Genomic DNA, 288358 nt, shown 5'->3' with positions numbered 1-288358 from the left:
ACACTCCAGCTCTGCTGGAACCTTCCTTGGAGCATAGCAGGTGAATGGATAAATTCTTTGGTTGCAGTGCACCTACATTGCAAATTTAACCAACTTTTCCAACATCACAACACCCACCTTGAAGCTTCAAAGGAGGAAAAAGGCTGATTTAAGCTGCATGAAACAACAAAATTCACAGTGTTCATCGTGACAGCAGGGAAATGTAGCATTTCTTTAAAACTCAGGAAAGTTAATATTTTTCCCTGGCTGAAGTTGGGTAAAACCCCAGATTTTTATGAAGATACTCATTATAGTTGCATATATTAAATTATGATTTCAGGGGAAGTAGGGCTGATGTCAGTGAAACCTGAAAGAAATCCTATCTAGAGCGTAAAAGAAAAACTCAAGTTTTTCTTAAAAATCAGGTTTTTTGTTCGTAATGTGATAAAAGAAGCTGCTGGTGGCAAAAGTTTCTTTTTAAAATATTCAGATTCTAAAATAATATTTTAAAGGCAAGAAAGAAGATTCAAAGGAAAAGGAAAGTTGTTCCAGCTCTTTGGAAACCAAACATCACCCATGAAATTGAGCAGATAATTTATAAATTTAGAGAAGAAGGAGCTTTACATGAAAATGGTATTTTTAGCTGGACTTTGGCATTAAAATGTTATGTTAAATTCTCAAAGTCCTTAAAATATGGAGAGTGCAAGAAAATATTAATCTGTTTACTTTAATTTTTCAAATATATGAGTCACAGTCACATATTTCTGTCTTTTGTGCCCATAATTTTGAGTAGCTTTAAGGATTTGTGACTAATACGGGGCATGACTGTCATTCTTTTTTTCTCCCCAGTGTTAAATATGTGTTTATATTTTTAAAGTCTGTTTTCAGAATTTGTTCTACATTTTCCCTGAGTTCTGCTCCGAGTATCTTTTTTCTGCAGTTGCTCAGGGTTTTGTTTAAAGTCACCTAATAAAGAGCATGGAGTCAGGGTTCTCACACTGCAGGAATATTAGACTTTAAACAAATATCTTTATCACCCTTTTGCAGTCAGTGTTCAACTAAACGGATGAATATTTGACTCAGTGTTAAATTAAAAAAAATATTTGTAGAAGTGTTTATAATGTATTCCCTTTCCTTTCCCAAGTGCCATGAAAAACAATTCAGGTTTCAAGAGAGCCAGGAATGAGAATATGAAGAATATTATGCAAATATGAGCATAACTATGAATCTTCCTCAATATTTGCAGTCCTTCTGCTTGTGATTTCAGCCATTGAGGGAAGAAATACAGCCTGGCTGCAGCCTTGGCTCCCTTCATCATTTTAAATCCTGCTAGGATAGGGGCAGTGATCCAACAATAAAATCTGCCTCTTCCTCCCCCTTTTCCTCTGGGAATTATTAATAATTATTGTCATTTTTTATGATTCAGTTTGTCATTAAAATAAGGGTGGTTCTTACTACAGATCTGCTCCATCTTCTGCTCCATCAGTTGGGGGAGAGCCTTGCTCAGGCCACAGTTGGGTAAAACTCCAGATTTTTATCAAGATACTCATTTATAGTTGCATATATTAAATAATAATTTCATGAAGTGTATGGCTTATATAGGTGAAACCTCAAAAAAATCCTAATAGGGTGAAAAAGAAGAACAGCACTGGTGCCTGGCACACCTTGAGTGCTGTGGAAACCCAAAATCTCCTTTTCCAAAATCCTAATCCAGAGTTGGTCAGGAACAGCCTGTGAGCTGCCAAAACAATGCAGATATTTTAATGTGTATAAACCCCACAGATGCTGGGTTTGTGTTACTCAAGTTTATATTGAGAGATAAATTTGCCTTGTCTGTGATTTTAGACATAGGTTGTTTGCCAAATTGCTACAGACATAAACAGAAAACTTTGACAAGATGACAAAGATTTCAAAGACAAGATCCAATCAGTAAATTGGATTAACTTCCCCACCTTTCTCAGGGCATGACCCTGTGCAATCCTTACAGCTTTTGTGAAAACTCTGCTGAGATTTCTGCTATTAAAGGAATCCTTGTGGCAGCTCCCAATGGCTCTCCAAGGCAGTGAACCAGGAATGTGCATTTAAAGCTGGCACTTTCCCTCAACTGCTCCCTCTCCAAAACCACCATGGAATAAAATCATGGACTATCCTGAGCTGATGGGATCCCCAAGGATCTTCAATTCCCGCTCCTGACCCTGCACAGGACACCCCAACAATCCCACCCTGGGCCTTAGAGCTGGATTTTTTCCTTTTGAAATGCAGCTGGTAAGGTCTCACCTATCCTGAGCAGCAGCCCTGGCTTTATTTCCCATAAATGAGGCTCATCATTCAGATGGTATCTGTGCTCTGGAGCAATTCTTCATTGCCTCCTTCACCTGGCACGTTGTTTTCTGGCCTGCTTGATATTCTGCTGCCTCTTGGCATCACAAAGAATGGCTCATAACCTTATTTCTGTGGCCTTGAAAAGCAGACCTTGTGCCCCAGAATATCTGAAGTTCTTGAGCCATTGGAATCTCTGAGGGGAAGCAGAGGGGCAGAGACTGATCTGTTGTCCCTGGTGCCAAGGAAATGGGCTGGAGCTGTGCCAGGGCAGGTTCAGGATGGATTTTTGGGAAAGGTTCATCCCCAGAGGGTGCTGGCACTGCCCAGGGAATGGGCACAACCCCAGAGCTCCAGGAGCCTTTGGAAAACCCTCCCAGGGATGCCCACGGTGGGATTTGGGGGCTCTGTGCAGGGACAGGAGCTGGATTAATGATCCTTGTGGGTCCCTTCCAGCTCAGGTTATTCCACGTTTCAAACCACAAAAGCTCAGGCATGACATCCTCTCTGAAATGCATTATGAGCTTGATGTGGAGAGGAGTTCTGTGACAGCAGAGAATGGGAAGGAGAAATTAGCACCAATTCCCCTTGAAGGGCCAGCTCACCCTGTGGTGGCATCTTGAATCTGTCACTTCAGAGAAGCCACCAGAAACACTCCCAGCTCTTTACTCTGAAATTAGCTTTATTTTCTGCACTATTTTCTGCACACCCACCTGGGCTGGGAACGCTGTGGTACCACAGGGCAAGCACCAGGAGAGGTGTTATGAAAGGCCTTGATATAACTTGACACCCCAAGTCATAATTATTTCATTTTATTCATGTGTGGAAATGATTTACCAGCAGGTCTTCCATAAGAAAAGCTCCTGCCTTTAGTGCCCACACTCCTGTGTGCTTGCAAACAGAATGCTGCTTGCCTCATGAGCTCACAATGCAAGGAGAACCTGTTACAAATTCAGTCAATGATCCAACAGGAAATTAAACCTTTTAAAAATGGATGAACCAATGGACCAAGTGTAATGGGAGAAAATGCACAAAATGGGAAGAGTGAGTCATTAACTTGATTTAAATATGATTTTTTTTCTTTCTTTGGTGGCACCAAGGTCTGACATGATTTCCTCTTTCAAGAATGCAGCAAGATGGGAAGAGAATTGGAATTAAACACTGCAAAGATACAATTTTTTCTTTTAATTAGAAAAAAACCCTCAGTGTCATACCAGGCAGGAGAAAAATACTAGAAACTATTTCAATCTGTGAATCTCAGTTTAATATAAAGTCACCCTTTTCTGTGACCCTGAGGCAGAATGGACTTGTTCTTTTTCTATAATATTTAATTATATGCAAGGACAGGAAAGACAGAGAAAGGTCTTTTACTCTGAATCTGAAGAATTCAGAGCGAGCCAAAAATGCCAGTTATTGCACAATTCCCACTCCCAGACCACAGCACTGGGATTTGATTTAAAGAACCTGGCTATCAGCGTGATTTAAGGATGATGGAGCTCTCACTACAAATAATATCCCAATCTTGAAAGAAAAAATTCATTGCTATTTGCAGATGAGCCCTTCCCATGAACACACACCTCATGAACATCAAGTCATGAAAATTTCAGAGGTAGTAGTTTGGTTTTAGGGGTTTGGGTAATTTTTTTTTTTTTTTTGTTTTTAAATTGCTTTTAAGGATTTTTTTACTTTTAGATTCCTTTTAAGTTTTCCTTCCCTTTTGTGATTTACACCCCATGTTCTCTGCCCCTATGAATATTACCTTTGGGAGGTTTTTTCCTCCTCCAACAAAAACTTTACCTAATTTCCCCTTTAGAGAGGTAGGAGTGCAAGGAAGGAACTGAAGCATCATCTGCGTTCTTTTGAGGGCAGTGGTTCTGGAAAACAACAATTTCCTTGCTCAGGATCTATGAGAGGGAGAGGGTTGAAAATGGAAAAATAAAATAATTAACTGAGCCACAGTGGTCAGTGGAAGTTCCACCAGTGAGAGAAAAGCTCATTTTGGGGATGTTGTCTATGTATGATTTGTGGTGTCCTCTTTGGCACCTATTTAGGATATAGATTGTGGAAGACACCTTTGTTTTAATGGAACTCTTCACATTTTGTAACACATTACCAGAACAAAAGAGGATGGTTGGAATAATTAGAATCTCACCCTTTAAGGGGAGTTTTTTAGCCAGCCCTTTGCCTCTAAAGCTGAGGAATTCACTGATGAAGAGCAGAGTGACTTGGGGCACCTGAGTAAATCAAGGAATGGGAGTCCCTGGTAATTCCTCGGAAGTTTAATCCCAATGTCATGTCCTGCTCAGAGCTGTTCCTGCTGCCCTGTGCAGGCTGGGCAGAGTCACAGAATAAAGCAGGGATTTATTCAAAGCATCTCCTCCATGGATCCACCTTGGGCAGCACCAGAGCCCAGCCAGGGCTGCACCCAAGATGAACCAAAATGGCCCCAAAATGTACGGCCGGGCACGGGGTCTGTCCCTGGGATCAGTTCTGCTCCATTTGCACCTTGCAGTTCATTGTCCCATTCCAGCTTTAGCCCCTGCAGTCCCACCCTGCTTGTTTTTCTCTCTCCAGCCCACGGTGTTTGTGCTCCTGGGCTGAGATTTGGATCATTTGTCCTTGGTGCCCAGCTGGAGCAGGAATTGTTTTGTCTCCCTGCTCTGCGCACAGAGCTCGCCATGCCCTGATGTGAAGCCCAGACCTGCACACTAAAGCTGCACAGAACCTGAAAAATAGAAAATCTAAACCTGAGGCATCATTCCATCCCATCCCATGTGAGGAGCAGGAGCACCCAGGTCTGTTTGGAGCTGCTGCTGTTGCCAATGGGATTATTCTGCAAATGAAGCACAGCCCTGCATTTCCCAAGCCATAAACACAGGGATGCAGACAAATCCTATTAACAAATAACAGGATTTGTGTTTGCACTGTACCTCCTACTTACCACCTTCAAAATTTACCCCGTGCTGGCTGAACCGTTGTTCTGCATGAAATCAAGTAAATTAAAACCCATTTAAAAACCCGGCTAAAAACCCCCATTGGATTGCACTGAAGTGTGAATAATGATTCAACATCATCAGCTGTGGTTGCCATAAGAAACAAGATTTCATAATCTATAAAGTGTAGAAGAGACAGAAATGCCACAAGCAACATTAATCTACTAAAATGATAACCCAAATGGGATCTTATTTTCAGTGCTGGGATAGTTTTTGGTTTGTTGGGGTTTTTTCCCCAGCTCCTATGGTTTCTCAACAAATCAACAAAAGCAGCTGTAAACCTAAACAGTTTTCAGAAGCCTGAAGGCTCAATCTGATTGACTGTATTATCCACCCTTTGTTAATAGTCATAAATGATTTGTTTCTGTTGGAGAAAACCAAGAACTACAAATAAAGACTTTTATCTGAGTCATAAGTCACTTCATATCACTGTCTGCTGTTCCACAGTCAAAAATACCATGCAGAAGATGAAATTTGCTCTGAATATTTGCAGTGTTTAATATTTTAGAAGGCCTAGCGTATCACTTTGGGAGAGCTGTGTATAAATTAGCATGAACACAGAAAATGTTGATTTTATTAATAAAAAGTAGAGCAAGCAAGTAGAGTAGCTTTGCTCCTAAGGATTCACTGAATTTTAAGCAGAAATCTCTGATTTTATTTTTTATTTGTGTGAAGAGGATAAATCAGCACAGCCCAAGCAGGTCAGTGGGTGATCTGGGCATGAAGACAAAGCAATGTGTGACACATTGTCAGGAGGAAAACCAGGCTGATGAACACTGGGAGATGTAAACTTTGAAATGCAATAAAGGCTGTCAGGAAGGAAGCAGAACTCAGGGTGTTTTGTGCAGGCTTTGACAGCTGTGGCTTTCAGGAATTCCTCGTGTTTGGGGGCAGAGCAGGGTAACCAGCACAGGGATGTGATGAACTGCCCAGCAGATCCCAGGGGAAGGGTTTGGATAGGGAGAAAGGTGGTTCTGGAGTAAAGGGAAACCCACTGAGCCCTATTTTCTGCATTTAATAAACCCCTCTGGAGAGGAAATGGGTTTTGGGAGAGATATTTTTATGTTTTAATACAAATGGGTTTTGTGATGTTTTCCATCCTTCCAGTTGGACAGTTGATGTTGGCTTCCAGCAACTCTTGGGTTAAAACACAACTGTCCAAATTTTCCTTTCACTTAAATAATTAAAAAAAAATGTGTTGATTTGGATAAGATTACTCTTTTCTGCATGCACTAATAAACTTAGGACACTGAATGTCTCAAACCCTCATTATTGGGGCTTCAGGTAAATAAACACAGAGACACTTCATCAAAAGCAGGAACAAGCTGAGACTGAAGAAGTTAGGAACAGAACTTAATTTCATTTCCTTTGTTTAATTCCCATTGCTTTCATACTTGATTTCTTTTTCCTTGCACAATGGCATGTTCACACACACATGTGTAAAGTCCCTGTGGCTTTGCACTGCACATCTGTGCAAAAAGTGGATTTAAAGTCAAGCACAGCATGGCAGGTGAGCCCATTCTGCTGTGCACTCAGATTTTATTGTTTCCTGACTGTTCTTTAAGCCTGCAAAGCAGTTGGTTAATGTTACATGGATTCGTGGAAGGTGCTCCTCAGTATTATTTCTGTCAGATCCTGGGTGAAACATCTCTTTGTGGAATGCATGCAGGACTTAAATAATTCCTGTTTGTGTCAGCTACTCAAATGTTAATTCCAGGCTCTGCTCTGCTAACACCTGCACATCAGTTTTTGATGAGTAGGAGCCTACTAAAATCATAACACTGTCCTGAATTTCCAGAGCTGGACCAATACATTCAAATGTTTTGTTTGGGTAGCTTACATCTTCCTGCTTCAGTTTTCTTTTTTGCCTTCTTTACCTTCCCCCCTTAATTCTTCAGCTCCCTTCTTCTCAGTGTGCAATTAGACTAAAAAATATTTAGGGATGAGAAGTGCTCTCATCTAACTGTAAATTCCATAGACTGGACTTGGTAGAGCAAGATAAATAACATAAATTATGATAAGGATACATTTAGGGGCTTGATTTTTAATGGTTCTCTTACAGACACCTGTCCTGGTTAGTTTGCAAGATAAATAACATAATCAGATCTATCAAGGAACTAATTTTTATATGAAATGTGAACCTTGGAAGTTTGGGCAGGCTGACAATATTGAAAAACTCATGAGTTTTCATTTGCTAAAGGTTCTGTTGATTATTTTATGTTCTTGAGTGTCCAGTTGTAATAATGTGAATCCTCCTACAGTTCTTCTGTGGGTCTGCTCGACAGCAAATCATGCTCCTACTCAGGAACTTGGAGAATCTAATTTATGTATGTTCATTAGATGTTTGTCAAAAAACACAAACTTTATTCATGAAGCTTAGCGTTCGCCCATGATTACTTTAGATGAACAGGCTTTCATTATGTTGTAAGAAATAAATCCTTTTAAAGACTTAAAACCAGTGCTCCTCAGATCCAAAATTATTAATTCCCCTACTTAAGGAAGTAGAGCTTTCCTTAAGCTGGTGTGAATGCCACAGATAAATGATTAACATTGCCTTTTGCATAATTGCACGGCCAGGTGAAATGCTTCCATATATATTTCATTGATATAAAAGGTGTATGAATCTATACATTGCATTTTAAAGGTAAAAACAAATGAGAGCTGCAGCAGGCTGGCACAGAATGGATTCTGCTTTGCATTTTGGAAGGGCTGTAAATCACTGGAGCTCTGCAGTCAGAGTTTATGATTTCCATCAAAGAGCACGAGGGACATATTTCACTGTAGTCTATCCATTATTCTGCAAGTACTTGAGAAGAGAAACTCAAACAAAGCTCTCATTAGGAAACATTGACAGAGGACCAGCAGAGAATTCATTTACTGGTACACGGTGATACAGCAAAGGAGGCTGCCAGAGCCATATATCAGAGTGCCGTGGGGATGCAGGGCTGGGCAGGAGATGTGCATCTAGACAGGGGTTTTTGTACAGCTCTTCCAAGGTTTCTGTTTGTTCTGATTTCTGGCAGCTTGAAAGCAAATGAAAATTTATAGCAGAGGTGTCAGGGAGCTGGGAGGGCTGGCTGCTCCTGCAGGAACAGGCAGAGAGGTGGGACAGCAGCCCTGTGGCTCACAAAGGGCATTCCTGGGGCACCAAAAGCCAGAACTCAGAGTGATGGGGCAGCTCAGCAAGGATTTGAGGCAAGAACAGGCCCAGAGATGAGAATCAGGGTCAGCCACACCCCCTGGTCCCCAGGCAGGGACAAAGGGAAGAATTCTGTGCATTCTGTGAATGCCCAGCTGGGACAGCAGAACCCAGGGTTGGGGACAGGATCAACAGCAGGACCAGGCACAGGTGGGTGCCCAGGTGTGGCTCAGGGCAAGGCTGAGGGTTCACACCTGAAATGGGGCTGGGGAGGAGCCAGGGGAGGCTGCCCAGGGCATTTAAACCCTTTTAGTGCCTTAGGGCCCCAATAAAGCAAATCTGAGTCTCTTGAAGGGCTGCTGGGCACCCAAGAGCTGCTCTCCTTGAGCAGGAGTGGTGAGTATTGTCATGGGTTCACACCCAAAGGGGTCTGTGTGTTTTATAAATGGTTTTTCACTTATCTCCACCAATTTCACGTCTTCCCTGTCTCCCAGGGATTAAGGTTGATGCTGCTCTTGGGGTTAAACTCCTACTGGAGTTACAGTGTGGAAAACACTGACAGCATCTAATGGCTTGGCAAGAATAAATAAAGAATAGGCGAGGAAAATATTGGCTCAGCTGCTGAGAGTTTGGGTGCTGCTGTGGTTTTGGGGATTTTATTTTGTAGGTTTGAGAAAACTCTGAAAATGCAGCATAATTTCTGCATAAATTCTATGGAAATTATTTTTTAACTATATCTTGCTCAAAATTTATTCTAGTTTTGTAAGTATTATTATCAAAATATATATAGCCTGAATAATATCTAAACTTTAATTGACACTAAATGAAATTAATTTTGTTGCTCATTTGACACTGGGGTTTTTGTGTGTTATTAGGATGATGTGATGTGTTCATTTGGCTTCTTTATAGCAATGATCCTTATTTAGGTTATTGCTGGTACAATACCCTGATACCTCCACTCATGGAGATATTAATAATTGGAAAATTGAGGTTGTGTAAGGATTTGTGGAGATAAATTCATGACTTTGATAGAGCCTTCCCAAAGCAGCATGGACTGAGCCACTCTGCTGGTCTTTATGGGAAATAAATTCATTTTTCCCTGATTTGGAATGATGAGTGAGTTGGGGAAGTAGCTGGGATAGAAACAGATACTCAGAGGCCAAATGTGTTAAGTTTTGTTATTCAGCCTTGCTGTAGCCCAGTTTTAATTGCTGCTATGAATCCAGATCTGCTTCAGGAACAGATCTGAAAGCTTTTCCATCAATGTGCACATACAAACCACTCTAAAGGGTTTTATCTGCATCAGCTGCAACTGTTGCATTTCTGATCTGTTTTGTATAAAATCTGTCTTCTGACCATTTGTTTTTGTCCCAGCCAAGCCGTGGCTGTGTCAGGGGGTGAAATGATTAGTCCTGTGTCAGAGGTTGTGGATCAAGGTCTCTCCAGAGCAGCCCTGTGCTGCCAGTGGCCATTTCCAAAGGGAATTGGGAATATCAGTTCCCTCTAATTGTGTTCGCTGTGAGCGTGATGCTTTTTTTTAAGTGGAAGGTCAAGAGACGCTGAACTCATTTAATATGGACTGAAGTAAAAAGGTAAAACACTGACTTTGCACAAGGGTAAAGTGAGAGGACAAAGGAGAGTAGAGTTAAATTGGATATTGGGAAGAAATTCTTTTCTAATGGGGTAGTGAGGCACTTGAATTTCCCAGAGCAGATGTGGCTGCCCCTGGATCCCTGGCAGTGCCCAAGGCCAGGCTGGACACTGGGGCTGGAGCAGCCTGGGACAGTGGAAAATGTCCTTGCCATGGCACCGGATGAGCTTTAAGCTGCCTCTCAATCCAGATCATTCTGGGATTCCATGACAAATTCCAGGAAACCTGAAAATGTTTCTTTGCCTGGCAAAAGCCCCAGGAGTTCATGAAGCCAAAGGCACAGGCTCATGGCACTTGTGACTTAAGTTAGATCAGAAAAACCTTTACCTTTCTTGATGTAGGATTAGAGAATGGTTTTGCTGCCATGGCAGAAAAATCACCCTCTGCCATGGGTGTGATGATGTCATCTATCAGGATTTATGACATGGAAAACTCAGCCACTAAGTTACATTGGTGTGAGATGGAAAGGAGGAAAAGATGTGTGGGAGCGGAACCTGTCAGAGGACCTGGGTTGGGAGAGTTGATCCTGGGAATATTCTTGGTAATTTGTATTATATGCAATATACAATAGTGGTCTGAGACTTAGAATTTTATTGTCCTCTCAATGTGGTATCACTGGTGTAAGTATTTTCCTGATAAAGAGATGCACAATTCCTTGTCCTCTTCTCATTCCCCATCATACAGGGACATAAATATGAAGATCCTGATTATTTTAAACAAATGCAATAGAATTTACAACTTTACATAGTTTGAGAACACTTTCGTGTTTAAATTACCTATTATTGAAAAAGGAGTTGAAACTTATACTAATGAAGTCCTCCATCTTCAGGTTTAGCGTCCTTGTAGGCAGTGAGAAAATCTATTTTGACATGAAATTCTCTCTCCCAACTCCTGTGGACTGAGGAAATGAGCTCCAAGTGCCACTTAGGACACTCCTGGCTGGTTTTTGCCTCCTGAGTGACAGCAGAGGTGAGGGTGAGGGGCTGGAGGGGGAGAAGGAGTTATGCTCACAGTGATTTATGAATTTCAAATAATTGATGTTTCCAACCAGTGTTCAGTTCTTCATCAGTGAGAAGCACAGCTTGTTTATCACCTTCTTAAATGGATGGAGGGAAATATGTGCATATTAATGTGGAGAGAAAAAAAAAGGCAATTTATAAAGGGCTGAGTGAAAATTTTCCAAGAGATTTTAATGAGGGTGGATAATAACATGGAAGAGTTTAACCAAATTTGGTTTTCAATCATATCAGGAGGGACACTTAGTCATAGTCTCCACACACTTGCTCTCCTGAGGGACAGTTGTGTCAAAGAGAAATCTCCAAATCTGCTGCATGGGGATGAAAAGCAGCTCTGGCTGCTTTCTCAGCTGGTTGGCCTCAGATAATGGCATTTCTGGCCTAGGAAATATTTCCATTTACATGCAATACTGACAGCTGAATGAGTTTCTCTTTGCTAGCTCCAAACCTGAGCATCCTGAGCTTTAGTTTAATCTCAGGTCAGGCTGCCAAGTGACCTTTAGATCATGTTAGTATTTGAGCTGTTTTGCACTGTCTGTGAATAAAATCTCTGGTATCTTTATGGATTTAAGAAGTTATTGACCTGTGGTTCAGGCATATTTGCAGCATTTGAATAATGAGGTTGTTTATTGTTAGAAGCCAAGGAGGAGAAGCCTGGCCCAAGTCAGCCAGGTGCTCAGGCTCCCTCTGTGTTCCAGGTGTCACAGTGAGGCAATGTCCTGGTTTTTGTGTGCTTTTCCCAATAATAATAACAATAATAAGAAAACTGCTTGGCAGGCTGCTGGTGTCTTGTTCATATCTTTAATTTTTGCTGCAGATGTTGGTTTCTGTGACATATAAATTGCATTGGGTAAAGGTTTGAGTGTACAAAACTTCTTGACTTTTAAACTGACCCCAAATTCCAACCCTACAGTTGGAGAAACGGTCAGTGAGAAGGAAACCAGTGCTCAATGTGGTTTTAATTGTACCGTGGGATGCTGAAAGTCGGGGAATCTAAAGAAGTTGTTCTCCAACAGGAGGAGAGGAGGGTGGAAACACCAGGTTTCTCCCTAATGGATATTAAAGCAGTTGGGGCCTGAAGCTCTCAGCTCCAGTATTTAATAGATGAGCAGTAGCTGCTGCTGTCATGCTCTATAGTGCAACAGCACTATTACTATTTTATTACCTTTGATTAGCTGAAATTGGATCTTATAGCCAGCAACCTCTCTATAAATGCATTTAGCAGCAGCTGTATTTCTGCCCAGGCCTGGCACCACGAGGAGCTGCTGCATTAGAGGGCCCCCATCCATCACACTTCAGATTTGAAGCAATATCCTCTCCCTAAATTAACGTCATCACCTCCTAACAGCTGTGGCCACCAGCTCAGGGGTGCTTGATGAGCTTGTCAGTGTTTCCAATATAAATTCTGCCTTTAATAGATTTATTTGTGAGTTAGGCCTACTTAGCTATAAAAATCTGCTCTGGGTTGGAATTTGGCATGGAGGGCTCTCCCTGGATGATTTTCTTCACAGTCCTTCTGTGCTTGATTGAAAACTTTTTGCCAAATCCAGTCAAGCATTATAAACTCCTGGAAATAGTAATTAAGGGCCTTGATGGCTCTGTGGCTGTGGTTTTGGCCAAATGGTTTCTTTTGGGGGGAGAAGGCAGAATCTGTTTATTGCTGATGGGATCTTCTGTTTCCAAAGGGTGTTCGAATATTATCCTGCCCTAAATGGTTCTTTGGGAAATGTAGGCCTCCCCTCTCCCTCCAAAATATCAGCTCTGCTCCCTCCTCTAAGAATGACAGAAATTGGAACAAGAAAATGTAGTGTGGATGTAACAAAAATGTAGGCCTGTGTCTTTATTTTTAGTTTTACATATGAAATCTTTGAGTTTAAAAACACTTCCAAAAGAAATAATTCCTTTATTTTGGATGCAGTGAATAATTTCAGCTTCTATTCCTGGATGATGTTGGACTAAGAAAACTCAACCTGTAAATATGCCTTTTGATTTAGCTAAAAGATATTTTTTGCTAAAATGCAGTTTCTCTGGAAAAAATAAGTATCTTTTTTTAGTCTGTAGTTCATACTCTATCACCTGTTAACACAAAACTTGTCCAACAATGTCCTAAAATGAGAGTTGGTAACAACCACGCACTCAGCATGTATTTATCAGCAGAAGTTTCAATATGAGCACGTGATGGCCAGATGTTTCCATTCTTAGAGCAAGATAAGACATCTTAGCAATCTTTGTGTTTGAAAAGCAGGTGATTCATCAGTTTGTGGGTTTTTTGTGAGTTTTCATCTTGGTGAAATAGATTTTCAGGCAGAATTCATGTAACTGCACAGAGAAGGTGCAGTGGATGCCAACCCAAGTGTGGCCCATGATTTTTCTTCCTCTCTCCCTGATTTGTTTCCACTCTGCAGGTTATTGTGTGTCAGGAGTGATCCAGCTTTCCATGGAAATGGGAAAAACTGCCAAGGCAGCTCAGCTTAGCATCTCATTCCCATTTATCTGCCCATTGTAATCTGTAATTAGCTGCAATTTCCTCAAATGCTCCTGACACAAACATTTCCAGGTCTGCTTTAAACTCAGGTGTGCTTTAAACTACATCTCATTAAAATATCAGGAGAAGCAGCACCTTGACACCCTTCCCATGTCACTGTGTGGTGGCAGCTGCTGTTTATTCACTCAAAGTTCTGCAAGCACCATTGGGGGTGTGTTGCCCTGGTTTTTTTTTTTTTAAGTTTTCTAAGCCTTCTGATGTTTACATTCTTGTAATGAACTTTCTCATGCACTTTATGTAAATAACTTATTGTGTTGCATTTTTATGGAGGAGGAGAAATTTGGACTGTTGGTTTGTCCAGTGTCATTGGAGAGGTGGCACTGTCACCCTCCAATCCACTGTCACTTTTGGAAATCTATAAATGCTGGAGTCAGAAAATAAACACTCTCTTTTTTACCTTGGAGAGTGGTCATTTTATCTCGTGTCCTACAGCAACAGATGTGAGTGGCCTGGAGGGATGAGAAACGTCTGAGTTTGGCCACTGAGATGAGCCTGATGAGGGTTTGGAGCAGTGCAAATCCAGCCTCCCTTCTGCTCTTTGCAGCTGCCTTTAATGCCTTCAAAACATGTCAGCAGTGGAAGGAGGAATAATTCAAATAGTCCTGGAATACGAGGGGAAAATGAAAAATGGGGAGCTCTGCACAGAGCAGCAGCACCATGTGCTATCAGCTCTCTTGAAGCCTTGTAAACCTGTCAGAAACATTCTTGCTAATAGTCCATAATACCTTGTTGTAGAAGTAGTAATCAGTGATTTCTGAACCAAACAGGCAATTCAGAAATGAGTCATTGCTTGCATTGATTTTTATTTTTTTTATGTGGTCGGCTGCAGTGTCAGGCAGTAACAGCAGCAGCGTGTTCCCATCCCATTGTCACAGGCACAGCTCAGGTCTCACAGAGTGAGGCACCACTTTGACCTATTGCTATGCAAATCCCCTTCACACGTGTGTTGATAGAGCAATAAAACATGTTTTGACTGGGATCTGAAAGCAAGGCCACTATCAGAGAGCTGAAATTGAGCCATTTAGGGCTGAAACTAATAATTTGTTAAGAATTGCTCACCAAAACCTGTTCTTAAAAATTTCTATTAAGAACAGACTGTGGGTCTGAGGAAACCTGTTTTCTGTAAACATGACAGCATTCAATGCAGATGGGCAGGGACATTATGGGATGTGTGTGCAGCTGGAGATAAGGAATGTTTGCAGGTGTTAGGGATGGCTTCTGTGACTTTGGAGGGGCATTGGCTGGAAATGCCACCAGGATCACAGAGCCCAAGTTGTCCCCAGCCCAGAGCACTGAGTGACACCTGCAGGGATGGGCACTCCAAAGCTCCCTGGGCAGCCCCTGCCAAGGCCTTTCCATGGGGAAATTCCTGCTGATGTCCACCCTGACCTCTCCTGGCCCAGCCTGAGACCATTCCCTCTCTTCCTGTCCCAGTTCCCTGGAGCAGAGCCCCTGACCCTGTTCCATCCTCCTGTCAGGAGTTGTGCAGAGCCACAAAGTCCCCCCCGAACCTCCTTTTCTCCAGACTGAGCCCCTTCCCAGCTCTGTTCCCTTCTCTGGACCCACTCCAGCCCCTCAATGTCATTTCCCATCTCTGGAAAGCTCCAGCCACCCCTAATCCATAATTTTTTTGGGGTTTCCTTCTTTCCGTGTCAAAGAGGAAATTTGAAGTTTTACAGCCCCCAACTCTGAGCACTGACAGAGTTGGGATTGTGAGTTCTATCCCAGGGCTAACATTTCATGACTTTTGTGCCTAAAAGGGAGCAATCTAAATCAGGAATGAACGCTTTGTGTCCTGAGCCTGGCAGGGGCTGATGCCATGCGTTATTCTGGGCCGTGCGTTATTCTGTGCTGTGTTGTCTTGCAGTGCTGTAGGGACAAGACCAAGGTTAGAAATTCTACCACAGTTTTTGATTTTCTAACACCATTTCCCTCTCTGGCAGAAGAAGTTAAACTCAGGACACAGAAATGTTTTCTTTTGAAGGCTTGACAATGGTTTCATAAGCATTTCATGGTCTCCACCAGCATTTCTACTGAGACAATCCAGTTGGGGTCAATATTTGCTGAGCTGAGAGCGGCCCAGATATCAGAGATGGGCTGTGAAAGGTTTGCAGTCCAAAACCAAACAGAAAACTCCCAGGCCTGACATTTTAATGATAAAGGAAAACATTCCTCCAGATGCTGGCCAGGAGAAAAGTGAAACAGAAAAAAATAAATGTTCTTAATTTTTTCTTCGCCCTGAATAAAAGTGGTTACGGAAATAGATAGCAATTGCAAAATATAGCTGTTGGGTTTAAAAGCACCTGTCATGTGGGCCTGTACTGAAAAAGGTATAATGAGGCTGCTTAATGAGAAAAAATATTGTTAATTCTTTGCTTAGGATTAGTTTCTGGGGGAATAAATAACATCTGAAATCCCATTTTGAATTACAGTACTCCCTCTGTCCTGTCTTTTGTGACAGTAAAAATGCACCTCAGTATAACAAATGAGTTATTTCTTTATTTCCACTCTGACACTGAACTAAAAACTACAAAATAATTGGTAGAAGATGAAATAATTTTCTTATAATTTTCTTATTCAGGAGCCAGTGGATATTTATTTGGTATCCTGGAGATGATTAACAGTTGGAGAGGGAGATCAAAAAAAGACATAAAACTAAAAATATAAAAAGGAAAGAGTAGATATTAAGTCAGAAAATTTCTCCCCTTGAGATGCTCCATGAAATTCCCCTATCTTAACTCTAGTTTCTTTAATAGAAATTTTCAGAAGGCTTGATCTTTCTGTGTACAGAGGAATTGTCTGTTATTAATGCACCCTATTAAGCTGTGTGTATTGAGTTGTTCATACTGGTGATAGTTCCTAAACTTTCAAAAACATTCCTGGAATGTTTTTTCCACAAAATCCACGATCTGTACATAATACATGATGGGCAGCTGGGGGCTGGGGATTTTAATTTTGGTTTGGATCAGCTGGGTTACTGCCTCTTCAAGGCACCAATTGCTCACAGAACTCTGTTCCTGTGTTCTTCTGAGAGGAAAATAATGTTGGGCAATGAGGTTGGTGAGGGGCTGGGAACACAAACCTTGTGAGGAAGCCCTGAGGGAGCTGGGGGTGCTCGGCCTGGAGAAAAGGAGACTCAGGGCTGCCCCCATCACTCTCACAGCTCCTGAAAGGGGCCTGTGCTCAGCTGGGGCTGGGCTCTGTCTGCAGCAGCACTGACACAACCAGAGCACACAGCCTCAAGCTGTGCCAAGGGAAATATAGGTTGGATATCAGGGAAAAGTTTTTTACAGAAAGAGAGATAAAGTTCTGGAATGGGTGCTCAGGGAGGTGGTGAAGTCGCCATCCCTGAATGTGTTTAACAAAGCCTGGATGTGGCACTGGGTGCCAGGCTTTAGTTGAGGTGTTGGGGCTGGGCTGGACTCAATGGTCTTGAAAGTCTCTTCCAACTTTTTGATTCTGTCAAGGTTTGCTATTGTTGTAAAAGAATTAGGAATTAGCTCCTCCCCAGTGTCCCCAGCTGTTTCATCACCCTTATTTCCCCCTCCCCATGGCTGGGCTGCAGGTGTGGAAAAGCAGGAATTTGGTGCTCAGAGAGTGCTCAGACCCTGCTGGGAGTCCCACAGGAATAAAGAACATTAAAGGCTGCAGGGACCACCCCCCAAGGACCAATCCAGCAGCACCAAGGAGGAAAATGTAAATCTATGGAAAACTCTGTGTTCATCCCAGCTGCAGATAAGGCCTGGAATGATAAGCAGCAGATAGGATCAGACCACAACGTGAACTTTCAACTACTTTATCAGAAATACATGGTTTATACACAAAGGGATGCTCCCTTAAATCAGTAGGGAACGTCCTAATCACAGCTTCAGAATTCAAAGTGTAGTATTTTTTATCTGATTCTTCTATTTCTTTTTTTCCTTCTGAAATGTAATTTCCTGATCTAAGGAAGGGCCTTCTCTTCACTCTTTGATTATTTTTTTTGGCTATTTATTTTTTCATTAGCTTTTCTATTTAATTAGTTTTCCCAAATCATTCTCTGTACTTTCAGAATATTTGTGGAACAATCTGAACTCCCTCTGGTGGTCAGCTAATACTTTTGGAGTTTTACATCTTAAACCATCAGTTCAGGGATTTTTTCAGTGAAGGGTAGTTGCATACTTAGCTGAGAATTTTATGGTATCTCTCATCTAATTCTGTGATGAATTTGGCATTTATAAATTTAATATGTCATAGAGAAAAGTAGCTGAATCACTGTAAATAGAAATTAAATTCAAAACTATTCACATGTTGGATAAACAATCTCCAAACCACATTCCAAAGCAGCAAAACACAGGAGAAGCAAACCAGGTAATTATTGTTTTCATTTTTCTCTGAGGTTTCTCAGCTTCCCAGGAGAAGAATCCTTGGGAAAGAGATTTTTCCAGAAAATCTGACAATGATAGGTCTTGGCTTTGGCTGTTTTTGGCACTGAGCTCTCCTGGGCACCACTCTCAGGTGCAGCCTTGAGCAGGGGTAGCAGCAGGGTTTGCTGTTCCTGCCTCTGCCCCTGTGTGTGTGTAATCCCCTCTCAGGTAACCCTGGGCTGCTGATGGGCACAAGGAAAACACTGCACAGGTGTTACAGCTGCTGGAGTCACCGAAACAGAGTAACCAGAGCAGGGCTGAAGTGCAAAAACAACCCTGCTGGGGCTTGGTGTTGCTTAGGAAATGCTCAGGGTGTTGTATCCTTGAGTGTTTTAAATATACCTGAAATGAAAATGCTTCCTAAACTTAAACTTGAGGATCTGCATGACTGCACTGACCATTGTGAGTGCTGAGCAGAACTGCAGAGCTCACACCAATCATGCCATAAATTTATTTCTGATCTGTTTAAATGTGGCTCCAGCAGCAATCTCTGAGCAGAAGTTCAGGCACAGAGTCAGGGAGTGCCAGTCCTGTGTCTATTAGAAGCTCAGCATCATTAAGTGTGTCATTGCCTCTCAATATCACAGCTGATGTTAACAGATAAAAAACCTTTCTGGGGATATCTTCATTCTCAGGGACATTTTGAAGCCATTCCTAGGCAAGGGCTCCCTCTTCAGTCCTGCAGAAGAGATCAGCATTCGTTTCTCTTGGCAAAGAAAGTCGGGTGTTTTACATGAATAACGGCAACACATTCATCATCTTTTGCAAAGACATTTACTCCAGAAAAATGAAACAAAATAATGTGCTGAGCACTGAAAGTTTCATGACAAACATCATTTGCTGCTCTTGGACTCTGCTTCTCCTTCTTGGGTTGTTTTGTTTTGAGTGATTTGCCCTGGATGGAATATCAGGTCTTTGATCTCTGGACTGGTTATGTGAGGTTAGCAAAATAATTGAAATGGAGGAAAACACAGCTGATATAAGAAAAAAATGCACTGAACAATACAGTGTGTATTAAACTGGCAGTAAAACAATTAGGATGTGCACTCATGCAATGAGCAAACACAAAAATATCTGCACACAGAAACATCTCGAGCAGGGTGAGCAGAGTGAACCGAGCTAATTCCAAGCTCAGGATGATCATTTAGGCTATTCCATGAGCTCATCCTCGTGTTGTTTGACTAATATCAGCAGTTTGCTCCCATAAGTACAAAATGATGTTGAATTCTAATGGCCACTTAAGTCATGGAAACAATATAATTAGAGTAATAAATACAACTTCATGTTTTCATAATTAGAGTCATAAATACAATGCTGTGTTTCTATAATTTACCTGATTGTTATCTGCAATTTATTGTTATTATCCCCTAGCACTTGAGGGCCCAGGGAACAGGGTAGTGAATAGGCAGAATGTTCTGACTGTCCTGAAAATTATCCTGATTCCAGAGGGGGAAGATGGGGAAAGGGCTGTAAGTGTCTGGGAAGGTCGTGGTGTCTGCAATAATGACAGAACAAGGGGCGGAATCACAGAATCCCAGAGTGGAAAGGACCGTCAGCATCATCCCATTCCCACCCTTCCATGGGCAGGGACCAGGCCCTATCCAGTCTGGGCAGCTGGAATGTGACACTCAGAGTTTAGGAGAACTGCAGAGTTTGTGAAATACAGGATGTGCCCAAATCTACCAACATTTATTCCCTTTTTCCCTTTGATTTTTTTTTCCCCTATGTGGAACCAGACAATCCCCTGGCATTTCCTCTCCCATGGTCAATATTCCTGTGTTCCTCTGAAGAATTGAATATTCTTTTAACACACCTCTGTGAGTTCCCATGCTGTGCCAGGGCACTCTATGGAAAACCACAGTAGCCCCTGTCACTGTGGGGTTTTCAAATAAGAAAAAAGCCACTGGAGCTCTGAACTGCCATTGATACCAGGATGAGGATGACACTGCTTCAGTTTTATCTGGTTTTTTAATATTTTTAATGCAGTGTCAATCACTGTTAGCTGAGGGCTGGGTGGTTGTGGGTTGGTATTGCTTTGTTTATAATGTGGGAGGAAATTCAGGTCTGAGTGTGATCCCCACAGCTGCTCCAGAGCAGTTAAAACCCAGGTAAATGATTTTTACCACATTCCAAGAGCTGCTGCTTCCATCCTTCTTTCAAAGGACAAATATCCAGGGACACTGTCACCCTCCCTATCCCCCAGCTGTGGCAGCAGGCCTAATTCTGTTTATTGATACACATTAGAGTGGCATAAATAAGTAATGTTGTGCTAACAGAGTGTAAAACTCACTTTGTAATCTTCTAAATGTGCAGTCCCTTTTTGTGGTTGGTTTTCTTCTTTCAAGTTGGTAAATCCTGTGCTGCAGTACCTGAGTCTCACTGAGGCATGATTGGAACTCCTCATAAACACACTAACCTGATTTGGGGATGAAAGTGGAACTTCCAGGGTAAATTCTAAATGCTCCAAATGTGCTAAAAGACATAATTCAGATAATTTATGAACAGGCAGCCTGCCAGCCTGGGTGTGCATCAGTGCTCTGTAGCTTGGCACCTGCTGCTGGGAAGTAACAAATTGATTAGGAAGTCCTGTGACTCTTTCTTTTCCTTTTTTTGTGCTGAATAAATTATTTCTGTATATTAATAGACACATTAGGCAGTGGGGTATAAAGTTCCTCTATAGATTTTTATTCCTGGAAGTGACAGAAGAATAATTTGAGTGTCCTACTTACCACTTGCTTTTGCCTCATCAGGAAATGATTCAGCCATGATGCTGCTGATGCCAAAGCTTTGTTCAGAGCGTGACACACCAGAGGTTTTTGGGGTTTTATTTTGATTTTGTTTTCCTTTTTTTTTTTTGTTCATTAGCAGTTTAGTTGCGCTAGCAGAGAAAACCCATCATTAACCTATCTAAAGGAAATTATGACATCACAGTGCTCCAAGCCAGGTAATTATCTGTATTAATTACATAAATGTGGAGTCATTGTCACAGGGAGTCCCCCTGAAGTGTCCCATGGGGGTCACAGAACCTTCAAGCAGAACAGAGCAGGCCAATCCATGCAAACAATTATTCCAACCAAAATCATTCCCTAGCTGCTGGAAAAGCAGTGAATAATTTACTCAGGGTGTACTATTTGAAAAGCTAAGCAGTAGCAAAGTAGCATGAAAACGTTATTGTCAAAAAATGTATGACATCAGCAGTGGGTAAGAAATTATTCATATAAATCCTATAGGATTCACTTCAACTGCTCTAATTCAATTTTTCTGAGTTTTTAAATCATTGGACTGATTGATCAGCCTTTGATCGCTGTTTATCTTAGGACAGGAATGTGGGGATCCTTTCTGCTGGGCACTGACATTTATGGTTCATTTCCTTCAGAATTCCAGGAATTAGCACCCAAAAGTCCCCCAGGCCTGATCTTCTCATTGGTTTCCCCTGTTCAGAGAAAACTTTTGAGTTTTCTTTGCTTTCCTTCAAGAAATATGAGGCAGTCTGCCTTGCTCTCCTTTAGCAGAACTCAGCAGAAATGACATAATAAATTAGTATTTTAGTTCTGTTTGAAATGCAGGTGCTTTCTTGTTCCTCTTGCCATATCTGCTGCCTTGGATTTCTATTTTCTCTTGCTCTGCCATCTGTTTTTAACAATAGCAAGATTCTAATTTTCAATTTTCAGTGAAATAAAATGCCTCAGGTGTTAATTCATGCTTCACTGGTACCATCCTCTGCTTTATCAGTGCTAAATATGGATCATTGTCTGACTCTGCATCCTTTTTCATTAGACAGTTTAGTATTCTGGCATGATTTGATTCACCTTATTGGACTGGAAATAATGGCCACAGTCTGATTTCTGTCTAAACCTACACTGCAGGGAAAGCTGCCTGAACTTATGCATCCTAATTTGGATCCTGGAAATATTGCTAGAACCACATGTAGTATTTCCAAATTGTCAACTTAATTTCAGTTTGGAACAGCTCATTCTCAGTGCAATGAAAATACCCCTTCCCCTAATTATCCTTCCTTATTGTGCACATGGAAATTCCAAGTTTTGCTGGGGAATAACAGACGCAGTTTATTCTGTTTCTCATGTGGCAGAACAAACTCCTTTTATTGAGTGATTGCCACAATCAGTCCCCAGTAATATTTTCTATTAATGCTTTGTTTTGATGCACCTTCAGCTGTATTGCACATTGTGCTGCAATTATTTTGCATTTTGTGTTGCTGCAGAAGAGTTCTGAATGAATAATCCAGTGGAAAAGTCCCTGCCCATGGCACGAGGTGTTGGAGTGAGATGTCCTTTAAGGTCCCTTCCAACCCAAACCATTCTGTGCTTCTGGGATTTAAAGCTTACATTGATTTAGAAGCAGTTCTAAGTTGATTTCTGTGCCATTAATTAGTTTTCCAAATTTTTTTTAATATCCATATTCAGCTGCTTGAGCTATGAAAATCCAGCTCAAAAGTACAGGATGCAAATCCTGCAAATCCTCCTGCATGGCCATGCTGAGGTTCCAGACATCCAGTGCATCCTGGGTGATGTTCTTGATGACAACATTTTATTTGATTTACATCATTTTCCAAATTCACCATGGACAAAGCGCTGTTTCCTCCACTGCAGCCTGTGCAAGGAATTCCTGGAGGAATGAGCTTCTTCAAGTAACCCCAAAACTGACCAAGATTGACAACTTAAACAATTAAAACTCAGGTTCAAGCTCCATTTTTAGGGCAGCTGTGAAGTAATTTCCTCAGGTGCATGAGGTGCCCTTAAACACAGCTCATTTCTAAGTTATTTTAAATTTTAGGAGCTGGACTCTGGTTGGACAATGAGCTGTAAGTGCAGGAATCTGGGCTAGAGGAAATCTCTGTTCCTGAAAAGTGAATTTCCAGAGAATTGCACATCATTTTATAACATTGCATAATTTTTAAGGGATGCTGTAACAGACAACTCTGTTAATGCTTATCCAGACTGTTGTAACTCTTTTTACAGGAGGATTTCACAGTGCTAAATTTGGAACAAAGTGCCTTCCAGGAATGATTTTAATAGCCAAGATAAAGAGCTTGCTAGTTAATAAAAAAAAAAAAGAGAAAAAAAATCCCAGAAAACTGTTGAACATGAATGCCAACATTTTTAATGGATTGCATTTTTTATTGTATGCTTCATGTTTCTGTCAGGGGAATATGATAATTATAAACTAGGAACAATAACGAGGGTTTGAATATTCATTGGCAATTAAAATACGTCTCTATGCATTTTGTCAGTGCCCGGTGGGAAATGTTGCTCATTTTTTAGGAATAAATGGTTCACAATCCTTGGTGAAAAATGTGGGGTGGAAATCAAAACACCAAGCAGGGCACAACACTAACAAAGTTCTGTTGATGATGGGAAAGGGAAAATAAATGTTACAGCATTGATTAAAAACAGATTAATGTGTAATTCCCTGTTTCTCCTGGCAGTGGATTCTTAAAATTGTGGAATATCCTGATTTAGAAGGGATCCGCAAGGAACAATGTGGAATGAAAGTACTGCAGGTCAGGTTTTAATAGGTGTAGGGACACTTTCCATAACTCTAAATATTAAATATCTGTTTAGAATCAAAGAATAAATGCAAAAATACCCAAACAAATATGGAAAAAAAGGGAATGACCCAGCAGAAGCTAAGAAAATAAAAGGCAATGTTAAAATAACTGGTGGATATATGCACTAAAAATCCTTGAAGCAGCACTGGAAGCTTTTCCCCACAGTTTTATCTTGGTACAGCTGAAAGTTGTTGGATTCATCCCATTAAATGGAGAGTTGGGCTCTCAGAGCCTGGCAGATGAGGAGCAGATGATCAGTTTGCTGCTGAAGATGAACCAGCCCAGGTTTTTCAGGGATGCAGCCTCATTTTCCAGTGGTTTTTTCTAATATTGTGCGTATTTCTGATATTTAAACAGGGATTCCCTCAGAGTTGCTCCCACTTTGGAAGTGTTTTTCTCAGGGGATCCTTTTTTTTCTGGTTTGGTGTTCAGAAAATATTGATGGCACATTCATGTGCTTTGAAATTGGGTTGTCACAAGCCAAATTTTGCTCTCATGCACATCAGGGCTTGATGAGAACCTTTAGCAACTTCCTCAGGCACTTTTCAGGAGGGATCCTTGGCAGCAAGGCGGCAGCAGCAGCAGGGACATTTTGGCAGGAATTTTGGAATGACACCTGTTTGTCATTCTGTTGCAGTGACACCTGGGGTTCACCAGCAAACAATTCCTGAATGGCCAAAATTCAGTTTTGGCCGCAATTCCTTGGCCAAAAATGCCGCATAAAGGTGAAGTGTGATGTCAGCCTCCTCTCAGAGCTGACTGATGAGCTTGCAGGATGATCTGCAGAAGAGTTTTCCATGGCAGTGGTTCCAATCCACTTCGGAATGCTGCATTTTTATTTAGGAGGAGGAATTTTAATTCCATTTAAAGCTGTGTCCTTGCCAGCAGAAAGAGGTGAAGGAAATGGAAAAAAACAACACAGGCAAATGTAGATAATTTAAAAAATTTAATCAACATAAGGACTTCAGATGTGTCTTAGTTTGTGAGGTTGTAATTTGTACTTGAGGTGTCAGAAAAACGAAGGATTTGTATTAACACTGTGCAGTCTATGCAGTGTTTTCAGCTTTCCTCGTTAACACAAAAAATACAGAATTATCACCAAAAAATATAACCCAAGTCCAAACCCTGATAAACTGTTTAATTTTGTTCCCTCAAACAGTTTCCATCATTTATAAATAATAAGTTTCAAACTGTGGCCATTTGCTGCACGACTTCTGGGAAGTCATTTTCCAGCTCACCTTCCTTTGCCTACCTCAAGCCTGAAATCATCTGCAAACTCAACATTTCCCATCTCCCTTCCAACTTCTCTCCTCAAGGAGAGCTCAGAGCAAACTCTCATTTTTGTCAGCAAAAATTATATTGGCTCTCCGAGGAAAGGAACACAGAAACCCACCAGGGACTAATTTCTTTAATATATTAAAACCCATTTTTACATGCCAGGATATTCCATTGTTCTTTGATGTCCCAGCATGTAGCAAATGATTATGGTTTTGTTGTGGCTGTTTGCAGGATGATGAGTGATAAGGTAAGCTCTGTGCTTTCCAGTTTTTTCTTTGCTTCTGCTTCGTGGGCCTTGATAAATAATTCATGGAGCAAAATTACTGTCCCAGAAAAAGGCAGTCTGTTTCATCAGGCCTTTCACACTTTATTGATTAACACATATAATTTTTTAATGTGCAACTTCCCTGGAGTTTTGAAGAATGGGGAGTTTGTTGTTCTCTTTCTCAGAATGCTCCAGCAAGGACTTCAGGAAAACTGGGACAGCCATGGAAATGTTCTTTTAGGCCAAAGGAGAACAATACAGCTAGCAGTGGGAATGATGCTGTTATGGATACATTTGAAGTTTTACGTGCAAAATTATACCAAATGGAGAAAGAATGATAAGGAAGAAAATTGAATTATTTCGAGGAGTTAAGTGCTGGATGTGCAGCTCCTGAAAATCCTCACTTTTTCTTTCCACTCAATAGCCCTGATGTTGATTTTTGCTGGTTGCGAATTTGGTGTGTAAAAGGAGAGAGATATGTGCTGGAAACAGGAGGAAAATGGAGCAAACACTTTCAATTCCTGAATATTTGCAAGACTTAGCAAGCATTTTAAGAGTCTGTCCTTAAAAGCTGTTTTAAGGAAAAACTCCAAAAAACCATCAGTTCCTAATCTTGTCCCTTAAAGCCCTGCTGGCTTTTTTCCCACCCCATTTTTCAGTTTGTTTGAGGCTCTGAGTCTCTAAAGAGAAAACTCTGTTCACCTTCAGAGTATTTGAATTTATCTTATTTACAGTGGAGCTGTATTCCTGTTATTCCAGTGGATCCAACTCTTCTCCTGTCACCTGCGTTGTGTTTCCCCACCCCACAAATCCTCCTGGAAGGTTTTTTTTCCTCACCTGGCCCAATGTGCTGTTGGTTTTTAATGATGGAACAAACCCAACTCCTTTGGGCCCCCTGGCACTGAGCACTGGGCAAGTTCTGAAAGAAAAAAACAAAATAACCTACTTTCAAATGTCTGCATTGTATGAGAAACGATGGCAATTGTTCTCCCAGGTATTAATCAGTTCCTTTTGATGTGGTGGTTAGGGTTTTTTAAAAGGAAATTTAAATACTTGGGAGTGACTGTCAGCCGGTTGGGTGTAAACCTGGCCAGGGATGTTCAATGGAGTGTTTCACTCAGAGAGAAAGGGAATTTTTAATAGAAGCATTAAGTTCGTCTAATGCAAAAATTTGAAATATTTTGGAAGTGTCAGAATAAGTGTTCCTTTAATTTTCAAAGCCCCATCCATACTTGTTCTGGAGCTGTTTTTATTTAAAATTCATACCCATAATATGTTACTGAAGGTTGTCAAGATCATCAAGAAAAACCTTGGAAGAGCTAAAATGCTTTTCTCTGATCATTAGTTCTTATTCTTTCTTGCAGAATATTTTAGCACTTTTATTCTAGTATAAATACAATAATGCTAAACACGCCAATATTTCTTTACCAGTTATTTGAAATATTTCTGTGTATAAATGCTTGAATTTATGAAATTACTATAGAGATTCCATTTTGATTTAGGAACTTTCAGTACATGGATTAAGACCCTTTCTTTTCCTAAAGGAAGAGCACTGATAGATTTAAAAACTGAGGTATTTTTCAATTGAAAATGGGATGTAAAGCATGGACGGCCCAGCCCCTGTGATGTCTTTGCAGCTCTCTGTTAATATGGAATCACTACTGTAAATTTTTACATCAGCAGTAAATGGGCAAAGGATGAAATTTTGCTGATGGCTGGTTTAAAAATTGGTTTCTTTCTAACACAGCAACACTAAATTATCCTCTCTTCTTTTTTAGCCACTAAAAAAATGTAAAAATGGTTATCTGTTTTTTAAGCAGACTCTGGACAATGTCATACTTTATTCCAGATGCATCTAGGCAAGATTCCAGTTAGGTATTTATTTAGAAGAAAGACATTTTATTTACAAGGCCTCCAGGATGTGTTCTGCTTTATGAGAAGAAATTAATGCAATTTTGAAAACTAGAGAAAATAGCTGTAATTGCAGTGTGCATGTAATGGGATTGTTGTGACAAAGCACCTGCCAGGTGATACAGAACCCTGTGGAAAAAGAGAATTTTACTCAATTCACCAACTCCAGCCCAGATCTAAGACTGAGAATAAGAATTTTCTCCAGGGCTAAGGAGCAGCAGTGCTACAGGTGCCTTGTTTATGTTGCATTTATGACTCTGTGATCCATTGGTTTATTGCTTTGGCAGCTGTGGTCACATCCTACATCTCTTCCCCATAAAACTGGCTCCCCTGCCCAGCTGTTAGATTGTTTAGGATCTTTATTATCCCCATTATCCATTTGTTATTGCAGGGATGGGAGGGGGCTGCACTTTGTGCCTCTGCAGGTTTTGGCAGTAATTAATTTCTGCACTGCAAATTTCTTTTTAATTGTGTCAGGGCCAGCAGCAGATGAATGGCCTTTGCTGGTAAATATCTGTATCCCAGTGCTGCATTGGCAGGAGCTCCCTTCCTGCTGGTGTTTTTTGGGATAAAGAGCTGCTGGTTTATTCTATCCTGTTAAATAACCCAGAGTTAGAAATAATTCTGGAGTGTTGTGGTAACTTGGGTTACCTTGCAATAATTTTGAAGAGCAGAAATCAGATGCTCTGCACCATTGTTCATTATTTTATTTAACTTTGATCAGGTTCTAAAGGTGTGGGAAAATGAAATGTGAATAAAATGCATTAAAGTAACAAATATTTCATGTTGGGATGCTCAGGCTTGAAACTTTTGGGGGTTTTCTCAGGTTCCCCTTGCTGGGAGCTCTCTGCTCAGAATTAAGCCACAGGTTCAACTAGTTCAAGTATAATCTCAGCTTAAAAAATGAATTTTTGGTACATGAATTTTGATCCAAAATACTGATTTATGTTGTTCCACTCACCAGAACATTCAGCCAGCCCAATTAATTATTGTAACAAACTTTTTAAAAATTTTCTTCACAGAACTTCTAATATTTGGGATCCTGTTGATGTTTCACTGGCAAGTTCAAATCTCAATCAATTTCTACTGAGAGGTTTAACTTTGTTCTTCTCCTGAAATTGGGAGATTTCTCCCCACATTTCAGCAAAATTTATTGCAAGTGAGTAAAACATTTTTGATCTTTAAAATGCTTCTTCAACTCAGACTTAAGTGGAAATAAGGAAATGTTTTTATTTCAAATCTTGTGTTGTAATGACAGTAAGATGTACCAATGGGGTTTTTGGTTCAAAGATGTTTTCCCTTTAAGTTGTGGATTGGTTTTGGGTTTAGCAAATATAAACGATTTTTTCCAAGGGAAAAAAAAATCAAAAAGTTACTTAAAGATGGGAAGAGAAGTGTTATGGGACTGGGTTGCTGTGTTGTTAACATCTTCCTTTATTGGGAAATCAAAATAATAATTGAAATCTGCTGGAGAGGACCTGATTAAAAACCATGTGGATAAAATCAATTTTGATGGTTATTCCATTCCTTCTTCAGTCAGAGGTTTTGCTCACCACTTGCCAGGTGGGAGCTGAAGACAATAAATATCTATAGAAGATGATTTCTTTAAAATTAAGTGGATTCAGAAGGCCCCATTTGATTGAGTAACTTTCTAAGCTTGTTTTTTTTTTGTTTAGTTTTGTGTAGTTGTTGGTGTTTTTTTAGTCTCAACATGATTTGACAAGATGAATTCTTACTTTGTAATTATGTCTGTGCTAAATTCATTTTCCACTGATCATAATTCTTCAGGGAAATCTACTGTGTCAGAAGGAGTTTTCTGGTTAACAGATATAACTGGAGCTTGCTTTGAAATGTGTGAAATGTTGCAGTCCAAAAACAAATTAAGAGCATTGTGGTTGCATATTCAAGTAACATCTTTAGCATCACATTCCATAAAGAGTTCTAGCTTGAAACCTACTGTCACTTGTGAAAGCAGATGTAAAAGAATGAGAAAATATCTCTGGCATCACACAATTATATCTAAATAACTAAATTTATCTTAAAAACATGAAGAATATAGTTTGCCATCTGTCATGGGCACGTCTCTGTTACTGAGGGACATGTTTAGTTTGTGAATAGCAAAAAGCTGGTGATGACCTGGGTTTGTACAGCATTTTTTAAGTGCTGGAGGTTTTTCTGGCCTTAATTTAAATTTTGATGCAATCAAATCCTGACAGGAATCTGTGATTGTCACCCTTCACCTCAGCTGGGGTGGCTCTCTGGGCTTTCCTCTACTCATCCTCTCTTCCAGAATCATTTCCTCTCATCTTTCTCTGCTGGAGCCAAATCTAATTCTAAACAACCTATCAAAGAGGGATCATTTTATAAATTGATTTATGTATTGACGCTCATACATGACTATTTTAGCTGATACAAATGGATTACATAAATTTTACCTCTGATTTAATTTTCTCCCACCACCCCATTCATCCCTGATGTTCTTTAGAACGTGTCAAGCCAGCCAACCTGATTTTCCCATGGGTCAGAAACATCTCTAGAGGAGCTTTATTTCTGATATAAAAATAAAATAAAATATAGAAATATATAAATATTTGCTGTATTTGTGACCCCAGTGAGCAGCAGCAGCCCTGCAGGGTGGGCTGGGCTCCAGGACAGGTTCCCCAAGCTCCCTGCAGGGCTGAGAGCTCCCAGAGCTCTTTTGTCTTGAGCTGGATGTGGTTTGGTTTGGCAGGACATGTTTTATATCAGCTGTAAAGCCCTGTGGAGTGCTGATAACCTGCTCAGCTGTCAGGGAACTCCTATTTCACAGGGCTTTTAGGTGGCCAGAACTGCTCATTGATGATTTACAGCACAGGGCTGGGGGCTGGTTATGCCGGTTATATATGGACTCTCTTAGATGGGCTCAGTATTTCCACACAGGGTGGCTGAGATATCAGTGCCTGAACCATGCAAAATGACAGGGCACCCATCATCATCAGCTTAATATTTTGGGGATACTGTGAAATGTTGGTGTTTTTCACTATCTGTGAAATCAGCGATGGAGAAAATCTCAGTTTTTCTCCCTCTTAATGGGACAGATCAATCAGTTCAAAGTGGGGACAGTGTTCTGCACAGCAGAGAGAAAACAAACGTTTGGGAACTAAATGGATGACAAATTTCTCTGCGTTTTATAGGCCATCATACACCAAAATTGAAGTTTTTATGGCTGGTGGTGTGGGGAAAGCAGCCAGCCCTGTTTGGGAGCTGAGGGTAAATCCAGGGGAGCAGAGTGCACATATTTCCGGGAGAGGGAACATAAAGAGTCTCTGCCTCAAAACACCAAATGCTTGGTTCAGTCACACTCTGTTTTTGAAGCTTTCAGCTCCCACATTTTGAGATCTACTGTTTCATCACTGTGTGAACCACAGAAGGTTGTCAGTGTCTAGACTACCTCTCCACCATCGCGTCTCTCTTGATTAATGACTGAAATGTGCAGATGAATCGCTTGGATTTTGTCCTTGAGAGCTGCAAGGGGAAGGTTGCCAGCAGGGAATGGTATTTCTTCCCGTTAGACACATTCCTTGGAAAAACTGATCCTCTGCTGTACTTACCGAAACAATATTTCTCCTGATGTTATCGCCCGTTCCTGCCATTCCCCTGAATAAATGAGTGCAGCTCCCATTTGTCACGGGGCAGCACTGGGAGGGAGGAGCAGCCTCTGCTGTGATCCCCTCAGCCAGGCAGAGCCATCCCACCAGCCACCACAGCCCCTGATTGCAATCTGGGACAAAATCTCTCAAAAAAACCCCAAAGATTTATTGCAGAATAAAATCCCTGAAGCTTCCAGCGTATTAGAAACTGGTACTGCACTGGTGTGAAATGGGTAAAGATCGTGTTGCTTTCCCCATCCCATAAATTTGTCCAGGCAATAGACCCTTCCTTGCAGTTAATCAGGGTTTTTTAACCACTGTCTCCATATTTTAAAGGGTTTTTTTATTCAGCATGAATATAAATCACTCTCCCAATACAAGCAGATTTCAGCTAAATGTCATGTTCAGATGAATTATAATGATCACTGAAAAAGTACATGACATGAAAAAAGTCTGGAGAGGAAAATTCATATAATGAATTCATTCCAGGCTTGTGTTTTGGAATTAGATGAACGAGTAGGGAGTAGGAAAGTTATGATGGAATAACTGGTACTTTTCCAGAAAAGCAGGGGAGGTTGTAAAAATAAGTCCCTGAATTTCCAAGCAGAGAAGGGGTGTCTGTGTAAATCTGCTACCACTAATATTAGTTAACATTTCAGGGATGATTTGATTCAGCCTTCTTCAGAAAAAAAACCCAATTATAGTTGGTTTTTTTTTTTGATAAAGTTAACAGGCAGAGATCAATAATGTTAACAATTATGGGAAACTTGCTTTTTGTAATTGTGTAACCAAAACCTTTTACTGGATAAGAGATTTTTCAGAGTACATGTGGAAATACTCATCAGCTGGGACAAAGAATTAATTTGTAGCTCTTTGCTTACACTCTGGTCTTTTATTACTGAAATGTCACATTGAGAGACTTGTAATTCTTTGCGCTAAATACATGAAGCTGAAGGAAAAAGGAGTTGGTGGTTTCTCTGTGCACCTCTGAGAATGAATTACTTTACTCCTGTAAGTAAAATAATTGTAACACAAGTGTAGAATCTTGTGCTGACTTCAGCCAAGAAGTAGTCGCAGATATTTCCCCAAATATATTAATTTACAGTAATCATTTAGCTAACAAATATGGATAGAATGATATTTACTTCTTGATTCTGGGGAGAAAACATTGTCCCACATTTCAGACAGGAATATTTTATGTAATACTAAAGGTTTAATATGAATCCATTAAAGGCAGAAAACCCCAGATATTTCTGCAGATGTTTTGGTGTCAAACATCCCTCAGTAGGAGACCCAGGAAAGCTCTAACCAGAGCTCTCCTCTCATTTATAACATCTCAGTGGTGTCAATTCCCACCCAGCAAACAGGGATAAAGCTCCCAGAATGAAGATTAATGAGCATAATTCATGCACCACTGGACTGGAAATGGGATGGAAGCCTGGGGTTTGGGCACTGCAGTCACAGAAAGGAGAATTGTAAATATTCTTGGGAATGTTGCGGTCTGACTTACAAACTTTTACCAAAGTTGTTGCTCTTAAAAAAAAAAAAAAAAAAGAATATTTTAAGATTTCTACTCGTGGCTGATGTAGATTTTAGTTCTCTCAATTATAGATGAGGGTTATGTGTGTGAAGAAGTGAGGACAGTTGTGCCTGTCACTTCATTCCCCTGAGCACCCACGTCCCAGCCCTGCCAGGACTTCTTGCCTCCCAATCAAACATTAATGAAGCAAATCACTGCTCTGGAACTGCTTATCACATCTGCTTTTCACTATTTCAAATTAAAAATAGACCAGAAATGTACTTTCCATGCTTCCGAATGATATTTTCCCTCATTGCCCCTCGTTTGGAGTACAAGTTTTGAGTGGGAATTGGAATAATCAGTGAAAAAATTTGGAGTTTTAAGGATGAAATGCTGGAAGTGGAGATGTTTTAAGGGCTACATAATTTTAACTGCTTAATAATAGAGTAAAATGGTTGTAATTATTTTGTTAATTTTTTTTTGCTGTGTGTTGTTCTTAATCAAAATTATTTCCTGCTTGAAACATTAGCCATTAATTTATGCTTAATACTGAGATGGATAAAGTTTTTTCCCTTGTCAAAATAAAATTTGTTTCTAATAATAATTAGATTGTCATTTCTCCTATTTTCCCTTTGCTTCCTCTTTTGTTTATCCAAAATTAATGTTTTCAGATACCCTTTTTAAATACAAAATTGAGCACACAGGAAAGAAAAATCAATCTCATTAATTACATGGCAGCTTTGTCCAGAATTCATTAACGTTAATATCTTATTTTCCATTGTGCATTTTACACGGATTATTTGCATTCACAGACATTCATCAACAAGTGCTGGCTGAGATGGGACATGGAACAAAACTGGCAGTGACCTTGTCATGGGTAAGAGAATTCAGACAAAGAAATGGTGAAGTCACCATTTAGTGACAGATCTCAGGCCCACAGCTCCAAACTGGCAGGAGATCCTTGGCTTTGGGACAGAATTCAGGGGCTCATTTAGAGAATTCCTATTGGGATCCTTTGGACTAATTACCCTCAGCAAAGAATATTATACTTTTGTTGAGTTTTTTGGTGTGGTGCTTTTGTTTTCAGGTTGTTTTATTGTTTTGCAGGATGGGTTTTTTGCACTGATTCTGACCTTTCTTTTAAACGCACAGCTCTTGATATTTTTAATTAGTACTTTTGTGAAATCCTGTGAACAGTGGTGGTAGAGGTCCAAACCCATTTTACCCAGATATATCCAAAGTAGATATATTTCTCCAAAGCAGATTTCTGTAATGTGAATACGATGATTTCTCTTAATTGTAGTGATTTCTGTAATTTCATATACTTTTGGTTTCATGTTGATGTGATTGTGACATAAATGTTATGGAGTCTTTCCCATCTCCAGAAACCAAATTCCACAGAAAACACTGACTTATATTGGGTAGAACCTTTTGTAAAACAGCTCCATACACCACATTTTGTGAGACTCCTTTAAAGTCTTTCTAGGAGTAGAAAATTCCTTCCTCCTTCTTGCAAAGATGAGATTTTAGTTAATAATGATAATAATAATCACTAATAATGGCCACACACGTCCTTTCTTCAAATGAGTCGTTTGGATTTAGAGACCTTCAAATTCTTTGATCTCCTGATTTACCCAACAGCCAGCAAGGTTAATGCTTAATAAAGTAAAATGCCCTTTTTATAATCACTTCATTAAAAGTGAGCAGCAAAAGGTACATTAAATTAAAGTGTTTGTGATATGGGATCAATTTGGTGGAATCCCAGAGGCCTCCCTGTGCCTCATAAAGAGCTCTCCACTTTGAACATATCCATAAGTGACCCATGGAGAATTTCTGTTCTCCTTAATTTGAGGAATTGAAATTGCTTTTATTGCCTCCAATGGTGGGAAGTACTGAATTGAGGGACAAATTGTCCTGGAAAGGAATTAGGCTGTGGGTGTACAGCTTTAATAATTCATAATCATTCAGCAAATGAGTTATTTATAAATGGGAACAAAATTAATAATCATATTCTTTAGAAAAAGTTTCCTTTTGCCTCCTATAAGTGGGTAGGATTTGTGGAGGTTTGAATGAGCATTTCCTGGATTATCCACAAATTGAGGGGAAAAGATAAAATCCTGATTTCTTGGCCCATTCTGAATCCTCACACCTTATGATTATTGGACTGAAGCTCTAAAAGTTTTTAGTGCCCTGCTGTTTGCTGATGAATTGCCTCCAGGTGTTGCAGTAGTTTTTCTACTTAAGATAAATAGAAAACAAAACTAAAAATATTTTACACATCTGTGGTGATCTTGTGGCTGCTGGGCTTTTTAAAAAAGTAATTCAAAGATGCTTGTAAATGTTTAATAGAACTAATGTCTGTCTTTATGGTTCCATTCTTAATTTAAAATATGGGTTTTTTCCTTGCAGCTGGGTCATTTTTGGGATATGGAGCATTAAAAGGACAAGGTGAGGTACAAAAGCATCTCTCCCATGCTTGGCTTTGTGAACCAGGGGTTTTCTCAGTCAGGGCTTGACATTTCTGTGCCTGGAGCATCAGGTTCTGCTCTGTCTCTCTTTGGGACACAGAGCAGAAAGCAGAGGGCTGTGGATACTCCACAGATGCCCTCAGCTCATTCATGACCAAAATGAGCCTTTCCAGCCTCTGCTGCTTCCATCATTAACAGCCTGCTCTAATTACTGGTGCTGCACATGAGCACTTCCATTCAGAAGTGCAGAGGAATCCTTCTCTCCCCTTGTTATCACCGTGCAGCACTTCATCCTCGTCCCTGTAATTAAAATTATTCCAGGTTCTGCCCCATTTCTTCTGGGTATTTCTCACTGGCAGAGCTGAATAACCAGACCTTGCTTTGGCCTTTTACATTTTCCACTCCCTCAGTTATGACTGGGAGCTGTAATTTATCAAAGGCACAATGAGAGGTTATCAAAGTCTTGTTTCAGGAGAAGAAAGAGGAACATTACCCTCCAGAGATAAATCTTTCATTAAACTTTACAAAGACCTTAAGCAGTTCCTACCCTATTTATCTTGCCTGTCTTTCTTCCCCATGCTCCAGCTGCCAGTGTTTAGAAAGCAGCACAGGGCAGAGAGCCAAAACAGGAGCTGTTTTCCCAGCCAAATGCAGAAACTTCCCCTTCCACAGCTAACGTTTCACTTCATATTTAAAATTTCCCTTAACTCCCAAAACTCTTATTTTTTCATGTCAGGAAATTGTCCTGTACAAGACCAATATTTTTAGGATGTGGAAAGTCAAAGAAAATATTCATAGAACACATAAAACAAATTTGGTGAAGAATAAACTCTTCTGGTTTTATTTTTTTATAATTTGTCTTGTTTAAGAATTTAATGTCATTTGCCATTTTGTCAGGTAGATATTGGAATGTGAAGGAATTGGATGAGGAATTTTTTCAGGTGGATCACATGGAGAGGAATTGCAGAGGGAAAGTAGGCACTGAAAATAAAAACTCTTCTCAGCTTCTGGGAAAAGACATTGATTATTTTATAATTTATAATTTAATAATTTTTTTAATTGCAGTGCTTTTTGTCTCTTCCTTTTTAAAAGATGTTATTGAATAAGAAGGAAAAGTATAAATAAACTAGACAAGAACAAGGATTGCAGGGAAGAGAAATTATGGAGTTGTGACTTCTGTAATACCATGGTTATGACTAAATATTAATTTGATTCTTTGTAGGGATAAAAAAGACACAATATTTGTCCAGTCCTGACTCGGGCAATGCTAAAATGCAAATTTCATTTTAGATCTATTACGTTTCTTCTCATCCCATGGACATTTCCAGTAGGGAAACAAGCACAGGATGAGATTGGCTCATTCCACAAGGACCATTCCTGATTTCCCTGATTAAATCAGATTTCTGTGGGGTTTTCCTTGCTCCCCTTTGCACTGAATCCCAGGGGATTGCTGTGGGAATTGCAGGAATTCCAGCTCTGCTCACACCCCTGATCTGCACAATCCCCAAGGCAATGATCTTCCTTTGGGAAATTCATTCTCCGTCCTCTCCCAAAATGATGAAATATTTCATGGATCTGTATCTTACCCCTATATGGGCTCTGTAACAAGTGGCTGAAATTGTATTTAGTTGATTAATTGGTTCTGTCATGAAGTTGTATGAAATTAGATTTCTTTTCAAAGTCTCCTCTTTTTCTGTGTGAAACAGTGATTTATTTAATGGCTGTAATGCACTCAGGCCAAATCCATTTAATGTTGTTATATCTATATTGAAATCCCCCCATTTATTCATAAAAAGAAGGTGCTCTCCCTTTTATTAAGAATTTCAGTCAGAAGACAAGTGAGGCTTGACCTCTGCTAATGCACTGAGCCTTTTCAAAATGTGTAATAAATGTTAATATTTAAATTCAGAAATATTTAGGGAAAATAAAGTTAGTAAAGGTTAACGAAGAATAATGGATATTAAGTAATTCTCAGCACTGGTGTCTAAAATACCACATTTATTTCAGCAAGAGGAATTCCAAGGGCCACAGTTCTGATTTCAGGAACATTTTAAAGTGAGGGGTGTCCCGTGGGATTCCTCTGGGGTCTCCATTTCCCCAAATTCAGGCTGCCCAAATTCAGGCTGTGACCCTGCAGGAGCTGGAGCAGTCCTGGTTTGGTTCAGGGTTCAGGGACCTGGGGCAGAATTTGGAATTTGGGCTGGGAGAGGCCCAGGGGTGGGAGCTGAGGGAAATTCCCCTTCAGGCTGCACTTGGTGATCCAGAGCCACACAGGAGGGCTGAAATAATTCTGATTTTGTCAACAAGCAGCAGCTGCAGAATGGTTGAGATGAAGCCTCACACTTTTCCTTTTTTCCCTTTTTTTAAGTGGTTTTAATGCACTTTTAAAGTGTCCTTACATTAAAATACCTTCAAAAATAGCATTTCTGCCCTGACTCCTGCTCTCCCTGCCCTTGTCAGGATATTCCTGAGCTGGTTTTGGTGCTGTTTGGACAAAAACATGACATTGTGCCTTGTTTTTTTTCAGGTTTCCTGGACAATGCTCATCTCCTGAATGGCACAGTAAAATCCTTTCTCTGTCAGTTGTTTTGACTGTTCCAGAGAGCCTCCCATCCCAAAGGGCAGGTAGGAATGGGGATATTTCTGCAGATGCATCTGTTTGTGGGAGATCCCAGTGACAGATTTGGGATTTTGGGAATGGGAGCTGAGACAACAGCGCTAAAATTCAAGGTACATTCATGGTAAGTTACATTCATGTTCAGTTTCTACAAATGGAAGGAAACCAATTATGGAAGACCTTGGAAGGTTTTTCTCCACATAGTGCCTGGTTCCCAAACTCTTACAACAGCCCTAGGGCAAAGCAGGTAATAGAAAACATTAAGAAATTTATTTTTAAATACTTTTCCAGTACTTGACTCTGGGAAATCAGTGGCAGAGCAAGGCTGTGAGCTGAGAGCTCTGAGATGTGGATTTTGGGGGAGGTAACTCAGCTCCTGACGTCAGGGAATGGTGAATCTGGGATGTGGAGGGAGGCACAGAGTCCCACAGAGTCTTGCAAAGGAGCTGTGAATAAAGGGAATTTATACAAATGAAGGGAAACCAATTATGGAAGATTTGGGAGGTTTTTATCCACTCATTTCTGCAGCCACAGCTCCTTCCCTTAATGACTCCCAGATAAACACAGGAGCTCATTCAGAATCTGGGGACATCAGGGCAGTGTAATCACCCTCAGCCTGCTCTGAACCTTGTTCACTGATGCTTTGCTTTAAAGTTTGCTACTTGGAAATGTTTTTACTGCAGAGTTGAAGGTGTAAAGCTCAAATGAAAGGAATAAGTCATCATTCCTCAAAGCAAGCTGACAAATTTCACATATTTTTCTTTTTCTTTTCAGCTGTAGTTTTTAACTTAAGTCCTTTTTGTCTTGATGCTGCTGCAGTGTAGAGCACCCAGATAAGCTGGGAACAGCCTTATTAATCTCTGATTAGACAGGCAGCTCTTTAGTTTTTACCAGAAAGACTTAACAAGGGCAGGAAGGCGGCAAAAACCTCAGCTGAGCTCAGAGAACAACTCAGAACCTTCACATAATGAGCTGCTTAAATAATGTCACACATTTTGCCATTGTCAAATTAGGCTATTTTTATTTTTTCCATGCCTTATTTCAATTGCAGGTGCCTAAAATATTGAAGGCTTCACTTACTGAGTTTTCATTTCTTTTTTTTTCTTTAAAGTGGGGAGGGGATTTCCCTCAAATAGGGTGAGAGATCACAACAAGGTTAAAGGTCTGGGAGTTAAAGGTTACACAAGGGAGTGAAATTTCATTTATATCAACTAAACCTTCCTGACCTTTGAGGTCAACACATCTATAGCAGTTTATTCCAACTCATGTATTTTATTAAATAATAATGGATGTTGGGATTTCAGACAGCAAAATTCCTTCTCCCTCTTTTACTTGGCTGAGGTTTATGACAGAAGGATAAGATCAACCCCTCCTGTTTTCAGGATATCTTAGGAACTGGAGGCAAAGAAATGAAATTCCTCTGCTTGGCTCTGAGCATCTTGGTTTAAACCATCTGGGCCCTGATCTTTATTTTGGAATTCCTGGATTACATCAAGCTGCTGCAGAGATGTGATGCAGCAAATGTGGGGTTTGTTCTCCCTCTTGTGTTCACTCCCAACCCTGATTCCACTCACAGCCAGGAAAGTTCATTTTTGAAGCTGTTCCCATTTGAATTCTTCTTGTCATGGGTGAGAAAAATCGAGTCAAATTCTTGGGGAGTTACTTAAATTCGTTTTCAAGACAGGATGTAGAAAACTTCCAGGAGATTTCAATTTCTCTGCTAAAGGAAAAGAATGGAGAGAGAAAGGGGAAGTTTCTGTCATGCTAAGAATCTGCTCTTTTCAAAATTTTCTTGTGTTTTTCATTTTGCTCCTGCACCAGTGATGGTTTCTGGAAGTGAGAATTTACACAGTAGATTGAATTCTCCACTGAGCAATGTGCTGGATGTCCAGAATTTGTGATAAATAAATTTCTCCCACATAGAATTATCTGTATAATTCCAAGTTATTTCCGTTTTCCTTAATCATTTGTGATCTCTGAGAGTACTGCTTTACCCTCATGTATTTTCTTCTGCAAAACCTGGCACTATCCTGAATAATTGTGGAAATGCAGCCGGATTTTCTTATTACATGACAGTGAAGGTGGCAGTAATAATAATAAAAAAAGGGTAAAATCAGAGGAAAAATACAGATATGACCATAAAGACAGATCTGTAAATATTGAGTAGGGTGTAGATCCCTGTTTTAAAATGAAGCGCAGCCCAAAGTGCAGCCTGTGAAGTGCTGTGGGGTCATTCAGGATCCCTGTGCTCTCTCCTTGAGTCAGAACATGAATTTCTGCAGATCCTCCCATACTGCAGATCCTTCCCATTTCCCATGTTGCTTTTGCAAGCCTTGGAACATAATTCCTGTTTTCCCAGCTGGAGCAAACCCCAGCAGGAGTGACAGCTGGCTTTACCCACACGCTGGATGGCTTTTCCTGGAGTGATGTTGCTGCTCTCATATCTGCAGCCTCCATCTCCCAGTGCTGTGTTTGGTGCTGCAGGTGCCCAAGGCAGCTGTATTTTCAGCAGATAATTGGGTGTTAAGATGCAGAGGTGAACTTGCAGGCAGCTGTGAGAAATCCCAGCTGTTCCTTACCTGCATTCCTTCCCTGCTGGAAGAGTTTTGGAACCTGGTCTGTAGTAAATTGTGCTGGAGTGATGGGAGAGCACAGACAGAAGGGCAAAGAGGGAGAGTTAAAAACCAGCCAGTTCATCAAGTTTTTATTAATTAATAACAAGTCTCTCCATTTTTCAGGAGAGACTTGTCCTGCCGAATTAAAGAGAGGTTTGATAAGCGCAGTGCAGGCGGTGTGTGTGAGGTTATTCTTACTCTAGGACAAGGAGGGGGGTAATTAATGACTCTGCTTCATTAGCGGGCTCCAGCAGGAGCTCAGGGCTGAGCTTGCCTGCTTTGGCAGAGCACTGGAGGAAGAGGAGGAGGAGGAGGAGCAGCTTTTCCTGGTGAATCACCACTGCAGGTGAGGAACTTGCACTGATTCCCCTCCGCAGGTGAAACACAAAGGTGCATTTTCCCTGATCTTCAAAAAATCATGGAATGCTTTGGGTTGGAAAGGCCTTAAATCCCCTCCAGTGCCACCCCTGCCAAGGCAGGGACACCTCCCACTGTCCCAGCCTGCTCCAATGTCCAACCTGGCCCTGGACACTGCCAGGGATGCAGGGCTGGGAATTCCATCCCAGCCCCTCCCCACCCTCACAGGGAAGAATTATTTCCCAATATCCCATCCAGCCCTGCCCTCTGGCAGTTTAAAGGCATTTTAAATTGTTTTCTGTGTTTCCTGCCCTTAGGCTGTCTCCAGCTGCTGGCAGAGGCTGGACCAGCAGCATCCTGATGTCCAGGAAAGGCAAATTCTCCATTTCTCTGCATCGCAGCTGCTGGGATCGAGCTTCTCCTCCTCCTTTTTGCTGCCAGAGGTGCCAATATGAATGGTTGAGTGTCGGAAAAGAATTTCTTCTCATGGGAAGAAAATTTTAAAACCCATATTTCCTGAAAGTTGGGCTGGCTCCTTGCATAAACGCTGAGGTGCAGTTTGGAGCAGCCTCCAAGCAGCACTGGATCATCAAATCATGCTAAACACATGCAAATTGTCAAATTATCTTTCTGATAATTCCCCCTTTCTGATAATTCCCCCTAATTCAAAGCCTACACCAGAAAAAAACCCATTATTAATTCTTTTTTTTTTTTCTTTTGCAGACTGATGAGATATTTTCTTGCTTTAATTGACAAAAATAGGTTTGATAGTTTTGAAGCATTTAATGATTTTGCTGCTATCTTTGATCTGTCATTTGCTTGATTAGCTCAAATTTTGAAGGGAAAGGTTGTTTTGAAATGGGAAATCTTCTTATTTTAATTTTGAAAATGCCAAATAAGATATTTTGGTAATTTTACAAACTTAAAAAATAACCAGATCTGCAGAACTTGCTGAAACTTTTTTTTTCTTCCTGCAGGAGCTTTGGTTTTGAGGATTAATAAGAGTTCCAACAATAGTTTTTCACTAAAAAGGGATATTTTTTAAGAATTGTTTTCCAGCCTGATGGCTTCCATTTTCCTGCTGAAGTGACAAACTGTGAAGTCAAGGAGAAAGTTTTTCAGATGTCTTTAAGGCAAAAGTGGACTTCAGAGTTTTATCAGAGCCCAACTTCCCAACAAATTCTCTCTTTACAATATTTTCCTAAATTGCAAAATTTTCATGCACTTATCTGGTTTGCTTTGTTCTCAAATATTCAATGTACTCTTCAAACTCCCAGCAACTCTCATCAGATTGCTTTGTGGAAAGAACTAAGGAACACACAGAATTATTTTGGGAAGAGAAACACTCTCTAATTGGTGCTGCAGAAGGGTTTAGGTTTATTAGCATATGATTGCATTTGGGAAGTCTGAAGTGCTGCTTTAATTGGAAACTAATTTGACAAAGAGGAGGGCAGACACGTTGTTTAAATTAAGAAGCAGAGAAATAAATAAGTCCTGGTGGTGTTTAAATTTAGTAGGAATTACAGAGATTCCCATCTCAGAACATTTCAAAGAGCAGGTATTGCTGTGAAGTCCCAGCTGCATCATAGAAATAAAACTTTCTCATAGCTGCACATCTCAACAAAGACTGAGTTACCCAGAATGCAGAGGCTTCATAAATTTGATTTTTCGAAATAAAACTCACTTGATCTAGGAATAAAATGTACCATTGCTATGGAATATCTGCTTTTCTGGCTGCTTACCAGGCACAGCCTGATCTCTCCTCTCCCTGCTGAAATGTCTGAAGCTGTTGTTGCCCTTGGGAATTTGTTGTTACCCAGGAATTTGTGGAAGAGGTTTCACAGCAACTTCTGTGATCCAGAGAGAAGTTTGATAAGAGGAACCGTGTTTACCCCTGAAAGAATTTTCTACCAAGGTCACTAAAAGAGGAGATGAGATTTATAGAAAATAAATCCTCCCATCCATACATTTACACATGGAGGGGTGTGCTGAGGGAAACTCCTCTGAGAGTGATTGAATTATTCTGATTTGTCATTCATCATGGTGGTAACCAGGGCACACAAAAACTGAGGGTTTCCTTTAATAGCTGAGTTAGCTGGGTTTTGATCAGATTGATATTTGATACATTTGTTTTCCAGGCATCCAAGACAAAAAGGGTGAGAAGCAAAATTCAGAGTGGTGCATAGGACTGAGGTGAACGTAGAGGAAGGTTCAGTGTCTGGCAGGCTCAGCCTGAGGTTGGGTTTGAATTCAGGGATTCAGGGCCTTGTGTCCCTCATGGCTCTGGAGTGGACAACCACACTCTTCCCTCTGGTTTTAAAGCTCCCTGTGTTCCTGAGACCTGTATTCACAAAGAGTTTCCTCAGCACTGATCTTCCACCCATTTCCTCAGGAGGATGTTACCTCCTTTCTCTAGGCCTCGTCTGGGTCCTGTAGGAGGAGTTTTTAATTTTGGTGTATTCAAGTTACTTAATGTGAAAATTTAACTTGAAAAACTGATTCTGATCCATCTTTTATGTCCAAAGAAAGTCTCTAAGATTATCTAAAAGTAAAAATAATTGTGTTCTGCCTTTCCAGGTCTGGATTCATTAAAGGCATGGATTGACTTTGAGTGGCTGTAGAGGTGGCAGAGCACTCTATCAATAGATTCACTCTGCAGAGGTCCTGCCCTCTGTTAAATAACCACTGCTGCCACTGGATGGGAGCCTGGCAGGACAAATGTCACGTCAGCTCAGCAGTTGGGATGCAAATTGAGTTATTCCTCATAAAAGATGCAAGTTCCACCTGCCAAAATCAGCCTGGTGCTGCTTTTGTGGGGCCTCTGCTTTACCTGCAGGGATATGTGGGAATCATTCCAGGTTCTTGTGCTGCTGGAGATTTTGTGTGATGTTTTAATCCAGTAAGGAAGAAGAAAATAACATGGAAATGAACTCCCAAGAGTGATTGGTAGAGGATAGGAGGGAAGAGCTTGGCCACCTTGGAAATGCTCATGCTGGCATGAGGTTGGGCTGACCTTCAAGCTGCCATAAAGGCTTTCTCCAGCCTAAGATCTGCAAAAAGAATTTAAAAAGTGGCTCACAAACCTTTCTTTTCCTCCAAAGCAAATGGCTGAGGTGGGGTTCAGTCTCTTCTGCTCTGGCACAGGAGAAAAGATGAGAGGAAATGGCCTCAAGTTGTGGCAGGAGAGGTTCAGGTTGAGTTTTAGAAAAGGATTTTTCTCAGAAAGGTTGGTCAGATACTGGAATCAGTTTCCCAGGGAGGTGGTGGAGTCACCATCTCTGCAATTGGTCAAGAGGCTTCTGAATGTGGCTCTTGGGGACATGGTTTAGGGGTGATTATGCAGTACTGTTCAATTTAATGACCTTGAAGGTCTCTTCCAATCTTGATGATTCTGTGCTTGCTGCTCATGCTCATTTTGGAAACCCAATCATGGAAAATATCCTTAAATAATTCCGTATCAGTGCCATGAATACAGAGCTTGACTGGTTAGAGCTTCAAGGATTTGACACAAGAGCCAACATTTTCCTGTTCCTTGTTTTCAAGAAAAGAAAGGTTTGAAATCTTCCAGATCTTGCAAACTTTAGGAAGAATGCAGACAGACACAAAATGCTTTGAACTCCCATAGAAGAAAGCCGTTAAAGTCAGTCTCTGTTATAAATTTATTCTACTGTGGTTGCTGTGAATGTCCAAAGCCAGACTTGGACTAGATTTATGTGGAGTCATACATTATGTATCAGCTGTAAAAAAAAAAAATAAGATAGGGAAAAAAAAGAAAAAAAAGGCTTTATGATTTAGCACTAAATTTTTAGAAAATAAAAATTCTGCTGAAAAAGGAGCTGTGCAACATTAAAAATGCCAGGCTTGTGATCAACACCTCCTCCTCCTCTCAGCTGTCTTTGATGCATTTCTCTTTGGCCTCATGCTGGTATGGGTTGTTAAATTTGCATTTCATGTCAGAGTCAAAAGTCAACTCCAAAAGCTGTGGAATTAGCATTTCATTATGAAACAGTTAGAAAAACCAGGAGAAGTAGGATTTTGGTCTTAGTAAAATGAAAGACTAAAATCAGTTATTTGTGAAAGGTTGATTGGTTGGACTCTGTTGGAAAGGTGCTCAGCACTTGGAGTTCTACATTCCATGAACATCCAGGACCAGAGGAATGAAGGAAAGGCTGGCACAGCTGGCATTGTTCACCTGCACAGGAGAAGCTTTGGGCTGAGCTCAGGGTGGGCCTGAAGGAGCCCCAGGAAACCTGGAGAGAGACAATTGACAAGGGATGGAGGGACAGGACACAGGGAATGGCTTCACACTGACTGAGAGTGGGTTTAGATGGGATATTGGGAAGGAATTGTTCCCTGGGAGGGTTCTGAGGCCCTGGCACAGGTGCCCAGAGCAGCTGGGGCTGCCCCTGGATCCCTGGCAGTGCCCAGGCCAGGCTGGACACTGGGGTTGGAGCAGCCTGGGACAGTGGGAGGTGTCCCTGCCATGGCAGGAGTGGCACTGGATGAGCTTTAATCCCTTCCACCCCAAACCATTCCACAATTCTGTGATCTTTGATACTTGAATGTATTTTCTGACATAGATGTTTAATTTTAAATAACTGTTAGATAACACCATAAAAATACTTTCCCAAACAGCAACAAGTGAAGGTGCTCCATACTTGGGTCAGATAATTCTTTAAGTACAAATGAAATCAAGACTACTATTTTTGAACTTCAGGGCAGAGCTGGAAGCTGCAATGAGGTTTGGAAAGAGAAAAGTGACTCTGCTGCTGGAGGTGTGACTTGGGCTCAGAGTGCCTAGAAACAAATAGAAATCAATCAGTGCTATAGGTCAGGTTTGACAGCACTAAAACTTAATTAAATGGTGTAATTTTCTTTTTCAAATTACAAAACAGCCCATAAATTGGGTAATTGTAAAACATTAATTTAATCCACCATTTAAATTTAATTTAAAAATAATTTCAATTTAAAAACAATTTAAATTTTTAAAAAATGAAATAAAATTTGAATAAATTCACCATGCTGATTAGAAAAGTGAATACATGAAGGAATTTATTTTGGGCTGAAGGAAGAAAAGTGGAGAAGGATTGAGAGGACAGCAAATGTGAAATGTTTAGAGTGAGGAGTGGGATGTGTGAGACTGAGTAGGTTGTGGTTCCCCAGGGTTGTGTGGCTGTTGTGCACTGTCAGCAGCACTTCCACGGGGTCATGGATCTGCCTGGGTAAAAATGGCTTTACTGTAAACAGTGAAACTTGCTGTGAAAGCAGGACAAAAATCAGCTTTATTCTGCAAACAGGAGTCAAAAGTCCAGGTTTTGCTTGGTCTCCACAAGCACACCTGGAATTTTCTGGGCATTACCATGTCACTGTCCTTAAGGAATGAGCCACAGCCACAGTCCTGTGGGCTGTTGTTTCCTGGACATTTCTGGACGTCTCCTCTTCTGGATGACCCAGAAATACAAGTTTGAGGTGGCTCAGGCACCAAAGTGCAACTTTTCCCTTCAGAGACAGAACACTCACTCCTGTAGGAATAAATGAAAACATTTCCCTTTTTTCCTTTAAAAAATTAATTTTTTTTTTTTTTTTTTGGAGTAGGACTGAACACAGAGATCAGCACTTTATATCATCTTGTTTGGATGATTTAGGTTCAGTACTAAAGCCTAAATCCAGTTTTACAGACTGATTAGCCTCAGCCTGAGTCTCTGGTAACACCCAGGTGTCTCAAACTGAGCTGCCACAGCTGTTTCAGCCTGAATTTCCAAGAAAGGATGACCTGGGCTCACAAAAAAGGGTGGAAAGCTGTCTGGGGAAAAAAAAAAAAGATAAAAATTGATGCTGCTCATCTGTTCTGCATCTCATTTACTTCAACTGTGCACAAGATGGGAACTTCAGGGGGCAGAAAACATTTCAGAGTCTCTGCACTTCAGGCCACCACTGAAATCCAGATTTCTTTTGAAGCACTGGGTTTTATCACTCTTACATTAAAAGGATATGATTTTGTTATCTTTTTTTCTGGAATATTTAATATTTTTGCTACTTTTGGGGTCAATTGCAATTAAATAAGTCCAGTTTATCTTTGTCTCATATGTGCATAACAGAGAGAAGGCCAAAATTTTTATTTGGATTAATGTCCCACCAGTTTTGTATATGAGGAATATTTACTACTAATGCATGTAAATAGTAAGGAGAGTTTAAGCAATTCATTGTGGAAATGCTATGAAAAAAGGAAATAAGAAAATAACCTCAGAGTGTTATATTTGGAAGCAGCTTTCCATTGGGAAGGTCCAGGAATTTTCTCTGCTCCTTGTTAACATAAAGGAAAGCTATGTTGGATTTGTGGCTGTCTAGAAACTTAAACTAATGAAAATAAAGCTGTAAAAATTATGTTTCTCATATGTAGTTATTGAAAACCTTAACTAATTTCCAGTAGTTGTTGGAAAGTTATGCCACAGAGAAATTACTGCATAGCTTAATGCTTGGTTCTAATTAATTTGTACAAAATATTACTTTCTCAGTCTTTTTATTGGTGTGGCAAATTTGCATTGACTTTTTATATTTTTTTTGCACCCTGTATATTGCAGCTCATGTAATTACTGCTCTTCCTGCTGAGCAATTAGTGAGAAGGAATCCCAAAATTAAACTTAACAGAGCTCTAGAGCTGCCTTTGAATTTCTCCTGGAGATTTTCAGCAGTGCCATACATGAAGACATCAAATCCTTCCTTCTAAAGCTGTGGGCTTCACTTTTAGACTTGTTAATCAATTTAAGTGATTTAATAGGCTGATAATTGATTTAATAGGCTACTTATCAGCATTTCCTAAGCAAAACTGAAGAGTCAAATCACTGCATTTTCTTTTAGTGTCCAAAGACTGTGAGCATCTTGGATGGGTTTTTACATCTTGCTCTGTACAGAAAATAAATCCACTTATTAGACAGATAAAAATAGAGAGAGAATTTCATTTTAATGTGAGTCTTTAAAAAAGCCTGATTATTCTCTGCATGTTTACCTTTCAGCTTTATGGTTGTTTTTTCCCCAGTTTACTGTCTGAGACTCCACTGAGCATCTCGTGCAAGGGATTTTATGGGTGCATAAAAGCAAAGCTGAACTCTTTCATTGGAGCTGGTTATCTAAGCAGGAGCTGCTATCTCCTGGAAAATTTCAAGAACTTATGTTTAAAAACAGATCTGTGAAAATCTTTGTAGAATTTATTCTCTTCCTGTGTTCCCTGAGTTTTAATATGTGCAGAAATCCAGGTTTCCCTCTGTTCCATCACACCATTCCATTTTCCAGCTGAAAGCTCCATCCCCATTTGTGATCCTGGGTTTCCACAATGGGGAATCATTTTAAGGTGAAGTGTACATTCTGAAAAAGATGAACTCCACACTCCAAACTTGATTCTTCAGTGGTTTCAGCATAAAAAGAAATATTAAACCTCCAGAATATTTTAAGGCAGAGCTGCCAAACTTTTTCCTGGCTTCCTATAAGGAGTTCTGCATTTCTGCCTCATGAGTCAGCCCAGCCTGGGTAAAAATTTCATCAAATGCAGTTTATATTTGGTTAAAACCAAGCTGTTATTTTAAAATTAACGTTGTTGAGCATACTTTTAAGATGTATTAAAAATGCCACCTTTATTTCAGAGCAAAGCCATGTATGGAAGTAAATTTAGCATTTAATTTTTCAGCGAGAGTCACTGACATTGGATGTTGGTTGTGCTGGGGGCTGAGATTCAGGAATATCAGGAATATCCATCCATTGGGAAGTGGCTGTTACAGAAATTTGGGATAAAGACCCTGGGGATATGTTGATTAATTCTTGTCCATGTTTATTGCTTCTTGGTTCAGCTCCAGCTCGAGAGTTTGCAGCCTCAGGGATGTGTTCACACCTACTCCTCTGCCCCAGGAGGGTTTTTATTTGTGGAGTTTGCTCTATCTGGACATTAAACATTCATCATTCTGGCTCAGAGTGCTCACTAATGATCACTCCAAACTAGCTCAGGGTCTCAATGGCTGATTAGAAGGAATGTGAATTTTCATTCAAACCCCCTTTGATGCTGGGGAATTTTGGGTTTTATCCCTTTCCCAGTGAAATCCTGGGGAACACAAAACACAACAGTCAGTTCAGCATGGAGTGATAACAAAACAATGTCTACCCCAACAAATTATTGTTGTTGCTCTAGAAGAGGAGTGCAGAGGGGCACAGACACTGGGGTGAGGTGACCCAAAACCTGGAGCTGTGCAGCTTTGGCATCCTCTGGGCAGTGTTTGCTGCTTTATCAGAGAGATCCCTGAATTCTCTGGAGACAAATCCTTGGAAATTGCCCGATTAGAACAGGAAATTGTTGTGTTATTGCCCCAGTTTTCTCTGACGAACTACTTTGTCTAATGAAAAGGATCTGCTTTCTCATTTAGGAGGGAATATTAATAGCTCTAATTGCCACTTATTAGCAATTTTACAAGATGCTGACCACATCAGTACACTTTCTAACGGTCTATAAAATAGAACAGCATTAAAGGCAATACGAATTGTTTTCTGGCTGGAAAACAAGATTTTTACAGAAATATTTGAATATTTCACCTATGGGATGTGGAATGAGATCAGCAGCATTGGTATTTTCAGGACAGAAATCATTGGGTAAAACTAAAAATTCTCCCTTTAAGTGCTTTGCAGCCTCATACAATTCAAAGTCAAGGCTTGAGTGCAGCCTTGTGCTCTTCTTGATAGAAGCAGTTGTACAGAAAAAACCTGTAGGTAAATGAGTTACAATCTTTATAAAAGCAGTTTGGCACAAACATTTCTGCAGGGTAATCCCTTCAAGAGTGTTTGTTCTTATTTGGGGATGTTCTGGTTTAATTTTGCATTGCCAGGTTCCAGTTTCTTCACAATTCTGTAATGAGGCTTTGCATAAAAAACTTGTTTGTTTTTTTTTTTAAAGGTAGGTTCTAGATTGGATAAGATTGTCCTTTCAAAAGTTCAAATATCTAGTTTTTACTAAAACTGCCTGCTTTTGCATTGGAAAAAGGAGATATAATAACAGGACTGTGTGTGTGTATACAGACAATCACAGAATCATTAAAGTAGGAAGGATCTGGTTCTGCTGCCCCACTATTCCTGATACTCCATATTTATTTATCTCATAACAGCAAACTCCACAGAACAATGTCCAAAATGGGTTAATAGGCTCTGATATAAATATTTCCTTAATGGATTTGCCTTTGCAGGAATAGCAGGCATGGGAAATTCCTCTGGAAAATCATGAGCAGGAAGAAGTGTTGAAATCAACACTAAACTGCTCCTCTCCCACCAGGGAAGGTTTTTTGTCTCCTGTTTTGCTCCAGACCCTCCCCAACCACTCCTGCACACAAAATTTTGTGGGTTTTTCACACAAAAAATCTGATAAAGCCCTTTCATCATGTTCCATTGGAACAGAGCACATCAAGCACCACCCTTGATGGGCCCTGAGAAGTGATAATGTGGCAAAGGATCCTTTCCCATCAAAATGTTATGGCTGTGTTATTATCAAAGAAAAATGTATTTTCCAACACTCATTCAAGTCCAGGCAAAGGCACTTGTGCTCAATAAGATGAATAATTTATTTTGTACTGGCAGGGCTGCATTAACACTGGGCATTTCAAAGGGCACAAAGGAGGTGCAGATCAGGCAGGGAGAGTGAGTGCCTGATGAATTTAGCTGTTCACATGTCCACAAGCACCTAAATGGATTACTCAGGAAAATCAGCAGTGCTGCTCGTACAGATAGGTAATAAATTCTGTTTCATTACAGTGACTTGTATTTTAAGATTTAAAATGAAGACTGATTAAATCAAGTGAAATATGCACGTAAATTGTCATTATGTGGATGGATACACCTTAGTCTATTAAAATTGGATTTTAGATTTTGCTCCACACTTTATTTTGCAGCTCATTTTTGATGACAGTTCATTCCTCCCACTTCTCATTATAAATTCAGCTGTATTTTAGCTTTGGATGGAACAGGGCTGGTGGGGGGGAAACTTTATTTCTCTTTTCCCCCCTGTTTTCCTGTGTCAGTATTTTACACAAGGTCAATAACAAGCTCCAGTGTGTTTACAATTACCAAGAGGATGGGATTTGTTATTGTGCCCCTAAAAATGTGCTGATGCTTCCATTATTTATGGAGAGGAGATAAAAATGGTGCAACGTTCTGAGACAGAAGTGAGGTGTGTGTGCTTTATATCTGTATTTTTGATGAGTTCTCTTAATAGGCATGGGCAATGCACAGACCTGTGACCGTGGGATGTAAATTTTGCTTTGCAGTAAAGCTGTCAGTGCTTTGTGGGGGTTTTTATGACTCACATTTGTGCAACTTGGAAAAAGAAAAAAAATCTGGTTTCCTATAGTATTTAAACCCAGAACTGATTGGTTTGTAAAGGCTGTGGTCTCAATGTGAAAATAACACAAACACATTCACTTAGTACTGAGGGTACTTTTAGGATAATTTTATTGTGAGAATTGATTTTTTTTAAGAAGGGACACAATTCAGTTTTTAAAAGCCCCATTAATAGTTGTAATATCTATATCTATTAATATCTATTAATATCTGTATTCCTGTGGTCCTTGGTTCAGCTGGAATTGCTGGATTACATCCTGAGCCTTTGGGATGAGTCCCATGGAGAAGAACAGAATCCATTATTGGGCAAAGTTTATTGGGCAAGGGCTGTGACACAGCTGTGGCTTGGGACTGTCACCTCCTTTCCCTGCAGGGACATGGTGGGATCAGTGTCCTCTCACCACATTCCTGTCTGGGGTTTCAGGAGCCATCAATTAAATGGGGAAAAGCCTCATTTCTAGTACTTAAAGGGATTCATTCCAACTCCTCGGGAGCTGGGGATCCCAATCCAAACTTTTCCTGGCTTCCTATAAGGAATTCTGCATGTCTGTCTCATGAGTCAGCCCAGCCTGGGCATAAATTTAATAAAATGCAGTTTATATTTGGTTAAAACCGAGCTGTTATTTTCAAATTAATGTTGTTGAGTGATTCTTTAAGATGTGTTATTGCAGAATCCCTTTTCCCTGGGTCCCTCCCTGTGGTGGCAGCCCCTGAGTCCCCACTGGTGACACCCTGGTGTGACAGCTCTGTCACTCTGTCCCTGCCCAGCCGCTCCCCTGGGAATGCCAGAGGAGGGAAATGTAATCAGGACTCACCTCCTGCCCCAGCTGAAGCTCCCATTACAGCAAATTACCCTTGCTAAGGGTGGGGTGGGAGGGATTTTGTTTGGGGAGAAACTCAGAGCACCTGTCTCAGATTTACATTTTGAATTGGCCTCTCCCTTTTTCCATGCTCCAAGGGGAGCAGAGGGTGCTTTGGCTCCTCTGCATCCCTGTGGCTGGAATTTGGGAGCTGTGGGTCCCTGCTCCTGTGCCAGGAACAGCTCCTCAAACAGGTAAGAGTTTATTTCACCTGCTGTCATTGGCTGAATTTACTTGGATATGGATTTTTTCCAGGATTTGTTCCTTTATCTCCCTCCAACCCTCACCACAAGCTTCTGACTAGATCCAAGCAATGCTGCTCTTTATTGTGAGATGTAAAATAATTTCTGTCTGTTTTTTTTTTTTTTTCTTGAGAGAATTGATTTTGTACTATGTCTTAACAGCTTGGTTTAGATGGAGAAATGTTTGAAAGCGAAATTTGATTGAGTTTTGCTTTATGTTCATCTCAGAGTCTCTTTATTCATTATTTAGCTGACCTGGGTACTGAAACCACTTGGAATTCCAGAACTGCACCAAATTCTGATCAGTTTTTAAGGCTTCCCTGAGTGTTTTATTCCCTGGTAAAGGGAAGCTGACGTCTTTGGTAAGCTGGGATACTCCATAACTGAGAATGGGCCTTTATTAGGATGTGAACCCTTCTCTGTGGAGTTGTTTTAAAGCTCCTGAGAGCAGCAGCTTTTCCATAATTGGGTGCTAAGTGTGCATTTTGTCTAGAACAAGGCTGTTTATGCACCTTTTTATTTTCTCTGCTGCCACTGCTGTGCAGCTCAATAATTATATTTGTTTCAACACTGCCAAACTACTTAAATTTTAATTTTTTCTCCATCACACACTTCAGAACTGCCTCAACCGCTGAACAGGTTATACAGGAGGGCTGGCAAAGTTTCCTGCTCACACATTCAGCATTGTACTGTGGATGTAGGAATGGTTCTTGAAAGCATTTTGGTGATGTGCAGTTCCTTTCCAGAAAACAATTAACTTTTAAATACCTTACAAATAATTTCTGTGTTGCTCTGCTATATGTTTGGGCATAGTTGAGAGATGATGGGAATTCTCCAGCTAAGTTTCCCTTGAAATAATCTCAGAAGAAATTCTTTCTAATGGCATGCAAACTTTTATTTCCAGTAAAATTTCTGTGGGAATCTTGGTGCATTTAGGACAGAGATAGAATTGGATAAGGGGGAAAAGTTGTGCCTATTTAAGCTTTGAGTGAGAGGATTCAATTCTGCCTGGTGTGAATATGAAACACAAAATCTTTAATTGCTTTTTGGGTGGGTTTGGACTTTGTTTTTTCTATTCCTGGTTTATTAATACTCAAATCTTGAATGGTTTGGGTTGGAAGGGACCATCCAGTGCCACCCCTGCCGTGGCAGGGACACTTCCCACTGTCCCAATGTCCAGCCTGGCCCTGGGCACTGCCAGGGATCCAGGGGCGGCCACAGCTGCTCTGGGCACCTGTGCCAGGGCCTGCCCACCCTCACAGGGAAGGATTTTCCCAATTTTCTCATCTGATTCTGCCCTTATCTCACCTTCCATTGCTTTCTCCCTGTTGGTGTAACACTTCACTGTTATCAAAACTCTGTGGTTGGTGTTTAGAGAAGCTTTGGGCAGCAGCAGAGATGCCAAAGCAGTCAGATGGGCAGAAAATTGATATTTTGGGTCAATGTTGCTTTTCCTTTTGGTACAGTGAGTATTTGGTTGTGTGATGGTGTTCACAGGGGTTTTTAGGCGAGGGAAGAGATGAGAATCTTGACTCCATGTTTCAGAAGGCTGATTTATTATTTTATGGTATTCATTACATTAAAACTATACTAAAAAGAATAGAAGGAAAAGTTTCATCTTAGCTAAGAATAGACTAGAAAAGCTAAGAATAGACTAGAAAAGAATGATAACAAAGGCAGCTGCCTCAGACTCTCTGTTGGAGCCAGCTGACTGTGATTGGCCATTAATTACAAACATCCACATGAGACCAATCCCAGATGCACCTGTTGCATTCCACAGCAGCAGATAACCATTGTTTACATTTTGTCCCTGAGGCCTCCCAACTTCTCAGGAAGAAAAAATCCCAAGAAAAGGATTTTCATAAATAGATGTCTGTGACATGGTTGAAGGGCGAAGGTCAAGCTGAATTAAGCAGCAAAAAATGACAGCACAGACCAGGCATGATCAAAATCATACTTTTTGATTTAGGCATCAAAAGTACCTAAATTAACCTAAATAAGGGTCAGGATAATAAACAAGAATCTCAAAGTTTAAAGAAAACAAATAAAATCAGAAGAAAATCTGTAAATTTCTCTTCACTACACAACTTTCTTCCCAAATTCTATTTTTGCTGAGCAGGGATGGGAAGGGCTCTTCAAAGACTGACACAACTTCCATGCCTTTCACTCTAGGAAATGCTATTTATTATTAAAAGCCTTTTTTTGTTAGTGTAGCAGCAAAAAGGGAAAGCAAATATTCACAGTAATGAAGTTCATTGCAACTCTCTCATACGTGGAAAAGTTAGTGACAAACTGCCAGAGGTTATAAATATCTGCTTATAAATATTTTAAAAAATCAGTCATTCAAGCATCTCCTTGTCATCAGCAAAGCAAACTCTTTAAATTTACAAAAGCAATTCCTGCAATAAAACCATGGTTCAGAGCTGCCACCAGCCCCTGCTGCTGATCTGTCACTTTATGCTGACTCAGTGCAGAGCTGTCACTGCCCCTCCTTGGGAGGGAAATCTGCTCCTTTGCAGGGAGAAGGAACATTTACAATGGATATTGCTCACTCCTGGGGCTGGGAATGAGGAGTTTTGTCCTGCTTTGCTTTGTGTGACTCAGATGCTGGGCAAGCTCTGCAAATCCCAGGGGTAGCAAAGAGTTTGGTACATCAGTGAGTGAGGTGGAATAAGGATTTGGGAGAGAAAAATCCTTTTTTTTTTTTTTCTTTTTTCCTGCACCTTTATACCATAATGAAGTTTGTGTGTTTCAGGAAAACAAGGAAATTGCCATTTATGTAAAAAGTGGATTGCAATAGTCAGGAATTCCACTGCCTATTTCTCACCCCCAGAACTCCCCTGGCAGCCTCTCCTTGGGTGGAGTTGAGCCAATATTGCCATCATAGCCAGGTTAAAACTTGGAGGCTCCAGAAATAACTCAGATATGTGTGAATAGAACTAGAAAACATCTGTCCTATAGGGGATCAATTAAATTAAGTCATGGAGTCACCATCCTTATAGAAAGCTGGGAATTTCAGTCCCAAAGCAATGGTACTGGAGTCAGTCCTGTGCAGCTGCCCTAACTACAGAATTGTGCTCTGTAATTCTGCTCAGGATGCTCCTGAATGTCCCCACCACCTCCAGCCCTTCTGGAGCACCTCTGTAACCAGCAAATTCCTCCTGGTTCCAGCTCTTGTGGCTCTTCCCCCAAAAAATTGAAGTGATGGCATCATGGTGATCTGCAGCCTCAGCATTTCAAACCCTGTAACAAAGCCCAGCCTTGCCTTGGAACCTGGGATTGTATAAAACACAATGAGATCTTAGGAATATTCTTCAATTTTGGGGAAAACTTCTTAGCAAAAAATCCCCAGTGTTGTTAAGAAGAGAGGATAACTCAAATCTATGGATCAAGCCTTCAGTTTTAAACAGGGAGGGGTTGGCACAACTGTACTAACAATATCCAGTGTGTTGGTTTTTTTTATAAAACATCTTTATATTTCACATCCTCACCCTGTTTTTGGTGTTATTTTAATTTTCCTGCTTTGGTTCTGTTTTCAGTTCACACACAGGTGTGCTGGGGGATTCCTTTTTTATTTTTAATGCAAGGGGACCTCTGGATGTTCTATAAATGATAAGAGAGAGTAATAGGAAAAAATGAATATCTGTTTGCTGAGCTTGGGAAGGACAGGACTGTGAAACAAGAGAGGATAAAATCAAACATTTTTGATTTCCCAAGTCCAATAAAACGAGGTGGAATCTGTGCCTTCCATTCAATTTGTGTTGCCAGAGCTTCTCTAGCGAGCTTTTCCTAAATAAAACAAATGAAAATTCTTGGTAAACACAGGAGTTAAGTGCGCACAGACGATAAGATTTATTTAAAAATGAGGATTTTATAAAAAACGAGTTCAGCAGCTCCTCAGTACCCCGGCAGCGGAGCTGTTTCCTCCTGGCATCACCAGAGGGCACTCAGCAATTGCATTTCAGCATCTTTTGCCACCCACGTCAGGCAAATTCCGCCTTTCCCTCCTTCAAAATAAAAGACAACTCGAGATTCCACACAAAGGTTTCCCGTGCGTCACTGCAGGGTGTTTGCTGATAAATAATTCTCAGCAGAAACGTAAAATAAACGTTGTGTATAAATAGTGCTGTGATATGGCACTTTGGGGAGCAAAGGAAGTTTTAATTTCAAATAACAGGTATTTATTTGTGTCTGATCAGAGACTGGATGCTCTGGAGTCATGGTGGTGCCTTCCAAATGGTCTCTGAGAAGGAAAAAATAAAAAAAAATCTGGTAGAAAAGAGGATTTTCAGGGTTTGGAAATGGGGAAGGATGAGGTGGGAGAGGCAGCCTGGCTTTGGTGCTCTGTACAGGGAGGGCTGGTCCCAAACACCCTCGAGTTCCAGCCCTGAAAATTCAAACAGTTAAATATAAATGTTTTAGAATAAACACAAACAGTTAAAAGTAAGTATTTAAGGAAAAATACAAATAGTCAAATATAAACATTTAAGAATAAATACAAACAGTTAAATGTAAATATTTAAGGAAAAACACAAATACAAACAGTTATATATAAATATTTAAGAATAAATTAAAGTAGCTAAATATAAATATATAAGGAAAATACAAATAATTAAATATAAGTGTTTCAGAATAAATGTGAATCGTTAAGTGTAAGTATATAAAGGAAAATACAAATACAAACAGTTAAATATAAACATTGAAGTATCAATACAAACAGTTAAACGTAAGTATATTAAGAAAAATACAAATAGTTAAATATAAATGTTTAAGAATAAATACAAATAGTTAAATTTAAGTACTTAAGGAAAAATACAAGTACAAACAGTTAAATATAAACACTGAAGTATCAAAACAATAACAAACATTAAATATGAACCACTCTGGATAATAAATGCAAAAACCATGTGCTGTGTTTTCCCTTCTACCCAAGAACCATGGAATCACAGAACCCCTGGTGTTGGAAAATATATCCAAGATCAGAGTCCAGCCAAGAAGGAGCAAAGCTGTCAGGACAGAGGTTTGGTTTTTGTGGTGTGCCTGGAGCTTTGTGTAAATTTTTGTACCAACATTTTGTGGTGAGTGTGGAGCTCTCCAGGCACCTGCAGCTCTGGGAGCCTCAGGAAATCCAGGAGAGCTTTCTGAAGGACAGGACAGAGGATCCTGCGGGGCACTGCAGCTGGGGCAGCTCCCATCAATCCTGTGGCAGGACTTTGCCTGGACTCATCAACGAACCAATTATCTCATTGAGATTGTCTTTTTGCAGGTGAATTATTTATTGGGAGCCCAGGCTGAGGTAGAGCCATGTCCTGAGCCCTGCTGGGCTCCCAGTCCACTCTGAGCTTTCCCATCACTCCACGTCCTTTTTCCAGCTAAGCATTGGTACTGAAGCATTTGGAGCTTCCCTTATCTCTGGCTCCATGTGCCATAAGCTCTCTTGTTTAAATCCAGCCCCTCTGTTTCCACCAGAGGCTTTCCCAGTGGGAGAGCTGCCCTGGCATCCTCTGCCCTCCTCCTCCTCCTCCAAAGGGAGTCCTGAGCAATTCCAATGTTCTTCCCTCTGTGCTATCACCAGGAAACATGAGGTTCTTAGCAGATGAAAGGTTCTGAAATTCTTGGCTGTCCAAGCCAAAAGCCAGGCACAGCAAATCTCTGCACCTGCCTCTGAGCCTGGCTTAGCATCCTCAGGGTGGTGGTTCTGCTTTAGGCAAAGCTGGAGTCACAAACCCTGTGTTTTCTTACAGGAATATTTTCTCCTTTTTTTAAAAGTCCATCATTTGGCTGTTGCCAAAATGGAATCTAAACTTTATCACAAGAAGCCTGTTTTAAAGGAATTACATCCTTCAGAGGAGTGCATTCTAAAAAGACAGATATTGTGTACAACATTCAGAAAGTACAAAAAACCCCCTGGCCCCTGACTCTAGAAATGAGTGTTACTGTTTTCCTCCCTGTGCCGTTCCTTCTGTTTTTAATCAACTATAGTGAAAAAAGGATGTGGTTTTTCTTTTTAGGAAAGAAAGGGGAGCAGGAAGTTTATTTATACTGAATCATGTTAATGACATAAAACATTTAATGTCCTTAAATGATCTAAAGTGTTCTAGCTCTGAGTTAGAGCTGCAGTGCTGTTTGGTGTCTCAAGTTTGTGCCATCCTAAAACCCACAGAACTTTGATTCCCGCACAGCTGCAGCATCACAGACGGATGAATATACAAAAGATTGTTGGAACTGTGAGGTCATGAACCAGAAAAGTTGCTCAACAAGGGTGCAGGGAACAGTGGGTCCTCTTGAGAGCAGAAAGCCTGTGGTTATGGGGGGAAATGCCAGAGCTGTGATGGGCTCAGTCACGTGTGGTCACCCCACACTGATGGAGGATGTGTCATTTTCCTCAGGAAGGGAGCCAAAGGTCGGGGAAATGAACAATTCCAAGTGCTGAGTCATTTTCTGTTAGTTTGAGAGCAGATGCTTTGTGTGCTGGGTCTGTGGGTTTTGTACAGCACAACATCAAACACAGCAGCAAAGGACAGAATGGGGAAACACAAAGGCAGAGAAATCAGGTGGGGAGCTGGCAGGGAAAGGCTCTTCCTTTTCAAACCTCATATCTAGGAGTGAGCTCTGCTGTGGCTTTTAACTGGAAATAATGAGAAATAAAAACCAAGCATCTGAATTGGCCAGAGGAACATCACACAGTTTGTTTGGGAGATTTCTCTTTGTGACAGTGGGGAAACCTCAGCGAGTGAGTGAAGGAGAGTGAGTCAGACAAGTGTGATTTTCCTGGGAAAAGGTTTAGTAAGAAGGTGAAGGTGAGAATGTGAGAAGAAAGAATAAGTCTAATCTGATGGTTTGCATCCCCTTGGCATCTCTCCATATCATTGAGATCCCATGTGTTTGGCATGAAAGGTCTTTAAAGTTTGCAGTGTTCATTTCACCTGTGGTCTGTAACCCTCATAAAGCTTTTAATGTCTTTAAATGATCTCTTTAAAGGAGATTATTTCCCTTTTTCATGGAATGCAGCAGCTCATCATTCCCTCAACTCTCTTCCAAAGTTGCTCAAAGCTGGATTTCCTGCCTGCTATAGCAAATAATCAATAAAGGAGGGCAAGAACATTGATTGGGGGAAATGCCTTATGGAACAATCTTATTTAGGCATTTGTGCCTGTCTCTTCTGTGTGGGCTGGAGCTGCTAAAAATACCAAGATAGAAAACTAATTCCATAACACACTAATGAAATTTTCTTCAGTTTTCCTAGGGATCTTGCCCAGATTTGACTCCTGTTGATCTCATTAGAGCTTGAGATGTCCCAGCTTTGCTCACAGCCCCTGTTACACCAGCAATTTCCTGATACTGCAATTTGGCAACTTTGGGCAGAGCTGTGGGAGCTGCTGGAGAAGGTCCCTGCCAGGTGAACAAGGACACCCAAAAGTAGATACCCAAAAGGTTTTCCTACTCAAAATAACAGATAAACACAGTGTTAGATTGATTTAATAACTGCTGCTGGCAGCTCAGCTGTCCTGCTGTTAAATACAACCTGGCAATGTTTAATGCCTTCAATAATCAGATATTTTTGATACATTCGTGGTACCTTCTGCAGGTTGTAGGAACCTGGCTTCAGGTCTGCAGGCTCCAAGGCTTTGGAGCAGTTTCCAATGAGTAATGGTGGAGAATTTAAAGGAATATTTGCAGTTACTGTAATCCTCTCATTATATTTTGTTTTACATCCCCCAGCAACAAATTCTAGTGATAGCAGCAATGAACCAGCTCAGAGTAACATTTCCTAATAAAGATCAGGGAAATGAAGATGACAATTGCTTCTCATTTTTCCTGCATCCTGACATGATGTGAAAATTCACAGTAATTTCACTGCATAGAAATCTAATTAATCAATACATTGGAATTGCAGTCGCAGCAGCTCCTAAAGTAGGGCTCAGAATTAATTCTTTCAGCTCTGAGATTCCAACATCCTTTCTCTTTAATTCTGTTACGTATTTCAGCACACAAAGTGCTGCATTTAAATAGGAACTGGATTATTTAATTATTCAAGTTGATTAAGGTGGGTAATTAAATGCTACTACTAATATATTATGTACTTTACATTTTATTTCCATTAAGAGTGGTTTTTAAGTACAAAGTAAAAGGATTATTTGAGTTTCCAAATCCACTTTTCTACTGCTTTTCCTGGGTTGCCTGATTGCTCATCCTCCAGTATTTCCAACACTGAACCAAGAATCAGAACAAGCATTTATGGAAACCAACACAATTTGCAGTTACTTGTTTTAGCAACTCTTTTCATCTGGCATTTTAATTCCACCTTTTCCACTTGCCTAAAACCCTGTGAGCAAATTATCCTCAGCAAGTCACCTCTATTTTCTAATTCACTTAACCATCTTTTTGTGTGCAGCTGATTTCTCATTTTGGTGGGGTTTTTTGGCTGTTAGTGCTTGGTTTGGCTTTTTTCTCTTCAGTTTCTGCTTTAGGGACAGTGGAAGTGTCCAAGGCCAGGTTGGACATTGGGGTTTGGAACAGTCTGGGGCAGTGGGAGGTGTCCCTGCCATGGCAGGGGTGGAACCAGGTGTAGCTTTGGGTTTATTTGGGTTTTGATGTCTTTTCTCTTGCTCAGCTGTTTGAGGGGTGAAGTTTCAGAGCAGTTTCTGTGTCTGGTTTCCCTCTGGAAGTTGGGAACAACCCGTTAAAGTTGAGCAGCTTCCAGCCAGGAGTCTCCATGGCTACCAGAGGCTCAGGCTGTTTTCTAGAGACAGTGCAAAATTGGGATGTGAAAATATTGCAAAAAATCCCTTGTGTTGTTCGCAGGGCAGTGAAACCCCTCCATAAAGAAATCAGCATTTAAAAAAAAATAATTATAAAACCAAAGGCTGGGATGGGGGGAGTGTAACACAGAATTAGGACCAGTCCCTGGATCTGGGGTGATGACATCTCCATCCTGATGTTTTCTGCTGCGATTTTCCTGCTCTGTCCTACAGCTGTGTGGTTTCCATGCAGGTCATGAGCAAGATGCTCCTTGGCCTGTGGCACTCAGGACGCATTTTGGGGAGAATATGGGAATCTGGGTGCTTTAATAGGATGTGCAATGATATCTCAGGATTTCAGCTTTTCTATTTCCCATCTATCTGTAACCCTGCAGTTCTTCAGTGTGTAACTCTAAACCCCACACTCAGTGTGAGCTGCTGCTTTCCCATTTGGGGCAGACACAACAATTCCTCTGCAGGCCTGGCAATCAAGGACACCTCACTGCCTCAGGCCCCAGAGATGGGAACAAAAGTGAGTTGGGGGAGCAAACTTGGGGTCAATGACTTCATTGCCTGAAGCTGGAATTGGCAGATTCACCCCCAATATGCAAATGGACCAAACTTACAAAAGTGTGCAAACCCTGACCCATCATCCATTTTTGGGTGTCTGCCCAAAACTGGGCCCTTCAATAAATAGAACAGCTTTTTGTTCCCTTAATTCTGTCTGGCCCCTGTTTTTAGGTAGCCCCAAAAGGCATCAGCTGCAGGACAGGTTCCAGAGCATCCCAGCAAGGAGCTCTCCCTGCTGCCCCCAGGGTGTTTGCTCTGCATTGGGCAGGGATCACCCTGGGGCTGACAGAAGCCCTGGTGACAGAATGGGCCCCGTCCAACTTTTAGGGCTGATCTCTTGTGCATGAATTGGGTTTCTGTTTGAATTTTGGCCCTCTGCAAAGCTGGCTGCTCATTTTGCTAAGGCAAACCCAGAATACTAAACAGGTAATTAATTTCTGTTCTTTGCCAGGAGTCAAAAGGCAGTGTTCCCCAGGCATTGAAGACTGTTGAGGATTTTTGTGAAGCTGAGCATTTAAAAAATATATAAGTAACACATTGCTGGAATTTGTATGCAAATAACATAACCGAGTATCGCTGATATTCACAATTTATTTTATTAGTGCCTGTGTTTTCCTTCTGGCTTATTTAAAAATGCTCTTTGTGGTGCAGTTGTGTTTGTTAAGAGGCTACAGAGCTCTCTAATGAGGTTGGGGTGTCTGGCTCACTTGTACCAGAGCAGTTTCCTTTTTGCAATAGAAAGGAGTGAGGCAAGCAGGAGGAGAAGGCGCTGCCCCCAGGGATGGAACCAGACCTCTGTGCTTCCCTGGAGCAGTAACAGCAAAATGAACCAAAACCGTGGTGGTTTTGGGGGAGGATTGCCCCAAAAACACCCTCATGAGCTCATTCTGCTGTTTGCTCTTGGCTCTATTTTCCTGTTGAAGGAGGAGAGGGAGGGAAGGGGCTGTGGCCAAGCAGCTCCATGGAGAACTGTGACGGTGTTCACAGGGGTTTGAGGATGAGGGAAGAGATGAGGATCTGACTCTGTTTCAGAAAGCTGATTTATTATTTTGTGATATACATTACATTAAAACTATACTAAAAGAATAGAAGAAAAGGTTTCAACAGAAGGCTAGCTAAGCTAAGAATAGAAAGTAAAGAATGATAACAAAAGCTTCTGTCTCAGACAGAGAGTCTGAGCCAGCTGACTGTGATTGGCCATTAATTATAAACAACCACATGAGACCAATCACAGATGCACCTGTTGCATTCCACAGCAGCAGATAATCAATGTTTACATTTTGTTCCTGAGGCCTCTCAGCTTCTCAGGAGGAAAAATCCTAAGGAAAGAATTTTTTATAAAAAGATGTCTGTGGCAGAGAACAGCAGCTGTTCTCTGTCACAGACATCTTTTTATGAAAAATCAGCTCCTGTTTTCTGCTCAGCTCATGAAAGAAGAAATGCTCCCAGTCAAACACAGAGATCTTGGGGAGCTCCAGGCAGGCTGGGCAGTACAAGAAGCCCTTGGAAGCAGAGCAGGAATTTCTGAGCTATGTGATGAGGGAAATCTCAGGCTGACTCGGGCCAAGGCTGGGAGCTGAGTAGTTCTTTGCTATTCCCAGCAAGAGAGTGGAGATAAATAAAGATAAATCACCTTGTTACGTGTCCAGAGTGTGAATTAAGAACTCCAGCCTTCTGAAATGAGAAATTAAAGACCCTGGGCTGAAGGGGGGCTTCTTGTCCAACAGATAACATTGAAAACCTCATTAGGAGATGTCCTGGAGAGGAGCTCAGCCACTTGCTCTCGTTCCCCCCGAACTGGTTTTCCCAATAAAGCTTCCTGAACATCTGCCTGCCTCTCACCATCTGAGCTGCTACAGAGCCACCAGGCATGTGGGATCTGAAAGGATAAAAGAGATTTGGAAGCCCTGGGCCTGCCTGTGCCCAACTTTCTGCAATATTTCTGAGCTGAGCGAGAGAAGCTGACAAGACAAAGCTTCTTGGAAGCTCGAGTTGTCCCAGAGGGTCTGTGAAACACTGAGTTTTTACAGGAAAATCAGAATTAAGAGAACTCAGACTCATTTTGTTTCTCAATTTAGATTGCAGGCTGCTGTTTCTGAGGATGTGTTCCCACGTGCTTAACACTCAGGGTGGTTTTGACATCCTCCAAGTGTATCTGGGTATTTTTAGGGCCGTGTTTTTTATCCAAAAAAATGCTCCAGTAGATGTTTGTAGCCACCCTGGCAAAAAACTCCAGCCAAAAAAGAAGGCAAAGGCACTGCAGCAAGGCAGCATCTCTCCAACCCCATGTGTTCAGGAAGCACAGCAGAATTTAAGCCAAACCCAGCTTATCTCTCACCATTTGAAAGCACTAAATGTCAGAGCTTGGCAGCTGTCAATACAAAGCATTTCCCCTTTCACACTGGTCATTATTTATGCATGCTAAATTATTTATTAATTTGCCTTAATAGAAAGAAAATTGTCTTTTTAAACCCCTGCTAAATAGCTGATGGAATATATAAACTGAATTATGTCCAATATTGATCTGATCTTGTGTATATATACTGACTTCCAGTCACTTAAAATTAATATAATTGACTACAGAAGTGCCAGGCACGTTCCTGGAAGGCAGATTAATGATCTGGTGAAGTGATCAAGCACTCAGTGCCTTTTGGCTGATAAATCATTGCAGCTCCTTGATAGGTAGGGCATTTAATTATGGTCATTTAACCACTGTTGACTGTTGTGCCATTGTACAAACTAAAGCAATCAAAACATTAACTCCAGTGTGGAGTTGGAAATTATTGTGTCCACAGCCTTGCAGTTCCTGTATGAGCCATGCTCTCAGTTAAACTGGGACAAATTTTTGAAGAAGTCGCAAATATTTCAGGGAATTTATTTCCTATTTACTTGTTAATTTTAGGGGGGTACTAAATATTTTTTACCTATTTCTGTGCACACAAAGCAGAGATGCAGGGTTTTGTAATGCTACCCAGGGAAGCTGCGCAATCAATCCCTGGAAGGGCTCCTAGGATCATGGTTTGGTGGTGGATTTGGAAGTGCTGGGTTAATGGTTGAACTTGGTGGTCTTAGAGGGCTTTTCCAGCCTTAAGGAAGGCTATATTTATATAAAAAATATATTTTATTTATATAAAATAAAGAATGGCATAGATGCATCCTGCTCCCCTGGAGCAGCAGGGAGGAAGGGCTTCCCTGGGGATCCCACATCAGATCCCCTCCAAGTGCAATTAAACCAGTTGTTCTCTGGCTGCTCAGGTATGAATTTGGGAGTGTTCCAATATTTTCCTAATATTCTTCTTAGGCAGGGTCCCTTGCAGTGAGAAACCCTTCAGCAGAACCACAGGCTAATCAGTTTTAGCCCAGAAACAGTAATTTAAACCTGAAGCCCCAAACAAGATTCTTCCCTTCCCACTGGAAATCACTTTTATCTGCAGAGCAGAGCTGGCAGCAGGTTTGGCTCTCCCCCAGGGAGAACCTGCCTGTGCTGGAGATAGAAAATCCTCCTTCCTCCCCGATTCCTGCATTCATGCTTGCAAAAATTGCCTGCCTGCTTAATTTTGCTGTTTTCTGTCTGCTAATCCCCACCTTGGAAGGATTTTTAAGGGGGTTCAGAGGAATGGAACCAGCAGGCTGAGCCAAGCAGGCTCTGATTTTTGGTGATGTTTAAATAATAAATGAGATGAAAGAGGGCTGGTGGCTGCACTAGCAGTTTTGGGGGCTCAGAGGGAGCTTGGGATGCTCCCATTGTTGCAGAACCTCACCTGAGCTTTCCCTGGCTCCAAAAACCTTCCCTGCTCAGGGAATTGGGTGTGCAGGAATTGCCTGGGCTCAGAGGAAAGAGTGCTGAGTTTGGATGAGATTTAAAATCTCCTTGAGCCCAAATCATTGCGATTCTGCCCCTTTTTGGGTTTTGGAGGGACAGTCAGAGGAATTGCTGAGGCCAAGGGAGACTTTTCCCCCCACAAACCACAGAGGTGCTGCTGGAATTCCTTTGGAGATGAGACACGGTTCATTCTCTGGGGGTTTTGGGGGAATTATTTGTTTTGATGGAGTAACCAAGGTGACAGCGGGAAGCTTTTGCCATTGCCTCAATTCCCTGTCAGAGCCAGGGTTGGGAGGATCTCAGTGCTCAGTCAAGGACATCCTGATGGCACTGCCAGACTCCTCAGTGTCCCTTTGTGTGGCAGTGGTGGCCTCGGGTGACCCTCAGCAGTGGCACTGGGCTGTCCCTGGCTGTCACATCAGGGAGGGAAAGAGGGGCTGCTCTTCACCATCCCAATGTGCTCTTCTCTGCAGGGAAAGCAAACAGTGAGTGGCTGCAGCAGGTTCTCAAAGCACCCACTAATTAAATCAGATTCATTAGTTATGAAATTAATTTCATACATTTTCTATTTTCATGTTCTATTCTGAGTGGGGAAATATAAATTCAAATACAAATAAGCCAGGGAGGCAGTGCCACCATGAATTCTTTCAACTTTGGGAGTCCAAAGCTGCTGAGGTTGGCCACGAGGTTTGGAGGGCAGGAGGGGTGAGACCCTCTCTCTGGCAGTGAGGCCTCAAAATGGGTTTATTTGCTGATGTCTTCCACATTAAATCATGGTTTCTTTGCTTAACCATTTGCTGAGTAAGGTTTTATACCATTGATGCTAGAAATGAGCATTGGGCCATTTTATACCATTTATGCTAGAAATGAACTTGGCTCCTGGTGCTGTCAAGGTTATCTCTGACCCTTCTGGGGTCCCCACAGAGATCTCCCTGTTGGAGTTCATGTGCTGAGCTAAAGATTACAAATAACAATTAAGCATTTGATGATGAGGGGAAAAAACATCTCAGATCTTGGTGTGGACTGAAATCCAGGCAGCCAGACAGGAACGAGGGGCTCTGTCTCCTTTTCTGCTGCTCAGGGTCAGCCTTTCATGGCTTCTCCTCAAAGGACTGGGAATTCCTGCTGTCAGCAGGGGGAGGAGCTGTGAAAAGAGCGTGACTTTTGCTAAAATGTCATTGCAGGCTGTTCCTGGAGGAGGAATGAGGGGAAACAACGCCTTGGTGTGCGAGGCACTGCGCTGCCTTTGTTCTGTGCCAGCACAGCTCCCAGGGCCCGAGCGGGATTTCAGCCCTGCCGCGGTGACATTTGCAAATGAGAGCATGGCAAGGCCTGGCCTTGGCCACGATAAAATGCTCTTTTTAAGGATGGGGGATAAAAAAAAAAAAAAAAAAAAAAAAAAACCAACAAAAAAACCCCAACAAAACAACAAGTCTGGCTTAATGGAGAAGGGGGATCAGTCCAGAGGGGGGAAATATAAAAAAGGTTTAAGAGGCAAACCAGAATTTAGAAAGAGCAGAGCACGAATGCCAAATCACACAGGAGAAAGGGTCCTGCAGAGGTAGAATGAGAAGGGCTGGGAGGAAAGGGTTGAGAAGGACAGGGAGAGGGGGGAAACAGCTTCTGGAATGGCATAGAGGCTTAGAAAGCTAAAATGAAAACAAAAGGCCAAGGGGGAACATTCACATGGATATAAGGAGGAATGAATGGCTGAAAGGCATTTGAAGAATGCCTCTTACAATGTCTGAACTGAGGATCCTTTTAAATTTGTTTGTTATGAATTTTATTCCGCGTGTCCTGTTTTGCTGTTTGGTGCGAGACTGTTGTGTGAAAAATACAGCCCCATTTGAGGGAGCTGCCATCATTCCCTGGGATTTCATGGATCTTAGCACTGCTTAATGTCTCCTTTCATCCTGTTGAGGAAGTGACAGATTGACTGGGGCTATTTTGACCCCCTGTTTGTGCACCAGGTCCCTCTGTGCTGCAACAAGGGCAAAGTCTGAGCCACAAAATTTAAAAAATTCAATTTGGAGACCAAGAGGAGCGGCAGAAACAAACCCTGTCCCAGCACAAACCCTCAGCAGCAGCTGCTCAGGTCTGGGGGCAGAGGTGAGCTGTATCACCTTTGTTTTTCCCTTTCCACCTCCTCCTGCCTGCTGCCTAATGAGGCCCCGGCTGTTTGTGAGCACAGAACTGCTCAGGCCTGCCTTGCAGGGGGGTTGTCAGCAGGGCTGGGGGGCCATGCCAGCACATCCATGCTGCAGGCCAAGGCCTCAGGAGCAGCCCCTGAGGTTCTCCAGGTTCCTCCTGAGGCTGTGTTTGTGGCTGCTCTCAGAGGGGTTTGCAGCAAGGAGAGGAGCCAAGTGAGATCCTTGCCCTCAGGAATGGGCACAGGGGCTGTCCAGCAACCCTGGAATGATCTCCTGGAGGTTTGGCTGCTCCAGACATTGCTGGGCTGTCACTCTTGAGCTGAGAATGGCACAGGAACAGGTGGGAAGCAGGACTGTAGAAAGAGCAAAGAAGGTTTTATTCAAGAGAAACACACGGTTTTATAGAGTGATATGATATATTCTACTTGACTGGCTAATGAACAAAAACATCTTCCTCACACACTGTCCTTGAGAAGAACAGAAAGAAATAGAAAAACACCACCTGCAGATTGTTTATACTTAAAAGTTATCACATCTTTACAACTCCCTAAAAGTTCTCACAAGCCACTGTGAGAAATGCTTGCTGTTTATCTCTGTCTGTCCCATCCATCCACACTGGGCAGCCCTTGGTCCTGCTATGCTGGAAGGACATGGGACCCAGCTTCAGGGAGCCCTGCACCACTTCTGCATTCTTCCAGAAACACTGTCCCATGGTGGAGAGTGGAAATTTAGATAGAAATTGAATTCTTGACATTTTTCTGTCTTAGCGGGGATGGGAAGCCATTCTTCCAATCTTATGTGGTCACCAATTGTTGTGGTGTTGGGAGGATCCCCAGGACGAGATGAGAATTGACTCCAAGTTCTCAGAAGGCTGATTTATTATATTATTATATTATATTTTAAAAATTATATACAAAAAACTGTACTAAAGAAAGGAGAAATCAGAAGACTAGAACGAGAATGAATGATAAAAACCCATGACTGACCAGAGTCTGACACAGCTGGACTGGGATTGGTCATTAAATTAAAACAATTCACATTCTGGGTAAACAATTCTCCAAATCACATTCCTGAGGAGCAAAAAATGAAGAAGCTGAGGCTTCTCCTCTTGCCAGGAGAAGAACTCCTGGTGAAGGGATTTTTCATAAAATATCACAGTGACAATCTTATATTAAAAAAACAAAGGCTTTGACTGGCAATGTAATTACAGCCTGGATTGATTATTAAGTTATTGCATTTTCTGTCATCATTTGGTGTTTGCTTACAAGAGCTGGATGTGCCTGCAGAGGCTGGGAGATTTTGTAAGCAGTTCTGGCAGTTTCATTCCAGAGCTGTACACACTCACCCAACAATAGAGTGATTTCATTAAACAGGGCCTTTAAGTAAACCTCCAAACTGAAACTCATCTGCTCTGACATTAGAACCATGCAAAAACGAGACACATGGAAAACAGCAGATGAGATTGGGCTATTAAGAATAATTAATACCGAATTTAATTGACAATTACTTAGCAAGAGTGATATTTGGCTTTCAAAGGCCATCTACATTTACGGTGCTACACAGAACAATAAAAGAAGCAATCTGTTTTGGGGAGATGAACATAAAATATAAAAATGCAAATGCTCCTTTATCCTGGGCCAGTGCCTCCTGCAGCAGAGCAGGTACACGATGGGAGGTGCACACACCTTCAGCACAACTTCAGAAGGCATCTCCTCCTTGTTTCCTGGATTCTGATCCTTTTGGGGAAGGAGGGGGAGCGTTTGGAGTTGGTGTTATTTACATATAAAAGATTCATCTGTTGTGGGAGCGTTTACCCACAGGCAGGTGACTCACAGCCCTGGATAAATTCACTTTTATATTCAATCCCTCTTGCTTTGTGATGCCTGGCAGTATTTTTCATGGTTTTTTGTTCCTGTTCGTAGTTTGAACACTGATCTCCTACGCTCTCCTTTGTTCCCATGCTCACATTATCACTCCTTTCTCACTCTTTAGGTTTTTCCCCCACTTTGTGAAGCCTTTAGGTGTGGGCAGGAGGGAAAGGGGACAGAAATGAACAAATTAGTGAACGAATCTGTAATGGAATGAATGGAAAAGCCTCGGCACCATAAGGAATCAGTAACTAATGAGTAGGAAGTACTGTACAGTATGTCATTCATTTAGCCCTCCCTGCTCAGGGTAGCAGCAGATGGTGCCCTGAGGGACTTGGATGTTCCCATCCATGCTCCAACACTACTAAAGAGGTGAGATGAGAGAAGGAGACGAGATGGATCACACCAATCAGCCCAGCAGAAAAATGATTATGATTACATAACTAATGACCCAGGGAATTAGACAATATCAAAAATAGGAAGGATGCCAATTTGTGCTGTGACACGTCTGAGCAGCCAAAGCAATGTGGGGGCTGTGTAGTGAGAGTTGTGTGGTTAAGGAAAAAAAGGGAGGGCTCCTCATCAAGCTTTCAAAAATATTCCTTTAATTTGACAGCAGTTTCTCTAATGCTGAGAGAACTCCACCACTGGGTTTTCCTGCAGTAATCCTGACTAGCTTGTGCACTTACAAATTCTCTTCTTGCCATATTTATCTCAGCTGGAAATGTGTTAGAGGCTGGTTTTGCTCTAGGTTTGTTGAACAGCTTTGCTGTAGGAGCAGAGGCCCCAGCTGAGGAGCAGCAGCTGCTCAGGGACTGTCACAGGGCTCCTGCTCCTGTTGGTGCCACAGGCAGTGTGGAGCTCCCAGCTCCTCCAGGAACCCCTGTGTGCCATGGGAGTGCCCTCTGTAGGACCAGGCAGAGCTCTTGGGCTCAGACCTAAAAAGGATGGATCATGACCCTACAGAAAACTGAAACATCCCACATTGAAATATCCCAGGGGAGGGAATATTGGATGAAATTTGAATTTAGTAATCCTGACTAGGCTGTGCACTTACAAATTCTCTTCTTGCCATATTTATCTCAGCTGGAAACTTGTTAGAAGCTGGTTTTGCTCTAGTTTTGTTACATAGCTTTGCTGTAGGAGTAGTGGTTCCTGTCCCAGTGGTTCCTGCTCCTGTTGGTGGCACAGGCAGTGTGGAGCTCCCAGCTCCTCCAGGAACACCTGTGTGCCATGGGAGTGTCCCCTGAAGGACCAGGCAGAGCTCTTGGTGCCAGATCCTAAAAGGATGGGATCATGGCCCTACAGAAAACTGAAACATCCCACATTGAAATACCCCAGGGGAAGGAATACTGGATGAAATTTGAATTTAGTTGTGACAATGTTCACAGGGGTCTTAGGATGAGGGGAGAGATGAGGATCTGACTCCGTGTTTCAGAAGGCTGATTTCTTATTTTATGATATATATTATAATAAAGCTGTACTAAAAGAATAGAAGAAAGGATTTCATCAGAAGGCTGGCTAAGAATAGAATAGAAAAAGAATGAATAACAAAAGCTTGTGTCTTGAACAGAGAGTCTGAGCCAGCTGACTGTGATTGGCCATTAATTAGAAACAACCACATGAAACCAATCACAGATGCACCTGTTGCATCCCACAGCAGCAGATAACCATTGTTTACATTTTGTCCTTAGGCCTTTCAGCTTCTTAGGAGGAAAAATCCTAACAAAAGGATTTTTCATGAAATGTGTCTGTGACATTTAGTTAGGAAAAGCTTTTGTTTAGCTGATCTCCCTCCCCCATTTCTGATAGATTTTCTTCTCCACTTTATTGATTTATTTATTGAAATGTCTGGATTGAGATTGCAAAGTCCTCCTGGCTGTGCTGTGATCCTGATTCCAGGCTCCTGTTGGTGGTTCCATATGTGCCTGCCAGCCACTCAAATGGGAAGAGCTGACTTTGCTGTCCCACAGCTCAGAGGTCTGGCCACAAAACGTGGAGCAGCCCAAAAATGACACAAAATGCAGCTTTTTGCCATCTGCTGGAAAATGCTAATGAGCTGATGATCTCATCCTCTATTTTAGACAGGTGTCCACATCCCCAAAAATGTGATGAGAAGTGACATCTTTGTTGACAGTCTCATCAGATTAATTGGACTTCAGGAGTGAGCTAATTCTCACATCAAGAGGCTTGAGAACATACTGTGGGAGCTGTGTGAAGAACCCTGAACTCCTGCTTCTTGTGCTGTGCCAGATCATAGCAGCTTTGATGGGCTGGATTAGGAAATCAATATCCACACATTGACATGCTAATCCCTCCAGGGACACTCATTAAATAACGCTCCCATCAAGGGCCACAGCGGGATCTGTGCAATCAGGAGCTGCAGCACAGTGCCACGTTTTCATTTGGGTGCTTTCAAAACACAAAATGTTTTTCTAAAACGTTAAAATATATATATTAAGCTCCCCAAGCCATGAATTTGGGCATTAAATGGAACCTAAGGTGTTAAAAGCAGGAGGAAGGGTCAGGTTTTGGTGGTACATGTAAATTGTTAGGGAGAAATGCTGAGGAGTGAATGGGATCTGCTGGGTCATGGGTTCAGTCCTCTGCTCTGGGAGATATCCATGCCATGGAAAACCTTCCATCGGGTGCTCAAGTGCCACTTGAAAACAAATTAAATATTTCTCCTCTTGGGACTGTGTTCTGTAACCTTTCCCCAATAATGGGGATGAGGCTGTCATCTAATTTCACAATAAATATATTCCTAGCTAATTTATATTCATTTTCCCCCCCATTTTTTAAATTTACAAATCCTTTTCCCCTCATTGGGGGCATTTACAAACAGAAATATCAACTCTCTAAATAGATGGAGACTTTTCCCTCTGAGGCTGGATTGCCACGCTCAGTGGATGTTGTCTCATTAAAGCATTCCTGCATTTTCTCATCTCTATATTCCATTTTTGCACCAATTCTTGCAGGATTTCAGGCTTTTGAGCATCAGGGTGATGCAGTGACATCACTTTTCCTGTGCTCCACATCACCACCATTCCCAAACTTCCATTCCTTGCCCTGCACAAACCTTCCAGTCCAGTTTTGGGACAGCAGATGTTTGTCCAAGGAGCCAGCTGGGGAGGTGGCAGAAATCCTGTCAGGACAAGTGTTCTGGTGGTGTTACATTTGCCTGAGGGAAGGTGGGGGAAAAATAATAATTAAAAAAAAAAAAAATCACTGAAATAGCCTGAGCAAGCTCATTTATATTTTACTCCTCGGACTTGATTTTCTGTAAGAAGTTGCTGACCCTTGTAATTAAATAAATAGAATTACTTTTGTTTATGCCATTCTGGAATTCAGAGCAGAGATTCAAATCACTGTTAATAGTTAAGTATTTTGCAGAGAAGAAATAAAACAGCAGCAGCATTTCAGACTGGATATTTTAACCCTTTATGGACATAATAGTGTGCATGATACTGAATGTATCAGTTTTACTCCATAAATTCTTCATTGTTCTTTCTTTTTTTTTAAGTATTTCTGTGGCTAAAGACAGGTCACAGCTCACCTGAGGTACCCAAGGTCCCCAAATGTGGTAATTTGAAATTTTTAAGTATTATTGACCAAAAAGACCCAGTGGGGCTGCTGTTTAATGCTCTGTTTCATGCTTTGTCTGTGAATTACTTCCTATGGGATAATTACTATGGCAAGTCCCAGCTGAATGAAAAAATAGGATTTAAATGTTTGGGAATCAAGCAGAAAAGGGAAGGACAGTGAAAAGATTTGGATTCTTCATTTCTGTTCTTTATCAAATCTCATGCTTGTGTTTATTAATTGAAATATGTGATCAGCCATCAGGAATGATGGCAGAGGTTTTGGATTTGGGGGCTTTTTCCTTGGTTTTGGGGTTTCTTTTGATTGGTTTTTTGGTTTTGGCGTTTTTTTGTGTATGTTGATTGAAAGTTATGATGACTCATTATTCTAATTATTCTAACTGCTAAAAAAGAACATTATCTCATCTGTTTAGAAAAAAGCAGCTTATCCCAACACACAAAACACCTAGATGTGAAGTGAAATAGAATAATATATATTTCCAGGTTTTATATTGTTTGTAGCTGGCTTCCATCAGATATTCCTGAGTTTACAAGATGAAGTAAGACAAGGATACTTCAACTCTTTTCCTCCTCAGTTGCTCCCATAACTTCCTTTTACCCCATCATGAGTTGCTGCAGCTCTCACAAGTCCAAGGCTGCTGTGCTCTGTTTTTCACCTGTAAAACATCTTTTTTTCAGTCCTTTTTTCTCAGACCACTGAACCCAGACCCTGCTGGGCTGAGGCTCACACCCAGTCCTGCCCTGAAGTTTTCCCCCAGCAGGAAAGGCTCATCCTCACCCCCCAGGATGCTGAATTCCCCTTTTTGTGGGGTTGTGTTATCAGTTTGGACTTCAAATGAACATCTTACTGAGCTTCCCTGACTGTAAATTATAATTTTTTTTCTTCATTTTATCTCCCTGCTCTTTCTTGATCCTCAAAGCAGGCCTTGCAAGGCTCTGTTTAATTGATTATTTGGCTGTTATCCGTTTCATCTTGCATGATTATCAAACACTTTGTGGACTGGCTTTGGAGGTTTGTTAGCAGAGGGATCAGCTGGATATCAATGGCTCAGAACAGAGATGTTAATTGCTTTAATTGCTTTGTCCACAGCTACTCTCACTTTTAGCTCCCCTTGTCAATCTTGCACCTCACTGTCATGTGAACTCTTGAGAAACTCTCCAAATATGCTGTAAATCCAAATTAATTTTGTTGTTTTGTGGTATATGTGCAAGTTTTATCCTCAACTGACACAACCTTTGGGAGAAAATCTGAAGTTTCTGGGCTCTTTGCTGGTATAAACCCAGATTTGATCAGTCAGTGCTGTTGCATTCTGTGTTATTGAAGTGTTGGCAGAATGTTGCATAGAAAACAAGCAAGGTGATCCTTGCTCCCTGTAATTCCACCCTCTCCATTTGTACAGGTTCCACAAAATTGCTTTTGTAGGGTCAGTGTGGGTCAGACAGCCTTGGTGGGTGTGGAACTCCTGCGACTCTGGGTTTAAAGTGACTTATTTGAATGAACAGCCAGAAATTCACACTTGTTTCCAACCTGATGGAAACGACAACATCAGCACCTCTAGAAAAGCTCTCTTGGTTTGAAAGAAAGTGAAAACTTGGAGGTTTAAATTAGCAAGTAATTGTTCCTGGGAGGGTGGGCAGGCCCTGGATCCCTGGCAGTGCCCAAGGACAGGATTGGAACACCCTGGGATGTTGGAAGGTGTCCCTGCCCATGGGGTGGAATTAGGTCACCCTAAATGTCCCTTCCAACCCAAACCATTCTGTGGTGCTACAACTCTACAACCTTCCTGCATGGATTGTGTTTGAGCCATTTTTAAAAGTATTAATTATATATATTTCATGTGAGATGCGAGAGAAAAATTATCCATAAAGTTTCCAGCAAGCTGCCACGTAAATCATAAAAGCTCATTGTTATCACTGGTGTAGTGCATCTATTTATGAAAGAGATTGTTTTATTTATTTCATATTTTTAAGGAGATACTTGTCTGGTGAGATAGCATAATTGAGAGAAACAATAAAACCAGGTTATTTTAGGTGCAGGTGACTAGATGACAGAGAATTACATATCGCTACATGACACAGAGAAATTTGTGTAAATATTAATGCAGAAGCAGGGAAAAGAATGGGAAAATTTGAAGGGAGGAAGAAGAACAGACATGTTGGTCAGGTTGAGAGCATGGCAGCCTTTAGTGCAGTGCTAGAAATGTTTTAATGTGTTCAATAGTGGGACACTGGTGGAATCAAAGGAGAGGTGGATGGAGCCTACAGGACAGGAATGGTTTGTCAGCTCAGGGTTGGAGTAATTCCCTTTCTGTCTGAATCTCTCCTCTTTGACTCCCACTGCAAACTCAGCAGGAAGGAATTGAATTCTCAGGAAAAGTTTTGTTGTATTAAAAAGGATCGACTGATTTTGCTGCTGATGCCCTGTGCAGGCTGCCCTAGAACAGAGGCTGGATGGAGTTCCAGAATAAAGCTGGGATTTATTCAAAGCATCTCCCCCGTGGATCCACCTTGGGCAGCACCAGAGCCCAGCCAGGGCTGCACCCAAGATGAACCAAAATAGACACAAAATGAACCCAAAATGGACCAAAATGATCACAAAAGGAGCCCAAGATGGACCCAAAATGGCCCCAAAATGCACGGCCGGGCACGGGGTCTGTCCCTGGGATCAGTTCTGCTCCATTTGCACCTTGCAGTTCATTGTCCCATTCCAGCTTTAGCCCAGGCAGTCCCACCCTGCTTGTTTTTCTCTCTCCAGCCCACGGTGTTTGTGCTCCTGGGCTGAGATTTGGGTCATTTGTCCTTGGTGCCCAGCTGGAGCAGGAATTGTTTTGTCTCCCTGCTCTGCGCACAGAGCTCACCATGCCCTGACATGGAGCTCAGACTTTATATTTTTCACAAATCTGAAAAATAGAAAAGCTAAACCTGAGGCATCACTACAAACCTTATAAAAAACAACTGTTTTCATTGAAAATGTTACAATCTGATCTGACAACCTTTGGGATGTTGGCTTGGACTGAGAAATCCCAATCTTTGATCTTGCCTTCTCCTAACAAACCTGGGATCACTGAGGGATTATCAACACAGGCAACACTCCTTGGCTTTTTTTGTTTGTGTTGTTTAACCAACTTGTATTTTCTGCATCCAGAACAAGAGGGAGCTTTAAAAGCTACATTATCTTCCCTCCCTTTCCCCCTTTTCTCAAGCCTTAGGTTTGAATAGAAATGTGTAAATAATTGGTCAATAACAGGAGGAGGCACTTACTGACAATCATCTGAGGAGCCTTCAAGGTCAGATCTGGAGAACAACCAGGGAGATCTCCTGTGAAGTTTGATTTTTCTCTGTTCCAGCATTTTTCTCCACTCATTTTTTTTAACTGCTGTGGGAAAATAGCAGATTTAATGTGTTTATAGATGTATTTTGTGTGTGTGTGTGTTTGTGCAGCACAGGTTGTGCACACTGGAGACATCAAAGGCAATGATTGATTTGGTAGACGATGACCAAACATGTTTAAAACATTCCTTGTTCTTGTAAATGATAATTGTTCCTTTTTTTAATCTATCCTGAATAAATTGCCCAGACACAAAGTGTCATTAAATGCTCCTCTTTTACGGCTTACCATTTCCCCATGTCCAAATTTCAATATTAACACTGTGTTCCTTTGTGAATTGAGCTTTTATTCATTATATTCCTTTTTAGACTAATAGTTATTATTATGCTGCTCATACTTTAGCTTCAGAGCTAATTATAGTCTTTGGCTCTCTCCTTCTGGAATATAGATACTGATATATATTAATGCCACGTACCTTGCTCTGCAGCCAGCACTTCTTTCACAGGGATGCTCTGATTTTCTCCTCTTACACCGACTAAAACATCCCAATTCTATTTTTTTCTTTCATTTTTTTTTATTTGCATTATCATTTTGCCCTGCTGAAAAGCATTATCTGGGAGAAATCTCTGCAAAGAGAGATCACCCCCCTCCCTGCCAGGGTTGGAAATCCCTTAATACAGCCATGTACTGTCAACTCACACATAATGAAAATGTCAATAGTGCTCAGATTGGAGCAGTTTAAGGCACTGAAACAGATGTAGCTCCACACAACATAAATCTATAGAGCAGAGAGGGGGGAGCCTGCTTGGTCACAGCCATTAAAGAAATAAAAATGAAACTCTAACTGAAATTAGCCCTGAAAGCTCTGCCAGCAGCCACACTGCAAATAATGCAGAGTGATGAGGTCTGGCCCAGCAGAGTCGTGGTTTGGGTGCTGGATCCAGGGGGATCAAAGGGAATGAGATCCCAGTTCCTGCTCCTGCTGATGGGGTGGCAAACCCTGCAATCCCCTCTTCAGTCTCAGCTCTCCTGGAAAAAAACCTGTAATTTAATTATGATTTTTTATAATTAAATTATAGGTTTTATAATTTTTATAATGTGTATATATATATATACATAGATAAATATATAAAATTATCATTAAATATAAGAAATAATATATTAAAAATATTTCTATTAAAATGTATATGTTTTATATATTTATATATTATTTCATATATTTTATATTTATATATTTATATATAAATATATATTTATATATTTAATCTCTATATATTTATATAGAAAATTATATTATATATTTACATATTTTATATTTATATATACTTTTATATATGTATATTTTTATATATTAATTTTTATATATTAATTTTTATATCTTTATATATATATATAAATTATAATTTTGTTCAACCTTCACCTTGCTAAATCCTTTGCAGGCAGGGTAAAAGGCAGAGAGAGAAGTTCTGGTACAATCACACACACAATTCCCATAGAGTGATCTCTCTTTGCAGAGATTTCTCCCAGGTAATGCTTTTCAGCAGGGTAAAATGATAATGCAAAAAAGAATAAAAATAAAATTTGGATGCTTTAGTCAGTTCAAGAGGAGAAAATCACAGCATCCTTGTGAAATAAGGCTTGGATAACATGATGGAATATGTAGGATACACACTTTTCTTGGTGTCTGTCCCTGAACCATGCAGGCAAACCTGAGCTCTTCCTTTCATTTGGCATTCCTGATTTTGGATTGGCCTCTTCAGGTTTAGGTGGTTCTCAATCAAGAGACAAGGGCAACATCTGGATCCACTCAGGAAATTTAATATCCTTTAAACAGTGCTTTGAATTTTCATTTTAATTTCCTGACAGGTCTTTTTAGATCAATGTGAGTAATACACAGTTGGTTGAGGCCTGCAGAATAGTCACAAAATGAGGTGAAAGCTGCTTAATAATCACTGTTTAATAATCAGTGGAAAAATAACTCCCATGAAAGCGAGTGACCAAAAGGTCACACACATCCCAGGATTTATGAGCAGGGTAGTATTCACACAATTTATGCAATTTAGAAATTTCAGGGAGTACAGAGGAGACTCAGAGGATGGTGAAGTGCTTGGAGAATTTGTCAGTAGGACACTGCAGGTGCAAAGAGAATATTAACAATTCACCCAATGAGTCTCTGCCTTTCCCTGTGAGAACCCAAATGTGGATAATCAGCTCCTTCAAAAGTTACTGTGAGATGCTTGTCAGGGGGAAAAAAGGAGTCATAGTCTCAGCAGGCAATTAACCATTTCAGCTGCTGAATGTTTTTGGGGGATTTTCTCTCCACAGCACTTTTCTTAGAGAAAATTATTCCACCTCCCATAAATCTGCTTCTGTGAGGTGAAATTAATGACTGAGTGTAGAAATCAGCAAGGTTTCTAAACCACTTGTAGTGCTGGAGAACTTAACAGTGCTCCTGAAAATAGTTCAGGAAAGACTGGAAAGGAATCCTTTAAATTCAGGCTGATCTGAATAATGCTGTGGTACTGCTTGTGCCTGGGTTTGCAGGGTTTTACTTGACAGAACAGAGCTGTGAGCAGCAGAGTTCTCCTGAAACAAACACAGCTCAGCCTCACATTAAAGGGAAAAGGGAGCACTGATCCCATTTTTCCATAAATTCTTCATTTCCTCGCTTGCCTTGCCTGCCCACAAACACAGAGATCATGATTTTCCTCTACATTTCCTCCCTGAAATCTATAGTATAATCTGTTTGTATTTATTTATTTAAAATAGAATCTATTTGTATTTCCCTTCTCAGTGGCTTATTCTGTATTATATTCTATATTCTGTATTGTTTATAATATTTATTTACCTTTGAAATCACTCTTAATTCAAAATCCCATTAATCCCATTTAAGGGGGTGAGCACTTTGTGTGGCATTGGGATCCTGCAAGGACATGGAGGAAGGGCATGGGCAATATCTCTATTAATGGGGGATAATCTTATTAATGAGTGAAAGGAAACCAGCCTGCTGTTCAAAAAGATAGCAATTAAAAGGGGATGTAGCAGCACTGTTGTCTAGAAATTCTCTTTTTGAGGAGTATTTACAGGGCTGGGAGACGAACTGCCTGCAGCACCCAATATTTCAGTGCTGTGGGTGGGATTTGTTACTCTTAGAGCAACGTTGTTGTAAATTAGTCTTTGCCAGATGCTTTGTCTTGTGGCCTAAATTGCTGTAAAACCCATTAGGGTGTGTAATGCACATAAAAGGGACAGAGGAGTTGCAGAATCACTGCGATAAGGGATTATGTGTTCCTTGATTGTTATCCATTAAACAAAAGGAATTTCATCATCCCTCTTGAATCTTGCCTTTAGATGCTTGTGTTTGAATCCTTAATGAAGATTAAAGGCTGGAGCTGCAATCTGCCGATGGAATTTCTGCTCTCTTACGTCACTGTTCATTAAATTCCAGTTATTCCTTTGTGCTTCTGCAAAAGGAAGGTGCCAGGGCAGCACCTGGAATGTTTGAAATCCCAAATGCAGCTGTTGGGGCAGGAGGTGTCCTTGGCCCTGCCCTCGCTGCCATCACCCCCCTCCAGGCTGAGGGGGACACAGTTTATTTATCAGCCCAGCAAAATGATGAATTTACTGGGGACTCAAGGCTCCAGCCTGGCATCCATCACATTGCATTGCACAGGCTTCACTGCAGGCTGGAGTTATTGGGAATTACTGGGATTTAGATTTTCTCCCAAGAGCTGGATCAGACAATATCACTGCTAACCATGGGTGTGTGCACCAGAAAACTGTAACCAAGCAACAAGCTGCCTGTAGTCTTTCATTTCTAGTGGGTTATTTTTATTATTTACACTATTGGTTTATTTATCTACTTGGTGTGGATGAAAATAATACAAAAGAAATTTTAAGAATAACTTTCAAAACTATTTCCCAGCACAATTTCTGTGGATATTGCATTCTTCCATGAAAATCCATGTCAAATACATCCTGTTATGAGTTTTGGCTCAGAGTTAACAGGCTCAAAGAATTGAAAATAAGTGACCTGTGATCCATTTGCCTCAGCTTTCCTTCCATCAGTTCATTTTCACTTGAAGAGCTGAAATTTCCTTCCTTGCAATCTTGGCACTGTGGCTGTTTGGATTGTCTCAGGGAATTGCATTTCATGTCAGCAGCTGCTCAAAGCGTCACAGCTGATGCTGAGCTATCCCAACGTCAGCTGAGCTCCTGCAGGTGCTGATGAGGAGGAGATGAAGGCCTGGCCCTTTTCAGGCTGGTTTTGAGGTCTTTTTTTTGGTAAAAAATTTGCTTATGAAACTTGGCAGGGTTGGATTTAACTTGTTCTACAGACTCTGCTTCTCCTGCGTTCTGGTGATGGTGGAGAGCTGCAATTCCTGTTGGGAAGGATAAATGTGTCCTAAACTCAGCCTGGGGAGGATGAACCTGTCCTAAATTCAGCCTGGGAAGGATAAACCTCTCCCAAACTCAGCCTGGAAAGGATAAAGCTCTCCCAAACTCAGCCTGGGAAGGATGAACCTGTCCTAAACTCATCCTGGGGAGGATAAACCTCTCCTAAACTCAGCCTGGGAAGGATAAACCTTTCTCAAACTCAGCCTGGGAAGGATGAACTTCTCCCAAACTCAGTCTGGGGGTCACTGGCTCCAGCAGGGCTGGAGTTCCTGGGTGATTCAAGAGAGGAGGATCCAGCTGGACCAAAGGCACATGGACAGACACCAGACCACACACCCTGGAATCTGTGGGTGTTTTTCTGGCCTATTTTCCTCCTGAAATCCCTGCTCTTGTTGTTCTGAAGTGCAGACACTGAGTTTACCATCCTGGCTGTGTGTGCTGAAGGAGGGGAAATCTGCTTTTGCCTTTTCCTGGTTTGCTTTTCCATGACTAAATTTTCCTTCTCTCTCTGTTTTTCATTAGACAAATAATAACTGTACCCTCTCTGTACCTGTAGAGCCAGGTCTGCAGCTCTGACAGTGTCACCTGTGAGTCCTGTTGTGATGGTCTTGTGTCACTGGAAAAGGGAAGAAAATGTGAGGACAATGCAGATTGAGCCACTCTCCAGTTCTTTCAGGTAGAAAGCAGATAATACCTCAGGGCTTTGTTGTTATTCAGTTTTTCTGAAAGCAATATTCAGGGGAATGTCTGCATCTGCTGAACCCACCTCCTCTCCTTTCCCAGCTCAGAACTCTGCTGCTTTGGGGAGACAACAAGAGTGTGAGGGTTGGTTTTAATATTAATTTGGAATCCCAGTGTGGTTCCCTTTCAAACAGAAAATTGCTCCCTGTGCTGAATGATGCTGATGCATGCAGGGCTCAGAAAGCAGCCTCGTGTCTTGTTTAGGCTTGGAAATTGGAAAAAAACCTCAAGATATGATGAGTGTGTAGATTTTGTGATTCTTTTTGTCGTGTCAGACCCTTGGAAGATGAAATGTGGGAGAGATTTCATGCTGTGTGGTATCATGTCATTGCCAGGGTCTCATTCGTAATGGAATTTGGGATTCTCAAAGAACAGAGGCTGCTAAATCAGCCTGCATGGAAATCCAGGGTTTAGGGCTTGTAATTCTTCAATAAGAAGAGCAGAAATTGATGTTACAGAAAGTGCTGCTGCCTGGAAGTGTCTCCCAAAGGTGTAGGACAGAATGGCCAATGGAGGAAAAATACCTTAGGAATAAAATCTGGTTGCTTAGGGTTTAAATCAGTTCCATCTATAGCAGCAGGGTAAGATCTTTCACTCCATCTGAATGATCAGGAGGTAAAACTGGTGTCTGCTCTTTATTTCTTTTTGCTACCTATTAAAAATCCTCGTTTTAATACAAATGTAACCTTCCTCCACTAATCTTTAACGGGCTTTTTACAAAAGGAAGCTTTAAGTCAGAGTTTGGGTCCTTTATGATGAAGTTCCATTTTGGGGCAAAATAAATTCCACTTCAATTTTCAAAAAGTTTGGAAATCTATTGAACATGGAGAGAGGTGACTTTTCTAGGATTTTTCTCCCCGGTAAGGCACATGTGACTTTTATCAAAGCACAAGTGAAATTGCTACAATCTCTCATTATTATTTTTGGTTTTGTGTTGATAAATCATAGAATAATTTATTGGTTTGGATTAGAAAGCATCTTATCCAACCTCCCTGCCATGGACAGGGACCCCTTCCACTATCCCAGGTCACTCCAAGCTCTGTCCTGCCTGGCCTTGGACATTTCCAGGAATGGGGATTAAGAGCAACCAAGCTGTTATTAAAACAACGGCCAGAAAATAATCACAATTCTTATGGATTTTTCCTTTAAACAGTGTTTGCAGTGCTTTTGAAAGAGGAGCTGAGGATATTTGTGTGTGTGCTCACAGTGGAGCCATGAGGCAGATCCTGAGTGTGGCTCCAATTAAAAAGAAAGAAAATTCGATCAAGAAAATGTGTATTTCTACCATTTTCAGGGCAATGGAGTTTAGCCACATTCTCTTAAATTAAAAAAAAAAATACAAAACCAAAACCAACAAAACTACAGGCTGAATGGGACAGGGTTTGGAATGTTATAAAGATAAAATAGGTGTGACAGCCCTGGCCAGTTTTGGGGTGGATCCATGGGGTTCTGGAGCCCCACTGGGCCTGGCTGAAATGCCCCTTCCTGTCCTTGCTGTTTCTGCAGCTGAAGCCTCTAAACCCTGCAGGTCCAGATTGCACCAATTTGGGTTTGGGTCTGGGCATTTGCTCTCAGGATAAATATTTTTTATGGATCCCCAAGGCCTCAGCCTTCTGTTCCATGGCTCCAGAAGCTCTGTGTGCCATTAGCTGGGGCCGTGGCTGGAATTGGCATTGTCCCCCTGGTGCAGCTCAGCTCCCCATCACCTGAGCTCGGCTCCCTGCTCCATTCCCACTCCAGGCTGAGCTCAGCATCACTCCCAGGTGTTTGCGCTGCCTCTGGGGTCTGTTCCATCCCCCTGCTCTGCACACAAAGCAGGAATCCTCTCAGGCAAGCAGTGAAGGAAATTGCCATGCCCAGGGACACCAGCGCTGTTTTATTTTCATGGGGTTCAACCTGAAGCAGCTCTGTGGCTCTTTCTGGTGATGCATGGCTTTTCCCTGGGGGCTGTTTTACTTTTTAATATTTGATCATGTCCTGCAGATGGTCGTGTTGGCTTCCAAGGGATGGGCCAGGTGTTCTCCTGCACTCACACAGAGCATCCACTGAGAGAGTTATTGCCTCGCACAGCAAATGGATGTGGCAGGACTTTATTTCTACACTCTGCAAATGAAACTGTGGCCTTTATTTGGGCTGGTTGTTTAGGCTGAAATACTTAATGAATCCTTGAATTGTGGTACTTAAATATTTCTGTAGAGGGCTGAGGCAGAGTTTTCTTGCACATAAAATAGCACTTGTGGAAATGATGGCGCACAACCTCTGCCCCTGTGTGAGCAGAGAAGAGGGAGAGGGAGGCAAAAATCTGAGATTTGGAATATTTGTGTAAAATCCTGTAAAAATATGTTGATCATAGGAATAACAGAGCAGCTATAGCTTCTCACTCACACAGGACCCTTATGCCCTGGGCTGGAAAGGGGACAGAGCCTGGGCAGGAGCTCTGAGAACAGGTGAGAGCAGAGTGATGGCAGCTTTGGGTGATAAAGAAAAAAACACTAAAACCCTTGAGTTTCCTCTCCCCTCCTTGCCCCTAGTAATTTCTGGCTTGGGAGAAGGTTTTGGCAGATGAAGTTCTTGTTCTCTCTGTGTGCCGTGCCGGGAAGGGGGGATGGTTCATTTGGGGTGCCCTCCCTGCACTGACAATGAGCAGCTGAACGCATCAGTGGCTGCAAATAGCCTGGCTGCCTCATTGCTGCTCTGACAAAACCCACGGCCTCGTTAGCATTTGTGGAGCTGGAATGTTGAACTTTTATTCAGATTTCAGGGCTGAGTCAGGAAGTCTTTCCCTCCCCTGTGATGGTGTTCACAGGGGTCTGAGGATGAGGGAAGAGACAAAGATCTGACTCCATGTTTCAGAAGGCTGATTTATTATCTTATGATATATATTACATTAAAACTATACTAAAAGAATAGAAGAAAGGATTTCACCAGAAGGCTGGCTAAGAATAGAATAGCAAAAATGATAACAAAGGCTCTGTCTCGGACTCTCTGTCCGAGCCAGCTGACTGTGATTGGCCATTAATTAGAAACAACCCCATGAGACCAATCCCAGATGCACCTGTTGCATTCCACAGCAGCAGATAAGCATTGTTTACATTTTGTTCCTGAGGCACCTCAGCTTCTCAGAAGGAAAAGTCCTAAGGAGAAGATTTTCTATTAAAGATTTCTGTGACACTCTCCCACCCACACATCAGTTTGCACGCTATGGATGGGTCTATAGAAGGAAGGACAGGAGGTTTGGCTGCTTTAACTGATTTGTCACTGAATTATCAAAGTGACCCCCAAAGGGCTGGGATAACACCAATTTGGGGGAGCTGGTCCCATATTCCAGCTGCTGAGCTCTGGGGCACAGCACTGAGCAAGGGACAGTGAAGGGGAATGTCAATTTAAATGGCTTCACACAAGACAGAGAGGTTTAATTTAGTGGAAGAACGTGGATAACAAACTTGCCCTATTCACTGGCAGTGTGATCCGTGGATTAGATGGATTTCATGTGTGACTAAATATTCATGTATGAATGGCAATGGTCTGAAATCAGAATCCTGCCCAACATGGAACTACATCTGAGCCCTCTCTGCAAATCTGAATTAAATAGGAAAAGCAGCCATGCACTTGGGGAAGGTGCTTGTTCACAAATCAAATTAAACATAAAAAGCTGAATAAATGCTAAAAATTAGGTTTTGATGAGAAAGCTTTTTTTTAACAAGGTCTGTGAGGAGTTTTGGGGATTGGGTTCCTACATTTCCTGTAATGAAAATGTTCCCAAATTGAGGCAATTTTTTGAGCGTGACCATTTATTTCAAATGAAGGGATTAAAAAAGCTTTGGGAAAGCAGAAAGTGTGAGCTGAAATGCAGAATGTCAGAATTGCTGCTGTGAAATCTATAATTCAATCTTGCTTTATCATCCTAAGCAAAAGATGGATTTCTAGTAATGGATTGTCAGTTTGAAACTGCGTTGTAGCTTTTTGTAATAAGCACAAGTAGATTCTTGTCAACCAGACATGCAATATTTTTCTACATAAATATTTTCCCTTTCCTTCTGTCCTGGTGCCTGCATTTCTTACCATGAGCCCACTCTTTGTGAGGATATTTTCTCACATCACCCAGCTTGAGGGGTGAAGGACTGAGAGTAAAATGCTTTTGCAATTAAAATTATCCAGTTTCGGTTGAAATCGTCCTTATTTATGCAGGGCAGATGCTCATCATAATTTATTCAGTGATTTCTCTTTCTTCTGTACCTGAAGACAGGCCCTGCAAGTCAGAGGTTATAACCCTGCAAAAAGGAGCCAGTAATTACACCTGCCAGCATCTCCCCCTGGCCACTGGCACAATCACCCATCAAGCATAATTGACAAGTAGCTAATAGGATAAGCTTTTGTTTCTTTGGGTTGTTTTCCTGTGTTTTCCCTCTGCTTAGCAAGGGGAAATCCATTAACTGCCGAGGCTCCACCAGGAATGTGCTGCTGGGCACACAAGGACTGAGTCCTTGAAGCCACGGGGAAGGGACAAACATCTTTAAGAGGGAGAAATAGACGCCTTTCATCTTCTCTTTGACATCTAAATTCCCAGCTCGCCGGCTGCTGGAGCTCAGCCCGTGATGGAGCTGCCCCAAAGGAGCTGCTGATGCCATACGGGCTCCACCTGAGCTGGGCTGGGCAACAGGTTTGCTCTGGGGGCAGCTCAACAAGGCTCAGCTCTGGGTTTGTGTCTGGGACAGGAGAGCCCTGAACCCGTGGGAAGCACAGAATCCAGTGTGATGGTGGTCACAGGGGTCGTAGGATGAGGGAAGAGACGAGCATCTGACTCTATATCTCATTATTATTTTATGATACATTACATTAAAACTATACTAAAAGAACAGAAGAAAATGTTTTCTTCAGAAGGCTAGCTAAGAATAGAAAGGAATGAATAACAAAGGTTTGTGGCTTGGACTCTTTGTCCAAGCCAGCTGACTGTGATTGGCCATTAATTATAAACAACCACATGAGACCAATCACAGATGCATGTGCTGCATTCCACAGCAGCAGATAATCATTGTTTACAAAAAATCCTAAGAAAAAGATTTTCATAAGAAGATGTCTGTGACAATCCATCCCCTGGGAGCTGAGGGATGAACAGGAGCACCCAACATCCTTTTATTCCCTTAGCAGAGTCTGTTCACAGCCAGCAGCACTCGCTGCTCGAGGCTGTCACAGCAAAGGTGTGAGTCCTGAGAGCAGGGAAAGGGTAAAAATCAGGGGCAGAGGATAAATCAGAGCTCAGGACACCCAGGGGGATGTGGGCAGTGAGGATATCCAGCTCCAGCACTGCTGAGCAGGTTTGTGGTTTACACCCCAGCCTGACCCGTGGGGCTGCTCTGGTGGGTCAGGTCCTGCTCACACACAGGGGAAAAGGGATCAGGGAACTTTCCCCTCTCCAGGCCAGATCCACAGCAATTTGTCTGCATTTCAGTCAACTTCTAAAGATTAAATTGAACCCAAAATTGCCCAGGAAAGGGAGACCTTTGTGAGTCAGAGAGCAGCATGAGTGTGATCAGTGTTTGCTGATGGCTGGCTCTAAACCCACCCTTCCCTCAGTCAGGGGATGTTTTAATGTGTTTTGCCAAATTCCTGGTTCCCTTCCTGCATTTCCCCTTCTAGGCTACCTCTGGTGATGCTTCAGGTTTAGCTTTTCTATTTTTCACATTCTGTGCTGCTTTAGTGTGCAGTTCTGAGCTCCATATCCGGGCATGTGTGCACAGAGCAGGGAGACAAAACAATTCCTGCTCCAGCTGGGCACCAAGGACAAATGACCCAAATCTCAGCCCAGGAGCACAAACACCGTGGGCTGGAGAGAGAAAAACAAGCAGGGTGGGACTGCCTGGGCTAAAGCTGGAATGGGACAATGAACTGCAAGGTGCAAATGGAGCAGAACTGATCCCAGGGACAGACCCTGTGCCCGGCCGTGCATTTTGGGGCCGTTTTGGTTCATCTTGTGGCAATTTTGGGTCCATCTTGTGCTCCTTTTGTGATCATTTTGGTCCATTTTGGGCTAATTTTGTGTCTATTTTGGTTCATCTTGGGTGCAGCCCTGGCTGGGCTCTGGTGCTGCCCAAGGTGGATCCATGAAGGAGATGCTTTGAATAAATCCCTGCTTTATTCTGTGCCTCTGTCCAGCCTCTGCTCTAGGGCATCACTGGCAGTGCAGTGTGACATCCCTCATCTGCTCTTCAGACCCACCTCAGGGCTCTCCTAAGTGCCACATTCCTTCCCTGGTGATTTCAGGGATTTGCTTGCAATCTCCCCCACACAGCTCCATGCCTGTGTAGCAAGGTGTGTTAAAAGTTCTGAAGGGATGTTATTAACTCGTATTATTTGTGTTTAAAATATGCAAACCCATTAAGTCAAATCACCTGCTGGTTTCCTGCTGGATTTTGTTCCCAGACCAAATCCTGTTACCTTTGAAAGAGCACAAAAAATGGGGTTCTAAATAGCTCCTGGTAGAAAAAAATCAAAATTATGAATAAGGATGTTTCAAACCCTTTAAACCATCTGCATGCTGCCAGCTTACCTATTGTGCCTTTAATTTAAAAGGAATGCTAAAATGAGTGCAAACACTGGAAATTATGGCTCTCTGTGGAATACTAATCCGTAATATTTGCATATTTCTGACATATTAAAATTCCCCAGACTCTCATTCCTCCTTGCTCCCGTCAGGGCAGTTTTGAGGATGTTCTGTGGTTATGAGTAAGGAATGAGAGCTGAGAGGATCTCATCAGGGTGCTCTGTGTGACTTGCAGAGCCTCCTGTAATTTTGGGATTTGGCTGACTAAAATCAATACTCCGTCTTTTAGCATTTAGGGAGGCTGTGAGAGCCATGATTCCATCAGGAATGCAATAGGATTTTCTTTAAACATCCCCTTTTTATGTCCTGTTTCACATTGCCAGTGAGCGGGACATTTATCCTACAGCCAGCTCCCAAAACCAAACAGGACCAGGATCAGGCTCAAGGTGTGCCCAGCCCTTTATAAAACACCTGGATAGGATGGTCTGGATACCATAAGTTGAGAAATTTTGGAAGAACTGTGAATTTGTATTTAAGGCTGGGTTTTCCACAGTTTCTTCTGCCTCATGTGGCTGTTGACTAAAATTTTCTGTGGATCACAGAAAACATGGATTTCTAAGGGAAATCCAGAGTGGACCCTGGGAAGGATCATTCTGCACCTGGGAATGTGTTTTGAGGTGTGTTGCTGTAATCTGCAACAAATTATCGTCCTGGGAACTGTGTTTTGGGGAGAAATGAGTGGTATCAGTCATGTTTGCTTCTCAGGTTGGCCCTGCTTGGCTGCACTGATGAATCTTGCCTAAAAATCAAGGCAAGAATAAATCAAGTGCATAGAATAAAAATCTATTTACATTTCAACTACCAAGTTGAAATACATAGATTTACACAGATGTAAAACCAAAAGCAAAACGTGCTGTTTTGGAACTTCAGCACTAATTCCACACTGCTGCAGATATTTATTCCTTGTTTTACCCATTCATTTCCACTGCAGGATTACCAAGGCCTGGAACTTCTGCTGGGCTTTATCAGACCTTATCTCCATCACCCTCTCCACTAGTTCAGAAGGATGTGACTGCGAGCAATTAACATTTTGATGCACTTCACCACGCAATTGCCAGCCTTTATTTTCTTCCCATTAAAATCATTGGCTCGGTTTACAGCTGGCTTGGTTTTTAATCTGGTTTTTGCTATTCCTATGGTAATGGAATCCATTCAATTAACACTCTGGTGGCTGGAGGGGAATACCAATCATTGGGCAAAGCCTGTTTGCCCTGGCCAGGCCTGGAGGAGGGGTTCTGCTTTTTGGTCTGTTAGGGGTCAAAATTTTGAAATTTGATGCTGTCAGAACTTCATTTTGTGCTGAATCCAGGTAATTTTTGGGTTTCACTTGGCTGTTGGTGTGGGGAATCTCTGTGTTAGGATATTTGAGTGCAATTTGGGCTTGGTGGTTTGGGTATGGTTTGGGGGTATTTTTGGAGGGAGAGCATGTAATATTTTGGAGGTTTGGTGTTTTTCTTGTTGGTAGTGGGGGTTTGTTTCATTTCTTTTGGATTTTTGGAGTGGTTTTATTGTGTTTGTTTTTTTAATTGAATGAACATTTTTTTGACAGCAAAAGAAGCCTGGAGAAAACGTGTTTGAATTCTGCAGCCCTGCATTGTGAGGAGATGAACAGCATGAAAGAATGGAGCAGGAACCAGTGAACCTGAGGTAGACTTGAACTTTCTGCACTTCTTTTGTTGTGGATTTCTTTTCATTGCCGTGGGAGGCATCTCACTGTTGGCCAGTGCTCCTGAACAAGCACCTGGGGGGAAGCAGACCTTTAATGCTGCAAGGAAAATTGACACAGGATTTGACCAGGATAAGGAATCTTCCTGCCCAAGTGGGATGAAATCCCAGGAGGGGAGTGCCTGCCCTGGGAGATGCCTGGAATTGGAGCACAATTATTTGGGAATCACTGAGCATCTGTCACTGACTGTCACCCACCAGCTCTTCTCTGGCTGCCTCCACTTCCTGCTCTTTTCTTCCCAACTGCTTCAAAAAGGATGAGGATCATGGCCAATGTCCCCTTTTTCATCTTTAATAGTTCTGTTTTGCAGAGAAAGCAGATCTAGGGGCTCAGATATTCTGGTATGTGTTCATTCAATGGTTGGACTTGATGATCTCAGAGGTCTTCTCCAGCCTTAATGATTCCATGATTCTATGCAAACAGTAATAGATAGGAATAAATCTGCCCTGCCTGAAATCCTGTTTCAAATCATGGTATGATCTCCACTGTTTTAGTAATCATGTGGAAATGATGATTTTTTTTTCCTGGGGAAGAAAAAAGCAACAGACAAACTTAAGAAAAAACGACAATTTAACATAAAATGCAAATTAAGTTTAGTTTTCCCAAGTCCTGTTCTAGCAAACCTCAATGCATAATTCACAGCAGTTTCACACTCAGCCCCATTACACAACTGGTGTGTGTTTCAGGAGGAAAACACACCAAATGTTTCCTCTTTGCAAATCTCACAGAATCCAGGGTGATTTTCAGTTTCACCACAAAACAGGAGACCCACACTCCCGTGGTCTTGAATTTTGTGGTTGGAATGTTTCATTGCCAGAGGGGAAAAAAAAAAGGCAAAAAAAAAAAAAAAAGCTGAACAGCCTGTTCAATTAAAATCAATGGAAATTTTCCCAGGGACTTCAAGGAAACTGAACGTGGGCACCAGATCTGTGAGGATGGCTGGAAATGGCCCATGGAGAATTCCAAGGCAGGCAGCTTTGAACTGGATATGAAATAAATGGGAAACTGAGTGCAAGTGGCTGCCAGTGGGGCTGTGATAAGGCAATGTGCAAACACTTCCTCTGATAGCCCTGGAATTAGCTGCAATTAAGTGTGATTCTGATGAGGAACACATGGAATTTCCAGTTCATCACCATGAGCAATGCTCGTGCAAAATTGCTGCAGCAAACTGTGAGGGGCTGCAGGCCCTTGCTGAGCTTGGCTGTGTGTACAGAGCCTGTGGAAATTCCAAATTTCCAAAAACTGGAAGACATTGGGACACACTGGGGTGAAATATTTGCCAAATTGGAGTTTAGTGAGAAACTGGAAATGGAGGAGGCAGCAAAGCCTCTGTGAGAAACAGAAATAAGAAATGTGGAGGGCTGCACACTGGAACAGGGGGTGTCCCAAGCCATCACCTCTCTCAGGTGGATGCTGTTTGCAGAGCAATCCCTGAGCTCACCAAGGTCTATTTTATTTTATTTTCAGAATTATGCTCTGCTTCACTTGTGCACAAATCAAGGATAATTATCAGGTAGATGCTGGGGCATTTACAGCACCATAAGGCTGGTGTACATTGTAAACATGGTACACACAGTAAATATGGTGCTAAAAGAAAAAATATTTTAGTATTTTTTTTCTCACTGTCCCTTCATTTATTCTCTTTCATCTCTGTTATTTTGGGGTAGGTGAGGTGCTACCTCACTGCTTTAAAAACTGCTCTGTTTGCATGGCCCTGCTCAGGCAGTGCCTAACTTAGGGGATAGTGAGGCTCCCTTAAGGAATTCCCTAAAAGTAACCTTAATTAATTACTGTTTCCAACTGTATGGAAATGTTCCTGCCCCTGGCAATGCAGGGGATGTTGCTGAATGGTGACAACGCTGTCCTCCACCTCCTGAGCATAATAACTCTTGATCTTTCCCATTTCAGCACGTGGAGGGGCTGAGCCTGTCTCTGAATGTCCCTACGTGTGCTTGCCCTCATAAATTACATCTGTACAGAGCATTTTCTCTGTGATTTGGCTTCAGGAAAAGGCAAGAAATACTTAATAACAGCTCCAGCCCAGAACTGATCATCAAAGCTGCCCTGGTTTTTAGAAAACCTCACATGAAGTAACTGAGGCATGGCATTTGCAGGCGGAATTTAATCTAAATTTAAGAGTTGCAATATGCAGTGTGGACAAGGCAGGTGAGGGAGAGCAGGGGGAGCTCACCCAGCTGCTATCAACTGATTTCTGCCCCCAAGGAACTTGTCAGGAGATGCTGTCAGCTGCTTGCACTTTGCAGTGACAGGATTTGTCTTTATTCCCCCCAAATAATGTGCCTGCCTTGTTTTAAAGTGGGATGGAGGATTGTATTTTAGCTCACAAATGACAATTCTGTTCATTGTCAGGGTTTTTTTGGATGAAGATGGCAACTAAAGCGATGTTGCCTGAGCCCAGATGAAGCCTTTAGACATCAGGTGATTTGGAGCTGGGCTGTGGTCACACACCAGCCAGGTCTGGGTTTAATGAACCTGCTGGCACCTCTGGGTGTCCTGTGGGACCATCAGCTCCTCTCTCTCCGCTGCTGGGACAAACTTCTGCATCTCTGGTGGTGCTTTTATTAGGGAGGGTATTGTATTTGTGAGGTGCCCTCATGGCAGGAAGGAATGATGAATCTGACTGCATGTTCTCAGAAGGCTAATTTATTATTGTATGATACTATATTATATTGAAGAGTGCTATACTATACTATACTAAAGAATACAGACAGGATACAGACAGAAGGCTAAAAGATAATAATGAAAATTTGTGACTCTTTCCAGACCCTCAGCACAGCTTGGCCCCAATTGGTCATTAAGTCAAAATAATTCACAGCAGAAACCAATGAAACAATCACCTGAGGGTAAACAATGTCCAAGCCACATTCCAAAGCAGCAAAACACAGGAGAAGCAAATCAGATAATTATTGTTTTCCTTTTTCTCTGAGGCTTCTCAGCTTCCCAGGAGAAAAATCCTGGGCAAAGGGATTTTTCCAGAAAATATGAATGTGACAGGGAGGGTGCTTTTTATTGAGAATATTTGCTGGTTTATAGCTCTGTTTCTTTTTCCTTTGCCTTTCCCAGCCATAATAGTGCCTTTCCCTTGTTCCTGTTGTGCTGGAGGTGAGCTCTGCTGTTGATTAAACAGGGATCAATGGAGAATTCCTTCACCATTACCCTGTAGATTTTTACAGGTTAGCAATTTATGTTTTGATTTACCATCAGCTCCTGCAGATCAAACTGCTCCAAAGGTGGGAACTCTTTTTGCAGTTGTGCTCTTGAAGGGCTTCACATAACATTTAATTCTCCAAAGGGCAAAAATGCTGAGGAATTTGGAGTTTGGGTGTGCCACACGTGGAATTCTGCATGTTTGTACTGGCAAAAGCCTTCATCATGTAAATGAAGTTGTTCTTCTTCTACATCTTCATGTAAATGAAGTTATTCTTTAGTAGAATTTAATTTGGACAGCTGAATGTACCTGAACTGGAGCTGGGATGAGCCATATCTGTGCTGGGAAGATATTTTAGCAAGGTTTTGTGTTTCAGACAGCCCTTACATAAAAATGATGAGTTAATAGCATTACCAGAATTTCATGCCTTCATGCCCACAATTTAATCTACAATTTATGGTGGCATCCAAACCCTGCAGCTGCTACAGGGAGAAAACTTTTGTTCCTACTTTAGAAATTGCTCAGCATTTCCCTTTTGTGGCTCAGCAGGGTGAAAAGCACTGGGGGAAAATTCCTTTTTAAAAGGCTGGAGAGCAGCATGGTCACTTTGGTTCCTCTCTGCAGGAAGGGAAGCAGGACCCCTCATCTATGGGGTTTTTGGAGGTTTTGCAAAGCCCTTCCAACAGGAGAAGGTCATGGAGGGTCCTCAGTGAAGATACTCAGGGGCTTTGTCACAAAATTCCTCTCAGGGATGTGTAATGAGGAGCTGGATCCCCCTGCTTTGAGGTTACTCAAGTGAGTAAGAGCTTTGAGACTTAACTTCCTTGCTTTTCATTTGCTGCTTCTTTAGGGCAGGATAAGTTACAGCTCTGCCTAAAATGGTTCTGCCAATGGGAAAAATGTACACTGGTCACTGCTTCGACAAGATGGATGATAAATTGTAGGATGAGTTAATGGTTTGTGTTGGAAGAGACCTAAAAGATCACCCAGTGCCACCCCTGCCATGGCAGGGACACCTCCCAATGCCCCAGGTGCTCCAGCCCCAGTGTCCAACCTGGCCTTGGGCACTGCCAGGGATCCAGGGGCAGCCACAGCTCACTGCCCTCACAGGGAACAATTCCTTCTTAATACCCCATCTAAACCCACTTCTAAACACCCACACCTTTCCTTTTCCACTGGGGGTATTGTAGAGGGTCCTGCTCAGAGCCACACTTCCCTGTAATGAATTTTAGAGACCAGGAGCTGGGTCTGTCCTGGGGAAGATGCTGAGCCTTCCTAAGAGAGGGAGAACATGACAGGTGTTTCTTACACTTCCTTTACTCCCTGTGAAAAGTCACAATTTTCTTCAAAGTTGCTGAGAAATTTATGGCCAAACCCACAAAACCCAACCCCAAAAATCTGATATGGGGATGAGACCAGGCTGAGTGTGTGCAGTGAGAAATCCCAGCACTGAACTGAGTCATGCTTTACCAATGCAATACTTTGGATTTCTTTAGCATGAGATTAATATAAAATACTTCTAGAGAAGGAAGATCAGCTGGCTCTCAAAGCCCCAGCACTTGGGATGCCAACAATTTGTACTGATAGCTCCAGGCTGGCTATATTTTTTCTTGACAATTTATGCTGCTAAGCCCAAAGTAGGAGATATAATTTGTAGATTCATGGACAGAATGAAAAGTTGGCTTCCAGCTGGATCTCAGGACTCCACAGAAGGACTCTTGCTGTGGTCTGGTGCAATGTTGTTCTTTTAGCATCAGATTTGAGCTCTAAAACTCTTCATTACAAGGGGCATTACTTCAATTCCATTTTCAATGTTATTTATTGTTATTTCTAAAGCTATTATTTGGTGCATAACATTATTCCTTCGACAGTCAGCAGGTCTGAACATGAAAATGTTAAGATGCAAATTGCTGATATCTGGCACTGAATATAGATGTTTGAAACCAAACTCTGCTACTTGTGAATAATCATTACTCTTAGCTCTAACATATCCAACTGTTTAAAAGACAAAGTTCATTAAGTTAATTACAATTTCTTGATGGTAAATCATCTTGTTGGCAAAGTCACTCTCCATGGGAAAGCGAAAAAGCTGCAATGTAATCAGATGTTGCTGCAGAAAATGTTTAAAAAGGTAAAATGTTAGAAATTGGTGCATTTTTTAACTCAGGGCAAAGGCAGTGTGTGCCAGTCCCTGGTTTTCTGTGTCTTTCCTTTTGTCAAACAATTGATTTTTGTGTATTGTTTTTAAGTCAGCCACTACAATAGGTAATTCATCATCACTGGGAGATAGAAACTCAAGCAGTCCCCAAAAATAATTGAATTTTTCAGAAATTCTCTAAGGGGGTGAAAAATCCATAACAGCCATTAAATCCCGCTCTTTGTAGAAGGAATGTGAAATATTACAATTATGTTCAAGAAGAAAGAAAAAAAAACCTCTTAAATTCCAGTTGCTGAATTTAGCAGGAATAATTCTGTGTTTTGTTATGCTGCTCTACGGTTTCAATGGAATTGGAATGGAAAAATGTGATAACACATATCAAAAGATGTCATTTATAAAGGGAAGAGAGGAAGCTGTTTAGGAATTCCAGACTGACAAATGCAGGAGATTACAGCCTTGATCTGGATCTGCGCATGAATTGGTGCTCCACAAACGAGGAAGGCTTTGGTGCCCGCCCTATTCTGGCATTTCTGTGGGATCTTCATTTTTAAGCATCCCCAGATCTCCTTTGATCTCTGCCCAGCTGTGATTGCCAGGATTCACTGTGCAATTTCAGGCCTTGGGAAGGAGAAATACTCACCTTGGAAAACCCATCTGCTCTTGGCAATGTCACGGTGCCGGAATGGCACCAAGAGGATCCAGGTTTGAGCTCTACATCAAGAAATTTCAAGGCAAGTATTATCAAGAAGGTTTCCAAAACACATGAGAGAATTAAGACAGCTTCTCCAAGGTATTTTGTTCCTTTCCTCGTAGCTGTAGGATTTGAGTTGCCCATCATCTTCAAAAATGGATCAAACTTCTTTATAATTCTGGTGTTTATCAGTAAGACTTGAGGCCTAGTGGCCACACCCTGAATATTTGCTATCCAGGAGAGATATCACAAATATCTGTGCTTGAAAATATTAAATAAGATTAAATATCCTAAGATTAAATATCTGGGCTCACAAAGATGAGGAGAAGGATCCATGTTTTTGGAAATGGGCGTACCCTGGCATGGGTTAAATGGGAAAGGAAGCAGATATTGAAGAGTAAATAGAGCTGTGGTAATTTATTACAAGCTGTTTTTTCTATATACATAATAGCATGCTGTAAAGCAATAGATCATGTGAGATGAAGCCATAGCATGACACGATGGATCATTTAAGATATTAAATGATGCTTTTCTGTGTACTGTTGTTATCCAAAGTCTATTAAAAAAGTATCGGACAGGATATTTTTTCCCATCACTCTTGTGTGCTTAGACCTGGCTTAGTAAATCCACTGCATCATTAGCTCCAGCCTGAGTTGTTCAGCTTTTAGAACAGTTTACAGTCCTGAAACCATTTCATTGAAAATTGTCATTTTATTGGTACATATTAGGGGAAAAAAAACATTTGGGAACAAAGGAAGGAAGTGCCCATGCTGCGTTATAGGATCCATACCCAGATCTAGTGGGAAAATGGTGTGATTTGAGTTAAGATACCAAGATATGATTTTGTGTTGGCTCTTGAGATGCTTCCCCTGGCTGCTGTGGGGGTTTGTGTTCTCTCAAAGAGGGTGCAAACCCCAAACTGTGTGTGGGGCAGGGTGGGACACGATGCAGGAGCCTGAAGGAGGAGCAGTTCCTTTTGAGCTCCTCTGATGATGCTCCAGGCTTGGTTCTCAGTGTGAACACACCTTTAAGGCAATAAATCACAGAATTCCAGAATGGTTTGGGTTGTAAGGGAAGTTAAAGATCACCACTTCCACCCCTGCCATGGGCAGGGACACCTTCCCGTGGTGTCACCTTCCCACCTGGATCCCAGGTTGCTCCAGGCCCCAGTGTCCAACTGGCCTTGGAGACTTCCAGGGATGCAGCCAGAATACGCCAGAATATTTATTTTAATTTTAACCCAGAGTTATTTCTGTGATAGCCAAGACAATCTTCACTGGGTTTGACATTATCTGTCAGATTTTATCTGAACCTGTCCCTCACAGTCACTCCCAGCTCTGGCTTGAGGGACTGTCACCAAGGAAGGGTCACTGAGCTGCCACCCTCACTACCCCCCTTGGAGAAAGGGAAGAGTGACTGCCAGTAATACCCTTGGCTTTATGAAGTGGAAACATCTTTATTTACAAAGGGCACTGGGATCATAAATTTGAGGCAGGGTTGATGGGGAATTGGGTTATAACCTGAGGGGGAAAGCAGAGCTCACTTCCAGCCACCAACACCCAGCTGAGCTTGGCTCTACGACAGCAAATCTTGGCTCTTCATTAAACTATGAGCTCTCATTTTTGGCTTTTCCCAAATTTTTTCAAGGGCTGTCTTGCACTTTTTTTTGCACTTTTTTTCTTGCACTATTTTCCTGCTTCTTGTGTCTTTTGGCATTTTGTGTTTCTGAGGGGCGTTATGAGAGGTGGGATTGTCTTCCACTGAGGAATTAACTACTAGCCAGTGTAGAAAGAGGGATATAGGATTTCATGGACCAGCGGGCTAATATGATGTGAAATCCTATTTTCCTATCATCCAAGTGTCTGCAGAATTCCAAGTTAATGTACTTTATATTATGTGGTTGCCACCTGTTTATATTATCAGTAGTTTGAATATTTAAGCATGACACACTCCATTTCCTACCAATTTGTCTGTATTTTCAGAATGGATTTTCCCAGTATTTCCATACTTAATTTTTTGTCTCCTTTTTCCCCCTAAAATGAATATTGTGGCCTAACATGACTACATCTAAATTTTCATTAAAAAATGATATAGTCCACAGTACAGATTTAATTGCTCACACCCTTACCTGGTGTAAATCAACCCAAGCAGCATTAATCCTTACAAGATTTCTCACCAGCTGAGGATCTGCTCCGGTGGATTTTTGTGTTCTCAAAGCCAGGGAAGAGCAAATCTTCAAAACCCATCTTTGAAGACGGCTCCCTTTGAGCTGAAAAATCCCATTTTGCCATCATATGCACGTTTGGGGGACATCATAAATCTCACGTAAGCAGCCCCTGGTTTGGGTGCATACATTTAAATATGTGATGATCCCAGGAGCACAGGAAGGTGGGTGGGTGGGTGTGAACACCCCGACCCACACGAGGTCGTTGGATCATTCCTGCATCTGGACTAATAAATGGCAAGTGCAGTTAATGGAGAACAATGAATCCTGGAACAAAGGGGGGAAATCTCAGCGCATCTGCTGAGGGAAAGATGTGCCGAATACTGATTAGGAAAGAGATCTGGGAGTTGTTGGGGAAAATCTCTAAAGCATTCAGCTTAATGTGCAACTGTAGAGAAAAGGGCAAGCAGAGCGCTGCCTTGTAGTGCTGGGGGAAGGCAATATAAATCAAAGCAGCTGCCTTTGTTTCCATCAGGCATTGTTTTGACATCACCCAAAGAACTGAACTTTATTTGCTATTGGCCACTCTGGCTTCAGAAGAATGTATTTCTTACTGGAGGGGATTTGCTGTGCTCTAAAGTAAATTACCATCTTCTGCATTTTAAGATAACGCAGAGGAAGAAACAGAACAAAAATCAGCTCATTAAGAAGTGAAGCGACCACTCTGATTGGGGCAATTGTTGTCAGAGAAGAGCAGTCTACAACTTGACCTGAGGTTCAACTCCAGGAAGAAGAGAGGATGTGGAAATATTACCTAAAACATAGTTAATTCAGATTGAGAAATAAGTGTTTTGTTGAAAATCTCATTTTGTGCAACTCGAAAACGATGTGAGTTATCGCTACAAAGACAGCAAACGATAGAGGAGGAAAATGTAACTGCTGGGGAATGAAAAGGCCAGAATAATGAGCTCAGTGCTCTTATCTGCTTACCAGCATTTGGATTTTGTCGTGTTTTAATTTTACAAGATTCCCAGACCAAAGGAGGGACGGTGCTTAACCCAAAACTTGCAGCAGAACTGCTGCAGCTTTTGGGGGCCATTCTCTCAGGGCTGCCATCGCAGCCCCTTGCATGGAGATGTTGTTGGTTCAGCCATAAATAATCCCTGTTGGTTGGAAACCTGGAGTGCAAAATCCCAGCTCAAATTCAGCCTCAGGGGCTGTAAAATGAGACATAAAGGAGGTGTTTTAAACAATAAGAGTTTGTGCTATCTATTCCTGCATTCGGTGGGGATATGGGAACCTAACACATTTTGTTATGGCCTCGATGTTCCACCAGGGGAATTTTAGATATTAGGGAAAATTTCTTCACGTAAAGGGTGGCCAGGCATTGACACAGCCTGCCAGGGAAGTGGTGGAATCACCATCCCTGGAGGGATTTAACAGATGTGTGGATGTGACACACTTGGGATCATGGGTCAGTGGTGGCCCTGGCAGTGCTGGGGGAGTGCTTGGACTCAATGATATCAGAGGGCTTTCCCAGCTTTAATGGCTCCTTGGTTTTTACTGGATTGGAAAAAATATATGGAATATTTATACTCTTTTCTTCTTTATGTACTTTGAGCTTTAGGTCCCTCCCTGTTCCCTCATCCCTGGGTAACTTTTCCCAGAATCACTGAGGTTGGAAAATCCCCACAGGACCATTGAGCCCAAGCTGTGCCTGATCCCCACATTAATGGGTAAGTGCCACCTCCAAACCTCCCTGGGCAGTTCCAATTCCTGGGCACCCTTTCCATGGAGAAATTCCTGCTGTGTCCACCCTGATCTTCCCCTGGCCCAGCCTGAGCCCATTCCCTCTCCTCCTGTCCCTGTTCCTGTTCCCAACACCCCTTTCCTTTCAGGGATTTGGGCAGAGCCACAAAGTCCCCCCTGAGCCTCATTTTCCCATTTTCCATTCCTATCCAGCCCCCAAACCTCTCAGAACATCTCATCACCACCAACCAGGCACTTCTCACCTTCCTGTCTGTCCATCCCGTCTCAATTTCTGACTCTGATGTATTATTTTTTCAGAATTATTCCAATTGAAGTCAAACAACGGGAATAAATTAGAGTGGTGAGCTGAACAGTTTTCACTTTAACAGTATTTTAATAATCAGCAAAGTCACCCATGTATAGTAATGATAAATTGCTTTGCTACAGGGTAATATAAACTTTACAAGTATAATAAATATTTCTGCTTGGCCAAGAAAACTGAAAAACTGGAAACTGCTTAAATATGTGCATCAGAATGAATGAAGATAAAAAACTGGGGTGTATTTTAAAAATAGCTTATGTTTTTTGTAAATTCAATCTCAACCTGTCTTTTCAGGGATTTGGGTCACTGATGTGTTTATGGTCCAGCTGAAGCCAACGAGATTTTGGTATCACATAGGTACAAAACTTAGATTTATTTCTTTTCATATTGCTGTTATTGAGATGGGATTAAAAGATTCAGGGTTATTTAAAAGAAATATGTCCATTTCAGATTTTCAAGCTGGAGATTAGCTGGTGGCACACTGTGTTGTTGAGTCAATAAAACCCACTTTTCTCATAGGAGAGCTCTGTTTTTTGGAGAGTTACAGATGTGATCCATATTAAAGACAGTATTCATTAGAGACAGATTGATATTTTAATAACAGCCCTGCAAAATTACTTGTTAGAAGTTCCCACTTCCCATCAGCAGCCAAGGGATGACAGAACTTAATATTGCACTACCAGGAATAGCCTGGTATGAAAATACAGGTAACAAACCCAGAAAATGGTAATAATTTTATTAGGTCCTTTAATCCCATTTATGGTTGGTTGGAAGTTAACAGGGAGGAAAGGAAGAGCCTCACCCCACTTGAAAACTGAGATTCCAAGCTTTGTTGTCAGTGACACCAGCCTCTCACTCATTCCTCTGAGGACATTTTCCAGCTTTATTCATTTTTCTTCCCAAAGTTATTACATTTCTCTCCTGCTAAGAAACGTCTAACTTCAGTCAGAGCATCCAGCTGCAACAGCCTGGATTTCATCTGTCTCTTTTCCCCCTGGATGCTGCCCGTCACTTCCATCTCAGCAACCCTTTATAGCAGACGTGTTTCATCCAGGCTTTCCCAATATTTTAAAGAGAGATGCAGGTTTCTGTATGACTTTAGAATAAATGCCAGGGCGTTCCTGCCTCTCCCTGTGCACGTTTCCAACGTGGTTTTCTTTTCACTGGCTGGTATTGATTTTTCCTGTGCATCTTTTGTTTTGCTTTGTTGGCAGAAGTGGTGGATGGGGAAAAAAAGCTTTCCAGTTTCTGGTCCTGGTTTTATTTCTTCATCACCTTTTCCATTCCTTCTGTCTGCATCCCAGCTCTGTCTCCACAGGAGTGACAAGGCACTGCTGAGGGTTGATGTCACCAGTGTTTGCACTTCCTCTGAGAGGGACAAATGTCAGGGAAACAGGTGCAGAATAATCTTCTGCCAACACCATAATCCCCATTGTGAAAGATCTTTGCAAGGTCGAATTATAACAAAGGATTTGTATATTTTCCGGATCTGGCCCTGGAGAAGAGTGGCATCATTCAGCTTATCCTCAGGACAAGGAGAGCTGGAAATCTGGATTGACCTTTTGATCTCGACTGTAAGTTTGAAACAACATCTTGCTGATTGTCTCCTCCAGTTCTGTTTTATATTTCCTTCTGTATTCTTTGATATATGGGTATGACTCCTGGAAGTGCAATTCCTGTCAGGATTAAGCAGAATTCTCTCTTTACACCAAATAAAGGGAGGGTGCTGTGCTGCAGGAGGGTTTTGGGTGCCATTCTGGTTCATTGCCCTCTTCTTCTGACTTTTCAACTCTGCTGAATAATTTCACTCATTTCTGATTTGTGTCAACACTGCGGACAAAAATCCTTCTCTGAGGTGCAGCAGCTTTTTAATTCCTCTGTGGGTTTGTGGCAGATCAGACGCTCAGAGCTGGGAGGATAAAACTGGGAGCAGGTTTGTGTGCTGGGGTCAGAGCTGGGAGCACAGACCCCTTTCCATGGCCCTTTTGGGGAGCCAGTGCTCTGTGCCTTTTGCAGCTCAAATTGACTTCAGTGCAGGAAGCAGCACATTCAGGGGCCTAATATCCCAATAAAGATGATTAAAGGGAACAACTGCAACCCATTCACTCCCTCATTTTGTGAGAGTACACACCGACTTGAAGCTTGATTGCCAGGGATGCTCAAGAGGTGCTTGGAGCACTCTAAAATTGTCTGTGCACGTCATCATTGATGCTCTTGGGACCAAACCAGCTCCCTGTCTCCCTGGGCAGCCTGGGGGTGGCTGCAGGTGAACCAGGAGGTCCTGCCAGGTGTGGGGCACTGCTGGTGACCTGGTCCTGCCCCTTCCACCCAGTGCTCACAGCTCCATCCTGCTCCATGAGAGACGGGGAAACCCACTGCTCGCCCTTAGGGGAATTTTGGTTTGGTACCCATTTGTGATGTGATTTACTAAGGACACAAGATTTCATCTTTTCTGTCAGGAAGAGGAAATGATTTTATGAAGTTCTCACTTGGTGTAGAACCCAGGGAACTCCATTTCTTTATTTATTTTTTTCTTAGACAAGGATGAATCCACAGATCCGTTGCTCAGAAGGAGCAAATTTCCTTTTGAGATTACAAAATTTCATCTTTTCTGCCCAGAAGAAGAAATGATTTTATGAAGTTCCCACTTGGTATAGAACCCAGGGAACTCCATTTCTTTATTTTTTCTTAGACAAGGATGAATCCACGGATCTGTTGCTCAGAAGGGAGGTGGGTCATACCCTGCTCTCTCTAGAAAGGCCTCTGATGATTTTCCCACTTCTTTTTCTGCTTGAAACACTCATTTTATTGCTTTTGCTGGTATTCCTGCTTGGCACAGCACAAGCCTTTCCTGGTGGAGCAATAAGAGATTCCCAGAAGAAGGAACTCACAATTCCCACCCATGTTGGGAGCACCTCACGTCCCTTCTCTGTTTGCACAGGAGAATGGTGCAGGCAGTGGGGATTAATTAGGATTGATTCCTGCTGTCTCTGTGGCACACATGGATTCTCCTATAATTGAGAGAGATTCCAGTGATGGAATTGAGCTGATTAGGCTGAACAAAGTAATGTTGCATCCACATGCATCCTGCCTCCTTGTAATTAGAATTGTTGGTTTTCCAACTGGGAGCAGAGCACTGGCAGCTAAAGGATTCTGCTCTGATTTAGGAGCAAATGGTTCCTTCTCCAAAGTACTCCTGGTCTAGAAGGAAAATTAAAAGGTGAGAACAGCAAGGGAGAGAAGGAGGTGAAGGATTTTCCTGAGATTACATCAGGATAGCCGCTGTACTGGGTAGAATGGAAATATCCAGGATTTCTGGTCCTGTGTTTTTCTCACTGTGATACATTGAAAGGCTTTAAGCCATTGGAGTACAGGCACCTTTTAATTTATTTTTTTATGTCTCTCTGCATTTAAAAGCAAAACTAAATCTACTGGCTTGTAAAGGGGGACTGAAAGGATGCCAAACACCCATGCAAGTGCATCCAGCCCTGCATGATGTCACCTTGCTTTGAAAATCAGCAAATTGTCAGTGGATCCATAGTGGAAGCACACAAAAGTTGGTAGTTTATTTGCAATTTGCTGTCTAGGAAGATTCTAGCAAATCTATTTTCATTCTTTATTTTTTTACCCTGAAGGTTGCTGTCCTTAGTCCTGGACAGGTGAAATTTCATGGCAAACCTCCTTAAAAGACAGATTTTTTTTTTTTTCTTCATGATTTATTGAGGTATTTGAAAGGTTTATGGCAAAAGGAGCTCTGCCATCCCACATTTACATAAGCTTCTTATGTCAGACAATACCTTTGTTTGTTCCTGAATATACCACACATTTTTCCTCCATGTTTAAATGTGGATTCACATCAGGGGATGATAAAAGCATTTGAAATTAAATGGTTCCTGAGTTAACCACAGCACCTTCTTTCAATTAGGCCTTCATACATTATAATAATCCCTATTTTGAGATTATTCCACTATGTAAATGGAAGATTATAAGCAAGAGTGCTGAGAAAACCCCTCTCCCCCACCCTGTTAACAACTTATCCTCTGAATCTTTTCATGTAACACCTTTCAACCTACTTGGATCCAGTTCTGCCTTTACCTCACTGAGCCTCACAAATGTTACACACTGATGAAAAATTTCTGGGCACCGATTTTAAAACAGTTGGCAAAATTTTTCAGTCCTTATGAACACCTGGGATTCAGAATTCAGTGTGATAAACTGTTAGAGCAAGATGTGTAATGAGCAGCTGAAGGAAGGGATAGGGCTCCCTGAGGATGCTTTTATTTTATCAGTAAATTTCATTTTTTAAAATATTTTCTGGAAAATGCCCCCAACTGAATTTACCCTAGATACAAAAAGGACTTTACATGCAACACCAGTCTGTGTGTTTGTTTTGCTTCAAGTCTGAGTGATAAAGGCAAAAATATGTATTTGTTTGAGATGTTTAGTAGTCATGGCCTTTCAGAGCCCTGTGGAGGGGAATAATGCTCTGCATCATCTTGGATTTCTGCTTTGCCAGTTTATTTCTTTCCTGCATCCAAACAGGTTTTGTGGGAGCAGCTGTAGGCTGGAGACCGAACGTGCATCTCCTGAGTGATGCACGTGAGGCTGGGTGTGCTGGGGGTGAGGCAGAGGAAGAAAGCTCCAGGTGGGGCATGAAACTTGTTCAGGGTGATGAGAGCTCCTCGTGGACTCTCTGAGGGTGGCTGTGAGTGAGGAGCACTGGAGGAGGCTGCACATGGGGAGGGGATGAGACCTGAGAGTGATTTTTGACACGGGCAGGCAGTGATGGATAACGGGAATGGTTTTAAACTCAAAGGGGAGGGATTTAGATCAGAGGTTAGGGGGAAATTCCTCCCTGTGATGGTTTTGTTCCCAGATGAGGCTGCCCTGGATCCCTGGCCAGGTTGGACACTGGGGCTGGAGCACCTGGGACAGTGGTCGTGTCCCTGCCATGGATGGGGTGGGAGGTGGGACTGGATGAGCTTCAAAGTCCTCCCAGCCCAAACCCCTCTGGCATTCCCTGACCCTGCTCTCTTCCAGGGCCTTGCTGACCCAAGGACTGGCTGATTGTCCATGGAATCTGCTGCAGAGGGACAGCAGGACATTCATCCCATGTCTTCCAGCAGGTTCTTGGAAAGGCTCAGGTCACTTTGTGCCCTCAGTGACACAAACAGCAATGAACTCACAAAACACTGCACGTCATGAAACACCTCCTTCATCTCCTGCACAGCTCTGCTTCCCCAGCCCTGCTACTTTTTCTAAATATCTATGTAATGTCAGCTTCATTTGTTTTAATTCACTCCAATATTGCAAACCAGCAGCAGCTGAACCACCTATTTCTGCAATTAGTGCAGTCTTGCTCCTGCATGATAATCTTTTCTCCAAGCTGCTGCCAGCTCTGAAAAGTGCACTTAGGAGAGAACTGGCCCTCAGCTGACTTGAGGGTAACTGGAAGTGATGTAACCTTCAGGAGCAAATATTGGTCCGAAAATACCATGTAATTTATTTTTTAGGTGGAGGGACAGACAGTAGAATTCCAGATTTCCCCTTTTCTGCACTGAAATTGGAGATCTGATGCAGTATTCAGTAACAAAAAGCTGTCTGTTCATCACAGGGCTTTGTTCTGTCACTGTGCCACAGGCACCAATGCTTCTTTTGTGAATTTAGGAGTTATGGTCAAGCTTTTAACTGACCTCACCAAACCTGTGTGTCTTCTCCAGACTGAGAACCCTGCTCGAGGGAAGAGCTTGTGTATCCTGTAGAGAAGGACAACCTTTGCAAAGAAAGGTCTTCTCTGGGTTTTGTTTTATGTTCCCAGGACAGCTCTGACACTGATACCTATTCTGAGGGTCTGATGAGTGTGGATTGATTTATTTGGGAAGCTCCCACAGTGACTTCACCCATGGAGCCAGGTCTGCTGTTCATGAGACTCCTTCCACAGGAGAAGAAGAAAGGGTTTTTGGTTTTATCCACCTTAGGCAGTGCAGAGCAGCACAGAACCAGCCTGGAAAAGTCCAGCTGGACATCCAAAGAATTTGTGCCAGCTGAAAACCCCAGGATCACTTCACAGAGCAGAACGTGTGGCTGTGGTGCTTCCAGAGGAAACAATGAGCTCCTGTGCCACTGCAGCATCACTCATTGCCTGGCCAGCCCTGGCATGGTGACACCCCTGGTGGATTGGTCACATCCTTCTCTCCCAGTGTGGGAGCTTTGTTTCTGAATTCAGAATTGTCACGGATACAGAAACATCAGCACCTGGTGTCAGTTCAGCACCAGTGACCATTCTGGGGTGCCACTGCCATGGAGAGGCTCTGGCACCAGGAGAGGGCACCACGAGCCCTGACTTGTGGTGTCGGGAGGTTCCCAGGACGAGGTGAGAGATGAGAATTTGACTCCATGTTCTCAGAAGGCTGATTTATTATTATATTATTTTATACTAAAAGAAATTGTATACTAAAACTATACTAAAGAAAGAGAAAGGAGACCTCAGAAGGCTAGACAAGAATGAATAATAAAAAACCCCCTTGGCTGACCAGCTGGACTGGAATTGGTCATTAAGTCAGCACAATTCACATGGAGCCAGTCAAAGATGCACCTGTTGGTCAGCAACCTCCAGACCACATCCCAAGCAATCAGATCATTATTGTTTACATTTCCTCTCTGAGGCTTCTCAGCTTCTCAGGAGAAAAATCCTGAGAAGATTTTTCAGAAAAGAAGATGATTTTTCAGAAAATATCCTGGTGACACGACTCTGTCCCAGTGTGGCCCAGGGGTGGAATTTCCTGGACTCCAACCCTTTCCCTTCCTTCATTCCCATGTGCAGCAGCACCCCATGACCTGACTGGAAGCACTGGGGTTTTACCTGCAGCATCCTGAGCCAGTTGGAGTTTCCTGCAGGCATTATGAGTGGCCAAATGCTCCTCCAGGGGCTGCCATCCCAGGCTGGCATTGATTAGCAGCTTTAGGAGAGGGCTGAAGAGCTCCTTGAGAGGAGGGAGCTCAGACAACCCCGCTCCTGCACAGAGGTGTGAGCTCCATTAGCCGGGGGATTTGCCTTTCCTCTCTGCTCCTGTGAGGCTCTGTGAATTGCCTCGTGATGGTTTTGTTCCCTGCTTGAATCCTGCAATCTGATTTACAGCCTTTGAGCGGGCTGAGGCAAACTGTGCAGCTGAATGCAGAGGGAGGGAGCAGCGAGGGAAGCGAGGATGCTGGGGAGAAGCAGAGAGGAGCTGCTCCATGCATGGACTGCAGAGAAGGTGGGGTGGAAAGCCCCCAGAGACATTCATCATCTCTTTTGCCCTTTTTGCAATCAGACACATTTTCCTGGCCTGCTCACACGAGCCCATGTGTCTGCCAGCTGCCTCTTGCAAGCTCTGAAAGAAGTCATTGAGTCCCTCTGAGAAAGCTGCCTTGGCTCAGGGGCTCAGAACATCAGACTGACTCCACACTGGGCTGCAGCTCCAAAAAACCACTCTGATCTGCCAAGCAAGGAGCTGGGAGCAGAGGTTTGAAGGATGCATGTTACCCCAAATAAAATAACACAATTATTGGAATTATTATGTTGGAATTATTATCTCCAGCCTTAGAGCGCTGAGAGTTGTTGGATTTCCTCAGGTGTCCTTCTCCAAATCACCACTGTCACCCTGGCACGGGTTTGTATCTTTAGGTCTTTGATCCTTCAGGAAATGAATGAAATGGAATTTAAGAAAATGAAATGGAGGAACATAAGGAGTGTCCTGACAAAATGTGCAGCAGGGAAAATGGGGTGTAATGAGGCATCCCCTGGGGCAAAACCTCTGCCTTTCACTCAGCAGGGTGATGCTGCTCATGGCCACAGGTGAGTACAGATGTTCACACCAGCAGCTTTCCTGTGGATATTCCATAGGAAATGGAATTTCCATCCATTCCTATATTCCTATTCCACCCTAGGAATGCCTCTGTGAGGGTGATTTTGGCTCTCTGTGCTTGTTTAATCTACCTCCAAAATCACATCCTCATCTTTATTCAGCTTTGAAGCTGCAGAAGGATTCCCTGTCTACCTGCCCTCCTTGCACATCCAGCATTCAGCATCCCTTGGACAGCCTGTTTCCATAACAACAGAGGAGGAAAAACCTGAGAATACTCAGTGCCTGCATGCAGGGCTGGTTGGAGTGGCCTCCAGAGGGGCTCCAGGCCCCTGAACCCCCCAGGCTGGCAGGAGACCCCAGAGAATTCCCTTCTCCTCCCACCTCGAGGGAAACTTCACCTCTGTGCAGGTGGGAACTGGAATGAGCAGCTCAGCCCTGACCCTCACATGGGGCTGATGCCTTTCAGCTCCATCAGTTAATTTTTAGCCATTATCCTCCTGCTGTGCATCCTCTTCCCCAGGGCAATATTGACTCAATCCCCCCGTGCAGGCACCCCCTGCTCCCTGGGGACCCTGAGATGTGTTTAAGGAGCACCAGGAGGTGTCTGGGAGCCCCAAGAACAAACCTCTCTGGCCACTGAGACCCTCTGAGTGTCAATCACAAACCAGAACCACAGCATGGCAAAAAAAACCCTCTTTATTCCATAAACCACACATTTGTATTGCCAGCATTCCCCATTCCACTGTCATTGTTTGCACCAGCCCCTGCCTGGTTTCTGTGTTTTTGGGTTTTGTCTCAGGAGTGAGCACACAGCCCACACAACGCCGAACTCGTGGTCATTACTGCAACAGAAATAATAATAATAAATGATTCTGCAAGCAAAACAAACCCTGTGCAAATTGGGCACTGAAGATGCCTCTCCAGCAGCTTTATTTTAAGGCAGTTTGGGGTTTTTTTTCCTGGTTCAGAAGTGACTTGCTCATTTAATGAGCAGGGGTCTTGTTCTGATCAATGCATCCCACTTTCACAGGCGATCACTCCTGATTTATCCCAGCACTCCAACCATGCTCCTCTCTTACTCAGCTGTCTTTTTTTATTCATTCCAGCTTGTCTCTGCCCTTTGTGGCACCCATAACTCCAGAGGCACAAGTGAGAGCACTTACTCAGCACAGGTGAGGAGGCAGCTGCCAATTAACTCCCTGTAATTCATGGTCCTCCCCAGCCCAGAGCGAGCCCTGCAGTGGCAGCAATCCATTTATCCTCTCCTTGGGTCACACTGCAAGCCAATAACCTCATCAGGGTAAACACCCTTAAGCTTCCTTATCCCCTTCATCACACTTTAAGCCATATTTTACTTTCTCTTGCCTTTTGCATGCTGAACTTGCAGTTCCTCCATGGCCTTGCACAGCTTATCCCACTGACTCTGCAGCCACCCCACAGAGTGAGTGGAACTCTCTGGAAATCTCACTTTCCCACCTAATTACCTCATTTTCTTTGGTGGACCAAAAATAGATTTTCTGGGAGGCATATAAGTAAATTTTCCCTGGTCATGAAGGGAAATAATGGTTAGGACAAAGATAATTATTTCTATTGAAGGATAAATACTTGCCATAAAACTTTAGGGAAAATATTGCATTTCACCTCTACTGTTGTCATGATCAGTCTGTAATGAGTTAATACATGACATATTTTAAAGAGAAAACATAGTTCCTATTTAAAACTACTCAATTTTGAGCTACATTGGTCAATTAATATGTTAGGAACCATCAGAGGTGCCCCAAGGGGTTATCTTGGCTTTATGACAGCAGGATTTAAACCCAGCCTTGACTGAGTGGTCTGTGGCCACCTCTAGACCTGGTTTAAGGGAGGCTTTGTCAGCACTGGGCTTGTCACAGCCCTCAAAACCCTCTCTGGAGAGCCACAGCCATAAATCTGCAGCTTGCCCAGTGTTTTAAGTCCAAATAACATCTTTTAATGAGAAAACATGAGTCAAAACACTGAAGTGTGAGTATTTCTCACTGAGTTTTTGTTTTTTTTCCTTCCCCAGTGTATGAATCACTGGCAGCATTCACACCTCCAACCATTGCTTTGAATATTTCAAGGATTTTTTTTTTTTAATTTGAAGACATGATTTTTTAAAATTTTAATTTATTTTTTTATTTATTTTAATTTATTACTTCTCTCAGCTGCTTGTGATAAACATAACTGTCTATCCCATTTTACATTTCAATGTGGAACATTCAAAGTGTGTTTCAGGTAAGTCAATACTGTCCTCTCTTTAAACACCTAACCTGCTTGGAAATTGGAGTATATTTCTAAATCTTACAGCTTTTTAACCAGCACTGCTAATATTTAATTAAAATTTAAATAACATTAAGCAGCAAAGCATTCTCTGGTGGATTTCTTGCGCCATCAACACGTAACCTTTGGACACGTGGTGACATTTTTTCAGGCCATGCTAAAGTGTCACCTAAGGGTGGCACAGTGGGGGAAAACAGAATAAAAAAAATCCATCTGGGGTGGATTTACATCTCCAGTCTGGCACCAGGAGAAGCTGAAACACCCCCAAATTTTGCCAACTCATTGCCTTGTTTTGAGAGCTCGGAGCCGTGCCAGGGAGCAGCGGTGACAGCAGAAATTAAATTCCAGCGTGTCCCTCTGCCCATCTGGAAACAGCAATTCAGGCTGCTTCCCATTGACCTCACAAGATTAATTGGCAGCTAATTGCCTTTATATTCTAATTTTCCACCTAAGGGCCCTGCAGTGTTTCAACTCCTGCAGAAAGGCATTTTCGTGTGGAATTAAAACTTGTATGAGTGAAACAATTCTGATTAGAGGGATCTGCTTATTCTGAGGTCTTATTTTGTCTTTTGATCCCTGATTATTCCAGCTTTGGAAGAGACAGGTTAGCTTACAAGGATTTCCTTTCTCAGTGGTTTGTGTCAGGGGTTTTTGGCTTTGCTTTTGCTGCAGCTGCATTATTTAACATCCTTCTCTTTATTTTCAGTCAGTTCAATCTCTTGGCAACAAGGGTGGAGAGCAAATTGATTCTCAAGAAATATTGAAGATTATATGACTGACTATTGCAAGGAGAGAAGATACAGTCCCTGAGTCCTTTATAAATTAGGAGATAATTAACAAGTGAATGCTGCAGCTATTTGGATTGGAATGAGATGTAGCCAGGTAGAAAAGGCAGGAAAAGTCAAATTTGAAAGAGTTTTTTGTTTTATTTATAAGTTGAAAGGATACTCTTTGCCCTTCCTACTCCCCCACCAAGAAAACGTGTAAGGCTTTCAATGTATTTGAGATGGCACAGGGAAGCAAACTCATTTTAGCAAAGGTAAGAGAAACACCAACACTTTGAGTGTTCAGAGCTTTTCAGAGCAGTGAATATCTCTGTCTGGAAACAGCTCCTTTCAGAGGAGTTCCTTTGCTGCAGTGGGGATTGCTGTCCTCCTGGGGAAATGATGCCTGGCTCGCATTCCTGCCCAGAGGTTGGGTGTTGGCATGGGGATTTCTTTCTCTGCTGCTTCCCTAAGGGATGTGTGTGACTCCTCAGTGTGGATTATCTGCAGGGCTGTGCCATGGGCCTTGAGAAGGCTTGGTTCTGTCAGCAGGTAGAGAAATTTAATGTAGATTATTGGATCTGCCATTTTTCAGTGGTTGCCTGTGACCGTGTTCACAGGGGTCTGAGGATGAGGGAAAGAGATGAGGATCTGACTCCATGTTTCAGAAGGCTGATTTATTATTTTATGATATATATTACATTAAAACTATACTAAAAGAATAGAAGAAAAGGTTTCATCAGAAGGCTGGCTAAGAACAGAATAGAAAGGAATCATAACAAAGGTTTGTGGCTGGGACAGAGAGCTCGAACCAGCTGACTGTGATTGGCCATTAATTAGAAACAACCACATGAGACCAATCCCAGATGCACCTGTTGCATTCCACAGCAGCAGATAACCATTGTTCACATTTTGTTCCTGAGGCCTTTCAGCTTCTCAGGAGAAAAAATCCTAAGGAAAGGATTTTTCATAAAAAGAAGTCTGCGACAGTTACCCATTTGTTTACATGTGCATTTAGCAGGACACTTTCAAAATGTCCTTTCTGGGGTGCATTTCCCTGCTTTAGTGTGTTCTACAGAGCCACTGCAAGAGAAACTCTTGTAAGCCCAGCTAAAAAGGCAGGTGGCAGAAGGATTGAGAGAACAGATTCACCAAAGGTGAAATCTGGGAGCTGTTAGACATGATAGAGACACTTAGAAAAGGATCCAGGATGGATTTCCAGCTGATGGGAACTGTCAGAGGCAGATTAATTTCAAGGAGCTGGAAGTCAGCTCAGCTTGGACTTCATGGAAACTTTAAATCATTAAATAATTGTGTGCTTTAGCAGGAACTCAACACAGGTGGGTTTGACACATTTGGAGGTTGGATTTGGCAGGGGGTTTTGCCTTCCCTCCCTGGTGGAATTACCCAGACAAGGATGCATTTGTAGGATGACACCTATCTCCTTTTGCTGTTGATTTCTGAGGGAGCAAATCACCTCCCTGAGGAAATTTTGAAGCCCCCAAGCAGGACGTGGCTGCTGTAAGAGGAATTTTCCTGCTCCATCCCAGGGCTGGACAATGCAGCAGGGATGGGATGTGCAGTTTGCTTTCAGAGCTGGGAAAAGTCCCAAACCCAGTTTCCTTTTGCTGACAGGACTTGGATTGATGGGTTTCTTTTGAGGTCACCTTTGTGCATCCTTGGCTCATTCCAGGCTCCTCTTGGCCTGGATCTTGTGCTGAGCTGGGATTTCGCCACTGCTGAGCATCAGCCTTTGTGATCAACTGACAGGAACGTCTCATATTCTACATCCCCAGTTCAATCTTATTTCTCTTGCTAAAAAGTATTTTAGAGAAAAATATTTGGTCTTGCTGTCATAATGGCCCATCACAAATGATTTACCACAAGTAAGAAAATTTTGCTAATGCAGATTTTTTCAAAGCAGAGAGTTTAATTAACTCCCTGCTTAAAAAAAAAGTCACAAAATACAAAAGCTACAGATACTTTTTATAATTATTTCATATCCTCTGCTCATTCAGTTTTGGATTTTGTAGCCCTCAAGGAGATAAGGTTAAACCTGTGGCTTTTAAACCCCTCTGATTTATGTCCCACTCAGAGTGTAGGATCTCTGTAGGGATCCCATGACTTGAATTCCTTGTCCTTGCTCCATCCCATTGCATTTTTTGGATACTCTGGAAAAATCTCCTGCTTGCTCACAGCCAGCTGACCAAGGGGTTAAAGTCACTCTGCACCACCTCATTTCCTCTTAGGTTTGATCTGAAAGTTTTAGAAATATTTATTTTTTGTTTAAATACTGAAAAAAAAGCTAGATTGCCTGCACAGTCTATTGAAATTATTACTATATATTAGCATTTGTAATAAATATAATTCTGAATTTTATATATATATATATATATATATATATATATATATATATATACATATATATATATAATTTATTTGGGTAATCCCCAGCACTTTAAGTCCTTACTTTCATTCTTGCAAGGATATAATTTTTGACCCACACTCATCATCCCGCCTTAGCGACATTTTCATTATTTACTGGGTGATTCTTATTTTAATTAAAATTTCTTGGTTTCCCATAACATGAATTTATATATATATATATGCAAAAAAAAGTTGAAAGGTTTGCTTTTTTAACAGTGTTTCCCCAATTATTCTATTTGATATTCCCATTACTAGGAGTCTTCTCTTATTGAATGTCTTTTCTGAAGGACACTGAAGAGGGATAAATCATTTATGTGCTCTGTTAGGTGAGATTTGCCAATATTTTTAAAGAAGCCTCACATTTTTGGTCAAGCTACCACTTCCCTTCTTGCATAATAATTTTCTATAACTGCTCATAGCCTGACTGTGCAAAAAAAAATATTGTTTTAATATTGAATTATTTGTATGCTGTTATTTCCTGAGCCCTCTAGACTTCCAGAACTTTGTCTGTCTGGTGGAATTTAAAATCAGGCTGAGTTGTAATTGGAAAATGTGTATCATAGCTTGCAGTATTTAGAGGCAAATTGTCTGGGCTGAAATTGCTGATGCAGGTGACCTATTGAACGCCCTGCGAGCCACCGGTCACATTAAATTGGTACAGGAGCACAGGCAGCACCAACTGCTTCAGCAAACACCCATCTATTGTTTTGGGGGCTTTTATGTGGATTTTAATGCAGGTTATTGTCATAAAATCAGCTCCATGGATGTAAAAAATGGGGGAATAGAAATGGCAGCATTTAGCCAAGCCCACTGTGTGTCCCTTTCCACTGCGTGTCCCTTTCCCATTTCCTCTTCTCTCATGAAAAGCAAATGAAGCCCAAGGCAATCATCCTGTCCAATGTGGGAGGGGGTGCCTGGTAATTCTGGTTTGTGTTCAGAACTGTGACTGTGGAGGTTCAAGGGTAGCTGCAGTAATTCCGTAAATGTCTGCTGTTACTGCAATCCAAACGGGTTTGATTCTCAGCTGAAAACCTGCACAAACCATTTCTTTACAATTTCTTTATTTTTTTGTGTTTTAACAGCATAGGGTTTTTGCAGCAGAAATTTTGTGGAATTTACGTCAGTCGACCTTGACAGGAAGAAAGAAAAAAGGAAAATTGCCACAAAGCATTTCATTCAGCAGTTGGTGAGCAATGGGTCTCATCCCCATCACTGCGAAAACACCACTGTGCTCATGGATTGCCCAGGCACAGGCTGCACTCTGCAAACCCCACCTCCACACTGGGCAGGGATCACAGCCACTGCAGGACCTCTCTGCTGAGGGTTTGTCCAGCGAGCAGCAGCTTTTGTTGAGCAATAGGAAATCTTTATTCCTGGGCCCCTTTAATCTCTTCCACAAACGAACGAGGTCGATGCCGCTGTCCTGACGTGAGTCACGCTTCCATTTCTCTACATATTGCAGCTTCCTCCTCCTGGGCTTTGTGCCAGCTCTTGCAGGGACCAAAGATGTGTTTTCACACAGCTGTTTTTGTGAGCTGCACTCACTTTTCCTAATAAATGTCCTCATTCCTCTGCATGGCAGGGCCCTGGACAGGGGCTGCTCTCCATCCTTCCATGGGAGGATCTGGAGGGTGCCCAGAGATGCTGTGAGTGCCCCTGGATCCCTGGAAATGTCTAAAGCTGTGTTGAACAGGGCTTGGAGCACCTTGGGATAGTGAAAAATGTCCCTGCCCATGGAGTTCAAAGTCCCTTCCAACCCAACCCATTCTGAGATTCTATGGCAAATCAGGAATACTCTGTTGTGGCATCACTGGAGCTCAAACCGTCCTTCCATAAATTCTGTGACAAAAGTGAGGCCCAGTTTTGCCCCAGCTTGGCTCAAGGGAGCCTTCAATTCTGCTGTTTCTTCAGTTCTCCAGTTTCTGCTGGATGAAATGTTCTCCAGAGCTTGGTCTGTCTGTCCTGAAGCAGAGTACAAACTTGTGTGGAGCTTGCTGCTCCGGCTGGGAATTAAACCTAAATCCCCATCCCCAGGCTGAGCTCTCATCTCCTGCTGTGTCTGTTTTTCAAGGAAAAGAGACCACGACCTCCTTTTCTGATGGAAACATACGGAAATATGTGCTTGGCCATAGGATACACGAGTCAGCCCACTCTGTGAATTGTTTTCCATCCTGATCTTTGGCCCTGAACCTGTGGATGAGCCCCCTTGCCTAAATGATCTTTCAGATGCACTGCTACCTTCCTGCTCTTAAATGTTGTGGAGTTGTTTGGTTTTTCTGGATTTGTTTTCCACCTAGATTTGCCGCTTTCTTACAGGAGGACTGTAGGAAACCAACTGGAAAATAAGAACCAAATATTTCCCTGAATTTGAGCCTAAATCTCTTGGTGTTTGCACAGCAGACAGGCAGCTCGCTGTATTTTGGTGTCAGATTTGTTATTACAGATCAGATCAATTGTCTGGCTGCAGCAGCAAATTCCCCCCTTGTAATGCACTTAGTCAGTTGTGAAATCATGGACTCAGTGGTGGGAAAACCAGAAAATTCTCCATAACCCCTCCAAGCAATCAATTTATGCCCTGAAGCATGAGATTTGATTACCATTGTTATTATCTTAGCTAGCATAGTTACAAATGTTATTAGCAGTCGTAAAATTATCCAGCCTTAAAAAAAATCAGATTAGGGAAAAAAAAAAAAAAATCCCAACATTTCACTCCAGGTTCTTCAAAGCCTGAATTCCTGGGATTGCTTTGAACTGTGCAAAGTGGAAGTTCCTTTAATTCTCTTTAAATTTGCTGTCCTTTGATCACGTGGATTTCTCCTGGACTCTCATTAGGAAGGGATGGATGAGAATTTTCTGGCATGTCTGGAGTTTTTCTCTGGTCAGGACCCATCCGACTTTCAGCGTTTCAAGGCTGAGTGTTGATGAGGTGTGTTTACAATCAGATCTGTGTTTAATAAACCATTAGCAGGATGTGCATCATCTTCTTTCTCATCTGAGTTTTTCCCTTAATGGTCCAAATCTTTTCTGTGAATTCACTCTCCCAAAGCAGCTCAGTGCTTCTCAAGCTGCAGCTCAGCTGGTATAACTTAAATACTCTAAAAATTCAAAAGTTAAGGAAAATGCTGCAAAATCATGAAGCAGGGCATAATTTCAAAATTTAGATGGCATTATATCAATTATTTTAGCCACTTAATTTGTCCAGGACCAAACCAGATTCCAGAAGCTTAGTCGATTTATTATTTTTTTTGGTCCATATCAAATTGTGGTTCTTGATATTCAAATACATTCCCCTTTTTTTGCATATCTACCTATTCAGAAAATTACTGCATCTTCATTAACGAGCTCTGCTGATGGGGTATGTGCTGGCAATTACAAGCAAATTAATTTCCTCCACAGAAAATCTGGCCAATCTGTTCTTTTGTCCTGAGTATTTCATGTGTCTTAAATGACATTTAGAGTAGGGTTGGGAATCCTCTGAGCCTGCCACCAGACTCTGGAGCTGGGTTTGGGATGGTGGGTGTGTCTTGAGGGAGAACACTCAGGAATCAGGGTACAAGTTACATTTGGGATTGGCAGAACCCACCTGCTCTTCCTCCTGACTCCTTCACGCAATGCCTGGGGTAAATATCCTGAGGGGTTTCTCTCACACTTGGTTTCAGACAATATTATTTATTTAATGTGTGTTTTAAATATGTGATCAGTACCAGACTAGAGAGAATTAATTTTTTCCAGTGTTTCCAGCAGTGTTGCTGTCTCATCCTCACATCAAGCAGAGGGTCTGATGAAAAGGCCCCTTGATTTTCAACAGGAAATCCCAAAATAAAGAGCAGTTTTGTGAGATGCAGAGAGGACCACACTGAGCTTCTCTGTCCTTCTTTTTGTTTGGTGCAGACTTAAGTGCCACGACATTTGCCCCATTTCATAGCCCAGTGAGATGTGAGGCACGATTGATTGTGTCTATTTACACTTTACTTAAGGCAAACCCTATTCTCAAATAGATTTAGCTAGTGCCATGTTATTATTACTATTAACAGGAACACATTTTATTTTATTTTGCAACTGTGGAGCAGCTCTGGGGAAGCTGCTGTCCTTGGGCTTTGCTATCAGCTGGCTTCCTAGCAGAAGAAAAACTTTGTGCATGATTCTGTGAAGAATTAAAACCATTTAATGTTTTCCACATTATGATCTCAAACCTGAACATGGGAGGATCCCATTGACAGGGAGGATCTAAAATCTGGCCCAGCTAAGCAGGGAAATGAAGGTCTGAGGGGTGGCTGCATTCTGCAAGCCCAGCTCCCCTCCCTGTGTGGCACAGGGATGCAGGGATGGGCAGCTGGAAGCTGATTTTGGCAGCAGCCTCTGCAGGTCATGGAATTGGTGCCTCTCTTCTTTCTGCTGCAAAAATCAGCCTGGAAACTCCTGGGGCTGCTGAGGAATCCCAGGTGGGGCTCAGCACTGCCTGGGCAGGGGGATGTGATGTTGTGTTCAGACTCAGGTGTTTGTTATTTCTTATCTATGTTACAGTCTTACAAAAAGCTACAAAATGGCCCTGTGTCTATCTCTACAAGGTCTTTTAAGAAAAAAACTATCCAATTAATAAATGACATCCAAATTATTTTTACTTTAACCCCATAACTAATCACCCATGTCTCACAATGTGGACATTTCTGGCCAATTACAAGATACCACCCAAACCCATGGAGAAGAAGGTGAAGGAAAAGGACTGGCCACCCTAAAACCTCCATCTTAGCTCTCTATATATTGCTATACCATAGCAATATATTCTATACTTCCCAATACTCAAACTTTAACACCCTACATTAAACTCTTCTTGATCAGACCTAGTCGCTGTACTTTAAAACCTTAAACTTTAAGTTTTCCACCATGTGATATTACACACTTCCATTCAAACTCCACACCCACAATCCCAGATTTATCAATTTTGGAAGCCCTCTCCATGGCCTCAGGTCAAATGTAGTGTTCTCCTGAGGTTCAGCGCCTTTCAACACAGAAAATTTAAAATTCTCATCATCCAGGGTTCCAACAGGGTGAGTGAGAGTCCCTGGTTTTACTTTTCATGCTCCTGGCAATGGCAGCAGGGGCAATGCCAGCTCTCCCTGGCTCTCCCAGCTCTCTTATCTCTGCTCCCAGACAAGCAGCTTCCCACCCTCAGCACTTCCAGTTATTGCCAAGGCTCCAGTGAATCTCCAGACCTCTGGATTGGAGTGAATCCCTGCTGGCTCAAATGGCTTTTCAATCCATGGGCAGCCCCCAGACATTCCTCTGGAGCTGCTCCTTGTCCTTTATTTCCTGAGTTTCCCCTCACAGGGCACAGGTCTGTTGCTTAGCTGTTGGTTGCTTTGGAAAGCAATGTGCTGTAAATATAACATTTCACTGTCTTTGGATGGAACAGTGACTCAATTCAGGGTCTGGCATGGAGGGAAGGATCCCAAAGGAGGATTCCCAGTCCTCTGGTGTGCCCTGGGCTGGGTGTTTGCCACACTGAAATCTGCCCGACTTCAGAGCTTCCTCAGCACCTTCCATGCTCTGCTCCACGCATTTATATTGGTGCCAGCTCACTCATGCATAGGTGAATATAAAAATTCTATCTATTAATTGCCTGACTCTGCATGACTCCAAACTTACCATTGCTTGAACTGTTTCGCATTTACTTAACGAATACATTAAACTATTCTGCCATTTTCCCTTCTACTTTTCAAATCTTATTTCTTTTACTGACATCTTTATAACGCCTTCCCTTAAATTTAATTATTTACTCCTCATCCAAAAGGCAAGCTCACCTACTTAAATCTGCAGAAGCTAAACACCACCAGTTGGCCTGTACATCCACAAATTCCAATTGCCACTGCCCCAAAAATCTTTAACCCAAATGCTAATAATCCCCGGGAGTGCCACTGTGCTTCGGTAGGGTGGGTTTATGGTTTAATGCCCGTGAATGTTACTCTGTGATTATTGTTCATTGCATTAGGCAAGGCTCAGAGAAAAGAGGAGCACCCAAAGGTCAAGAAACGTCTGAGGAGTCCGAGCCCTCATGAAAATGACTCTGTCTGACCTTCCCCACCTCTGGGACGGGGTGCTTAAGACAATGACTGGCAGGTTTGTGACGACTGTCTTTACCAATCACTCGGGGCATGAAGCGCCCAGGCAGAGTCCGGGAGCTCAAGCACACACGTGAACCTGAGCTGGGTCTGTGGTCATGTGCTGCACACGGGGGGCATTTGCCAAAATAAAAACCAGACAAACCGAGGAAAAGAGGGTTTTCCGAGATTTTGTATTGGGTACATGAGGATTTAGTAGGGGTAAAGGGGGGAAGGGCTAAACCCACTCGCGGTTTTCTTAATCTCCATCCTTTCCTCTGAAAAGCAGCGACAATTCCGCACCCCAGAGAGGGGTGAGAGCAGGCGGGGACCGTCCCTTCCCCGGCAGCGCCTCGCTCTCCTCTCCCGGGTTTCGGCGGAGCGAGAGCATCCGAGCATCGCGGGTCCCCTCGGTTCGGCCGCTCCGTTCTGCTCCTCCCGGCCCGGTTCTGGGCTGCCCGGCCCTGGGGGCACCTGCCCGGCTGCGGGACGGCCCCCCCGGGCTGGGGGCGGGCAGGGGCTCCCCTCGCTCCATTCTCCTCCCTCCCCGCATCCGCAGGTGCCGCCCGGAGCAGCGGAGGTGCCGCCGGCTCCGGCCGAGGGGTTCGGATCGGGCAGGTGGGACCCGGAGCGGGGCCGGGGCCGGGCGGGGGTGGCCGCGGCCCGGGGGAGGCCGTGGGGAGCGCGGGGCTGGTTGCCATGGCTGCCCGCAAGCTCCGCCGGAGGAGCTAGCGATGCCAGTCACGGAGGGACCCTCTCCCTCCTCGTGGGTGTGGAGCGGGGCTGGCTTTGGGGTGGTTGCGTTGGGTTTTTCCGCTCTCCCTCCTTCCCTCCCCACCTACCTCCCTCTTTTTTTTTTTTTTTTTTTTTTTTTTCTTTCCTTTTCGGGGTGGAGCGATTAATCCGGAGCGCCGGGACGGGGCTGCGGAGCCGCCGCCGCCACCGGGACCCCTCGGCCCGCCCGGGCTCAAGGTACGGCGGGGCAGCGGGGAGGGCTCGGGGGTGTCCGGCCTCGGGGCCGCCCTGCCCGGCTCCCAAAGCGCTCTTTAATTATTATTATTATTGTTATTATTATCGCTCTGGTTCGAAAACTGCTTTTCCTGCTGCCGGCACCGCACCTGGTCCCGCAGCGATGGGAAGCGGAGCCGGGCTCGGGGCGAGCGGGGGGATCGGGGGGTCCCGGGCAGCCGGTCCGGCCCCTTCTCCCCGCATTCGGCTCCCCGGGCGGAGGAGCCGCTGCCCGCGGGAAGTTTCGGGGTGCGGAGCCCTGCGGGGCCAGGGGACAGAGCCACGGACCGGGGGACAGGACCGGGGGACAGAGCCAGGGGATAGCGCGGAATGTCCGGGGGACGGAGCCAGGGGACAGCGCGGAGGGGCCAGGGGACAGAGCCACGGACCAGGGGACAGAGCCACGGACCAGGGGACAGAGCCATAGACCAAAGGACAGACCCACGGACCAGAGGACAGGGCCAGGGGACAGCACGAAGGGTCCCGGGGACAGAGCCATGGTCCGGGGGCTCGCCTGGGAGGGTTAGCGATTCAGTCCCGTGCTGCTTTAGGCGGGCTCAAGTTTGCCATTCTGATGTCCTGCATCTTAGCGGACACTTGTTTCATCTTCCCAAATGGTTTCAGAGAGGATTTGCGGTGGTTTCGCTGCAGTTCCTCAATAATTCCCGCGGTGCCCAGGTTGTTGGTGTGTTTTCCCTGGGAAGCGGTGTAATTCCACGTGTAGCGCTGCGGGAATGGCTGGGCTCGGTGGCTGGGCTCGGTGGCTGCGCTGTGTGTGTTATCGATTGCTGTTGCTCGATCAGAGAGCATCGGCGAGCTCGGCAACGCAGCCCAGGGAGATTCTGTGTTCCTGTAGTCAGACACGGCAAATGAACGTGGGCTTTGCATCTGCCGCCTCCATCCTCGGGGATGCTTGGCTTCCTTTGGGGTAGGATGGAACTGAGATGTGTTTTGTTGGATTAGGTGTTCAGCACTACCTGGGAATACTTTTGCTTGATATGTGGGTTTGGAATATTTCACCAGAGTGGTGACAGGTGGCATTTCTGTGTCATTGCCAAGGGTTCGGTGTGACTGAGTTCATGTGTGCTGTGTAGCTCCCCCAAATCCCATTCCATGAGCAATAAATAATAAATGTTACAGTTTTAGAGCCAGGTCTGAGGAAAGGAGAGGAGGTGAAAAGCTGTACTTTAATATGTATTTTTTAGCCATCTATGAACATGAAATATTCCCTCGTTGCAGCTGTGCTTGCCATCCTCTGGCCATTGCTTCCCACGTGCCTCTGCTTATCTTCTGATAAGAGATACCAGAGTGCACAACTCCTGCTGTGTTAACACTTCTCTCTGCCTTAAAACTAATAAATTTTCATTGTGTTTCTAAAAAAACCAAGCCAAATAAAGCCCTCTCTCTCTCAATGGGTCATTAAAAATTAATCAAAAATTAGGAAATTCTGGTTCATCAGTTTCTGGTGCTCATTTAGGCTGAGCATCTGCTGCCAGTGGAGTCTGGCTTGCAGAGGAACTACAAGTCCAGATCATGTGACATTAAAATGAGATGCACGGGACAGGACACCGAGATTTGCAGGAGGTAATTTCTTTAGAAATACTGCCCAGTGTATATGAAATTATCATTAAATATCTTCAGTAAAAAAACACCTGCCGGCAATCAAGGAGTTGAAATGTTGCCATATGCAGCACACAGCTTGGAAACCAATTTGTTTTTAAACTCTTCCTTTGTTATAGTTTTTTATCAAAATAGGGATGGGATGAGTCTTGAATATAAGGCTGAAATAAAGAGACTTTATTATTTGTACATAATAAATGTATATTGCTTCAGCAATATACATTTAACTCAGTGAGTGCAACTATTGTGGGCATTTAGTATGAGTTACTTCAGTAATTAAACTTCATGCATGAAAGTATAACAGTCCACTTCTTCACCCCAAGAAAGCCAACAGATAAGCCTTATTTAAATGAAAGATTGCATTATTCACAGCTTGCATGTGTACCTCGAGTGCCTTGGACTGGGTCCACCTTGTTTGCCAGTAAAAATTTACTTCATCACTTCTGTTTGGGAGGGGGAAATGGAACAAAAAGGAATTTATTCTTTACACGAAACGATGCTGGGGACAGTTGCTCCTGTGATCAGAAAGGATCTGCTCCTTTCCCCGGTGGGAGAGGACAGGGACTACTTTAAACACTACTAATTAGATCAGTTTATCTCGCACGCATTACAATGCTGTAGTTAGTTAATTATAGCTTTTCCCATTAGCAGTACGTTCAGAATAATGGATTAACACATCACACAGATCAAAAGAACATCTACAAAGTTTATCTTCGAGGAAAGAAAGTGTTATTGTGTGTCAGGAAGTCCCCCTGGCTTTCCCAAGGCACAGATTTTGTTGGAATTCCTGAGCTGGTGCTTCAGAGCCCTGTGAATGACTTGAATTGATCACAAACAAGTGACACTGGAGCTCTGGGTTGCTTAGCAACCCACCAAGATGCCACAATTTCTTTTGGTGTATTTGTCCAGCAAAGTAGAAATTCAGTTTTGTTACAGATCGTGGGTTCTTTGCTAGCACAAAGCCCACCCTAGAACAACCCTAAATGGTGGAGAATGAAAATTGATGTCCCAGCACAGGGTGTGGGAGCGGCATGGGAATGAAAACAGAGCAGGAATCTTGTACCATATTCTGGTGGTGATGTGCTCAGTGTTTTATAACAAGTTTAAATTGTCCTTTCTTGGTTAGACTCCTAAAAAACTCCAAATCATTAGTGGGATGAGTTCTATCAAAGAAATTGATCCACCAGGTGCTGTTTGAATGTGCTGTCGTGAGCTGTGAGATCCTGAAAGGTCTGTGGGGTTCCCCTCATCTCCACTTTGAAAAGAAACCTGGAATATGTGCTTTGATTGGGGTCAGAATTATCCCCTGGCCCACAGGGCGGGGAGCTCCGCAGCACACCCTGAGTCCTTAGCAGATCTTGTTGGGTAAGGGAGTAACTCAAAGAGCAGAGGGAAGATCGATGTTATCGTGATTATCTACCTGGAGTACCAACATGGGCTTCAATGAATTTGGTCAGAGGCTCTTTTTTGTTCCCCCTGGTGTGCTGCACCTTAGGAGGGAATCCTGCATCATCCCATGCCCACTCTCTGTGCTTCTCTTGGGGTTCCAGGGCCAGGGAACCCCCAGGGTGAGTTTGGATAATTCGGGAGCCAGGATAATTCAAATTCAGGAGCCAGGATAATTCAGGAGCTCCCTCTGTGCACTGCAGCTGCCAATGGCTTTTCATCCTGAGCTGGAGCAAAGCTCTGCAGTGTGGGTGGGTGCACCTGGGGCTCCCAGCACCCTTTTGCTCTGCTTATCTCCACCCTTCTGAGCTCTGCTCATTCAGACAAATCCTCGTCCTGCTGAAAGTGTGCCTAGGAAAAGGCTGCTGGGGCTGGGAGAACTGCAGGGTGTCATGGCATTCACTCTGATTAAATAGCAGGGAAGATTTCTTCCCTCTGAATGGGAAAAAGGAACCCAGGTACTTCTCTTTGTAGAACTTGACTATTGAATATTTTACTGTGTGTAGGACTAGAGGGGCGTTGTGGTATTGCCCACAGGAACTGCTGAGACCACACTGAACCAAATCCCAGCCCGTTGTCACTGTTCCTAGGCTTATTGTAGATTAGATTATTGTAGTTCATAATAGATTATTGCAGTTCATAATCTGTGTATTTGTAATTAATTGCCCTTCTAGGCTCAGACAGAGCTTAGGTGAAGACCTGTGAGCTTGGCTGACTTTGCTGTGGGTTGTTTTTCCCCCTCTTGTTTCTGTGTACCAAAGTCAGTGCTCAAAACTCAAGGTTGTTGTATTTAGCATCTTTTTTTTTCCCCTAGCTACTCTCTTCTGTTTTATTCATTGACCTGTGTAAGTGCATTTGCATTCCCAGATGCTGATTAGTGATTGTAATAAACAGATGAAGGTGCTTGGTGATATTTGGTGCCTCAGGTTTCTCCTCCAGCGTGTCCAGGCACCCTGCATGAAGCACACAGTGAGGGATGCCTGGGCTGATGTTATTTTCTGGGGTTTCAGCACTCCCTAGCAGCTGTTCCCTTCTTCCCTCATTGCACCTGGACGTGTGAAGATCAAAAACAAAAACGCAGATGGAGAACAGTTTATCATTAAAAGTAGTGATTGTTGTTACGGCTTAACTAGCTTGTGGTTTTCAGTGTGATTTCCAAGTGCAGATCCTGGTCCATGTAAGAGGGACACAAAGTGTAGCTACAAACAGGGCAAGCAGTGAGAGCACCAGGCTGCAGTCCCTGAGAACTCTAAATATTGCAGTGAGCCAAAGCCCTCTGGCCTCCCATTACTGCTCAGCTCGATGATTTTTGTACTTTCAGAAATCTCATTTCAAGCTTCTCTGTTTTTTGGGAGGCCCATGGGATGACTCTGCAAGGTTTGAGTCACTGTTCAGAGCAGCATCCTGGCTGGAATGAATGGGAAAGGCAGAAATCCACTCAGAGGAGTAGGAAAACAACAAAAAAAAAAAAAAAAGAAAAAAAAAAAGAAAAAAAAAGAAAAAAGGAAGGATTGGGCCCATGCACCTTTCAGTGTGTGTCTGCTTTGGTGACTTTTGGAGTGTGACACAAGCAATTCCCTGTCAGCCTTCCCTGCTGGCTGACACTGAAGAGGTGCCTTTGAATGCTGCCTGCTGAGCTTGTGTGGCACTTGAAAGGAGAGAGGGCTGCCTTTAAGGAGAGTCTTCCCACAGCTTTAAAGGAGATTTGAAAAATGCAGCTCTCCGTCCTGTCACGTGCTGCTCCAGCATTAAACCCAACGCAAACCTGGAACAATGTCTCAGGAAAAAGTGCCTGCTGCCAGTGTGCACCCCCAGTGCTTCCAATAAAATCAGTGCTGATGATGAAAGATTGCTCTGCAGATAGGGAAAGGGAAATTATTATTATTGGGGGGCAGATTTTTTTCTCTGTTAGAAACCCCCAACAATTCTTTCAGCTAAAAGAGCGATTAACTCAATGGGGTTTTTTTAACGCATGCCTTTTTACAGAATGCACCATTATTTTGGCAGTTTGCTGAAATCAGAGAATGGTTAATAAGAAGAGATTGTAGACTTGGAAGCAGCCAGATGTTTTTTCCAAGGTTGATCTTGTAGGTCTGTCTGTCCATCACTGAAATCCTTCCCTCTGGGCAGTTGGTGTTGGTTGATCCAGGTCTGTATGTACACTTGCATCCATGGTTGTTTGCCTAATTTTGTTGATTTTACTTCTTTGTAAGCAAAACACTCCAAACCACAATATGTTTGCCGAGTTCAGTGAACTTATTACCTAAAATTTGGGTTATTGCTCAAGTGCTCTACTGAATAAGGGCCCAGTGTTTTATTTTTCACTTTCATATTGCTCTACCAATGACTTTGTTCCAGTGAAACTTTATTGAGAGGATAGATTTTAGAGGATTTCTGTTGTAAGTCAGAGGAGGTCCTGTCTGATTTTTTTATTACTCAGTTTTACAGGAATAAGCTGTATTCAGTTTTGCTTTGAGTTCTGCCAAGGCATTGGTCAAACTGCAGTGATTTTGGTCATTACCATCCCCATTCCTTCGAGATAAATATTCCTTTTGTTGCATCTGGCCAGAGGAAAATGGCACAGAACTGAACTACTGCTATCCGCCAGTTCCAGTGGCAGGTTTTATTTAACATATTTTAGGATGATCCATGGTGACTTCCAGGCTGGACACTGCCCAGGCAGAGCACTGGTGAGGTCGTGGCACCACTGAAATGGATGCTCAAACTCCCAATGACCTCAGCAGAGTCAGCTTTTTGTCCCAGGAGTGATGAAAATCTCATTTACGGCCTAAGCAGTTTGAGGAGGAGGTGCAATGGCTCAGGCCCTTGACTGATACAAATGAGGCTGCTTCAGCTGAGGGTGATTGAGTTTTCCCTGGCTGGAGCCATCTGGGATTTTGGGGACTCCACCATCCCCGTGGGCTCTGCAGGCAGCAGAGTTGGGAGCTCCGTGACTCCTCTCAAGTGTCCCCTGGTTTGGCTGGGAACAAATACCCAGCAAACAGCCCTGAGTATTCCTGTTTTCTGAGCCCCACAAATGCCAGCAGTGGCGTGTAGGGTGAGGAGGAGCAGTGATTAAAGGGCTGTCCCAGCTGTGCAGAGCTCAGCCGTACCTGCTCCATTAAACTGACAGGGTTAGCACTGAAATCCACAGTAATTGCTCAGGGTTTACCACCTGCATGACAAATGCACCTTGCTGTTATTGGCTGCGTGGGGCTGGACTCACCTAAATCTGGGATTTTGATGATCTCTGCTGAGCCTGTGGAACTGCAGCCTCCCTGCTGTCTGTGTGTGTGTGCAGAGCTCAGCCCAGGGCTCTGCTCACCCTGATTTTTGGCTAATTCCTGTCCAGACAGTGCTTACCTGCTGGGAGAGGCTCAGGCTTGCCTCTCCAGCTCTGCATTACATCCCAGGGAATTGCTGAAAATGGAGCTGTTTGAGGGAATTACAGAACAAAGCTTTGCTAAAGGTGAAGTGCAGTCAGTGTGGTGGCACCAGATAGTAATCACAGAGGGACAGGGTGCTTTGGGGTGCAAGGGACATTAAGGATCATCTCATCCCACCCCTTTGCCATGGCAGGGACACTTTCCACTATCCCAGGTTGCTCCAAGCCCTGTCCAGGCTGGCTTTGGGCATTTCCAGGGATGTGGCAGCCACAGCTGCTCTGGGCACCCTGTGCCAAAGCATCACCACCCTCCCAGGGAGGAATTCCTCCCCCAAATCCCATCCAAACCTGCTGTTTCAGTTTGAATCCATTCGCCCTTGTTCTGTCACTGCATACCCTTGCAAGCAGTCCCTCTCTATCTTTTTTGTAATAATAATTTGGTGATGCAGCCCCTAAAGAAAAGGGGATTTCTGCCATCTCCTTCCCCGTGAGCAGGATGCTGCCTTTTGGAGCATTGTACCTCATTATCCTGCCAGAGCAGCACATTTTCCCTGTCAGCCATTCCCCCTGTCAGACATCCCTGTGCAGTGAAACCTCACAGAATTCCAGCTGCATAGCAAGAGGAAAATTTCATCTCTGGTGCATTAAATTATGCCTCAGTGTTCATTAAAGTAAAAACAACCATGAAAACCACAACAGGCAACAAACCTGGAGGGTTATTCACAATCTTATCATGTGTACCACAATAAAAAAAAAAAAAAAAAAAAAAGGAATAATCTTTGCATTCAGCAGATAAGCAGTATTCTCCCTTCAAACCTATTCCACTGTGATCTTCCAAAATGTATGCTGAGCTGGTCTGTGCACAAAGCTCCCTGAAATGGGTGGTCAGACCAAATTTTTTATCCCTGGCTAGGATATAGTCAGGAATGTTGTGTATTTTCTATTTTTCCTGCTAATTACATAATGCACTCACTGAAAAGAATAATGTATGCAAAGTTTGGATGCTCAGGCAATGACAACCCATTTAACCATTTATAGCTTTATGTATTTTATAATCCCTGAACCCAAATGTCCCCGGAGAGGGAACGTGCCCTTAAAAATTTTAAGCCTTTAAATTAAGTGAATTTAAATGTGCTCATTTGCATATTTTCCCTTTCTTTGTTCTGCCTGAATGAGATATTGCTGCAGTAATTGAACTGTAATTTCAGGGCAGGTAAATGATGTCAGACAGGCGAGGCTGCGGGCGCTGCCGGAGCCGCTAATCCGCGATTTGCAGCACACCTTGGAGAGGGGAGCCTGTCCAGGCCACTCAGCATCACCCAGCCAGGGGCTGCCTCTGAAATTCAATCAGTTCCTGATCCTAAATGTGCTCCTGGGGGCAGGGAAATCCTGGGATAAAAACTTCTCACTGATGTCATACAGAATTCTGAAGGGGTTTGGGGTGGAAGGGACCTTAAAGATCTTCTTGTTGTAGCTAAACCGTGTCCAATCTCTCCTTGGACATTTTCAGGGATGGAGCAGCCACAGCTTCTCTGTGCCAGGGTCTCCCCAGCCCCACAGGGAACAATTTCACCTAAATTTCACCTCTTTTCAGTTTGAACCCATTGCTCCTTCAATTTGAACCCTATCACTCCAAGGGATGCAGTGGGAGGAGGGAATTCCTGAGATACAAACTTCTCACTGATGTCATACAGAATTCCAAAGGGGTTTGGGGTGGAAGGGACCTTAAAGATCTTCCTATGCTATGTCCAACCTGGTCTTGGACATTTCCAGGAATGGGGCAACCACAGCTTCTCTGTGCCAGGATCTCCCATCTTCACAGAGAACAATTTCTTCCTGATAATTCTCACCTAAATTTCCCCTTTTTTCAGTTTGAACTCATTACTCCTTCAATTTGAATCCTATCACTCCAAGGGATGTGGTGGGGGGAGAGAATTCCTGGGATACAAACTTCTCACTGAGCTGATGTCATACAGAATTCCAAAGAGGGTTTGGGGTGGAAGAGACCTTAAAGATCTTGTTGTTGTAGCTAAACTGTGTCAAATCTCTCCTTGGACATTTTCAGGGATGGGGCAGTCACAGCTTCTCTGTGCCAGGGCCTCCCCAACCTCACAGGGAACAATTTCTTCCTGATAATCTCACCTAAATTTCCTCTCTTTTCAGTTTGAACCCATTACTACTTCATTTGGAATCCTGTCACTCCAGTTTCGGATGAAATACATAGGTCAAAAGCTGAATTCTCCTAAAAATAAAATTTTACAAAAATTTATAAAATTTACAAAATTTTGTTAAAGAAGAGCACTGAGGCTTCTGAAAGTTTTCCTGAGCAGGCTCTGGTGCTGGCTTTTTGGTGTGTGTTGTTCTCAGCCCATGGATTTGGCATCTCTGTGCCTGTGTGACAGCTGAGCTGGGATGGGTGGGCAGGAGTGGGGTGGCAGGGAGAGGTGAGACTGTCAATATCTCTTGGGAGAAGACTTGGTTATGGTGTTTAGGAAAGACTGGGTCATACAAAGATGGCAAAGTGGTTTTGGCTCCATTATCCTGTGTGTCTTCTGCAGGAATGCAGGAGAAGCCCATGAGCAAAGGGGGAAAGCAGAAGAGGGCAGAGATGATTGTCTGGAGAGCTTGGCACCAATCCCAGAAAAAGAATGGAAAAGTTGATAGAGGATTGAATTAAAATAAAGAATAGAGATAATTTGGGCCTCTCTGGTACGGGAGGAGTTACAGGTTTGATGAATGAGGACGAGTGAGGTTTGTGTCAGGTTTTCGTGCTGTTGGATGTGGTGTGCTGTGAAACCTCAGTTAAACCAAACAATCCCAGCAAAGCTGGTGTGTGCAACTGGCAGCAATCTTGTTTCACAGAATCATGGAATGGTTTGGGTTGGAAAGGACCTTAAATCCCACCCAGTGCCATGGCAGGGACATCTCCACTGTCCCAAGCTGCTCCAGCCCCAATGTCCAACCTGGCCTTGGGCACTTGAGGGATCCAAGGGCAGCCCAGCAGGATGAAGGACAAATAGGATCCTTTCACACAGGGATTTTATCTGAATCCACGAGAGTGCTGGAAAGCCAGGGTCAGCTGTGGTGTCAACAGCTGAAAGAAAGGGTTTACAAACCTGGAGAGTCGAGGAAATAACCACAATATTGATTTGAAGAGTGGAGGAAATTCCCTGCAGTGAGAGATTTAGAGCTCAATCTGCTTAGCTCATCAAAAAGAGGATTGAGAGGGGACTTGATTACAGGGACAAGTATTTTCATGGGGAAAGCATATCCAGCTTTTTAATCAAGAAGAGAAAAGAAAAATCAGATCCAATAGCTGCAAGCTGGAGCCAGACAATTTTAAATTAGACATTAAAGACTTTTTTGTTGTTGTTGTTTTATCTGTGATTAACCACTGTAATGAACTGTGATGTGTTCAGATGGAGACTGGATACCTCGTGTGACAATCAAACATGAGTTGCTGGCTATGTTTTGTGCTGTACAGAAAGGTGCAAAGGCCTTAAAATGTGTGAGCATTGAAAGGGCAGTCAAGGAAGAGGAAAGAAAAGGGATAGAGGAAGCACGAAAAGGAGGAACAGAAGCACTGAAAGGACAAAGAAAGGAGTTTCAGAGCTTCTGTTTCAGAGTATTGCAGCATATGTGTGAGCAAAGTGAGTTTTGGCATTGGGAGCACCTTGGGTGTTGGCAGAGCTGGAGTCATCTGTCTCCCAGTCAAAACAGCAATTTTGGATTCTGGGCTTTGTTAATGATGATAAAGAAACCTCCTCTTTGTGGTCTGGGCTTTTGGCAGTGCTGGGGGAGAGGATGGAGCTGCCAAGAGCAGGGATGGACCCGAGGATGGGGTCCCACCAAGGCTGTGCCACCCTCCCCTGGAGCAAAGGGCACGTCCTGTGTCCCTGGGCACTGGTGGGATGTCCATCCATCACTGGGATGTCACTGGGGTGTCCTGAGTGCCCCCACTTCGCTGCCATCAGTGTCACACGCACAAGAGTTAAAGGAAATTAAGAACTTTATATTTCTGCCATTGGACCAAATTTTCGGGATGATGCCTTGAGAGGCTCCCTGGAACAGAGTTAAAGGAATAAAGTAGGGATTTATTAAAATAAATAGGCGTAAATAGATAATTTATTTATTAAAATAATAGGATTTATTAAAATAAACAAATGAAGGTGTGTCCTTCAAAGGACACAGCTTGGGCAGTACAGGAGCCCAGCCATGGCTCCACCCAAGGTGGATCAGGGTCGCAGGTTCCCACACTTTTATCAGTTTTGGTCCATTTCCATTTTGGTGTCAATTGTCCAATCCCAGCTCCAGGTGATGCAGTCCCACCCTCCCAGTTTGCTCCCCTCGATTCCCTGTTTGCACTTTTTGGTTCTGGGCTGGAAAAGGATTGTTCTGTGGGACTGAGCTGTGAGGAGAACTGCTGACACTTCATATGGAGTTCAGAAATACATACTAACGCAGTACTAGGTCTGGAAAATATGAAAGCTGAAACTTAAGGCACCAAGGAAATCCCACAGGGAAACCTCAGTGGTCTCAGGATTTTTGATGTGTTCTCTTTAGTTGTCTGTCCTCTGAAGTTGTTTCATCAGAGCAGCGATTGAGACTTCTTTTTTCCAAGAAACATGTAACTCTATTACAACTCCATTACTCTATTAATAATGAGATAATCATCAATTTACACCCAATATTGTGTATTTTCTGTGAGGCAGTGCAGTCATGCTCCAGGTCACTTTGTTGCTGTTTTTTATTTCCTGTGGATCTTCAGCTATAAGGGAAGTTAAACAGGTGCCTAAACACTGTCAGTGATTTTGCTGTCATGGGAGCTCTTTAGCCAGGACTGGAAATCACTTTTCCAGAAAAATTTCCAAAACTCTTCTTTACCTGCAAGCAGAGAATATTGTTATATGGTTATGTGGAGGGAAATCACTCACACAATGCTGGATTTTTACAGCTCCATCCCAAAGGTGTTATCTGTGTTTAACAACATTCCCTGCATTGCTTTTGGACTGGAAGAGAGCCACTATTTCAGGATCTTTTAAGTGAAAATAGGAACAGGTTTTCTTTGGACTATTTAACAATACCATCAACTCTTTGGGATCAATTAGAGCTCCAATTACCTGCAGCTCTGTTTCTGCCTTGGACATTTTGCACTGAGTACCAGAGTGTGGAATTGGGCTGGTTCTGGCCATATTCTGCTGGAACTAGGAAAGCTGCTAAATGGGAACAAACTGATTTATTGGGGAAAAAAATACAAAGCAAAGGATGTGTGTCCTACCTGTAAGAACTGGCTGAGTGGGCAGTAATTATTCCCAAATCCTGCTGCAATATATCCACCTTGATGATCATTTTCTTTCTCAGTGGACAACCCAACAATTGTCTTTGCCCCAGGATCCCCTGGAAGCTTCTCTCAAATCAGAGCAGCCCTTCAGCATTTAACTCCTGCCATTGTGACATCCATTAGGAATGCAGAGAGGTAGGAATTACCCCATTCAATCCGATTAAAGATCCAATTAACTTGGAATCCTCTCTCTGTTAGTAACCAATACCACATGACTCAACACCCTGAGAAAAGCCCCAAACCTTCCTCTCTCCTCCCCTGAACCCTCATCACAATTAAGGGGCAAATTGTCCCTTTAATATTATTTAAATTTAATTTTATTTTTATTTTATTTTAATTTAATTTTATTTTATTTTATTTTTTATTTTTAAATTTTTATTTTTATGTTATATTTTATTTTTCTAATTTTTATTTTATTACTTTATTTTATTTATTATTTTATTTTATTTATTATTTATATTTTATTTTCCCTTCTTCCCAAGCACTTCCAGCATGACTTCCATCCTGAAACATGAGATCAATAGCGCTTATAAATTCTTCTCCTGCCTTGGGAAAGCATCATCATTAGCACTTGAAATACCTAATCATTCTCCTAATCATCCTGCCCTTTGTATCAATAACTTTTCCTGTGTCAGACAGGTCACAAAGGTAATTATGGTGATTTTCTCTCTTGTTTTAAACACGCTGTGTCTTAATTCCAGTGTGATCATTGGAGGGGCTCCTTGACCTTGTCTCACCTGTTTTCATAAATACTTGTGTCTGTCATGTCCATTCCTTGAAACACTTCGTCTGTGCATGAAATCCTGGGGATTCTTCTCATTCCTTTCTTAAAGGGACTTTTAACATTTTCCTTTTTTTTTTAAATTTAGTCCTTTTTACATCTCTAATTTTTGAGTGCACTTCTGCTTTGTGTCAAAGGCAAAAATAAATCAGCGCATCTGAATTGCTAATAATTATTATTAATAATTCTTTCAGCCCTTTCTAAGACATTCTGTACAGAATCCTCATCTCAGTTGCATCCTGAGCACCTTGGGCTGCTGAGCAGATGCTTCCAATTGAAGTGATTTTTATTCATTTTTGTGGAAAGCAGAGAATCCAATTGAATCCTTCAGCCTCCTGAAGGCCAGGGGCTATTTGGGGAATTTAACTTCAGTTACATCAAATGAAACAAATCCATTCTGACCCTTGAGGAAGCCTCATGTTTTAGATCATAGGTTGCTTCTAAATATAGGGATGGGAAATTAATGTCTCCCTGGATGGATGATCCTGTAACTGTCTCCTGCAAGGGTTTTCACTGTTTGCTTTGAACTGAGTGGCTTGGTCATTTCTGAGCAGGCTGAAATTTGAGTGGATAAAGTGTTTATGAAATATTTATTTATGAATATATATATTTATGGTTATATATTTATGCTTTTATATATGTGGAATACATATATTTGGATGTGGAATATATAAATGTGGAAAACATTTATATATTTGGAATACAAGCATTTTGGGTTTGGGGCTCAAGGTTGTTTCCTCCAGTTTATTTGAAAAGTCACTTTAAACTTGGGCTTTTATTGCATTAATTGTGCACACAATTAGTTAAATTACTATATTTGCATGGTTTTGCACAGAATTGTTTAACCATGGTGGCAGTACTTGGAAAATAAAATTATTTGGGAGATACATCTATAGATATAGCTTTGTTTTTGTTTCAAAACCATTTTGTGCAACAGGCAGTGGCTTTAGCCTTGGGCTCTTGAATCTGATATCACATTTATCTTCCCTGGAAATAATCAGAGTACATCAACATCTGATGTGCCTGAAAGGGAAACAAACACAAGTGAAGCAGCTCAATGTGGAGCATATGAAATGTTTCGAATTATTCCTGAGCTATGAACTTTGAAATTTGATATTACACACCTAAAACGTGTTTTCATGAATGTTCCCATACAATTACTTTTATATCTTCTATTTATAAATAAAGATAAGGGGTTTTGCTTTGTGTGGGCACATGAGAAGTGCTGGAAAGCTCATACACCGAAGTTTATTTCTTCCTAATAATTAATAATTAGGTGTTGCCTGAGAGGGGGTTCAGATTCCTTCTGTTTTGGGATATTGTTTTATTTGGGTGCTCCTCTCTGAGGAACAAGTCCATCCTGTCTTTGGCACTCTCAGTGGCAGATGTTACCACTCAGAGCAGACAAGAAGATTCAGATTTATATTTCCTTTTTTTTTTTTTTTTCATAAGTGACTTGCCCCCCAGGCATTTTTTAACAGGGAAGATATAATTTCAAATTAAATGTGAATGTGGAGGCTTTCCAAAGCTCCAAATTGCAGAGATTTCTGAGCGTGGCTCAAGGAGAAGTAAAACTCTCCATGCAGATGGCCTGCTGTGGTGGCAAAACTTGAATTTGCCTTGTCCAAATTTGGATACAAAAGAGGTTCTGTCCATCACTGAGCTGCTTCCATTTACTTTTTAATAATCCTTTCCCTTCTGGAAACCTCAGGAAGGCCAAGCTGGATTTCCCCTTCTACCTTTTCCCCTTCACCTCCAGATGGTGACTGGTGCTTTAACATCTTATTTATCAGGTGAGTCTCCAGCATCAGTGAGCACAGGTGATTTTAAGAGGAAGAATTTGATGTCCAAGCAGGAATTCAGAGGGCCAGGAAGGCTTTTTGTGCCTGCCAAGGTGTTTGCTCCCATTTTGGATGGGGAGAGGTGCAATGAGGAGAGGATGTCCCTCTTCATCGTGGTGGGGATTTTTCAGCTATTCCAGGAAATTGGTGTCTGAGATTTGTATGGCTTTGGAAGGGAAAAAAACCCTTAACACTCCAGATCTAAAACATGAAAGGATGAAGAACATGAAAGGATCTAAGGTGTGAAAGGATGCCCCAAGTTTAAGAGCAGAACTTTCCTCCTGATCAAACAGAGCACAGAGGCTCCTTGCCGAAATCTCCATTTTCCTGTCCCTGCCCTGACACGGTCAGGTCTGCCTTGTCTGGAGCTGCTCCTCTTTGTGTGGGCTCTGCCTGACTGAGGACATGACATCTCCTCACAGTTTTGCCTTTCATTTCCCCACCTTTATTCTCCTTTTCACCTTTTGTTCCAGCAGTTGGCCTGTGTTTCACCTCTTGCTCTGCTCCTCCCTCTGCAGTGCTCCTGCCCCCAGCCCTGATGGCTCTCAGGGGTTCTGCAGCCCCCCAGAACTTTCCCATCCAGGATGATTTGGGGTCACTGTGGTTTGATGCTCCTGTCCCCAGCCCTGCTGGCTCTAATGTGTTCTGCAGCCCCCAAAACTTTCCTATCCAGGATGTTTGGGATTCACTGTGGTTTGATGCTCCTGTCCCCAGCCCTGTTGGCTTTCAGGGGTTCTGCAGCTCCAGAACTTTCCGGCCAGCATGTTTTGGGGCCAGTGGGGTTTGATGCTCCTGTCCTGAACCCTGCTGGCTCTCAGGGCAGGGGATGGTTCTGCAGAACCCCCCAAACTTTCACATCCAGGATGTTTTGGGGTCAGTGTGGTTTGATGCTCCTGTCCCCAGCCCTGCTGGCTCTCAGGGGTTCTGTGATCCCCAGAACTTTCCAATCAAGGATGATTTTGGGTCAGTGTGGTTTGGTGCTCCTGTCCCCAGCACTGCTGGCTCTCAGGACAGGGCATGGTTCTGCAGCCCCTGGAACTTGCCTATCCAGGATGTTTTAGGGTCAGTGTGGTTTGATGCTGATCAAGGACTGTTTCCACCTGACATCTGCTAATTCCTACGCCTCTTGGAAATAATGACATTGCAGAAATGTGTGTGCAGGGAGGATCTGTCTCCCTGCACCAAAATCTCTCCCTCTGGATGACCTTTTTTGAGACGAGCCCACAAATTTCCTTTGTGCCCCCACATTCAGGTGGTTTTTCCTTCAGTGCTGAGCATCCAGCCTCGGAAAGGAGCAGAGCCAGCTCGGAGAGCTTTAACCCACGATAAGTCTGATGTCCTCGGGGAGAAGGGAGATTAAGGAGCCCAAATTCTCCCGGAGATTGTCGCTTGGCTAATGATGATCGTAGCCCCTGGCAGTGGGGGATGATAGGGCTGATACTTAGCAGGGGTTGTGAACCAATTAGTCTGCTCGACAAAACACTCGGTCCATGGGGTGCAAATGTTAGGAATATTTATAGGGCTGGCTCCGCAGCCAGCTAATCAAAACTGGAGAAAGCTCCTTAAGAGCCTGTCCCAGGCTCTGCAGAGGCCCTGGGACTACACAGCTGACAGATAAACAAATGTTTGCCCGTGTAAACATTAGGACTCAAAGACTGTTTGAACTCGTTCTGGGTTTGCTGGTGGTGTGAAATCAATTAGGGGTGATCAGAGCAGGCTGGAGCGCGCTCCCCTGAGGAGAGCAGGCTCTGGAGGTGGGAACTCTCTGTCCATGGGAATTCTCCTGTTGGCCTCTCCCAGCCTGGATTTTGGATTTTGTCTTAGGATTTTGGGGCGTCCCGTCAGCTGGCCAGGTGAAATGGGAGCAGCACAGTGAGAGTTCAGGCGCTTTGCATTCATTCATGCTGCAGCCCTGCGTGTTCTATCAACTCCTTAACCCATCAGCTCCCAAACCTGCTGATTTTCCAAAGCATGGCACTGTTGGAAATAAACATTGGTGTCACAGTTAGAGCTGTCCAGCACCTTGTGCTGCTGAGGCAGAGATTTGGTCCTTGCATAAAGTCTAATGGTAGAGTGTGACGGTGTTCACAGGGGTCTGAGGATGAAGGAAGAGATGAGGATCTGACTCCATGCTTCGGAAGGCCTGATTTATTATTTTATGATATATATTACATTAAAACTATACTAAAAGAATAGAAGAAAAGGTTTCATCAGAAGGCCGGCTAAGCTAAGAATAGAAAGGAATTAATAACACAGGTTTGTGGCTCGGGCAGAGAGCTCGAGCCAGCTGACTGTGATTGGCCATTAATTACAAACAACCACATGAGACCAATCCCAGATGCACCTGTTGCATTCCACAGCAGCAGATAACCATTGTTTGCATTTTGTTCCTGAGGCCTTTCAGCTTCTCAGGAGGAAAAATCCTAAAGAAAGGATTTTTCATAAAATGATGTCTGCGACAGTAGAGTTTGAGAGAAAAGAATTCATCTTAATTTACAGGCTGGTTTAAATGTTTCCAAAGGTTTCTCTATTGGCTTGTTTATTTATTTGCACTTCATTTCAAATTTTCAGGGTATTTCCCCCTCTGATCTCAGGCCTCAGTTGCAGAAACACTTCTGTAAAGCAGACAAGAGTAAGAAAAATCCACAGGCTTCCCTGGAAAAGCTTTCTGGAAGCTGAGAGTATTGATTGCTGAGATTGAAGGCATAAATGTGGTTGTACATGTCTTTACAGAGAATCTGCAAATAGAGAACAGCTTCTAACCCCACTGCTCAGCTCCTCACCAAAACATTCTGCTTTGCTGCTTTCCAGCTGTTATTTTACAGCAAGTGATCATTTTGAAATACAACCATTTTGGGTTTGGGGCTCAAGGTTGTTTTCTCCAGTTTATTTGAAAAAATCACATTAAACTGGGGCATTTATTGCACTTGGCAAGCTCCACACTAGGTTTTTACTTAAAGAAAAATCAAATTTCAATAAAAGCCAGGTTGTAGATTGTTCTGGTGAGCACAATGTGATTTTATTTTTTTATTATTGTTATTATAGGTTTTTTTTACACCCTCCTGTGTGTAAAAGCTTTCTTTATGCTGCAGCAACTCTGGCTGTAAATGGCTTTAAGTGCAGTGGTTTAATACACAGATGTTTTCTGATGGCTCCTATGCGTTAAAAATGACATAATGTCTTTTTTGAGCCTGAAAAGCACCATTCTCATTGGTCCTGGTCATTGTGTTAATAGTGCTCTTTATTTGCAGGTTTTCTTCAGGGCTTTTTTTGCTTTCTTTTTGTTCATGTGTGTATCAGAGGCACAACACACTGGCAGTTAAATGGGGTAAAAATGATCTTTTGGAGAGGACGGTCCAAGTCCATGGAGACTCTCCAGGGATCTCATTAAAGCATTCTTCCCTAATCCAGTGTACTGCAATATCAGCTCTCTGAATCCCCACAGTGTGCCTTCCTGATAGGTTAGTTTACACAGAATTAATTGTCTAATTTCACAAACAACCAGTACAGTGCACATTGATTTTTATTTATTTATTTATTTAGCTGTCTACTTTTAATCTGGTCTGCTGCTCTTGTGGATTCTGCTTTGTATTTCGAGGTAGTTTTACAACCCATCTCTACTTACACCACTTTGTTGTAGCCTATATCACATAGGAATCATTATTTATTTTTATCATTCTTCTTTTTGTCCTTCCAATATACGAGAATTGCTGGTAATTTAAGCAATAATTTTCTGCATTAAAAAAAACAAGTATAAGGAGTTTTCAGAAAAGGAAATTCAGATTGTTTAAGGCTTCAGTGGTTTAGATGCTCCAGAGACTGATTCTGAATGAGGAGCTTGGATTTTCCTTGTCCTCAGAGGTCACCTGGCTGCTTTGGTGGTACTGGAATAGCACAGGGAAAATGAGCCTTGCCCAGAACAAAGGAGAGCAAGAGGAAATCAGTTCATATAGAGAACAGAAAAATACATTTGAATAAAATCTCATGGTCTGGGCTGAGAATTTGGCTTGAACAGGTTTTTTAATATATTTGGAGGATCTGCTTTAGGGTAAAGTTTTTGAAATGTAACTTGCACAGAGGATTTTTGTATTAGAACCAGAGGATTATTCAGGTTCACAAAGACTTTTAGGATCATCAAGTTGAACTTAGTACCTGTGGTTTTTAACCACATGAGAAAGATGGATTTACTCACAATACCCCTCAGCTTGCTTTGGCCAGGATGGCTGCTGAAAACCTGCTGCTCCCAAATACCTGCTCCAAACTGCTCCCAGCTTGGCTCCTCATTCTGCTGCCCTTGGGAGACAGCTTCCCTTCCCTTCCCTTCCCTTCCCTTCCCTTCCCTTCCCTTCCCTTCCCTTCCCTTCCCTTCCCTTCCCTTCCCTATAGGAGTAAAAGATGCAAAAATGAGATACTTTGGTTTATGTAAGTGAGGGAGGTTGAGGCAGTAGGACAAGGTGAGAGAAAGGATGAGTCAGGATAGCTTATTTGGAAGGGAAAAAAAAACCCAAACAAAGCAGCAAAATTATTCTTAAAGCCTGTTGTGATTCAGAAAATGTGTTAATCAGCACTAGGATTTCATCTTCTGTTTCTCATTTACATACACAAAATATTTTCCAGTGAAAACTACAACTTGTTGTGGAAGAAGTGAGCATTTTGGACAATGTTCATCTTCTCTGTGTTCCCTCCTTTGCCAGCATGTCTCGAATGGTGAATAGAAAGGAAGTCAGGGAAAGTTTGCTTTGCCATCTCATTTATTGTCCTTTTGGCTCTTGCTTCAATTAAAGAAATTCAGGAGCAGTGGGAAGTCACACTGGGAATTTACATTGCCCCAGCTGTCCCAAACTCCTTTTGCAGCAGGGATTGTGTCTCCCTGGGTCTGAAAAACTGAAAAGGTAAATGGGATTTCTCCATCCCCCCAAAGTTCCCAGCAACTGCACACTGGGTTTGAGCAGACCTGAGGCTGTTCCCTGTTGGGAGGGAATGTGGGACAATCCTGTCTGGCCCTGTGACAGGGATGTGGCAGCGAGCAGAGCCCCCAGAGCTGTGTCCCCCCGCTGGCAGCGTGCGCGTTCTCGTCCTGTCAGCTGTTATCTCAGGACGGTGACATCACACACTAAACAGCACTTAAGGCAGGTCTCTTCCCATTAAAAGATGAATTCCCAGCACAACTGAAACCTCTGGGGGCTTTGTCACCAGCTTCAATGGGGCTCAGCTCCCACCTCGTGGCTCCATGGGAGGAGGAATAAATTGCGACCGTGACTGTCGGTTCAGTGCAGGAAGGATAATTAGCAGTCAGTCAGTCATGGAGCTGCCTGTCTGATGAATAATAGAACTGAGTACCAGTGAAATGTTGCCTTCCAAGTGGGTAAAGTGATTTTAGCAGATTAACATGAGTGTAGGCAGCCAAGAAATATGGCATGAAAACCAAGTGTGAGAGGAGTTGTAGACAGAAGACATCAACTTTTCCGTCTGTCTGGCGTCCAAAACACGCTGTGGATTTTTGTGTAAATACTGCACCAAGAAGTTGTTGTTGTGTTAATTCTGCACCAGGAAGTTGTTGGGGATCAAGAAGTCAAAGTCTTGTGTAACTAGGATTTGTTTCTTCTTTATTTTTTTGTGGAAGTGGGTTGATGTTCTTAGAGGAGCATGAGGGAGATTTCAGTGAACACTATTCTCCCTTTTTGCTTCTTGTCAAAAATACCTTTGAAACTTGTTAGAGGAGCTCCTTTGTGAGGTGTTCAAGACCAGCTTGGATGGGGATTGGAGCAACCTGGTCTAGTGGTAAGTGTCCTTGCCCATGGCAGGGGCTTGGAACGAGATGAACTTTAAGGTCCCTTCCAAACAAAACCAATCTGTGATGGCACAAGGATGATGGACCACGTTTTATTGGAAACCCTGGCTTGGAAACTCTGATTGCTGACAGAAAGATGGTGAGACCAGCTGGTGCAGAGAACCTGTGGGACAAAGACAGGTGCTGGCTTTGCAGATCTGCTACCTCTGAGCAAAGCAAGCAACGATTAAAGCAGAAGAAAGGCAGCCCAGCGTAGTTTTAATCATTAGTCTCAGTTTGTCGTTGGCCTTAACACTGCGTGAGGCTTTGTGAGAGCATAAAGGCAGCTCTGTAATGCTGAGCCTTTTAACCAGCCCTGTTTGTGGATTGTGATTGGCAAAGCCATTGACTTCATATTCTTTCATGTTCTTTCTGTTCCCCCCTGTTTTGATGTTATCCTGCAGTCATCTTAGCTGCGTATTAAACAAGAGACTGCTTCAATATCAAATGATCAAAGGGCTGGGGGAACACAGGCCCATAAAGAATATATGGAGAGCTCGGGGAGAATGGTGAGTTGAATTTAAAGGCTTTTTCAAGCTGCTTAATTCCTGCTTAGATTGCTGGTGTCACCAATAGGCAACAGTCCCTTTCTTTAAATCTTTCACTAAGGATTGACTGGCAGAGTCGCTGTTTTACATGAGGTTTAAAGAGTAAAAGGCCACCCTGAAGGTCAAACCCTAGGAGATTTCCTCTAAGAGCTCATTGATTCTCCTCGATTTTTGACTAGGAGAGAGACCACTCCTTCCTAGATCTGCAGCTTGGATACAAGTGCCTCAGTATGTGCCAGCACAGAAGGCAGGAGCCAAAGCGTAAGGGCAGGAAAAAAATTAGAGAGAAAGATGCTGTGGGGCAGACAGACAATGATCTCAGTCTTGTATCATTCAAACTGGTGACATTATTAGCTACTGGTCCATGAAAAAAAAGGGCAGTATTATTTTATCTGTCTCAGAAATGGATTATGTTAACAATGAAATTGGGCAGGATAAAGATTTATGGCCCCATCCTCAGCTTGAGTAAACAGGCAGAGAGGACCTGAGTGTGTGGGGATGGAAGAGCTGGGATGCAAATGCTGGGGATCTGGTTTTCTTCACACACAGACACAAATTCAAGGGTGCTGTGACTTCACAGGCAAGTAACTGTCTCTTTTTTATACCAAAAAAAATTCAGATGAGCATGTCTTGCCTCTCTAACCTCATTAGAGTGTTGGCTTTGTGAGCTGCCCAGTGCTGTGGTAGTGATTAGCAAAAGCCTACCCCATAAGCAAACTCTGTATTTGTGCTGTTACCTACTCCTGTGATATTTCAATCTGATTCATTAGAGAAATTAGCATTTTTATGGACTAATTAGGGGAAAATGTTGCTCGTACCCTTCCTGATATACAGGGATTTTTCATATAACAAAGCCACATAGAAGTGAAACATGATTCCACCCCCCCAAAAAATGGCAGAAAAGCGAAATGATTATTCTAATTAACATAGAATATTGGGGAGATTTGAACTTAAAACCAGGAATTAAGAGATGGTTAGATTGCTGCACTACTGGCAGTTTGTCCAATCTTTTTGAATTTGTAATTCCAGTTCTCTTTCAGCTATTTTGGTTCCTGAGGCATAAAAATATTTTAAAAGCTGTCAGTCAGTCGCTGTATTTTTTGTGACAGTTGCAAAATGCACAGTAATGAGAATGAATAGTAATGAGTGCATTATTCAGCAGCTATAAATACCAATTGATTTCCACTGTAAGTTTATATATTTCAGTCAACATGCATTTTTAGCCTTATTTTTTTCCTCCTCTTTAAAACCAGGCTCAGGTTTTATTAGACTGTAGCTAACAATCACTCAGACATGTCTTGGTTTCCTTAATGAACCACTTGCTTTTGAAGTTTAATTTTAAACCTGCCTGTGTGTCACTTGCTCCTGCTCACGTTTTCTGTTTGCCAGGAGGGTAAAAATGGGTGTCTGGGACTAAACATCTGAGGTCTTTGCAGGGGAAGTGGTTTGTTGTTTTTTTTTTCTTTTCTGAGAAGGTGGAACAGCATTATTTTAATCAGTGCAGACATCTCCTGTTCTGATGGTTATGTTCTGATAATGACCCCGCTTTGCAGAGGCTCAGAGCAGCAAACCCTTCATTCCGGGCTTCTGTGCAAAAGGCAAAAATCTCCGTCTTGCACAGAGGGGAGAAGTTCAATTAGGCCTTGTGGTGTCAGGGGAGGCTGATCAGGCTGTAATTGGCTCCAGCTGAATGGCTTTTGGGCCACGCTGGTGCTCACCTGCAGTTGGACACTTCTCAAACATGTATGGAATTTTGTATTGCGTTTGAAAGCGTCGCACCAAGTCAGAATAATTATTTAAAATTATGCTTTGCTGAGAATGCATTGTGATGGGCAGAGTGAAGTGAAGAAAGAAGGAGAAACCTTCTCCTTCACCAGAAGTGAAGGAGAAACCATTGAAATTGTGGAAGAATATAAGTAGGGAAGGACCTTTGGAGCTCCTCCTGTTGAACGTTGGTGTTGAACTTAATGTTGGCTTTGAACTTAAATCATGCATTGAACTTAATGCTGACTTTGAACTTAAATCTGGTTGCTCTGGGCTTCGTTGGGTTGAAAACAGGAATTGGGCTTCTCTCTCCATGCTGGACAAACCCAGTTCTCCCAGCTCTCCTCCAAAGTTTTGTGCTGCATTATTAGAACCCTAGATAGCAAGAATTTTAAACTTCCTGTGTTAAAAACCACAGATCTTCAGCTCCACCTGGCATTGATTTGCTTTTCCTCCTTTTCCCCTGCAGTTTGGGCCAGGTTTCTGTAGTTCTCCTGGGCAGTCCCCACTCCCACCTTCTGTTCACTTTCTATGTTGGAGCTTGGTCAGGGATTCCATGTCCAGCCAGGCCAGCCTTCTGCCACGTCTGCTCCACTTCCCACTCACTGGGATTGTGGTTTGTTCTTGTACTTTGGGGAGGTTTTCCATGAGGACCAGGGAGTTTTCCTGTGCCCTCCGGCCCCCAGGGCCATCAGCCATGGCCTGACAACTCCCACCTCCCCGAGCAAGCCAAACTGCTCCCGAATTTCAGTGCTGCCAGGAGACCTCAGTCACCTGTGGCCACATTCTGTGAAGGCTGATTTAAGTTTTATCCTCTTCCAGTTCTTAACTGGGTGATGGGCAGCAAAGACCCCTCCTGATGGCCTCTCATTCTGGCCTCCAAGAATTAACTCCCAACAAAACTGTTTCACAGCATAATATTCCTGAGAAACAATTCTGACTCAGTAATCTCCTCTGAGGAAAATTCTGTTGTCTTGGCACTGTTTTAAACTCCTTTTACTCCTATAAAATTCATTTTCCAGCAGAAACATGTATTTTATTCTGATAGAAAAAAAAATGTTATTGGACTCCAAGTCCTTGGAGTACCACAATAAATTAGTCATTTTCTTGATGACCTTTCTTGCTGAGGGGTTGTTGGTGTGGAGTCTTGGTGCATGTGTGTGGGCAGAAGGAGTTAAAGCACACTTGAAGCCTGGAGTGCCAGTGTGAAGCACTCCTTGAATTGATGACTTTTCTCAGTTGCACTTTCCTCCTTGTGCTTTGAGCAGAGCACGAGTTGGGATGCTCAAATTGCCCATCCTGACCTCAGCTGTCTCCTGTGTTAATCAAATGCCCTGTGCTGCTGCTTGGGCCATTAGCTGGGACTCGGAAGTTTTATTTCTGGCTCTGCAATTATCCCCCTGCTGTAATTTCCTTATCTGGGTTGGGGATAAATAACAAAGCTCTCCTTCTTCGCTGAAGACTCAGGGATTTGATGATGAAAAATGCTATATAAGGGTTCAATGTTGTTATGGGAACAAATATCACTTTGTTTGCATGGCTTGACCATCTTAACAAGCAAGCAGGGAGTTGATGACCAAATCAAGATAAGAATTGAACAAATGAGGGATAATGAGCAACTTCAGACTACAGACTTCATTTTTTCCTCCTGCTTGAAAGTCATCCACTTTTTTATGTCTGTCTGTAGAGGGTTCTTAGTCTGTAAATTATTTGCCAGTTGGTGTAGAAATCTTAATTTGCTTCTTTCGTCATTGCTTATCATTTTAGATGCCAAATAAGTTACTTATTAGTTTATTTAGCAATCTCAGCATAGAATCACATATTATAGGGTTCAGTTTCCAATTTCAATATTGGAAAATTTTCAAGTGCATTTAAAGGGCATTTCCTGGGAAAAAAACGTGAAAATTATAATTTAACAGTGAACTATCTTTGTAACAGGAAAAAAAATCATCCTTCATTAAAACTGTGCTCTAAATCTGTTATGAAAAGGGCAACAGAAAACGGATCATTTAAAAAACTTTCAAACTTCTTTGCCTGTTATTTTCACTCAGTGCCATGGGTTAGGTCCTTGTGATCTTTCTGAGTTCATGCTCATGACAGCTTGCATGGGATTGACTTCTGGTTTGTAGAGTAAAAAAACATCCTCTGTTCAATTTGCATACAAATTTTAACCAGGAAACAAGGAAATTATTTGTCAGATGGGGTAAATAAATTTTAACTTTAAAAAGCTACACTGATTTATTTGAGTTGAGTGCTATTTACCTTCAAACTGAGAGAAGGTTTAGATGGGATATTGGGAATTAATTTCTTGCTGGGAGGGTTCTGAGGCCCTGGCACAGCTGTGGCTGCCCTGGATCCCTGGCAGTGCCCAAGGCCAGATTGGACATTGGGGCTGGAGCACCTGGGACAGTGGGAGGTGTCCCTGCCATGGCAGGGGTGGCACTGGGTGGGATTTAAGGTCCCTTCCAACCCCAGTTTTTTGGGGATTCTGTTTCTCTGTGCTGAGAGTTGCTCCAGACCACCTGAGAACGACCATGACTTTGGGTGTGAACAGCTGAAAAATTAGTTTTTTGAAGGTTTTATATCTTCAAAAATACAGGGCAAAGTTTTCTGGCTGCTTTCATTCCTGATACCCCAATATTGTGATAACCTTCCATGGGTCTCCTGGAAATGCTGGCTATTTCCCAGCTGCTGTGCAAACTCTCAGGGTGCTGCCTTCACTTGGGGAAATCCTTTTTTCAGCCCGTGTGCTGTCGGGTTTGCACATCCTCCGCGGTGAGGAGCTCACAGTAACGCAGCTTTGAGCATTAGGAGGTTGTTAAAATCAATGTGAGCGCTGCCTGAACCTCGGGGCCATTAGATGCAGAATCACTCTGACTGGTGGGCAGGTGCTAAATTTGCCGCATTTTGCCCCAAAGTGCTGGCAGGCTGCTGGGGCTCTCGGTTTTGCTCGCTGACTTTTATGGGCTCTCAGGATTTATCGAGCCAGCAGGGGAACAGTGACAGAGGCGATCCTGCCCCCGTCCCAGGTGCCCTCAGGGGGCAATAAGAGCACCTGGTGTGCTCTGTAAATTTAAACTCAACTAATTCGTGTCGTGGCACGGGGTTTAAGTGCTGAGCACTCACTGCAGGTGTGAACATGAAGCCTGGGTGATTCTGCACAGACCTTGACATTTTCTTTAGGGAAAATATGGCTCTGCTGTGGCTGGGTAATGACAGGGCTCAGAGACAGACTGTGCAGCAATGAGCCTTTGATGGGTGCTGGAGCCAAGGTGATTTTCTCCTGGTAACTATTCTAACAGCTTTTAATGCCATATATCCATATTATTAGGTTCAGCACCTGAATTATGTACTGGCAAAGAGCTATAACATTTCTTATGCCTGAGCAGTCGAGGACCCAAATCTGGCCCAATAGACTTGATTTACAAAAATGTGTTCATGGCTGCCTTCTTTTACTGGTGCAGTGAATCACAGAAATTGTCAGCCAGCATCATGAGGGGGCCCAGACAGCTGGGATTAGTATTGCAAGGCTCTCTTCATATTCTTCATATTCTTCATATTCCAGTAATAAATAAACAGTTGTTTGAGCAACTTGTAGCACTGAGCTTGGAGTAATTATGAGCAACCTTATTCTATATGTCCCACAGAGTATAAACATATTTTTATTAATTTCATTTTCCTGGTGGGAAAAGTTGAAATATGGGCAAAGCATGTCTACTAAACTAGAATCCTTAATTTTATTCCTGTACAATTAATATGTCCTACTGTTGTTAAAAAGAAAATAATCATATTATTTAAGGAACAGAAGAGTGCTTGTGCTGACTCTTCTCAGCACACTGCATCTTTGCTGGTTGTGTTCAAAATGCATATGGGTAAAATTACATCGAGGACATTTATTTCTTTATTAAAGGGTTTCTTTTTTCTCTTGCTGTTCTCAACCCATATTAATTTAATGTACTTGCTGTTAGTCAGACATCACTGTAAATGCTCCCCTTTGCACATTCGCATTGCTGTGGCATCCATAAGCTGTAAGGACCTTGACCTTTTGCTGGCAAAGTTTATCCACTTCACCCTGTGCTATTTTCCAGGCTGGTTAAAGCATCTTTTTATTGCTTGTCAGAACCTCCTCCTTGCAAACCCTTCAGCTGTCAGCATGCACAAGGGCAGCTCATGCCTCCCTGGTGAGGCTGATGGGGACAATGGATGGGGACAGTGCCCGGCGCTGGGATTTGGGTCCTTTCCTCCCTTTGCCACCCACAGGTCCCTGAAATAGGATCAGCCTTGCTGGAGTGCCCTGAGAGCAGAGTCAGGGCAGGTTTGATGTGAGAGCAGGGCTGGGGGAGCAGGCTGGCTCCAGGAGCAGCCAGAGCTCCATCCTGGCCAGAACCCCCCTCCTCTGATGCCATTCTTCTTCCTCAAGTCCTCCAGGACAAAGCTGTGAATTACCTTGCTCTGCTCTGCAGGGATCTGCAGCCGGCACAGCTCAAGTGATATTTAAATATTTATTTGTCATTTCCAGAGCATTATCAGAGGCTGACTGGCAGGTTCTGCCTTTGTCACTTGTGTGTGTGTGTCAGGAGCGATGCATGGCTGGGATGTGAAGGTCACATTGCAGCAGGGACTGCTCATCCCTCTTTGTTTGCTCCTCCTGTGCCAGCTGGAGGTGCAGGAGCCTGGGAAGCTGCTGGTGCCATCTGTGGCATGGCCAGGGGCAGGGGGTGATGCCAGCCCTGCTCCTGTTCTGCTCACATGGGGATCAGGGATCTCTGACAGCCCCACAATTCCGGAGGGAGCCCCTGAGCAGGCTCTGAGCTGCAGTGGGTGCACTTGGGCACAGAAATCAGCTCTGCCCCTGCTCTTTGTCATGGGAAGTATTTACAGTGGTTTTGGGGAGCAGGGAATTCTTATTGTTTAAACTCAGCCTGAAACCACGACACCTTTCCTTTCCCCTTTCCCTTTCCCTTCCCAGGTGGGAACACCTGGAACAGAAGTCTTTAAGTCACAATTTTTCCTTCATGTTGTAGAAAAGTCTTGGGCTAAATACTGGATAATCTTCCCTGGGGAATTGCAGGATCCCTGCAGGAATATTGGGTTGGAGGTGCAGGGGGATCCTGGGGATTCAGGGAGGAGTGGGAGGTGTCCCTGCCCATGGAAGGAGGGTTGCAATGAGATGATTTTAAGGTCTGTTTCAGCCATTCTGTGATTCCATGATTGTCTGACAGCCCCACAATTCTGGAGGGAGCCCCTGAGCAGGCTCTGAGCTGCAGTGGGTGCACTTGGGCACAGAAATCAGCTCTGCCCCTGCTCTTTGTCGTGGGAAATATTTACAGTGGTTTTGGGGAGCAGGGAATTCTTATTGTTTAAACTCAGCCTGAAACCACAAGAGCTGCTATAAATTGGCTGGTTCTAATAAAACCAGTGCTGTAAATCAGCTGATTGATACTTGTATAAATCTTGTATTTTTTTTCCCCCAAGTTTTTCTACACTTTTCACTGGAAATGTTTTTGATATAAACCCTTCAATCTCACAGCTTTTTTTGCCTGTCCTCTGTCCATACAGTCCACTAATAACTTCAGCCCCACAGACCTTCTCTCCAGGAAATGCCATTAAGATTTTCTTTTAGCAAAAGTGAGCAGCCCCTCAGAAATCTCAGAAATCCTTTATCAGGCCTGCTTTTTCCTGTTGTGGTTTTCCTCTTGCCTTTTTCTTTCTTTCTTTCTTTTTTTTTTTTTCCCATGGATAGCTGTAATTTAAAGCTTACAAGATAGATAAGTCCAAGCTGCACAGCATAAATGGGAGAAGCAGACAAACAACTAGTAAAGATAGGAGACAGCTGATGGAAATGAATTCAGCTATAAAGCATTTGAGTTACTGTTCTCTGCTGTGATTTCTGAGAGAGATTAAAAAATGGGAGGAGGGAGAGATACAAATCATCATTTCCTCCTCCCTCAGAATCTCAGGTTGAAACAGTGCTGAATTTCTTCTTTTTCTTCCTATGTCTATAAACAAACAGGAGATTTTTTTTTTTAATTTGGAGGAGTGTGATGGTGTTCACAGGGGTCTCAGGTTGAGGGAAGAGATGAGGATCTGACTCCATGTTTCAGAAGGCTTGATTTATTATTTTATGATATATATTACATTAAAACTATACTAAAAGAATAGAAGAAAAGGTTTCATTTCAGAAGGCTAGCTAAGAATAGAATAGAAAGGAAAAGAATGATAACAAAGGTTTGTGGCTTGGGCTGAGAGTTTGAGCCAGCTGACTGTGATTGGCCATTAATTACAAACATCTACATGAGACCAATCCCAGATGCACCTGTTGCATTCCACAGCAGCAGATAACCATTGTTTACATTTTTTCCCTGAGGCTTCTCAGGAAGAAAAAATCCTAAGGAAAGGATTTTCATGACAAGATGTCTGTGACAGGGGAGAGCTTTTAATCAATTGCAGGAGAATTGGCTTAATCCAGAGCTAACAGAGGGCAGGAAGTCTGGCCCTGATGTAATAACAGCATCTTGTCCTGAACCCCCTGAATCCAGGCCTGTAACAAACTGAAACCCTGAAAATGGCCTCTGTCCTGCCCTGCTTGGTGGCAGAAGGATTTTTCCACTCTGTTTTTCGGCCCTGGTGATTCTGCACGGGGCTGGGTTGGGGTTTGCTCTCTTTTCCAGCCCAGGCATGTCTCGCGAAGCTTGGGCCAGGCTGGCAGGGCTGGGTTGGGCCGTGCCCAGCTGGCACAGGCTGTGCCTGGCGAGATTTGCATTTGGCATTACAAATTGCAGTCACATTGCTCTGGGGAGGTGCAGTGCCAGCAGCAGAGCAAACATTGCTGGGCTGAAGCCTCAATAGGAGTCAAGAAGGATTAAGGTGCAGCTGAAAGTAGAGCTGCGGTTCCTAAATCACCACGGAGCTTTAGAAAATGTTTTCTGTTCGCACCAAAACCGTAATTTATTGACAGAGGGGTCAAACTGTAAAATATGTGTGCTAGTGGGTTGTGTTTCAGTGAAACTGCAAACTTGTATTGATGGGGAGATTCTTACATATGTTCCCTGTGTGCCCATGGCCACAGAAGCTCCCTGGAAAGCGAAAGCTGTGTGTGGCAATAAGCACTGACATTTTATGTGTTTGCATCTGTGTGTGCTGAGGTTGGCTCTGCTTACCCCAAAAGATCAGGGGCACTTTGCAATATGGATTTGAAACACTCTGGGAAAGGAAATCCAGGTGCACGTGGGCACTTTGGGAGAGGGATTGGCCCTGTCCATGGGGAAATAAATAACTCTGTCTGCACCTGGTGAGATGAGAGCAGATAAAGAGATTATCAAGCAGTGACAAGAAATAAAATAGGTTAGATGAATTCCTCTTTATCACTGCTTCTCCCTCAAGACTCTCTGAATATCTTGTCATTCACACGGAGAGGCTGGAAGGAAAATCACTTTTAGAGGTGACCCAGAGAGGTAAAACCAGACCAAAATGGTGCTTGTGTGCTCCTTCTGCCCACAGGGATTGGTGTGGTGCTTGCACTGTGTGAGCTGTAATATTTGGGAGAGCAGGAAAAGTGGGATTAGAGCTCCAAAATAGTTTCCAGGCTTTTGCTGCTCCCAGCACCCTGTGACCCAGCTCTAGGTGGGAATATCGAGGTCAATGGCAGAGATGAGTCCTGTCCTTGTATTAAAATACAGAATTGCAGCTTTTGGTCAATGTGTTTAAAACAGGTGGAATGTATTGGAACAAACCCCAAACAAACAGTTAAGGGATCTGTTTCCTCTTGGATGCACTTTTCTCCCACGAGCTGTTTTTATTTCTTTTCCTTTAAAGGAAAGTGACTCTTGAAAATCCCTTTGAAACGTGTTTCATGTTAGGAGAGCAACAATGTAGGTGGTGATTGATAAGATTTATTGTTTCTGGGTTCGTGTTATCTTGTGATTCTGAGGAAAGCTGAATCTTATCTGTTTGGTGCTGTATAAACACCTAACAGGCTTCCGAGAGCTTGTAATGTAAGCAGACAAGAAAGGCAAAGGCAGAGAGGGGAAATGTGCAGAAAAGTGTCTTGTTCCAAGGCCACAAACCAGGTTTAGAATAAAAATCAGATCTTCTCACTTCAGCCCATTTTTTCCTCTATTCCATGGGGAATGTTGCTTCTGTTATTCAAATATGGAAAAACCTCTCCTTTTCCAGGTAAATGAAGGGCAAGGGGAATGAGATCAGACAGAAACTCAGCATACAGGGAAAAAAATAAAGCAAAGGAATTGTACTGATAAAGGTGCTGGTTTTAGATAAATTGAACATATGACATGCCATTACACAACTCACAACTCTTTCTTTATTTCTAGATGCAGTAAAGTGGGGAGAAGGATTCATATGTAGAACTACAGCCTGACCATGCACTGATGAGGAAACAGCCCCATGTACTGGTTAGAAATGCATGTTTTTCTTTTTAACACAATATTTTTCTTTTCAATTAAATGTTTTGGATGTCGATTTGATTTGCCTCACTGTCTGAATGATGACAGTTAAAGTCATTTAAATAATTTTGGGCCTGTTTGATACCATTTCTGTCTGGAAAAAGCTCTTTATAAAAACACAAATGTGTGTGTGTATGTGTTTGTGCAGGTAGGCAGGCTCTGGAATGCTTCCCTGTGATTTTAATTCCCTGGAGGGTGTGGACATGCTTTCAGAGCCTGACAGCTCCCAGGTCAGATGGAGCTTGTTTGTCTTCTCTTTTTGCAGCTCAAGCAAACATTCATTTGTTATTGTGTGTGGAGCTGAGCCCCAAGCCAGGCTTTATCCTGTTGTACCAACTAATTGGTGAGGAAATTGTGATTTTACATTTAAAAAAAACCCCCTCAGCTCTGCAGAAAAAGGTGCTGTGGTCATTCTACCCTGATTATTTCAAGGTCAGTGTCCCATTCTGCTCTCCAGGGCAGGGAAGGGCTGGATGGATTTCCTTGGATTTCCTAAAAGTTGAAGAGAAATAGCGGAAGAGCAGGGGCTTGACGGTGGCACTGCCAGCAACTGTTCACAGGGAAAAAAGCCTTTGGAGCCCTGGGGTTATTTATGGCTTGGGCTTCTCCAGGACAGTTTGTTTCCATGGGATTTCAGTGCCCATGGGCCCTTCCTGTAGGGAGATGTGCCTGGAGGAAATAATCACACTGGCAAGGGGGTTCTGTCTGTTTATTTAACTATTTTTAAATCCTATTCAGAAAGAAAAGAAAAAAAAAAAACACAAACAAAAAATCCTGTAATTCTGTTTTCTTTCTGTTTGTGGCTGCTGAAAAGGGAGCCTTGGCTACCAATATGTGCATTTCCCATGGACTTTCATTAACAGGAGCTTCAAGGTCAAAGCTTCGCCTATAATGGGAATTATTTACACCATAACTTCCTTTTGAGCTGCCAGTTTTTAGGATTTTGTGTTCTGCTCTCTGGCCTTTACTGTAGAGAGCAGGTTTCTTACATATCTGCTGCTGAATATAATTTTGTGAACTTTGGTGGGCTGTAAAAATCAGAATGATAAAGTTATTGACAAAATGTAGTTTGTCTGAATAGCATTTAAAAGGTTTTAGGATTATTATTTTTTTCAAATTCTTTTTATATACCCACTGATAAATGGATTTTTCCATTACAACCAGCAATTGTTCCAAGTAGAAAATAATTTACTAATTTCCCATTAACGCCAGCTAATCAGGCAGGCAGTGGGATCCAGCCGCTGTGCAAGTCCAGATCTCCATAAAATCTGGTTATATTTTCATTTATCTCATTGTGGGAGCAGCTCTGGCCTGAAAAGCTGACTTCCTTGTGTACTTGTGAGTTAGCTGATAAACTTTCCCTCTTTCAAGCCCATCCAGCTGGAAAGGCCACCATGAAAAGCTGACTGGATTTTGGGTATGAATGAAAAAGAAGAAAGATTTACTCTGTTTTTCTTAGTGGACAATCTTTGTTGTTTCTTCTTGCACACCTCCAGAACCTTCTACCTTTTATCCCTCAAACCTTCTCCTGAGGATTTATTCTGTTTTTCTTGGTGGATAACCTTTGTTTTTCTTCTTGCACATCTCCAAAACCTTCTCCCACCTTTTATCCCCCAAACCTTCTCTCTGATTGATTTATTCTGTTTTCTTGAGGGCCAATCTTTGTTGTTTCTTCTTGCACACCTCCAGAACCTCCTGCCACCTTTTATCCCCCAAACCTTCTCCTGAAGGATTTATTCTGTTTTTCTTAGTGGACAATCTTTGTTTCTTCTTGGACACCTCCAAAACCTTCTCCTACCTTTTATCCCTAAAATGTTCCCCTGAAGGATTTATTCTGTTTACTTGAGGGTCCGTCTCTGTTGTTTCTTCTTGCACATCTTCAGAACCTTCTCCCACCTTTTATCCCCCAAACCTTCTCTCTGATTGATTTATCCTGTTTTCTTGAGGGCCAGTCTGTGTTGTTTCTTCTTGCACATCTTCAGAAGCTTCTGCGTTTTATCCCTCCAACCTTCTCCTCAAGGATTTATTCTGTTTTTTTAGTGGACAATCTTTGTTTCTTCTTGCACACCTCCAGAACCTTCTGCCACCTTTTGTCCCCAAACCTTCTCTCTTGGAGGGTGTCCCATGAGCTGTTCCATTTCCAGGGAGGAACTCTGGCCATGCAGGCACAGCATTCCAGGTGCAGACTTGAGCAGCTCCCTGCATGGAATCACAGAATCACTGAGGTTGGAAAAGACCTTTAGGGCCATCAGATCTGACTGAGTGCTGCAGCGCTGCTGAGGCCACTGCTCACCCATGTCCCCATGTCCCCAAGTGCCACATCCATGTGGTTTTTGAATACCAAGGGTGTCCCAAAGTGCTGCAGCCCTTAGAGCTGGGGCCTGGCTGTGCCTGCAGTGTGGGTGTTTGGAATTTGAGTGTTTTTTCCCTTTGCATCCTAACTCCAAGCACCATTTCTGTGTTTTTGTGCCGTTTCCTCTCTGTCTGAACCCATTTCCCAGGGCAGGGATCAGCCCCGTGACCTCCTTGCCCTGGGTGACCAGAGAATGAACCCAGAGCCATTCAGATGGGGCTCCAGACTGGATTAATCCGTGCTGCCCCACAAATAACTGCATTTACTCACACAGGGGCTTTTTATTTAAATGCATTTCTCCTCTTTGTCAGAGAGAGGAATCGTAATTAAGATTTCATTGTGTGATGAACTCCCTATATTTAGAGCGTTATTGGTGAATCTTTTCCTTTCTGAAACCTTTTAAAATCTGAATCTGAAACATTTTAAGAGATATTTGGCAGTGAGAAAGTTGGTAATCGTTCATTTTCATTTAAAATTCAGGGCATGGTATGTGAAGCTGTGTTTATGAGGAGGGTACATGGTCCTGTCATTTTCTACTTGCTTAAAAGCTGCATAAGTGGTTGAGGAAGCTCCCAACCTGAGGAGAAGAAAGGGCTCATTAAAAAGATTAGCTCATAGAGAACAAATTAAACTTCAGTGCCCTGCATAAAGATTATAATAACTGTAATAATAAATGAATTAATAATGCATTAAAGGAGAATTCCTCCAGTCAGCTTGTCACACACTTATCCTTGAAAATTGACTTCAGCGAGGTGTGTCACATGAGCTAATGGCCTTAACTGATGGATTTGGGATTTTTCCACACTCCAAAATCCACTCAAACCCATATTTCTGAATTTTTGACAGTTAGTTTGATAGATAGCCATGCAGTAAGCTGGGCCATGTGGTGCTGTAGCTGGGGAGGAAGCTCTGGTTTTAACCTCAGGTCATCAGAACTGGGAAATCCTGAACTCTTGGAAGGGGAAAATTTGGCAATCCAGGGCTGGGGGCTGCACATCTGCACCAGAGGTGAACATCTGGGGCTGATGTGGGATGCAGAATTTAGATGGAACTGACAAAGAGTAGGTTTAAATCAAATATTTGGAATTAATTCCTCCCTGTGAGGATGCTGAGGCCCTGGCACAGGTGCCCAGAGCAGCTGTGGCTGCCCCTGGATCCCTGGCAGTGCCCAAGGCCAGGCTGGACACTGGGGCTGGAGCACCTGGGACAGTGGGAGGTGTCCCTGCCATGGCAGGGGTGGCACTGGATGGGATTTAGGGTCCCTTCCAGCCCAAACCAGTCTGGGATTCCACCTGGGGAGCTTCCATAAATCTGAAGGGTTTGTTTCCACTGCAATAAATATGAGATCATCAGGGTTTAGGAATTAGTTACCAAATTCAGCACTGAAATAAGAGGCATCCAGAGGGGTTTAGTTGAGGAATTGGGGGTGCTGAGGCATCTCCAGACAGCAGCGAAGTGAGAGTTTGGGGATTTCTGCAGTCTCCCCTGGGTAAGGGCTGAGTTTCTGATGGTTATTACACCGGGGAAAAATTGAATTAGGGGAATTGATTATCCAGACATAGTAAGGTTGTAAAATGCATCTTTAGGCACCTGGGTACCTTTAAAATTAATCCATTATTCACTCCTGAAACCCAAACCTGCTCCTCCAAATCCAGGCACTGCTGAAGATGGAGTTCACATGAGCCATGAGGTGGTTAATTTTCAGAATCTTGAAATAACTGAGGCTGGAAGGGACTTGGGGAGGTTCAAAGAGGAATCTGTGGGTTCCAGAAATTACAGGGAACACTTTCCCTGTTCCTACAAAATCATGGAATGGTTTGGGTTTGAAGGGACCTCAAAGATCATCTCATTGGCATTTTCCACCAGCCCAGGTTGCTCAGTTTATGATGATTGTGTCACACTGGTGTTTCTCTGTGTCCTCAGTTACACTGCAAACTGGTATTTGTAGGGGTTGATTCAACACTGAGCTTTGCCTATGAAAGACATGAAAGCAAATTCCTCCTGGGATGCTTTTTAGTTTTAATTTGAAAATAATTGAAAATGCATCTCTAGCGTTTTGTTGCTTTTATTGGAAGGGTATTTTTTAATAAAAATCTCATTCAGCATAAAAAGGACAACATCAATGGGGTTCTTATCAGTGCTTTGCATCATGTTAATACCAGAGCCAGCAGTGAGGTGTGCAGGTATTATACCAGAACAAAGGAAATGATTCCAGGGATTTTATCAGAGAATATTTTGAGTTTGCTTGTCAAGCCCTGCAATATGTGCTCTGCTTTGTTTGCTGGCTGAGCAGTGGCTGGAGTTTGCACAGGGATTCTTTTCTCTCCTTGCACTGGTTTGCTTTGGCACATCATTGGATCCACACTGGGAAAATAGTGAGATATCAAATAAAATAGTGAGATGTCCATTAATGCTGGAGCTGTTACAGCTCAGAGCAGAGTTGCCTTTGCACATTTAAAGTGGTCACTTGGGGTGCTGCAAGTGCAATCCCTTTTACTAGGAAAATTAATCCACAAGCGTCAGAGGGTTGTGTCCAAAAAGGAGACAGAGGAGTCCTTTGGCTTTATTTGAATAAAGGGAAAGGCCATGGGACACAGCCTCCTTTTTATCTCCCCAATTTCCCACATTTCCCTTCTCTCTTTCCCCATTTCTGAGGTGCTTGAGAGTTCAGACTGTCCAAAACACCTGATACCAAAGATTTCCTTCTAATGCATAACCCTCCCTTTTCATTTTCAATTCTTATGGAATTTAGGGGTTTTTCCCCATTTCTGAGGTACTTGAGAGGTACAGACTTCCCAATACACCTGATACCAAAGATTTCCCTCCAATGTATAACCCTCCCTTTTAATTTTTAATTCTTAAGGAATTTAGAGGGTTTTTCTTCCCCATTATTTCTTTCATGTTTCAATGTCTAATTTCATTTATCAGCACACCTAAAGTTTATTTGTAAAAGCAAATATCTTTTTCCATTCCTCAATCAGTGGAACCCTTCCCGTTGTTCCTTTATCTCCCAGTGCTGGTTTTATCCACCAGCAGACCCACAGCTCGTTTATAAAGACAAATCCTCTATTCCTCTCACTTTTCCCAGCCTTCCCACAATAAGGACTGAGCAGTGAATTCTGAATTTTGGAGCAGAGCAGGGGGCTGGCAGTGGGTGAGGAGGGAAGCACAGCTGGGCTGGATCTGCTCCTCCAAACTCCCAATTTCTGCTCTCAGGGCAGCACAAGGAGCTAAATGCTGAGGTGTTCTTAAATTTCCACTAACGAGGCCAGGCTCATTAGCACTCTCATCAAATGGCTTTCAGTTGCTATCAGTCTGACTTGGATTTGAATTGATGACCTTGAGATAAAAGGCTTTTTATTCTATTACCCATCTCCTGAGCCATCAAGTCTTTAATATGCCGTGTAAAATCAGTTTTCAGATGGTATTTCTTTTCTATAATATTGTCATTTGTTACTAATGATGTCTGATTTGGGGTGCTACAAGCTATAATTGTGCACAATAGTACTTTTGTTATTCCTATTATTTCAGATTTATCTGCTGTATTACCAGCTCCTTGTAGACACAGAGAAAATAGATTGGTAATAGAGTGTAATCCAGTTTTATATAAACGAGTTAATAAAATCACATAAAAATACCAAGTTAGGTTCAGCATCAGCAAAGCTCATCTGTTACTTCAGTAAATTGAAGTATAAAATTCTGCTTTGATGCTGAAATTCTGCTTTACTGCAAAATGCTATATGGGACCAGCAAAGGTATGGAAAATGAAGGAAAAATGAGTAAAAATATGTAATACAGACATCACAGTGAAGGAAGTTTATTGCATGGCACCCTTTTCCTCCTGAAGGCTTTTCCCTGAGGATAATCTGGAGAAGATCATGTTAAACCCCAATGTACACAGGAGGGTCAGAAGTGTGACCAGGGAGCTTTTCCTCTTTTGGTTTTAGGTCACTGTGTTTGTTTGGAAAAGATAAAACTGGGAGCACTGGGATAAAAATCTGCCTTTGGGGAGAGATGCTTTGGGAACTCCCAGGGATGGACAATTGTCCATAGTTGATCTGGCTTGGAGGTATCCAATAAGAATTTGAAAATGAAAATATTCCAAGGCTGGTGCTGCAGCAGTTAGTTGTGCCAAATTAAATGGTTTTCTTCCAGAGGAGATAATAATGTTTCTATAAGATATTTATTGGGCTTTGACACTAAAAATATGGGGTAGAATGCAAATCTGACACAAATTTAAGGGTCACCAGCTGAGCCCTCTGGAGCCCAGTGCACTCCTGCTGCAGCAGAGGTGGTGGTGCCAAGGTCACTGTAGAAGCTCCCAGAAATGAGAGCTTTTGTGGAGATAATGCATGAAAATGATTAATTGTAAAGCTCAGACAGCTTTCCATACTGTCTGTCCTCAATGTCCCTCTCAGTGGATTGAGGCAGCCACTGGTGGTGTTCCCAAAGTACAACTGATTGGAGCCTTCTTAATTAAAGCCTGTCATGTGTTGGAATATTGGAATATTGCTGCCGTGTCCCTCTGCCAGTCCTCCCTTCATGGAGGGAGCAAAGCTCCTCCTCTCCAGGCCATGTTTGCTGAATCTCACATGGATAATTCCCTCCTGTGTCCTGTGGTTAACATCTGGTAACATCTCCCCAAACACAGCTTGTGTCTGGCAGCAGCCTCTCCTTGCTGACTCACGCTTGGGTTTTATCCTTTCCAACCTTTGTTCCCACTGCCTGTCTGAAAAAAACCCCCATATTTGAAAGCTTGCCCTTGGTTATGCCCAAAATAAGTAGGGAAATATAGATATTTTAATTAAATTGTATATATAATATATATATATATACAAAAATATTATATATATATACAAAAATATTATATACATAAATATTATATATAAATATTATATTATATTATATTATATTATATTATATTATATTATATTTTTAATATTAATAATTATTTAATTATATATAATATTTATATATTTTAAAATACCTTATTATAGATATCCTATATAATATATATATTATATTATATATATCATAATATATAATTTATAATTAATTATAATTATTTTGTCAGAAAGATAAAAACCAATCTGAAATAATGAAGATAATTTAATCGAAAATATTTATAATTATTTAATTATAATATATAATTAATATATCATATTATGTAATATATACAATGTATAATATATTCTATATACAATCTACATAATATAATATATCAAATATCATATATCATATATATCATATGTTATGTATCATATATATTATATAATATGTATTATATAGAATATATATATTATATATTCTATATGTATAATATATACCAATTATATATATTATATATATTTATTATATGATATATTATTATATATTATATATTATATATTACATATATTAGTGTGGGCTGAGCAGACTCCCAGGACTGTGCCCTCCCTGTCCAAATCAGCCCTGGCAGCTGCAGGAGGTTGGGAGTCACTGCAGCTCCTGTTTCTCTAAGCTGCTGTCTCCTTGCAGAGCCTGGCCTGGCAGAGATGTGACAAATGACTTGGGGCTTTTCTTTAAATGCTGCTGAGCTAATGACATGTTCCCTCCAAACCTTTCCTGTCAGGCCACATCATAAATTGCTGCAGCAGAAGTTATTCCTGAGCAGCTCGAAGATGGATGGTTGCTCAGTTGTACCGACAGCCCGTGGGTTTTAATCTGTTTATTTGGCTCTACCATCTCCTGTGGCTGCCTGCAAATAGGATTTCCATCTCTTGGAGAATTCTCACTTTGCATATTTCCTCACTACTCCATTTGAAAAAAAAAAAATCAATTTTTTCTTAACGCTTCCATGCCAAGCTTAGCATTATTTATCCTACCTAGAACAAAATCCTTGGCTGTGTGTGAGCATGGCAGAGCAGGACAATGAATTCCTGCCTGATGCACCTTTTTCCCTCAGTGCAGTTGCCAAATCCCTGCTCATCACACAGAATTTTCAGGGTTTATATTTGAGATTTTATCTGCAGGAATGTTGGTGATTTCCTGGGAAAGGGGTGGTTTTGGGGTCTCCCAACACCTCTGGGTGCTGCTGCCCTGTCCCCAGGGCTGCTGGGTGAGGATGGGTCAGAGATTGGATAATTCAACATGTTCATTCTGAAAGCCCAGCCTGGAACTGACTAATTGATAATTTCACCCTGAAGATGCCAACAGAGCCATTTTTACTTTTAAAACCTGTTCCTTTATCCCTGCACAGGGCTAAGGGTGAGGACAGGACAGGGGCTGGAATAATTTGGATGGAATTTATTTTCATTAGCAGGAAGGGCAAAGCCAGTTGCCACAGTTCACTAAAAGATAATTATTCCATATATACATTTAGGGCAGCGATTGGATAATTCAGCATTTTCCATAAAACAGTGAAAGCCCAGCCTGGAACTGAGCCAATGATAATATCATCCTGAAGGTGCTAACAGAGGCATTTTTACTTTTAAAACCAGCATTTTGGGGAAGAGTGGCTTTACCAAACATGAGTGCTGTTGCCTCATTCAATTCAAGCACTTGGGTCCTGTTGTGGCTCTCCCACATTTACCAGGCTCAGCTTTCCCAAGGCTCCTTTCCCTGAATTTTTGGGTTCCCAGAGGAATCCTGAGGGGATCCTGCATGGGCTGAGGGCACTGGGATGGGGCCAGGGAGGATTTTCCTTGGGAAGAGGCTGCTGAGGAATGACCAGGGCTCAGGACAGGGCTGAGGGGACGCCACTAACGAGGGACTGAGCCAGGAGACAAAGGGACAGTCCCAGGAGACAAAGGGACACTGTCTGTGCTCGTCATCCCTCATTTGGGAATTAATGAACTACACCAGGGCTGTGAAACCTCTTCCAGTGGGCAAGGAGAGCTCTCCACCCACTTCTTGCTGCTTAATGATTTCATTTTGTGTTTTAAGGACTCTTTGTTGCCATGCAATCTTTCTGGGCAGCCTGTTTTTTAGGGAAGGGATTGATATTTTCAAGGATGCTTCATGCCTGTGTTGTAGAGAAATGCTTATTTTTCTTAATTCTTTCATGGAATCCTGCAGATTAATGATGCAAAAAAGCCTTTTTGATCATCTGTTGAGCTGCTGTGCCCCCACAGGGTGGTTATTTTCATTAAGCAACTCGGGTTTACAGTTCTACAATGCAGATTTATGTTAAAAAGTTAATAATAACCCCAGAGCACAAAATAACAGGGAAAGCAACTCTCTCTCCAGGTAATTAAAAATGGAGCCTTTCTGACAAAACGAGATATTCTGTAACCTGTGAGCCTGAAAGGCTGTCTTGGTGCCATCCCCAATCCTGTAAGGGGCAGGGCTGGTGCAGGCAGGAGATACTCCTGGGTTACTCACAGCACTGAGATTTGCCAGTCAGCTGCTCTCAAACAGAATTTGCAAAATGTCTTTTTTTTTCTCAGTGGAAGCACTGGCTGGGGTTTCTTTCTTTCTCAAGCTCCCCTGCTTGCCAGTGGCGGAGGGGTTTGGAGAGCTGGGACAAGTGGCAGGAGCCTCATTTCCTCAACAGGCTGTCCCAGAAAAGAGCATTTCTTTTTTTTTTTTTTTTTCCCTTTGCCAAGAAAAAAAACTCCACAAAACCACCACAATTCTCATGAATCCAGTCCATTTCAACATTATAACCTTTGTTCCCCCGGTCAAGATGTGCAGGTTTTGCCAAACCCCTTCTCATTACACAGGATTTTCATCTCTCTGAAGGGTTTATATTGAAGTTTTTCATCTCTGAAGGGTTTACATTTGAGTTTTTAATCTTCAAAAATGACTTCCTGGGAAAGGGGTGTTTTTGAGTCTCCCAACACCTCTGGCTGCTGCTGTCCTGTCCCCAGGGCTGCTGGATAAGGATGGGTCAGAGATGGATAATTCAGCATTTTCAGTAAAACTCTGAAAGCCCAGCCTGGAACTGAGTAAATGATAATTTCCCCCTGAAGATGCTAACAGAGGCATTTTTACTTTTAAAACCAGCATTTTTGGGAAGGAGTGGCTTTACCAAATCTTTCTGTATTTAACCTTGCCAAGCCTTTGGACTCCCTGAGCATTGCTGGCATTGGCCAGCCCTGAATTATTGGAATTATTGAGGATCAGTGAGAGAAGTTTGCCTGGTGTTAGGATTAACCTGAGCTTGGGGTTCTCGTGGCACTGGTTCTGCTCAAAGTCACTGTCCCACTTGCAGAAAGGTGAGCTGGAATTCGGAGCTGTGCCTGAGGGAGGTCAGATCCTCCTCTGCATCCCACAGGTGGCAAGAACCAAGGTCTGGATGCTGCTGATGGAGGGTGATTGTGCCACGAGGCAGCAAAGGAGTGTGTGCCGCTGTTTTGGGGAGAAATACCTCAGGAAAGGATCAGTGTGTTAAAGGAATCGGGGTTTTTCTGTGCATGTGAAAGGGATTTGCAAAACAAGTGATTGTTTTGCTGTAGAGTGGTAGAACTGCAAAGAACAGAGATTTTGAATATTAAAATATCTAACTAATATCACTGATTCTTCACCTTGCTGTGAGTTAAGTGTCCTTTGCAGATCACAGATGTGTATTTCTATGTAGAAAGAATAAATCTGGTGCTCCACCTGCTCAGGTAGGAGCTCTGGCATCAGAGCACAACCCTGATCCTTAGGGAGCAAAGTTCATCCCTTCTCCATTCCTGGAAGTTCCTTTTGGAATCTTATTTTGGTATTAATCCCTCCAGAATTCCATCATACCTCATTTCATTGAGAAGTGTAACATAAGGCATTAGCTTAATTAGTGATTAGGGATTGTTAATTTGTGGCTCTTTCTGTGCAGGAGGTTGTGCAGTTCCCTGCTGAGCTGTCCAGATTATTGACCTGGATGCACTGGACATTATTTATTGTTTTACAGCAAGATATGAAACCAAATCTCTTTCTTTCCTCTTCCCTTGGGTTTGGATGAATCATCAGATTCCTCTGACTCAGTTGGGTTGGGTTTTTTTTGTCCTCCAAGTCTGCCACTTTCACCCATCTGCAATCCATTGAAAAGATGGATAAAAGAACTCGCAGGCTTTTATCTCACCAGGAAGCTGCAGAGGAGCAGCAGCTTGGTGACGTGGCTCAGGCAGGTGCACACTGACTTCTGCTAGGAAATTCAGAATAATCAAAAACAACTTACTGTTTGGAAGTGTCATTGATTAAAAAGGTGCCACACACCATAAATTGGTGAATTCTGGTGAATTCTGAGATCCTCCCTGGTGCTCTCTGTAATTTGCAGGTTTGGGGTGGAAAAATGAAGATGTAGAAATATTTCATGATGATCTCAGAGAAATTGTCTGAGAGGCCTTCATACCCTAGGATGGACTTGTTGGAAGTCATCTCACTTAAATGCTAATTATTTACACACTAATTACTCAGAGTTTGATGTTACTTTCAGTAATTTGGCTGCATAAAATTTATTGGTAAGCTGATCTTAACAGAACCTCCCAGAAAATGAAGGCAGGTGTAGGGGAAAGATGCTGGTAATTGAAAAAAAACACACCAAAACAAAAAAAATATTTGGAAAAGTTTCAGATAACTCTGAAAGTCATAGACAGAAATGAGCTGAATCAAGGAATTAATTAAAAAAATTATTTAAAATATCATTGCTCTGCTGTAATGGAAGATAGAAATTATGCATTTCTTGGCCAAGTTCAGCTGACTTTTCTTTAAAAGAGGAGTTAATTGAGATAGGGTAGAAGGACAAACTCAGATATTTTAGGATCACCCTTTGCAAGTGCCACATAGAGGAAAATCTGGTGCTAAACACTTTTCCCCTATAAAAGTGGCTCTGGTGCCATCTGATCCATATTCCCAGCTCCAGGATGCATCACCCTGCAAATTGCAAAACTCGGGATTAAGAAATGTGCCTTGAAAATGTGCCAGCCCAGCTCCTTAAAAGGCTCCCAGAAAAAAATGAGTCACTGCTTAAATGGCCACTGAGAGCATCTGCAGAGCAGTTCAGATTAAATCCCCTGGAATTGCCAGGATCCCTTGGGGAAGCTGCTCAGGAAACCTTGGAGGGAAGGAGGTGCCATCAACCCAGGAGGAGCATGAGGGGACAGGAGAGGTCCCAGAGCCACCCAGAGCAGTGAGGAGGAGGAGGAGCACAGGGGCTGCCCCAGGAAGGTCTGGAATTGCTGGGCTGGTTTGGGGTCTCAGGGCTGGTTGGTGGCACCAGAAAGGGGCAGGTGTGAGATGTTGTCTGGTTCAGGGTGTGCAGGGCAGGCTCTGGCAGCTGGGGTGGTGTCAGAGCACTTTGGGGAGATGTTTGTGAGGTGTCCCCACAAAACTCTGTTGGTGTTTTTGGTTCTGTCTGTCTCCCCACCTTCCCTTGGTCTCTTTGCAGTTGTGCAACTCAGAGCTTTGGTTATTGCACATCTCGGTGTAAGGTCAGGATTTTTGTCTGCAAAGGCAGAATTTCTGAATTCCTGTCTGAGCCCAGATGTTTTGTGGGTTTTGTTGTTGCAGTTATGATTTTTTCCCCTTTTCTTCTATCTCATAACAAACCCTGCTTTCTCAGTCTCTCAGCTGTGCCTGGTGTCCCCTCAGAGCTGACGGGCACAGCTGAGACATCTCAGTTTATTCTCAAGTGTCTGGTACTTTCTTCTTCTTAAACACATCTAAAACAACCTTTCCTGGAACAATTCCTTTTACCTTTTCTGTCTTCTGGCTCATAAATGAGATTTTTAGCCACATGTTTGCTGACCAGATGCACTGGGTTTCCTTTGCTGAGTGTATTTCTGATGCATTTGAGCTTTGAAAAAACTCAGACTCAAGTGCTTTGTGGGGACCTTGCAGAAAACTCTGACTTCCTCTGCTGAAAATCAGATTCTCTCCAGCTCTGCTTGGATTTTCAGAGTGTCCCACCACAACCATTTGGAAGGTTGGACATTCCCAGCTGGCACGAGGAGGTGCAGCCCAGGGCTGTGCAGAGTCCCAGCTCTAATGAGCTCCAGATTTGGCTGCTCTGGGATGTGCCAGGTTTTGCCTGGCAGCCTTTTTTTTTTTTTTTTTCTTTTCTTTTTGGCTCCTTCTGAGGGAAAGCAGCTTCTTTCTGTCTTTGTAATAAATGGGGACAGCTGCACATCGAGGCTGTGCCCTTCCAGATTCTGAGGATTTACCCAAACTCTGCTGGAGTTTCCTGCAATTCCTCCTGCAGGTGAGACTCAAACTCTGCTGGCATCTCTTGCTGACTTTGATGTTACTTTAGTGGTGATTCTACCTTTGGCTCTGTATGGACAGAAAGCAAATGTCAATTATTTTTTCAGACAGAGAACCTTGTAGGGATGAAAGCTTCTGATTTTCATCAGGAGAAAATAGTGATAGGACAAGGGGGAATGCTTCAGGCTGAAAGAGAAGAGGGTTAATGGGATTTTGGATGGGAATTGTTCTCTGTTAGGGTGGGCAGGCCCTGGCACAGGTGCCCAGAGCAGCTGGGGCTGCCCCTGGATCCCTGGCAGTGCCCAAGGCCAGGCTGGACACTGGGACTGGAGCACCTGGGACAGGGGAAGGTGACCCTGCCATGGCAGGGGTGGCACTGGAGGGGATTTAAGGTCCCTTCCAACCCAAACCATTCCAGGATTCTGTGCCATGTTTAATAGGACTCTGTCCTAGCTTTTTGTCATGACAGCTTGGACTAAAAGAACAGAAATAAGATATTTTAAAAATATTTTCTATATCCTTTTTTATATCTTGTTAATTTTTGTTTCTTTTCTATTTCTTCTCCAGTGTTATTTTTTCCTCTTTTTCCCTTTTTTTGTTTCCCTTTCTCTTTTCCCCTTTTACTGCAAAGTCACAGGTTTCCCTAATCTGTGAGATACACACCAGAATTTCAAATTCATTTGCTTCTCTCCTTTGACAACTCCATTTTTTGCCTCTCCAAGTTTTGCTCTTCCTCTTCCCTCCAAGCTTTGCTCCACCAGAACTTCCCAGCCCATGCAGAGAATCTCTGCTTTATAATTACTTTGCATTCCTGTATGGCTTCTCTCTAGGCAGGGGAATTGCATAAGTTAATGTGAATAATACTAATTATTTTGGATCTGTCACTGCACGACTGATGATGAATAATGCAGATACTGTTCTGCTGCTGGGTGCACTTGTTGGGGGTTTTTGCCTTTTTCTCCTCATCACCTGCCTTGAAGTATTGTGACATTGGGTGACACAGATAAACTGGGTTCTGTAATTAAGTTTTATTTTAATGAGCCTGGAAAATACTCAGTTTTGCATGTTCTCATGATTTAAATGTGGTTTAATCAGTCCTCCAGTTTTGCTTTCTGCTCAGTCCTCTGCTGACATTTCTCTGAAGGAATAACAGGATAAATGTTCTCCACAGGCATATCAAGAGGTTAAACTCCAGAATGCCCCACATTGGCGTGTTTAGGTTTTCCTATTAATGACAATAATTTTGTGCATTAGATCAATGAATTTTTCCCATTTATCTGTGGAATACCTGGCAAATACCACTGAGGGGGGAATTTTAGTGCCTGTGGATTTGGCTTTTCTAATAGAATTCACCTTATTTTCCATGAGCATTGGGGTGATTGGGATTTTTTCCACTCCTGCTCCCATAAAAGAAGCTTTAATTCTCCTTGTGCAGGCTTTTGCAGCTGCAAAAATATGAAATTTGATGAAAGCAGTGACTGAAACCAGGGGTTCCTCAACCCTCACTACATACTGCCCAGAATCCATGGAATAAGCACAGGAAAATCTCTGCTTAGGTGGGATCTTATTATTGTTATTATTTCTGGGATAAAGAAACGTCATTTCTGAGTGGTGGGTGAGGAATTTGTGAATATTCAGCTTATCTGAGCTGACACTGAGCTCTGAGAGCCCTGTCCAAACTGGTATTTCCAGACTGGATTTCATCCCCTTCAGGCACCAAAACTTAAGAATTTAACAGCCTTTTTAAAATTTTTTTCCCCTTCCATCCCCTCCCTATTTTTCCCCCTGTGGTTGTTTAATATTAAAATTCTGCACCTCGTGGTGGGGAAGTCAGCAGGGAAGCTCCAGCTCTGAGGGGATGTTCATTATCAGCAGTGCAGGTCCCAAACCCTCCCAGGAGCAGCATTTGGGATGGGCTGAGGCTGCCCAGGTTTGCTCTGGCAGGGTGGGAAGCTCAGCCTCACACCCAGAGCTGATCCCTGCAAAAGGAATCCATGGGAATCCAGCTCCTTCCCAGGAGGGAAGGTTGGGAGGATGCTCCTTCCTGCAGCTTCAGAAAGTGGATTTTACTCTGTTTTAGAGCTGGAAATAAATCTGAATATATATCCTTGGTTTAGCCAGCTTTCTCAGAGTGTTTTGGGGTAGGAATGGTGCATTTCCAGCTGTAATTTTCTTCCTCACTGGCAGGTGAAAAGGCTCTTTTCATCTAGGGAAAAAAATTAAAAAATGGCTGTTTGTTGATCCTTCCTATAGGAGAATCCTTTGTAATTTAGCAACCCAGCTTCTCACAATTCCCACTCAGGGATGATGTGTGCTGCAGTAAAAACCACCTTGGTGTTCCCAGAACATAATGAGCTCAAAATGTATTTATTGGCTGTATGGCTTCAATTCAAAGATCTTTAAATGGGAAAGAAAGCAAGAAAGAAAGTGGCCAATTTTCCCAGCAGAAACATTTATAGTGAGAAGAAATAGTTTGAAAAATTTGATTTTTTAGCCTGAGGCCAAACAGAGCAATCACATATAGGATGAATCAGATGGATTCCATATACAGAATGCTGGGAAATCTGCTTTGAAGCATTAATCAACACTTTCATGTTATGATTTTTAGCTTTGTAATTACAATCATGCAGTATTTACCAAGTGTGAATACTTCCATTGCAGGGATTTGTTATCAAATTGGATGTGGGGCTTAATTTAGATTAAATTCAGGAACTTTGTGTCTGAAAATCTCTCAGTACTTTGTGCCTTGCAGGCAAAAAGTGCAGAGGAAGAACGTGAGAAGGGGGAGAGGAAATAAACCCCAAACTGCAGAGACAACAATACACTGATTTTTGTCTTTTAATTAACAAGAAGGGTTCAGGTATGAGAATAGAAAGAAATCAGCTTGAGGTAAATTCATTGCAAATCAGAGGTGCACTGCAGATACCAAAAGATTAAATACTCCTGTGGAAGCTGGGTTTAGGAACTGATTATTGTGAGGCTGAGCCTAAGTAATAAGCCTGAAATATTAATTAGGCTCCCGGTATCTTGTGAAATAAAGGTTCTTTAGCATTAAGAAATGAAATTGAACCAGATTTAGGAGAAATAGATCAAATTATTTTGTGCAATAGGCTAACGCAAATATTGACTCCCTGCTCCATTAATACAAATAAATTAAATTATTAGGGATTAGAGGCCAGTTTCAACTGGAGAGAACCCAAAGCAGGAAGATTTAACCTTTTCCCTTCTCATCCCTGACACTTGGGATAAGCAGCAGTTGGGGAGCATTGCTGCTCCCCAGGGAAGTCTTTGGTCAAATTAGTCCCTAATCTCTGGTAATTTGCACTCCAGAGGCTCCTGGGGCTCAGTGGTGGGATCAGGAATGGGATCAGGAATGGGATGGGGAAAGCAGCTCTGCTCTGGTAGGGCCTGGATGTAATGAATGAGGGAGTTCCAGCATGGGAGGTGAGACCTGGGCTGGTAAAAGTGTTCTCTGAAAGTCAGACATGTCCCCAGGCTTGGTTACACACACTGCTGCATCCTGCAGGGATGGATGGATGGATGGATGACGGATGGATGGATGGATGGATGATGGAGGGATGCATGATGGATGGATGGATGGAGGGATGGATGATGGATGGATGGATGGAGGGATAGATGGATGATGGATGGATGGACGGATGGGTGGATGGATGGGTGGATGGATGGATGGATGGATGGATGGATGGAGGGAAGGATGGAGGGATGGATGGATGGATGGATGGAGGGATGGATGGAGGGATAGATGGATGATGGATGGATGGACGGATGGGTGGATGGATGGATGGATGGATGGATGGATGGATGGAGGGAAGGATGGAGGGATGGATGGATGGATGAAGTTTTGTTGTCTGGGTCCTGCAATGAGAGAGGGAAAAGCATCAAAGGAATAAGGAATAGGGACAGTTTTGACTCTGAATTTCCTGGCAAATCTGGGACAAATGCACCTCAAAGTAAGGCTTAAGCAGTACTTTAAGGCTGTGGTTTAATGTACTGTTATTAGAACAGACCTGTGTATCCATGGGAATTCCAGGATGCACACAGGTCCCATCCTGAGAATGGTATGAACACAAGCAGGTGTCTAAGAGATGGAAGAAGAAGGAGCATTGTGACCTAGAAAAGTTCAGTAAGATCATAGGTAAAGTCTGTCAAAGCTGGAATTGGAATTTCTGAGAATTTCCAAAACCATCTCCTTAGTTAAAGACACCACAGTGATTTGGGAAAGAGAAGGGCTGCAGTGACAGGGTCAGATTTGAGATTTGTAATCCACATCATCCTGCCCTGAGCTCCTGTTCCACCTTCCCAGAGGGCAGAGAGGTTCTGGTTTGTGGCTGAGAGTCCCAGCCCAGGCTGCCGTGGCCCTCAGCTCCCCACTCCTGCCTTGCTTTTGGCCCAGCAATATTCCTCGTGCACCACAGACACCACTAAGAACAACTGGCCCAATTTCTCGTTTCATTATGGATGACAAAATAAAACATTAATAGGCTTTTTAATATGAGCTGGGAGTTAAATATTCATTATTTCTTATTACTTCAATGTCACTAAGCCTTTGATGTGCTGGAACTCCAAAACTCTTCTCCCTGCTCTCCACTTTACCCTTTTAGCTGCTGAGTGTGAAGGGCACAGGGGCTTTGCTGGTGGATCAGCAGCTCCTGGGGCTGGCCCTGGTGATGGATGGGATCTGGGATGCATCCTGAGCCCTGCCTGGCTCCTGGCTGAGCTCTGCTCTGGGCTCACTCCTCCCTGAAGGCCCCTTGTCTGTCACTGCTTGTTTCAGAGTCACAGAACCATGGCTTGGGCTGGAAGGGACATTAAACCCCATCCAGTGCCATGGCAGGGACACCTTCCATGTCCCAGGCTGCTCCAAGCCCTGTGCTTAAAATTCATGGAATATTGAGATTGAGAAATTGGGGTATTTTTTGTTTCGTTGGTTGGTTGGTTTTTTGGGGGGTTTTTTTTAATTTATTTATTTATTTATTTATTTTATTTGGGTTTTTTTGGGTTTTTTTTTTTACTAAGTCTTGATCATTCCAGCTGTTTTTCCAAAGGTTCTTCAGCACAGGTTTACGGGTTTTCATTTGAAACTAGTTTCCTTGCAGTATTTCAGTTCTGTAAATTGCTTTGACTAATGCTGCAGAAAAAACCAACCCTGGAGGATTGGAATTTTGGTGTGTATTTTATTCATCAAACCTGAATGCAGGGGTTAGAATTCCTCACTGGGCTGGATTTTTTTGCTAAGGGCAATGAACAACTTTGGAAAATGCAATAGGTACTAGGTCACCAAAGGAAGCAGAGCATAAACTAAATGAGATTATTCTGGAATAAGAAGCAGAAAAGGAAACATCTTAATCTTAGATTCTGGATTTAAACACGCATGTCTAAATTAAATTTAAATTAAAATCATCTTTTCTGGATAATTTTAACCTCATAAATTCATAGCAATTAATGCATTTCAGTGTTGAAACTCAAAGGTTTTCCATCTCCTTAGAAAAACCTGTTTCTCTTGTCCTCATTCCCTTTCCCTGTTCAACTCTAAATGCAATAATTTATTTGGGAGCATTTTGGATTCCAGTAGTTGGTGCTTTATTCAGTGACTCTGCAAGAAGGGCTGGGATCAACATTTGGGCTTGGGAGAGAATCCAGAGGATTTTATCCACTCATGGAGAGGAACACTACACTCCTTCCTGGAGAGTTGTTCTGGAAGACATTTCTAGGAAAAGGTGTTTGAAATGGTTTGGAAATGAGGAGTGTGGCAATGGGGGAAGGGATCTGAATCTCTGGGAAAAAATTCTTTGTGAAATGGCACCCAGTTTTGTGTTCCTTGTTTTCTCTGCTGACCTGTTTTAATTTTGTTTTAATTCTGTTTTAATTTGTTTTTATTGGTTGGGGGGATGTGTGGTAATGGAGGTGAGTGTTTGGCAGACAATAAACCGTGTAATGACAGTGATTAACATTCACAAAAGGGAATTCAGGTGGGAAAAAGCTCAGCAAGTCTAATAACAGCTTCCACAGGAGGATCTGCCTCTATAGTTCTTGAGGGAAAATAAACAAAAAGAAAACCTAAAACCCATTCTGGGATTTTCAAATTACCCCTGGAGATTGGGCTCACAGATTACTGGTGGTATTTAATGTGAGCAGAGCATCCAAATCCCTGGAAATGCTGGTCCCCACCATGGCAGGTGCCTGGAGGAATTGTTCTGCAGCGATTTGGGGACTTTGTGCCCTGCTCTGGGCTTCAGCTGCTCAGAGCTGCTGAGTCCCAAGGTTTGCAATGAGCTGAGTGAAAGCCTGGAATCGGGAGTGAAACAGAAATCAGGGAATGTTTCTTCTGGGCTGGGGAGCTGGATGGGATCTGACGTTCAGACAGCTTCCAGCAGGACTGGTCCTGGGCTGGCTTGGACAAAGTCACCTCTGATTGTCTGTTCTGGGCATGTCATGTGTCACAGCTGCTCTCTCTGCTGGCCATCCATGTCCTTCTGGGCAGATTTATGTCACACCCCTCCCTGCACCATGACCAATGTCACAGGAAACAATGCAGGAAGCAGATGCACATTATATCTTATTTATTATTACGTTATTGCCATCTATAAATAATTTCTCTCTTTTCCCCCTCCTAAACCAGGCTCCTATTTGTTTTCTTTTTTCCTTTTCTTGTTGTAACTCTAATGGGCTGTCTCAGCTCCACAGCCATCAGAAATCTTGGCTTGATGAGGCTGCTATGAAACATTTAAAGATTTAAATTATAAACTCAGAGGGAGAAAACCAGTGATGCATGATTAGTTGAAAGTTTTAAACATAATAGTCGTATTTTTCATATGCACGTACAGAAATGGCTTGTGTCAACTGTAATGTGATTTTTAATACATATTAATAGAGTCTGTTGCAGTGTGGATGGTTTGAACACCTTTTGGCAGATGGCTGTGGTATTTGAGAATGCGCAATATAAATTAGTCATTTAGGGAAAGAAAACAATGCTCGAGTGCTAACGTTGGCTGTGCTCAGAGATGTGCTTCCAGCACATCACTCCTGCAGCCAGCAAGGTTAGAAGCAGGATTAAATTTGCCAGGGAAATGAACTAAATGAACAGATAAACTCCTGTGTCAGAAAGGAGCTTGCTTTGGTTACAGCTTGTTCACGTCCCTGGCTGTGTCCCTGCTTTCAGCTCCTGTCCCTGCAGAGGTCTGAGGGTGCAAAGCCAAGGCTGGGCTCAGTCCATCCATCCCTGGAGGCTGGAGGGGAGCAGCATCTCCCTCATGGACCCCAGGGCTGTGAGCCTCAGGTGTGGTGGATGTGAGGGATGGAGCAGCTCTGCTGGGAGGAAAGGCTGAGAGAACTGGGATTGCTCAGCCTGGAAAAGGCTTTGGGATGATCTAACTGTGCCTTTCAGTGCTAAATGGGCTCCAAGAGAGCTGGAGAGGGACTGCAGGGACAGGAGAGGAGGGAATGACTTCAGACTGAAGCAGAGTAGGTTTAGATGGGACATTAGGAAAACATTCTCCTGGGCAGGCCCTGGCACAGGTGCCCAGAGCAGCTGTGGCTGTCCCTGGATCCCTGGCAGTGTCCAAGGCCAGCTTGGACAGGGCTTGGAGCACCTGGGACAGTGGAAGGTCTCCCTGCCATGGCAGGGGTCAAACAAGATGGATTTTAAGGTCCCTCCCAACCCAAACCCTTCTGTGATTCTCTGTAACCACTGCCTAAAAACTGATGTAAGTCCTGAAAGAAGGTGATGCCTGAGCATTGTCTCCTTTTTCTTTGTGCTGTTCAGAGAACAGAATTAGCTGGTGATGAATCTGTGAGTTCTGTAAGTGTATTCCACCTTCCAGGTAGTGGCCTGACAAATGGCAGGGATTTTGCAGGAAATCACTTTAGCAAACGCTAAAGGGCACTCATTCTGAGCCAGGGAGCAGCAGCTGCTTGGGCAATCTATTGCTGTGCTCAAATTCCTAATCGAGGAGCTTGTTTGTAATCACTGCCTGGTAACCCTGGCATGACTGGGGGAGCCTAGGAAGAGACATTTAAAAGCAATCTGCATTTTCTGCCTTGCAAATCTTCAGAGCCGTTCTCATTGCCTGAGTTTGCAGCAGGAGAGGCAGGAGCTGTTGGCTGCTGCTCCATCAGGATGATTGTCAGGGTTTAATGAGCTTTGTGCAGAGCCAGCACTTTGAGAACATATGTGTGCACTGAGAACCTGGGCAGCAGCTCCACAGGCAGCCTGCCTCTCCAGAGCCTTGGAGCATTCCAGTGTTCCCAGACACACATTGGGAGTTAGGGCTGATCACCATGACCTCGTGTGACCCTGTTCACAGGGGTCTGAGGATGAGGGAAGAGATGAGGATCTGACTCCATGTTTCAGAAGGCTTGATTTATTATTTTATGATATATATTACATTAAAACTATACTAAAAGAATAGAAGAAAGGATTTCCTCAGAAGGCTGGCTAAGAATAGAATAGAAAGGAATGATAAACATTTGTGGCTTGGACTCTCTGTCCGAGCCAGCTGACTGTGATTGGCCATTAATTAGAAACAATCACATGAGACCAATCCCAGATGCACCTGTTGCATTCCACAGCAGCAGATAATCAATGTTTACATTTTGTTCCTGAGGCCTCTCAGCTTCTCATGAGGAAAAATCCTAAGGAAGGCATTTTTCATAAAAGATGTCTGCGACAACCTCGAGCTCATCCCTTTGAACGTTGTTCCATGGCAAAACCAAAATGGAAACAAATTCCAGTGTGAATCACAAGGTGTGAGCAAACTGCCTCTTTGTACTGTGCTTTCTCTGCAAGGAGAATTGTGCTCCAAAGCTTTGAAAGGAGCTTGCTGAGGTGAGCTGGTGGCTGCTGGGAGTGCACATAACAGGCTGACAGGTCTCCTCTGTGCTCTGACACGTCCTGTCAGGGCTGCTGGAGATGGAGCCAGGCTCTTTGCTGGGGATGCAGCAGTTGCAGATGGAGTGATATGTGATTTACTGAGCTGCTTGTTAATTCTGCCAGGTGATGAAATCTCCTGGGCATATAATTACTACAAATGTTTACTTGACTCTACCACATTGCTTGACATTCTACTCCACAAGTTTGTACCTCACTGAAATTACGGCCGGGCTATAAAACACCACGATTAGGCAGCAAAATATTAAAGAAGTATGGATGAGAGCAAAGACATTTTAAAAAAGCTTTTTATGCTTTGGAATTACAACCATTCATCCCATCTCCTGCTGGTTACACACTTTGTAATAGCTATTGTTTCCACGGCTGGGATTTAATTTTCCTCAGCACGTTGGCAGCGCTGGTGATCTCAATAACAATCCTCCCAGCAAGGCTGTGAGGCCAGCAGGGAGCAGCCTGACTGACAGATATTTGAAGCCTTTTTGTGCTCCAGGATTAGTGAAATGTTCCCAGGCAGAGCTGCTGGAGTGGGTGATACAGTGGGATGCTGGCTCTGTCACCTGCAGGGGAGCTGGGGTGGCTCTGGGGTCAGGTTGGTGTCGTTCCTCCCTGCAGGTGACACTCCTGATCCCTGAGGAGCCTGGGGCAGAGAAGTGCCAGATTTCCAGTGAAATTCACCCAGAGTTCCAGTGAAATTCACCCAGATTTCCAGTGAAATTCACCCAGATTTCCAGTGACATTCACCCAGATTTACAGTGAAATTCAAGCCAGATTTACAGTAAAATTCCAGCCAGATTTCCAGTGAAATTCACCCAGATTTCCAGTGAAATTCCAGCCAGATTTCCAGTGAAATTCCAGCCAGATTTCCAGTGAAATTCCACCCAGATTTGCAGTGAAATTCAAGCCAGATTTGCAGTGAAATTCCAGCCAGATTTCCAGTGAATTTCACCCAGATTTTCAGTGAAATTGCACCAATCTGGAGGTTTTCTGGAGTCCTGGATTGTCCCTTTGGATAGGAGAGGTGCTGCTAGAGACAACATCCAGCTCCTGGGATGGTTCCTCCTCACCTGCAGATTCCTTCCACAGCCCTGCAGCTGATTCTGCAGCAGGTGAGAGCCACTCCCAGACGCCTGGGATGCCCAAACTTGTCCTGGATTATAGAAGCTTAAAGTATTTGTTGAAAACACTGATTTCTCTGAGTGTGACAGTGGTATTCTTTGTGCCCAACAAGCTTCTGGGAGCCCCTTTAAACATTAGCCAAGCTGAGAATGGAAACAACTTTCACTCTAATAAAGCCCAAGTTGCACAATTAGAAATGCTGTTATTACAAAAGAAAAGCAGACACAATTATGAAACAGAACCTTCATGTGTAGCTGGATTAGGAGCTGCTGAAGGCATCACCTGCAGAGGAGGAACCCTGTTTGTCTTTGGTGAGTGCAGCCTGACGGTGCTTGGATTTTGGAGAGGTCTCCTGGAGATTTCACTCTTTGTTTTTTAATTTTCTGGCTGCTCGATAAAGTAAGAGACATTTTAGAACAGCTCTCAGGCTTCCCTGATTCCTGCACTGATCTGAAAGACGTTGTGTGTTCTCAGCTTGGATTTACCTGCCTGGTAAATAAAACATTAATAGGTTTTTTGGGTGCCCAGGAGAGTGTCAGTGACCTTGGTTTTTGGTGAATGGATCCGAGGGAATGGGGATCCTGCTGTTTTCTGTAGGAAGAAAACAGCATTGCGCTTCTGTGGTGATATTTATAAACGTGTAAATCATATTAATGAATCCCCCCAAGAAAGATTTTCCTGAGACAGGTAACAGAGAGGAGCCCCAGCCCTGTTTTTCTTCACCAGTTGCTTCTGTTCCTGGAAAGGCAGTGAGGTGTTGTGGTGCATGAGAGGAATTTGACAGGTTTCCCATGGAAACAGAAGCTCAGATTTTTATTTCTTCGTTGCCAGTGAAGCTGATGTCAGTCAGGAGCATCTGTGCTGTCCTCAGAGGATACACCCTGGAGTAAATGAAGGCTGAGCCCTCCTGTGCTCAGGTACTGAACAGTTTGTACAGTCTTGTCTGCCTTAATGTATCTTATTTATATATATATTTTAAAATTGCTTGGTGATATGATACTAGTATTTCTTTTTGAAATGAATCTCCTCTGTGGCTCCAGCCTGGGGAGGTTCAGGCAGGTTTGAAATACTCTCAAATGCAGAATGTGCTGCTTTGCTCTCTGGTCCCCCCAGACTGGCACTGCCATCACAGCTCCCCAGTTCCCTGCTCAGGGATTGAGATCCAGACTCTCATTTCTTCCCCAGTGAGTTCCTGTTCCAGCCTCACAAACTCCCCCAGGTCCCTGTGCTGCCTGTCTCTGCTCAGCACTGCTCCCTGCCCAGCTGCATTCCCAGATTTGCCAGAGCCATCCCTCTCCCAGGATGGGTTCTTTGCTCACAGATGTGGAGCAGCAGCTGCTCCCAGCTCCCTTTGCCCCCCAGCCTGGTGTAGCTGCACCAGCCTCCTCTGGTGCTGCTCTCATTTCCTTCCTTCCTCCCTCTCTCCATCTCCATTTCACACTCCAGATCCTGTGCTCCTCCCTGCTGCTGCTTCTCAGCATTTTCATCCCTTCAGCCCCATGGAATCCTGGGATTTGGCTTGGAAGGGACCTTAAAGCTCATCCAGCCATGGGCAGGGACACCTCCCACTGTCCAGGCTGCTCCCAGCCCCAATGTCCAGCCTGGCCTTGGGCACTGCCAGGGATCCAGGGGCAGCCACAGCTGCTCTGGGAATTCCATCCCAACCCCTCCCCACCCTCACAGGGAGCTCATCCCTTGCTGCTTCCTCATTTCTGCATGGAGAAGGGACCCTGAGTGTCTGTTGAAACAGCTTTGCTCAAAAAGCATCACATTGTTTGTTTCCCTTCCTGCCTCCAGTGCCAATCTGGCTCTCATGAGGATTTTGTGTTTGGGTTTTTTTCACACTGACTTGGCTCTGCTGTTTCCAGTAGGGAAACAGGTGAGAATCTCAGTCACACCTTGAGCAGGTAAAAATGAGTCAAGCCACCTCTGCTTTATGAAGCATCAGCTGGGGCTTTTCCCCAAGCCAGTCAAGCTCTGCTGGCATTGGGTCAGGGCAGTTGCCTTTAATGCTGTTCCCAGGGTTACCTGCTGGGAGGAACAGAGGGAACATTCTGTGCACACCTATGGCAGAGTGAACCCAATGCTTCCCTGATCCTGGTTGGGAAATACCATAAAACATCCCAGAGGCATTGCCGGAGCTGCCTGCTGACTAGGAAGAAATTCTGAGAGCAGCAAATGTGTAAGAAACCTGTTCGAAATCTGTATTTCTCAAGAATCCTCTCATTCACGTCATGAAACTCAGCTCCATTTCCTGCCTCTGTGTAAACCTGCTTAGTATGGGCTGTGATATCATTTACCTGATCTACTCCTCTGTAATTGGTGGGAAAGAAGGGGAAAAAACCCCAAAAATCTCTTTATGAAGTGCTCTGCCAATTTACCATGCCATAAAAGAGATGTGCCATAGTTAGTGCTAAGGTCTAATTATGTAAATGACATCATTTAATAATCATTATTAAATCCCAGCAAGCTTTATTTCTTTTCCTCATTGTTGATGGTTGTCCTTGATAGGAAAATGTCGTGATGCCTATCATAAAAATTAATTTTAGTGGGGATTTCACACCATTGCAGGGGCTTGGAGTGCAGGAGGCCTCGGAGGCTGATTCCTCTTATCTTTGCAAGAACAAATGTTGTCCACAAGGAGAGCAGGGAGGGGAGAGAAAACTCTCACAGCAGCAAATATTTAATTAAAAAAAGCTGCTTGGGCCAACTAGTTGTGGCAGCAGCTGCTTAAACAGAGATCTGTCCTCTAAATAACTTCAGCTAAATAAAGGGAGGAAAAGAAGAGTGGAGGGGAAAGCTCTGAGGGCTTGTGCTGTAATTGCAGGAGTGAGTTTCATTTCTGCACTTTGGTTCATCAGTGCCCATGAGCTCCTGCTCTGCCTGTCTGGAAAAACAAGATGCTTCAAGCTCTGGGAGTTTTACGGAGGAGAATGTCAAGAAAGCCAATGCACCTACCTGCTGCTGTGTTTGAGGGTGTACAGGGTCTCATGAGGAAGGTTTTTCTGCCATGTAGAATAAATCAGAGTTTGGTAGGTACAGAATCAGCTCTTTTCCAGCCTCAGAGAACTAAAGGAGAGATATCTGTGTGTCTCCACTGCAGCAGGCCATAAACTACACCGGATTATTTTGGAAAAGGAGTAAAGGAGGAAGCATCATCATCTGAGATTCTGGATTTATACATGTATGACTTTTCCAGATAATTTTAACCTCATAAATCCATAGCAATTAATATATTTCATTTGAAACTCAAAGGTTTTCCAGCTCCTTAGAAAAACCCGTCTTGTGCTCTCACTGCCCCAGCCATGGGGAGATTTCTGCATTTAATACCAGAGCCCTGGTGAGTTCCCTCTGCACCTTCTGCATCTACCACGTTGTGTCCTGGACTCCTAAAGGCTTCATGCCATTTAGTGGCCATGAAATGTTATTTATAATGACTCAATAACATTTTTAGGGAGTACCTCAGAGCATCCCACAGCTCCCAGCTGCAGCTCAGCTCCATAATGAATGTTTTTTGACCAAGCATTTGGGCTGGGCAGGATGAAAGGTGTGAGGTGTCCATGCATGGTCTGTGCCAGCAGAACTCTTTGAAATGCTCAGACCCATGAGAGGTGAATCCATCAGTCTGTGCCATGCTCTGGGGGCATTTCCAGGCTCAGGGCTGCAGGGAAGGAGCAGAAGTTCAGTCAGAGGCATTTCAGACACAAATGTGTATATATATATATATATATATATATATATATATATATATATATATATATATATATATATATTCTTGTGCATAACTGACCGCTCTCTGTGATATTTTTAGGGTTTTTTTAGCCACTTTCTGGTTTGTCTTTATAAGGAATATAATTAGTTTTTGTGAGATAATTATTAGAGGGCATTAAGTTTATGCATGATATGACACAAATGAGATATAAAAAAAATTTGACAATTTATTGACAATTTCTTTAATTTTTTTAAAGAAGAAGGCAGGGCAAGGTCTGTGATGCTGCAGGTAAAGTCTGTGATGCAGTTTTCATGCATGTGGCATGGAAAGCCCTTCTCCCACTGTGCAAATCATTGATTCTGCAGGTGGGCTGGGGTTAAAGCCACCCTTGTTCTGAAGAACTTGGTGTTGTGGACAGAATGGGCACTGAAATCCTGGTGCTGCTGTTTGACATTCAACTTGAAGCTTCCCCTTGCAGTTTCACATAATTTCAGCAGATTTTAATTGTTCATGCAGAACTTCCCACACCTGATATTTACTTGCTGTATTTCTAATTTGATTCTATTTACTTTAATTCCCAGCAAGGTAGAATGGAGTTTTTTTCCAAAACTGGGGGATGATAATGGGTTTATGCTCAGTGTTCAGGAAGTCACATCATGGGGAACGAGCAGCATCTCCAGCTTTTGAAACAAAGATTTCATATTTGGTGGTGGGGTTTACGTGGGTGGGTTTTGGTGTTGCCATTTGTCCTGGTTCAGGGCAAATTTTGGCTTCTTCTCTTCCCCCTTCACTCTCTGGAACAAGCCTTAAAGGTGCAAAACTTATTATTCAGCAAAAACAGAACAGAAAATTGGGGATAAAAGCATCATATAGTCAACCTAGGACACTATGGAAAGAAAAAACAAAAGTAGAGGAAAAGCAGGCACCTAAATCTCCCTCCAGTTAGTGGGATTTCCTCTGGGTTGTTTCTAAACCTTCTTGTGTGTTCTTGGGAAATATTTTACCAACCCCTCAGGAGCTGAGGGAATAGATTTGGTTTTGCTCAATTTCCTCAAAACATTTTCCCTGGGTTCTGGCTAAACAGGTAAATCATATTTTTCCCAAGCAATCCCATTTTTCCAAGGCTTTCAGGCTGTTTGAACAGTGGGTTTTGCTGCCTGTGTTGCTTCCTCATTGTTTTCTGCTCAGCCACCTAGCTGGAGTCAAATTGTAGCTCTAAAAATCAACTGTGCCTTAAAACACACCCTGGGTTTGTGGTGTGCCTGATGAAACCTCTCCTGTGATCACCTGAAGGCACTGACAGCTGCTGCTCTGCACCCTGCCAGTGCTGAAAGGGATGATGAATGTGGATCCCAAGGAGAGAAAAGCAGAATTACAGAGTCTCTTTCCCTTTCTTTCACAGCTACAGCAGATATATTCAATATATTGTCAGCCAGCTGTCTTCAGTGTGCTTGATGGATGTTTTGATTTAGTGCCTTGGAAAAAAGAAAAGGTATTAATGGAGAAAAGCAACTGTTGCAGCTAGAAAATCATTGGGGTTTGGAGTGTTTTGAATGATGCTTTTTCCTTACAATGGTAAAACTACCAGAGCAAGTGCAGAAAATTGCTGCTGTGCTCAGAAATAATCCTCACCTTATCAACAACTTGATTTCCCTGAAAGCTTTGCCAAAAAACATTTCCATTAACAGAAGCTGTAGGAAGAAAATGATGACCAGATAAATGGCAGCATTATGCTGCTTAGGAGAATGTCTCAGGCACTCCTGGTATGATTCTGAGCTCTTTCCTCCCTGGAAATCCTGAGAAAAATTTGTCCCATCTTCCTCATGAGCCTCTAAAAATGAGCTCCTTAAAAATGCAGGTGAACCAAGAGTGTCTGGGCTGGGCTGCTCAATGTGTGTTTTTGGGGGTTTTGTTGAGCTGTGGAGTTCTTAATGGAAAAAGGAAATTGTTGGAGATTCCAGGTGAAAACAGGGAAAGCAGGAAGTGCAGAATCAGATGAGTTATCCATGAATCTCTAATGCCATCCTGTTTGCCCAGCTACTCAGATTCCTAATGCACAAACTGGGCCAAACCCTAAAATTATTGCCATAAATCAATTCCTGTGGTGCTACTGCCATGTGAGTCCCACAGGATCCTCTTGTAGAATCAGAGCAGGATTCCCAAAGTGAGAGGTGCTGCTGGCTGTCCACACAGGCACATCAGGATCTCAGAGTGATGTGGGAGGTGTTCCACTTGTAGCTTTAAACACTCCCATGCAGTGTCTCTGAGAAATCACTACATTTCACTCATTTTTTTTCTTTTCTAAGTAATCCCTTGTACCTCTGGCAACGTAGCAAATGTTGGAAGCTTAATGGCCTTGACTTATCAGGAGAAGCAAGTGTGGGGAGATGCTCCAGGAAGCTGCAAGAGCTAATCTCTGTTATTACAGAGGAGGAAGAGAATCAGAGGCAGGCAGAGAGCACAGAGCCTGCCTGCTGTGAAACTCTCCCTGGTCACGAGTCACTGGCTGCAATTTAAATTAGGAACACGCAGTGTCCCAGTGACTTTCACTGCCATTGTGCTGAGAGGCAGGGTAAAACTGAGAGAGGGGGTTTGCTGCACTTTTGGGGTCAGTTTTTCTTGGGGTTTAAATTTTTTTGTGTGAAGCCTGCCAGGATTTTTCTCTCGAGGTCTTGGGAATGCACTGAGCATCTCCTGAGTCCCTGAGGCAGGGAAGCTCTGTGAGCTCTGTGCATTTTTTCCTGGCACAGATGTGTCACAGACATCTTTTATGAAAAATCCTTTCTTTAGGATTTTTTCTCCTGAGAAGCTGAAAGGCCTCAGGAACAAAATGTCAACAATGGTTATCTGCTGCTGTGGAATGCAACAGGTGCATCTGTGATTGGTCTCATGTTGGTTGTTCCTAATTAATGGCCAATCACAGTCAGCTGGCTCGGACAGAGAGGCTGAGACAGAGCCTTTGTTATCATTCTTTCCTATTCTATTCTTAGCCAGCCTTCTGGTGAAATCCTTTCTTCTATTCATTTAGTATAGCTTTAATATAATATATATCATAAAATAATAAATCAAGCCTTCTGAAACATGGAGTCAGATCCTCATCTCTTCCCTCAACCTGAGACCTCTGTGAACACCATCACACAGATGGAGCAGGGTGCTCAGATTCAGGGGTTTTGATATCTGACAGCACTGCCAGTGTTGTACATGTGAGTGAGTTCACCTGCCTGGGATGCAGCAGGAAAAGATGATCCCTAATGGACTGAGTGGGAATAATAGCTGTTTTCTGCTATAGAGGTAATTTATTTGCAATTAAACCCCTTTCTCCCTGCTCATGTCATCTCATTACCAGCACAGGGAGCTCTCCAGCAAACACAAACCCACACTGTGAGAATCACCAAGCGGAGCCCTCAGTGCCCTGCAGTGGTTTCTGCCATTGTCAGGTGGTTTTCCTGGCACTGGGATGGTTCCTGTGCCTGGACTGGAGCCCATCAGGGGCTGGGTGTGTAAATTTTCCCCCTCCTTTGCCACCTGAGTGAGTGCAGGGCTCCTCCCATGGCAGAATCCCCAGGAGCCCTTGGCTGTGCCTTTGGAGGGTGTTTTGTGCTGTTCTCCCTGAGCTTTCTGCTGACTGAACACCCTCACCAGCCCCAGGCTGGCACAGCCCTGCCTGGCACCTCCCTGCCCACATTTCCCAGGCAGTGCAGCTCTCCTGGCTCTGGGTGTGCCAAGGCTGTGCTCCAGGCAGGAGCTGGCATGGCTCAGACTGGCTCTGGCATGTGCTGGGCTCCAGGAGAGCCTTTCCAGGTGAGCCAGGGCTGCTTCAAGGAGGTGTTGCTCTACTAGAACTCATGTTTGTTTGTATTCACAGGAGAAAGCTCATGATTTTCCCATTATTACGTGTTTTGAAAGGGGTAGATGAGCATAAAAAAGAAGCAGGCACCTTTGCAAATTCATGTTCAAATTTTGGGGGATTTGCATCACCTCTGTTGGCAGAGGCTGTCACTGGCAGTCTCATCTGAGCACAAACTGCAGCCTGCTTTTATTTCTTTTTCTTCCCTCCCCTTTGTGCCTGGCTGCCACTGCCTCATCCCCATCACCCACCCCACCTGCTGCTGTCCTTTGCTTTGTGCTTCATGCTTGACCTATGAGCTGAAATGCTAATGGCTGTTGAAAATCTCAATTAATACAAACCTAGTTTCAGCCAGAAATGTGCTAAACTCGTTTAGGAGATGTAGCATCTCCAGGAAATGCAGGATGGCAAAAGCCTCAGACAACAGCTGAATTTTTAGCAGGCTGTGCTCTCAGGTGTGTCTGCAAAGCTCAGATCTGGGCTGGTTTGTGGCCAGCAGGGAGGGTGATGGTCACTGTGTGTTTGTAGGTCATGGCATTTCTGTGCTGCAGCGTTATCTCCTCGTGCTGGAGTAATTTCTGTGTTTTCATTGGTTAAAGAAGGAATGATGTGTGGCCAAGCCTTCAGGTGGAGGGGATAAACCAGACACAGTGGGGGGATTAGGCTGCTCTCACATCTGTAAATGTGCACATGTAAAGCCAGACCCTTATTTTATGGTGGCTTGTCCAGGAATTATGCAAAATGCACTTTATAGTGCGGTGAAGGAATACAGTCTAAAATTTCAGCATGGTACTTTTAATTCCACTCTAAATACCTTAGCAACTTCCTAATTAAATACTTGTGGGTTTCTCAGAAGGCTGCACAACATCTCCACAAGCAATTTGTGCTGCAGGATGTGGTACATCCACCTCGAGTACACTACATTAAATCCAGATTTTCCCCTGAAAGAGAGGTTGGTGCCACAGTAGAACTGGAAGAAGGATTAAAGGAGATGAATGTAAAAATATGGATTAATTCCCACTCAGGAAAAATTGTGTCTAGTGACCTATACTTGTGTGTCACAGGAGCTGCTCTGTGCTCAGTGCTCAGAGCTGCTGCCCAATTAACCCAGTCCAAAAATGAACTGGAGAAGGAGCAGTTTTGTGTGCAGTGAGGATGGGCAGGGAAGCAATTAATTAAAATAAAAAGGTACTTAAAGGTATGGAGGAAAGGCGTGTTGGTATTAAAGAGCAGATCTAGCTCAGAAAGTCCCCAGACAGCTGCAGGAGGACAGAGCATTTCTGCTCTCCTCTGGGCCACTGTGGGGTCACCTGGTGTCCCATGTCCCAGCTGTTCTCAGATCAATCCAGATGTTGCTCTTTACTCACCTTTTTAAGAACTTCCATCAGGGCAGAACTTGGTGCAGGTTTGTGTGCTCCTGCTGGAAGGAGGGACCACGTGGTTATCTCAATTTTCTGGGAAGTGCCATGTCAGTAATGTCATCACTAAAGTTTAATGAGGTGTCTGTGATCAGCAACAGCCCATCCACAGCTCACATTTATTTATTCTTTGGGCCATGAAGGGGTTAAAGCAGGTATTGATTTCCACTCTGGGTTTTTTTAGGAGTCCTTATTGCAGGTGCTGTTCAGAGGCATTTTGAGGTTCCAGCAGGTCTGATGGGGCTGGTAAAGCTGAGCTCCTGAATGTCTTTGCAGGTTACAAACCCCATTTCCTCATCTCTCCATCCCTGTGTGTGTAAAATCCATACAAAGCTCTAAGAAATGTGGTGTTTGTGCTCAGTGCTTCAGCTGCCAGATGGACAAAACCAATTAAATCAGCTCTCCCAGGTGCTGGGCCATTATGTGGGCACAGATATGACCAGGAGAAATCATTTATTGCTCCTTTAAGCCATTTCAGAGCACAGGCTGTGATCTGATGAGACTGGAGGGGATTGCACTTCAGGATTTTGCTGGGAACAGCTGGGAGCAGGTAAGGCGGTGTTTGTGGGATTGAGGAGCTGGTGCTGGCTGCCTTCTCCTGGGGTCACACCCTTGGATTCCAAGGTGCTCATGCCCCTCTTGCTTCCCCTCAGCTCAGGGCAGATCTCCAGCATCAGAAATTGGGTTTACACAGCATCAGTGCAGCCAGGGGACAGCACCATCTGTCACCCTGCCCAGCCCCAGACAGCCAGCACCTGGCAAGCTGGCCTCCCACATTCCTTGTTTATTCCTTAAAACTTTGGCCCAGGGGAATTAATTATATCGTGCTCTTTATTGAATTGAATGTTTTACTGCTGCATTGTGCTACAGCCTTGTGTACATATTTCTTTGTTGATTATGTTCATTCTATTTTTAGAGTGGTTTTTTGGTTTGGAAACTGGAAGACTGATGGATTACAAAATTGGGGAGGCACAATAGTTGCAATCACTGTTGAAACACATAAATTTTGTGAAATAATGTTGAAGTTGTGTAACTAGACTGCAAACTTTTCCTTTAGATGTGCTGTCCAATAACGTTTGTGAAGTCCTTGGTAAGATAAATAATGCATGGACTTTTCTTACTAAACCTCCTGAGAGTGGGATTGCATCTAAACCAAAAATATCTCTGTGCCTGTTGTGTGCTGCAGTGGCTTTGGAAATGCTTTGCCATGGAAGGAAGAGCAGCTTTCTGATTTGGGTGATTATTTTAATCACCTCCAGCATATGCATGGGCTGCTTTTTTAAGAACTGAAAACATCCCAGAATATGTGACTGGGGAAGAGTCAAGTGAAGGTTATCCTCACACTGACACTGGGATGTCAAAAAGCTTTTAGGGGAAAAGCAATGGGTGGCATTGACACCTGAACTAAAATGGGGTCCTTGTGAATATTCCCTCCCTTTCCAAACTCCTGACTGACTCTGGACTTTGGGCAGTTTTCAGGGGGAATAAAAGATCTATAGCTGCATAAAAACTGGCGCTGGAGTGGCATTTATAGCAGAAATGCAGCAGAAATCTCCACATTTCCCAGCTAATCGGTGAAGTAGGGAGATCCCTGAGGTGTGGAAAAGCTCTGAGGCGATGGATTCATCCTGTGAGCTCCTGCCTGGCTCCCAGGGCTGCCATCCCCCTGCTGGGAGCTGCTCTGGGAACTCTTGGGAGCACATTTGGAGACATTTCCTTTCCTCACCTGCTGAATTTTCCATGCCCCAATTGCTGGAATTCTTGGCAGTGGAGCCCCTGTGCTCTGTAGCATTGAACTCATCTTTTCCTATGTTAACTGTTGATTTTTTGTTTGTTTGTTTTTTGGGGGTTTTTTGTTTGTTTTTTGGAGTTTTTTTGGGGTTAGGGTTGGGATTGAAAGTTCTTGATATGGTATTTTGTATATGGACTAAGATGTTTATTGTTTCTTGTTTATGTTACAGTTTTATAAGTTCTGAGTTTTACGGTATTTTATTCACAAGCTATAAAATGGTTTAGTATTTATTTCTGTAAGGTTTTTTAAGGAAGAACTATTTAATTAAGAAATGACACTTATTTTTACTTTTAACTTAATAAGTAATTACTTATGTCTTGTAATGTGGACTTTTTTCTGTTTAATTATAAAATACTACTTAAACTTATGAAGGACTAGTTATTGTTTTAAAACTTCTATTTTAGTTTTACATATATTATTACATTTTAAAACTTTAAGTTTTCTATTACGTGATATTACACACTTCTATTTAAACTATATACTTATAATCTTAGTTTTATTATTTAATTTTGGAAATCTTCTCTATGGCTTCAGGTAAAATATTGTGTTTTCTTGAGGGTCTGTGTTTTTCTATACAGAAAGTTTAAAATTCTTTCTCTTAAAATTAACAATTCCATGTGGAATCATTAAACAACCAAACTTTTATTTATTCCTACCAGAAAGAAATAGTTTTTTTCCCAGATTTTTTTCCTGTTGTTCCATAACTGGGGCCACATGGGAGGTCGTAATTTCTAATCACAAATATTTACTAGTCCTGTAACATCCATGTCACTGAGAAATTAAACTTGGTTCTAGCTAATGAAAAGCTCAGCCAGGGGATTCACCAGTGTTCAGCTGTGGGCATCCATTACTTTCCTCAAGATTTGTGTGTACAGGATTTAAACAAGGAATATTTGAAGAGGGAACCAAAGAGCTGAGGTTGATGTCATATTTAGTAGTGCATTATAATTTCTCTTGGAAGTGGCAGACCAGTAATCTGGGAATTTTGGCTGTCATCCTGCTACTATTTATGACCAATTTTAATGCAGTAATTACATGTAGGGGAAATTCTTCACTAGGTTGATGAGATAAATGGAAATTTAATCTTTTTTTCTTGTTTGGTTGTCCAATATTTTTATGGCATCCTTCTGGAAGCAAGGGGATGTAATAAAAGAATCTGGAACTCCATTGCTCCTTGGAAGTACTGATAGTTTGAAAGATTTGCTCAGTGTAAGTTAAAGGCAGCTCATTAAACAAACAAATGAGCTGTCCTTAGAGCAATCAGTATTTACTATTAACTGAACAGCACAGTAAATAATGAATTGCAGGTAAGGAACTACAGATAAGTATTTGCAGTGAATTCAAATTACTTGACTTAAGCCTGAGGCAGAGAAAAGCAAATAGAAAGCCAGAGAGAGAAAGAGGAGGGGGGAAGAAGAAGGGAGAGGAGGGGCTGCAAATGTAACATTTGTTGTAGCAATCCGTGTTCATTTGTGGTGCAGAAGAAAGGTTTTCCTGGGCAATCTGGTGCCCCATCCGTGGTGCAAGTGGTGCTGCAGTGAGTCCACCTGAGAGCAAAGGAGGATGTGGAATTTCTGGGAAAAAGGAGAAGAGAAGGTTGGGGGAGACCTTATAAATTTTTCCAGTATGTGCAGGGGGGTCACAAGAAGGCTGGAGAGGGATTTTGGACAAGGACGTGGATGGGCAGGACACAGGGAATGGGTCTCACTGCCAGAGGGCAGGGCTGGATGGGATATTGGAAATTTATTCCCTGGGAGGGTGGCAGGAATTATTCCCAGCTGTGACTGCCCCTGGATCCCTGGCAGTGCCCAAGGCCAGGCTGGACACTGGGGCTGGAGCGGCCTGGGACAGTGGGAGGCGTCCCTGCCATGGTAGGGGTGGGAGACGATGATTTTCAAGGCTCCTTCCACCCAAACCATCCTGTAATTCTGTGAGAAGCAGGACTCTGGGCCTGACCCAGCTCAGAGAGCAGGGCTGATGCTGTTCCCAAGGTCAGGATTTTGCAAGTGGGTCCCTGGCTCTGTCCTACCCCAAGGACAGAGCTGTGCTTTGGCACCAGCGAGACCAAAACCTGCCCATGGCTGCCAAGTGCCTGCACAGCTCCCTCAGTCATTTCTCCAAATTACTTAGGCAGAGAAATTGTTCATTTACTGGGAGCTGGCACACGTTGAGAAGTTTGGGTTTGGACTCAAATCATGGTTGGAGTGAGAGATTGTTCTGCCTGGAGTTTGGGTGTGTGACTGTGTCTGAAGGCAGGATGGATGGGCTGCCTGGGGGATATTGCTCTTTAAGGAAGGGGCTTGGGGTGTGTTGGGTGCTGGAGGTGAGAGGGAAGGTTGGGGATTTAATCAGGATCTCTGCTGGGACAGCCAAAGGCGTGACAGGCCTCCTAAACACCCAAAGCTTGGCAGCCCTGCCTAAATGTCACCTTAGAAAGGTGAAGAGCTTGGCCCGGGTCTCTGCAGGGAGGATGAACCTCTCCTGGCTGAGCACCAGCAGTGCCCAGAGCACAGAGCAGGGAGTGGGGCACATCAGGGAGATGTGTGTGAAGTGTTGGCATTCCATAATCACTGTCACAGCCTCTGCCACTTCCCCAGGGATAAGAGACATAGGAGCACCAGGTTTATCTTGCTGGGAGGTTGTCACAAGGTAAATATCTCTGCAAAGAGCCTCTTGCTTGTTTCCCATCACCCCAGGGCTGCTCCTCATGGAATCCCCTCCTAAAAACCCAACAGAGATCCCTGCGGGGAGGTCCCCAGGTTGAATTACCTGCTGGGTGTGCACAAGTCCATCCCTGCAGGTTCCCCTGTGCTGCCTGCTCCCAAATGCTGCTGCTGCCAGCCCCTAGCATTAGTATTCAAGCCAGGGACAGGAGTGAGGTGCTAGACAGGCCGACTAATTACAGCAGCCTGCAGAGGCAAGGCGGGCTGTGCCACATGATGAAGGACATCCTGCTTCCTTGGAACGTTGCTGCTCTGCTGTGGCACTTCATTTAAAAAAATAAGAAAAAAATAAGGTGTGAGCTAATTGGTTTGGTTAAGGAATCGAGCTGTGCTCTTGTTTGGTCTTTTCTTTTCTTGGATTTAATCTGAATTTATACAATGCTTTGTGACACTCATCTAAAATGAAACTTGCTGTGACCTTAGCAAGCTGCACATCTCCTGTAATCCCAGCTCTCCTGCCTCTAGCTGCCATCCTGACCTGCCTGCTCCTGTCCCCAGAGCTCTCAGCAGATGGAGGAGAGGAGGCTCTCGCTGCCACCAACGTGCCATCTGCAGGCAGCAAGGCTGGGCAGGTTTTTATGAGCCTAAATTGCAATTCTGCATCCAGAGGGTTTTCTGTCAGAGCATCTGTTTTACTGTCATGACACAGATCCGGGGCTGAGCGTGTGCCAGGAGCAGGTGAGGAGGGGGACAGCCCCATCCTGCAGTGACAGCAGCCATCAGGTGGCTGTGGCTGCTGCGTGTCCTGTGTGTCCCCTGTGCTGTCACACAGCCCAGGTTTGGGCAGGCTGAGCTTTGGAAAGCTCCACTGCTCATGAGTCAGAGCCAGGAGAACTCAAACTGAGGGAAGAGAGCTGCTGGTGTTGCCTGATTCTGGCTGATTTACACCCAGGATGGCCTGGGGGTGCCAGCTGAGTCTGTCCCCTGTCCCTGTCCCCTCCAGTGCCCTTCTGCAGAGCGGGGCACTAAGCAGATTAGTCAGCTTCTTCCATCAGCAAATACTCTGGGCCTAAGATACTTAAAAGACATCTGGTTTTTAGCCTCATTTCTAAACAAATGAGGCTTATGTGATTATGGTGTCTGTCGCCTGCCCCTCGTTGGCCAATTGCAATCCCCAGCTGGGGGTTCTGGTCTCACAGATGTGAACTTCCAGCAACTTTCTGTGGGCTGGTGGGGACAGAACTCGTCCTGGAGGGAGGGCCACAGCACCAGCTGTGAGAGGGAATGTGCTGGGGGAAAACATCTCAGTTTGCAGGGAAAAGCAGCCATGAGGAGAAAACCCCCATGGCCTGGAGGGTGTGGCTGTGGGCTGAGCTCTGCCTCTCCCCCAGCTGTGCTAGGCCAGCCCAGCCATGCACGGTGCCACCTCCTGCTGTCCCCACATGCCAACTGCTCCTGTGATCCCAGGATTGCTTTTCTGATCCCTGGATTAGCGGGCTGGGATGTGCAAAGATACCAGAGCTGTGTGTGAGGCAGCCTCAGCTGGGCTGCCAGGGCACTGCCCCGGTGAGCTGTGCCCGTGGAGCAGAGCAGGCCAGGCCATGCCAGCCCAGCCTGCCTGGTGGATCCAGGGCTGCTGCACTGTGGCCTTGTCTTCAGAATTGTTCTTTCACAGTTATCCTGTCAAGTGAAGTCTGAATTCTCCTGGGACTGATGTCCCTTAGCACTGTGAGAGGTGAACAGAGCTTGTGGTGGTTAATAATTCACCCAGGGACTGTGGATGAAGCTGGTGGTCAGAATCCTCTGTGCACCCACTTTTGCAGAATCCCAGAGTGATTTGGATTGGAAGGGGCCTTAAAAATCATCTTCTCCCACTCACTGCCATGGGCAGGAACATCTTCCACCATCCCAGACTGTTCCAAGCCCCAATGTCCAACCTGACCTTGGGCATTTCCAAGGATCAGGGGCAGCCCCAGCTTCCCTGGGCACCTGTGCCAGGGCCTGCCCACCCTCACGGGGAACAATTCCTTCCTGATTTTTGATCTAAATCAGAATTCTCTCCTTATCTTCTCTGTGAATTTCACTTAGGGCTGTACCTGTCTCCTTTTTGCAGCTGCAAAACATTTTCACCTTGTCATTCAGAAGCTAAGGGTGTCCAATGGAATGTGTAAAACCCGCATAGAGCAGTTCTGGGACTGGGAGGGAAAAGCAAAGGTTTCATGTTCTGCTTCCTAGTAATGAACTAAATGAGATTGTGTCTTTCTTTGAGCATAAATGAAAGATAAAAGACAGATGAGATTTATGAACAAGGTCATTAGTGTACCAAATTTCTCTCATTAGATCTGTTACATTACTTTCCAACTTACATAACTCTCATTAGAAAAATTTATGAACTGGAATGATTACAAAGACACCATATTCTAAACCATCTCTACTTTTAATTGCCAAACAGAAGAAAAAATATATTTCAGTGCTACAATAGAGCTGTACTTCTGTGCATGTGTTTTTTTGTTAGAATTTAAATAGAGGTTGCTCCTGAAGCCAGGGGATGGGACGAGAGGAAAATGGACCATTCAGTGCAATTTAGCTGCAAACCTGAAGCATTGCTTTAATTTTATAACTGTGTCAGACCCACCAGGCTAATATTGCTGTTTGTTCTCCTCACCAGACTCCCACTCTCACATCCCTGTGCCTGATTTGAAGTGACAGTGAGCAGAAGCATAAGGTATCTCTCATTCTGTTTGGACTCCTTGTTTACAGAAGAGTGATGGAGATGCTATTAAGCTCAAAAGGCATCACCATATGCCTGTTTTTCTTTGTATTGAGTTTGGCAGCAGCTATTGAAATACCATTATCAGGTGAGTTGTAGTTATTTGCTGTGCACTTTGCTGGTTTTGTTTGGTATTCCTTTGCCGCTATCCCTGAAGGAAAAATACTAAATCCTCCTTTCCAGTTGTGTTCCATTTGGAATTTAATCTTGCCACAATATGGCCTTTGGGAAATTCAGCTCTGATCAAAAGCTAAACTGTCCTGTTTGGGCCTGCTTAAATGGAGCAGTAAAGTTGTCTAATAACATTTCTCTGGTGTTTGCCATCCAACACAACACTTAGCTCCGAGGGTTTGGGTTTGTCCTTCACTTCAATTCCTTCTTTTGGCTCGGAATCCCCCTGAAGCTTGTTTGATGTGCATAAATCCCTCCTTCCTTGCTGTGCAAGCTGCCATTCCAGCCTGGGGAAGGAGCAGGTGGATGTCTCAGGGCCAGTGTTGGTCCCCAGAGGAGGATTTCACACTCTGTGCCCTGCTCTGGGGAGCAGCTCCTGCGTCCCTCACCGGCTGGGATGAATTCAAACTGCTTGTTTTACATGGATCATGAGCTTCCAGGACATGTGTAAAATATGGCATGAGGCTCACAGGGAGCAATCCAAGGAAAGCCAGAGGACCCCTCTTCCTGGAGTACAGCCCAGACCTCCCCAGCTTTGCATTTTTCAGTCATAAATGGACAGGAGGGTGTAAAACTGCGTTTTACTTTGTTATTTTGGTTGCAAAAAACCAAAAAAAAAAACCCCAAAAAGCAAAACTAAACAATATTAGGATTTATTAATTATGGTGGGGAAAAATAAAGTAATCTTAAGGAAGAATAAATTTAGGCTCTTTTCAGGGTCTCAGAGTAGGACATGGGCCAGTTTCAGGGCATCCTGTGGATCTGCCATGCCAATAGCCCTGGCTGCTAAGAGAAAGCCAACCAAGCAGGTTTATAGGATATTTTTGTAAAACTATCCAAATTTGCATTGGGAAGTAGAGGTTTTTGGAGATTCTTTTAGGAAGGAGCTGCAGTGGCTCCTTGTGTTTCAGTAAAGTCAAAATGGAGCTGTGACTGTAAAGTACAGGACAAACTCTCTGGGCATCCATTGCTTTTATGAACCTGCCCCAGGGAACCACCTAACCCTTAATTAGCTGTAATGAAGCATTTTATACTATAATAAAAAGTTATTTCTGATCAGTGGAGCTGGTGGGCTTGGAAGTGTTCAGCTTTGAGGCCATATGATATGACAAGACACTGATTTTCACTCCAGCTTTGAGCTCCCTGCACTTAAAGCAGCACACAAAGAGCATTTTAATTCTCTTCCTGGCTGTTTATAACAATGGGGTGATCCTATTATCCCAGCTCCACTGCAGGGAACATTCTCCTTCCTCTGTAACACAGGCTTTTGCAACACTTTAATTCCCTCAGAAAGACCCAGAAGTTGGTGCAGCCTCGGTGCGTGACCACGCAGCTGCACCCTGGGGCAGGCATTAAACCATCCTTGCAGTCCATGGCTTTTCTGGCAATTTTATCCAGGATGGAGGCAGCAGTTTGCTACTTCTTGTGTGTGCATCTGTGTCTGGATTAAATCCAGTTTCTGACTTCACTGTGAATAAATTTGCCAGGCCACAGCTCTGTGCTCTGGCTCTGGCTTTGGCGTGGTCGCAGCTCCCCTCTGCCCAGGGTGGGTTTGGAGGGGAATAAGGGTGGCCACTGTCCCTCTGCCAGGCCTTTTGTTGGCCATGGAGGCAGTGACAGTGACCAGAGGGCGATGTCCATGATCATCCCTTTCCCAAGGCAAGGCTCACTTTCTGCAGGAATAACGCAATATTACTGCATTGTCCCTCTCCACTCGAGGGCAGCCCAGTTTGGCTGGAACTCTGTTTTAACCCAATTCTTTGTGCTCAGTTTCCCAGCTTCCAACAATCACAGAGCAATCCCACACCCAGGTTGCCTACCCCTTTGATGAGGATTTCACCATTAAATGTGAAGCCAGAGGAAACCCCCAGCCCACGTGAGTACTGCTTGGAGAAGCAAACAGAAGCTGGGTTTGCTTTTAACCTTTGCCAAACATTGCTGTGTCTGTCAGGAGCTGCTGCACAAAAACCTGCTCATCATCCTCAGCAGTGTTAAGATTTGGCTTTCCATTCAGGCCATTCAGCTTTTGTTGCTCCATCACTTCCCCTCACCCTGTGAATAGGTATCAACATGCTTTTCCTTGCTGGGGGATGTTTGATTTCTCTGGCACGTGCCAAATTCACCCCCCAGTTTTAAAAAACCCTTGTCTGGGTTGTGCTGCAAAAGATGGGCTGTGTCATGGTAATCAGAGGGGCCCAGCTGTTCCTCTGCCTCTTCCACAGCAACCCTAAAAATCCCAACCACATTAAACTGTGTATTCAAACAGCAATTTGCATTTTATCAGATACCTTGTCCATACCTAACCTCAGCAGGGCCATGGTGATGGTACAGACAGACACAGAAAGAGTTATTCAGATAAATATCCAAAGATAAGCTCTGTGCATTTTACACCAGTGTGGAAAAAAGAAAGATTTTTAATGAAAATGTGACAAACAAGAGTGTAATAATAACAGAGTAAAAACTCTTCCTGAGGCTTTCACCCCTGAATGGTGTTTGGGCTAAATTAATAGCTGGTTTGAATGTCATTTTTTCTTTTTAATCCTTCCCTTCTCCTTTCTTTGCAATACAATTTAAACTTTAAAAGGCATTCTTTTATTTAGATCAAGACGATTTGGGTAATTTTTAATTGAGCTCTGAATGGGGATTTGTAGCATGATCATAAATTCCCTTTGTTCCACTGTTTGCCAGTGCATCAGTTGATTTAAATGATGTGGTAGTGCCTGTTAGGTGAGGGGATCCCATAATCCCTCCATCCTGGAGCAAGGATTCCATATTCCCTCCATCATGGAGGATCCCATATTCCCTCCATCCTGGAGCAGGGATCCCATATTCCCTCCATCCTGGAGCAAGGCATTTTTGCCAAGACCATTGAAGTGCCAAAACAGTGGTTTCATTGTTAATTATTTATTCTCTTAAAACCAAAAAGAAAGGCGCATCTGCCACTAAATTGGTGTTATTGCAATTTCCAGCTGTCTGATTTCGAATCAGTTTAGGCCAATTTCAATCCAGAATTGCAGGCACAGGAACAGCATTTATCAAAATCACCCCCCAGCACCATCACAACTACAAATGGATCTGTGGCAAGGAGAACCTCAATAGAATCATCTCATTTTCTTCTGATTCAGCCCTGGTGGAGGATGGGAAAGCTCTTGTGGATCTTTGCCATTCCAAAGCAGCAATTCCACTACAGGGACAGCCTTTGCCAGCCTGCAGGTGCTGTGGGTGTGTGTCTTTCCCAGCTGCCCTGTCTGTCCCTGTCCTTGCAGAGCTCTGTGCTCATGGCACAGCCAAGAAAGGCAGAGTGTGGAAGGAGGGATGTGCCCAAGCACGAGGCAGAGGGGCACAGGGGGCACTCTGCCATTCAGTTCTCTCCTCTTCCATCCAGCTTTTCCTTTTATTTTGATAAAACCCTCTTGGCCCCATATTTACCCCTCATTAATACCAAAATGCTGTCCTGGGGCCTGCCCACTGTAACAGTCCTTTTCTTTTTCAGCTTTAACTGGACAAAGGATGGAAAACCATTTGATTTATCATCTGACCCCAGGATAGTCACAACTAACAACTCTGGAACTTTTGTGATCCAAAACCGGGGAATCATCAACAATTTCCAAGGGAAATATCGCTGCTTTGCTTCCAACGTGCTGGGAACTGCCATGTCAGAGGAAATTGAGCTGATTGTTCCAAGTAAGCTCTTCATTTCTGGTTTGAATTTGTAATTATTACTTTTATTATTAAGATGAGAACTGTCTTTCCTCAAAATAAATGGGAAAGAACCAGCTCACATGGCAAAAAATGAGTTGTTTGTTATTCAGTGAACATTCAGAGAAAAAAGTGGTATTTTCTTCTTGGAATAATTTAATTAAATTCCTGGTTTTGAGGACAGAAACTGAATCTGGATGTAGGATTTCAGACCACTGAACTATCAACTCCCACAGGTTATTACTGCAAAATAGCAACGGATGCAAATGTTTGAAAACTCCAGGGGAAGTGATTTGATCAGCTGTGAGTTCATTAATCTGATGTCAGCAGCATTCAAGGTCTGGGATAAATACTGATGGGGAGAAAAATAAAGCCCTGGAACTGAAATAGAAAACAAGCTTAAAAATAAAGCAGGGAAAATTACTGATCCTAGAAGTTTGTGCTTTATTAGCACAGAGGAAGGGCAGAGAGGGAAATGAGGGATTAAGGACCAGGTTTGTAGAAGTGGCATGAAATTTATGGATAGAATCAAAGAATTATTAAGGTTGGCAAAAAGCTCTTAAAATCAGAGTCCAACACTTAAGCCAGCCCAGCCAGGTTCAGTATTTAACTGTATTCCAAAGCTGAAATAACTGGTTTGTACCAATCCATTTGATCACCTGTAGCTTGAAATATGAGCACACACTTTGGTTCTAAATTCAGGATTGAAACATAGGAAATGAGAAGAGGAAAATCAGAAGCAGAATCTACCCAGAGGGAGTAGAAAGGACAAGAAACTCCTCCAGCTCCATGATGGAGCAGGGTGGGAACCTGAAGCAGGTTTTATGATGCAGTTCAGTGGCAGGCATGGAGAAAAGCACCAGTGCAGTGGATTTTTTCAGAGATCCTGCATTTCCAAGCTCCCTCAGTATTTTGTTATGAAATGTCTGACAGCTCCATGCTCAGGTGGAATCCTGAAGCAGGTTTTATGATGCAGTTCAGTGGCAGGCATGGAGAAAAGCACCAGTGCAGTGGATTTTTTCAGAGATCCTGCATTTCCAAGCTCCCTCAGTATTTTGTTATGAAATGTCTGACAGCTCCATGCTCAGGTGGAATCCATGTGGCAGGGGATGCATCCACAGCCTTCTCAGCCCCACAGTGACAGGAGGTGGCTGCTTTTGTACAGAAAACACTCCTGGCAGATGAAATGGGCTCTGAGAAACATGAATAAACATTTTTGTCCTGTCATCAGCATAGGAAATAATCCTGAGAAGCATTCCAGGAACAGCCAGGGCTGGGAGAGTCCTGGTGCTGTGGGCACATTGGAACCAAGACATTGCAAGGGCTGGGAGGGTTCCTGGGAGGGAGGAAGCAGCTGAGGCTGCCGTGTAAATGTATTTTATGAGTGCTCCTCATAAAGACACATTTATTTTCCTTCCATCCAGCTTTATGGATTTATTTTTCCTTGGGAAATCTATTTTTTGTTGCAATGTGCCACACAGCAATCCCTGATGCCAGGGCTTGATGTTGGGTGAGGAATTTGCAGCATTCCAGGTGCTGCTCTGTGGGTTAGTCTCCACCACCTTGCAGCTGTTTTAGGGAAGAGCTTTCCAGGGCAGAGGAGAATTGCAGAAAGCTTTAGGACAGTTAGCTGAGGTTTATTGAACTGTTGACAGAGTAGGATGGGCAGCGGATGGCAGCTGGAGTTTCAGGCAGGGACAGGAGAGTGATGCAGTCAAACTTCAGACGCAGTTTTTGACTTTGGAGTCAGTGAGGTAAAACAACTTCTCTTAAGCAAAATATCTCAAACTCCTTACATTTGAGAGGAGTTAAAGTGTCATTTTTGTACCTCCAGCAGCAGAATATTCTGGTATTCCATTGCTACTGAACTAAAAAAGATGGAAAAGAAGGAGTTGATGTCTGTATTTAGGATTATTGAGTCTGTATTCAGAGAGGAGATTTTTGCTTTTAATGAAGAACAGTCTGGAGTAGCTTAAGTAGATATTAAATATATTGGGAGTGGATGGCAACAAATTTATGGAGAGGTTACAAACATGGTTGTTATCAAAAGCAAGAGGAATTTTAGTGCTAATATATGCAAATTCCTAAACCCAGCAAAAAGAAATACATGGTACAGATAATGTATTAGAGGGATTTACCCAACTCACACATCTTTTGAAGCACATTTGCTGTTATTAGAACTCTTCTGCCATCAGTTCTTTCATTTACTGGCTCAATGTAAAAGCTGCAAATTAAATGAGGATTCAGAGAGGAGTAGAAGGCACCTTTGATTTTCTAAAGTGCTCTACAACTGTGCCCCAGTGAAAGAGCTGCTGGTGCACAGATCCTCTGTAAATCAGAACCTGCCAGGGAGGGGCTGGGGATAAATCACCTCTATTCACCCCCAGGTTTTGGAGCACAGGCTGGTACATGTGAGATCACTCCCTGCATTCATGATGATGATGCAGAGGTGGCAGAGCTGTGCCAGCTGCATTCAGGGCAGATGTAAAGCTCCTTGGCAAAGTCACCGTGCCAGGGAAGGGAAGAAAACCCCAGCGAGGCAGAGCAGGGCAGCTTCTTTCATAAATTACATTTCCACTGCAGAAGCAGAATACTGGGTCTGTGAGGCTGCTGCTGAAAAGGAGAACAAAAGGGTGTTTACTCACAGTAGTCATTCCAGGGAAGCAATAGAAATGTCAGCAGAAATGATCATTAAATCTCACCTACATAATGAAAATACCCCACCTCCCCTATGTAGGATGACATTAAGGAGAGGGGGAAGAATGGGCTCTGAGGATCTCGATGTGTTTGCAGCACTAACAAAGGCCAGATTGTTACAAGATACATTCAGCATGAAAATGAATTTAAATGGTGAGAACACAGACTTCAGCTCCCCTCCTCCAGCATTTCGGGAATCTGCTGCTTGAATTAGTGAGCAGGCCCAATGCCAGAGGAAGGAGAAGAAGTACACTTTAAACTTCTTTAATTAACTGTGCTGTGAAAGACTCTTCACGGCAGACTGAGTTAAGATTTATGCTTGGTATTTCTAAAGCTGCTGCTCCAAAAGACCAGAGACCTGAGGATGGAAAAATTGGCTGAATGTAAAATTATCCTGTGGCAGGCTGTGCTCTGATGTGATGTTAGAGCAAGAATTCCCAAAGAAACCAGACCTGAGTTAATATTCAAACACTCAGGTGTGAATATCCTGAAATCAGTACAAGATGCTGAGCTGATATTGAAGGAGGAGGTTTTGTGAAGGCTTTGGTGTAGCTTTTATGGAAGAGAAGACAAAAGAGAGCAATTCACTGAGACTTTGCAGGTGATGGAGGTGAAATTTAACCCTTTTGCCTCCTAAGCCAGTGACCTTCCCCTATGGCCACCTAAATCATGGAGCTTGCTCTGATTCCTGCCTGTGGCCATCATTTTGAAAAGGATAACAGAGATTACACAGAAAAAAGCTGTCACTGATTCCATTCCACATCTTCAGGAGTGAGTGGACTCCCAGCCAGGCTCTCCCTGACAGCCAGGCTTTGCTAACTTTTTCAATTTAAGGCAGCAATTAAAAAATCCATAAACAAGCAGGGTCGTATCTCATAACCAGTTCAAAGGCTGCAATGGAAAAATGGAAATTACAGATTTAACTACTGCTCCTGCTCCATGGATCAGAATATCGATTGAGGCACAGAGATGAGCCCTGGAAACCTCCCAAGCTTCACTCAGTGCAGCTCAACATCAGGGACTGCCAGTCATGGTTCAGATTCCTTAAAATGTTGGGTTGTTTGCTGTACAGGATACAGATCTGTATGAAAAATCATAATTAGATACTAATTTAATTGTCTAAGGAGCTGGAAATTTCGAGACTATAGAAAATTCTTGACTATTTCTGCTTGGCCTCATTTTTACATCCTTTAAGGGTTTATTTGCAAGGAAAACTATGAGACTATCCATGATGGATCAGGCTAAACTCTCCTTTATCCTAGGATATCTTCAGTAGAATCCACAGGGAAGGTTATAAAATGAGACCTGGGCTACAGTGATGCTTTTCTACAATAATTTCACAATGTATTTGCTAATTGCTGATTTATCATCCTGAATTCACTCCCATTTTACACCTGATATTAGTAGAAATACCACACAGGGATCTCAAGGACAAGTTAGTGGAGAAATGCTTTTCCTTTGTTCCATTTCTCAACACTTTACCCCGAAACATGAAAAATACCTGATGAAATGGATTCCATTCTCACATAAACTGGAATAAATTGCCATAATTGATACAGTTTTAGTGTGAAGTCACTGTAATCAGCAGCAGGGCAAAAATTGAGCTGTAGGACAAAAACTGAGCTGTAGGACAAGGCGTCCTAAATGGATCCATGAGTAAATGTGGAGCAATGCTGGGGACTGGAGTTCCCAGTTCTGCTTGCTCTATTTCTGAATCTCTATTTCTGCTAAACTCAAATTAAGCCTTTCTGTTGCACTGTATTGGTTTCCCTCCTATTTGCTTTAGGTTGAGAAACTGCATTTTCTGAAGGGATAAGAGGGAGAGACTCAGGCTTCTTTCTGGATTTTTTCCCAGCCCCCCAAATGTGGTGCTCCAGCCTGGTCTCAAGCTCAGCTCAGTCACTGAACTTTGAGTCACCCCAGGGATTAAACAGATCCTGGCTCCTTGCACAAATGGCTCTGGCCACTGATAATCTTCTGTTTGCATGGTTCACACACTGTCAGAGCACTTCAGTTCTGGTTTTTGAGTGCAGCCTTGTCAGGAAAAACCCTTGGTCAGCAAAGCCTTTCCCAGGGGTATTTGAAGAGGTGTCATGGTGGGATTTTGGGAGATTCTCCATAGCTGGAGTTGGGAGTGCAGGTTTCCATCCTCCCCATGACTGTTCCACTCACACCCCATGATTTGTGCGTGGTGAGAGCCCTGCTGGGGCTTCCTCAGAGTCACCAAATCGCACTGCTCTCCCTCTGTCCCCTCCCATCACATCCCTGTGTGGGGATTCCATGGAATATTGATGGAGCAGTGTCACTGCTGTCACTGCAGAGACATCAGCTGGAATTCTGTGCTGCACTGAGAACTCTGTTCAATATCAAACACTTCCATGGCACAATTTATTTTGTGTTTATTTTATTAGGCTGTGGAGTTGAACTCAGCTGTGATACTTTCTGTGATCAACCACAAATCAGTGGTGATTGATTCTGGACTATCCTCTAATTAGAACATAGGAGCCCTGAAAAAATATCCAAAATATTGCCTGCATAGACATTCTGAAGATTGATGTGCAAAAGGCAAAGTCTAATGTGACAGAAGCTTTTTATTTTTAATAAATTGAATTCAGAAGAAGGTATTTTTTTCTAGTCTTTGAGACCAGTGGGACCCCAGCAAAAAAATTATGCTTGTCAGAGGGTTTGGCTCAGGAATTTATCATGAGCTTTCATTTCTTGCAAAGCTTCAAGGATTAAACCATTCGAATTTATCGTTATGAGGATGAAAATCAAAGTTTTTCCGTGCTTTTCATGGTGAACTGAGCCAAAAAAAAAGGCATGGAAGGACCTGTGGTGCAAATACTTGTTGGAGGTGGAGGACATTTGGGGTCAAATTGCTGCTTCCCCCAGTGAAGTCCAGCTGCCAACATCTGGAGATGAATGTCTGTGCTGCCAGCTAATGACACCAGGACTGTGACTTGTCACTGTCTCCTGGTGGGACTCAGTAAATTTCTGTATAATTCTGTAATTACTGGCCACAGAAATTCACTGAGAAGCCCAGTGGTTATGGCACCCAGCTGGGATATCAGAAACCCAGATTCTGTTCTGCTAAATGAGGCAAAAAATGAGTTTGAACAAGGGGTTCCAATGTCCTAAATAAGTGGTGCCATATTAGTCCATTTGCTGATCCATTGGTTTGGTCAGAAATCCCTTTATCCTTCCCTGACCCAGCTTATTGAAATTTGTGTTGGGAGTGACGTGCTTTGGGGAATAAATAAGCTTTAGATCACGAAATTGGCTTTTTCCTGCTGGAAAATATTCCACCTCTTCAGTCAGCAGATGTATTTCCTAGGGCTTGAAGAGTGCAGGTTGCTGAAGGTACTGGATATGAATATGCAGCTCTTTTTTTTACCTGAAATTTCACCTACAGAGTGGGTGATGCTCATCAGCTGCATTTTGCCTCTCCTAAGAATTCCTAACCTATTAATAACCCTGCTGGAGATAAAATCTCTGCAGAGTCTGCATTCAGCACTAGAGTGATTGCTTCTTTTCATGTTTACTAATCCTGAGATGTGTGAGGTGTCCTCAGAGTCCCATCCCTGCATTTCTCCCCCTCTCCCTTTCTTTGCCGCCTGCACTGGGATGTTGCAGGTTCCCTGCTGGACCACTGATGTCTCAAGTTGTGGAGCTCTCAAAGCTCCCTGTCATGACAGGGAGGTGATGTTGGCTGTGCCAGTTTGACTCTGCACACCCAGGACCTTCTCCATCCTTTGCTGCTTCATTTCATTTAATTAAGCTGCTCATTTTGCTGCTTGATGCTGGTCTGAAGTGAAACTTTGGCCAGTTGGAACTTGCCTGAAATGAAAGCAGGAGGAGACGTCAGCCCTGAAACTGCCTCAGCTCAGTTCCTTCAAGGGTGGTTCCATCTTGCAGGCTGCTTTTTCTGGGATCACCTCCAAGCTGAGCCTCCTTTGGTTTGGGGTGGGCTCCAACCCAGCTTTGCTCCTCATTTTCCCACATCAGCTCCAGTGGCGTTTTGGGCATCCAGATTTGCCCAGGTGTGCCAGGCTTGGAACAAAATGCTGGCATCAGGTGCTGTGGGTGGTGAAACACTGATGCATGAACAATTTATCCTGTGTTTGAGCCCAGCTGGAGCAGCCCTGGTACAGCCCTGTGAGCTTTGTGCCAAGCCTATCCCTGCAGCCCTGCAGGAATCCAGGCTGAGCTTCCAGGCCTGAGGAGGCAACAGAGGCTTCGGAGCAGTCTTCCTCTGACCCTGGAGATGGAGGAGAGCTGGGACAGGAGCCTGATGCTTGTCCTCACCTGCAAGGACTTGCAGGGGGTCCTTAGGAACCATGTTTGATCCAAGGCTTCTCAGAATGTTCCACATTCCCAGGCTGGTTCCTGATCTCCTGGTGATGCCCTGTGCAGGCTGCCCTGGAACAGAGGTTTGGCAGAGTCACAGAATAAAGCTGGGATTTATTCAAAGCATCTCCTCCATGGATCCACCATGGGCAGCACAAGAGCCCAGCCAGGGCTGCACCCAAGATGAACCAAAATGGCCCCAAAATGCACGGCCGGGCACAGGGTCTGTCCCTGGGATCAGTTCTGCTCCATTTGCACCTTGCAGTTCATTGTCCCATTCCAGCTTTAGCCCAGGCAGTCCCACCCTGCTTGTTTTTCTCTCTCCAGCCCACGGTGTTTTTGCTCCTGGGCTGAGATTCGGATCATTTGTCCTTGGTGCCCAGCTGGAGCAGGAATTGTTTTGTCTCCCTGCTCTGTGCACAGAGCTCACCGTGCCCTGATATGGAGCTCAGAACTGCACACTAAAGCAGCACAGAATCTGAAAAATACAAAATCTAAACCTGAAGCATCACTGGGACCAGCTGGGGCCCCACCAGTGCACAGCCCTCGGTGCCAGGCTTGTCCTTAGGGACCCTCTGGCCTTGAGTGGTCCCTTCCAGACAGCACAAAGGAGCTAAAGAAAGTGTTTGAAAAGAATTGTGTTAAAGTAAAGCCAAAGCAAAGCACAGGACATCACAAGCAAGTGTTAAACATCTCCATTCAGTGCCTGGCTTTGGATAGGATGCTCCAAGAACTTTGTGAATGAAGAGAATCCTATTGTGAGTGTTCCAGAACTCAGGGATTTCCTACTCTGAGTAAAACTCATTATTTCTCTGTGCCTCTGTGTAAATTAAAATTGGTATTAAAGGCAGAGAATGCAAAGGATGATGTAAAGGTCAATATTTTATTAAAAATGTATCAAGAAGAAAGCAAAAGGCAAAATTTCAAAAGGTACCAATAATAGAGGAGCCTCTTTGAATAATAAAGGAACTTCTTTGCTTTTTTTGTGCAGGTGTACCAAAATTCCCCAAAGAGAAAATCGAGCCTCTGGATGTGGAGCATGGAGATTCTGTGATCCTGCACTGCAACCCCCCAAAAGGCATCCCCCCTTTGCATATCTACTGGATGAATATTGGTGAGTAAATGGTTTTTGCACAATTCATACAAAGGGACTCAAAGCATTTGTCTTTCAGAGCAGCTTCATTGCAGATTTGTCATGGGTAGGAATTGTAATTGTGCAAGTGCTTGGGAGAAATATCTGGATATTGAAGAACAAAATTAAAAAATGGAGAGTAGAGATCTGGTTTGACATGACCCAAAGTTAAATTGTTGAGTGCGTTGACACAGCATCTCATTAAATATGAGATATCAAATAATTTATATATTGCTGAGTCTGTCAGTGATGAGGAGTCCTGCATTTAGAGGAAAGAGGATATTACATGTCAATATGTTATTTCTATCATTATTGCTTTCCTCTTTCCATAAATTGATGATTGATTTATGATACTAAGGGAAAAATAATCCACCAGGTTTATATGATTAGCTCCTGGTGGGTTGCTGTCCTATTATTCTGCAGCATTTTTGTTCTGCAGGAATTTCTGGCTTTTTGAAAGCAAAATAACTCTGGTTTTTAATTCTCAATTTTTCCTTATCAGTTATATAGGTATACATTATTATATAAAAATATTTTTAATCACTTTTATACTGAATATTGGTAAATAACCTATTTGCTCTGCTGGATTTTCTGCCTCTTTTACTTCAGAGTTTCATTCTCTGTATCTGGAAGGCAGCACACGAGGGGACCATTTGGTGAAACAGCCCTGTGTTGTTCCCACCTTATCATTTGCTGCTAGAAATGATGGGATGAGACTATTTTCAGGCTAAGAACAATTTATTACTCAGATAAACATCAGTCTCAGAGGCTGAGAGGTTTTAGAGGAGCAAGAACTTGGCCATAGCTCAGGGAAGTCACATGTTCTTTGTTACAAGGCAGTGCAGAACTTTCTAACCCAATGGACAGTTGCCACAGGGTTTATTTTGCTTTTCTGACCTATTCCATTTACTTAATTTTGCTGCACTGTGGATACTTTTATCCAATGGGCTTCTGTCTCACATGCACACATATACTTCTATTATAACTTCTAAACTCTTAGTTTATTCCATACAACCCCAGCCCTACATTATAAACCCTTCACCATCTTATCAGTACAGTTTCTCACTTACTTAAGCCATATTCACATCTACAGCTATAGAAATATAAGTTTATGATTTTTCTGCTTAATGTCTATTTTTACATCAATCCAAGCATCTCTCAAGGCTGCAGATCAAACCCTTCAGTGTCTGTGCAAGTTTCTGTGTTTCCAGTTCCCACACCACCTCACTATTACTTTCCCTTGCCAGATTTGCAGCACATCCCACAGGATGAGAGGGTCTCCATGAGCCTGAAGGGAGATCTCTACTTTGCCAACGTGGAGGAGAGTGACAGCAGGAGTGACTATTGCTGCTTTGCAGCCTTCCCCAGGCTCAGGACCATCGTGCAGAAGATGCCCATGACTCTCAAGGTTTCCCGCTGTGAGTGTGGGGCTGGGCTCTCTGTTTGCTGCTGCTTTCTGAGCTCCCCAGGCAGCACTGCATGGAGATGTGTGGCTCTCTCAACACAGGGCACCTTGCTGAGTTTATTTCCTGCATTATTAACCTCGTTCTTGGGGCTAAATTTCACTGGGAAAAGCTTCTTGCTCCAGTCTGTGTTCTATGTGGCCATCCCAAGGCATCAGTTTCTCCTGTCCCATCTGGGTCACCAGAACCGATGCCTTGGAGGGGCTGCCTAGAACAGAGGCTGGACAAAATTAAGAGAGTAAAATGGGTATTTATTAAAGGCCTTTGATAGGCACACCTTGGGCAATAAGGAGCCTCCCAGAGGCTACACTCAAGTTGGACAATGGCCACGAGTTTTTCAGACAATTATAGGTTTGGTCCATTTACATATCAGGGGTTAATCCTACAATTTCAGCTTCAGGTAATGAAGTAATTTACTCCAAATTTGACCTCCAAGTTCACAGTTGTTTACATCTCTCAGGGACTGAGGTGTCCTCGATTCCCAGGCCTGGAGAGGAATTGTTGTGTCTGCCCAAAGTGTGAAGACAGTAGCTGACACTCTACATGGAGTTCAGAGTTATACACCAAAGCAGTATAGGATTTGAAACATTTAAAAGCTAAAATCCTAAGGCATCACAGTCAGACCCCAAAAGTGCCCTGTCCTTCCTCCTGCTGTCCCACAGTGAAAGCCGAGGGTGCATTAGGGAAATCTGCTGCTCTTGAGCCCAGCAGGTCCCCCCGGAATGGGACTTCACTGGATTTTTGTTTTGAGGACTTTGTGGCTGCCTCTGCCCTGGGCAAGGCCTGGTTTGGTCCAGCCTCAGCAGTGAGGTTGCAAGGTTGATGTTTTCCAGGTTTTTCCAGGCAGCTTGGAGCATCAGAAGCACAAGAGGTGTTTCCAGTTCCTTGATGAAGTGATGTGTAGGGAATTTAAGGTTTCACTTGTTCATTGTGGATCTTTCAGACTTACACAGCCCAGAAAGCCAAGGAGAATTTTGTCTTCATGAACTAAACCCTCATGTTTAATATGTGATTTTTGAGAGTTTTCTTGTTGGGATAAAAAGAAAAAGGATTAATAGTGGCTTTATGTGTTTAATGCTTGCTTAGACTGTATCTTGGGGTAATAATTGTGAGAAAAACATTGAAATTAAATGTTGCTCTCCATGGCTTTTCAAAGGGGTTCAGTCCCTCATACATGCATGCAGAGATTAGAGAAAAACAAGATGGGTTTTGGCTGCTGGTAGCCCTGGAAGTGGCCCAAAAAGCCACTTCAGTATGTCCATCTTGTCATCAAAGCCACAGGACTTGGGCCAGGAAAAGATGAGAGGCACGAACTGAAAGGGTTCTGTAAACTCAGCTTGACATTGCCCACTCCTCCCTGTGCCAAGGGCCTGGTGAGGGGCTGCATGAAAAATAAATAGGACGAAAATAAGCAATAAGAAACAGGAGAATGAATAACATTTTATACCATTTCTCTTTCTGGATAGTTAGTGATTTTTATTACTGTAGATAGCAAGGATGAAATGCCTATTACATCATCCATTAAGTATTTTTCAGAATAACACAAATCTTTAAATCATTTTCATTGTATTTTCAAAACTCAGTTGCTCATCTGTTGCTTTCTTTTATATTTTTCATTGTTTCTTTCTTTTGGGGCAGAAATTGGGGGGTGGGGAGGGGCATGGTTTTGTTTTGGTTGATTTATGGTTTCTTTTGATTCTGTCTCAACCCTGCATGTTTGTTTGGTTGTCATTTTTATTTATTTCAGTAAAGCATGCTAATGACTCAGGCTCACCTAACGCTGCTGTTACTAAGGGTGAGTTGAATCCATCTGTTTTTAGCCTTTGAACTGAGACTCCACCAGCTGAGGTGAAATGGGAGCTGCTCAAAAAACACATCACAAAAGCCTCTTGATTGTGATGGGGTGGATTTAAGCAGTCCAGGGAGCACAATTGGCTCATCTTGTAGCTTCTGAGAGCAATCTGCAGGGCTTTTAATGAAAAAGGCAGGGGTTTTAACTTGAGAAAGGAGCTTTGTAAGGGGGGTGGAAGTGAGGACATTGATGTTCAGGGTTTCTCATGTTATCAATTCAGAGCAGGAGCCAGAGCTGGATGCTCCAAATCTTTTTCTGGCTGTTCAAAGAGCTCTGGGATGAGACAACCAAGGTTTGACACCGTGAATTCATGTCCCAGGGGTCAGCCTGGGGCTGCATTGCTCCAGGATGAGCTCAGGGTGTGGATTTATGGAGTCTGGGTGCCCTGTGGTGGCTGTCCCCATCACCTCCATCTAGACAGGAGCTGGCTCTGTCTCTGTGGTGCCCTGTGTGCCACCAGCACAGGTGACACTGCAGCAAACCCTTCTCATCCTGTGCATTCCCACTCCCACTGCTCTGCCTGCCCCTCTCTGTGGAGCAGATCCTGGAAGTATCCTGCAGGCAGCAGGTGCCCATTCCTGCAATTCTCCGCTGGCTTCCTTTTGTTTCAAATACACGAAATTTAGACTCTGTAGCTCTTGACTCTTCATGTATTTGGTTAAATACCTTTTAAGAGTATTTTTTTCTTTTTAATGCCCAATTTCAACCTCCTATAGATTTTTTGCCAGACAAGCACTGAGGTTTCTGAAAAGGAGGTTATCCTGCAGTGTTTTGGGATGGATAACTCAGAGCAATTCTCCTCCTCCTACTTCTTTTTGGTTCAAATACATGAAATTTAGACTCTGTAGCTCTTGGCTCTTCATTTCTTTGGTTAAATCCTTTTAAGAGTCTTTTTTTTTATGCCAAATTTTAACCTCCTCTAGGAGATTTTTTTTTGCCAAGCAGTGAGGTTTCTGAAAAGGAGGTTATCCTGGAGTGTTTTGGGATGGATAACTCAGAGCTCTCCTCACTGCCCTGACTTTGCCCGTGGAGCTGAGCCCTGGAGCAGCACAGGCAGGGTTTGTGCACTGTGGCTGCCCACCAGGAGCAGTTTTTCCCTCCAAGGGATGTCTGAACTCGTGCTGGGAAGGAGCCTGGCTGCCTTTGGCAGCAGGAGGTGGAGGGCAGATGGGAAATGTGTGAGAGTGTCCAGAGGCACCAACGTGTCCTGCTGCACTCAGGGCACTTGTGACACAGATCTGCACAGAAACCAAGCAAGGGGAAATTAAAATTAAAAATGAGAAAATGGTTCAGGGAGATCTATGTGGTCTTTTACCAAACCATCCATAACTGGCTATTTTTTAAAGAACTAGCACCATTTGGGGACTGATTCATTAGTGTGCTAATTGTTATGATAGTGATAACTGGGCAGCCACTGAACCCTGCATTTTTCATCCTAAAACCCTTGTTTGGCAGGCTGGAACAAATGTGCTGTTGGAATCAAGTGCAGCTCAATCTTGTTTTATTATTTTTACAGTCTCCCTTACAAATTGTATCTCTATTATTGTAGATTTAATAATTGGAGCAGGAGGGACAATTCTGTGGGATGCTCAGGTCAGGAAAGGTGGGGTTTCACCTGAGGTTTAAAAGATGTTGGAGCCAGTGCAGAAGAAAGGTGCTAAGAAAGGAGATGTGAACCTAAAGATCAGGAATTGAGAGGATCAGAAGGGTGATAGGAAGGGCCAGTGCTTGGAAAACTGGATATAAAACTGTAGGAAAAGGGTTTTCCCAGCACTGCTGCCTGTTGATATCACTGCACCTCCCTTCTGACTGTTATCAGGGCTCTGGATTAGCCTCAGAGTAGATAAATAAAAAACCCACACACAAATGGCTGTCAAAAACCTGCCAGCAGTGATGTTTGTGGCATTATTGGAGAATATCTGAGATTTCCCACCTAACTTCTGTTTTATTTTATCTTTCAGCAAATTTTATCAAGGAAAGGAAGCCCAAACTGCTGATCCCTCCTGAATCTGCTGGCAGTAGCTCATCAGTCACTGTCATCAAGGGAGGTGTCCTGCTCCTCGAGTGCATTGCTGAAGGGCTGTGAGTAATGAAAATGCTGCACAAACTTAATCACCTTTGGAGGGAGAAATGAGCAAAGAAAAAGGGATATTGCAAATTATGCAACAGTTTTAAATGCAACTCCTGTGCAGAGCTTTCGGCACCTGTAAAGCAGCACAGAGTGCAGGCAACAGTAGTGTGTTGGTTATTGCTGTAGCTTGTAAACAAGTAATTAAAACCATGGTGTGGTAAGTATAGATTTATTTTTAGTTTTTCTATTTTAAAAACTGAATTTTTTTCAGTAGTGCTGCTTTTGAGATGTCAAGAAACTAAATAATATCAGGAACAGCTTCAGTAGTTCTGTTCACAACCTGTAATGGTTTTTTTTTTGTGGTTTTGTCAATTCAGTTTTGCTTCAATGCTCAAAATTGAAGATATTCCAGGTGTAAGATCTCAAATTTTTAAAAACAAAGTTCTTGAGTAGTGTAACACAAGACATCCTTTAAGCAATGAATACATTGAACAGTATCAGCTGTATTAGTGTGATCCTGATCAATCCAATCTCAAACCTCAAACCTTGGGCACTTCCAGGGATCCAGGGGCAGCTCCAGCTACTTCACAGGGAAGTAGCTGGAGGCTACTTTTTTAGGCTTTTTTTCCTAAAAGCCCCTCTAAATCCCCTCTAAACCTTCTCTCAATTTGAAGCCATTCCCCCTTGTCCTGTCCAAGCTTTTTTAAATAATCTCTCTCCACCTTGCTGAGTCCTTTCAGCAAGGGAAAACAGGGAAGGGTTAAAATAGCTGCTTTATGATGGGAAATCATGAAGGACAATTTTTGTGGGAAATAAATTTTTAGAGAAGTCTTAAAGACTTGTAGACAAGTTCTTGTCTTAAACTTGGAAAAAGTTCACATAGTATCTATTTTTATACAAATTTTGAGCAAAGAAATGCTGATTTAAAAATATTATAAAATAAGAGACACATTGTTGAGAGAGAAATGGAGCTAGAAATAAGTTTAAAAAGGTGATTTTGTAAATAAGACTAAATATTTTAGAGAAATAAAACTATGAAAGATGCATTGTAGTAGGACCTACAAAGGGTAATTTTAGATGATTAGCTTTAAAACATTTATAACATAATGTGCTAAAAACCAATAAGCTAAGAAACACTTATAATGTATCACTTAATCCAGCAAATTCCCTGTAAATAACACAGGCCAAAATGAGGGCAAATAAGGAAAGGGACTGGGAAATAAATATTGAGTTCCCTCCTGACAAGGAGCTGTGATTCCCTTCTCAGGGCTGCTGCTGCTGCTCCAGCTCACTCAGCCACGAGCCCTGCTTTGCTCTTCCCATGTCCCAGTTTGTGCCCTGTGCCTGTCACTGCAGAATTTGAGCTGCCAGCACAAAACCAGAGAATCTGTGCACCCCCTGAATCCCCAGTGAGAGCAGAGTCCCTCTGGTTTGGCTGGGCCAGGGCTTTGTGAGGAGCAGAGCTTTAAATCACCATCCCCTGTGCTGGACGTGGAGCTGCAGGCTCTGCTTCACACCCAGATAATTCCCATTAAAGGCTCTGCAATTCTCTTCCCTCCATAAAATTCCAAAGTCAGGATATTTATCTGCCTGCACATGTTTGGGGCATTTTGTTTTTTCCATATGGGCTTGAAAGGGCATTGCTGGTGGAAGCTGGCAGGGAGTGGAGTTGGCATTCCTGAAAGGAGGTGAATGACTTGTCTCTGTTGGATTCACTCCAGGTATCTGCAGTGAGTTTTGCTTTCCTGATGCAACGTTTCCTTGTCTAATTCACTCCCCACCAACCCCCAAAGCCACAGCTCTGATTTTAGAAGGTTTTCAAGGGGTTTTAATAGGGAAATCACCTTGGGAATAATCAAATATGAAATTTGATGTGCAAGCATGAGTATCTGATACAAGAAGAGAAAGCCAAAAAAGTCTTTCTGTCCCTTTGGAAAAAGGTAAAAAGAAAGAAATATTTTTGTTTCACTCTAAATTTTCCAGGAAACTCTTTAAAAATTAATTTTTTTAACAAAAAGGTGGCTTTTTAAAGCAGTCACTTTTGAAAGAACCCAAAGTACTTCTTTGTCTTATCACCAAGCACACCTTTTCATTGAAATCCTTCAAAAATGCCAACTCTTAGAATAAAACATTATTTTTCTTTGCTGAAATTCCCATTTTCAGCAGAAAAACGCTCAGCTTTGCCTACATCTCTACCAATCCCCCCTGCCAAATGTCCACAGACCATGGAAGTGGATTTCAAGGAACTCAGCTCAGGGGCACCCAACTGCAAAATAGGGAATTAGGGACATTTCCAATCTGTCACTTTTTAAAGATTTATACCCTGAGCAGTGGCAGCGTCAGGAGGGCATGGCCTGGGAGCTGGCTTTGGGACAAGAGTGGCATGAGGGCTCTGGGAGGGAATAATGGGGTATTTGCAGGGCTGGTGGAACAGCAGAATTTCTGGGTGCCTGGGCATGGAGCCACGGGCACAGATGGGCACAGGAGGAGCGGCTCTGGTGCTGTGTCTGTGTGTCCTGTGAGTGCTGGGGTCACCAAACATGTCTGTCCCCAATTCTGTGACACTTCTGGCTCTTTCTAAGGATGGGAAGAGCATTTCAGCCACCTGCAAAGCACTGCAGTGAAGTCTGGCTGTCCTCAGGTGCCCTTTTGGGGCGGGAGGGATGAGCTCCTTTCCCACTGTCCGTGCCAAGGCACATCCAAGGAATGCAGCTTTGCCCTGGTGAAAATCCCACTCACAGGGGTTGTGCAGAACAAGGAGCAGCAGAGCAGCTGTATAGTGTAACCCTTAGGTAGCCCCAGAGTTTTCAAAGCTTTAAAAGCTCAAAATCCCCTAAAAGCACCTCCCAAACCCTGGGTGTGAACAGCAGCTCTGCCACGTGAAGCATCACAACAGCTTCTTGCGTTCAACTCAAAATCTTCTTTTTCTTCCTTTGTTCTCAGCCCAACTCCTCATCTCAGCTGGGTCAAGGTGACAGGAAACATGCCCAAGGATGAGCCAGAGACAGAGAATTTTGGCAAGACCCTGAAGATTGACCAAGTGACAGCAGCTGATGAGGGGAAGTACGAGTGCACGGCCAGCAACCCCATGGGCAGCGCCAAGCACGAGTTCCACGTGCATGTGGAAGGTGCTCAGTACTCTTCACTAAAATTATCGGTTTGGGACTAAAAGGTGGGAAAAGGGAGGCGAAAGAGGATCTTTGTTAATATGACTCAAGCAACTGCACCAATTGATGCCAGCCTTTTGGATTTGGGAAGGTTTGCACAAAGTAGCACCTCTAAAACAAAATGTAAATAATGCCATTTGTTTTTTTCCCTTGAACCATGAAGGTGTTAAAAAGCAGGGAACAATATAAAAATGTGAGCAGGTTCAATAATCTAAAGATGGGAGGGAGTCAAGCAGAGATGTTGCTGAAATGTCTTGTACTAAGCTGAAGGTCAGAAGATCTGATTATTCTTTCTTCTCTTAAATACTGTGAAAATTATTATGTTGGGCTGGATCAGAGGGACATTTAGCTCAAGTCCCTTTCTTTGGTTTCCACCAAAAGTAGGTTCTTAGGGAGGTCTGTGAAAATTCAGTGAGTAGACAAGGTACCACCCCTTGCATCCTTCACTGTTCCCTTGCTGTGGTTTTTGTACAGGCACAACCTCAGTGGAGAGTGTTTTCTGGAATCCCTGAAAAGTATCACAAAACCTGTGAAACAATGTAAAAAAAAGATGCTTTCTACTATTTTTTAGCAGTTAAAAAATGGAAACATGATCCTTTTTGTCACCTCAGGGAGTACCCAAGGCTTCTTTTTCCCTTCTCCTCCTCCCCAAGCCCTGAGGTGTGCATCAGGTGGAGATGGCCTTTCCCTGGAGCCAGCAGAGCTCTGAGGAGTTGTTGCAGAATCAAGAACTCTCCCTTCCATTTTTTCTGCCCACAAATAACTACAAACTGAGAGCCCTGAGGCCCAGCTGAAAAACTTGCTGAAAAACATTTGCCTGATGAAAAACGCTCCAACCTCTGCTCAGCACTTAAAAAATAGAACAAACCCCTGGCAGTTTTACCCTGTTAACCTTCCAAGGGCTTCATTTTCAGCAGGGCTCCTCATCCCTCTGTGGTCACCAGATTTCTGGTGGGAGAGGAGCACTTTGAGCTCCCTGCTCTGTATTTTCTCCCAATGGCTGTTGAATCCTCTCCATTCCCCCAACCCAACATTGTCCCTTGCACTCCTCTTGCCCTTGTTGGGAGTGTGGCAGAGGAGGATCCCATTCTCAGCTGGGGTGGAAGGGAAGTGCTGACTCCTAGAAATCCTTCCAGATGGTTTGGAGCATCTCTGCTGTAGCAGAATATTTTAACAATCTGGCTATGATTTTCTCGGCTGCAAAAAAAAAAAAAAATTTATTTCCTTCAAAGAAATTGCAGGAGCTGCAAAAACTAAAACACCAGAGAAATAACATTAATTTTGCAGTTTAGAATGTTGACCTTCTTCTCCCACAGTTTGCAGAGGAAGGAAAACTTCCTGGCAAATTGTTATTTTTGCTTATTAACAAATAGGAATTTAGAAAAAGAGAAAAGAAGGAAATAATCCCACTCCAGCCATTGCAATGTAAAAAAATCCTTTTCCAATTGGTATTAAATCCATTTGTGTAATTAAAGGTGGCTCCTGTCAGCAGCAGGGATTCTTCCTATCAGAAGTCACCTCACATGCAAGGCATCAAGGTAAACCTGAGCCCCAGCCCTGCTGTGTTCTGCGATTGCTGAGCAGCAAAGGTGGCTGTCGTCAATCAGAGATGGACACGTTCATCACTCCTGCAGCAGCTCCTGTGAGCACACTCAAGGGCACATCCTGAGCATTCATTTCAGGAGGCTTCAGGGAGCTGCTGCTGCTCTTGGGCTCCTCACACCTGACAGGTTCCTCTCACAGGATGCATGCAGGGAGAAGAAAATTAAATATGGAAGAAAAATTAATGTGTTATTAACCTGCAGCCATCCTCAGTGGAGTGCTGGGGTGTAAATCAGGATTTTTCTGTCGCTGTGCCATGTTTTCTGCTCTACTTTCTGGTATTTGAGGATCTCAAACCAGCCCACCCTTCTAAATACCAGTTTTAATGATATTTGCATGCAGCCCACTTCCTAATCCTACCGAGTCTGAGGGCAAAGATTCAGGCAATCATTACCAAGCATGTGAAAATATTCAGCAAGCAAATTGTTTGACTGTTTGAGCATTTTAATCTCTCTTTGCAAGGGAGGATGTAGCCTGGAATACCTGAGCAGACACAAAAACCCCACTGTTGTTATTAAAATGAGAATTATTTTTAAAAAAAACAGCAAAGCAAGCCCACAAATTGTTTTGACTTCAGGTGTTTATTTGGTTGTGGTTTGTAGTTCACCAAACCCAACAGAAAATGAACATATAACCTGCAACTCTTGCAGGATCATAATGATCTAAAGTTGCTTTGATCTTGACTGAGGCTTCTAGGTGGGGTTTAATAGAAATAATTGTTACAATATAATGATTAATTATAGTAATAATGTAATAGCTAAGGGCCTTTGCAGTTACGTCTCGTAATACTTTTATTACTCAGCCAGAGCAAAAGAAAAGAGATTAAATTAATGGGAAGCAGAAGCAGAACAGGGTATTTTAATCGGGCTCAAGCTTTCTGTTTCACTGGAAAATTGCTCCAACAGGGATGCAGAGCCCAAGGTGGCAACAGCAGCTGCTGCTGGCCCTGGGGTGGGATGGATTCCCAGCCTTTGGGAGGAGAATTTGAAGTGACAAATTGGGAAAGTGGTATGGGATAGAAAGGATGGGTTTGGTAAGCGCAGAGCAATTCTCACCAGGCAGCCCTGACTGGCCTCATCAGCACAGCTGGGAAATGCCTGCTTGGGAGAACTGGGAGAATCCTCTGCATGGCAGGAGGAACATCTCTGGGAAGTGTTGGTCTGGCAGAAAAGGCAAAAATCATCCTGGAAGACAGAAGGAAAAGTATTGTTGTAAGAGACTGCTGGGAACTGAGATGGTCTCACCTGAAGTAAGCAGGTTTACAATTCACCTTCTTCAGGAAAGGTCAGGAGAAGGCAGCAGGGGTGGTCACAGGGCTCAAAATCATGGCATTTGGGAAAAAAATGTAGATATCTTTAATTTAGGAGAAATTAGACCTCTTGCACAAGAGCCTTGAGAAGAATGGAAGATTCTCCACAAAGTTCCCTGGGGGTGATGGAAAACAGGGGAGAGTTAAACTGCAGCAAGGCAGAGGCTGGTTAGATGTCCCAAATTTGTTCTACTCGTGGGAGAGGCTGAGGGGAATGTTTGGATCCTTTGTGGGTATTTTAGATTCTGTTGGAGATGCCCATTTTAGGTCCTTTTCATTTCTGGATCTGTCAGTATTTCCCATAAAGACATAAATCAATCAGGAGGAGCAAATTGATAACTCTTACCAGGAGGAATAAATGATGCAGTGAAATATTTGCCATTCCAGATGAACTATTTGATTATCCAACCCCTGGATTTTGTAGTGACTAAAAATATGTGTATATTTTGTTATATTTTGTATACTTTAAGTGCTATAGCACATCTGCCACGTGGAAAAGAAGTTCTTCAGCCTTTCTGTGAAATTGCATTTCACACCTGGCAAAATCTCATTCCCTCTGACTTCACAGCCTCTTCAGTTGCTTGGAGCACCCACAGCAATTCCAGAATTGAGAAAGGAGAGCAGTGACATCAAGAATCAGCTCACAGCTCCAGGGTGTGGGCACAGATGGAGATAGGAAGGGATCCTTCAGGTGGTTTTTATTCAGCCTGTGTCTCCAAACCAAGGAAATATCCTGTCTAAGTTTGTGGCAGACTTAGAGGAGAAAATTCCACACCAGCAATTTAATCAGGACTGCTACAAACCTTTTCACCTCCATGCCTTTGGCTCATCTTTTCCTGATGAAACCATGGTGCATATGAGAGAGAAGAAAAAAAAGCTGCAGAACCAAAATATTCTGGTGTTTGCAGAGTTTTTCCCTGGAGCCAAATACCAGGAAGATGAACAGATGTGGTCATGTCACTGTGGGATGGGAAGAAGCACTGAGTGAGGATGTTGGTCGAAAAATCCCTGCTGTGTGAAGGAAGTGGGATGATTTTATCATTTTAAATAGGCTTTAGTGGTTTGAATTTGACTTCAGTCTTTATATATTAATTAAACCATTCCTGGGTGCTCTCCTGTGGGAATGCTGCTCTGGGTGTGGAAATGCACCCCACTTTAGGGGTGTTGTTTTTGTAAAATATCTGTGTGAATGTGAGCAGTGATGTTTTGCTTTAGCATATCTCACTGATAACATCTGTTGCTGTATTCCCAGGCAACAGCTCTGTTAATCTTCAAAGCATTTTATGAGCATTAACTAATGAATCCTCAGGTTTTCCCTACATTACCTCACCTTTTTAATAGGGAAAGAGGCCCAGTGATCCTCCCAGCACTTGTAGAAGAGGCAGTGTCAGGTCTGGTGTTAAAAGTTTGGTGCTTTTCAAGGGGAAATGATGAATTCAAGACTGTGTTTTGGGTTGAGGGCTCAGGGACCTGCGTTCAGTCTGAATTAAGCATTTATGAGATAAATTCCCATTTTCTCCCCTTCATTTCCCTTCCCTCATTATGGATGTCTGTTCCACACGAGGTTTGGGTACCTGATGCTCAGGGGTTGCTCTGCAGAGCTGAGTTTTCCCAGAGCTTCCCAGATCATGGGGAATGCAGCAGCACATGGCTGCTCCTCTACCACCACCGTGTGGGCGCCCAAACCACTCATCCCCAGCCATGACAAAACATTTTACCACTCCTAAATGTGGTATGGATCAGCCTCTGGTCTGAGTACAGCATGGAAAAACAGGAAATCAAGGTGATGGTGCATTTTTTCAGCCCAGGGAGAGGGGCAGGTGGATCAAAGGTGGATCAATGCTGTCCCGGAGCTCTGTCAGCTCCCAGGGAAGGTGATGGGAGCCACTTGCTCGTGCCTAGGGAGGGGAATTCGAGCTGGCTGGATGTTCCCACCTTGTTTGTCTTGCTGAAATAGCCTCACCTGAATTCACAGATCACACTCACATCTGAGGGTCCTTGTGGAAATGCTGATCCATTCCCTCCCTCCCAGCCTCTCCCTCCCTGTGCATCCATTTCCCACTTGGATGGGCACTGTCCGTTCCTCCACCCTGCCTGGCACCCACTCAGCCTGCAGGACAGCCCTGGCGGGTGCTGATGCCAATTTCCCCTTTCCTTTACACGGGAAACACGAGGAATGCAGCTCAGCCATTGATGGATGGGCTGTGAGCAGCGGCTGGGAAGTGTTGGTGGCGTTTGCCATCTCCTGGAGAATCTCAGCAACAGCAGAGGGCCTGTGACTGTGGTGCCTCAGGATTTGAGCTTTTCTATTTTCCATCTGTTTGTAACCCTGCAGTTCTTTAGTGTGTAACTCCAAACTCCACACTCAGTGTGAGCTGCTGCTTTCCCGTTTGGGGCAGACACAACAATTCCTCTCCAGGCCTGGCAATCAAGGACACCTCACTGCCTCAGGGCCCAGAGATGGGAACAAAAGTGAGTTGGGGGAGCAAACTTGGGGTCAATGACTTCATTAGCTGGAGCTGGAATTGGCAGATGAACCCCAATATGCAAATGGACCAAACTTATAAAAATGTGCAAACCCTGACCCATCATCCCTTTTTGAGTGCAGCCCTTGGGGCTGCCCTAAATGTACCTGAAGATCCTTTAATAAATATCACAGCTTTTTATTCCCTTAATTTAGTTTAGCCTCTGTTCTTAGGCAGCCCCAAAAAAGCATCAACTGATCCCCGCTCTGTCTCTTTCCCCAGAGCCTCCCCAGTGGCTGAAGAAGCCCGAGGGTGGGGTCTACAGCGTGGGGACAAACCTGGTGCTGCTGTGCGAGGCCATCGGGAACCCCGAGCCCAGCATCCAGTGGAAGCTCAACGGGAGGCCCATCGATGGTAGGTGCAGGGGCCAGGCTGCTCCTCCAGGCCCTGCCCATCTGGGCTGTGCTGGGGAATTTTTGGGATCTCTCATGGCAGGAAGGAATGATGAATCTGACTCCATGTTCTTAGAAGTCTAATTTATTATTATATTATATTATATTGTATTGTATTGTATTGTATTATATTATTCCTATACTAAAACTACACTAAAACTATACCAAAGAATAGAGAAAGGATACAGCCAGAAGGCCACAAAGAATGATAATTAAAAACTTGTGACTCTCTCCTCAGAGTCCAACGCAGCCTGACTGTGATTGGTCACATTAAGTCAAAACAATTCACGTGAAACCAATGAAACAATGACCAGTTGGTAAACAATGTCCAAACATTCCAAAGCAGCAAAAAACAGGAGAAGCTAATCAGATAATTATTGTTTTCATTTTTCTCTGAGGCTTCTCAGCTTTCCAGGAGAAGAAATCCTGGAGAAGGGATTTTTCAGAAAATGTGATGGTGACAGTGTGTCTGTATCACCCAGTTTGAGGGGATCCACAAGTCCCAACACACAAAATGATGTCTGGTTTAGCACTTCTTTAGATATGAACTGTTTATTTATTTAAATTAATTAATATTTAAATAGGATTCTTGAAGAGGGTGGTGGTGAATGTTGCACATGTAGAGCTGTGGTACCTTTGAGGTGCTGCCCAGTGACTCTCCCATCTTTTGGGGATCTGGGACAGCTTGAGCGCTCCTTTGTGCTTCTGAGTAAGCCCAAGGAGGTGGGGAGCACTGGTGTAGTGATATTATTATTATAATTTCAAAAAGTCTCTGTGGTGAAATTACTGGAATTTGGTGCTCTGGAGCACTTCCCTCAAGCCATGGGACTGCTGGCAAAGGCAGAGCCCTGCAACTCACCAGTTGTTGGGCACTGTCTTGGTTGAAACCTCAAGATGTTCTTTCCTTTGCCTTCCAAGCAGTGAGGAGAGCCTGGGAGCTTTCCAGTCATGGTGCTGCTCCAGCTGCTGACAACATCTGGTGTTTTCCAGGCAGGACCTTCCGAGGGAGAATCTCCACCAGGGAGATCAGCCTGACCAACCTGCAGCTGCAGGACAGCGCCGTGTTCCAGTGCGAGGCCACCAACAAGCACGGCACCATCCTGGCCAGCGCCAACGTCAACGTGCTCAGTGAGTGCCCCGGGCTGTCCCCTCCCAGAGGGCACATCCACAACCCAGCTGAATCCTCACAGCAGCGTGGGGCTTCTCACCACCTCATGGGTCCTTTGGGCTCCATGGTTTCTTTGGCTGGTCATGGGCATCTGATGGGTCCTTTGGGTTCCTCATGGTTCCTTTAGAACCATGAGAAACCCAAAGGAACCAAGAAACAAGAAACTATGTTCCGTAGTTTCTTTGGCTGATCATGGGCATCTCATGGTTCCTTTGGGCTCCTCATGGTTCCTTTGGGTTCCATGGTTTCATTGGCTGGTCATGGGCATCTCATGGTTCCTTTGGGCTCCTCATGGTTCCTTTGGGTTCCATGGTTTCATTGGCTGGTCATGGGCATCTCATGGTTCCTTTGGGCTCCTCATGGTTCCTTTGGGTTCCATGGTTTCATTGGCTGGTCATGGGCATCTCATGGTTCCTTTGGGTTCCATGGTTTCTTTGGCTGGTCATGGGCATCTCATGATTCCTTTGGGTTCCTCATGGTTCCTTTGGGTTCCATGGTTTCATTGGCTGGTCATGGGCATCTCATGGTTCCTTTGGGTTCCTCATGGTTCCTTTGGGTTCCATGATTTCATTGGCTGATCATGGGCATCTCATGGTTCCTTTGGGTTCCATGGTTTCATTGGCTGGTCATGGGCATCTCATGGTTCCTTTGGATTGGCCCCAGATTTTAAGAAATGTTGTCCACATTTTTGCAACAGGTTTTATCATGGGCAGTGTGATGTGCTTAGCACAGGCACTTCTGAGCTTTGGAATATTTTAAAAATGTGGTTGTGGTTGGGCTCAAAAACTTGAATTCAAACGCAGTGAACCCACTGGGGACTGAATTGTGGCCACAATGCTGATTTTGAGTTATTCAGTGTATTTTTAATCTTTGATTTCAGTTGAGATGCTCAGTCTGTTCTTTGAAGAAAGGGAGTTAGGGGAATTTATTTAATAAAAGACATCTCTGGAAGCAGCAGAACTGGGTCTATTTTCTCTCCTGGATGTTTCAATTTCTGCCATGTCCAGCAGTTAACCCCTGATATCTGTAAGTGAAGCTCAGCTGCTCAGTGCAACTCTTCCAAACAGCTGTGAAATTCCCATTGAACACCTCAACCTCCCACCCTTGCTGGAAAAGGGCAGGGGGCAGGGCCAATATTTATATCCCTGGTTCTGAAATGCAGTGCTGCTCACCCTGAATTTTCTCCTGCAGATATTGCCCCCCTGATACTGACCCCAGATGAGGAAAACTACGCCACAGTCGTGGGTTACAGCGCCTTCCTGCACTGTGACATCTTTGCCTCACCTGCAGCAGATGTCAGATGGTAAGATACTGGAAATTGGGTTTTTATTAATGTCAAACAAGTTCCTGCAGGCTTCCCCACGTTTGAAAAGTCTGCTAATTATAATTTCTATGGAGTTAAGAATAGAAATTTGCAACAAAACTGTATATAATGTAAATTCTCTGTGTTTAAAGGTGCTTTTGAGAATTCTGAAGAACTGGTTTGGGAAAAAAGAGTTCCTGGAAGTCCTCAATATATGTTTGAGGCAAATGCCAGACTATACATTAAACAAAACCATGCTGTTTATAGCCAAATACTGCTGCAGCTTCATCAGTTTAAACTTGAAGGGTTTGCTGACAACCCTTCAAGTTTGGACACACTATTGAGGTGGAAATGCAGTGACTTAGAGAACACATTTACCTGGACATGCTTCCATAGGCTTGGAAATCACAGGATTGTCACAGCAGATGACAGGTGCAATAAAGTTGCAGGTGGCAGCTACAGATTAAAAACAGAGCATTTTAGAGAACTTTCTAGACTCTGTCCCTGTGGGTTTGATGTGTAAAACTTTATGATTTGCTGCCTGTGCATGTAGTATCTCACTAATCCTGACTTTAATTGCTCAGCGGCAAAGCTGAGTCCCAAAATTCCCCTGCAGTAACCCCTAACCATGAACTGACACTTCCTGCAGTAACCCAGGCCTGTTTTCATCACCTTTAGGACTAAGGATGACAGCATAGAGCCCCTTTCAACGTTTCGCTACGAGGTGAACAAGAACGGCACCCTGGAGATCAGGAACACAAAGAAGGAGGATTCGGGGTCCTACGCCTGCTGGGCTGCCAATTCTGTGGGGAAAAGAGCAATCACTGCTAATCTGGATATAAGAGGTGAGAAAAGAACAAAAACTTTCATAGCTGCTAAGATTTTATGTCTGTAGTTTTTCAGGAAGTAGTGAATATTCAGTCCAGGGTACAGATTTATTCTGGGACTTCAAGATACCTCTGTGACTTCAGGAATTCTCTGGATGTTACAACCTGAAATTATCCACAGGTCTCGTATATGTGTAGCCTTTAACTTTTCAGCTGGATTTCTCCATGCTCTCACATGCTGCTCATTTTCTTCTGGATGCTTGCAGAAGCTGCACAAGCCACCAAAAATTTGCATTTACACATTATCTGGAAAGGATTTTCCTTCCTTTTTGTCACTGCCCTGTTACACTCAGGGCAGGCTCTTGGCTCCTGGGCTTGTGGGGTCCAGATGTGCTCCTGCTTCTCCCTCAGCTGTGGGATTCCCTTCCCTAAAATTCCTTCCCATTTGTTGATCAGAAGGCACATCCCAAACTGGATTAACTCCCAACAAACACGTTGCAGGGTGCTGCTGCTTGAAGGATTTTGCACTGGGCTTTTGCCTGTTTGTTGATAAATATTTTTAAGCAGAGCAAATAAAAATCCTCAGATGTGTTTACTTATAAATTTGAGATCCATCCCCTGTGCTGCAGCTCTGCTTTAAGGGATTTGTGTGGCTGCTTGGCAGGAGGGGTTTTCCCTGGAGGGTGTGATGGCAGTGGGCAGCTCCTGTTGGGTAGACAGGTGGCATTTAGTGGGTTTGCTACAAATTTGCTTAGGATTTAGGGCTTGCCAATAAAAAAAACAAAACCCTTAAATACTCAATTAGCAAAGCTCTCTGATGTAGGTTTGCTGTGACAAACTTGAGGAAAAAGCTCACTCATTGTGTTCCATTTCCACCCACTCCCTTGGCTTTGGGAATTTTACAGTGCTAATAAACATGAAAATGTACAATGAAATTGTCACAGAGCAACATTTCACTGCAGAAATAAATTCAGCTAAACGCTTTCTTCTTACTTATTCATCTGTTTCTGCATTCAGATTATAGTCAATTAAAAGAACAAACTTGATTGCAATAATTTTTTCTCACTTGACTTTAATATGCTTGTAATTTTTCTTGGATCATTGCCAAAGCTTATTTCAAATGGCAATTAGACATAAAAATCATATTCAAGCCTTTTATTTTTTTATCATCCATTTCATGACAAGCTGCTAACAAGAATTTTCACCTGTAACTTTTTTTTTTTGAGGATTTTTTTTCTGGAGCTCTTTAGTTTGGAGTGAACTAAAAAATGTTTCAAGATAAAAAAAAAAAAAGAAATCTTGGCAAATATCTATTTCAAACCCCACCATCTTTCATTTGAAATGTTTGTGTATATATAACAAAAAAAGACATGGTTGTTGCTCCTGAGGTTGATTTGTGTAGATGAAGTGCTTGGTGAAAATTTGATGTAATAGCCCCTCTCTCACCTAATCAAAGTGTTTTTCTGTGATCAATCAGATGCTACAAAACTTGTTGTTACTCCGAAGAACCCCCGAGTGCTGAAATCACATTCCATTTTATTGAAATGCCAGGCTGAGTATGATTCCCACTTGAAACACAGTTTTAAATTATCCTGGAGGAAGGATGGAGATGAGCTGCCAGTCAACAGCACAGAAGGTGGCAGGTGAGTGGGGAAGGAACAAGGCTGTTCTTGATCTCAGCTGGATAATCTGGCATGGTGCTGGAGCTGGAGTTTCATTAAACATGAGCCTTAATAGCTTGAAATGCAAATTTATGTCTGCAAAGAATTCTCCATGTGCTACGTGGGTAGATCTGCATTTTACACACATCTGAATATAAATGCAGCAATGTGAGTTTTGAGCCAAATGGGTTTGGGTTTATTAACTCTGGTACCCTCATAGCAGCATATAAAGTTATGTATTAATATATACATAATACATATCTATATTTTTATGTATAATATAAATGTTGGCCCAATCCAAAACCACAACCCTGACCCCAGAGCAGGTTGTTTCTCCACTTCAGTGGAACCAGTATTTTCTTGTAGTTTGAACTTATTTAGCCAAAACAAAGTCTTTGCTATGTTGAAGTGATGGTCAACAGGTTTCAGGGATTCTTCCATGAATCTTTCCTACATATGAATTTAGGATTTGCAGGCTGAATTTTGCCCTATTTTTGGATTTCCATTGACCTCAGGAGGCTGGAGCTCAGCCTTTATTCCATACAGGGGTCCCACAGGGGGAAATCAGATGTCTTTATTAATTACCACAGGAGAGAGATGATTCCCTAAATATGGAGAGGCTGAAAATCCCGCTGGGCCCTTGTAGGATGGTGAGGCAGTGCCATGGAAACTCCATGTCTGCCATGGAGCCCATGGCCTTGGATTCTTGGCAGCTTCCCTGGTGCTTTAGACATGACACAAATGCCTTGAGAATGCTCCGTTTCCCTCAATCTAGCAAAAATTCCATCACAAACCCCATATATTTGTATCATTAAGGACGTGCCAAAACCCTATGGCCCAGACACTCATACAGTGTGCTTCTTTTCAGAGCAGGATTGACAGGCCAGCCTCCAGCCATGGAGGCTAAATTGACACAAAATACAAATAATACTCCTCAGCACAGTGTAGGGCAGAGCCACAATTACATTTTAATGTAGCAGGCCCAGTGTGCAGCTATTTGATGAGACTGCCCTGTGCCAAGTTCCATTATGAACAATTTTTCAGAGAACAATGTCTGTGTGTCAAACTCATCTTACTTATTTTTCTCATCCTTATTATGTTTCTTTTTTTTTCTTTTTTTTCTTGCAGGATAATTCTGGACAGGGATACCCTGTTCATATCCAGTGTTCTCCTGGAGGATCAGGGAGTTTACAAGTGTGTGGCCAGCACTGCCCTGGACGCTGCTGAGGCAGAGGCACAGCTGATTGTTCTGGGTAAGGTCGATTTTCCTGCTGGAACTCCTTGCAGCAGGAATTGCAACTGCAGCACTTCTTTGCTTCTTTTCACAGAGCCTCAATAACCCAATTTCACAGAGCCTCTCACTCCTTAAGCTCAGCTGTGCTGTCCCTTATCTCTGGGAATGGCAATGCTAACACAAACTCAATTTATTTTCATCTTTGGTGTAGAAGGTGAGGCAGCATTTTTGCCTCAGCTCAGAGGCTGCAGGAGTTGCCCAGGCTGGAAGGTGTGAGAGCTTTCTAAGAATGGTTCTGCTGCTGCTTTGAAGTCCTTGGCCAGTCCTTCACAAGAACTGGACTGTTTTTTGAAGGCCATCAGGCCAATATTTGGATGTGCAGCTCCTCAGAAGATCTCTTCTGGTTAAGCACCTCAAAGGAATTAATTCTGTCTGTGAACTGAGCATGAATGGTTGTCCAGGGACAAAGGGAAGAGCCTTCACCCCCTGGTCAGAAGCTTGGCTTTCTGAGAGCATCCTCACCACCTGCATCCCTTCCTGAAGGACCCTTGGAATTAAGAGGATGAACTTGTGGAGTGCTGTGCACCCATTGCACCCAAGGGCAGCAGCCAAAATTCTGCTTTGTGGTCACAATTTCAGCCAGCCTGGTCTAGGTGATGGTGTCCCTACCCGTGGCAGAGGGCCAGAATTGGATAATCTTCAAGGTTCTTTCCAACCCAAACCATTCTGTGGTTTTATGATTTTCTGACAGCTTTGCATCATTTTAATTACATTTATTTTTGCTTCATTTTACATTTGTATTTATTGCTGGCAGTGATTGCAGCAAGAAATAAGTCAATCTGCCCTTCAAGATGTTTTTCCACTTTAAAGGAGTGATATTTTTCAGTAAATAGTAAATTACTGAAAGATGGAAGATGCTGTGCACATTATTTATGGTGCTGTGTCCTTCGGTGCTGTATAATTCAAAATGTTTGTAGATGATTCGTTACTTCACTGATGAAAATTTCATAAAGCATTTTATTCCTTTTTAAAAAGGTGCTTTGCAGAAGAAGAAAAACAGTTCTGTGCTCTTTTCCTTGTTTATTGCATATGAGAAAGGTCTTGGTGAATTAACAACATCCTATTTTCCGAGTGAAAAATTCAGGTTTTTGTGATCAAGAACTGGTGGGCTGACTGAAGAACTAAATAGACACATCAGATTAGGGGCAACTAAGAGTAAATTTTAGAATTAGAATAATTCTAAGAATTTGCTGTGTGTTTAAAGAACGTGTAGAGGGGTGAGAATATTTAAGACGCACCATCGCTATCTTTAAATTAATATATTGAATTTTAACCAGCTGTACTCCGAGGATAGAGCAGCAACCTGCCTGCAGATTAAACTGTGCTTTCCTGATATTTTCCCAGCTAAAAGAGAAATAGAGAAAGAAATAAAAAGAAAAGAAAAAAAATCCAAACATAAACTTTTTAACTTCTTGATGTATCCTGAGATAAAAACTCAGTATTGTAATTAAAAAAAATCAGTAAGAATGCAGTGAATGTTTTTCACAATGACAAAGACAGTGGTGGTGGTGGAAATCACTGGTTTTTCTGTAAGAAATGACATTGTCAGTCAAAAATTTACTTGGGACAGCATTATTTGAGCTGGCAGGTAGTGAATTTCCCAGTTCCCCATTAATGCAGATCCCATGGCTGGGATAATGGATGTTCTCCTTTCCCTCACACCCTCTAAGGCAAAGTTCAGTGACTGCCAGAGCTGAGGCTCCTTCTCCCACTCTGATTTGTCTCAGGGTAAATTCCAGTGATGCTGGACCTGTCCAGAGAACATTAATACAGGAAGAGGGAGATGAATTCCAGAAGGATTTTGTGTTTATAAGGGAAAAATCAGCACCAGAAGATTCGGGATCTTTCAAAGCAATTCCACTTTATGCAACCTGTCCATCTTGAAATCAGGAGGAATTTCACCACCATCTTCACTGACTGTGCTGTTCCAACCCTCTGGAAAATGCCAGGACAAACAGAAATACCTTGCTGTGCTCCTGACACTTCTCCTTTCTTTCTCAGATGTTCCTGACCCACCAGAAGATCTCCAGCTCTCGGAAAACCAAAACCGGAGCGTCCGACTCTCCTGGAAAGCTGGGGCCAGCCATAACAGCCCTGTGAATGGTAGGAAGGGGTTTCCAGCATAACTTTTTAGGGCAGTTTAAAATTCTGGCATGTCCTGATTGTCACAAACCCTTCTGATGGCCAAATTTAATCACTTTAACTATGACAGTTCGTTTGTTGCAAGTTCATTTCCACCCAGGCCTTTCACACTAAGTTGGATTTTTAATCTTGTTTTTTGTCCTTTTCCCTGCCCAGAGTCAATTATAGAGTTTGAAGAGAATCACTGGGAGCCGGAGATGTGGCAAGAGCTCATCAGAGTGCCAGGGAATGACACCACAGCCCTGCTGCCCCTGTCCCCATACGTGAATTACCAGTTCCGCGTGGTGTCCGTCAATGGCGTGGGCAGGAGCCAGCCCAGCAAACCATCCCTGCGCTATGCGACCCCTCCAGCCGGTAAACCTGGCTCTGCTTTCCTAAATATTCATATTTTCAGTGCTTTTTTTGGAATATCTGTGCCCTCCCATGCTCCAGAGGGTGTGAAGGAATCAGGGTCGCTTGCACTGCTCAGTGGCAGCCTCAGGGATTATTAAAAGTAGATCTTGTGGTGGGAATTGCCCCCAGCTGGTTTGGTGGACTGGAATAACCCTAAGTAATTTTGGTGGGGCAGGTGACCATTTAAATTAACTAAAGCAGTTCATTTTCAGAGAGGTAAAATCATCTGGAGGATGTCTCGTGACAAGTTATATTCTGATATTGTAGACATTAATGAGATGGGAACCCTGCTGGGGTGAATTCTTCAGTGATTGGTAAAAAAGAGCAGCCCAGCAGTTGCACATCAAATGTCCATGCGTTGTTTTGAGCATTTGATGTGCAGTTAGAACAAATCTAAATTTTAATGACCCAAATTGCTGCGCTGCATAAAATTCCTGAGGGTGCCAAAGGGAGGAGTCCACACTGCTGAATTTTCCTACGCCTCCAGCACCTCACTCTGCTGATTTTCCACCCTTTGCAGACCTTCATGGACAAACAGTTCCTGCAGAAGGGCTGGGTTTAGAAGGAGCCTTTCAGGAGCCTTAAGCTTGTCAAAAATCTCCATTTACAGAGCATTCACTGGGGCAGAAAATGTTGCCTCCCTGAAAGTCATTTTAGAGGCCAACTGTTCAGCACAGCATTTGCATTCCTTGGCATTTTCTCTCTTTTTTCCCCCATTTGCACCAATTTCAGGTCCCTCTTCAGCTTTCCAGCTGTGCGTGCACCTCTAATGATGCACCTTCTGTTTGCTATCCCCACAGGGAGAAAAATCTCTTTCTCATAATCCCCCCCACATCTGGTGCTTTCAAATCCAAAAGTCACAGTTCCATGTTAGCTGGTGGCTCCAACCAACAGGGACACTTAGGAATCCAAACTGCATAAACAACGTGCTTGGGTCCCATCAGCTTTGCTGATCCAAGCCATTCATCTCGTGAACGTTTTTTGTTTAAGTGTCTGTCACTAATAGGGGAATTTCCCATCCTTTTTGGCATTTGAATGCTAAATGCAAATAAACGGGATGAGCAAACTGACCTTGTCACCTGTGTGGTTTCAGCTCCAGATAAAAACCCAGAGAACATCCGAGTTGAAGCTTCTGAACCCAATGAAATGGTGATGAAATGGGAGGTAAGGCAAGATTAGCAAATCCTATAGGAATGATCCTTTATTCTTCTGAAAGATGAATTTGACTTAAATTTATTCTGCATTTTCAACCCCGCTATCATTTTTAGTTCAAAAGCCTGGTTTTTATGTCTGACTTCAGAAGATATTAAAAAAATATAGAATTCCTGTAAAGCATAGTAAGAATTCACCAAAATTTGTTCTTCTCTGCTTCTTTTATGCATGAAACTGCTTCTGCAGTTAAAATTACCAGCCAGGCCCAGGGAGGGGATGAGTGGCTCATGGCGCCTGCCCTTGCAGCCTGGAAGTTTAAAAACACCACAGATCCCTTGCCCAAGAGAATGTGAGCTTGAATTTTTACACCAAGAGCTAAAGGAATGTGGATAAACCTCCAAAGCCTGTGATGTGCATCAAAGGAATTATGTAAAAGTCTGTAGGATGGTTTCCAGGCTTCACATTTCCTGGGTTTTAAGCCTTGAGCTTCTGTGCCAGCAGTTGAGTTATGTATTCCTTCATTTAGCACAAATATCCACAACTGTGGAGGGAAGCAGGTTTTTGTTGAGGCTGGAAATACACACAGTTTGCATGAGATTTACTCCTCAATCTGCTGCTCCCAGCAAAGGACAACAGATTTTTCCCCAGTGGGGTAGAATTACATCCAAAATGAAATGGCCCTCAAGATCCATGGGCTTGGACTTGAATTGGATTTTTGGGTCAGGGGAGACAGTTCTGCCTCTCAGAAAGGTTGGGTTTGATCTTGGAGGTCTTTTCCAACTTTAATGAATCCATTAAACACAGAGTTTTATTACCCAGTATGTTTACTGGGACGTACTGGGATTTGAGCACCAGGAACTTCATAAGCACTGCTCAGACAGGGCAAAAGTGGAAGTGAAAGCTGAGCCTGAAAGGAGAGAATGGGATGGAAGGGCTTGGTTAAATCCTGTTGAATCATTAAAATGTTGTTAAACAGGATATTCATTTATTTATGGCATTTCTGGTGTGCTTTTCAGAGGAACTGCTGGGCACTGCACAGGCTGTTTCTGACAGACAAAGGCTGCAGAATGATGTTAATCTGCCTATTTTGGATTAAGAGACCAGCTGAGCTTTAGTGACTGGGATTTTCAGGCAAGGATTTGCAGCTTGAAGGGAGATCAAAATAAAAGTCAAGCAGTGCTGCAATTTAACTCTATCCAAGAAATCAGATTTTTAGGAGGAATTTTTTACTTCTCCAGCTTCTCTTGCAAATCCCATTCCCTGGGATTTTTGCTGTGGAGGTGGTGCCTGTGAGAAAGCTGCCCAATCTCCCAGTTCCTTTGCCTCAGACATCCCAAAGGTCCTCACAGCAGAGCAGATCAGTGGGAATTTTTGCAGATCCCCCAACTTTAGTTCTCCCTGTGCATGGGGAACATCAAAGGGGAATAACTTTCTACTGGTATTTGATGCTATTTCCTGTCAGACCTCTTGGATACAAACCAGCTGTTATATATTTCATATTTTCCTATATTTAAATATTATTAAAACCAGCCTATATGGTGGGAAACACCCACAGCTGTTCCAGTGTTTAGCTTTTTTGGTAGGATAGGTGATTATTTAACTTTCTTAATTAAAGTAGTGCATTTTCAGGGAAATAAACTCAACTTGAGGATGTCTCATGACAAGCTATTGCTAAACATCTCCTAATATTTTATAAATTCCTGTTAATTAGCTGGAAACCCTGCTGGGATGAATTCTCCAGCTGATTGGTAAAAGCAGAGTGGCCCAGCAGTTGCACATTAAATGTCCAGGCGTAATTTCAACCATTTGGTGTGTAGTTAGAACAAATCTAAATTTTAATGACCCAACTTGCTGTGCTACATAAAATTCTAGGGTGAAATGCAAATTTTATCTCAGCTAAAAGGCACACACAGCCTTATGCCAAACTGTGCAATTCAGTAGTGCTGAAGGCGTGTGGTTTTACCTCACACAGGAAAACCTGTGGCAAAACATAACCTGATGTGTGTAGGAGGCAGAAATACAGCTCCTAGCAATTAATCTGGATTTTAATCCAAGCCTTTCACCCTCCTTTCTCTTGAAATCATGTTGTTGTTATTCCAATCACCCTCAAATTAAAATGACAGCAAAAAACTCAAAGCTTGGAGTTTTTGCCCCTTTTCTCTCCCAGTGTTGAAACACACATTCCAAAACTGCCACCCTGTTCTTCCAAGTTCTTCTAAGCCTTCTGATATTTACATTCTTGTAACAAACTTTCTCACACACTTTATGTAAATAATTATTGGTTTTACATTGTTCTCTGGAGGAGGAGAAATTTGATGGACTGTTGTCTTGTCCAGTGTCATTGGAGAGGTGGCACTTTCATCCTCCAATCCACTGTCACTTCTGAAAATCTATAAATGTTGGAGTCAGAAAATAAACTTCCCTTCTTTTTAACTTGGAGGTTCCAGCATGCACATCATTTTATTTTGTATCCTAGAATGTCACAGACATATTTTATGAAAATCCTTTTGCCAGGATCTTTTTTCCTGAGAAGCTGAGAAGCTTCAGTGTCTCCATGTTTTGCTGCTTTGGAATGTGATCTGGATAATTGCTTATCCAGCATATCAAATTGTTTTTACTTGATGACCAATGACAGCCACCTGTGTTGAGGCTGTGAACAGTCACAAGATTTTATTATCATTCCTTTCCTTTCCAGCCCTCTGATGAAATCCTTTCTTCTATTCTTTAGTATAGTTATAATATATAATTTTCTTTTAATATAATATATATCATAAAATAATAAATCAGCCTTCTGAAACATGGAGTCAAGATTCTCATCTCTTCCCTCATCCTGGGACCCCTGTGAACACCATCACACTAGAGTGACACAAAACCATCCCCGCTCCCCTCAGCTGCTGTTTTGCGATTACAACAAAGGCAGACAAGATCTCTCTCAATTCTCCCCAGCCACTGAAGCCCATGGAGAGGAACGGGCCGGGGCTGGAGTACAAGGTCAGCTGGAGGCAGCGGGGTGTGGAGACGGACTGGAACGAGGAGCTGGTGAAGAAGCACTCCCTGAGCGTGCGGAACGTGCCCACCTTCGTGCCCTACGAGATCAAAGTCCAGGCTGTGAACAATTTAGGATCTGGCCCGGAACCAAACATCACCATTGGATATTCAGGAGAGGACGGTGAGTGGCAGGAGCTTGGCTGTAAAAATGGGGATTTCTTGTGCTCGGGTGTGGAGTGATGGATTGGGCAGCCCAAAGCTGCTGGAGTGCCAGGCTCAGCCTGATGGGCTCCATGAGGCATGGACATGACCCATGCTGGGTGCCTGGCTGCCAGCCTGCTGGAGTGTGAGAGGTTTTTTTGGAAAGGTCACTTGTGCTCTCATTAATCTCAGTTGTTGGCTTAGTCTGGGTGCTTGCTGAAGGCCACAGTCCATGAGAAGTCTCTGAAGTGTAGCAGTCGGGTTGTACTTGGTAGGGAAAAAATGTTTGGGCTCTCTGAGGCTTGACCCAGCAGTTTAACGCTGTCAGAAGTTAAATACTCTGACAATTAGGGACAAACTCGCAGGCACTGGGTGTTTGAGTGAACTTGCAGACAATGCCACATTCCCACGTGCGCTGGTGTTACCTTGTCCATGAGTCCCTGTAGAATGTGTCGTCCTCTCCAGCCTGGGTCCTGCCCCATGGTTTTCCATGGCTCCCAGTGGAATTTCAGTGCTGGAAATGGACTCGGTGGTGGTCAGACAGGAGAATCCCCACTGCCCACCCAGAGGGGGCAACAGGAAGGTCTGGTGGTGCAGAGGAGGTGGCGAATAGTGAGAACAAGAATAAAGAAACTCCACAGGATGTTTATTTCCTTTGTCTCTCTGTGATGAGTCTAATTTTGCATCTACCAGTGCAAAATCTTCCTCGCAATTCAGTTGCCAATGGATCAAGGCCGCCTTTTTTTCAGGCACTGTAATAGCTCTCTGTGTTATGCAGTGATTAAAATCCTACTGTTTAATGAGCTTAGTTGTAAAATGAAATTGATTATAAAAAAAACCTTTATGATTGCCTTCTTGAGTGCCGTGTTAATCATTTTTTTATTCTTCTCACTGCTGTAAGCATTGCTTGAAACAGGAAATCATAAATACTGGTGTTGAAATTCATGTGTCCCAGTACACATGTATCTCAACCCTCAGCAGAAAAATACAGAAAAATAATGTTTATTGGCCCATTCCACCCACTGGATGCAGGTGGAATGGCTTTTTGCTTGCCTGCAGTGAGACTGCGTGAAATGGCACAGCTGGAGCTGGAAAGCCAAGCCCTGGAGCTGGGAACAGTGTGAATCTGGGCTCTTGGAAGTGTTTTTAACACCTGGGACGTTTGTTTTTACAGTTCCAGATGCTGCTCCTGCGCGCGTGTCGGTGGAAGTCATCAACAGCACCCTGGTCGAAGTCTTCTGGTCGGGGATACCAAGGGACAGAGTTCGTGGGCACTTAGGAGGCTACAAGGTTACAAATCTCTCTATAAATATTTGTATATAGTTGAATAAATTATTAAATGAGTCCCAGATTGCAATCTCTCATTTTTGGGCCGGTGAGAGAGATCATGATCATGCTCATCCCCGTACAATATAATTTGTTAATAGGAATCCCAATCTCCTCTCAGGTGAACTGGTGGAAAACAAGAAGCATGCTGGATGGAAAGAGGCATCACCCAGAGAAACACTTCCTGACATTTGTAGGAGAGAGGACCTCTGGGATGATTCCTGGCCTGGATCCCTTCAGTGAATTCCGCTTGACAGTTTCGGCTTTCACCTCCAGAGGAGACGGCCCTGAGAGCTCCCCTGTGTTTTTTGAAACTCCAGAAGGAGGTAAGACAAGAGGAAAATATGGGATGGAGGGACATAAATTGAAATTGTCCTTGGGACAAGGTGAGTTGATTGCCTTATTTAAGGTGATAGTAAAAACTCCACCATTTGCAGAGCACTTCACTCGAAAGGGGAGCTGTGGGTGTTAAGCTAAATTATATCCTCATTTTACAAGAATTTGCAGGGGCAGACCTGTTCACTCTCCTCTGAAAGCTCATCTCTGTGTCTTCCAGTCCCTGAACAACCACGTTTTCTCAGGATCCTGAGCTTTGACAAGGACTCAGTCACTCTGTCCTGGGGGCTTCCCAAGAAGGCCAATGGTCACCTCACTGGCTACATTCTGCAGTACCAGATAAGTATGTGCCTTGTTTGCTTTTGTTCAGAATTGAAGCAGGATTAGTTAAGGAAGACTCCCAGGTGTGATGTGCACAGAGGCTGCCAGAGGGCAGGCTGCAGTTTTCCATGCACTTTTCCCATGGAAGCTCCCATTGCTGCCATCCCCTGTCCCACATTTATGGGCTGATTGAATTATTTCATATTGGCAAATTACCCCTAATGTGGTGGCTAAAAAGACCCATAAATTGTAGGTGAACATTTTACTGGAGTGAAGCTCATTTAATACACAGTGCATTGTGACGAGAGCCCTCTATGAAGCCACAGTAATGTAGTTCTGCACATTATGTCAGGGAGTTGCTCCCCCCTAAGGTGCCTCAGCAGAAACACAAAGGACCACCTGAGTCATGGTGTTGAGTAATCACACTGAAAACAACCAAATACCAGGGGAGTTCTTTCTTTCTTGCCTAGGAAAGAAATGAGAAACAAAGACAACCTCAGGCAGGACCCAGTACTTAGCCCAGACTGCCACAACACCACTTGTGTGGTGTGGTGATAATTCAGTGTATTTTACACATTCTTTGAGGGTGGTAAAAGATGAGTCTCTGCCCTATTTTTAAAAAAATAATCACCCATGTAATTTACACTTCTCCCTGCTGATAGCAGAACTGCTCAGATACCTTTGCATCCAGATCTTCCATTTGGTTTTGCTGATTATGGGCAGAGTGGATCTATCTACAGAACTCCAGATCCTTTTTTATCCCCCTCTCAAATACATATGCATGCAATTTCACAGTAAGTTCATACATATTCATTTTTACAGATTTCATGTGACACTTGCTGCTGATTTTCTTTATCAGAAAGAATTCCTGGGTCAGGTTGACCTGCTCTCATAGCAGTCTCTCTGTCTTTTCTCTATTTATCTGTGTCCTTCACTGAAGCAGTTTCTCCCAGCCTAGGCTTTTTACGAGAACAGGCAGTCAGAGTAAACAGCTGCGTTTTCAAACTACAGACTTAACTCGAAGATGTACATTTCACCTAAATCAAAATGGATTTCCACTCTGGAAAATTTCCACTCTGTCCCAGAGTCAGCTGCATCATTCCTGCCTTTGTTGGTGCATTTCCCAGCAAACACAATCCTGACTGAATGCTCTTCCCTTGCAGTCAACGAGACGCACGAGGTGGGCGCCCTGAGCAATGTGAGCGTGGCCAACCGCTCAGCGCTGAGCTGGCACCTGGCAGGGCTCAGCCCCAGCACCAAGTACAAGTTCTACATCAAAGCCTGCACGGCCAAGGGCTGCGGGAAGGCGGCCACCGAGGAGGGGCTGACGCTGGCCCAAGGCAGTAAGTTCACAAAATCCGCTTCCATGTGGAGAATGGCGGGAAAATGTCATGTGTAGGTAAAACTTTACAAAATTAGGGCCTTGTTACTTTTATAAAATCATGGTTAGGGCCTCCTGCTCTGGCTGAGTGGAAAAGGACTGTGGGAAAGTGACTCAGTTGAGTTGGAGCTGAAGCTGGCCCAAGGCAGTAAGTTCACAAAATCCGCTTCCATGTGGAGAATGGCGGGAAAATGTCGTGTGTAGGTAAAACTTTACAAAATTAGGGCCTTGTTACTTTTATAAAATCATGGTTAGGGCCTCCTGCTCTGGCTGAGTGGAAAAGGACTGTGGGAAAGTGACTCAGTTGAGTTGGAGCTGAAGCTGGCCCAAGGCAGTAAGTTCACAAAACCCGCTTCCATGTGGAGAATGGCGGGAAAATGTCGTGTGTAGGTAGAACCTTACAAAACTAGCAACCCTTGTAAAATCATGGCTAGGGCCTGCTGCTTCGGCTAAGTGGAAAAGGACTGTGGGAAAGTGACTCAGCTGAATTGGAGCTGAAGCTGGCCCAAGGCAGTAAATTCACAAAATCCACGTCAGTGTGGAGGAGCTCTGAGAATAGCAGGAAAAATGTTGTGTGTAGGTAAAACTTTACAAAATTAGGGCCTTGTTACCTTTGTAAAATCATGGGTAGGGCCTGCTGCTTTGGCTGAGTAGAAAAGGACTGTGGGAAAGTGACTCAGCTGAATTGGAGGTAGGAAAACAACTTCTAGAACCGTGATGTGCTCACATCGTGGTTTATGGTGGTTGGTTGAATTACATTTGTTGTGCTTAAATGGAGTGCAGCTGATAATGGCCTAACTGCTTTAAAAGGCCTGGTTTTTGCAGTAAAGAGCTCTCCTTTGCACCTGCCTGGGGACTCTGCATTACTCTGCTTCGTAACAGAAAAATCCATCGGGAATAATCCAGGCTTGACATTTCCTTTGTAATTAGGGGAAGTAAGTTTGTTTTCCTTGCCATGAGAGCAGTCAATGGGCTTTTTAATGTGGCCATGGTGTTCTTCGGGGAAGCAGAGCTCATCTGTTTCATTTTGCTGTACAGTCCTGTTTCTGTTCCCACCCATCAACTCCTTAAGCCATGCTGGAATAAGTGAATTGCATTCAGGCACGAACAGAAAATTGGAAATGCAGATAATCTGTTCTCAGTAATACTGTAAAAACAAATTCTGCCCGTGCTTGAAGATGGGGGACTGCCAGCAACATCAGGGTCAGCTGTTTGACATGGAAAATCCAGATAAACATCAAGTTGACTGCATTTGCTCCATTATTTATGATTATTTTATCAAAGACAAGGAGTAAGTGTTTGTCTGCCACTTACACCCTGTGCTGAAACACTGATGTTCAGTGATTTAGAGAAAAATCCCAAGCAGTCTATGATAGCTCATCTTTCACTTTCAGCTGAAATGAAATAAAATGTACTGTGCTCAGCAAGTCTGAGAACTCCACAGCACTGAGGAGCAGCTCCTTGCTATTCATCAGAAACCATTGCTCTGCACTTACCCGGGGAAGGAGAAAAGAGAATGAGATAAGCAAAAGAGTCCTGACTGCATCATTTTTAGCAAAGATAACAGTGTGCAGCAATGTTGATGGAAAATAGAAAAATGGCCCATGTGCTGTTGGACTTCTAAGTTGCAGAATTCTTTTCAGTTACTGGTAAAACAGGAAAAATGTGTTTTAAATCTTCATGTCCCAGTTCCACATCCAGTCAGGAACTGCCATTTGTTTTCCCAAGTAGTAACTCTCTTTTGGCCTCCAGTCTCAGTGTAGGATACAGGTACTCACTGGTAGCAACCATTAATCACCTTGATTTATTACTCATTAAGAAAAGAAAAATTAATCTTTTTTTTCCAAGATAAAAATACCCCATTTCCCCTCATTAGCTGCCTCTTCTGGCCTTCATTGGGCAACCAGAATAATATGTTTTGACTCCTTGAAATAACCTTGTCATGGTTTAGAGATGGTGACATTCATTTTGTTCTCATTCTCTACTTTCCTAAACTCTGTTTCAGTGGTGGCAACACCTGATTCTTGTGAAATATTTCTTAGATGAGAGCAGTATAATTAATGAAAGCTGCAAGGGTTCAGTTCTATGATTTATGTGTGCTCCTTGCTGCTTCTCAAGCCACCCTGAATTAGGGCACTGCATCTGTCACTGAGATGCCATTAGAGTTCTGTGTCATTATTTGCTGGCTAAATTGTTCAGATATTTTTCACCTAAACATGATAGGCTGAAAAAAAAAATTAAAAATCACTCTTTTCAGTGACCTCCTTGAGGTTTTAAACTGTGGTTTGGGGACTGAGGCAATTGCTCAAAATTAAAACAATCTCTCTTTTTGAAGGAGGGGAGTGATTTCAGAAGTCAAAGTTTATCATTTCAAATGACCCACGTAAGTGACAGATATAAAATGTGGTGCCCTCTGAAATGAAACTCCATGATGGAGTACTCCACATTTCTTTGGGGGTTGATTCAGTGATTCTATAACCACTCTGTTCCAGTTTAATAATAAACCCATAAAGCTCTCGTTGTTCATTTTAAGGCTTTGGAAACTTCCAGTGCTGCAATTCACCCTTTGCCATGAGTATTTCAGAATTGCACAATGCAATCTGCCAGGAAAGTGGAGATGTTGAGGTGGCAGCTCTGGAGTCATTCACATTTTATTTTTTTTTACTTATCTCTATCACTGCTGTTACTTTAATTTATTTGCGGCTATCCCTGCTACTGTTGTCTGGAATTAGAATGAAAAGGGAATTTCCTTATTTAGTATATGTGAGGATTCGTGTAGCACCACTAAAAACAAATCTGTACAAGGAAAATAACTCAGAAATGAAACCCTTATAGGCAACCTAAGATCTTTATCATTTCTTGATAAAATGACTCTTGAACCTGAGCAAATGGGGATTTGGATTGTACTGCACAATAAATAACAGCTTAATTTCTATGGTTTCATCTTGGTTTCATTGCACTGAAGAAGGTATGTTGTCCTTAGAAAATGACTATAATCTCTGTCTTCATATTTTCAGGCAGTATGTCTTAAATGACCTCCAAACTAATTAATTTTCCCCTTGAAAATGTCAATTTCCCCAAGATCATTAGCCCTCAGAAACATAACACAAAATAATGTTCTTCCAGAAGTGAAAAGATTAATTTAATGTAGCAGCCCTTCTTTAACACAAAGCTCCTTTTCATCCAGTGCTGCTCGGGGATTACCAAACACATATTACATGTTGAGAATTATCATTGTGTGTCCAGAAATCCGAGCATTAATGAGAAATTCATCCACATGAAGCTACACAGTTATAGGTTTATTCTCCAGAGAAGCCAGGAAATAAAAGTTCAACAATTTCATTACATTCCAGTGGCTGTTGGCTCATAATTCCCAAAGGGTTTTGGAAGATCTTAGGGAGAGGCTCCTATCCTTCAGGACCAAACACGTGTGGGGTTAGCTCTCCTTTGCCATGGGCACAAAGGAAAAGTAATAATAAAATACTTTTCCTGTATGTAACCACTGCTGCTGTTAGCAGCAAACCTAATTTTTAGTTCACAATCTAGAAAATCTAATTAAATCAGTGCAAATTTCTTGATCATCATCTCCCCTATAAAATTTTCTCAATAAACTTTATATACAACAGGTTTGCTAATCTCTGTAGTACAAAATAATCCAAATTTAACATGAATTACCTCCTGCACTGAAAAGCCCAGAAAGTGAAGGATACTTGTGCTGCATATTTATACAGTTTTAACAGCCAAGCAGCAGGGGGAAATGAATGAAAGTTCAGCTTTGCATTTATTGCAGCAGATGTATTTAGACAGGTATGGTTATAAATTAAGATGCTGCCCACAATTAGTATTTAGCTGTCAGACTGCCAGGTTTTTTTTTATATAAGTGTTTTTTATAACAGATGTGCTAACTTTTGGAGAACACTCTGGAAAATCTTCGGGGGTGGTTTCTATTGTTTTTCCCTTTATACCATAAGCTTCTATAAAAAATGTGTGTTCTGTTCTCCTCATAAATCTTGGAGCCCAGTAGGAATATTGTAAAATTGCAGTTCAGTGTTTAATGTTCATGCAAGTCCCATGGTGTGGCTGATAAATAGTGGGGGAAGATGAGAAGTGCTGGTGATATGCCTTTATTACTAATGCTCCTTCTCCCTTATTGGAGATTAAAAACCCAACCCAACTGCTTTCAATTTTCTGCAGCTAATTCCTGCAGCTTTCAGGATGTTCCTGGCCTTCCAGGATGTGGAGCTTTGCCTTATCTGTGTAACTTTGCTTTTATTTTTCAGGAGGCCACACTGCTTTTTCTATTCCAGCCACCAAACCCACCCCATTAGCAAATCTTTCTGCTCTGTAGGGCCCCTGTTGGCTGTGTCACACAGACCAGGAAGAAATGGCATGGAAAGAAATCTCATAATCACCCAGCACTGGACACTTTTCTGAGTTTTCAAGGAAAAAAAGAGTGTTTTGGGTTAGGAGATGCTAGATGGAGAGCTGTTGGTAAATCCCCAGTGCCAGGTTAGGCTGGGCTCATCCTCGTCCCAAGAGCTCCATCCCAGCCCTGGGCTGCTCCATGTGCCAGGGCAGCTGCAGCATCAGACAGAGCTGAGCAATGAGTGGACAGAAAAAGGGATTTTTTCAGCCATCTCACTTCCCTCTTTCTGCTTCTCTAAAGAGCTGATGGTTCAGAAAGTCTGCCACAAGCTGGGAATAAACAGGAGGCAGAGAGGGACTGGTTTAAGAATATGCATCACAAACCACCTGGCAGGAGCTTAAGATTTAAGATTTGCTTCCCAGGAATTCAGGAGAAATTCTTCCTTAGGAGGCTGCTGGTGTGAACACTTTGGGTCATGTAGTTACCATGTCATGCACAAATGTTAGTGGCATTTAACAGATTGAAGGTTAGTGGTATTTTAACAGATTGAAGGTTGAAGGTTTGTTTTCATTCCTGTTCCTTTATGGATAATATCCCCATTTTTCTGATGCCTCGATTTTAAAGCATGTAATTAAAATGTACCTGTGGTATCCTGTTGCCTAATTTTTGGTTTGATTAAAAACTATAGCTGGGTTTCACATACTTCATTTAGCAAAAATTACCCATAGATGGATTAATTTATGCTAATGAGCTGTGCTTCAGTATCGGCAGTGTTTCAGCTGGATGTGTTCTCTGTGGTCCCAGTGGTCTGCTCATTTAACTGCTTATTGTAATACGTGGAGAGTTGCCTTAAAAACTTATCCTGAACTGCTGCTTTGACTGTGCTTGGATTTATCTTAATCTTTTTTTTCTTTTTTTCCCTTCAGCTGTCAACTTAGCCTTAATCTCCAGCAGCTTCTTGCTTTGCTTATTTACTAGTTGAAGTATTAATGAGCATTGTTCCCCTGTCAGTGCTAATTGGCCGAGCAGTTTTCAGATTATACTTTGTGCTCAAGCCTTAGTTTACATGGCTTTGGACAAAACAGGCAAATCAGGCGACTGAGAACAATTCAAGAATCATTTTTAAGTGCAGCCCCCCTCAAATTTTTCTCCTGCTATTGAGGACATCTCTTACATGTTGTAAGAGATCTCTCCATGTCACACACAGTTCTGAATTTGCTGAGTGGGCTGTTCATGTCCTGGCAGTGATTTTCGACTCCTGTAATGCCCTTTCTCCTGCTTTCCACAAAAGCTGTTCTGAAAAATCTCATTTAATGCCCACAATCTGAATGCAGATGGGGTTACAGGAGGTGTTTTGCAAATAACAAGGTTCCATTACCAGAACTAGTGGAATTTACCTTTTCCTAATCAAATATTAAACTCCTCAGCAACACTTAAATGCCTAAATGTCCATTTACAGGCAAATTGTCGAGTTGTTTCTAAACCAGTGCTTTGTGCAGTCATTGTGGAATTTAAAAGGACACAGAAAATCACTGTCAGGAGAGAAGCAAGCACAAATCCCACTGTTAATTTTTTCTGGGAGACATATAAGGATCCATATCCAGCTAACAAGCTGTCTGTGCTTCCCTGCTGAGTTCAGTTCAATGGGAGAAGCATCAAACCCCAGATTATCCATACAAAGCAAGCCCATTTGCAAGTTGTAATTTTTTAAGCAGGCATTAGTTGAAGCAGATCCATAATCCCCCATCAATATTAACTTTCATCCTGGGAGATGTGCAAACCCCTTCCTGAACATCAGGATTACTCCGGTCCGCCGTTGATTTCATCTGACGGAACATTAAAAATCAGTGGGGAATGTTTGGGGAATGTTTGGAAAATCAGATTGCCCGATGCCAAATGTTTAAAATTCCTTGTTGTGTTTGTGTGTTACTTGTAACTGTGCATTTCCTAGGCTCCTTGTCCATGAATGCCATTAACCCTGTGCCTTGGCTGTGTGCATTCCGTAGGTAAAGGCAGCGGCAGGATTTCAGACGCGGTAAAGCCCACCCCAAAGTTTCAGCCCAGCGAGGCCCTTGAGCCTGGCACTGAGTACACAATCCGCCTAGTGACTAAGAACTGGGTGGATAACAATAGCATTTTTGAAGATGTAATTGAGACCAGGGGGAGAGGTGAGACACGAAGCCCTTCGAGGCGCTGAACGTTTGTTTTTCCGTGTGAATCCATGCTGAGGTTCCTGTGCACTGTGAGTGTCCCAAACTCATCTTTCCGTGCCGTGGGGTTGAGGTTGGCCCTTTGCAGTTGAATCCCATGGCAGCGCAAACACATCCCAGGTTCTTGGCTGAGCCCTGTGCTTTACAACAGCCTGGAACAATCCCAGACCTGTGCAATGTGAGAGGGCAGTGGGATAAAACCCATGAGTGGCCAGTTTGGTGATCTGCATGTACTGGGGGCACTTTTACCTCTCTCTCTTTCACAAAACTGCTTTTGCATGAGAGGCTTAACAGCTCTGTGCTCAGCTTTCCTGTGTGGTGCTAATCCTGTGACTCAACTGCTCTCTCAGAGCCACCTTGCCAAGTGTCTGTGTTGTCCCTTGTCCCCCACACGCTCCCCTCCAGTCCCAAATGTCTCACTCTGGACATTCCTGTTGCAGCTGAGCACCATCATCAGCCATAGGCTGATTCCATTAAAATCCAGAGAGGACCATGATGTGTTCATGTTATTGTGGGGTGCTGCCCTTTCCCTCTGATTAATTTTCTCCCTTTTTGCTCCTCTCCCATCTCCCCAAGCCTACGCTGGCATTTACGAGGGGATTTCCACCCAGGGCTGGTTCATCGGGCTGATGTGTGCCATTGCCTTGCTCACCCTGCTGCTGCTGACAATTTGCTTTGTCAGAAGAAATAAAGGAGGCAAATATTCAGGTAAACGGATTTATTGTCCTTTCCCTCTGCTCACATGTTAATAACTAACATCCTTCAGAGGTTCCTCTCTGGGGGCCGCAGGGCCGCGAGCACAAACATCCAATTAGGATTTGTAGCTTTTGATAAATATCCACGGAAGGGGTTGTAATGAGTGTAAGTGGAGCTGTGCTGTGTGCTGCTCACAGAGCCTGCAAAGGCCTTTCCCAGCACTCCTGGAATATTCCAGCACTTAATCCAGCAAGGTCCTTGCTGGCAGGACTCCCTGCCCACTTTCCACCTGGGAAGTGCTGCTGGACACATGGACAGAACTTCCACAGGCAGTTTAACAGTGGAATATTTTGCTAAAAATTACCTCTGTCACTTTCCAGGCAGTGAGTAAGGATTTAGGTAAATGTATTAAGGTCAAAATCTGGTTGCGCAAAGAGGTGGTGGTTGCTCCATCTCTGAAAACATTCAGTGCCAGGCTGGACGGGATTTGGAGCACCCTGGGACAGTGGGAAGTGTCCCTGGTGGCACTGATGAAATTTAAGTTCCCTTCCTACCCAAACCATTCCATGATTCTATAAATACTTGCTCATAATAAATCAGGGAATGGTCCCAAACTCGTGGAAGCTCCCAGGTTGTGTCCAGCCAGCTCCAGCCCAGCCTGGAGGTGAGTGCAGATTGTTTTCCCATTGCCCCTGGGAAAAGAAAAATCCATGGCAGAACACAACACAGAGATCTGTCCTTTATTTTATTTGCACAGTGAAAGAAAAAGAAGATTTGCATCCAGATCCCGAAGCTCAATCAATAAAAGATGAAATCTTTGGGGAATATAGGTAAATAGGACCTGCTTTCACAAGGCTTTGTGTTTCTTGGGGTTTTGTTTGTTTCCAAATCATTATTCGGGACATTTTTATGGCATGCAATTAATGCTGTTTTTCATTTTCAAAGCAAACCTCATAGGAGTGGATAAGAGTAGGAATATAAAGGTATATCCAGTATATTTCAATCCATCCAAGCTGGGATATAAGGAAATGCTGATGTATTGGTGGTTATTTTTCACTTTTTTGTTTTTTTAATTAGCATTGTATGAATAATGTAAATATATATGATAATTTGGGGTGCTGCTGAAAAGCCCACTGAAGTCAATGGACTGAATTCTATGTCTTCAGTGTGTTTTTGAAACTCAGACCCAAATCATGTAATATGGGGGATTTTGGGGAAGAAAACAAAGAAAATTTTGGAATATGGTAAAGAATATTAAAAAACTAAACTTGTCTCTACAGAAATCCCTGTAGGAGAATTGAAATAACCACTTTGGCTGCTTTAAAATAGCTAAAACTTCTAGCAATATGTAATTGTGATATGAAGGAAAATACATAATTATAAGAACCATGCTGGAAAACTGGGGTTGCTGCCCTTAAGGGCATAAAATTGCTGTTGAAATCCCACTTATATATACTACATTATTTGTACTGAAGTAGGGCTTTTTTTTTTCTGCATAATTTCATCTTTATTTAATTTTTAATGCTTTCTAATGGGACAAATATTTAGAAAGGTAAGAAAGCCCTGAGGTTAACAACTTTGACCCCTTCCTTTCCCCCTGAAATCCAAACTTGTCTTTTTTCTGAGGAGAAATGCCCTGTGCAGAAAAGTAGTGATTTTTTTTTTCTGTGTTGTTTATGCACAGAGTATATTATTATATATTATTACTTATATTGAGTCCATCCTGAAGAAATGAAGCTCAGGTTAATTTCTCTGTCCCTCCTTAGATAAAATTGCCAAAGATTTGACCCTGAGTTGGCATTAGCAGCAAGGACCCTACTTGAGTAATGATGTCCCTAATCCAGAGGCCTAATTCAGTTTTTTTTATATAATCTTTTAATATTTCCCCAATCCCCCCAAATGTCCTGTTCTTGTTCCTCTTCTGTGGTGCCATTAGGAGTAATGGCTACTGAAATTCCACGTTTTTTCCCAGAATTTTTGTGGTGGGCCTGTCCTTTTTCATGGAATTTTCACTGAATAGAGTCTGCAGACATTCATTCTGCTTTGGTTTTTCCCAGTTCTTCCCCTTTTCCCTGGAATTTTCACTGAACAGAAACTGCATATGCAGATATTCATTCTGCTTTGTTTTTTTCCCAGTTCCTCCCCCTTAGCGGAGGCAAACTCCAGTGAGATAAACTCTGGTAAAATAAAATAACAGCAGGGGAAAAAAAAGGAGGAAAGCACCTTATTGGCCATTTAAACTCAAAGGGGTGTTCCCAAAGTAATGAGATGTGACCCACTGATATCACTTAACCCACCCACTTCAAAAGGAAAATTAAATAAATAGGCCCTGAATGTTATCCAGTGTTTTGTAAAATGAGAAGTGAGGTTCCAAAGGTTTGACACCAGCCCTGGTGGCTGGAACAGACCCCTCCAATCCTTTCCAGCTTTCCCTTTTCCTTCCCCCTCCCTCTCTGTCCATTCTCTGCCCAAGGCAAAAAGGGAAAAAAAAACCCAAATAGATGAATACTGATAATTCCCATTAACCAATTAATTTGTTGGAATCATGACAGAACCCCATGTGGGTGAGCTCAGGTGTGTGAGGAGCAGGGCAGGACTCAGAGATCAGATCATCCTCACTGTTCCACCCACATGTCCCTCTCTCTCCCCTTCCCAAGGCAGGAGCATGTCCCTCGAGTGTCCCTCGAGCACTGCAAGGCAGGTTTTTGGAAATCAGATTTTTGGAAAGGCAGGTTTTTGGAAAGGCAGGTGCTTGGAAAGGCAGATTTTTGGAAAGGCGTCTCTTTATTTTGTAGTGACAGCGATGAAAAGCCGCTGAAAGGCAGCCTCCAGTCACTTAACGGGGACATTAAAGCCACTGGAAGTGCTGATAGTCTGGTAGATTATGGAGAAGGGGAGCATGGCATGTTCAATGAAGATGGTTCATTTATTGGAGCTTATTCTGGATCTAAGGAAAAAGGATCAGTGGAAAGCACTGGGAGTTCTACGGCGACTTTTCCTCTCCACGCCTAAAATTGGTGTTTAATTGTGGTGTTGTCCTGGTTAGCTCCCCACAGTTACCTGTGTGCTGGGGAGCTGGGTGCCAGTTGAGCCAGCCAGGAAAACCCTGACATCCAGGTAATACAAAAACAAGTCACTGCCACTAAAATATGAGTTTTCCATCCTAATTTCTATGTGTTCTCTTCTGAATAAAACAGAGTGATTCTTTTTTCTACACGATGTGTTAGTCTGAGCAGAGTTTGCTCTGGTGGTACATCTGTGTCCTTGCCTGCTGCTCCAGGTTGGAATATGTTTCTCTGTAAGTATTTTTGCCCTGTATGGCTGTTGTCACAGGTGTGTGTGTAAAATTCCCTCATGGCCTTGGTTACAACCTCGAGGTTATGGCACCAACAAAACCAGGTTACTCTGCAAAGTGACACAACAAGGAAAATTAGGATTTAAAATACCAGAGAAATATATTCTATATATTGTATAATTTTTTCCAAAAGAATTAAACCCCTTCGTGTATGATATTAAAAAAAAAAATGTTTTAGTGGTTACAGCTGACGTCAATTCCAATACTTAGAAATGCAGCTTTACCCACAGGAGAGTGTGGGTGAAGCTGCTGCCCAGTAGCTGGCACTATTTCCTTAAATAAGTTAAGCTGCAGCTCTTTCCTGTGGCAAGGCAAAACAGGGTTCCCATCCACCATCACTCGAAATATTTTTAATTTTTCCCAGCTGCAAGCTGCATTTCTAAGCAAACTCCTTGGTGTCTGTCTCATATCTGTATATTTGTGAGCTAGCCAACATTTCATGGAGACGTTGTACATACGATATTAATATTGACACAAGTCCAGAGCAGCCTGGTTTTATTTTGAACTGAGACATGTTGCTAGCATGGGTCTGTATAGCTGTGTAGGAATGAGTAGATTTGCTTCTCAATATGGATTTGGACCAGCAGAATTAGTTTCCAGAAGGAGTTGTGTGTATAGGAATCATCCAAACCTCTCACCATCCAAGCAGCACCTAAACTAGACCTACCTGAATTTCAAGACTTCATTTCTTTTCAGCCTATTCACTGTTAAATAAACAAAAAACAACAAAAGCAAAGAGAAAATATTATGGTAGAGTTTGCATTCCTACTGAATGCTGGTTTGAATCTGGTTCTTTGCCTCTCCAACACTAACTCAGCCGAGCTGTACAGCACATTTTTTTGGTCTTTTTGTATTGGAATCTCCTGAATCTCTTTTTAGCAGCATTTGTATATTTCAATCTGCTTGTTTGAGTAGACCATTAACGTGGCTTCATTTCTTCTGTCACGCCCATTATAAAAGTTTCCCAGTAGTTCCTGCAGGAGGAATAGACCCTAAAAGCTGTTTGGCATCCTGATAGCAATTAGGCAAATTTCCCCAAATGGCTCCTCCACGATTTCAGTGGAAGAAAGAGAGGAAGCAAGAATTACTCCCGTGGTTCTGAGTTTCCAGCAAGGGCTACAATTAAGCCCAGGGAAATGCAGATTTTTCCCAGTGGATCCCACACAGCTCCCCCCAGGCTGGGGCTGCTCTCAGAGCTTGGCAGTTTCTGGAAGCCTTTGGTGCTGAAGCTTCTGCTTATCTGTGCCTCTTTTTGGGGTTTTATTGGAGCTTTTTGTGTAACCTCTATTTGGGAAAAGCAAACACCAAACAGCCACCCCAAAAGCCCCTTTCAGGATATGAGTATAAAATGGTGAGTGGAAATCTGCCCTCAATTAAAAATTATCCCATCCCATATCAGTGATCCACGTTATTCACCTTTTATTACTTATAAATTTCTATTTTTTGTCCTTCACTGAATCCAAACACCAAAAAGGTCCAAAAGCCTTTTAATTTTGGAGGGAAAAAGTAATTTTCCAAAAAAGGGATTGCACAATTACAGAAATGTGAAAATTGGCATCTCATCAACAGAGACATTTCCCAGCAGCATCTTTATCTGCTGACTCGTGTCTGCTGCAGCCCAAACCAGATAAAATCTAAGGACTGATTAGGCTTGTGACATCCTGCTGCTTGCTTTGGGCTGGTTTTCATGTTTTTCCTTTGGGAATCATCTGCAGTGATCAAACATCTTTGAAAATTAAGGAATGAAATTGGGGTGGGCTCCCCCAAATCCTCCCTTTGGGCTGAGGGGCTGTTCCTGCACACACCCATCACCTTTTCCTACATTATCACTTCAGATAAACCAGACCTCTCATCCCAGAAAATGCTTAAACAATGTTAAATTTCTCTGTTTCAGGCCATATTAGTGAGTGTCAGATGCTCCAATAATGGATATAAATCCCCCATGCAGCTCCTGCTCTGTTTTTGCTAAGAGGTGTTTGTGATGTGCTGGTGCTCCTGCTTTTTCCACTCAGATTTTAATTCACAGCCTTAAATCTTGATGGTGGTGTTCCACAATGCCTCTGGACCTAAAAATCAAACAGGGAGGGAAAGATGTGCAATGGAACCTGGATTTTTGAACATGAGTTTTGAGGAATATGCCCAGTGAATATTAAACAAGTGGCTCAAACTCCCAGGAAATCTCACTCACCTGAGCTGTTTTCTCTTCCCCAGTCATTTATTTTCCTTTTTTCCCTGCACTGGGATTTTTTCTGCTGTAAATGTACCCTGGAAAGTGCAAGTTGGTGACGGTTTTTTAGAGATTTTTTTTTTTCCAAAAGTATATTAACAGAGCAAGCTGAGGTTTTCCTGAGGAGATTTTTGTCATTGCAGAGAGCTGGGCTGTGTTTTTGTCATGGTTTGTGTAAGCTGAGAGGAAGTGTGACCATGTGGCTCATTAAAAGTGTCACCAACTGCTCTGCAGTTCATGGAACTTCCTCACTTGGAAGGGATCCACAAATTCATCAAAGTCCAACTTCTTTCCCTGCACAGAACAGCCCCAAAAATCACACCCCATTCTTAAATAGTGCATTGAGCATTAAATCTTTTCCTTGCTTTGTTTGGGACTTTTTTGTGGTTTTTTTCTTACTCTGGCCAGGTGTGTTTATTAAAATTACCTGCTGGAAATCCATGGGGATTTCATTAATTAACACCTAGCAGGGAATTCCAGCCTGTCTGCTGAGAGGAGAGAGTCCATCCATGGGAGCAGAGCAGGGAATTATTAATTATCCCATCCCAGGTTGGGCCAATTGGTTCTGGCACATTTTGCCTCAGAACAAATGAGAGGAGAAATGGCACTTTCAGATTTGATACCCAAATCAAGCCAGGATGTAATTCCACCCATCAGGGAGGAGGCATTTCCCTGGCTCCACACATCCAGGGTTGGGGATTTAAAAACCTCTGGAAGAAGAGAGGGATGGGTCTTGCTGAAAAAGTTGTGAGGTTTTGGCTGTGCATAAGATTAAATGAATAAAATCAGCTCTTCCTAAATAATGGGGGAAAAACCCTCTGTCATTTCTCCTAAGGAACTGTTTGGATTCTCAGAGCAACATAATATTGATAATTTTTCTGTAATTTCATATATATATACACATATACACACACAGAGACAGACATACATATATGTATATATATACACATACACATACATATATTTTAAAATTTAATGACATTATCAAGAACCTGCAGGAACAGCCCCATCTTCCCTCTCTGTCAAAATTAGGGGATCCAACCTCCAGAAACCCTCTGGCTCTGCACTCCAGCAGGATAAAAGCACAGCCCTGGGCATCAGAGCCCTGCTGGGGCTGGATCTTTAGGAAGAGCATTAGGAATCAAATCTTTAGGAAAAGAATTAGAAATCAAATCAGGAAATTACTTTCCCCCTCTGGATAAAATCATGTGTTCATGTAGAAAAAAAAATTTAAAACCTTTGTTGTAACTCACATCGTAAATGGATCCAACTAGCAAATGATTTAATGATTTTTTTTTTAATGATTGATATTTGTTCTGCTGTGTTGATGTTGCACAAATTCCAGTGAGTAGCTCTTTTCCTGGGAACTGCTTCCATTGGCTGAATGGCTTCAATCCAGACCATGAGAGGTTTTCATCAAAGTTTTCGGGCCAATATTATTTTTGACATGAAAGCAAATAGTAGCACAATCTTTCTATATATATAAAAATAAAGGTAGAGTTTTTAAACAGTGACTCCACATTTTGTAAAGAAAAGTTAGAATAACATTCACTGCTCCTTGAGCTTTTGAGAGGAAACCTCAGCATCATTTTCACAGCCATTATTTTGCAGATGAGAAGTGTGTTTAGGTTATTTTGCTTACCTGTAAGAACAGATAGAAAGAAAGGAAATTCTTCATGGAGAATTCCCTTTGTTTGCCAATGGATCACACCCTCAGCTGCATCTCTGTCAGTGTTTATGACAAAAAATCAAGGTACAAACCACTCTGGAGTAGCAGGACATGTTTACATTGCAGCTCTGGATCTCTCATGTCAAATCTCAAGTGATCTGCACTGATTTGTTCTGTTTTCAGGCAGGAGCCCCTCGGGGGCTTTGAGCCAAAGCATTCTGTCTGTTCATTTTTTATTATTATGGTTCTGACTTTAAACAAGAGACTTTGTAATTTCATGAGAAAAAGATCAAAGCAAATGTGGTGTCACCATCACAATGTTACTTTTTTGGGAGCTAAATGTTAGTGTGCATTGATTAAAGTTTAGAGAAACGTGTTGTACTGTAGTTGCTGTTTGTACCACGCAGATGTGCACGTACGGTTTGAAAAGATATTTTCATTTTACATGAAATACAACTTTGCTAATAAAAGTTTGACTTGATGTAATCTTCAAAAGCCTTGGCTGCAATCAGCAAATTTCTTTTGTTTGATTTGGGGGTTTTGTTGGATTCTTTTTTCACTTGACTCTGTTTATTTGCTGGGAATCTGATTGAACTGGGACTCACAGCCCTCTCTGGGCTGTGACATGTGGGGGTTTTGGGTTTTTTTTGGTTTCACACCAAGGTTGAGCTGCCCTTGGCTTTCACTGGGATTTTTGGACACCATGGATCATCAGCCCTGTAGATATGACACCAAAGCAGGATGAAGCTGATCTGTAAACAGCCTGAATTTAAATCCTCATTGATTCCATGAGATCCTCTCCTGGACCAAACTATCACCCTGTACATTGTTAGCATCTCTCACAGGCTTTACTCACCCTGTATACTGTTAGTATCTCTCACAGGCTTTACTCACCCTGTACATTGTTACCATCTCTCACAGGCTTTACTCACCCTGTATACTGTTAGTATCTCTCACAGGCTTTACTCGCCCTTTAATCAGCACACAGAGTTTCTACTCCTCTTCATTAAAGATCACCAGAATACTGGTAATTTTATCAATATCCAGGCTCACACAACCAAATAATACCTCGTTTTGTTGTTTTTTTAGGGAAAACTACACTTGTGCCTAAAGTCTGGAATCTGTATGTATTAATTTTACAGGAATTTAGCAAATGGGCTTTTTTTGCCGAGGAAAATACCTTGGTTTTTTGTTACTCCCTCCCCTTTGCCCATCAGCAATACTCTATTCTAGGATTAATTCTACTCTGTCTGCCCATGGGAAGGTTCTGCAGGTGAACACAAATTCCCTCTCCTGATACGTGGAACAGCCAAAGTGAGGACTCAATAAAAGGCAGCAGACAAATCCATGGCAGCTGATATTGCTGGAAAATCCATTTTTTAATGTATTTAACAGGAATCTGAAAGATCTGGTTGATGCTCACTAGCATCACCCTTGATGCTGGTGTGGCTACTGTGCTGCTCTGAGTGTATCTCACTGTATTTATAAATTATATAATTTAATTATATAATAATATATAATTTTGATAATTATGATATTTGATATAGGTTATAATATATAATATATCTGATATAAATTATGATTATTTATTATATATTAATATAATTTAATTTATAATTTATAATTCACTCATGTCTGAGCTCTGCACATTTCTAAGCCTCATTTAACAAGACTTGGGTGTTGTTTTTGAAGCCCACATGATGTGGCTAAACCCACCCAGGAGAGCTGGAGCCCCATTTAATTCTGTGCTATTCTGAGTGTATTTCACTGTATTTCAGTGAAATAAATTCTCCTTTTTTTCTTTTTTTTTTGCCACATGTTTTTAGCTGCTTCACTTCAGGACGTTTTTCATGCATTCTTCACCTGCAGGAACTGAATACCCTCAGTGGGAATGCAGGCCTGTGCTAACAGGCATTCACCTTTCAGGGAGGCATCAAGGGCATCCCAAGAAGGTTTTATTACAATTCATATCCTGGAATAATGAGATTTACACATTTCTCAATAGCATAATGGGGAGGAGAAAGTCCCACAATCATGTGCTTCACTGGAGTGAGAATAAAGGTGCTGCTGCCACCAGCAGGTGTGTGGGAGCAGATGGCACAGAAGTTTAAGAATAAAATATGGGAAAAAATTCAATTTATATGAAACATGCATTAAAAATATTCCTGGACTATTTAAAATGAGAGTGAAGTAACTTCCACGGGTGCAGGAGCTCTGGTTAATTATGATTTAATGTTATTAAATATTTGATGTTTTGCTTTTGGGACAAAGTTGTCATTATTAGACCTGGTTTGAGGGCAGAGACATTCCTTCTAATGCTCAAACATTTCACTCTGTTCACACGGAAATGTCATCACTTCTCCACTTCAGCATCTGTTCATCAGCTGGGAACGCAGAGGAGCCCCTCAGGGAAACACCAGCATTTCACTCTGCTGAATGTCTGAGCTCTGCACATTTCCAACCTCATTTAACAAGGCTTGGGAGGTGTTTTCACTGTGCTTGAAGCCCTCATGATGTGGCTGAACCCACCCAGGAGAGCTGGAGCCCCACCCATGCCCTGGATGTAGAAATAGGCATTTCTGTACAAAAACACCATTCTCTGCATTTCAGGTTTTATTTTTTCGGTAGAATTTGTACTTCTATGCTTCGTATCCCTCCCAGCCTGGGGTTACAGCATGTTCTTCACCCTTTGTTTGGAGCATTGGGGCAGGAATATCTCAAACCAGAAAACATGCAGCAGTACCCTGAGTTTTGGTGGGGTTTTTTTGGCTTTTACCACCCAGTTTTGTTTGGGAGTCCCAAAACTTGTTGGCAGTAGTTTTATTGACTTAAAACTCTAAAAATGGATGCTTTTGGTGGCTGTGCTTCACCTGGGATGGGTGTGGGAAGCAGGGATGTGAGGAGTGGGAACAAGGGGCAGCTGTGGAACAGGACCAGAGCTGGGTCATTCCCAATCCCTCCTCCTGCAGGAAATGAGCTACAGGAGGAACCTCTTTGTTAATTATCCTGGGGGCAAATCAGCTTTTCCTTCCACTTTGGGATGGAATTACCTTCCTGGTGACAAGGGATGGGGCAGCTCTGGTGTTACAGCTCCTGATGTGGCAGCAGGAGCAGGGGCTGTGGCTCCCGCACCTTTCCTGAGCTGGGATGGACCTGGAGCTGCTGGAACCCCATGAGAAGATGGACCAGGTGAGAACAACCAGCAGTGGGAACAGGGGTTTGGTGCTGCTCTACCTGGAAGAGGATGTCAGAAGACCCTGCTGAACAGAGCTGGGTGGCTGTGGTCCCTCCCAGTGGTTTTTGCTGTGCCAGGGCTGGTTTTCCGTATTTTTCCCATGGCTGCTCTACTGTCTTTTTCCTGGAATGTTTAAGGGTTTTTTTTGTCCCTAAGGCAGCCAGGCTGCCTCTCCTGCACAAGCTTGGTTGTTTTCTTCCCCCTCCTGACTATCAGGATTTATCTGTGTTGGTTGGTCCCTCAACTCCTCCATTACTGGCCTTGGAGAAGTTCCAGCTTGTTTTGTGTCTGAGCTGTATTCGGGATTCTTCTTCCCTGTGAATATTTCTCATCACTTGAAACTCCCTCATCTCTTTGGGGAAGTTGTATTTCATTGGCAGCCGCACCTGGGAGTTGGAATTTAGCATGGATGGAGAAAACCAAGCTTCCAGCCTTTAAAAACAAAACCAAAAAATTCAATTTTTTTTTTTTTTTTTTTTTAAGAACACAACAATTTGCCCAAAGAAATTCCCATTTGCTCCTCTGGGTGGTGAAGAGAAGATGTGGGCAGGAGTTCAGCCCTCCTCAGTGTGTCGCTGGTGTGGGACCTGCCTGAGCCTGGTCCTGGGCTGGGATTTAAGCTGGGAATTGCTGCTGCTGCTCCCTCCTGTGCATCCCTGCAGAGGGCTGGGCACATGGGGCTGCTGCTGCTTTCAAATGGGTTCCTTTTATGATTATTTATTAAATAATGAAAAGCATAAATGCACTCTCTAATAAAAATCACCTTGCTATGTGTAAGCCTTTATGACTTCAGGCAGCCAACGTTCTGAGCATTTATTTTCCTCTAAGTGGCAATTTATGTGAAACATGCATTAAAAAAATATTCCTGGACTATTTAAAATGAGAGTGGAGTAGCAACTTCCAGTGGTGCCGGAGTTCTGGTTAATTATTTATCATTTTGAAATGTACATTTTCCAAGCTCAGCATGGAGCCCAGAGGCCACTAAGTAAATAAATTTACATAAAATGCAGTGAAATCAGATAATTTGACATAGTAATTCACCTAATTTAAAAAAAAAAATCTTGAGGAAAAAGAGTTGCTGCAGAGAGGTGTCAGCAGAGGGATGTGGCAGTGACAAATGGAATGGGAATAGCTCTAGAATACAGATGGGTGGGAGAGCACCTTGGAAGCTGCTAAAGCCACTCATTTCCATTGTTTCCTCATCAGGATGAGTTGAGGAGGAAACTGTCTCCTGGAAATATTTCCTTTGTTTCATTTCCCACAAGCATCAGTTGTTGAGAACTTAAAATGTACTGATTGGTTTCTTGGAAAATATTTATTGAAAGCCCAGAAACTCTTCACTTTTTTAGTGCATTTTTTATGACTCCAAGGCCGCAGATTATTTCCTGTCCTGAGGCCTCTTGGCTGCCAGGTTTTATTCATTTTCCTGAGGGTTTTTTCTGGTTGTTGTTCTCCTCTGCTGGGCTCAGTCACTCTCCTGCCAAGGTTTTCACTCTCCCAATGCAGCAGCATCTCCTTGGCTTTACCTGGATCCAACTTTTCTGAACTTCCCAGCTCCTGGAGCCCCAGAATGACAGAATTAACAATGAGAGGAAGAATTCAAGTGTTGTTCTTTCAGATTATTGCAATAAGGTGAAAATATAAGTACAGCCTACCTCAAGAGTAAAGGTCATCAAGTTTAGTCTGATTTATTGAGAGTTTTACATTGCAGATCACTTTTAAAAAAGAAATAGTTGAAAAACTTCTTTCTTTTGGCTACATAATGCCATGGGGAAATGGAAGGAGAATTTTCCAATTGTTTAAATATTCAGGATTGTTACTCTCCCATTGACTCTGCCTTTCAAGATTGAGTATTTGACAAGCCCATATTTGGGCTCATTTTGGCAAACCTCATAAAAATACACATTTCTCAGCCCTATTTTATCTGAGTTTAAATTTCTCCACATATTTCCTTGCTGAATATTATTTTTTTCTCACCTCTGCCACTGAAGTTTGCAGTTAAGGAAAATTCCAGCTCCATGGGCTCATCAGCCCCTTCTCAGCTCCCACAGTACCTGGAGCTTTGTGTCAGCCTGAGACACAGCTGAGCCCATTTCTCCTTCCAATCAAGATAATAACTGCAAAGAACTGATGGGTTTTGCTGCCATTGGAAATGCAGACTAATTCTTGCCATAATTATCAAGTCTTTAACTGGTAATTGCACACTGTTCCCATCTTTCTGCTGTCAGATTTATTTCTGTAATTGACCTCCTGGTCCAGGAATTAGAGACAGCCTTTGATTATTGGTTCAATTAGTCTTAGAGCATCATGGTTTTTCTTTCTTTTTTTTTTTTTTAAGGTATTTCAGCTCTCCAGCCCATCAAAGGAACTATAAAAATGTCACAAAATATTTCTTACCTTTATCACTATAAGTACCTGCTGAGTCTCATTTTATCAATCTGTACAGATAGATTGAGGAGGGGTTTGATGAGAAAGGATTGACTTTGTGATTTTTTCTTACTTTTAGCCTTTAGGGACATCTTTTTGGGGACAAGGAAATGGATTTTCTGTGGTGGTGGTGTTGAGATGCTGCACCCCCAGTGCTCCCCACCTGATGTGTTGGTGTGGAGCTTGAGAATTGCACCTAAGCTTGGGGGAAGTGGTGGGAGCAGCCCAAGCCATCTCTGAGAGCTGGCATTCAGTCAATCCATTCATCAGATTATTAAAATGTCATCAGGAGCCAGGGAATTCAGAGTTCCCCCTCTCTAACTTCCCCACTGCATCAGTTACCAAATAAATGGAATTTTTTTTCTTCTCCCCCGTACAAAACAACAAGCTTAGCTGCTTCCCTGAGACTATTCATTTTCACCACATCAGGAACTTATTAATTCTTGATGAGAATTCAAGCATTAATCAATTCTTGATTGAATTCTCCCCAGAGGGAAAGAGGAGAAACTGGGCCAGGTTTGCCTTTTGGCTGCTTTGAGCTCTGTCTCTGCCTGAGCACATATGAAGCACTGGGATGATCAGTCTGCTCCATATCAAACACATCTCCAGGCTGGTGGAGAACTCTGAATTCAATCTCCCTGTACAGGTGAGGAAAAGGGGTCAGAGATTTGCAAAAATGCTTTAAAACCTTAAGATAAAGGTGATTTATAGGTGTTGCTGATGTTTTCTCCCTTATGCCCCAAAATAACCAAAACCCAAACATATAATCTTATGAAAAATATGTCAAAGCAGCCCAAGAAAATGTTGTTCCTGTTAATTGCAGGAGTCATGGAGGTCTCAGGTGGTGGCAGTGTGATCCCAGAATGGTTTGGGTTGGAAAGCTCCATCCTGTCTGGTTTGGGGCTCAAATTAGCAGAATTCTGTGCTGTTATTTCAGCTTTTGCCGTGCTGGGCATCACCAGCAGTGCCAGTGATGATGATGGGTTCTGTAGAGGGTAATGGCAATGTGGGTTTTGGTTTCAGCTGTGAATGGCTCTAAGGAATTAAAATGGATAAAAAAAGGGAAATATTCAAATTTTCTCTTCAAAGACACTTCACACTCTAAGTGTTAAGGAAAATCCCCTGGCATACAATGGGATTGGGGGTTTATGGATTGCTGTCCTGCCTCCTAGGGAAACAGAGAACCTCTATTTCAACCGGGCAGGAAGGGTAGAAAACAGCCTTAAAAGGTCAGGAGGGAAATAAGGGAGCACTTAAAAGAAGATGTCAGCAATGAAATGGAGATTTATCAATTCTAGTGACCTGCATAAACAGATGAGAGGAGTCGTAGCTGGTCACTTAAAACCATGTAAATTTAATTAAATTGCTATTGCTTGCAGGAAAGAGAGAGTATTGAATATCACAATTAGTGTCTCTCTGTGCCCTTTTGGGAGCAGCAAGTAGGAAGCAGGCCCAGGGAAATGGCACTTGGAGCAGGCTGCAGTGCCCCTGTCAGTCCCAGGCAATTAATACAAATTGCCATCAGCATCCCAGGGCAGCTTTCTGCTAGCTGGAACACAGGATGGGGCACTGGGCCATGGCTGCTGGGAAATAACCCCCACAGGAGCTTTTCTCTTTTTGGTTTTGCAGAGTGGAAGGAGCTGGTGCCTAGGGAAGGACCATGGAATTTTTGGGAAGCCAAGAGAGAAGGTCTGGAGCAGCTGGTGGGAGATTGCTCTGAGTGCTGCCAAAAATATTCCAAAAATATTCCAAAAATATTCCCCTAATTCAAGGTGCATCCCATCCAGCAGGATGGAGCCCTAGATTAGATTCCATCTCCACAGCAAGAGAGTAATTGATCAATGCATGGAAAATTAGTGGCTGCTCGCTTTGATTGTGTCTGGTTCATGCTAACAGGGAAAAAAATCTCTATTTACTGTTCTCCCAAAGATCCAATTTCACATTGAGGAAAACAATCCAACTCTCCTAATTCCTCCACTCTTCTCCTGTCCCTGGAAAAACACTCTGTAAATGGCAAGTGGGGTGATCAGGAGCCCATGGTGGGGAATGGAAGTGAGAAGTTGGGTAAGCCTGAGAATACAGAGCATGAAAAAAATGTATGATTAGCAAGTTTAAACTTATAAAATAATGCTCTTAAAGTGTGATAGGAGAGAGCAGAAATGCACCAGCCCATTTTTAGGCAGACCCAGGGCTGCTGGTGTCCCTGGAGGGAGGAGGGTGATGCTGCAGCCTCACAGGAGGCAATAATTGATCTCCCAGCAGTGATTAAGAGGCAGTTAAACAGCAGCTCCTCTCATCAGACTCTGTTAAATCAGTAAGTCTGCCTAACTGGCACCTAAAATTTTTAAGAGCCATCTGAGCTGCTCTTTGGATCGTTAATGTTTATTTTTAATAAGTCCTGGCTCGCAGGGGAAGTTCCATAGGCTGGGGGAAAGCTGGTGCTCTGCCATTATTTAAAGAGGGTAAATGGGCTGACCTGAGTAATTACAAGGCTGTCAGATGAGCGTGCAATCAATATGTGTTTGATAGCACCAAATGTAAGGTCATCTATCCAGCAATAATGAATGGAGCTGGTGCAGGCAGGAGGGGAGATCTTATCCTGAGGAGCAGCACGGAGCAACAGGAGAATGCTGAGCAGGGCTGGGGAGAATCCCTCCCTCTGGGATGGGAAACTCCATGAGAGGATGCTGCTGGCCTGGTTTTGTGTCTGCAGGTCACAAAAACACTTGGGAACTCAGGGAAAATTCACCAGAATGATGAAAGATTTTGTAGTCCACCATAGAAAACTGGAGTCTGCTTAAGCCACAGAGGAAAGGTTTTATTAATTTTATTTTCACTTCAAAAACTCGTGAGCTTCATGGTTTTAATGCAACCATCAAAACCTTGTGCTGTCTCTATATTTTTCCAGATTAACTTCTTATTTAATTGACAAAATTACAGAATTCACAGAATGACCAGGTTGGAAGAGATCTTAAATATCATCGAGTCCAACCCAGCCCCAACACCTCAACTAAACACTTTGCACCCAGTGCCACATTGGTGACAACAATATCTGCCCTGGTTTTCCCCTTTAATTGGCTGCTAGATCTTCTGAAATGAAATTGCTGTTGGATTTTGGGGACTTGGACTGTGCATTACCCATACATTTCACACCTTAATGTTGGGTTTGTAAATGAATTGTGTTTCAAAGAAACTGCCAATGACTTTGTGGAAAAAAAGACATTAAAATCCTATAACCCAGTAGGAATCGAGTGTGGAAGGGCTTCTGCAGACTGCAGAGCAGCTGGATCTTCCTGGGTACTGTCACCCTGACTTCCCACCAGGAGTTAAGGAGATGTGGAAATGGTGTTGTGGGAATAAAGCTGCTCTTGACAAATTTCCCTGTTAAAACCCCATATTTTTAAATTATTGTTTGACTTTCTATTTAAGATCTGCTTTTCAGGGTTTAAATGGCAACTTCTATTTGGAATTTAAATCCATGTTTTGGAAGGTGAAGCCTAAATTAAGTCCATCACATCATTCGCTGGGGAAAATTCCAGGCTGCAGTGTTTGCAGTAGAACTTTCCCACTCCATTTTCCCGTTTTCTCCCAGGTTAAGATTTTAACCTTTCATTTCATTCCTCGGCAGCTGAAATTTGATATTGATATTTCCCACAAACTAGGCCAGTATTTATTTCCTAGACCTAGCTAGGAGTAAAAACCACTTTGTGAGGTGGAATTCCCTGGGAGCAGCAGACAGTCAGGTTGGAATGTGGATCTCTGGATGAGGGAACAGCTCCTGCAGGCTTTGCCAAACCCTTTCCTTTCTCTGCTGTGCTGGGCTGGCATCTGCTGCAGCCTCTGGGATATATTGGCTTCCAAAAATTCACTTTGTCAGACTCTCCTTTGACTCTTTCTTTGCCTCTCTTCCAAATTCCAGTTTTCCCCCTCTCCAGGGAAATAATAATTTGAAGCTTCCCCACTTTATTCATAGTCAGATTATTTTAATATTTTAAATCATAGTCAGGTTATTAAAATACTTTACTATCCATATGGAGGAGGAACACAACAAATATTTTAATTCTCTGAGGAGTGTTCCAAGGATTGGGAGTCTGGTTTGGCTCCTCCTCCTGCCTGGTTAATCAATTTCTGCTCATTTCAAGTTAATGAGCCTGATTATCAATATTTCACCAGCAAGTAAATGGAATTCTATTGATTTGGGTGGAGCCAAGTCAGATTTCTAAGTTAACTTTTAATCCACAGGATCCAGCTCAATGGGGTACAACTGGCAGGATAACATCACTTTTTAATCCAAAGCCATTATCAAACACCTTTGTTCTTTTTCTGAGTGCTCACCACCCTACAAAACTTATTTCAATGTTTTTCTTAGTGTGCTCTGTAGCTCTTTAGTGTTAAAATTAAGAAAACAAGCATTCTTTTAATTATCTAACAGTGGTTGGTTTGTTGGCTTAGGTTTTTAATGAGTGTTTCTTTGTTCATATCACTAAAGAAAGCTCTGCCAAAAGTCAGTGCCTTTGCAACTGCAGCATTTCCCAATGAGAGCAGCAACCTTCAAGGTTATTTTTGGAGAGAATTTTGTCAAATCATGGCCACTTTGGATTACTGTGGACAAAAAATTAGTAATTGACCAGCTGACAGATTGTCCTCAGTTTCCAAGTCCTAAAAAAGAGAAAATGTCCTCTTTAACTTAATATTTCCAAATGTGATGTCCACAAGTGGGCAAACACAGGATCAGTGAGCACACTTCCCGCTTCTTGTGAAATATAAAGAGAGCTCTTTTCATAGGGTTTCTAACAAAGTCTTTGTTATTGTAATATGTCCATATTTTTGAGTGTTGTCTGGTAGTTTTTTGTTGGTGTTTGTGCAATAACACGTTAGCTGGTAAATGGCTGTTAATTCCAAGGAGCTGTAATTTTATTTAAGAATTCTAGTTTCCACTTGAGTGACTTGGGAGGAAATTACCAGCAACTTAATATGGAGCTTTGATCATGCAACCTGGTTTAGTTTTGTTTATTTGTTTGTTTGGGGTTCTATTTATCCTCATGGAGAATTACAACCCAGAGAAATGAATAAAATACAATTATTTCCCAGGGTGCACTGATCATCAGGAAGGGATTTCTAAGGAATATCAATCCTGCAGCATCTCTGTGGTGCTGCCTGTGGAACTGTGACATTTCAGAGCTATAAACTGGAGAACAGGAGTGGAGCATTGTCTGTGTCCTGGCCACCTGCAGCACGTCCCACCACGGCTCCTCTGCTGCTTGCTGGGATGGGCTGGGGGTCTCTGCTGGGCTGGGATGATCAAACTCATCATCTGCTTCAGCCAGGAAAGAGCTGAGCAGGAAATGTGGCATGAAAAAGAGGCAGAGAAAAGCCTCCCAGGGCTGGGATGCTGCTGATCAAAGCACACCCAGGGCCGTGAGCTCGGCTCAAAGGCTCCAGCCACAGCTCTCATTTACCCAGGGATATATTCCTTCTGTTTCCTGCTCTATCAGTTACTATTTCTGTTGTCTGTTTTGCCTAGGAGGGGGTCATTATTCCATGGGGGTCATTATTCCATGGTCCTGCTCCAGTCATTATCAGTTGATGGCATCGTTTCATGTTCTTCACACAAGAATTCCTGCAGGGTCTCTGTCCTGCGGTTCCAGCTTGTGGCCAGCACAACAGCAGTGAGGGGGAAGGCGTGAAGGCATTTTTAGGATTTTTGTTGGGTTTCAGTCCAGTCACTTCCCCAGGTTGTGTTCTCCAGCATCCCATGGATGCTGTGGCACAGATGAAATAATGGCACCACCTGGATTTTGGGGTGTTTCACCTCTATGGTCTGAGAGGATTTCCAGCCCAGGATGCAGAGTCCCAATCCATGCTCCCCTGCAAATTAGAGGTATTTTTGGAGAGCCTTTTCCTCCTTACTCTCTAGGCTGAAGGTTTTGGGGTTTTATTTGCTGCCTGTGGACTGATCCTGCTGTCTCCTGGGTGGTGAGTCACTGGAAGCTGATCAAAAACCATTTTGGGTCATCCCAATCTTCTAAAATGCCTCATGAAGAGAAAATATCTCCCCAATAATATCTTCAGAACAGCTCTAGGGTTTTTTGCACGATGCAGATGTGTCACCACGAGGCTCAGCAACAACCTTAATATGGATTTAGAACCCCCAGATGCGAGACAGGGAGGAGGGAGCAGTTATGTGTTGCCAGCCCCTTGTTTCCAAGAGTTAACTGAGACCTGCTAAAGGAAATATTATTGATTAGCTTTCAGGGTAAAAAATTAGCTATGTTTGCCCAGATATGTTCAGCATCATTGTATATTGACTAAATGTATGAAAGACAGATAAGATACAACCGTGATAGGCACATCTTGTCTGAAGCAATGGCCTTCATTAACTTGATTATTAAAGTGAACATATTAGGACTGAGTCCTGCAGCCCCTCTGCCTCCCTGTGTGAGCAGCAGCATTTCAATCTTGTATCCACTGAGCTCTAATTCCATTTTTTCAATGATACAACCTTCAGGATAACATTTTCCATGCTCTTCTGAGAGACAGGGAAAGAGAGAAGGAATGAAAATTTGGACTAAGCTTCAGGAAAACCTGTTTCCTTTGCATGAATAATTAAGTTTATTTTCACCATTGGTTTGAAAAATGGGAAAATGACTTCATTTTCCAGGTAACCTGATTGATCAGCTATTTGCAAGGTAGTGCTTGAGATCCAAAAATGAACATTTAAGCAGCAGGGATGTTGTCACTGAAAGAAAAACAAGGATGTGCTCACCTTGTGGTTGGGTTTGCTGTGCTGCACTGAGGTTGCCTGGGCCAGCTCCATTTATCCCAGATTTTGTGAGGAATTTGGCTAGTTGCTGTGATGAATTAAGGGGCCAAGAAGATGAAGTGCTTTAATCATAATTACCTGTTCAAGAGCCAAACTTCAAGGCAAGGATTTAATATCTTTAAGTGCAAGAGATAATAATAATGGTGAAAGTTACATTGTAAGGAGTAATTTCAGTTTCTAAAATAAGTCTCTGGAATAATACTCAACCAAGTAATTTGTGTAGCTACATAAATATTCCCTGTGTTCCTTAAAGCAGCTCTTTTTTTTTTCTTCAACTCTGCAAATTACCCTTTTATGAGATGCTGTACAAACGAACTACTATATCTATTCAGAGTATGATAATATCTCCTTGCCTTTGAATGAAATATTTGGCCCTTGAGGATATGCCAGTAGCTCTCCTCACAAAATACCTGGAAATTGAATAAGATCTGCAGCTTTATTATGTACATATAATGCTGGAACCTGTGGGATTATGTGTAGTAACCTTATTTACAGAACCAGGAGATGTATTTGCAGAATATATTATGGGCTGGGAGTGCTCAGTAACACCTTTATAACATCCTTGGCTTGTGTGGATTGATCTCAGAAATGCCAGAGGTCTTAGCTCAGAAAAAGGACAAGGGTGCCCAGTACAATCTGAGTATTTAAAGTGCAACATTTCAGAGTGGCAGGCATAATATCTTTACCTGACACAATAATAATGAATCAGTTTCTAAATCCCTTTGGCTTAAAATGCAAAGAATTCGTAAGAAAATGCAGCTTTTCTCCTATAAGAAAATCTCATGGGTGGTGAGTACACAGACACTCTTCTTTTGAAGCTGGAATAGGGCCAGGAATTCTCAGGTGTCAGAGAAACAACATTAGTGAAATCATACTTTAAATACTTTAACTGAAAAGGGAAATTGGTGAAAATACTTTAATTTCTTCAAGTATTTTCTTGAATACTTATCAAATACTTGAATACTTTCTCCAAAAGTGGATTCCCTTCCCTCTGGAAGCAGGACATGCTCTGGGGAAGAAGCTTTTCCCCCAAAAATTTGCAATTTCCCAACATGAACTTCACTTCCTTTGGGAGAAAGGAGAGGGGAAAAAAACCCATTCCTCTCCAAATAAGAAAAGGGCCCATGTTTGGAAATTGTGAGTTCCAAACTCCTCTCTTTTGGCAAGAAGCTGGGAAAATGTAGAAACATTCATTTTTCAGAAATGCTCCTCAGCTGCTCTGTGGGCATGAGATCCTTCTTGACCAAAATGTGGACACGTCAGGGCTTTGCAAAGCACAGTTGTGGCTTTAGCCATGATGCCAAAGGCCTTTATGGAAACTTCTGAGAAGTCAAAACACAGGACGAACCTGCTTTATCTGAGTTGAAGGAAAACAGAGTTGTCCAAACTCTTTTTCCCCTTGATCCTCTTAGCAGTTCCTTCACAGATAAACAATTCCATTACATTGCTGTTTGAAACATGCAAGCATGATCACTTTGGTGGCTTTAGTCATTCTGCTTTTCTTTACTAAGCTGTTCCTTACAGGCCTTTTGAGGCACTGGAACAGAATCCATGTCCAATCAAACTGATCAGCATTTTTGGGCATGACTTTTCAATCACAGCATGATGCTCAGTCATTTAATGTAACTTTATACAACAAAGCTGTTTGGATTATTCCCTGAAGATTATCTGCGGGATCTTCAGGAGCACTTTGGATAGCTCAGAAGTTTCAGCACTGTATATATATTTTTCATTACTTTCCTGCTGTTTCCAAAGTGTCAGTGTTGGGTACAGTAACAGGAGAGTTTGCAGTTTCCTTCACTGAGACAGCAATGCTGTCTAAGGTGAAATTAAAATAGACTTCACTTATTTGTGGAATTAATTATTAAAATGTGCTCAGCAATCACTCACATCAACTCTCAGTGCTTGCAGGGCTGTTTCTCCCCTCGTGCAAATACCACCAGAACAAAGAGAGGTGGTGCTGGCTTGCTCTGCATCAGTGATGGCCAAACCTCCTCCTGCCTCCTGTATTATTTAAGACGTGCCTTTCATCAGTTATTCAGTGCAGTGCATTTGGGGGGACAGAGTAAACCCTGATTTGTATGCATCAGCATCTAAACCTGGACATATCAGTCTAAAAATAATAGTTTGGGACTATAGTTTTCATTTGGTTCTTTCTAGCTGTCAGTTTTTGTGTTAGGCTCAATTAATGTGGTTGGATTTTGGATTTAGGCCTGATTGGGTTTCTGGTTCTCCATCTGTGTGGCTGGGGTGATTTAGAGCCCTGTGGAGCCATCAGGGAGTGCCTCCATGGGCCATGGAATGGTTTGGGGTGGAAGGGACCTTAAAGATCACCCAGAGCTATGGCAGGAACAGCTCCCACTGTCCCAGGTGCTTCAGCCCTAATGTCCAACCTGGCCTTGGGATCCAGGGGCAGCCACAGCTGCTCTGGGCACCTGTGCCAGGACCTCACTGCCCTCAAAGGGAACAATTCCTAATTCTCAATATCCCATCCATCCCTGCCCTCTGGCACTGGGAGCCATCCTCTGTGTCCTGTCCCTCCCTCCCCTGTCAATTGTCTCTCTCCAGGTTTCCTGCAGGGCCACCCTGAGCTCAGCCCAAAGCTTCTCCTGTGCAGGTGAGCAATGCCAGCTGTGCCAGCCTTTCCTCCCAGCAGAGCTGCTCCATCCCTGGGCTCATCCTGGAGCCTCCTCTGGGCTCTCTGAGCAGCTCCAGGGCTGGGGCAGCTCTGCAGGTGGGAAATCACCTGTGGGGACAGGGGCAGGATGCCCCCTTTCCTGCCGGGGTCAGCACCCACAGCTGGGACATGAAGCTGACAGAAGAAACCTCACCAGAGTTTCCTGGGATTCAGCCTGGTTAAGAATCCCTGGAATTAATTTTGCCAGTGCCTCTCAGCATTCCCATCTCCATCGCTCTGTGGCTTCATTTAACAGCATCTGTGTGTGAGCACAGCCCAAAACTGAGGAATTTGGGAGTGGATGTGAAGCAGGACATTTAGGAGGCTCTGTGAAGGAACAAGGTTAAAGGTCTGAAGTTGTTTTGTTTTTTATTTTTTTTTTTTCTGTTTCAAAAGAGATGATCTTTGAAATCTTCCCCATCAGTTCTCTCCACATTCCAATTTCAGTTTTATACCACCCCTCACTGTGCACGTCTTGGCAGGGAACTTGCCCATCTTGCAGAGCCTTGCGTGAATAATTCATGGCAGTGTCATGCTGATTCTCAAAGGGCTGGAATATTTCTTTGGAGAAAATGTTTAATAAGATTCTCCCAAACAACAAAAACTATAGCTTTGTATGAATTTTATGGGGTAGTAGCTCTCAAAATGTTTTGCACGATCCAGGATTTAATGAACTGAAACCCCAAACATATGGTGGCCCCTTCTACCTGTTTGTTTCCTGGGCTGAAACATGGAGATGAAGCTGCTTACTTGGAGTCAGAAACTTGAATTTGCCACATCTGAAGGCACAGAGAGAAGTTTTAAGAAATAGAATACAGGTCTTATTTGGCTCCTTCATTTGGGGGATATTCTATGACAAATGATGGGGAATGAAACAGATTTTACACTTATTTTTTCCAAGCCAACAGCAAATATCACACAACTCCTGCAAAAATCCTGAAATTCTCCCAGCTGCACTGTGTCCCAGAAATTGTGTTCAACCAGGTGTCATTTAACCCAGCAGAGAGAGGAATTGAGGAATTTGCAGTCTTTGGAAAGAAGGGTGAGTTCCACAACAAATTATAGATATAATTTGAGGCTGAGGACTGTTTTTGTTTGTTGGCTTTTCCTTTTTAAGACAACTTTTAAGCAGACCTTGGTGATCTAAGAGGCTGGTCTGAAATGGGAAATACCTTGAAATATTTCAAAATAATTGGGTTTTTTTCTTTTTATTTTTCATGCTGTTTTAGAATTATTCCGGTTTTTAGTGGGTGCTACTTTGCCAGGAAAAAAAAAACAACAGCAAGCCCAAGAACCAGTCAGTGTAGTTAAAATACATCATCATATCAATCTTGGTGTTTGGAATGTATTTCAGGGTGTTTTTGGCAGCTAAAAAGTTGGGATAAATATTTGGTGTTGTTCTGAGGATGGGAGACCACAGAAACGTTTGAGAAGGAAAACTCACAAGGGAAATATTGGTGGTATAGAATTGGTTCTTATTATTGAGGTCTCCAGTTTAGGGAAGGATGGGAAGACCTTTCTCCAAATTTTCTCCCAGGGAGCTGCAGAACCTCCATCCTTGGAGAATTTCACAATTCAATTAGAAAAAAGCTGCACTTAACCCAGCTTGAAGAGCTTTACTGTGAATGGGAAATTGTCATCTCCTTAAGTCCCTTCCAGCCATGATTTCTGTGAGTTTATGGATTTTAATGGCAAGAGTCACTTGGGATTTCAGTGAGACTCTGCATGGAAGGGATCACAGACCCAGGAGCAGGGTATAAATTAAATTTCCCTGGATTTCAGTGGCAGGATTCCAGCAGAACTCCCTGGATCACCAGCCTGACTGAGCACATGTGCCTGGTCCCCACCTCCAGGATCAGCCTATTTTCTGCTCAAACCCTGTGACTCAGACTCAAAAACCTGCACACTCATTCCCACTGAAATGTATTCCTACATGGATCTTGCACCTTTCAGTGCCTCTCAGGGAGATAATTTAAAGATTATATTGGTGATTGGTGGTTTTCAGTGCTGAAGTTGTTTTCTTAATCAGGATCTAAGAGAACTCCTTAAACCAGCTGATTCTTTTTTTTTTCTTCCTCCTAGTTGTCATTTAGTTGAAATTAATATTGTAATTGCTTTCTCTGGGGACTCTGTAACTTTGTGCACTCTCATTTAGGGAGAGAAATATGGATGATGGGTGACTAATGATGCTTAGTTAGGCATTTTTTAAAAATAAATACAGAATCTGTCAATCCGCTCTGTGTCAGAGAGAGAAGCAGCTCCTGTTTTCACACAGTATCTTCCTTGAGGGGATTCTGTCTTGGGAAGCACTGTGATAGGCAGAAGTGGATGGGATTTGACTTTTTTGGCAGTTTTCACCCTTTCCTTTGCAAACACCCTTCCAGTTTTCCCATAACGTTTATGGGGGCTGAGGGTGCATTGCTGCTGAAGAGAGAACGTCTTGCAGTGACAATGACCACAGCAAGACAAGTCCTAATCCTTCAATTTTATGAACAAGGATAATAAAAGTGGGACAAAAAATGTCTTTAGCCTGAGGGATTGATTTTTAGCTGTATTGAGCAGGATGTTGCTATGTGGATTTAAATTAGCTGGATGTGTCCTGGGTGGTTTGGACAAGGTGGACTGGTGTGTCGCACTCTCCCTCTGCCTCCTTTGCCACCTGCTTACTGATAAGTCTTTTTTTTTATAACCTATCAATAGTCTGGTGATTGATTAACTCAGTTCAGATTCCTCTGCCTGAAAGGTTCTAAAGGACACATTGTCATTTTGCTCATAAATATACAGTATTTTATTTCCTTCCTATTGACTCCTCACCCTTCAAATGTTCATTTTCTCTTCCAGTGAGCAGTCTTGTTTCCTGCTGCTTGAAAAAGAAAAGGAAACATTTTATTTTCCAAGCCTTCCTAAGGGCCAACCTCCCCTCTTTTTACAATTAGTTGTGTGCTGCAAGGTGCAGGGGAGCAGAGGGTGGAGTGTGGCTGGGTGAGCAATCAGCTTGGATCCAAACAGAAAAATTCATGACCGAAATGATGCATCTCCTTCCAGATGTCAGAGCAGCAAATAAATGTTTCATGAACTTTGCTTTCCAGGTCAGCTCCAAGCCATGATTTTGTGTTGGTGGTTTAACCCTTAATGTTTAGAGAAAGCAGCACAAGGAGCAGGGAATGCTCCTGGACATCTGTGCTCCTGGGAGGAGCTGTGGCATTAATGCCTCCAGCCACAAAAAAACAATGTGCAAGACTGATGCTATAATCCTGAGGATGAGGAATATCATCCCATGGAGTCACTTTGTAGAAGAATCTGAGGAAATGGTTTCCCACCCCTGTGAAAATACATCAATGGCAGGGTCTGCACCCTAGGGCAGGAGCAGAGGTGGCTTGGCTGGTCCCACAGGAGCCACACCAGCCTCCTGTGGGGTCCAGGACACCTCTGTCCACCCAGGACAGCTTCTGTTTGCACAGAGAGATGGAGGAGAGGAGCTGGTGGATGACTGCATGGAGGAGGTGAGGGCACAAAGCCAGAATTATGTAGTTATGTTTGTAGGATGAACACTTTTCCATCAACTCAATCCTCACAGCTGTAGAAGCACTGGGGGCTTCATTTGCAGGTGAAGGAGCAGCTATTGGGGCTGCTGCATCCTCAGAACTTGGATCCCATGTGCCAACCCTGTGCTGTTGAGCAGAGGCGCCTGGCACCAAGGCCCTGCTCTCTGTAGGATTCACCCATGTGCACCAAACCATTTTCCGTGGGGCAGGAACCCTCTCATGGCACCCTGGGCCTGCCAGCCCAGCCTGAGCTGGCTGTGCCTGTCCTCAGGCAGCCAGATGGGGCTGCACACCCTGCACTCCTCAACAGGGCACGGAGATTGGCAGCAAATCCTGTTAACAAGTGGCAGAATTGATGTGCTCATGGGCTACTCCAGCGCTGGAGATTTATTGTGCTCTCCCTTCCCGCTGTGCTGCTGCTGCTTTACAATTAGAGGGAAGCTGGCATTAAAAATATCTACTGCCCATGTTGGCCTGGAGTTGCCAAACTTCTGGCTCTCTTTGTGCCAGGGAGGGCCTTGCCAGCAGCAGGGTTGTGTTTGAATGTGAGCTCCCGAAAGCGCGGCTCCACTGAATCAGCGCTAATCCTGACATTTCACTCAGGGAAGGGGAAGGATCGGCGAGGAAGAGGCACAGCCAGGAGCTTAATTAGCATGGAAGAGCAGGAAAAAAGTGGCATGTTGTACAAAAGATCACGGTGAGAGGTTATTTGCTGTGTTTTCCTGAGGTTTCCCCACAGCTGCTGTGGGTGTGTTATCTGGGAGCCACTGGCTCGGGCCCTGCCCTGAGGTTCCTGCCTGCTGGTGGCATCCAGGACACTCAGAGCCCAATGTGGGGGTCCCATTTATTCCCAGAAGTCTAAGATCTTTTCCTTTTGTCCCTCCAGCTGTGTTTTGTTGAGTTTTCCCTGATGCTAGGATGCTCCAGGTGGGTCAGGGCCTGCTCTTCGTGATGTTCGACTGAGGCTCATCCCTGCATCCCAATGTCCTTGCTACATGTGTTCCCTCTATTTAAAAGAATTCCTGACAGGTAAAGAAGCTGCCAGCTCCTCATTTCCAACCCTCATCCTAATGGGCAGTGATTCTTTTCCTGATTGCTTCCTGAGCAATATCAACACCCCACTGGAGCAAGCACAAGTCATTCTCATATTACAGAAGGGACAACAGTGGCAAAGTGCTCAGGATCCTGCACAGGAGGAGTTGAGAAGTAGCAAAGCCTGGGAAAAGCAATTATGAAGACTGTCTCTATTTTCTAGATAAGTTTTGGGAGGGAATTACAGAATTGTTTAGGTTCAAAAACCCCACTCAAGATCGTTGAGCCCAACTGTTCTTTCAGCACTGCCAATCCCACCACTAACCCATGTGCCACATGTGCACATCCTTTAAAACCCTCCAAGGCAAGCTCTGCCAGCATTTAAAAACCTTTTTGGTGAAGAAATTTCCCCAAATATCCCATGTAAACCTCCCCTGGCACAACTCAGGCAGTTCCTTCTCATCCTGTCCCCTGTTACCTGGGAGAAGAGCCTGACCTCCACCTGCCTACAAGCTCCTTTCAGGGAGTTGTAGAGAGCTTATATAGTGAAAATTCAATCTAAAAAGAAGGAATGAAATATCAAGATTATTAATAGACTCCAGTAATTCCTATGTGCATTTGTATTCTTTACGGAGTAGTATTTCTTCTTCCAGTCAGTGTTTAAACTCAGCGTGCTGTCAAACTTCCTAATTAAATTATTTTTGTTTGTTTTCTCCTTTTGTAAATGTTATGCTTTTTTGTAGTTTGGTTTTGGGGGCTTTTTTTTTAGGTTTTTGGGTACTTTTATGCTAATAGAATCTTCATAATTTTCTGTGATTTTTCCAGTTGTGACATCACTCAATTGCAGGTAAGATCCTGACTTGTGGGTAAGAAATGCTGAAAGCGAGCTAGGGATCATTTCTTTATGGATCCTTGGGCTGGTTTTGCCCTCCTGAAGAATTTCCTCACTCTTGGAGCAGCCAAATCTCATGGCAGGAGCTGTTTGCTCAAAGTGAGACCGTTTATCTCAGTGTACAGCTGCAATATGAACATGCAAATCACTTTTTCATAGTGCATTAAAAACATCCCACTTGATCAAAAATGAGAAAAATATGAAGTTTAGCAGCAACCAGAGGGGCTTTATTTCTGATATGAAATGATGAAATTATTTTATGATATGGAGAGATGCTTATATTTCCAATGTATTTCCAATATATGCTTATATTTCCAATATTGTCAAGAGAGGTTGTTGCTAAATATCTCTGTTTTGTGTATTTCCTTGGAAAGATGGTGTTGAGGGCACAAATCCCTGCAAGGTTTCTCCCTCAGTGCAAATCCCAGCCTGAATTTGTGTGGGTTTGAGCTGTGTGCTGCAGAGTGGAGCTGCCAGAGCCAGGCACTGAGCAGCAGAGGGCACTGATCTAACAGGAGTGGAAGAAAAATCATCTTTTCACTTCAGCACAGTCTAAACGGCCCCAAGATTAATCTGTTAATATCCTCTCATTCCTTTCCCTCCTATATCAGTGTTAATTGCCAAACAAGTGACAAGTTCCCCAGTATATTATACTGGTCCATTATACTCTGCTGCTGCAGATATGGTTATTTGCAAATTTGCTACAGACTCCTCCACAAACTCCTGAGGGTTTTATGTTGCTCTTGTATGTATGAATACAAATAAATAGAGGCTGCAGTTCCATCTATATCAAATTTAATCTGCATGCTGTTTAAAGCAGCCTAAATATTAAAACCAGATTATTGGAGTTTTCCACGGGAATAATTTTATTTTTCAGAGTTTACTTTCAAATCAACTTGTCTCTTTCCTTTGGGTTTGTTTGCCTCCAAAAAGATGCTTTCTTCTCAGGATTACAGTATTTTTATAGGCTCTGCACTCACAAGTGTATTTAAGGAATGCTTTATACCTGTTGTCAGCCGAGCTGATAAATGCGCCCACCACGGAGACTTGGCATAAATAGCCATCATAAACCCGGCTGCATAAAATGCATGGAAGAAATGCAAAGGAAAAGGCCAGCAAGGATGTGCTGGGGTGAAGGAGGAGGCAAAGAGGGCCAGAAGCTGCTGCTGGTGCTGCCCAGCCCGGGGCTGAGCAGAGCTGGGGGAGCCCGGGGGCTGCAGACAGGGCTGGAGGCAGAGGGTGTCAGCAGCCCCGATGGAGCTTGGCGTGTCTGCAAATTGCTCTGACAGCCAGGGCCCTATAAAATTTTAATTTGAGGAATGAACCCGCTCTAAACTTTGCGAGCCGAGCCCTGCAGCTCGTGACTTGGGCGAGATTTTTGCGAAGATAAATGAAAACAGACTTAAGGACTGTGACAGCAGCCGGTGGGCAAAGCCCTGTCTTGTGTCTGACAAAGAGCCCCGACCTGTGTCACGGAATTGGGGTCAGTAAATAAATATCAGCTGCTGTAAGCACGTCTGCAGTGTCACAGCGTTATTAAAAGCCTTTCAGGGCGAGCAAAGGACACTTGTGAGGAGGTAGCCTTGAGGTCTGGCTGCCTGCACGCTGTGGTTTATTGTCAGTGCTGTGTTAGTGTTGCTGAGAGCATCGTGGCAGGTGTAACTGCACCCTGCAGAGCTTCCTGGGATTTGGCTGCTTCGCTGGTTTAGGAAGAGTTTTCAGTGGAAAAATCCTGTTACTGAAGGTGGATTTTGGTTTGTTACAGAATATCAAGGCTCAAACCAGGAAAGGGATCTCGCTCTGAGTGATTTGGGGTCAAACCCCAAAACTAAACCCAAATGAAGACACTTAAGTGGGACCACTAATGGCAGCCCTTCTTGCTATTTCCTAATCACAATTAAAGAGGGAAAACATCTTGAATAGAGGAAGGGGTTGCCCCACCTCCCAAAACATGCTAAAAGTAACATGTTCAGTGCTTGTTTTGGGAAATTCCTGTCTGAATACAGGTCATACTGTTAGCAGGCAGCAAACAACTGCCAGCTTCAACAGAATAACATCAAATTAGTGCTCTCCAGCTGAAGACAGATGCCCACTTCATATGTTCAAACATATTCTCTTCAAATATAGATGTAGCACCTTCTCTGTTGATGGGAGTGAAGCTTTGTGAGCATTAAGTACTTTTCAAAATACAATATTCACATTACATGGTCATTTCTTGAAATAACTTTTTTATGTAAACTGCTTTAAATGTAGGGTTTGGGCCCATTTTTTCTGTCTTTTCTTACACTGGATGCTGTTTAATTCCCTCAATATGAAGGCAGCTGGATTTTGTGCTTAATTACATTTTATATGTGGCTTAGCAATGCCAGTTTGACAGAGAACTTATTCATGAGTCTGGATGTGAAGCAGAATCTGGCTTTGGTTCAATCTGACAGGCAGCAGGTCAGACTTTAATATGTGGTGGCTTTCTGATTTGTTTGTTTGATTTAGTCTTGTTTAGCAAATGCCAAAAAAGAATTTCCTGCACTGAGTTAGGTCATCTCAAGTGAGGTCAGTCAGAGTGGGCTGCCCAGAAAAATCCCTGGTTTTAAGCTGTGTTTTAGTTCATTCCTGGCAAAGGGAGGCAGCCCAGGATTTTCTGCTGCTGCAGCTGCTCTTGGGCACTGGTTGTGACCATGAATTGCTTCCCAGCTTAACTCCCACTGCAGGATCTGGGCTGGCCTTGCCCAAAGTGTGTGTGAGATCCCTCCTGAGGTGGATTTCCATGTTTGATTAGTGTGAGTGAAGCAGGGAGCTCAGCTTTAGAATGCCTGAGCAGAAAATTTAATGTAGACACTGAAACCCTGAAGAGCAGAGATGCATGGGAGGGGTTTGTCAGATACCACAGAACCCTGGAGTGGTTTGGGGTGGGAAGGAACCTTAAAGCCCATCTCATTCACCTTCCACCAGCCCAGGCTGCTCCAAGCCCCATCCAACCTTGAAATATCTGCTGCTGCAGAAAGAGAAACAGCATTCTGCATGTCAGAATCCAAAAGCAATAAAAAATCTTTATTGTGATCCAAAAAGGAGAGAACTTGGTGTTTCAGGTATGGGAGCCCATCCTGGAAGCACCAGATGGGAAATGCCCTCACATCATCTGAAATGAAAGTGGAAAAGGAGAAAAAGAAGGGGAAAAGGCATTTTACAGCAACTTTAGGAATGTCTCTAAGTTGGGAATGTGAGGGAGGTGTCCAAAGAGACCCCAGGGAGGTTTGGGGTGCCCATCCTGGAGGTGTCCAAGGAAAGGTTGGAGGTGGCACTCAGTGCTCTGGGCTGGGGACAAGGTGGGGATCAAGCACAGCTGGGACTCTTTGATGATCTTTGAGATCTTTTCCACCCTCACTGGTTCCACGTTTGAAGGGGAGAATTGTGGCATCCATCATTTTCAATGCCCAGTGCAGAAAATGCACCAATTCTTACTGTATGTGATTTCCTAAAAAATAACTTATTTTTCCTTGCCAGACCTACTGCCATTTCCCAGAAAACAAAGATACAGTCAGGAATAATTGCTTTAGCCTTTAGTTTTGAGTGGAATTTTTTCTTTTCCTCTGCCAAACAAATAGAAAAAGCAGTTGGACTGGTTTAACATATACTCCTATCTAAGGAAAAAAAAAATCCAATAGAGATGAAGATAACTTTATTTCTGTCAGCAAAGAAAAATATATATTTGATCCAATCTACACTAAACTTTTCTTTGCAGTTCTTGAGAAATAAAAATGAAAAAAAAAATCTATATATCACATTCTTGGCCAGTATTTGATGACATTCCCCTTCAGTTTTTCCTTCTGTTTTCTTACTAACTACAACAAAAAAGGGAGAGTGTAAGTTTATGTACCTGTAAAGGTAGAGCAGCAGAGTTCCCAGGCACCTCATTTTACAATTTGCCTTGACATGAAGTGAGAAATAACTGAGCACAACCTTTACCACAATAATTGGATTTTTGCCATCAGGAGAAGCTTGTTACATTTGTGTCCTCTGAGAAATAATAAGCTTTTTAGGTTGAGTTTTATAGACTCCACTCTCTGTAACCTTAGAGGGATGAGATGTGCAGGGGTTGGATCCTTCCCTGCCCGAGCTGATCATCTCTCATCCTTCTGTCAATATTGGTGCTTGGTTTACACCACCACAGCCTCCAAATCATTCTGTGAGACATGCCTTAGAACACAGGCTGATTTCACAGCAGGATCCTCTGTCTTCCTCTTTTTTTTTGCTCTTTTTGCTTCTGTTGTTTCGGGTTTTGCCAGTGATTTTTTGCCCTTTGTGCAATTTCCTTGAAGAATCGTAGGAAAATAGAACTAATTATAAAATCTGCATGGGTATTGCACCTGGAAATGTCAGTTAGGTCAGAGCCCAAGGATGAGTGAGCTTTGTCAGCTGGGGACAGGAAATTTAATTTTAGCATCTCAAGTGTTTTGAAGTTGGCTGTGGTGTTTCTCTCCATCACATCTGGGCTCCCCCAATCCAAAAACCTACTTAATTTCATGCATCTCATTAAACATGTGAGTAATTTCACAGATTTAATTAGTACTACCTAGAGTTTTACCATAAACATTGATGATCATGTACAGGTTTGTCAAGGGTTGATTTTGTCATTCTCCAACCTATGCTTGAAGCTGAAATGAAACAGATGTTGAAAAGAATATAAGAAATCGCTACTTGGATTTTTTTTGTTATACCAAATTCTGAAATACTTGTACCTATTGTGATATTGCTTCAGTACTGTGGGAGCATGAGCAGTGAAAAGATAAAATATGAATTAATTTTTTTTTTTTTTTTTTTTTTAATGTAAGAGAAGCAACAGGAACATTGCACATGAGTATGACCATTCATGACCCCAAGAGATTGGCATTTCAGCATCACCATGATTATTTATCCTATGAGGAATATTAGGTTTGATAAAAGGATTGGATATTAGGAAGGAATTGTTCCCTGTGGGGTGGGCAGGACCTGGCACAGGGTGCCCCTGCATCCCTGGAAATTTCCAAGGCCAGGTTGGACATTGGGGCTTGGAGTAACTTGGGATAGTGGAAGTAGGAGGGAGCTTTAAAATCCCTTCAACCAAGTCCATTCTATAACATAACATGATCTAAACCCGTTTTATTTAAATATTACCAGAGTGAGATGGGAAGTGTGAGGTGGTAAAACACCATTTTAGGAGCGGGAGATGGATATTAAGTTAAAGTGCCTTGTACTCAAAATCAATTTGGATTTACTTCAAACTTTGCATAACCTTCTCCTCAGAGTTATACAAATGTCTTGATAGACTCATTAAAATCTGGAAAATGGGAGAGAAAAATCTCAAGATATGAGACTCCCGAACGAGCGGAAATAAAAATCTCTAACTGAAGTGTGAAATGAGAGTGGATCAGGGAGAATTTTAACTTTCAATTTCTTTCACTTTGTGGCTTTATCACACACTGTTACTTTACCACTTTTATGGAGCAGAAATGTACATGTTACAACCTATTTATTCCAATTTATTTTTGCAGGGTCTTCTCTTTGGGTGTGTTCTCATTCTACTTGTGCAGCTTAAGGTGAAGCCCCTTTGGTGTCTTTGAGAGAAAAGAACCAGTTCTAGTGAATCTATGAGAAATAATGATTTTTGACCTCTCTTTCATTAACTTTGTCCCCAAAAGAGGAGAGATTCTGATTAGGGATCCTTTATAAGCTCAAAGTCCCTCTCCTCCTCTTAGAAACAGATTTCAACTGTAATTTACCTCATCAGGGGATGTGCATGATTTTGTTTTCCAGAATGTCCTGAATTGTTACTGAGCACCACATCTTGTGTTTCATGTTCCTGTCTCACTCTAAACAGCACAACTGGCAGCATTTTATTTAGTCTCACAAACCAAAATTGTTTTTTCATATCTGCTGTTCCACTGTGCTTTAAACGTGACTCTTGTCCTTATGGATACCTTGAAATGTGACTTTTGTTTCTGATGAAAGGGGTTTCTTTTGGTTGAAACTCCCATTTACACCCCAAATTGATGGAGAAAAATTGAGATTTTCTTTATCATGATGGTACAGTATGAAACAAATTGCTTCAGATTATGATTCCCTCCAGTTTAAATTGTCCTATTGTTTAGACTGGAGCTGGCTGACAGTTTCTTCATTTATCTTTCTTGGCCAACGCAGCCCTGGACATATTTGAGGCATTAGGCTGGGGCTGGTCTGTCAACCTTGACCTTGTGCCACATTAGCTCCTTGCAAAGCTGACACTCTTCATTTCTCAGCCCCACAGTTTGCTCCAAGCTCTCTGAGCCTGGATTAGCCACAGCTGCTTGTGAAATTTGTATGGGCAGGTATCAAAAGCCATCGTACAGGGGTTTCTCTCTTTCTCACACTCCCTGTTTGCACCAGCTTGTATTCTAGATCACAAACAAAAACCTCATAACAAATTTAATTGCTATTTGTGTTAATTCTGATTTATTTTATAGACTTGGTCTGGCTTAAAACCAACTTTTACACTTGAAATCTGGGCCATCGAAATTAGCAGTGAGTTCTTGCTACTCAGTGATTAGAAGTTATCTGTGAAGGACATCCTGGTGGCTTCTTCTAAAAATTGGCCTCATTTTAGGAAAGGAAGCAGCTTTGGAGCTGAAAACTGAGGAATTTAAAGCTGATACAGCTGTGTAAGTATTTCCATGAGTGTTTGGAGTTTATTCCATGTTCAGTTTAAATTGGATAAAAGTAACCCCTGTTCCAAAGCCTCCTGGGGAGGCGCCAGCATGGTGGCATCTGTTTTATTTTCAACAGGAAGGTGGCTTCACTTCTTCACAACAATTTCTTGCAAACTTTGCATGTTCAAAGGCTGAGCCTCATCTTTGCTGCTAATGGGAATTAATGGCACCAGGAAGTTCTAACAGCAGTTGTCTCTTCAGAGGAATGATGCTGTGCCTCACTAAAAGTTGCCTGTCTGGTTTTCTTGCAGGTAGGAACCTATGCGGGGCAAAAAAAACCCCACATTATTCAAGAAACAAACAAATAAACCAAATTCACAATGACCCTGCTCACAGGGAATCCCAGACTGGCTCATTTTCCATTCTAACTCACAAACCTGAAAAAACATCTTGGCCTGAAAAGGTCTCAGGTAAATTGTGCAAACCCAAAGCTTTTGGGAATCAGCTGCTCACAGGGAACATGAAAACAGAAATGTTGATTGCATGTAGTGGGAGAAAGCTGATCCCAGCAGGGAGGTTTGTCCCTGGCTGAGCTCTGGGGTGAAGAGCAGCTCGAGGAGGGGAGGGAGGTCTGTGGCAGCCTCAGCAGCTGCCTGAATGCCAGATGCTCTGGTTTGAATGGGGGAATCACAGCTGCAGCCCTGGAAATGCAGCACTTCACCCTCCACTCTCTGCTGCTCACTCCTGATGGCTCATTTTCACTCTGCGGATTATTTTCATGTCTTTATAATTTAATTTTTTTTTTAAGCTGGTTCTTTGTTTTTGCGTTATCCTGTGTTAGAGATCTTTGTGAGCCATAGAATTCTGTGTGGTTATTCAAGTAAAGCTTAAAACTGTTGAAGTCAGAGATATTTTAATATGTTTAAATATTACAGAATTTAGCCCTAAATCAATCAAGTTGAAAACTGTAAAAACTTAAATCAGCCATGTAGGAGGCCCTGGAGGGCTTTTTCTCTCCCCAGGATAAATGTTGTGTTTCACATGGTGACAGACACCCAAAATGCAAATAAGACTCTCCTCCTAAATTTGGATTTTTGTTCCACTGATTATTTACCTTTATGGTTCTTCATCCCTAAATGGATAAAGAACAAAAAATATCTGCCCTTGGTGAATCCCAAATAATGGAGGAAGGTTGGTGAGCTGATCAGAAGAGACCTGATGGGAATCAGATCAGTTTGCAGGAGCCTAAAATCAGAGTCAAGGGCACAAAGTCTGGGCATGTCTACAAGTGGAGTTTCTCATGACTGTGTCCTCACTGTGAGGATAAAATGTTGATTTTATCATGTCTGAGCTATCTGCATAATCTCCTTCCCTGACTGCTGAGCCTTCTGAACAAATCCTGCAGCAAAGACACAAAAAGGTTCTATTTTCTAACTTGTTTTGGAAAGATCCATCTCACCCAGCTCTGCAGATTTTGGAGAAGCCAGAGAAGCCTCCTCAGTGGAAGCTGGATTTCATCCTTCATGCTGGAGCCAGAGGAAGCTGTGAGTATCTGATAGAATCATGGAAAGTTGAAGGGTTGGAATGGAATTTAAGGATTATTCAGTCCCAACACTAATGGGCAGGGACCACAGTCACTTGTTTACATGTGAGAAATGAGAATGATAATTCCTCTCAAGAGCACTTCCCATCTTCTTTTTCCTAGCTCAGAACGATACAATATATTAATTTTTATTGCCTTTTTATGTCAAGTAAGACACAGATGAGGCTATACAACATTTCACTTATTTGTCATCCTGCAGCAATGATAATTTATGTCAAGAGCTGCAAATTACCAGATCACAGGAAATAGCATGAAATAAATATTTCCTGAAATGCTTTAATAGAGAGCTAATACTTGTGTGTGCCTTGTAGCTTGGTTTGGTCTAAACTGAGAGTTAATTGGATTGTCATACTTACATGGGTAAGTATTCAAACATGTCTAAACTTCATAAAACCTCCTGGAAAGAGAGACAGGCAGTGTCAGAGCAAAATCAAACCCCAACTTTTAAGCCTGTTTGCACAGAAAGCTCAATAAACACTTTTGCTGATCTGCCTGAAACCTGGACAATCTAAATGCCATTATTCTCTTTGTCAATGCTCAGGCAAGTTCTGGTACAAGTGGAAAACCTAAAAAAATTTGAAGTTTGCTTAATAAAACATATTAAAATAGGTGCCATGAAATTGAATTATTTCAACTGGAATGTATACACTGGGGAAAAGCAAGATCTTGAATATTCACATTACAGCTCATTGAAAAGGCAATGGGCTATGCAACAAGATTGACAACAAAGGGAAAAATGATGAGGAAAATTGCCTTACTTATCTGCTAGAGTGCTCTTGACTGCCAACTGTAATTTTATGGTTCATTATATAAAAAAATACCATTAATGTTAGTACTTGTGTATCATAATCATGAGAAGAAGGGAAAAAGTTCATTGAAATGTGCTCCATTTTTAATCAAGACACTATAATTGTGTGTTTTTCAGGCATCATCAATTTCCATCAATTTTACTGCTGCACAAATAATGTGCTGCTATAGTTCTTCCACAGGTCAATTCCTGCATGAGGTACATTGACTGCAGCGATGTAAACTGTAAATAAACAGTGGCATAATTTATCTTCTCTGATATTACTTGATACAGCAGCAGCTTTACGTTGATAAGGGGAGCAAATGGAAGGGCTGGGTTGGAATTGTGTGGTGCATCACAGAGCCTCGAAATTGTTATATAAATGTTGTTATATAAAATGTCAGGCAACAGCCAATATTAGCATCACAGAGCCACTGTCACACAGCAAATGTGTCTGTCAATTTAGCTGGGTGTTTTTGGGAGTTCTGAAAATCACAGATGGGGTAAAATTGTCTGAAGCTGCAGCAGGGCTGCACTGGGACGTGTCTGTCACCAGCCCTGTGCATTGGGCAGCTCTAAACAGCTCTGGCCATGGGAGAATTTGGGTTCCTCACACCCAAAGGGGAGTGAGGGTGGCACTGATCCATCCCTTATTGGAAAGGGAGCACAAGGGTTCAGTTCCATGCTTGAGGGCACAGAAAGGTTTGTGCTGAACACATTTGCTGAATTAACCTTGGTGTTACTCCATAGGATATCAGGGAACAAATCTACAGCAGAGCCTCAACCCCAGAGCAGAGGAGAGGCCTTTCCCAAGGACTTTCTTCTTGATAAAATGGTGATTCCCAGATGGTGTTTTCCTAGATGGAGGATGCTCAGATTTTCTTTATTCCATTCCAGTCTATGGCTGAGAACGACCTTTGGTGAAAGCTGCTCTTTTCTCTTGGGAATGTGCTGAGTTTTGAGGCCTGGGTAAGTTAAATTTTGCTTACAAAACTGAACTTTGAACCAAGTCACAGCTGGCCAGCCAAGTGCAAAAGGCTCATGTTAGGTGTGCTATCAATGCTTTTGAAAGCTTTTTTGTCTACTGGTGCAGAATATTGATAAAAACTGAGGATCTTTATGGGCAACTTTTGTGATATCTGATCCTTAATCCCACTGAGCACATCCCCTTCCTAAAGAATTCATCAGGGAATCACAGAATGGGTTGGTTTGGAAGGCACCTTAAAGATCATCTCATGCCAAGCCCCTGCATTGGGCAAGGACCTTCCACTAACCCAGAGCCAGAACTACCACCAGCATTTGTCTTCCTGCTCATTTTTTTAATCCCAGCCTGAGATTGGGATTCTAATCCCAGACAGAACTGGGATTTTATTCCCAGTCTGAGGTTGGGATTCTAATCCCAGCTAGAACTGGGGTTTGAATCCCAGTCTGAGATTGGGATTCTAATCCCAACTAGAACTGGAATTTTAATCCTAGTTTGAGATTTCTTGCAGAGGAATCTCCATGTGGATGCCTGAGAATGGAGCAGGTAGTTTCACCCCATGAAGCAGCCCTGGCACACAGCACAGCCAGGAATAAACACATTTTCTCTCCACTCTCTCTCCTTTGGAAGCTCCCTGTGCTTCCATAAAGGAGGAAAAGCTCAGTACACTGGACAGGGCTGGTGCTGAGTAGCTCACGTTAGGGCAAACAGCTCATAAAACTGAAATGGTTTGGGTGATTTATCCGTGTAGTATTTCAGCTGTATTAGTGTCTGACACAATTGGATTTGTGAAGCTTTAATTATAAATTACTTGATATAATAAGGTCAGCTGTCAAAAGCCCATTCCAGTGTGTGAGGCGCTCCAAGTTTTGTTTGAGGGAGGGGATAAAAGAGCAGTTTATTTTATTCCTCAAGAGCCTGGGGAAGTGGAGGATGGTGAGACTGAAGCTCGGGGGCTTTCCTGAGGCTGACAAGCCCTCCAGAAATCCCAGCACTTTGCCAAGGCAGCACCATGCAGGGCCCTGGGAACAAATGCTGCCAACTGAAGCTCTCCTGAGCTGAGCAGTAGGCCTGAAATAGCCAAATAATGCAGATATTTCTGCCTATTTTCAGCTGAATGCCACCACACCTCTCACTTGGCAGTGGGATCCTCTGCAGAGGATGCTGAGCAGCCTCTGCTTCCTCTGCCCCCAGCAGAAGGGAATGTCTGGGATAACGCTTTGCAAATCTGCCTGGAAAAACATGGCATTATTCATAGTGTATGATTAGTCTTGCACGCTTTCCTTGTTATAAATATGTAACACATGCTCCAGTGCAGAATGTGATAATGTATTCCAACATGATCTTTATTGCTGATATTTAAAAACCTGTTCCTGAATATGCACAGTTTAAATTTCACATGAGTGTACATCTCCCATTTTTCCTGGTTTGAAGCATAAAGTCTCTCAGGCAAAATGTAGGTTTTATGTCAATCCATTTTTACCCCTTTCCTCAGCTCGTTTGTCTACAGTTAAATATTTTCTTCATCTTCCACAGGAAAATATGAATTATTCTAGAGCACCAAGTGCTGCAGTGTGTGTGCATCTGTGTTTGTTGGGAAGTCAAAATACAAACAGTGGAGAAGATATCCTCATTTGTTTTCCACTCCAGTTTTTAAGTGATATGTTAGGAAGCAATCATAATAAAGAGGAGCCGAAGGAGCCAAAGAAATTATTTCTCAGTGAGACAGCAGCCTGCTGTTATCTCTAATCTAAGAGGCACTGGATGGAGGTCATCTTCTGATCAATGAAGTGAATTTCACTTTATGATGCTGCAAACAGACAGAGAATGGGACAATCAAGTGCTTTCAAAAAGAAAACAGAAGCAGCCAGAGAGCAAAGGGAGAACCATAACAAAAATAAACAGATTTATTGCTGTACAGAGCCTGCTTCACCAGGGCCCTGCAGTGCAGGGGGAGGATGCTGCCCTCCTCCAGCACCCTGGATATTCAGAGTATTGCCAAGACCTGAAATCACTTTACCTGCCCAGGACAGTCCCCTGCACAGAGTTAAGAGTGATCTCTGCCACATCCAAAGATGATCCCTCCTAAAGGAAAAGCAATTTAGGTTCCAAGCTGAGCACTTCATGGAGTGTGATGTGACTTTCAGGAATTCTGAGCAAGGAATGCTGACAGCTTTTGCTCCACACACTTCAGGGCCTGGCTCTCTGCTTTGCCCATATTTTGCTTCTCAAGAGGAATTTGACTCAATCAGGCCTTACAGCACTGCCTGATATGATTTTGGATCTCTAAGTAGTACAGGTTTCAAGGCCTGATCAAAATGTTTGCTACTGAAATTTTATAATTTGGAGTATTAAGCATGGACATGTCATGGTAATTGAGCCAGAATTGGATGTGTGATGCAGCCTGTGCCACAGGAAAGTTTTAAAACAGTTTCTGCTTTTTTTTTTTTTTTTTCTCCAGACCTTGCAAAATCAATAGAAAGGTAACGAGGCCCCTTGCTGTCAGCATGGATTAATCTGGAATTCCCTGCCATCTTCAGATCCTTGTGCATCAAAACACGAGTGCATATCAAAAGTTTGAACAGTGGCTCAAAGTGCTCAGGAGTTCAAAAAAATGACAAGAGCCAGCGAACTAAAACGCCTCCAATTTCTATGGTTTGCAAACTTCAAAAAGTGTGATTGTGCTGGGAGCCTTTGATCTCAATATTACTTTTTTATTGCCTTTGAAGTCCGAAGCAAAGGGCCATTGCAGCAGGATCTGGAGGTGCCCAGTGTTAATTCCCTATAGCCACGTTTAAGGGACAGCATGTTAGCTATTGACCACTGGATGCTGAGAATGTAACCCTAATAGAGAGGATTTTCTTCTTGGAGAAGGTTTCACACTCAGCAGTGTTGGTGCAGTTTGAATTTTCCCAACAAAAAGGTCTCCGACACCCAGGACCTCAGGAAGGTGTTTTCTAGAATATCCCAAATTTTAATAATCAGCTGTTACAGCTCAGCAGGAGTTGGAATTCTGTCAAAATTACCCAAATGTGTTATTTTTGGAGCTGGTGAGGGAAACCTCCAAGGAGGAGGTTGGTGAGGGGCTGGAATCTCTGCCTGCTCCTGAGATGGGAACTTTGTGAATTGGCACCAGGGTCTGCCTTGGAACAGCAGAACTGGACAGGAAAAATGGAGAGGGCAGCATTTATATGGCTTGTAAAATATTCATTGATGTGCTGTGCTTGAGGAGGATCGATCTCTGGAGAGCAGGAGGTTCCTTCATCTCAGTCTCATGGCATTGGAGGGAAGGGCTGAGCGGGGTGAGATGTCGTGGGGACAGTGGTGGGGCCAAACAGGGCAGCAGGAGCTGGCCCTGGGCTCAGGATGCGGCACAGGGACACCAGGGCAACAGCAGAGGGATGTGAGCTCATCCCTGTGCCTCTGGGTATTGATTCCACTCAGTGGCAAATTGAAATGGTTTTGTAGATTTGGTCTTTAGTGACTAATTTTTATTCTGCCAAATTATAGCAAGGTTAAAGAGGCAAGCTCTAAACTGGTTTATTTTTTATGTTTTATGTACAGGTATGTGCTGGGGATTCCTGGGGTGGCCTGGAGTTGCATTTTGATGCTCCTTGTGGTTCCCTTCCAATTCAGGGAATTTAATGAATGTATGATTGTGAAAATGAATCCATTTTCTGATGGGCACAGCAGGATTTGTTTTGCCCCTCCACAGTTCCCAGTTGCTCCCAGACACTGGACGTGCTGCCATATTCCATGTGATGGGATCTATGCAGCTGGATTGACTTCCTTACTGTGCCCTCTGGAAATCACTTCTTGAGTATTTTCCTCACAAATTGAGGAAATTTCCATCCATTGTACTCTCCAAACATGCCAGAGCCCCACAGGGGCTGCACAGAGTGTGAGATGTGGAATGGGCAGGCACAGCTGGGTTTGCCAGTGACCAGTGCCATCAACCCACTGGTTTTTCCACTTAAAATACCCTTCCAAGGTTTTAAGCAAGGCATTCTATTGTAAACAGGATTCTTCCACAATTTTTCTGATGTTAAGGACTCGTAAAGATTTTTAACAACAGACTTTTACATAGTTAAACTGAGAAATAGCTTCTCTAATGTTTTCAGCTACTCCTGACAATAATGTCTTTACCTCAGGAGCAAAGTATTCATGCTGATGTCAATAAAGGCAGTGGTTTTGACAGCAGTTTTATACATCAGCATAGATCTGGAGTGCTGAATATTACCTGTGTTATCAATTGGCTAACGCTTTCCACGAGAGAGATGTCTCTTTAGAAAGCTGTTCCTTTTATGAGTGTCATCAACTCCTGTCAGCCTGACACCACTGCCTTTGACTGGGTTTGAAGTTTTTGTTGTTGTTTAAATTTGTGATAACATAAGTGAGAGCTTTTTGAGGAATGGATGTTGAAAAATGTTTTCTGTTCACACATAAACGGCTTCATTCAGCCGCTTTTTTGTGAAAGCTCTGAGATCTGTGGAGGAAAATACTTAAGTAATGGGGTGATTTGCTGTGCTTTGGGTGCTAAAACAGCACAGGTGTAGCTCACACAGAGGCAGTGACTTATTGCAGCTCTGAATGTCTCTCTGTTTAAATGCTCTGGGGTTTAAAGCTTTGTGCAGAATGTCTTTTGGATTTTGGGTAACCCAAGGGCAGACAGGCCCTGGGAGCCCAGGGAAGGTACGAGTGCATAATCCCATCCCAAAAAGGAACACTTTATTAGTAGGTAGCAGGAATATTTTTTTTATGTTAAGGAAAAAGAAAACCAAACTGACTTTTGTTTTTCTAACAGTGCAAATTGGCATGGATTCACAATTTATGGATGCAGAAAGAGCACAGGCTTGCTGACAACCTTCAATTTTTCACTGTTGGTGAAAGGAACACCAAGAAAAGGAGATGAAGCATCTGGCACAGCTCAGCACCAGCTTGTGTCTGTGACTGCTGCTCCAGGCCACACTCCTGAGGAAAACCAAGGAGGCATCAGCCATGATTCCAACAGGTGACACTGAATCTTCCCAAAATAATCACTGCCAGCTTGTAAGGGCCTGGTATCAATATAAATCCCAGAATCCCAGGAGGGATTGTTGGGAGGAACCTTAAAACCCATCCAGGGCCACCCCTGCCATGGCTGGGACACCTCCCACTGTCCCAGGTGCTCCAGCCCCAGTGTCCAACCTGCCCTGGGCACTGCCAGGGATCCACCCTGTGCCAGGGCCTCCCCACCCTCCCCATCCTTCCCAATATTTAATAATTTCTATATTGTACCAATTTAATTTCTATATTGTACCAACACACTGAAGTTGAACGTGGATGGAGAGCAGGGAGCAGCTGCTTTCATGATGGGAGGCCTCTTTCTGAATATTTACATGTGAGATATAAATCACCCCTAACACGTCACTCAGTGTAATAGGTTCCTGTAATTAAATGAGAGCTTTATTGAATAAATTGCACGCTGTTAATTACACGTGTAAGAGTCTCTGGCAATTCCTTTGACTTTATTGCAGATAAAACAATGACCTTGTCTATTTTCATAGTACTTGATAATTTAAGAAGATTGAAGAAGTGTTAATTGTGAGTTGGCCAAGAAGTCTTTAAAATGCTTTAATAGCTTTAATAGTATTAACTCAATAATGAGATAAGATTATTCCTTGTGCTTTCTGTGTACTCACAGTGCCAGGCTCTGCTCCTCTCACCTCTGGAAGTCACCTGTGAGAGCAGTGCAGCTTGGGGTGGGCAGCAAAATCCAGGAAAATGTTGAATTAGTCTATAATAGCCACAAATTGATTTTTCTTGATGGAGTGGAGAGTCAGGAATTATCTGCATCAGATCAGCAAGGATTTTATGCAAATGAATCCAGAATTAGAATAGCAGAGTGCAGCTTGATGACATTGGTCTTATTTTTTGCATATTAGTCAATAGTTGCTAAGTTTACAATTTTCCTTTTCCTTTGGCATCTTTATTTATAATTAAGTTATTTATACATGCACAAAAGTACAAATTCACCCATTGGGCACTGAAATGAAATCCCAGCGAGGTTTTATTTTTATTTACTGCTTCCGCCAATAAATGCACATCTTTCAAATCTCTGCAGAGCTGCATCGATTCCTGAAGTATCATCTCCCAGTTTATTGAGTACAAGTGGTGACTGATTGTCCCCTGGCACTTCAGCAAGAACTTCAGCATGCAAGAAACAAGTTTTAAACAGGCTACGACTTTATTAAGATACCACCACATCTGGGAAGTTATTTGGGATGGTTGGGAATTTCTCCATAATTTTTTGTCCCCCCCCTCACTGGAAAAACGTGCTGATTTGCCCAAATCCAAGCTGTTTGCTAAGCAGAATTTGATTCAACAGATCCAATTAAGAAGAAAAAGAAGCCAGAGCAGTTGCAGGTTGACACTGTTAACAGGAGATTGTGCTTTTCCTTGTGATGGCAATTTTTCAACATTTTAATGAACTTCCACTTGAAAAAAAAGGGAAGTTGAAACCAATTAATTTGAGTGACCTGCTAAAAAAAAAAAAAAAAAAACAAAACAGGAGGAGTGTTGGAGGGTGGCAATGTGAGATCACAGCTTTACACCCTGTCTCTTGCAGAACTTCCCTGCAAACTGCTGAAAACCTGTGGGAAAACCAGGCTCAATCCTCGCTCAGTGGGGAACTTCCTTGCTGCACTGCTGATATCCTCCAAACTTGGGGGAAACTGGGGGATTTAAAGGGAAAATCAGCACAAACAGCCTGGATTTTTAAATCTTTTTGGTGTCTTCTGCTTTCCTGAGAGCAGCTTGTCTCCATCAGCAGAGTCGAGCTTGGGGTCCTGCTTGTCTCTCATCTCTTCTCAGCAAATTCCAGCCCATCCCCAATCCTGTTTAGCTTTGCTGGGATCTTCCTCAGATCCTCCTTTTTCGCCTCAATCCCACTGAACACCAAATTTTTGTGCTAAACAATATAATTTCTAATAATTTGATCCATTTCTAATCATGACTTTGCTTGAAATTGGCACTGCTGCAACATCAGGATCCTATCAAGTTAGTTTGAAATCCATCAGGTTCACAGAAAACACCTGAAATTAAAGTCTGAAACCACCTTCCATTTAAAATAACATTTTAAAAAATTAATTTGCACCTGTGCTCAATGGGGCACAGGAAGAACAGCAAAGCTTTTCACCATGGTTTGAAAACTACAGCAAATAACTTCTTCAGTCAGAGAAAAATAACCTAATAGCAGCTTTCCCTGGGAACTCACAGAATTTCTCTGTTCAACAGAGCAGGAAAATGCATGTGCTTTGTATGAATATAGAAATGAAGAAATAATTTATCAAGCAAAAAATATATAGGTATTTCTTCAAGAATTTCCATTGCTCTGGAAATATTTTTTTCTTTTTTGACACAGTTTGCCTGCTCTGCTGTTTGATGGATTGATCTGAGATGGAAGAAGAAGTGCTTTCCTTCCTTTGATGATAAAGAAAAGGGAAGAAAGAAAAACTTAAGCATTAAGATGCCAACCTGTGTTTTATCTACTTCAGTCCTGCCTGAGAACTGTTCTGTTTCCCCCTTTGCAGAAATTATTGCTTTACTTTCTCTGCCTCTTTCCAAAATTTTCCTATTTTTTCCTTAGTTTCCTATTTTTTCCTTTGTACTTTACTATTCCCAAGAGAGTAAAGCACCTAATCCTGAAGGCTATCCAGAAATATCACACCTTGCCAGGTGGGTAGGACAAAACTTCTGCTTTGCTATTGAGAATCTAAATTTCAGGATTTTTAATTTAATTAGTGCACTTCACCAGTCCACTTTGAGAGGAATATTGATCAGTTCTCTGTTCTCAATATTATTCTTATTTCTCTGAGACATTTTAATAGAAAAATGGTGCCTTTCTCTAAATGCAGTTTTATGTATTTGAATCTCTTTCCCCAATTACTTTAATTAATATAAAGATATCAGCTGGAAACAGAGTGGAGGACCAGGGGTGTTTTTTCTTGACAGAATTTCTATTTGTACATCTCCCAAAGCAAATAAATCCAGCTTTCCAACTGAATTAAGGGGGTTCACACCCTGTTTTGTATTGATTCATTGAGGAACTATAAAATCTACCCAATTTAGTTAATTCCCTACAAGGTATGTCAGTTTGAACCTTGTTTATGTGTTCAACCAGAAATGGATCTCTGTTACAGGAGCTGTGGTTTCCTGAAACATGATGAATTTTTAAAATTGTGAGCAATAATCTCTATGGTTTTTTTAAAGCAAAATCCTCTTTACCCACAGGGGTCTTTTTGAGAAAAAGGTTTTGGATGACTTGATAGACACCTGTCAATGGAGACATCCCAAATAATTTAAATTTTTAAATTTGTTGTCTAATTTTACAGCTAGACTCTTCAAGCATCTCCAGACATCAGCTCTGCTGAATTTCAGCTTGAGGAATTTCTATAAAGTCTACAGGAACTTCAGATTGCCAATAGGATTAAGAAAATAAGAAGATTTAAATGATTTTTGGATCCATTCTGGACTCTGGGAGAAATCTGATCTGGGTTTTCCCTTTTGCTGACTCCATTCCAGACTCCACTTGGAATCCAGTCTGGATTTTCCCTTTTTCCAACTCCATTCCGGACTCTGCTTTAAATCCTCTCTGGGTTTCTCCTTTTGCCAGCTCCATTCCAGATTCCAGCTGTAATCTGGTCCGGGTTTCTCCTTTTGCTGACTCCATTCCAGACTCTGCTTGAAATCCTCTCTGGGTTTCCCCTTTGCTGGTTCCATTCCATATTCCAGCAGAATTCCTCTCCAGGTTTTCCCTTTGCCGGCTCCATTCCTGACTCCGGGCCGGTTCTTTGTTCCCCACACTGAATTTCTGAATTTAGGGCTCACCCGCGGCTCTGCCCCCTGCAGGAATTGCAGTTTCTCCCCAGCCGGACAGAGACTGCAGGGTGGCTCCTGCAGAGCTGCCCTTGCTCAGCCTCACAATTCAAAATGTTCTGCTCCTGCTGTTGAGCTGGGCTTAAGCCTTTCTGGGTTTGCTGTCACTTCTGATAAATACATTTATCTTACAGATGAGATAAACCCCTCATTGTCTGCTCAGGGGAAGGGCTGCTCAGCACCTTGATTTCCATTTGTCTCCTTGGAACAGGATTTGATTTTTGCGTGTTGTTCTTACTCCATGGTCTGGTTGACGAAATAGGCTTAGAAGATTATCCCATAATGTTTGTTTTTAATTAAATGGTGCAAACCACCACAACTTGGGGCATCACACCTAAGAGCATGATAAATAGCAAATATCAATGCTGCAGCTGGAAATGTGAGCTTGCAAAGGCAGGTTCAGGTTCTCACAGCAGCTCTGCCTTGTTTTCACTCCTCACTCCAGGCGAGCTGTCCCTGCTGGGTAGCACTGGCCAGAGGCACCACGGCCACAGGGCTGGTGGCACTGCCAGGAGGGCTGTGACATGACCCAGGTCCTGCTGAGGCCACCAGGGACAGGGAAGTTGTTTGCTGGGGACACTCAGTTCC

General features: G+C 42.9%; 1 protein-coding gene across 6 annotated transcripts; it reads left to right on the top strand.

Annotated features, from left to right (window-relative positions):
* Positions 1 to 119367: 119367 nt before the first annotated feature.
* On the top strand, positions 119368 to 245058 carry CHL1 (cell adhesion molecule L1 like). Of its 6 annotated transcripts, XR_008483272.1 has the most exons (29): positions 119868 to 119953; positions 150876 to 150956; positions 190648 to 190837; positions 192691 to 192796; positions 194414 to 194604; positions 202655 to 202777; positions 204043 to 204213; positions 206006 to 206053; positions 208072 to 208192; positions 211125 to 211309; positions 217007 to 217138; positions 218167 to 218304; positions 219536 to 219647; positions 220326 to 220492; positions 221952 to 222117; positions 223264 to 223388; positions 225431 to 225532; positions 225728 to 225925; positions 227058 to 227128; positions 230063 to 230285; positions 231480 to 231595; positions 231753 to 231957; positions 232188 to 232310; positions 233452 to 233631; positions 240042 to 240203; positions 240822 to 240953; positions 241699 to 241771; positions 241887 to 242493; positions 243737 to 243823. XR_008483272.1 is itself a non-coding variant. In XM_054281272.1 (28 exons), the coding sequence occupies exons 3-28, from the start codon at positions 190747 to 190749 to the stop codon at positions 243951 to 243953; spliced, it is 3678 nt and encodes a 1225-aa protein (XP_054137247.1). In that variant the 5' UTR covers positions 119368 to 119599; positions 150876 to 150956; positions 190648 to 190746; the 3' UTR covers positions 243954 to 245058. The 6 variants fall into 6 exon arrangements, 5 of the variants coding, with proteins under 5 accessions (XP_054137247.1, XP_054137246.1, XP_054137249.1 ...); XM_054281272.1 differs by lacking the exons at positions 119868 to 119953; positions 241887 to 242493 and adding an exon at positions 119368 to 119599 and having other exon boundaries at positions 243737 to 245058; XM_054281271.1 differs by lacking the exon at positions 241887 to 242493 and having other exon boundaries at positions 243737 to 245058.
* Positions 245059 to 288358: the final 43300 nt, after the last annotated feature.

The sequence above is a fragment of the Melozone crissalis genome, unplaced genomic scaffold, assembly GCF_028551555.1.
Source record: "Melozone crissalis strain CALT ecotype California unplaced genomic scaffold, PUWL_Pcris_2 ptg000029l_1, whole genome shotgun sequence".
In the NCBI taxonomy this organism is placed as follows: Eukaryota; Metazoa; Chordata; class Aves; order Passeriformes; family Passerellidae; genus Melozone; species Melozone crissalis.
The sequence above is the reverse complement of the archived record's forward strand: the minus strand, read 5'-3'. Positions and strand labels throughout refer to the sequence as shown.

Excerpts from the sequence above, each read along its gene's own strand:
- CHL1 (XM_054281272.1), top strand. The coding sequence starts at position 190,747 with ATGGAGATGCTATTAAGCTCAAAAGGCATCACCATATGCCTGTTTTTC. Across the intron at positions 217,139-218,166 it reads CAACGGGAGGCCCATCGATG|GCAGGACCTTCCGAGGGAGA; the intron begins GTAGGTGCAGGG and ends GGTGTTTTCCAG. Across the intron at positions 240,954-241,698 it reads TAAAGGAGGCAAATATTCAG|TGAAAGAAAAAGAAGATTTG; the intron begins GTAAACGGATTT and ends TTATTTGCACAG.